Source organism: Epinephelus fuscoguttatus, linkage group LG11, assembly GCF_011397635.1.
Source record: "Epinephelus fuscoguttatus linkage group LG11, E.fuscoguttatus.final_Chr_v1".
In the NCBI taxonomy this organism is placed as follows: Eukaryota; Metazoa; Chordata; class Actinopteri; order Perciformes; family Serranidae; genus Epinephelus; species Epinephelus fuscoguttatus.
The window spans coordinates 12,771,466-12,973,552 of NC_064762.1; the positions used below are offsets into that span (position 1 = coordinate 12,771,466).

The window sequence follows — 202,087 nt, forward strand, 5'->3', positions numbered from 1 at the left end:
TTTTATTTCACTTTATTAAAACACGCCATTATTTAACTCAATTAAAACTTTTTTATTGAACTTTATTAAAACAGTACTTCAATTAACTTTATTTTTAAGACTATTTTATTTAACTTTACTAGCACTACTTTAATGTAATTAAAACACTATTTTATTTAACTGTACTAACACTACTGTAATGTTATTAAAACACTATTTTATTGAACTTTATTATAACACTACTTTAACTTTAATAAAACCTTTTTATTGAACTCTACCAAACAGTACTTTAATGTTATTAAAATACTGTTTTATTTAAATTTATTATAAAATGACTTCACTTTATTATAACACTTTTATTTAACTTTACTAACGTTATTAAAAAACTTTTTTTTTTTATAACTTAATGAAAACACTATTTTTAAACTTTATCAAAATACAATTTATTCAACTTTATTATAACACTATTTTATAGAACTCAGTGAGGCATGAAGCAAAAAAAGTTCGACTTCCAGGTATAATGTTACTTCGATCTCCCGTATCGTTGGCTAATACAGCAAGCGCATTACCATTTCCTTTCACCCTGCCTCCCAACCACTCGGTCTTGGATTTGCTCACGTGAATGACAGTCGGAATATAACCCAGGATTTGGCAATCAGTGAATTTTTCAACTTCTAGGACATAATGATGTAAATAAGCGCTCTGTAATAGAGTGTTTTCATACACATTCTGGCTCGCCCTGACTCAGTTTAACACGGCGTGTCAGCCCAGCGCTTTTTCATTACAACAGGGTTGGTGTAAAGGGTGTGTCTTTAACTGAAGATGGCTTGTCTTAAGTCCGTAAAGTTTAAAGGCAGCAGGCTGGTACATGCTTGAAGTCTCCCGCTTTTGGCTGCAAGTGTTTTTCAATCACCTGTTGGAGGTGAGCTGTTTGTAGTGGTGCAGTAAGAGCCTGTTGTCTGCAGCTCTTCATCAACATTTCACTCTTCCTCTCTGCAGTATTAATAGACTTGTTTTTGTCGAAGAAAAGCTGATAACTGTTTAATTTCCCTTAAATTCTTCACAGTTAAAGTCCCCTCTATTTTTGCTATGTAAAAGCTTTTATTGTGAAGCAGAAATATTAGGAAATGTTGAGTTTTCATCAGCAGTATCTTCTGCTCTTAAGAAAAGCAAATATAAAACCATAAAAGAAAGGAGATATCTAAAAGTACAAACAAGGACGCAGGAGAGAAACTAAACTCCAAACCACAGAGATTCAGTTAGAAGCTACAAAAGCAGTGAGAGCTGAACACACAGAGACTTTTAAAAATACCTTTCTCTCTGGTCTGCAGACAGACATGAGTTGAGTTTTGCAAGAGGGATCATCAGGGGCTGGCTGTGGTTAGCAAGACGTTATGTGACCTGCTTGGAGTCAGTCAGCATGCTTTTGGCCCGACTCCAGAGGTGGTCCGTCTCGGGCGCAGCTTGGCACAATTTGGCAAGTTTAAAGTGACAAAGGAAACGCAAATTGGCGCCGCATGGTTTGACTTGGCGTGGTCAAAAGTGCCAATGGAAAAGCTTTGCCAATGGAAAGAAGATGGTGTACCTCAAAAAAATTACCCACTGAATTACAGACATCTCCTTCACAATGTGAGTCCATGAGTCTTTTCGGGCCCCATGGCGTCAGATGATGGATCCAGAAGTTGTAATTCCACAGTTTGGCTGCTTTTTTAAATTGGCTTTAAAGGCCAGCTCCTTTCCTGAGGGCTCGACTGTACAGAGAGCAGGCTGTACCCAGCATGCAGTGTGGTGGTGAAACAGTTAATATGGGACCCTTCTCAATACACTACACAGTGTGTACATAACCCACCACTTACAAGTATTAGAGGTGTAAATCACCATTTTCATCATGATATGATATAATATTGATTCTCTGTACAATGATACAATATTTTCTGATATATCAAAGTCTCCCACGATATGGGGCTGTACACATGCTGCGTTTTTCGCTCCCTCAAATTCATTGTTTTCAATGTAGACGTGCTGCAGGTGCGCTTAAACGGCAGAGTGACACTGTCGTTAGTGTTTTACTTACTCACCGGTGGTTTAAGTCGCTGCATCTCCCAACAGAACAGTTCTGTCTGCATGCACGTTTTTCCAGCTGAACATTGCTGAAACAGAGCAGCTAATGTTGCTACAGCAAGTGAGATGCCCAACAACGCAGGTACTGTTATGTTGTGTTGTAACTCGTAACAGCATTGTTCACATACACCATTCTTTGGCAGTTGAGCTGTTTTTTTTCCGAAATCCAAATGATTTCCATGCTGCTGATTTATTCCTGAGTGAATAACGTTACCTTCAGATTGATGGAGTTTGCACTGTACTTCCTTGAGTCCTCAGTTATACACCAACCAAGTATGAAGTTGATCGAGAAAATCCAAGGACACACATACAGAGACTCCTTCTATTTTAGTCGGACAGCATATGTCTTTGTGGATCAGAATATTCCTCTCCTTTCCCTCTTCCTTCTTTTGCAAAGCAGTCGGCCGGTCCAACCGTGCTGTATTCAATTTAGTTCAACAGCCCTTTCAAAACAACCAAGCCTTCATTAAATCTGCGAGGCACAGCCAAGTTAGAGTTTCTCTGAGTCAGATGCCAGGTGGATTGACTCTTTTGATCTCACGAAATGAAAGCTAATTTTGAGGAGTGATACTTTTGTCAAAAACCGTATTTCAGAACATGTGAAACTTTTCAGATTACGGGTTTTACATTTCTTCTTTTCACTCTCTCTCCCCAGAAGAGAAAGTTTCAGTGTACTCAGCATGAAAGTCTGGCACCTTTTAACAACTTTCTGGCTCTGTTATTGTCACTCAAATGTCCTAATCCTCTACGGATGCAATGACCTGTGGTAAGGAATCTAGTGGTCTGGGACTCAAGAGTGGACAGACCGACGGATGGATGTGCACAAGGATGCGTGAAAGAAGGTGCCCTGAAAATTGGATTTCTCTCGCCTCTGCCTCTTAGACAGGGGAGGCCAAAAACAACAGGAAAATAGAGGAAAGTCTGAGAACGGGGACGGGAGGGGCAATGGAGGGTTATCGCTAGGGGCCCTGTCAGAGGAAGCGCTGAGTCGTGGACTGGCTCTTTTTCTCCTGCCCAAATTCCACACCCCATTACCCCCCCATAGCTACACCTGGCCTTAGCCACAAAGGTGGAGGGGTGACTTCAGGTGGTGAAGGCGGAGGAGGGTGACATATACACACACACATACGCGCAAACACACCATCCTCTTGAGACAAGCTGTAACAACGAGGCTGGAACGTCGAGATGAGGTCCCGGTCCGCCAGATGTAGGACGCAGACGGAGCTACTCAAGTGAGCCAGAGAGGGAAAGAGGTATGGAGGGACGACGAGAAGGAGCCAAGGATTGGAATGGGATACACAACTCATGATAAACACATCCATCCTCATTATTGTAATAACCCGCCTGCCACGCACCAGTGCAGCATCTCTTCCCCTCTATATCTCTCACCATCGGCCGCTCCCTCTCCTTCACATTCACACACACACACAGCAGGCAATACATTTCAAACAGACGTATCAACGCACAAAAAAATATCCCGAATTCAAGTTTTATACACCACCCATCCTATCTAATCTCAGACCTGCAGAACAAAATCACTTTTCGGTGCAATATTGTCAGTCAGGAGAGGTTCCAGCCCAATACTTCTGTTAGATTACGAATTAATGTTTCCTGTGGCTTCCGCATTGTAAGCTCATCACCTATTCCTGCTCTGTCCATGGTCCATGAGAAAAGCTGAGGGAAGCACTGGTAGGATTAAGGCACTAAAACACACACACACACAGACACACACACACACACACAGAAATACAACTTCCTGTAAATCCAACATCCACACTGCTGCTCTCCGACGGCCAAATTCACAAAGAATGGATTGTGCTTCACTTACAACCACGATCTCAAGGTCTGATTCACAATAGATATTGTGTTAATTAGGGTTGCCCCCTAATAGTTTACCGAGTCGACCAGAAGGTCATTAGTCTGCAAGATTTCGTTGTCCATTTCAAAATATATAATTTTAATAATTGAATTAATATCGTAAATATAGGAGCAACTAGTCGACTAATGGCCCCAAATTACGACTATTGGTCTTCTAGGAAAATTCTTGGTTGGGGGCAGCCCTAGCATTAATGATACTACAGCGTGAACACGCCCATATAGGTTTGCAGATGGGTGAAATCTGCTTTTTTTTCTTTAGCCTTCATGGCAGTGATGGCCATGGCTGATGGCATCGAGTTTTCAGGTTGTCCATCCCATTCTTGGAAATGCGATATCTCAAGAACACCTTGAGGGAATTGCTTGAAATTTGGCACAAACCTTCACTTGGAAACGATGAACTGATTACAATTTGACGGTCAAAGGTCAAGGTCACTGTGACCCCCATCCATCACATTCTCATGAACCTTTCTTAAGAACACCTTGAATGAAGTTTGTCAAACACACAAACATCCACTTTGACATTAGATTGTGGAATTCTAAGGTCAAGGTCACTGTGACCTTGCGTCTGTCTCATTCTCATGAGCGCTATAACTCAAGAAGGCCTTGAGAGATTTGATAGATAGATCCTTTATTGTCATTGTATGTTATACAACAAAACTTTGCTGGAGCAATCCATTTAGCAGCATATACGTGTTACAGTGGCACCAACACACATTCGTCCATTGCATCATTCTTGCGGTTGCATATGTGCACATTCTTTTATCTTTTAATATATAATAAATAGTAAGCTTTTTCTTGAATTGGCACAATCTTTCACTTGGACTCAACAATGAACTGATTTGAACTTGATGGTTGAAGGTCAAGGCCACTGTGACCCCGTCCGTTGCATTCTCATGAACCTATCTCAAGAACACCTTAAGGGAGTTTATTTAAACACACAATCTTTCACTTGAACTCAACAATGAACTGATTAGAATTTGGTGGTAGAAGGTCAATGTCACTGTGGTATCACAAAGAATGTTTTTGGCCACAACTCAAGAATTCATATACTAATTATGACAAAATTCTAGTTGTGCATCCAATTTTAATTATCCATGTGGCAAATCATGAATGTTGCCTTTGCACCAAGAACCAGCCGACAGAACAATCAAATCAGAAACCTTAAGGATAATCAAAGGCCTTAGAAAACATGTGCGTCTTAAGCTTTGATTTAAACGTGTCTACAGAGGGGGAGCACTTAATTGAAAATGGCAGAAAAAGAAAAACAAAATTTTCAGACTGCGGGCTGCAGGCCCTGACCACTTGTAAGGAGAGGCTAACCGGGAAAATGTTTAAAAGACAGACAGCCATTTTTAAATGCATTACAGGTACCACCAACTTTCCGAAGACACTAAAAAGTTAGCTGTGTGTAGCCGTTAGCCCCTATCTTTGTGACCTTTTCTGCAATGAGACTCTTTGCACAGCAGTTTTGCACCAAATGTATGCATATTACTTTATTTAAATACATGCAAAAGCACAGAAGCACAGAGACGATATTTGCTCAGCAGTACAGTTAGGGGTGCATTTTACCCTTTGTGGGTGCATGAGAATTACATGGGTTTTTCTTTGTTTTATTTGTGCAGGTTTAGAGCCAGCAAAAGCTATCCTTTTGTGAATCCATCCCTCAGAGTGATTTATGAGACGTACTATAGTCATAGCTTCTCAGTGTGTAGTGTGCACAAATGTACAATATGGAAATCAGGTGTCATGTAAAGTAAAACTGAAATTGAATGTAATTTTTGCTGAACAATCAACATACATATCCTTGGTGGTTGTTTCTGTGCTCCCCTACATTAGTGTTCTACAGGGGAGTGAAATTTTTATTCTAACTGAGGATATTCAGTACAGTTATTTAACTGCTGCAATATCTCTGTGTGTGGGCACTAAAAGTAGTTTATAATATAACTTCAAGACAGCTAATGCTAGATGTACCCCCTTTTTTTATTGGAGGTCGACCAATTTCGTGGTTTGGCCAATTAATCTGCACAGATAGGACTTTTACAAGCTATTGTTATCTGCAGAATTTGGCTCCGATGGAGGCCACTGGCTGCACAGCCTCAACCACTCATGCAGGGACATATATCACCAGAGCTGAGGAGGGGTCCCTTCTGCTGTGTGTATAGACCCTTTTAGGGCCGACGTCACAATGGCGTCAGTTTCTTATCTGGAGGCAGAACACGACTCTCCACTACAGAGCCATAGGCTGCATAGGAGTCTTAAAATGTGGTCTTGTTGTGTCAGTGGGAGCCAGAATAGAAGGAGTCATGGCTCAAAACCAGCTGCCACTGCCCGTCAACAAAAACAAAGACAGCTATGGTTAAATGTGATAAGATGAAAGGACTGGATGGAGGCGATCATCCAAAATGCTCACATGTGCAGCACACACTTCATATCAGGTTAGGGAAAAAGTATTTCCTGTTGTAGGGATGAATAACGTTATGTGTATTAAGGGTTATCATGTCCACCTCATCAGAAACTGGGGAGGGATTAAGAGGAATATTGGATTTCTCCGAAACGCTAACCTTTTAGCACGTTAGCTAACGTTAGCTTCGATAGCAAAACAAACTGGAAATACCATTCAAGTGTCGTCCTCCTTTGTAAGATTGGCACAGTAACCAACCACAAAGCTTCCTGTGACATCATCCATCCACTGAGTGAGAGCATACAGGTCGGCCAGTCTGGTCCTGTTGATCAGTGTTTACTTATTCAGGTAACACTCGTGGTCCTGGAGAGTGAGTGACCTGACATGGTGTGTTGGTAAATTCAGTCTGACGCTCTACACTAAAATGAGAGCCCTGTTGGTCGCAGAAATGGAGCGTTATATTTCTACATGAATTAACGGACAGTTAAGTTAATCACACATTGACTCCGCTCGGTGCTCTGCTGCTCCGTCTCCTCAGACAGAGTGCTGGGAATACGCTCTGCCAGTCTGAGTGTGTGGTGCTCGGGATAACCAATGGTACATTCAGACAAACGGTCCAGTTTGCGCCAGAGTGCGCTCCGGCACTTGGAGTATTTCTGAATGCACCACTCTTATCATCTTCCTCCATTGTCTAACACAGGCCAACGGAACTTGCTAGCTAGCGTTAGCTAATGTCTGTGGAGAATTGTTTTGCCTCCAGCTAAGCCCCGCCCTCCGAAAAATGTCGTACTGTTCATTAACAGTAAAAGGGACTGTATGTGCTTTTATAAATCCACTTTCAGTTGACCTCTCTGTTCTTTTACATGGAGCAACTTTTCTTACACGAGTGTGTTTTTTTTCTTCACATTGCACAAAGTCAGTTTCTAGTTTTGGTCTCAGTAACATTTTTTGGAGCCACATTTTTACTGACCAATTACTGTAAAACTTACACTAAGTAAATTCCTCCAGTAAACATGAGGTCAGAAAATAAAGTCTACCTGATATATCTGTTCATCTCTTCACTTCACTCTACTCCCTCAGACTGTTGTGGTTCTGCTTCTGTTCATCAGAGACTAAGAGAGAGAGGTGAGAGGGTGAGAATAATCAATTTCTGCTTCTAGCACATCTCCATCGCCTGTGTTATTAATAACTAGATTGAACTAGATTGATATGAACCTGTAAGGGGCCTCAGGGAAGAGCTGGCCTATTGACCCCAACAACTGACAGAGTGAGGAGAACAAAGATAGGGTGAGGATGATGAAAGTATAGGAGGGGTGAGAGCAAGGCGGGAGGCAAAGGTGCAGGGAATCAAATAAACAAACACATGCTCAGAAAGTGCCTCATGATCTTAGTGACCAGCACCTCCAGCACTAGTTGATCAGTGTTTTTTGGTTTATGAGTACAGACTACTGACTACTTATTTAGTTTAACAAGGTAAAGTGATAAGCTGACTGTTGGCTGCGGTCTTAGAGGTGTGTTTAAGTGGCTTCACATTTAAAGAACTATTTCACTGATAGAAATATGGCCTTTGAATAAAACACGAGAACAAAGGTTAAGGTAAGGTAAAGGTTTTACGGTGCGAGGGTTCTAAGGACAGAGGGATATCGTATGCTGTAAAGCCCTGTGAGGCAAATTGTGATTGATTGATTGATTGATTGATTGATTGACATACTACTGACATTTTGATCCAAAGCTAGTTGAAGATTTAACAAAACTTTTAACAAATGACATAACAATGCAAAGTGGTACATCAACGTTTCTTAGTGCTAGTTCTTTGTGTTCAGTGTGGTGTGTTCACAGACAAGGGGAAGCAATGGTACTGAAGGGTGTGTGGAAAAAGTTTTGGGCAGCATGTGATTGAAAGAAGGCTAGAGAGTGCAGAATCGGCAGCACTCCCTCGAGCAGCAGTCCAGAGTGGTGGTGATCTCTCTGCTGGGGGTAACTGTCAGTCTGGCAGCTGGTATAGATCCAATCTAACCCCAGTCCGTCTGGCAACTTTAGTAATTGTTCATATACAACCGGTGCTGCCCAGCTTGAACAAAGTGTGTGTGTGTGTATGTGTGTGTGTGTACTGGTGGTCAGGGCCTTTGGATGCTTGTGCAGAGCACATGGTGGACCAGCATGGGTTGTTGCCCTCTGCCCCCTGGCTTCAACTGGTGCCAGGTGTTAGAAATCACCTGCTGCTTTGTGCACAGGTTGCAAGAAAATGCTGACACACACACACACACTCACATAAGACTCAAATGTAGACATGCCAAGAGACGCTTGCCAGAGAGAGGATGGTATTTTCAGGATAATAAAACATTGGGAACATCCTGTTTGAAACTGAGCTGCAGCCTCTTTTGTACCAAGTTTAAAATCTGGGTTTAAGTCATATCCTTGTCCTCTTGTCACTTCTCCTTTGTTAATTATAAAGATGTATCAAAGTCTGGGTACAGTGAAATTAGTGATTTCTTTCTAAACACATTATACATGTTCAAAAACACTTGTTGAAAGCATGTGAAAAGACTGAACTATATAGTACTGACTGTCAAACTGTTTATACCATTTCTGTGTCCAGGATTGTTTGAGCAGACCTGAAATTACAGCTTGATGATGCACTGGAGCCACCCTTAACATAATCCTCTCCCCTATTATATACAAACTAACCTTAGAGCACACAGCATCGGTGTTGCTTCGTTCACCCCTGTGTGTGAGCGGCGAGTTAGCCACGTCCCACAAGCTCCCTGAGCTCTTTCAGGCTAATAAATACATGAATAAGTATCTTTGTTAAATACCACAAACATAAAAACACAAGCAAATCAGCCATCGCTTAAAATACCTCTCAGGTTTCAGCCATAATCAGCTCGTCAATCGGATCAAATCTGTAGGAGGAGTTCATTAAAGTACGACCCCTGGAAATGGCCAAAAATGCATAAAAATTGCACATAAAATTCAGAATGGCTAACTTCCTGTTGGATTTAGGGTATGGCTCCAAGAGACTTTTTTGTACGTTTTGGGATGTTACATGTGCCTACCAAGTTTTGTACATGTAGGTCAAACCAGCTTCAGGGGCTGCTTCATGGAAATCTTGTAGGGGGTGATACTGAGCCTTATTTTGCAACCCGAGCATGAGACCTCGAATATATCAATTTATTCACCAGACGCGATGTGTGTGCAAAGTTTTATGAATGTTTGAGTATGTTAAGCCCCTCAGAAATGCTATTCATTTGGAGGAAGAATAAAAGTCCCTTAGATTTCAATAGGATCATTGCAACGCTTGGTGCTCAGGCTCTAATTAAAATAACTTATTTCCACAGCAGTCCTAACCAAATTAATAATACCTCCAGATGTCTGAAACTTTTCTTGTATTATAAGTATTTTCAGTGTTGCCCTGTAGAAGCTGTCAAAAGGAATACCGTGTATTCATTGACACATAGCGCTAGGATACCGGGTTGTTGTCGTTGCTTTGAGTACACTCGTGTAATTTTACTCCACATTGAGTCAGCCCAGCAGGAGAGAAATGTTTTTGGACCCGACTAATGCGTTCAGCGAGATTCCAAATAACATTTAGTGGAGGATTTTCAAGTTCTAAACATCATAAAAACACCGTGGTCAGAGGATGTGTTTAGCATAATCAAATGTGCTTCACTACAACACTGTGTAGTAGGAAAATCATAGCAGGGTGCATAATATCCCCTCATGCTTTTTCTATGGTACTAGAAGTAATCATTAGGCCATCAAACTGATTTGATGGTAGTGTAGGTGGAGGAAGCCTGCAGGGACAGCTGTGTTTCCAACCGAACAGTGCCACTGTCGCATCTCGGATCCGCAGCTTACTGAAGAAATTTAATGATTTGATGACCTCGTTTTGGCTACAATGAATGTCACGCTGAGTAAATGCAAGATCTTCTCAGGGGGAAAATGGCGAGGAAGGTTTTTTTTCCCCAAAGATGAGAAAACAAATCCTGCAATACCACAGTTAAAAAAAGAAGAAGCTTAGGGAGGTGGTACAGCATGTTGCAAGTTTAAAATACAAGCTGACACAATCTTAAGGCTCATCGAGGTGTAGAGAAAAACTTGTTGGCGCAGTCACACACGGGGCATATTGCAGGACAGATGCAATAAAAAGCAGGGAGGCTTAAGGCCCTGCATGCAGCAAACTTTATGGAGTCGGAAAAATCTGTTGGGGATAAGAAAGATGGCCGTGAAAAAAATGAGCTCAGCAGGTGTGGAGAAACAGCAGGATGTGCCAAGCTCGTCTCTCAGGCTAAGCAGGGTCAGTGCGTGACCCGAGAAAGAGTGGAAAGGAAGAGAGTAGTTAGGTAAGTGCTGGAACCATATGATAATAACTACACCTGCAGTCTGTGATGTGTTATGATATTCTGACAGTGGGTTAAAGGGGGATTATATCCAGGGAGCTGGGCTGAGAGAGTCTGTGGTGAATGTACAGCTGCAGCAGCAATATACATTTATACAATTAGTCTGAATACAAAAACAATGTGGTCTCATCCTTACTCGTCATATTTTGCCAACTGGGGAGAAGCCCCAGGGTTACTAAAATGACACAGAGGACAGCTTTTGCATTATATCGTGACGCAGAAGGGGTCGACAGATAGGTTTAGGCAACAAAACTACTTGGTTATGTTTGAGAAAAGATCGTAGTTGATTATAGTCACATGAGGCAACTCGCATAATGGGTCGGCAGATAGGTTTAGGCAACAAAACTACTCTGTATTGGTTTAGGAAAAGATTGCAGATGTCACCAAAAAACAATTGGCTTTGAAAGCCACCAATGCGGCTGGAAAAACAGTGGCATGTTTGTTGAAAAACACCCACAAATGTGGTGGAAAGAAGGGATCGGCGCTTAGGTTCAGGCAACAAAACTACCTGGTATTGGTTTAAGAAAAGCTCATGGTTGACGTTAGTCACGTGAGGCAACTCGCATAGATTGCAAATGTCACCAAGAAACAACCGCTTAAGGTTTAAGCATCAGAACTACTCAGTTATGTTTAAGGAAAAGACAGCTGAAGTTACCGAAAAACAATCGTCTTTGAGTGATGCAAAGGAGGCTAGAAAGGCAATGGCCTATTGCTGAAAGCCATCCAGCTTTGAGTGGGACAAACGTGGTAGTGATGTTGCGCTCGAGCCAGTTTGCTCGACACAGTGTCGATCTTTTGAAGCGCAATTGTTCCATGACAGTGTTTTGATCCGTGCTTTGGCATGCCCGCAGTCACGTGACTGCCGAGAGCGAGGCCTTGTTACAGGCTTTTCCAGGTCTTCCACTTAGATGCAGTTCTGACTTACAGCCAGCAGATGTCACTCTTCTGACTGTATGAAATGCTTCGAATCAGTGTGTCATTCTTGAAGCAGTTGTGTCAAAGTGGTTCACTGCTTCAAGAAGCTTCGATTTCACCATCACTAAAACGTGGTGGTAAGAAGGGTCAGAGGTAAAGTCTAGGCAACAAAACTACATGGTTATGTTGAGGAAAAGATTGTGGTTGACATTAGTGATGTGAGGCAACTCACGTAATGGGTCAGTGGCAAGATTTAGGTGACAAAACTATTTGGTATTGGTTTAGAAAAAGATTCATGAAAAAGTAATTGGCTTTGAGAGCCACAAACATGGCTGGAAAAACAGCGGCTTCAGAACTACTTAGTTATGGTTTAAGAAAAGGTTGTGGATGTTGCCAAACACAATAGACTGAGTGCCACAAAGGGGGCTGTAAAGGCAGTGGCGTATTGCTAAAAATGACCCAGCTTTGAGTGGCACAAAGGCAGGGGAAAGAAGGAGTGGGCCGTAAGGTTCAGGCAACAAAACTACTTGGTACTGGTTTAAGAAAAGATCACTGATGTCACCAAAAAACAGCTGGCTTTGAGTAGCACAAACGTAGCAGCAAAAAGGTGTCGCAGTTAGGTTTAGGTAACAGAACTACTTATTTATGGTTAGGAAAAAATTGTGGTTGATGTGAGGCAACTCACGTATTGGGTCGGTAGATGGGTTTAGGCAGGAAAAAAATACCTACATTATGGATAGAAAAAGATCACTGATGTGGCCAAAAGAAATCCACTTTCAGAGTGACAAATGACTGGTGAGACCGGACTGAAAAAAATCTTGCTCCCAAAGTTGCATTATATAAAGAAATAAATAATAAGAAATTGAAAAAATATATATGACAGTGGTTTGAATTCAGTAAAACTTCACTTCACAGAGAATCTCTGCCAGCTAAACGGACATAAAGGCAGTGGAGGGAGGCCAGAGAACAACTGCTGATGCCTGGTTGTTACATAAACTGGTGAGTGCAATGGTGCCATCAGTTGAGATGTGTCAGATCCTGGTATTTTTCCAGATGGGGGAAAGCGACATAAAGCCTTGCAGCAACACTATTCAACAGCCAGCGCAGTGAAAAGAACAGATGTCAGACAGTTGACCGGTGCACAAATGTCTTTTCCCCTGCACATTAGGTCTCTCTCAGTCCCAAATGGTTTGGGAACTTGCCATATTTGAGTCTTTAAAAAAGTCTCCAACAACATCCATCAGTCTTTACCCGAATTTGCATCCACTGCACAGTAAATGATGTCAGTTTCTTTTTAAAAACTGCTGCCATTTGCATGCATTTGAGACATAAAGGTCAGTTTATGGCTGCTGTTATTGTTAAAACAGGCTAGAGTCATGTATTTCGAGGTTACAAACTCTACATAAACTCCATCAGGGCTGGACAGAGGGCAGACAGAGGTACATTTTGGGAAAAAGCTGATAATCCAACAGCAAATAGTGAGCCCCACCTTAAAGCCAGACTCCTTGTTGTGGTCAGAGGTGCAGCAGACTGTATATTTTTGAAGCTCAGAAAAGGACACAGTAGACAAGCTACATAAAAGGAAATTCCTAGCAATACTGAGTCTGCAGTAAAACTGGAGCAGCAGGGTCTGAAAGCTTCAGTGTTGTGTGGTGAGATTGGATTGTTGCAGAGTCATCTACACTCGCAGGTAAAGCAGTGATGGGAGCTAATGAGACGCCGATGAAAAACTGACTGGAGTATAAAAGACTTGGTTTTTTTGTGTACAGGTGAAGTTTCTCCCTGGAATGTGAGGTAAATAGATAAGGAAGGGGATGTTTGCAGATGTATTGGTGTGTTTGCATGCTTATAGAACATTTCAGGGCGTCTTTCCGTTACTAGAAAATGACACTGTTCCACTTAGACTTCTGGTCCAGCCACTGCTGCAAGAAAACAGCATATGAAACGCTGAACTTTAGTCCTCCTTAACTGAAATACACACTGTGGGACCTTGCTACTCAATGGTACATTGTTCCCTTTGATGAGGTACAAACTCTGATGTCAGAAATTAAAGCTTAATGCTTCTTGAAAGAAAAGAACCAGCGCAAAATGTGGAATGCAGTGGTCAAGAGAAAGAACTGGGCACTTGACGAGCTAACGATCACTGTGAGATGAGCGTTACAGACCCTGGAGTTTCCCGACAGTGTCGAGTTCTTTCATTTGACAGCTGGTTTGTTTCTTTCAGGAAGCGGTAGACTTTTATTTCTCACATCAAGTTTGTCGAAGGGAACAACCTACCATTAAGTGACAGGGTACTTAAACTTATTTCATCTTTTCCTACAGTTTGCATTTCAGTTCAGGAGGACTAAAGTTTGGTGCTTCAAATGCTGTTTGCGTGCAGTAGTGGCAGGACCACAAGTTTAAGTGGAACAATAGCTACGGTTACATGATGGCTTCTCATTCGGAATGAAATAAATCTGAATGAAATCATTCGGAATTAAAGTTTTTCCAGGTAGTTTACATGGGAAATATTCATTCCCAATGAGGGTTTACATGGGAGATCAGTTTAATCGCCATATAATTGTCTTCATTCTGATCCGCGCAGGTTTGGAGCGGGGAAGGTTTCTGATTGGATAGGGGGTGAGGCGGATGTTACGTGTTTACGTTTATCGGAAGAAAACACTGTAGTCCACGCTCCGGACAAGATGCTTGACGACGCCGTTATTAGTGCCTTTTTCGGGCTTGTTTTGCTTATATTCTTGAAGCAGCAGTACGACAACAACCTTGTTCTCCTAATGCTTCGTCTGTTGAGGAGGAGAAGGGAGGTAGAAGACCGTGCTGTGGCGAATGGAAACCGGTGAGTGCAACGAGTCCGACTGCTCTATCTCAGCCCGTTGCTATGCAGCCCGTTGCTATGCGCGCTTTATACGTCATCGCGCCAGAAGGGCAAGGAAACGAGCATGCGCAGAATGACTGGAATGAACTTAAAGAGGAATGAGTGTATACATGCACACAAAATTCTTTCATTCGGAATGACAAACGGAATAAACCACCCCCTTTAATTGGATTTAATTTTCAATCGGAATGACCGTTTACGTGACCACTTTTAATCGCAATGGCCTTTCATTCCAATTAAAAGTGGAATTAAACTGTCCATGTAAACATACTGACTTATGTTGCAACCAAAACATGACTTCAAACAGTCTACAGAAACCGCATGTTGATTACTTTACGTTATGTGTTCATATGCTGCTATTACTAGAATGGTCACTTGAAGTACAAACTTGATGTCAGAAATTAAAGTCTAATGCTTCCTGAAAGAAAACCAGCACAAAATGTGGATTACAGTGGTCAAATCAAAGAACTGGACACCATCAGAAAACTCCAGGGTCTGTAGCGCTCATTTTATTATTGGCAAGTTTTGCAATTCTTGCTGTTGGCTGGCAAGGGTTTGCTTGTTCAAGCTAAGAGATAAACACTACAGACCCTGGACTTTCCTGACCGACCAACCTTCAAAGTAGCAAAGTTCTACAACTAATTTAATATTTTTCCACAATGTGTGTTTCAGCTAAGGAGGACTAAAGTTCAGCTTTTTAAATGTTCTTTGTGTACAGTAGTGGTTGGACCACAATTTTAAGTTGGACAACAATATTGCAACCAACGCCTTCAAACAGTCTATAGAAACTGCATGTTGATTAGTATATGTCATGTGTTCATATGCTGGAGATTTTTGCTATTATTATGATGGTCTTGATTCCTAATGTCCTCTCAGCACCATTTAAAGAAGCACCTCACTAATTTTGCACATCAAATTTAGTTTACTTATTACGGAGAGTATTATTCAGCCTGTTAAAAACAGTTTTAAAATGTGTTCTCTGGCTCTGAAGGAACCTTTTGAAAGTGAAAGAAAAATCTAAGCTTGGGCTTGCAATTTTTGAAGGGCTTAATGGACAAACTGTGAAGTTTGAAAGACGTTTACTAGGCACTCAGGGTCTTAGAATAGACACCATTGTAAAGTCAGGATATGTCAGTTTCGCTTTAACTCTGACTATTCGTTGTTTTTTTTGTCTGTCACTGCTGAGCCTGCCAACTTTATCTAAGTTTAAGCGCACTACAGAATGGCTGAGGCGGCCCTTTTATTGTCAGCTGTGTAGCCTTGATGGAGCCCTGTCACCAGTAGGTGAATGGGAGGGGATGTCATTACTCTTGTTGGCAAAATTACCAAATTGCAAAGAATTGAGGGCAAAGAAAATAAAGTGTTTTACATGAATCAAAGTATTTGTCACATAAAATCATACAAGGTGCAACCCCAGTGAAATGGCACTCAGTCCTGGGGTGGTAAAACCCAAGACTGCATTACGTGAAAATTTTCTTTCAGTTTGCCTTCTACAATATCTGTGCATGGTGATATGGTATCATGAAGGTCTGGGGAAAATGTTAAGGCTGTTTGGCAGCTACAGCTGTAGAGTTCCAGAGACTTTAATTTTCTAAGGCAAGATGCATTGAGGCTGTTCTCGGGGCCTCATGGTGGAGCAACACCATACCTATTTTTTTCTTTCAATTCATCACCCATCTGTAAATTACTGACAGCTGACAGCTCTGAGTTAAGCTTTGTACTTGCTGATAGAATTTGGTTTTTAAACTGCTGAGTGGGCCTTTTTCAATCAGCAGGGTCAGCCATCCAATTAGCCTGTTGTCGAGACCAGTAGTGACTTTAGAAATTATTGAGTTTTGTGTGAACAAGCTTTAAGTCAAAGTGTAGGGCAGTGTATGTGATTACTGAAGGGCTGGTGGAGGGCTTGGGGTTCTGGGATGCCACAACGTATTAACTGAGCCTGCTGTTGGTGTCATGGTCATATCTCAGTGAAATATTGGTGAAGGATTGTGCCTACTTGATAAAACCGTTGACAAATGCGTACTTGCAGCTGGCGTTTCCAGATTAGGTGGTAAGTGAATGGTGCTGCCCGCCACATGGTCTTGTAGATCTGTATCAACATAGCCTGATGTCTTCCGCCATAACCATATTGCTGAGGACAGTAAATCATTCTGAATTGGCTTCTGTGTAGCTGCTGTGGTGCGAGGGTTGTTACATGATATTAAAACAAAAGAAATGTAACAGCATGTAGTATAAAATTGAAAAAAGATAATGCAGGAATTAAATTCATTTCTTGCTCTCCTTCTTCCCCTTTGTGCTCTGTGAGTCGTTCCCAACCCGAACTGCATACATCATCCACGGTATCCATGACAATAAACGTGTACATGCGTCTCAGAGTCCCCTGCAATTCCCGACGATAAGAGATAAAGCAGCACGCCCAAAGGCTAGCGGTGCGAATTCCAAAACAAACAGATGTGCCTGGTTTCCCTGCTCACACGGCAGAACAGATAGCACAGATCATAAAGGTAATAAACGAACATGTCAAACGTATGTCTCCTCTCAGGATCACTGTGTGCGGGGGTACGGACGGATTCTCCCAAAAGCCCATTGCATCCACAAAGATATTACTTAGTTCGAGGGGATGCATTAGTCATGTGCAGGAGATAGCTGTACACAAGTGTGAAAATTGGATTCACGTTTAATGGAACATGAAAAGGAGGCGATGGGGAGATACGGCCAAACGCCGATATTGGATACATATCATTGACTGAGACGTGCTATGTTGCATCAGAGCGGCAGAGATACGCACTGTTACATACCTAGAGTGCGCTTTCTGCCCTGTGTAATGTGCTTTTGTTGGCATTAAAGGAGCAGAAATGAAGGCTGATACACGAGGTCCACCTGAGGGACATAATAAAAGTCGACCAGGATTTAGCAGTCACAGTTATAAGCATTCATTTCTTGTGATTTAACATGGCAGACGCACAAAAAAAGGGAAGATCATTTGTAAGAAATACAGCCATCCTCTGTATGAAACATTTCCCAGCACAACTTTTTATGATGTGTGTCCATGAATAATACATCGCAACTGTTACAACTTTCCTCTTAAGGCTGGCTCACCCACTCTGATGAATCAGTCAGAGTTATTATGTGACCTGAACGAGGTTAAACATCCCCAGACTACAAGTGTTTAGACAGCCAGCAGAACAACAGCTACATGCTCTGCTCCATTATCATAGAGCCTCACTGTCACAATCCTGTGCATCCATGCAGGTTGAGTTACAATGTGGTTTCTGATATATGTTTCACTGCACTGCATGATTAAACTGTTTCTCCCTAAAGCCTCAGAGGAGCTTCAAAGCAGCTGTAATCAATATTTTTATATTAACGACAGATCAAATAAACCGAAAGGTGTCGCTTGTAGTGATAAACCTACGGATAATTATCACCCGACTGCTGTTCTGTGTTGCCACTCTTGAGAAAAATGTCCTGGAAGACAAACTGTGTGCTACGCAGACGTGGGTCCAAGTCATTGTTTTGCAAGTGTCAAGTCTTTGCACTTAACTCAAGTCCCAAGTCAAGACTGATAAGTCCCAACTCAAGTCCTAAACTTTAAGTGTCACGTCTTAAACAAGTTATAATGAACACCTTATCTTAATATATAATGACGAAAACTCTGTGTGTGTCTGTGTGTCTGTTCCATGTTTTTCTCCTCACTGACTTGGTCAATCCATGTGAAATTTGGCACAGTGGTAGAGGGTCATGGGAGGATGCGAATGAAGCAATATTACATCAATTGGCCAAAGGGGGGCACAATAGCAACTGATTGAAATTGCAAACTTTGAATGGGCATATCTCGTACCCCGTATGTCATAGAGACATGAAACTTTGCACAGAGATGCCTCTCCTCACGAGGAACACATTTGCCTCAAGAACCCATAACTTCTGGTTGTATAGATTTTCCGCCATTTTGAATTTTTTGAAAAACACTTCAAATGGATCTCTTCCTAGGAAGTTTGACTGATCTGCATGAAACTGGGTGAACATAATCTAGGGAGCAATATCTAAAGTTCCCTCTTGGCAAAAGTTGGAAAACTTACTAAAACTGAGCTTCTATAAGGCAATGAATATTGTGGAGGGCGTGGCTCATCACATAAAGGTGTATAACATCTCAAGGGTTTCACCGATCACCACGCAACTTTGTAGGCATATGACCACACATAATCTGAGGGGACCCCTCCATTATTGACCCCATCAAACAAAATGGGGGCGCTAGAGAGCTAATTTCTTATCTAGGCCTAACTGCCATATGGATTTTTACTAAACTTGGTAGATATGTAGAACAGGACGCCTCAAGGTGACTGGAGAAATTTAACTCTAATTGGCAACTGGGTGGCGCTATAACAACAGAAAAATGCTTAAAAATGGCTAAAATGCGACTGATCACTGTGGCTCCCCCTGTGGACCAATGTTTGTTTTTTTTCCTAATTTTTGGTATGACTAAGTCATGGTATGGTATGCTGTACATAATCACGGAAACTGTCAGTGTGTCATTCTGTCTGTCCCACGTTTTTCTACTCACTGACGTGGTCAATCTATGTGAAACTGCACATAGGCATTGAGGATTGGCATAGGTAGAAGGTGACAAAGCTACCAATGGGTATGGACTAGTCAAATGTAATGCCATTTTTACAACTGACTAATGATATGTTAAATCAAATCAAAAATGCAAAAATTTGTATGTATTTGTCAAAATCACTAGACCACTGAAAACAAACTAACAAATAAATCAGTCAGTCAGTAAATAAATAATCATAAAGTTAACTGAAAATAAACAGTAATTGCCAGGTTGGGTCTGCAGTGACTTTAGTATCTCTAAAAACCTTAGCTATGTCCGTGCTAATGTCATTGACGAAAACTATGACGAAAATATTTCGTCAGCGACCCTTTTTCCCTGACAAAAACATGACGATGACAAGCTAAAAATAGATCTTGGTAATAAAATCCAAGACGAAATCTATCCTTCAGTGTCGTTGACAAGATGTGACGAAAATGTTCGTCGTCAACTGTTGGGCTTTGAGAGCCAAGAACAGCTGTGCTTGTAATTATCTTCAAATGCCGCATGAGCCGCAACAGGCTGGTAAACTCCAGTAAATAGCCTGTGCTGGATGTTTTGCTAGCCAGCAAAAACACACACACACCTGGGCAGCATTAGCTGCTGGTGCAAGTTGTGAGCTGTAATTCAGCAGGAAATAATCAGCCATGTGTGTCTGACTGGTGACAACTCGGATGGTGGAGCTGTTGAGTGGGTTTGTGGAGTTTGTTATAGATTTGCACTGTTTACAATTTTTTGGGCCGATACCGATTTCCGAGTTGCAGAGTTTTTCGATGGCCAATTCCGATTTAATTTTTTTTTCAAACCACTTTACAGCAAGATATTGCTTTCCTTTATTAGAACATTTTCACCAAGATACAGCCAGCTTTTCAATAATTATCTCAAACAAACTAACAAACAAAAACAGTGACACAGGTTAAGAAACATTTTCTTTTTTGCTCAAATATTACTTCAGGCACAGTATTAAAATAAATAAGTAAAAAAGGCATACATAAATAAAAACATAGATAAATAAAATAATATTTCTTGGTGTAGAGCATTTATGGGCAATTTCTTGAAGAGACAAAAAAGTAAAAATATCTCCTGTGGGAAGATTCACACAGGTCTTCGGGACGCGCCCGCCAGTAAGCGTGCAGACACGCGCATCTTCGGCACGCGGACACGCGCCTCGTCAGTTTCAAGTGGCACAATGCAGCAGTGAGAGCTACGCAGTTAAGTTTAACACGGACAATTAACAACTTTCTCCTTCTCTCTTTTGATGTGAGTGCATGAATGATTAAGGTGAGAAGCCGCCCATGTTTCACTTTCTCACATCGCCCAAGCCGTGAGTCGCACATGTGCGTGTGTGCGCTGCTGATGTTACACTATGTCAATCATGCGGCGCGGCGGAAATTTGACTGAATTGAATTTTAAATCGGCATATTTTAGACTGACTGGCCGGTCACAGGTCATGGCCGATCACGTGAAAACCGGCCCAATTCCGAGCACTGCCGATTAATCGGTGCAAGTCTAGTTTGTTAGTTGCCGCTGAATGGCAGCGGAGCAAGCAGACACCGGCCGCCAGACTTAACAGCTCCACTCATATGCGGACTCAACAAGGTTTATGGTTTGATGCTGTCTAACAGGCAGGTAGGAGGCTCAGTTATCTGAGTGTAGCTCTGCTGTATGTTTACAGTCTGAACTCAGATCAGTTTTCTCTGACAGATATGAAAGTTTAGTTTTAATCACCAACTCTGTGAAACACAAGTTTAAAACTCAAGACTGACATGCTGCAGATTAAGAGGGAATTTAATGGGAGCTTTAATGAAGTTATTTTTCTGCTTCTTAAAAGTGAGTTTGATAAGTCAGAGTTCAGAATGAACCTGGGTACAAATCCTGGTTGTGTCACATTAGTTATTTGTGCTGTCAAAGTTTTTGAGAGCATAAATAGAGAGATGTTGAGCTTTTCAAATGATGAGCACTCTGTGTGCTTGTAAATCGCCCCTTAAGCCTGTCAAACACTGCCGGAGAAATGCAAGTTTGTAAGTGTGTAGAAAATATTTGTGGTTGTAGAAAAAAATTGACTAGATTAAGTTTTTATACAACCTGTCACCTTGATTCTGATTTCTGACACAGGAATCAGAATCACTGAATGAATTTAAAGATAAAAAAAACATAGAAAACATAATGATCAAAAGTAATGACTAAAACATTTTGAATTTTCATCAGCTGAGGTAGACTAAAACTATGAAGGATACATATGACTAAAATGTGACTAAAACTAATAAACATTTTCATCTGAAGAGTGAGACTAAATCCAAAATAGCTGTCAATGGTGAGAGCTTGTGATAACTATAGGAGACAAGATGTCATATTTTCCTGAATAATGAAGTAAACAAACCCAACAGTTCGAAGCATTTGCCATTTTAATTCCATATTCACACTCCCTGATTGTTGCTGAGTTGTGCAGCCATTACCTCACAGTTAGGAGGTGAGGAATTCCTGACTGAGGCAATATGTTGTTTCTTCCTACACGTTCCTTACAACCATGAGGGTTCTGTAGATAGGGGCAGCAACACGGCCAAACTTCTCTTGAGTGTTTTTTTTTTTCTGTTTCTGACTGCTCTGCTGTCCTTTAACCACGGGCTTCAGTGGATGGAGTGATGCTGGCTCCCTGCTAGAGAGCTACAGAGAGGGAGCACAGAGAATTGGGACTGATTGCATTTCAAACACAGCGAAATCACAGCTGAGCACTGACCAAGTCTGGCCCCGGGGACTCAGAGCTCAGGCAGACAGAGAGAAGGACTGGCGGGGTTGAAGAGGCTACTGACGGAGGGGAAAAATGTTTGTGCTGCAAAAGCGGACCATTGTCTGGCCCTGTTTTGTTTTTTAATTATAACTGGCTGCTGCTCGCAATGTATTTGTTTTTGTGTAAAAGAAGAGCAGTGCGGAAAGACCGAGGGGAGTGTTTACTCGAGCACATCTGTGATCATATATAAAATCAGATACGTCAGCTTATGTGTGACTTTAAAAAAAAAAACAATATGAGTGTTTCCCATCACTTAAATTGGCTGAGACAGATTCAGCCGACACGCATCAAAATATCGAATCTCACCATCAGCGTCCCTCTCTGCCTCGCTCTTCTCCTCCTCCTCCGTTCACCCCATCCAGTGTGCTGTCAGTACACAAGCACAAACTCAATCTGCTTCTAATGATTGCTTTATTGACGAGGCGAGGGTCTATTCACTCACGCAGGCCTGCAACAACTACAGGCCAAATCAGCTGAAGAGAGGGGAGAGAAGATGCTGAGAGAGCCGGAGATGGAGAGGATCTGAGCTATATTTACCCTCCACTAAATAATACTCTGGACCAAATAATGGTGAACTTGGCGGAGTTTCAATTCCAAGTATTTGCAGCCAAAGTACAGAAAAAATACATCTATTTAAATACTTTATACTGTGTGGATCTTGATCTACAGTGAACAATCATGAGTGATGCAAAATAAACATTATTTATGTAGCTACTTGTATAGATGAATCCGGAGATGTACCCAAAGAAAACAAGTCGCCATTACTGCAGTGACATCTCACTATAATACGTTTAAATACAAGCTGTTGTAAGAAGTGTGCAGTTCCCTACTTTTACCCTCTGTTTCCTATGTCATGTTACTTTGGACAACTTCTGGACAAGCAGTAGTGACACACTTCATCTTTGATTAAAAAAAGACTGTGAAACAAGTAACGTCGGTTAACACTGCTTAGCTAATGTGGCTAATGTTAGTAGGCTAACGTTACTGTCTAGGACAGTGGTTTTCAAACTTCTTGTGCCCAAGGTTCCCACACCTGTGTTTATATCTGTGAACAATAGCTTCTATAACATGTGTTATCACTCTTATCACGACATAAGACAATAAAAATCATAAAAAATAAGACCGAGAGCTTCTCTTTTCTTTCGGTGGTAGGTCATCTTCGCTGGTGCTTTGTTGTAATTTGCGCCAAACAATAGTGATCCATTGTCCCTCTCTGTTATCATCCCTTACACTGGCTGCCAGTCAGGGCTTTTGATATGTCACAGACTTGTAATTCCAACACGCAAACGGCGACAAATGGTTCCCTGTCAATGTTTTTTTTAATTTAATTAAATTAGATAAGATTGAATTAAATTTTTTAAGGTAGAGTTTGCCTCTCTATTAGGAAATTAATATTAGGAAATTAATAATAAATAATCGTTCATAACTTTCAGAACTGGAAGGTTGCTGGTCCAACTCCCCATCCAGACCAAATATGGAGTGTGGACCAGTAGCTAAAAAGGTGCCAGTTTGCCTCCTGGGCACTGCTGCCCTTGAGCAAGGCATCAAACCCCAACTGCTCAGGGCATCCATCCATGGGCAGCCCCCCTCATTCTGGCATCTCTCCATTTAAAGCATGTATAGGTCCTGTTTGTGGATGTGTGTATTTCAGGCCTGTTCTTCTGCATATTTTCAGTTAATTAAGATTAATTGTAACATTTTGGTCATTGTCCTAAAAGTCTTGCTCAGCTTCTGATTGTGCGAAAAGACCCTCTAAGGATTTGGGTGTACAGTTTTTCCAGTAAGTAAATTTTGTTTTAATGGTTTCAACAAAATTCAGCATTAGCATCAGTGTTATCACAGTTAGCCATAGCTGTAAATCTAACTAGGCTAGCAGCTAGCATCAGGGTTAGCTCCACCCTGGCTCCATAAATCCAAGATGGTGATGGCCAAAATGCCAAACTCTTCAAAACAGGAGTCCACAAACCAGTGAGTGACAATGAGTTGCGTTGTTGTTGTTATACAGTTCTATGGTGTTAACTGGTGACTCTCAGCCAAATGCTGTAGTAGTGGTGCCTCACCAGTTAATATGTTCGTTAAACCAAAACATTGGCAGACGGCTACGTTTAATTGGAGTTTTAACCATGGAAAACCTAACTGCCAGGTAATAATTTCTACATTTTATTCCAAAGTTTGTCATTAGCTAAGATAATTTAGAAAATGTACAACCTTTGAGTCTGTCACTGTCAGCAGGCAGCAGCAAATTCTAGAGCCATACTAGAGTTGCGGATCTATGAGCAACGGTTGGCCGGGTGGTTGATCACTTAGGTCCAGACTGGCCTTTTATCTGGTACCGTCCTTACGTCAAAATTTAATTGTCCGATACTTTGGGTCAAAGAACTAAGCACCAGCTTTGAGCCACTCTAGACTCTGACTTTTGTTCATATTATCTTTAGCACCATATCTGGGACAAGCCTTTTGATTTTAATATTTGGTAAACCGTCACACTCAGCGCACACATCCCTCATTAGAGCAGATGATTACTCAGACCTCACTCAGATATTAAGATGTTTCTCTGCGAGCGGTGCACAGTGCATTTTATTTCTTCATGACATCTTTATTTTCCTGATGGAATCCCCTGAGATAATTCCTGAGCTTGGACCATTTCTCATGAGGATTTAAATCTTTTTTTTTTTTTTATTTCTCTCCTCGTCTAAACTTTCAGTGTCAGCCCGCAGTGATTATCATATCTAAGAATAATTCTTGACAGCCGGCCTCAGCAGCCATAACAAGATTAAATCTCCATGAGATGCTGGTTAAATTGAGCTCAAAAACAAAGCGAAGCTACCGTTGCCCACCCACTTGGATTACACTTAAGTACTGTGTCTCCTAACAGGCATAGCAGAATCTTGTAAGATCTCTGCATACATACACGCTGTCAGGGAAGTTATTGCTTCGTTTCTCTTGAGGCGCACTCGCCGTAGATACGACATGACAGACATGAGGTCTTAGAACTTTGTTATTCAGCGCTGCTTTAACCTGATGAGCAATAAATTTGTGTTTGATTTGTCTTTTGCGTTGACCGTTCCCTTAGCAAATGTCTTCTTGCCTTCCTCTAGAATTTAAGTCTAAATCACAAGTTACATTCGTCCAAAAGACTTTTATTTTGACACTGAGTATACATGAATATTGCATAACTGCGACACTACTATAAACATTGATTATTTATTCATGAATGTCTCCTGAAACATGCCTTGAACCTTTTAAGAAAGTGCTACGCAAACTCATTTCAAAGACAGTGATTCAATCTTTCATTTCAAAGGGGACTGGTAATCCCAACACTGGAAACTGAAGTGAAGCTCAGACACACACACACACACACACAAAAAAAAAATCTCAAACAATCTGATCTCTGTGTCTCTGAGAGCCGCAAAGATCAGACGGAAGCACAAGCTCGGCCTCGCAGATGAAAACGGTGGGGAAGAAATAAAAGCATTTTTTATTTATCACTTCTGTGTATCTGTAAGATAAATGAGCAGCGTTTCACTTCTACCGTGGAGGGGAAAAAAAAATGCCTGGCTCTTCACGTCACGCAGAGAACTTTCTGAATTAATGAAACGTGTTAGAGAAGTTCTTTATTAACATCTGTTTGTTGCAGCTGGGGGACGATCTGCAATGCAGTGAATTAAAAACACATTTTTTTGTGTTGTTTTCTGCAGCAAGTGAAGTGGTAAAGGTCAACACGCAGATATAATCAACAAACTAGTTTGTCAGGGATCAAGAGATGCGATTGTTGCGGGAGATGTTTCAACCAGTCTGTGCCCACATTGTGTATTCACCCCTCAGATTGCACATTTGAATAATGACTAAGCATCAGGAAAAAAAGGCTTTGAGTGAAATCACTTGCTATCATTTCTCTGCACCATTCTCCTGCAGATGCGTCTCTAAACGCATCCCTATGTCCTCGCCGCGCCGTATAGAAGCCGGGAAAAGTCCTTTTCAACAGAAAAATGGAGCCAAGAGACTACACATTGTTTCTTTACATCTAAAAAGAAGACATCAAAGTGTGTGTGTGACAGAGAGTGTGTGAATGTGTCACTGCTGTAGAGCATCACTGAGGCTGGAGAATGAAGTTGCTGACTGCTGCTGGAACAGGCCCTGTAAATCTGCTTTTATTCCCCTCCTCCACCCCCTCTTCCTCTTTGTCTCATCTTCAGATGCATTCCAAGAGAGGATCACTGATTGGGTGTGTGTATGTGTGTGTGTATCATTACGCCGTATACATGTGCTAATGTGGGTTGGGGAAATAGGTGTGTTTTTGCCTGCGAGTCAACATCTGTGCACGGCGTTCAGCTCCGGCGGATAAAGCCCCTCGTACATGCTGTTGTCTGTACGTGTTTGCGTGGGTATTTTTGGTGATTTGTAAAAGCAAGAGGATCACAGATTCCTTCTCAAAAGCTTCCCTCCCTCTTTTCCCTTTTTGCGGTCTCATTTTGACGCCGAGTGCCAGCGCTGCCAACAGATCCTCTTTGTACTGTATGTCTTTGTGTAGAAACCCACACCCTGCGTGTGCCCATTACACTGCAACTTCAATCTGCTGTGTGTAACACATTTGTCCAAATTCAATAAATAAGGACACCCTGTGTTTGGCTGGGGCTTGCGGTGATCACCCATGGCTGAGACTCATTGAAATAACTTTGATACAAATGGGAAAAGCTAAGCAGTAATTACAGAAGGTATATGTTTGGGAGAGTTCACAGAGATGTTAAAGGTGATCAAAAGGTGCTCACAGCCCTGGGGTAAAGGGAAAAAACAACAACATAAAGTGTACTCATATGGTTATATTGTCTGAGTCCACTGGAGAGACGAACACTTTTCTTCTGAAAGAGATGCTGTCATTTTGAATTTTGATAACTGTGTTGGAGAGCTCAGTGCAACACCTCAGTCCACATCCTCCCATAGGTGTTCAAGATCTATAAATGTCTGGACCAGGGGTCAACTCATTTTCACACTCATCAAACCAGGGGGTGACCCCTCGTGCAGAAGGATCTGCATTCATTTATTCCGTTTTTTCTCCTTTAATTTGCCACCCTTTGACTCGTAGGTAGTCAAGTAGACCATTACATATGAGCAGCAGGCACATAAAGCATGAAGAACTGCGAGGATAACTTGACCTGAGCAGCTGACAGGAACTGAGTGTTTCTGACGTATTCGTCTGGGCTTCTCTGCATACTGTGCGTTCAATTAAGGTTTCCATATTAATGTGTAAAATGTTTGAGATGGATGAGATGAATGAAGAGAGACGGGCTGAAAACCCCAATGCGTCTATCTCCAGCGTTAGACAATGAGCTGAGTGTCTGAAGCTGATTCATGTCTGCATTAGAACACAATCCTAATGAATTATAAAGTAGTTTCATTGCTCTAATGCAGTGTTTCTCAGATGATGGTACAGGTACTTTAGAGTACTGCAAGGGATATATGAGATTTTTTTTTAATGTAAATTTAATAAATATCAGTCGTGGTTGAATCCTAAAATAATTATACTTTAATAAGTTTAATAAAAAGTGTAATAGTAAGTTTGATAAACTATATTCTATGGTAAATACTCCTATTTTCAATGCAGACATTTACTGCCATAAACTGGCAACTGCTGCAAGAAACCCAATCATGTTTATGTTTATTCATTGTGACCAGAAAGCCAGTTTCGATTTTGAATGACAGGCATAACTTTAAGAAATGCAGTCCCTCCAGGATGTTCTGCGTGATCTTGATATTTTGTCCAATCACTGCAACTGTACTGCAATTTTGACTATTTAGATGGGTAAATTGTCATTTCATTGTGGAACTGCGTGCAGCGTACTGATTTGCTTGGTCCCCACTCTCTCTGCTGAGGCACCAGAGTCACACACATACACACAGTTTGTGTTGCTAACTGTTAGCATCACAAAGCTAACGTTACCCAGCAGTTATCAACAGGTTTAACGACGGAGTCGAGCTGTTTCAGTGTCGGTGTGAAGAATAGGGATGAGATCTCTTTGTGATGTGTTGGCTCATGCTAATCTGGCAGACAGAAAGGCATCTAACAGCTGATCGTCAGCGATCTGCTTTTCCGGATCATAATAATTAGCCCTGAATTCATGACAGCTAATTTTGCAATTTTCACTTGCCCCCAAAATTTCACTGAAAAGGACGCCTATAATCATCTCACATGCACTGAGATTATTTTTAGAAAAGCTGCCATGAAATCAGAGCATAACAGTCACAAAAGCAGCTTGCTAAATCCTAGAGGGACTGAAAATGGATTTGTGGGTAAAATGTGGCAGAAAAACAGCTGAAACTCAGGGCCTGTTTATACGGTTCCGTATATTTCTAAAAATTATTTATCTTTGCATTTGCACCTATCATTTACACGTAACCGGCATTTTCTCGACGAAAGACGAGAAAAACGGCTTCAGCAGTGAAAGTTTTTAAAAATATGTAAACATGATAGACAGAGATTTCGGAAAACGATGAAGTTGCAACCCAGTTCATGCATGCCCATTAGACGCCCGGGAACCACAACAACAATGGCGGATATATGCCGGGTTGTTTACGTTTTGTTAGCACTTTTGGGACTACTTACGAGCCTACAAATGAATTTAGCATGCATCAACATCTCCGCTACATCGCCAGACAAAGACGTCTGCTGTGCCCAATATTAAGTGCATAGCAGCTAACTATGCTACATAAGGTTAAAATGTAGTTTATCATTGTTTTTATCACTAGCGCCAAGAGGAAAACAAATCACTGTGCATACCCAGAATGTTCTTCTATGGTGTTTGACATATGGCGTATCGCCACCTACTGGCCTGGCATGCTAACTGCAGCAAAAAGCTACTGTTTTTGAGTTTTTGTGTATCGTTTCCACTACTGATCGTGTAAACCCGGTATTTTTTTTTATATGTGATAAATAAAAATCAGGGTTTTTTTATATCCGTGTAAACAAGGCCTCGGAGAAAGAAACAATAAAATCCAATCAGTCGGCAACCTTCACGAGCAAAAGAGACTTTTTGACTGAAAACAGTTCTAAAAAATCTATCCGGAGCTGCAAAACATATTGAGCTTTATAATGAAGATAACACAGCCCATTAAATCTAAATTAGCCTGTCAGCATTACAAATAGGTCTAAATGAGCATTCATGAATATGTTTTATCACCAGGTGGGACTGCAGTGGGCTATTTGTAATTATTAGGAACTTTAACTTGGCAGAGATGGCGGTGAAAAGAAACAAGTCTTTTCATGTGCAAATAGATTAAGTTTTTTTCCAAAACTTTTATTTTTTTGGATTTAGATTCCACAGCTAGCCAAGTCATGGTGACTCAAGACTATTGTAGACTGCTACTGACATTTGGCAAAATATAGGCTGAAGATGACTGCTGACTGACTGTTTAAGATTCAGCGCTCCGATCATTGCCCTTTGGGGCGTCGGTGGCTTAGTAGATAGAGCAGGTGCCCCATGTACAAGGCTGTTGCCGCAGCAGCCCCCCCCCCCCACCCCCCCCACACACACCCACACACCCATACACACCTATTTAACCTATCGATTAAAGGCAACATGCCCCAAAAATATCTTGTTCTTCTTCTTCTCCCTCAGAGCAGCAACCCTCCTGTCACCTGGAGCAATTCTGCAGAAAAATATACAATTCAAAAGTTACTGCATTGGATATTCTCTGTGAGTGAATTATGTAGGGACTGTTTCTTTATGTTGTTTTATATTATATATGTGCTCCACTCATATCCGTTGTACTGGGGCAGCAGCAGAAATCTCAAAATCTCAAAACAATACAGTAATGACTATTTTCCTGCCTGACTTTATCTTATGTTGAAGACTCCTTCCTCTCTCCCGTCTTGGCATGTCGTACATGTAAAACAAGAGATTTTTAACGGTTATCCATTTGTCAGGTTTTATTCTGGATGTATAGTCGACTGGTGAAGATTTGGCGAACATTTGTCAACTTGTCTTTTGTCACCGTCGAGGCAAAGTGGTCAGTCAGTTTTGATTTATTAAGCCCTCTCTTTCTCGTCTGACAGTATGATTGTTTAAGAGTGGGCTTTATCAATGTGGAGAGGTTCGAACATCTTGTCTGTATATGTGTGTGACAGCTGGCTAACTAATGCTCAGTGAGAGCTACATGACCACTGTTTATGTCTTTATATTTACAGTTTGACTGGTCTCTTCATCATGATGGATGGGCCGATACAGCGGCAGAGTCGACATGCCTTTATTACATTGTTACACTGAATGCATTTTTAGATTGTGACAAGTCAACCCCTCGGCTTTTGTGTGCTGTGTGTGCGTCAGAGGGAAGGAGAGGGAATATGGGGTTCGGTTTAGGTTCAGCCGAGCTTGGGTTCATACAAATTGGGGGAGGTTGGCCTAGAGCTGAAATTTCGGGCCTGAGCTGGACTCTCACGGGGGTACATGAAGACTAATGAGGTGCCAGAGGTATGTTGGTTGTGCGCTGGCTGTTAAGGATTGTAAGAGTAGGAATGTGATTGCGTTGCAGCTAGGTTGCTAGATATGAGTGTGTATGTGTACACTGTATGTTACAGTGCTGCATTAACCATCCCATTCCCACCTATTTGTTTGATGTGGCTTATCGGATCGACCGTGCTGCAGCACTGCTGAGAGGTTGACTTTGTTCAGCAGGAATGACAGCACGCATTTATCACAAGTCTCCGCAAATTAGCATGCTAGCACGCGCCGAGCAGCTAGCAGTTGCTCCTGGGGCACCTGAGTTGTTATTGTGCATTGAGTGAAGGCATTATCACTGCCCTGACTTGGCACTCTGACACAGGTTAGGGCTAATCATCCCCTGCGGGAGAATCAATAGCCAGTGCAATTCACTAGGAAGGGAGAAGAAAGCAGAGAGAGGAGAGGTGGATAAAAAGGATTTAGCACAGGCAACATACCAGCAGTTTTGATGTGTAAGCCCATTAATTAAAAATGCTGTTTAATACTGCAAACAGAGACTGTTTTAACGACTATTCCTGAGTGGTTTCACACATAAAATGCTAAAAATCTGAACCAACTGTACAATTCTTTGTACCGTATATTTTATTCATAGCTTGGTGTACCACGTCTGTAGTGGTACATACATGTACTGCTAGTGCAGGGCTACCCAGAGCTTTACATCTGTCCCACAGACGATAGGCCTATACACTTATAAACAGCTCCTGGAAGAAGATCAGCTCTGCACTCAGGATTTCATGTCTGTAGGCTATGAAACAGTGCTGGTTATGGTCACTTAGCAACCTCAGACGCAACCTGCCTCTGCTCCCTCGAAAGTTGACAAAGAGTAGCGCCCAGTGCCTGACCTTGTGTTTTCCAGGCATGTGTACAGCCCTCTAGTGTGACATATAACATATGCGTCAGAAGCACTTTATAAGAGATAACAATGGCATTGACATGGCAATAAACATCATTTACTGCACCTGTAATGTGACGGCTGAACTTGTCCTTTGCTTGGAAGGTAAGGAGCTCATTGCTTCAGTTTTCATTGTTTTCCCAATTTGCAGACATTTTCAGCAACTGTCCTTCCTCCTTGAGTTAGTTGCTAACTGCTATCAGCTACTTTTTAAATCTACCGTGATGGGTCCCACGCATAACATATTGTCAAAACATCACACGCATGTTGCCCATAATCTCTTCCTGCTTACTATCCCTTTCATACAGATGTTGTTTTGGCACTGTTGCTAACTCTGATGCTGGCTTAAAGGTGAGACACCTCTGTCCCCTCATTCAGTGATGGTACCTTTTATACAGAACAGCAAGACAGCTAATGGCATGAAATTCCCACCTTGAAAAGGCAGCGTAAAATTGGCTATTGAGAGCGTATCTGTGATTCAGAGTCTGAGCTGGGATTGTCTGCACACTAGTGATGCGTGGATCGACCCACAACCCACAGGTCGGGCGGTTCGAGTAAGCTTATTAGGTAATATTGCGTGTTTCCAGTGTGTGCATCATTAAGACAAAGCAGCGTTCTGGGTAAGTTATTAATAACTTACAGAAGCATTGTTCAATAGCTCACCTTTCACCTTTTCTTCTTCTTTCTTTCTCTGTTTCTGTCTGTCTCTATCAAAGAGAAACAAACAGGAAGCAGCTTTATCATCGCACTGCTGCACACAAGGTTTACGTTATCTGTTTTTTGACCAGGACAATCTGTTGAAGTGCGACATATTTAAATCTGTCTGGTAAAAATGTTTCCCTCTGAGACTATGCAGGCCAAACGCCTTGTCCTAACAGCAAGCAAGCGTCTCTCTGTCCACTCTGAAGCCAGTAAATATGCACTTCTGTTACGTCATGTAAATAAACCACTGTACCGATCAACTGTGCGCTCATGTAAACAAGTCTTGTAGGACATCGGTTGTGTGCTCAAGATCATACTTAATACGTAATAGCTTAAAAAAGGGTGACTACCTAATATCTTCCTACGTTTGTTCCTTTTAAACCAAAAACTCATGATTTACATTGCTATGTTTAATGGAAATTACATACAGTACAGCAAACAGCAAGTAGGCTGTTATTAGCGATGGTCATTAACAGAAACTTTTAGCTCAGGTCTGCAGGTTGAGTATGAGCGATTGGTTAAACCATATATTTGCAGGTCAGTCTCATAACAGGCCCGGTTTAAAAAAGCTTGACCTGCTCACCACTACTGCACACGGCTCTCAACATGGCGGTGGCTGAGACTGCAATTAACAGCTAACGGTGCTAACAGTTCAAATAATGCTAACAATGGCTACAGTGCTGACAGAGCTATCCTAAGGGTGGGCATTATGCTTACACGATGATGTCATTCCACCACTGTGGGTTGGGATGACACCATCAGCACCATGAACTAACATGCACACACGTTTGGACTGGGCTACCACAGCAAAGAACAGAGGAGCTCAGATTAAACAAATACAGAGTGTTCATTCTCTGCTCAGGGAGCCATTTCTCCTCTATATCTTCACAAAGCAAATACGTATTTGTTGCTTTATTATTGCTCTGAATGTCACATGCATTCACTTAAAAGACTGCTGAATTAGAATTAGCTGCTTCCGTTTCAGGTTCCTGGTATTGTGCGTACCGGCTCACTGTCACACTGTCAAGGCTTACGGCGAGGCTTGAATATACAGAGCCCTCGTTAATGTGATTAGTAACACCTGTGCCCTTCCTTCTATGACAAGTCTGTGAAAAGGCCTATCGGAGGAAGCATTTAAACAATGCTTTCTGTAGATACTATGCAAATACACTGAGGGATATACTGTAGCTGTAAAATAACTTCAAATAAACTGGGTAATTAAAGTGAATGCATTTAAAAATGAATATATACCAGTAATCCTTTGGGATCTGATGACAGCCAATTAGGAGCCTCACAAATGTCACAATCATGATGTGAAATGGACATTCAGAATCTGAGCCACCTGTCTGATATAACATAAAAACAAATATATATCAGCACAATGCATAATATGGACACATTGGCCCCGATATTAAAAGAAAGACAGTGTTCTCAGCAGCGTTTCACAGGGTTTGTTTGAGCAAAGATTTAACGAGAGGTTGCTCCTGTTCTCCCCTCCTGCACAGGTGTGTCACATCAGCGGCTAATTAACAATCAGATGTTTGATGTCAGCTCTGACATTGCACACTCTGCCTGCGTACATCCTAATCTAGTCAGAGATTTACCACGTTACCTCCTGATCGTCATCCATTACAGATTAAAGTTGATAGCAGTTCTGCTTGTCAGAACTATGATCGAGAGAGGATGTTCATATTCATACACTGGCTTCATTCACTCAGGTGTATTGTACCGACAACTCCCTGTGCGGACTTGAGATTCTGCTCATTTTGGTGGGGGCGGCTGTTCAATTATTTATTCAGCTAGTGGAGACCGGTCTCATGAAAGCCTAGAGATACTCTGCCTACAGGGTTTGGCCAGTGTGGTCTAGTGTGGTTTCATTATTGGATTGAGTTTTATGCATATGTGTGGTTGTCATTTATTTCTTATTCCTGCATGAAACAGGGGTTTGGGGGTCCTTTGCCAGAAAATGTTGCGTATCCAACACTTTTCCTGCATTCTGGTTAAATTTTTACACACCAATTTATGCCTTTTTTTCATCAGTTTTTGGTATTAATGTCTTTAATTTTGTCAAAATAAAAGTGTGCTTCATGTTTTTATTGGGGGAGACAAATGAACATGTTTTGAATATTGAGGGAGCCGTTAGCATACTTGCTAACGTGGATTAATTGCTAGCTAGCTAACATAGCAAATTCTAACAGCTAACGTCATGAAGCAACCAACAACAGATCACTGCAGCATAGCTTATTTACAGCTAGCTGACTACCTTAGTTTGCTTGCTTGCTAACGTTATGAGCAAAATACTATGTGGATGTGTTTGCTAGCTAGCTCGCCACAGTACTTCCCCGGCTAACGTGATACATCATCATGAACTTATGTTAATGACAAGTGATTTAGCCAACAATAAATTTTCTAACATTACAAAGAGATTCTTACGAGCCAGAAACGATGCAGTAGCACCCAACGAGCTAACTGTAACCTGAGCTAATATTAGCCACCCAGCTATAACGTTAACCTAGCTACTCTACATAGCTGATGAAATGTAATTTGTAAACGCTCAGCTACTCAGTATCATGGGGCATGTGGTCCAAATGAAAAGAGGGACATTGCAGATAGTAAAGTTATTCTGATTCAAAATGATTTTTTTTCTTCAGCAGTCTATCAACATGATGACGGTCAGTCGCGTGTTTGTCACTGTTTTGGCCTATGGTCAAGTGTTGCTCACGGCAGCAGAGTGCGATCACTACAGTGCAAGCAACAGTATGCCGACTGAAATTCACTTAACGGCCTCATATAGGGGTGTAACAAGGACTTTCTGAAATTTACACACAGAACCTTTAATTACAAATGTAATGCATAATTAGATAAGTAAATAAGGAACAAATGTAGTTCCAAGCTACTCCCTTTGAATTCTACTGAGGAGTATAGAACTTTTTCAACAAAGCAGCCCTTGCACTGTGTTTGACTTAGAGGTATGAGAAATTTCTAGGCATGTGTGACATCCCAAGACGTACAAAAAAGCCTCTTGGAGCCATGCCCTAAACCCAGCAGGAGGTCAGCCATTTTGAATTTACTCTGCCACTATTGTGCATCTTTCGGCAATTTCCAGGGGTCGTACTTTAACGAACTCCTCCTACAGATTTAATCCGATTGACTTTAAATTTTGTCTGTACCATCTAAAGACCTAGTACATCAAAAGTTGCTTAGAGCTCGAGGTTTCATCAAAAAGTCAATGTTTGCCACCAAACAGGAAGTGGTTTGTAACTCCAGAATACATGGTCCAATTTGCCCCAAAGCTAACTATATGCACATTAGGTGTCATGATGATTGCACCACCTACTGGCGACAGGAAGTAAGACTTGTCAAACAGTTACCTTTTGATTTATCTGAAATTTGCATTGGCATTTGCAACATGACATATAGTTAGTGTGTTCTCCGGCGCCACATAGTGGAAACAGGAAGTGGTACAAAATGTGAAATAGGTCATTCCAATGCCCACACTCTGTTTGGGGTCACAGGGGGGCTGGAGCCTATCCTAGCTGACAATGGGCGAGAGGCGGGGTACACCCTGGATAGGTCGCCAGTTGACTATCACAGGGCTGACACATAGAGACAGACAACCGTTCGCACTCACATTCAATGGGTGTGAACCATTTTTGATTAGTAAGAATAACCCACGTAGGTTCAAACTTCCCGACTGTGCTGAGACAAACATATTGATAGTTTATAATTTGACACAGCATCGTAGTTAACATCCGTTCATATTCAAATTGGCCCCAATTAATGATTCTTAAAAATGCTAAACAACTTTTGCTTTGCCAGTGAACAGTGATTCTTCATTTAACTGCCTAATTACATCAAAGTTATAAAGCGAATCATACTGTGTCCTCTGGGCAAAGCAATTACAACACATTTTACATTTGTTTTTGGTTTAATTTGTTTTCAGTTTAGTTTGACCCGGCCTTTGTTACAGTCTTAAAAAGAAATTGGATCCTGAACCTGCTTCAGTCAAACAAAAACAATCAGCACGTTCTCACAAAGGATCAAACAGCGCAAATCCATCAGGAGCACTCACTGAATAAAACAAATTAAAGCCTGGACCAAAGTCTGCAAAATTATTTATCAATGAATCCATGTATTTTATTGTCAGTGAATTATTGGACCAGAAATAAAACCCAGTGGAGTCGCGAGACACAGTCACACACAGGCAGACCGAATATTCAAAAACAAGAAAGCCAATAGTCTCCCTCCCTCCCTTCCTCCCTCCTCTCCCCCTGTCTATCTAACTGCATTTGGGCGAAGTGCCTGAACCAAAGCAAATTAATTAGGCAAACAAAGTGCATACTGGGGGAAAATTAGACCTCCATTTCTGCATTGCATTCATCATTTTCGCTTTTGTCTGTCTATTTTTTTAGGGTGCTGCTCCGGTGCTTGATGTTGCAGGCGGCACCCCCCACCTCCAGGGAGAAGAATAGTCAGCTGTGTGTTGGTGAATATTTTGTTCTGCCTCATCAGTACAGATTGTTTGTGGAAATTTGAAAAGAGCCCATTGAAATATTGGCTATTTTCAGAACAAAATACTCGGAATACCCAAACAGTAGAACCATTGTTTCGAACTGTCTCAAATAATAATGGACCAGGGAATGAAAACTGTTTGAAAGGAACCATTTTGCCATTTAATACAAATTTCTTTGACAATAAATTTACATAATTTGCCCATCTGAAACTGCAGAAATGACTGGAGCTGTGAGAGGCTAATTAGGTTGAAGCAGAGCGACAAAAACAAAAAGAGAGAAGGAAAAAACATCCTGTTTTTGAATCTTTGGAGAAGGTCACCTCTGTGCTGAGTATGTCTGATGAACTGCATCAATATCCTGAGGCCAAATCCTATGAACGTAGAGGGTGTTTGTTGCTTGTAGGTGCTGATCATACATGTAACTGGCCTGGCTGGATAAACGTGTTAGGGGGCCCGGAGGCAAAAAAATTTGCTGGAGGCTATTGACCTCGCATCTACCACCCTTTGTGGATTGGTATATACCCTGGCATTCTGATGCCTACCATGTCCACCTTATTCTAAACCCCCATGATACTTTGGGTAAATTATGAACGCAACTTCCAGCACTGAACTGGAACCAGCTTTTTCCAGTGGTAACAGTACTATGAATGGTACACTAATCCTCTTGTCCAGAGCAACTAGGAAATAAAGCGTGGAAAACACCACCTGTTATGTTGTGTTCATACTAGGCTCGAATAGAACAATTTGTGCAAGTGAATTATATGTAAAATCAATGTAAAAATGCAATGGAGGCGACACAAATGACACGAAATATGTAAATTAAGCACCATGAATAAAGCGTGTAGCGTTATTTCACGTGAGAGGCTTATTTGCGAGAGATAGTGCTACAATCGACAATCAGCACTGAGATCCTCTGGGAACGTATGACGCTGAAGACGTACCGGCGGAAGTTCATTCTTCAAATCAACAACTTCATGCACGTATGACGGTGTTGATGGCGTTATTCACACATATAAAATGAGTCAAAGCATAATATTGTAGCGTTCAAACTTGCTTTACATGTAAAGTCAATGAAAAGATGCGATAAGACGGAATTCCCACCGGGTGGCGCGATGGACGCAATAGAGCCGATACAAAGGTCGCAAAGTAGGCAAGTTAAACGGCATGAATAAAGCAAGTAGCGTGATTTTGAAAGTAGCGTGAGTTAAAAAATCTAATCTTCAGCGATAGTACTGTAATAGCCCGTCAGCGTTGAGATCCTCCGGGGATGTATGATGCCAAGGATGTACCGGCGGAAGTTCATTCATCGATTCAGCAATTTCGTGCGCTTATGACACAAGTTATTCACGTGTATAAAGCAAAGAAGAACAGTCAACACAAAATATTCTAGCGTTCATACTCGCCGGACCAACGCAACGTGAAAATTCTCATCGGGTATCGTTTGAACTAAACATTACACCTCAGACTGGGATAACGTAATCATACCTCTGCCATCTCTGCCACTGGCCATTTACCTACAGTATTTAACTTTGCCTTGCGTTGCCTCACGTTAACATTGTTACCTTTACTGGAGCCCGAGCTAGCTTACCGTAAACTACTTCTTCTAAAAGATGATTTTTGATTTTTTTTTTTCAGACTGAGTCATACTAAGATTGAGCATAATTAGGTATTAATTTTAGCTCCATGTAAAGTGAATAAAAATGATGTTTCCCAGCAGCTTGTCTACTGTAACAATGCAATTTACACATTTTTGTAAATGCTGATTCATTAAATCAGAATTCTAATGCATGAAACATAACACCAAATTTAGCATCAGACCCCAGTAATATCAATATTATAAAGTAATATCAATATTATAAAGTGTTAGTAAAATAGATTACTTGAGGCACTCACGTCTATAGGATATTAAAGAAGTTTAATATGTATACTAATTGTTACTAATACTGTATAACAGTCCAACAGCAGTTTTCTAATGTAAATGGACTGCACTTGTGTAGCACTTTTCTAGTCTTCCAACCACTCAAAGGTTCAATATCTTGCTCAAGGATTCTTTGACATGCAGACTGAGGGCCGCCAGGGAATAGAGCGGCTGATCCTTCGATTAGTGGGTGACCTGCTCTACCTTCTGAGACGCAGCTGCCCCAATGTAGGTTTAGAATGCAGTCAGACAGGGAAAGACAGGGATATCATGACGCTGAATGACAGATCATTCTAGGCGTCATCCTCCTCCACTAATTCTGATCCAATACTTCTCAGCTCTCAAAGCTCTTTTGGTTTTATTATTCTTCATGTCATTCCAAGCATGTGAAAACAGGGTCCATATCATTGGTCCGACAGCCCATTGGTCCGACATCCCATTAGTCCGACAGTCTGCAGTGCTGAACGGCTCCCGGCGGGCGTATTTCTGCCTTGATGGTGCGCTGCGACCAGCTCTGGGTCAGCTGGGAAAGGCTTGAGGCGGAGCAGGCTCACAGCTTATGTGTTTGCCACTTTCTTTTTCATTTTAACCCACACCATGATCTTTTCCTGACCCTAACCAAGTGGTTTTTGTGCCTAAACCTAACCAGACCTTAACCACAGGGCATCATGATGATTTCGGAACGGACTTTGGAACAATGGGTTTAATATGGTCGGAACAATGGGCTGTCAGACCAATGGGCAGTTCCCATGAAAACATAGTGTATAAGTTAGTGTAGGGTGTGCACGATTCGTATGCTGCATGCTGGGATGACTCTGAATACAGATAAATATGTACGAAAAATAAATGTGTTCTTATATCCCACATTATCAGCATTCATGCTTTTGTTCCACACACATGTTCTGTGTTGAGTTCTTGTTGTGTGTGACAGAGCAAACAGCTTAAATATGACTGCTGATAGAAGGCGATATTACAAGGGGCATACTGTAATTACTATGCATAACTCCTCATGCACTCTCTCCAGTGAAATCCTGGCGGGCACTGGTATTTGATGTGCTCGCATATTAGCTCTGTGTGTGTGATATCTACAATATGACAGTGCCGCTGTACCTGCTCAGTGAGTGATGCTATTTGTGATTAGCTCTCTCAATAAGCCATCCACCAACTCTGAGCACAAATCAATATGAACAGACACTGCAAGGAAAGACAAAAACAAGCCAATCATGGATTAAACGGATTAAGTTGTAAATACCATAATCATGCAAATTGATAAAACAACAGATGAGAGAATATGAGGTGAGAAGAATGAACAAATCCTCGTCTTAGAAACTAAACAGTTTGACTCTTTCTCCCATTTCTCTAAATACAGTTGCTTATTTGTGAATTAGATGATGGATCGACACCACTCTTATGTCTGTATGGTACAGAAGTTGTTGTTTTTTTCCCTATAAAAGCAAAGGATTGACCGGCCCTACTTTACCATACTCCGCCTCTGATTGGCTTACCCTGATTCTTACCCGTACCCCAACCAATCTCACTTCTCTTGTCGAAACCTAACCGATCCAACAAATGAAGGCAGCGAGTAGTAGCCAATCAGGGGCAGAGTAGGGCGGGTCATGTGTTTGCCATTTTAGGGAATAAAACAATCAGCTGTTGCTGCCGTTCAAAACAGCGCTAAGGAACTGTTTCCGTGAGCTGCTCCTGCTCACTCTGCCCAGTTAGTACAAGCTAACACAGTAGCAGCGGTTAACATCCAACACCAAGCCGTTAACTGTTTAGATATGCGGATGATATGGCTCTGGTTGGTCTTCATCTGAAAGCTAATGCCATGTACAGAGAGACTTACTTTATCCAAGTCACTGTTCTTCAGGACCGGTGTCAGGCAAGTAAACTGGAAATGAAGGTGGACAAAACAAAAGAACCTATAATTTAAACAAAACCAAGTGTGACTGGTCATATCTTCACTGTCATACTCAGTAACCGGCCTGTAGAAAAAATAGAAAGTACTTGGGCACAATTATTGATTAGTCATTACTACGACTCAGAGAACATTTTTAAGAGTGCCAATCAGTGCCTGTTTTTAACCAGGAAGCTGCAGAGTTTCAGTGTTAGCCAGCACATACTTGAAATAGCATACAGAAGCCCGGTTAAGGCGTTTTACCACTGAACATTACAGCATGGTACGGCAACCTGAGTGCAAGGAGCAAAAGCAAGCTGTCCAAGACTGTCAACATTGCAGGGAAGGTGACTGGCAAGTCACAGACACATCTCAGCGCTATATTTTACAGTGCTGTGCACAGGAAGGCCAAACATATAATTGCCGATGCCTCACATCCATTACACTCAGAGTTTGAGCTGCTCCCGTCTGGGCACTGATTTAGGGTCCAAAGAATCAGTCGCAACATATAAGAAGTCCTTTATTCCCTATGCTGCACAGGCAATGAACACAGAATGACTGTATTAGGAATGGCTACTATCTATCTATCTGTCTGTCAGTGAACCCGTAAATAACTTTTGGGTAACATTAGCCATGCCAAACAGTTAGCCCTCTCACTGTGTGTGTGTGTGTGTGTGTGTGTGTGTGTGTGTGTGGTCTCTCTCGAGCACAAAGCCTGAACTCCTGCTGCAGTATTCTCATGATAAACAGTAAGACAGAGAGAGGCTGACCAATACGCTGCGTGCAGCTCTACAATGAAAGGAGATTTTACCAGTTTTTAAGTATTCAAATTTGCATCAAAGTTGCAGTGATTGGACAAAAATGCAGGGTTGTGCAGAATGTATGGGGATTGGTTAAATTTGCATTAATTGTGGAAAACATAATATCATTAGTACTGATATCTAATGATATCAGTATCATTAGTACTGATATTTATTGCACACTGAGTCAGTGTTTTTGGATTATTTTTTTTTTTTATCTGTCATCTGAAAAAAACATTACACACAGAAACCTTGCACACTGATTCCAATGCATTTCCTTGCGAAAATTCGCAATACATGACAAAATGAAAAGACACATTTCCTCCTTTGCCTCTCTGGAGTTACCTATCTGATTGTCACCACTCCCTCACTGTCTTTCATTTAGCATCACAACTGTATGAAGGGGCGGAGCTGTCCTCCAAATGCTGTGTGCAGTCCACATCCTCCTCCTCTTCATCATCCACCTGAATTACCATCCCTACGCTACCCCGCCACCACATTTTCTTCAGTGGCTTCTGACGGATGACTGTTGTGAAAATTTTTAGGACGGACTAAAGTTTGGGGCTCAGTGTGCAAAGGTGATTGATACAACGTGAGGTCATATTTGTTTTTAGTTGTCAACAATTTGGAATGACAAAAAGGACTCAGTGTGCAAAGGCCTTAACACTACACAGTCACATTCACCCATTCACACAAACATTCACGCACTAGTAGCCGAGGCTACCGTACAGGGTGCCGCCCACTACTAGTTTAAACCCACACACTGAAGGCACAGCCATCAGGAGCAATTTGGGGTTCACCTTAATCTTGTTCAGTTTACAATATATATATATATGTATATATATATTTATTTACCTTTATATTTGTTAATAATTCCTGTTTATTTAACTATATATTTGTTAATACTATTGTTTAAATTTCTTATATTTTCACGTATCTTTCCTCTCTTGCAAGGAGCACCTGTAACATAAATAATTTCCTCTCGGGGATCAATAAAGTATTTCTGATTCTGATTCTGATTCTGACTATATTGCCCACAGATACTTCAACATGTGGACAGGAGGCACTGGGGATTGAACCGCCAATTTTCCAATAAGCAGACGACCTGCCCCACCTCCTGAGTCACAGCCATCCCCACCAAGTCCCCTCAAGTGCGTACATATGAAGCTTACTCCAGCAAATGGTTAGCTTAAGTTAGCATGAAGACTGAAAACAGGAAAACAGCCAGTTGGCTAAAGCTCATGTTATAAATCGTTTGTTCAATCCACACAAAAACTTAAATGTGTGAGTGAACAGGGTGATTTCAGACACAGCACAGGAAGTCACTGCGCCTGGTTAAATAATAGTTGCAGCACATATGCCCACCTACAACTCCATTTTTGTACAAATGTAATAAACAAGTGACAGTACACGTTGATAATTCAGCTTTAGAGATGCTGGTCGACTTTTTTTAGCTACCCATGCCAGCTGTTTCCCTGCTTCTGGTCTTAATGCTACTTTAGTCCTTAAACGTCCTCAGGCTTTAGCTTTATAATTAGCGTGCAGATGAGAGTGGTATCTTTTTTCTCATCTAAGACTCTACAAGCAACTTTAATTTAGTGTGATCTCCTGCTCTGGGTTTAAAACAGAAACTCTATAAGTGCACCATCACTTTGTAAGTGTCCAAGCATAATAAAGGCTTGACTCTCACCCAAGATGTTTTCAAACTGTCTTGTCATGACAGAAATGTTGCGTGGCTACGAATTTAACTCAGTGCAGTTTCAATAAAACTTTTATGCGAGCCCTTAAACCTTAAAAATCAGTCAACCGGCTTTCATATTGATTGCAACACATAAATTAGTCTGCATGAATACGGTATATGCACATGGAAATATGCGATGGAGATCAGGAGTGTGTGAATTAGAGGCTCTCGAGTTTGTCCCATTAAAGTTATGGCACACTTACCAAAATTAAGGACATTAAAACAGATTTCAATCATGAAAATATCCTAAGATATTTGAGCTGCTTCAAGTGTGTGTTTAAATGGATTCTGAGGAAGTTGAGACTCTTTAGCAGTCTTAACCTTTATCATCATAATTTCCCTTCCTGGGAGAATAACACTTTATTTGAGTCAGAGCATTTCTCTTTCCTCAGATACTTAAAATATAAAGTTAATTAAAAAAAAAAAAAGAAAGAAAAAAGAAAGGCCACACAACGATGCAAACCAACAGTAGCTGTGAGTCTATATGTGCATATAAATTATGAAAGACTTATCAGAATCTAATGGGCCTGTGCTGCCATTCAGCATAATGAAAGTGGTATCAGTTTCTAATTTCATATAAAATACAGACGCAACAAATTAATTTAGATAATGGCGACTGGGAGAGAACGGCGAAAGATTACTGATGTGCTCAACATGAAGAGACATGATGCGATACTCCCTGCGGCAAAAAAAACATACAGCTCCACTTATCTCGCACTAACACCTTTAAGCTGCATGAGTGAGGAGACAAACAAAATGTCTGTTGCTCATATGACAGAACTGATAAGCATGCCCAAATTCACTCTCTTAACATAAGTCAGGTTCAGCAGTAATAGCCTGCAGTATTAAACATGGCGATACAGCCTTAAAGGAGCAGTGTGTAGGATTTAGGGGGATTTAGTGGCATCTAGTGGTGAGGACTGCAGAATGCAACCAACTTAACTTCTCCTGGTCAGAATTCCTTCAGTGTTCAGGAGGTTTTTACGTTTTTAAGAGCTGAATTATCAGTGATTTAAACTGGTAAAAACACTGAATAAAACAGTCTCATGATACAAATCAGTGTTTCTCCGATGCTTACTGGCATGCAGGAGATGGGCTGCAAGCCTAGCACCTGCTCATGTGTGCTCACCTTTTGTCTGTTCCAGAAGTTCTGGAGGTTTTTACAGTGAGCCGAATTATTCGCAGAGGTCTCGTCCTCTCCCAAAAAATCACACCAGGTGATCAAAACTGGTAAAACACTGAATAAAGCAGTTTCGTGTTACAAATCAGTTTCTCTGACACTGTTCGGCACACCACAGATAGGCCACTAGCCCAGTGTGCTCACCTTTTCTCTCTAAAAACTTAAGATAGAGATGTTGAAGACTTTTTTTTTTACGGAAGCCAAATTATCCGCAGAGAGGTAACACTTTACTTGAAAGTATCTATATAAGGGTGAAATGACACTGTTGTAACTATGACATGACACTGTCATAAACTGTCAACCTGTCATAAACATCATATGCATGTCATAAACATTTATGACTGCTGTCATTAAGTGTCATTCGGTTTTTGTAATGACAAGTTGACATTGTTTGGGTTGTCTTTGTCATGACAAGTTGACATTAAATTTGTTTGGGATGTGCTTATAATGTCAACTTGTCATAATCAAGACAACCCAAACAATGTCAACTTGACATTACAAAAACCGATGACACTTATTGACAGCAGTCATAAACGTTTGGCATGTACATAATGTTCATGACAGGTTCCTGACCATGTCATGTCAACTGTTACCCCAGAGGTCTCCTCCACTCCAAAACAAACACACCAGGTGATTTAAACTGGTAAAAACATAAAATAAAGCAGTTTTATGTTAAAAAAAAAAATCACTGTTTTTCCCGATGCTTTTATTGCAAGGGGGCTGCGAACCATGGTGCTGACCTGAAAGAGCTAATGTCACTATCTACAGCTAGTATTTGGTTTGACCATTCTGAGCTACTGTAGAAACATGGTGTTGCAACATGGTGATCTCTGTAAACAAGGACCTGCTCCCTGTGTAGATATAATCGGCTCATTCTGAGGTAACAAAACCATGACAATTCTTATTTTCAGGTGATTATACACTAAAGAAAATATACTTATTAAGTTATATTCGATGTATGCCAATATATCCCCCTGAATCTTTCACACTGGACCTCTAATATTAGGGAGTCTTTGTGAGAGACAATGTTTGCAGAAGCTCTGGCGCATCATCTGTCTTCATTTGATTATCCAGGCAGCCAGAAACACACTCGCATTGTTGGAACATGAAGGGCTGAGGCTCGCAGACTTTCCGGCAGCGGAGCAGGAGGACGTGTCATTCACTGAAGTAATGCTGTGCCATATCAAAGCTCAGACATCAGGAAGCTAATGCAATCCAAGTAACAAGCGGCCTTTGATGCCACATTTGATGGCAAGCAGATGTTCTGCAGATGATATAGACACGAGTGTCCTGTAGTCATGTGCGCGTGTCTACAATTTTTTACTAAAAGCCCAACAGTTTCTTTCTTCCTTCTTTGTCTACAGGTGTAAGTGCTGCAGCGGAGCGGGATCGGGAAGTCAGAAATCTAAGATCAAAGGTAAGGTAAAGAGGGACAGAAGATGAAAGAGGACAATAAGGTTGGACACAGTTGAAATGAGTGGGTTTTTCAGCTTTGCTTTTTTGCTACTGCGGGGAAGCACAAACAACTTTTGGCTTCAGCGTCCCCTCCGTAATGGCAACTGTCAGACTTTTCGCGAAACACCATTAAGAGTTCTGCTTTGTGCATCTATTACAAAGGCCAATGTGGGTGCAGATTGTGTTCATCCCCCTGGCAAACACGTTAATGTCTGAGTGTGATTACACATTTGATTAAACCGCAGCTCTGTCAAATTTGAGGATAAATGTGCGGCAGCTGATTATGATCAACCTTTTATCCTCCAAAATGAGTTGCCCTCAAGGTCCAAGTTGAGATAGTTTTAGCTTTACAAATTGCCTGAATTAAGGAAACCCTGTCAATGCTGGAACGCCGGGCCAGGTAACCACACAAGGGATACAAAACAGTTTTGTAAAGATTTCATTAGGATGGCATTATTCATCATTCTCTCAAATGTATCCTTGCTCAAAGTCATTTTTGCCTAATTCCCTGTTAAGCAGAGCTGAGAGTGCTTTATTTTATTACGATCAGGACCATCAGAGGGCTTCCCAAGTGAAGCGGTTTGGGTAGGAAAAATACCTTTTTAAAGGTTGATTAAATCATTAAATGAAGAACTGATTAAACTGTCAGTGCTGTGGTGAAAACAGAGAGCGAGAAAAAGCGGGAGCTGAATGCCAAAATCCATTTATTTACCCAGGGGCTTATTAATTCTATTTTCCCTCCTATATGCACCAGCGACCCAGCTAAACAGAGGCAAAAACAAGTGGCAAGGCAAAACAAGACAAGGGGATATGGAGGGTAAACATAAGAACAAAAATTGAAGGAGCGGAGAGCACCAGTCCCAAGTTTGTTTTATTAATTTTATTTGGTGCACAAATACTCATAATTAAGTATTAAGTGTTGTCAGTTATTTACAGGTTTATTGTTCAAAGTATTTATAGTGTTTTTAATGTACATAGACATTTATTTTATACAGTATCTTGAAGGAGGAGCGTGGGATTTAGTGGCATATAGTGCTGAGGATTGCAGATTGCAACCAGCTGAAACTTCTCCCATGTGCCAAGCGTGAGCTCCCAGTTACGATTCCTTCATTGTCCATTGATCAGGAGGTTTTTACCGGGAGCCAGATTATCCCTAGAGGTCTTTTCCTTTTCAAAACAAAATACCCATTTCCACCGAGCAGTACAGTATAGGTCAGTTCGGTGCGCTTTTTTCCATTTCCACTGTGAAAAGTTGTGGATGGTACCAATGGAACTGTTCTGTACTGTCCCCATTTTTGGTCCCCCCTCTGTTGGGGTACCTAGCACACAGATCTGGTACTAAAAGGTGGAGCTGTGAACACTGCAGTCTGTTGATTGGTCAATAGAGGACGGTCACTCTGCTCAGGGCTGAGTTGTGTCTGGTTTTGAGGCTCATGTAACCACTGTTCATACCGTGGAGAGTTTTATTAGTAAACTGTAACTATAAAATTAAAGCATGTTTTACTGCCTCTCACAGCAGCTGGAGTCAGAGAAAAAGTAACTTAATTCACTGGGCCGACTGCCGGCGACTTTTAAGGTGGAACGTTAACTTGTAATGTTACTCAGTGCATGAGGTGACGGCATGAATCAATCAACACACCTTAAATCTCACTGTGACAAATTATTTATTTCTACCTTAATGGTGCGCCGCGACCGGCTCTGGGTCAGCTGGGAAAGTCTTGAGGCGAAGCAGGCTCACGGCTTATGTGTTTGTCACTTTCTTTTTCATTTTAACCCACACCACGATCTTTTCCTGACCCTAACCAAGTGGTTTTTGTGCCTAAACCTAACTAGACCTTAACCACAGGGTATCATGATGATTTCGGAATGGACTTCGGAACAATGGGTTTAATATGGTCGGACCAATGGGCAGTTCCCAAAACCCAGAACCCTGTTGCTGTGAGGTGACCATGCTAACCACTGTGCCAATGTGCCAAGAGAACATTCTTGCCAATATATCCCCTTAAATCCTCCACACTGGGCCTTTACATACAGTGACTGACAGCATGTACCTGATTACCAGAAACAGTAGTGTGATCTAACAGACTTTATAAAAGACATGATGGAGGTGCCATAAGCAGCACTGCCAACACTGTAGACGTACAGGGCTTTTCAAAGACAGCAATCCCAAAGGTGTACAATGAAAAGACCAGAACACAAAACATCTCATCAAAGCGTTGACTACAAGGGAGGCGGACTGAGGTGGATGATCACGGGAGACATGTGCTTGTTCAGGCATAACTGATGATAGCCGGCTCCTGATACAATAGTTAACACCACAGTTCAATTATTGGGTACAACAGCCAGTTTGGATCACACAATGTATCGCACTCAGGCCTGCACAGGGGATAACAGCAGCAGGTCACACAGGGTATCTCGCCACGGTAGACGATTTAAAGTGTTTACAGTGTGCTGCATGCTTAATGTGCTTCACCCCATAGTGCCCCATTGTGACGGTCCAGCTCAAAGTGGGATTACATCTAATGTTCCCAAAGATTAAGAATGAATTTTAGTGCTGAAAACACTGAGCGTGCACGGTTACAACTGTGCAGACTGATAAGGACGTGGAATTATTATGGTGTGTGTCAACTGGCACTGATATCCAGCTTATCTGGGATCATTAGACAGGAGCTATTATGCTTACTTTCAGGTTCATTTTTACACGTTTACATGCTTTATTTTTCAAAAGACACTTTACTCTCCTCATACTGTCTGTGCTGGAACACCTGTATTCACCCTCTGTCTGTTTTAGCACCTTTCCTTTTAAGCTCCCGTCCTGAAAAAGCCCAGTCTGCTCTGAGTGCTCAGCGTTCATCTCTGCATCATTGACTGTGACAGAAAATAGTGGCACTTATGAAAAATCACCAATAACGCCTTGAAAAACAACCGGACATGTTCCTGCAGGAATATGACCAGAAATCAGAGAGATATAGAGTGTGCCAATAAACCCAGAACTCTACGCTTTTAGCACTTCTGGTTCTCTCGTCTAAAAGTCAATACGTTTTTTGAATGGGATTTTGGTAAAATACCTCAAATGATGTCTGTGGTTAACAAAAGCTTAAGCGAGTTTCAGGTTTTGTTCTACGACATAAAACACGTCAGTAAATACCCTACTTGTGAATTTTGAAGCTTTTACGCATCGTAAAAAAGGCGGTTGCTAACAAGTTGCTCGATACGACTACAAACTAAGGATAGACCGATACATCAGCCGGCCGATATATCGGGCTGATATTTGAGTTTTTTACTTGTATCGGCATCGGCCGATACACGCGTGGGTTCGCGGATTTATTTTTCCCTGGCACTTTTTTTCATTTGAAAGTATGTGGTTAAGTTGAACAAAGCTGTTGAATCCTACTGGATTCATACATTTGAATGTATAATAATAATAATAATAATAATAATGATAATATTCTACCTGTTCTATCTCAACTTTCCATCTTGTTTTAGTATTTTTTACTGTTCAGTAAATGTTTCTTATTTTAAACTTGAGACCTGTAATAGTTGTTATCATTGTGTCATTTTTTTTATATAAATTGAGGGAGCAAAAGCAGTATCGGCCCCAAATATCGGCTCAAGAAAATCGGCAGTCCGTAATCGGTCATCGGCTAAGGGTGATGGAAAAAAAACGGTATCCGCATCGGCCCTAAAAAATCCATATCGGTCTATCCCTACTACAAACCCTGTCGGGGACAGTAAACGTCATCACCCCCGAACAGGCGAGAGTGCTGGCAGTCCGCCATTACAGCTTCTTATTTAGCTTAAACAGTCCGATTTCCCCATTATACAATGTTTTTAAAATAAAGCGGCCGAAATCAGTGGAATGCTTAGTGGCGGTGACGTCAAGAGTCATGCGACCGTGGAGGAGTCATGTAGTCCGTTAAAGCCTAACGTTAGCTTTTTACTTCTGGCGATCACATTTAAGCTTCAAATGCGGTATGAAAGGTGTTCATATGTGAAGATTATCTCGCTGAACAAAACCTGTAAGTATCATAAACTCGTGTTAGCCACAGAGCTTATTTTCTGACATAATCCAAAAAGCAATGCAAAAATCACATTCACTTTCTCTTCCAGGAACCAGCGCAATGCTAAACTTCCGGGTTTTGACGTCAGCCTTGGCACACTGTATTAACAACATCAGGAACCAAGATTCCATGTTTCCCTGATCTTACATGTAGCAGTTTAGGTCACATAATAGGAACACATGCGATAGCATTCCTGGATCTGATGGCCATGTAAAGAAGTCTGTCTGGCTCTGACATCATCTTGTAGCCAAAGTTTCTTTCTTGTACTTTCTTACTGCTGCTTTTCTGTTTAAAAGGCATGACTGCTCGCTGGGCTTGTAGATGTGCTCAGCTTGTCAGTCTTGACAGATTTTGCACCTAAAGTCGCTGCCGTCATCATCTTGTCACATGATCAAATAGACTACGTAGACAACATCAACATACCCAGCGAACGTCATTACATGTCGGTGAAGATTCTCAGTCATCTTGGTCATGGTAATCATAAGTGCTATATCCTAGGCAACTGGACTTGCTTGAGTTCCTTGAAGACGTTTCGCCTCTCATCCAAGAGGCTTCTTCAGTTCTAACGGACTGGTGCGGAGTTGCATTCTAAACTCTATGTGAGTGTGAACCCTAACAGAGTCATTACGACGGTCTTGAGTATCATTGGGGTTTGATTGGACCAGGTGTGAATGGGTGTTAAGTCATCTGGGGAGAGATCCCAAGACTGCATTGTAGGTGGGTGATAACGGGTGTCGTAGTCGACCTCTGACCTAGTCCTCTGTTTAAAGATGGTCTTTCCAGTTTGACATAGATGGCTTCTTTCACGCCTCTATCAAACCATCTTTCTTCCCTGGTCAAGATGTGCACATTGCTGTCCTCAGAGGAGTGTCCCTTCTCCTGTAGATGTAAGTGGACAGCTGGGTCTTGACCTGACGAGCAGGCTCTCCTGTGTTCTGCCATGCTCTTGTGGAGTGGTTGTTTTGTTTCCCCAGTGTACAAATCTGTGCAATCCTGGCTGCACTGAACTGCACACACTACATCACTCTGCTTGTGTCTGGGTGTTTTGTCCTTGGGGTGGACAAGCTTCTGTCTCAGTGTGTTACTGGGTTTGAAGTGTACAGGGATGTGGTGTTTGTTGCAGACAAACAAATAAACAAACAAACAAACCAACAAACACCACAATCTGTATCATTCGCAAGGGACCCCACCACCCCACGGACCCCAGTGCGACCACACTACTTGCACTGTCTATATTTACACTGTTCAGTACAATGCAGTTTCAGCCAGGGGTGGACTGGGACTAAAAAACAGCCCTGGACTTTGACTCAGCCCAGCCTGTAACAACCGGTGCGCATACGGTATGCGCTTCCTTCTTCTTCAATTTGATTGGATGCCAGCCGGCTCATAGATATCTATGGGCCGGCTGGCATCCAATTTAAAGGCTGCCACCTAGCGGACTGGATGTGGAACAGCAGATTATCAGGGAAAAAAGAAAAAAAAACAAACAAACAAAAAAAAAACGGTGATGACTGCGTGGCGGCCGCCGGCCGTCCTGGAGTACCGGCCGTTCTGTGATTCTCCAGAACCTCCAGATGGCCAGTCCGCCCCTGGTTTCAGCTTGTTACTTACAACATCAACACATCATATTTATTTATGTTTTCCTTGTGCAACAAAAGCACGTGGTTGGATTTAGAAAAAACATCATGGTTTTGGCTGAACATTCACACGGGATGCAAGCAGTGGACTTCTGGGTGAAAGTCCGGAGTTTGTTTGACCCAGGCACCTCCACTCCCATCCTTTCAGACCTTCCAGCTAGTTATATTACATTCTTACAGGCAGCGTTTTTAAACTTACGCCGCACGCCAGTGTATCATACCGATATTGTTATAGGCGGCATTTACAACTAACTCCATCTTGGAGCATTATAAAGTGCTAAAGGTGCCTGACAAAGCAGCGGTATTTGACATCCTGGGAATGACAAGGGGCTGTTACGACATTTTACAGACTCATGGGTACTCGGACGTTCAGAACAGTAAAGAGTCGTCAATATCTCCGTCCGCACTAGAATGCAAAAACTACTTCGGTCTGTTGGAGATCTCATCACTGTTGATTCCTGTTCAATTTAAGAATGAAGGAGCTCACTTAAAGATACGAGTGATGCTCTGGACCTGCGAAAGTTTTCCAAAGAGGCAGTTGAATCAGGAGAGACAGAGGTACGAAGTAAATATAGTATTTAATACAGAATATGAGTGTATTGATTAAGATTAACAGAAGTCGTTGGTGCTTGGACACCAGAGGGAGATATTTTGTGATTGAGGGACAACTGAGCAGCAGCAGGAGTCCAAGGAGTCCAGACACTGGTGGAGGTGGTGATGGCTGATGACTCTGAGGCTGATGGCTGATGACAGATGAGGCTGATGAATCCGTGAAGACTACGACTGCAGCAAGAAAGCAGTACGGTAGAGAAATAACCATATTTAAAATGAAAAGCAGGAAGATGATAGGCTGACAGAGAAGGTGTGTTGCTGTGCAATTGGTTGATTGTGAATCAGCTGATGACTCAATTGACCTACCCAGACAATGACACCTAGAGATAGTGAGGGGAGCATACGTGCAAGGAGGGAAAGGCAGGGTGAGAAAGAAACTTACAGCCCGAGCATGAAAAGTCTCCCTAACTGAACTTTTGCTAGAGCTTCATTATTTGACGACTTGGGAATGACAATGGACTGTTACGACATATTACGGATTTATGGGCACTTGGAAATTCCACAGACTAACCCAGTACAGACCAAACAATAAAGAGTTGTTTAAAAAAAGGGCTTAATTTTGGCCCATCATCACTCACAATATGATACTTAAAGTGACATGATCAATCAGCTCTTTGTGGTAACCACCAGCTGAGTGATATTCCCCAGTCACGTATACAAATCGCTGCTAAACTCCATCGATCTTTGTGGTTCATGAGAGAGTTTCACCTGAAACATTGATGACTTTCCTCCGTCCATAGAGAACATATAATTCCTATTTTATGAAAATCACGAGTCTGAGGGTTAACGCTGCAGCGATACGTAGCCCAGAGCTCTTCGATATTATGTGGCTCGAGAGTGGTGTCATGAGTAATGAATACTTAAATCACATGAAGCCTTTCTGTCCTTGGACGGCTGAGATCACATATTGACAGGAACATTTTCTTCTAGGTCTCCTTCCCTCTTCCACAATAAAAATAAAAAAGCCAGCCGAGTCCCTTAAGTAATGATAACACAATACTTTATTGATCCACGGTGGGAAATTCTCTTTTAGCTAACCCCTCGCCACAGGCCATCCCACAGCCTTGAGTCAAAGACAAGTTAAAAAAAAAAAGAAGAGGGAACATCTTCTTCTCTGACAAAGCCTCAGATGACACCATGATGCTCGGCATTCATTCAGAGACACTTGACAGTTCTGAGTGCAGGAGAGAAAGGGAAATGTGGCTCTTTGATTAGCTGTTTGGGTGCTTGTGAAGTGTGAAGCAAAGCGAGAGTGACATAGATTATTTTCTGCAGCAAACGGAGCACAATTAGGGCACTCCATGAAGTGGCATTATGAGGAATGCTGTATAGAAATGCTGTTTGTTCTCACTGTAATTGCCGAGGTGTTTAATGTGATTGCAGCCATTTACTTTCAGGTTGCACACCAACGGGGTGGCTCGGTCTGTCTGTGCATGTGTATATAAATGTGTTTGTGTGTTGGTGTTTTATTTTGGGACATAATTAAGATGCACTTTAGATTCACTTCAGACTCACAAATTGCTGCAAGGTGAGACTTGTGGGCTGCTTCAGCAAGTTAGGCGTGTAAACCCATCCCATCTCTCAATTCATTTCGCTTTCACGAAGAGAATGGTGCAGAACTCAATAATGACAATATGCAAAAAGCCCCAGAATCTAATTTCTGCTCTATCCATCTGAATTACAATGCCGTCATTATTATTCCAATGCTGGAATTATACACTCCATCAGCTGGAATAAGCAGTTTCCACCAACAAGCTGATTTTGTGCGCACATATTGCCCTTGTGTGTGTGTGTGTGTGTATGGCATGTTTATGAGGGCACACACTTTCGCACATGCATGCACACTTTATCACATTAAAAGGTTAATTTTTCAGGCCCACAGTGATTACGCCCAGGTTATTGCCTGTGTCAGAACTCTCAAAAAGGAGTAAGTGTGTGTGACATACAGTGAATGCTGAACACACTGAACGTGATGGATTCTCCTCTGGGAGCGACTGTGTTCAAATTTGTCTACAGTGATTTGAATTAAAGCAAAGTTGGACACTAAGTCAGATTGTTTCTGTCTCTGGCCAGCTGTGCTTCAAATAAGGACAATCACTGCAATTGTCAGCCTGTCCTTGTGTCAGATTTGCATGTATAGTTACAAAAAGGACGGCGACATAACTTTACAGACTGTGTTCTATAAATGAATGAAACAGGAGGTGGCCTGACAAGTGTGTTTTAAAGTAAGGGATTGCTCTGTACTTATCACAGGAGGGGGTGGCTGAGGTGTGACTGTGTTTGAATTTGAATATATTGAAAGGATATCCCTGTGAGATGTAGCAGGAGTCCTCAAACACAAATACAAAACAAAAACACACACACAAACTGCATTACATAACAAACATACACTACAAATACAGACATCTCCCACCCACACCCCCAAGAAAATTAGAATTGGATACCATGACCTTGAATAGTTACACAGCAGTTTTCAGTACTACATTTCAAAAACATGAACAAGTTGTTTTGAGATGTGAATATAGGAAGTCCCGAAGCAGCGGAGAGAGGTAACAGATCTCAAGAAAAAAGGAAGCACAATCCAATCAGATGCTTTGTGTTGGAACGACCTTCGTCCAACTTCTTTGAAAAGTCTGGGGACAAAGAAGAGTTTCTCAAAAACTTTGGTACAAATAATAGAAGTACTATGGTAATTATTTATATCTGATGAGTCACCACCTTTGGACGCTTGGGTAACTCTGGCACATTTCCATACTTGAGGCAGTGAACAGGTAGACAGAGACAAGTTGAACAGATCTGCAAGGATACACGTAATTACATGTGCAGCAAGTTTAATGCATTTGGCTTCCAAACCATCTGGTCCAGCACTAGGTTTTACTTTCAGTTGACATATATCATGAATCTGCCATGGGAATTCTAGTGTTGAGAACCACAGATAGAAGAGAAATGTTGATTAAAAGCATGTAAAATGAGTAAAGGATCAGACATAATTTAATTGTTCATTTGTATGTAGTTTATGACATTTTTGGTATTTTTACTGAGAATACGATTCAGTTGATTCCAAAACTGTCCAGGGTTACGAAAATCCTGAGACAAGCTATCCTTGTAGTCGTTTTGCATTCATTGTTTAAGTCTGATATAAATTTCTCAAGAATTTATAGATTTCCCAATCAGCTGACTCTTTGGACAAGCGATATTTGGCCCAGGCTTAATCCCTTTGTATGAAAAGACCGATAAGATGTGAGGTGATCCAGGCTCAAGTGTCCTTTAACTCTGATTGTTTTTATGGGAGTATGTTTATCAATTACAACAGTGATTTCTGAATAAAAGAAGTTTCATGCATCTTCAACAGAAAGAAGTAACTGAAATCTATCCCAGTTAATAGCAATTAAATGAACACTGAATCAAACAGTCTACATTAATGTTCTTGCATTGTTTAAATGTAATATATTTGTTTGGTTTTTGTTTAGTTTTTTGACCCTCTCCGAAGCTACAAATAATTTTCTTTAAGCCTTCCTCAAAGAGGCTGGCGAAAAATGCACGACCCTCCCTCCATCATAAATTTGTCATTAGACTTTTAAAACTTACCCTTTGATAAGGCTGGGAATCACCACAGGATCCACGATACAATAGTATCACGATACTTCGGTCAAGACACGATATTATTGCAACACAGTGATATGCTAAGTATTGCGATAAAATACACTGCAATATATTGGAACTGATGAGCTTTTTTCCAGCTGCAAATTATTTCCTCAAAGGAAAACTTTGTCAACATTAATTTATCCTCATAACATAAAGTTTTCAGTCTGTTCATCTGACCTCAGTCATTTCTAATGCAGCAAAATGTGACAGCAGACAGTGACCAACACTGTCATAAAACCTGTCAGAAATGCTGCATACAACTAAATACTGAATGGCAACACCCATGTGAGAAGCGTTGTCTGTTACATTCTTGTGCTGCATTTTACAGGAGGTCTGCAGTGTTCCCTTCTGTGTGACTTTCATGTACTGCTCTAATTTGGAGAACATGAGACAGCAGTCTCCAGTCCTCTGAGATAATGTGCCGTTATAGTCACATATGAATCCACTGACCTTGAAGTCCAGGCATCACAAGTTAATGCCATCCTTGTGGCTTTACTCAAAGACTCCTCAACTTTATGTGTCTCTGTAGAGCTTGGGTATGACTGTGTTGGTGAAAAGTGTTTTTAGCGTGTAACAAAAGACTTTGTTTTCAACATCGCCATATGGATGCAGATATGTACAGATTAAGTGGGTGATGGACTGTCTTATGTTCTTCGCTCTCTTGGAGTTGGATGGTAGTTTTGTCAAGCTGACTGTGTCCAGTGTTGGCTGATTTTTGGGCGGAGCGGGTTTAGCGTTAGCTTGGCCGTCAGTAGCTAATGCTATCTCTGGATGGTGGAGTCTGAGGTGAGCCCTCATGTTGGTAGTATTCCCAGAGTATTTTATTGCTGCTTGCAAATCACACGTGTCATATACAAGTCCTTATTTCCTTCCATGTTAAAAAATCCCAAATAAGTCCAGACGTTTGATTTAAATGCAGACAGCGCATTTCTGATTTCTTTCTCTGGTGCCTCCATCTTTGTTTTGATGAACTTCCTGCCGAATGCCGCTGACTGAGACCTCTGCTGATTTCACCAAGATAAAAAACATCAGCACCATCTAGTGGACCGAAAAAGCAATTGATTTTATTATTCTAGCAAAGGGTGTATTGAAATGTGCATTTGCAAAAATGAATAATATATATAATATAAGATCGATACTAGGTGTCCGTGTATTGATACACTACCGTCACGCAAAATATCGTGGTACTATGCCGGATCATTTTTTTCCCTTTTGATGTTTAGAAGTTCAAAGTTAAAAGTTGAAGACGAAATCCTGGAGTTGAAAAAAGCCTTGGTTTTCCACACTTGTGCATACTGTCAGTGCAAAGGGTGTATTTTTGGCCAAATTTTAAATGTGATGTCAAATAAAGTCATTTTGATGAATCATCACTATATCAAGCTCAATTCAAGGGTGAAGGAGCTTGCTCAAACATACAAGTGATGCTCTAGACCTTCAAAAGTTTTTCTGCGACGCCTCATCAACAACAATCCCACTCTGGAAAGTGTCCCACCATCTGCTGGTTTGACTGGGTCTGATCCAAAGCTATCGTTTCTGGCAGACTTTAAACCCCGGATGCTGAGGTGGAGCAAAAACATTGGGTGCAGCAGGCGCCTCCATTTGTCTGTGAAATGGTGCAAATAGATAAAGTAGTAAATTAAAGTAGTCATTAGACCAAGCAGTGCTAACAAAGCATTCGCAAGCCCAGTCGAACCACCAGACGGTGGGACAATTTTGAAAATGGGATTGTTGCTTGCTTTGGTCTGAATCAGGGACTAATTTTGTTCCAAAGTTGTATAATTGCCTAGAGTTGGTTCGTGTTCTCACAGCAGCATTTACAAGCGGACCAGATCAAATGCCTTGTGTGAGAAAGCTGCTCTTGATTGGTCAGAATTTCCATGTGGGAAAAATCAGGTAGTAGAAGAGTACACTTGGAAGATAAATGTGACACTTTCTAATGCCACAATGGAGGGACAACTACGCAGGTTGATTTTAGCGCTGCTCATCGTGGACTATATTGCTGTCATTGTTCATTTTAGTCAAACCATACAGTTTGAAAACGAGGCGCGGCTCCAACTAGAAAACAATGTTTTGATGCATTGGATGTGCTGAATGTGCATATTAAGGCAGTACAGGAGGAGGTGCACATTAATAATCCTCCAGGACTGTAACATGCTCATGTTTAACCCAAACAATGTGTCATGTGACTGCAGTTGGTTCAGATCCAGGTCGGAACACATTCTCACCACAAACGAACTGCACCAGAGTTCATTTGTAACCAGACCGTGACCACCTCTTCAAGAAGGTCTCGGTCCGGTTGTTTTGGTGCACACCTGAGTGTGATTGCCGTGTTCACACCTGCCCAAATGAACCGCACTGAGGGGGCAAACGAACTTGAGTTCGATTGAACTGAACCAAATGGGGCAGTTGTGAAAGCACCCTTAGTCTGTTCACTAAACTATCTTTGTGATGAGGGGAGACTGTCGTAGCCAGCCAATGCCGGCGACCGTTTCAAGTAATTTTTACGTTCTAGTGTGGACAGAGATATTTTGTAAAACCAAAAGACATGGGGGCAGAATGATCTTTTAAAAAGGAGAAAGAAAGTAAATGGGGCGTTAGGGAGTAAAAGTACTGTTACTTGTGAGAAAAGTTACTCAGATAAAAGTAAAAGTCTTAAAAATAAACATCATCAACAAGAATCCTTGATGCCCTCTACACATGGCTCAGAGTAATTCCTATCACTATATGAGTGTCTTTCCATGTGTCCTATCCTGCAGCACTGCTAACTTTAACTCAAGAGAACATTGAAGAAAATACAGTTTTGTGATTCAAAACACCTTGCTGCTCACTGTGGGATATGGGTAATAACATAGTCTATTTTGTGGCACCACCCTCAGGCCAAATGTGACATTTTTTGCCCCTAGTGGGAAGGATTTAAGGATAGAAAATGTGTCTCCATTTTTTATCCATCCAGCAGTTTTATTGTGTGGTGTGAAACAAGCATTGCAGTCTCACAGGGCCACCGGCTCGGCTAAGGACCTTTGGTCATATTTTTGTTATTTTCTTTCTTATTGTTGTGCTTTCGGAGGCCTTCCCCAAATAAACTAAACCTGGACTCAGTCAATGTCTATTTACATGACATATTATATATAGATTAACATGAGGTGAAGTTCAAAATTATGTGTCTTTCATGAGGATCTTTGATCTTAATCAAGAATCATTGTCTGATTCTTTTCTTTTTTTAAAATGTGATATCGAGTCCGCTCTCCACAGTCTGCTTTAAGAATGAGTATTTAATGGCTTTCAGAGATGAAAATGTTTGTGCCCAGAGTGAAATATAGCTTGTAGGTCCAAGCTCCAAGTCTGGGTGTTAATGAAAGACTGGGCTCATGTTGAAATTCAGCTTAGGCCTGTATTTTACACCTTTTTAAGATGGGTATGGTAAGATACGATACTATACGATGCGATGCTATGCGATGCGATACGATATGACATGATGCGATACAATACAATACAATATACTTTATGTCCCCATAGGGAATTTATCTTGGACTCAGGACCTGTAGAAGTATTGCTGCCCTACAATAATAGTCGAGAAGAAATAAAAAGCATGCACCATAAACACATAAAAACACATACCGAACATAACATTATTGCACATCAGCCATCCAATCTGAAGTTACATTTTCAGAACTCTAAACACAATTAGCTGGACCACACCACTGTCACAGTTCATGTTGGTTTCACAGACTGTGTGGTCAATTAACACGTTTCTAAAATGCTTAAATTTTCCTCACATGTGAGAACACCCTTAAATTCCTCCACAGTCATCCGCTCAGACAACGTCAGGTCCTTCTGTCAATTATTCCAGGAACAAAGGGCAGCGCATTAAAAAGGATTTTGCCTAGTTCTGTTAGTACCTTGGAGACCAGCATCGGTAAGTTTTGTGAGAGCCTATGCCATGTTGTTTTGGGTTTTTACATGTGTATGTACACAGATAAGAAGGAACCCACCCAAGCAGAGATGTATACAAAAACCAGCTACTGCAAATATCTGCGGACTGACAGAGAAGGTCATTTAGCAGCTGCATACAATAAGTCGAGGACAGCTGATGACATTGGGTCAACCTTGAGACAGTAATAGGCGTTATTTGGGTCATACACTGTTTTTAGTCCAGTTGCAAGAAAAAGAACCATAAAGTGAAGAAAAACTTTCTTTGACCGTGGTCTGCTTTAAGAACATTGTGTACCATATGATACTTTTTGAGGTGGTGATGGAGGTTTTGCTTTAAAGTCTTTAAAGAACAGTAAAAGCATCTGGCTCTCAAAGTGTTTTTACCCCATAACTGAAGAGCGTAAACAACAAACACTCCCTTGAGTCTGTCCAGATTGTTCAAGTGTACTCAGAACTAAAAACAGAGAGATAAGAGAATGTGAGCGGGGCGGACAGCCTGTACCAATACTGTATATAGCTTAATGCCACATCTGTCATTCATTTGGTGCTTTTATCCAGAGCATCTTGAGTGCATCCATTTAGTTCCCAGTGGGAAATGAAGCTCTAACCCTGCAGTGCTACCAGTGCCACACTCTACCCATTACACCACTGAACGCGCTCTGCGAACAGCAGGTTGACAGGAAAGCAAAAGGACCTACTCATTTGAGCGAAGTAAGTTCTGTGTGACTCATCCGGGGGGTGGGAAACCAGTTGAACCGAACAGTTTATTGATCGAACTGCTATATAAACACCTCTCTTAAAGCTGCACAAATCAATGTTTTTAGGTGAACAATGGGTCAAAGGACTACACGTAATGTGAAAGGTGTCAGTATAGTAACCCACAGAGAATTAACTCTCAGCTTTGCAGCTTCTCTCCTCTCTGGGGAGCATCTTTGAGCTTCAGTCTCATTGCTCTCATCAGTTTTGTTTCCAGCAGCAGCAGGCAGCTGTTTTTAGCTAATAAGCTCTTATAAACACACTGTATACTATCTCACAGACACCAAATAACAGAGAGACAAAGTTATATCCAGACTCTACCAATATCAATGTGTATATAAGGGTTTTTATAACACTAAAAATAGGCTATAGAATCCTTTCCCATTGCCAGTAGACAAGTGCAGATCTGCAGCAGACAAGTAGAAGACAGCACAATGAGACAGCAGCATGAAGGAAAGAAAACTTTAGGTGGTTACTTCTTTTATCTCTTGCTAAACTCAGACTAAAGCGGGATTTATACTCGTGTGTCAGCTCTATACAGAGCCTACATCGTAGCCTAAGCATATGGCCGATGCCATTGTGAGCATTTGTACTTGTGCAGTGGTGTGTCTGTGTCACTCTGCAGTTACACCTCCAAAACACTAGTCGGTGGCGGTGGTTTCTGTGAAGTGCTGAAAAGTTGAGTTGATTCAAAACACACATTAAACACACAAACATGGCTTAATAGTGACAATTTCAAACACAAGTACACAAATCAGCTTCACAGACAAACACTTGTCTTTATCTGGACACATTTTCCCCACAAATACAACATGCTAATGTTTTCAGCACAAGCCTATGGCATTTCAATTGTATAAACTAGCCTAGCGGCTAGCAGACTTTTCCTCTACTCATATGAAGCCAGGGACAACAGCAACATTTAGCAAAGGTAGCGTTACAAAATAAAATTCGGCTCCATTACAACTCACAAGGTTCACTGACAAAACAACTGTCTAATACTAAGCAAGTTTTTCAAACAAATACAACATGCTAACGTTATTAGCACAAGCCTATGGCATCTTACATTGTATAAATTAGCCTAGCAGCGAGCGGAGATTTCCTCTGCTCATATGAAGCCAGGATAAATCACACACAAGACTTAAAATGCTACTTTGTGGAGGCTTTAATGTCTTCACAATTTATTGTTTCTTATGTGTGAAATTAAAATAAATAAAAGCTTTGTCTCCACTGAGGGAAATGGTTTCAGCTTACAAAAATAGACAGGTTGTCTGCGTCGCCCTGATGTGTAGTATAATTCTGGGGAGTTGCACGTCAGGCATCAGGGTAGGCTCTATGTCAACGCAAAGCCTTTGCTGTAGGTACAGCGTCAATTTGTCACAGAAGTATAGATCATGCATAATTTGGAATGCTGTTTGAGTGCTGCTGAGGCAAAAATGGACGGTGTTGTGTGCATTGCTCGCTAGCGAAGGGGTTAATTTTGCACATTCTCCTGGCTTTTGTGTTTCCATCAATGCCGATCGGAGCTGGGGGCGATGAATACCCATGACTACTGCAGACCCAAATGTGAATGCTGAATAAAACCATTCCCCCTGCATTACAAATCCCGACATTAGTGGGTGTTAGTGGGTTTTTTGTGCCGTGGGAAAGGGGCACTAGAAAATAACGTGGAGCATTCAGCAGCTAAAGAGCCAGATATTTCCCTCAGAAGCTGGTGGAGACCAAAACAGAGCTAAAAGAACAGTAAATTCTGGACTTTGTTACGACTTTCGTCATATGGCCAGAAAAGACAATTCCAAATAAATGCTAATGTTTCTCCATGTCCCCTATAATATATAAAGACTTTATTAAGGACACAAGCAAGAGGTCCATAGTGACTAAAAAAATACATAAAGACAGACAATAAAAACAACACTGCAACAATACAATAAAAACGTACATCAATCACAGTCATAGCAGCCATTATCAACCAGATGTAGTCACGGAGGGACAGACATCAGGTAGGCTATCAGCCCTCACATACAGACTGGAGCGCCAGTGGCTCCACAGTCTTGAAGAGAACCGAAACGAGCTCTTCTTACCGTCACACAGGTACAATATGATGTCATTTCCTGAGGCTGACAGCCTGCACATAAATTTGTACATGAGATTGCGTATTACAGCAGAGCAGTTCGGCACCCCAACATTCACAAACATCTCGCTGGCACTGCACCAACGGGGAAGCTTTAAAAGCATCCTCATGGCATCATTATAGGCCACATTTAGTCTCTGCATGTTTTTTTTGCTATAAACACGCCACAAATGGGCAGTGTACAGAGGAGTACAGTATGCTCTAAATAATGCTACCTTAACATGAGTAGTGCACATGCTAAACTTCCGTGCAAGCAGATTGGCCTGCAAGTAAAGCTTGCGACACTGCCTGTTAATATCTTTATCATCTGTCAGATCGTTTACAATATGATGGCAAAGATATTTCACCTCATTACATTCTTCAAGAACAGAACCAGATAAAAAGAAATCAGGGAAAACTAATTTCCTATCACCTTTACTTCTGACTATCATAATGTTACTCTTAGTTGCATTATATTTGATGTCGAAGTCAAAACCATATTGTGTACAGACTTTCAATAGCTGTTGTAAGCCAGCACTATATGGGCAAAAAATTACTAAATCATCAGCATACATAAGGTGATTGATTAACATAGAGCCAACCATGCACCCTGCATTACATACATTCAGCTGCTGTGACAAGTCATCCATATATACATTAAAAAGAAAAGGGGACAAAATTCCACCCTGTCTCACCCCATTACTGACTCAGAAAGGTTCTGACACAGAGTTTCCCCATTTGGAAGGTCTGATGAGCATACCAGGAGACAAGAATTCTTAAAATCCACGTGGGGACCCCTCTAACACGCAATTTATTAAACAATTTTTCATGATTGATGCGGTCGAAGGCCTTGGAGGCATCGATAAAAATAGTTGAGTTCTGTCTGTTGTATTAGTCTAAAATTTCTTTAAGGCAAAAATGCACATGTCAGTGCCATGTTTCCGTTTAAAACCAAACTGGTTGTCACTTGTGATTATGTAATCTTCCAGCCCATTGAGAAGGATTTTCTCCACAACTTTAGAGAAGATACTGGCTAATGCAATAGGCCTGTAGTTCTCTATACTGTTTATCTTGCCTGCTTTGTTTTTGATTACAGGCACTAACAAGACAGACATGATAGAGTCAGGCAGGATTCCATGGCTTAGTAAACCTGTCAAGCAGATAGCAAGTAAGATACAAAGTTTTTTGTTTGCATATTTTAAATGTTCAGCAGTTATCTTATCAGCTCCACATGATTTATTGTCATCTAATCCTAAAATAGCAGAGTGAACCTCTTCTGAATTGATAACTATGTTCACATCTGTATCAGCAGTACCCACTTCAAATTGATTACTACCAACACAGTTAAATAATTCAAAGTAATGTTGTCGCCACATCTGGGATATTTTATCAGGATCACTAAACCCTTCAGTATTCGATGGCAGAGTCATATCACAACCATTCATACATCTGACTTCCTTCCAGAAATCATTAACATTGTTGTTTTGCAACTTCATAGCCAGTGAGTCAGATCTCATAGACTTCTCATATTTTTTAATAAATCGAAGAGCATATTTGAAATTTGCATGAGAACGTTTCTTCTCTTGCCTCTACCTGATTCTACCCAAGCTTTGAATGTTTTTCTGGCTGTTCCATGAAACTCTGCCACATAATCATTCATACCTTAGACTGAATTTTATACAGTGGTTTACTAGATCAATGGTCCCCAACTGATATAGCCACTTGGTCCAGAGTTCTTCGTAGTCATTTGCTGATTTGCTGTCCTTGTCAAGCAGCTGTCTGTTAGTCACTTAAGCCCTGTTTCCACTAAACACTTTCGGTATAGTACCTTTGGAACCAAAAGTAACCCTTTAGACGTGGCACCTAGACCTTAGGCCTGTTCAGCATTTCCACCGCAAACAGTATGGACCCAGTCACCACCCCTCCTGCCCGCCCTACTCAGACTTCTGCCACCTTAACTTTCATTCTTGTCCCGTCCAGTATCCCCCTGACGCCACTGAGCACTGTTCAACTATAACGGCGACTGCCCACGTATCATGCAGACGTTAAAGGACAGCTTTTTTCTTCAGTGTCTGGCGCCGCAAGTCAGTGCCCAAGAAAAGGATTTCGTTGATTTCAGAGTGAGACCAGGTTGGAAACCAAATGTTCTTATTAATGTCTTAATATCGATCTAAAAAGCATATTACGGCTTTATGAAGCATGTCAAACTGTCGAAGTACGTGGGAAAAATGTAATGTTCTTTGGACAAAAACATCTGCCAAATGAATTTAATGTAATGCATTACTAAATTATTCATCAACCATTAAAAAAGACATCAGTTACAGCTTATATGCCTCTATAAAGAATGCCATATTAGAAAGTTGTACTGAAACTGTACCCGGCTCCACTCTGAATAATTGCATTAGAGACTGATTAGTTTGTATGGCTGCATCGGTTCTTTCAGGGGTTGTAAGTCTGACATGTTGATGAAATCTCTGCAGTGTCTCCACTGTCAGACAGGATGGAGGTGCTGCTGCTCTCTCCTCTTACATAAAAAGCCTTCTGGAAAAGATGTTACAAAATAAGCCTCGATCAAATAAAGCGAGACGTAATCACATCACTATTTAAATGGAAATCTTTGCAGCATATTACTCCAATCCACAGTCTTATCTGAGGCATGGTCCCAGTCATCCATAAACATGTAAACACAATACTGAGGTGTATTGGATTGAAGCTCGGTAAAGCCTGGAAGCTCTGGTGTGTGTGTGTGTGTGTGTGTGTGTGTGTGTGTGTGTGTGTGTCCACGACTGTATGTAATCATAGAATATTTATATTTGTATGAGTATGAAATGCATTAGAAAAAGGGTATGTTTTTCTGCCCTATTACACATGAATGCGCACTCAACCCTTTCCTGTGTCGGTTCATACTGACTGATTGAAAGGAATATTTTACACCAAACATTTACTGAGCCGGGGCAAAGATCCTGTCTTTAGCTGGATGCTTCGTATATCGCACAGTCATAGGCCTTTGTTTTTCTTTTTGTTTCTTTTTTTTTTTTTTACAGAAGACATTTTGAAATGTCACAGTGGGAAAAGTACAGGTGTAAATGATCAAAGGAAAGAGGCTGAATTCTCTTTAGTTGCTTTGCTTTCAGGGTTGTTGGTGTTTGTAGTAACACATGTACTTTTCTTATTATGACAAAGTTCTGATTTCTGCTGTGAAAAGGCCTTTTTGCTGCTGTTTCTTAGTGTTCCAAGCATGCGGCCATGTTACTTATGTTGTTTATACATTAAAAAGTTCACTGTGTCTTTAGCCATGCTAGCAGTATGGCTTCATAGATGGCAGTGTGGGTCTATCCTTGTCTGACTCCCCAGATGTAGACTATGGCTGCATCCATTGGCTTTCTTCCTTCCCTTCGCTACCTGCGTGTTAGCATTTCCAAATCCCCTTCGCTCCAGGAAACAACAGCCTCCGAGCTAATAATGTACATGCTGAAAATGGTATGTTTTGATGATGATTTGGGTCGTGCAATAAGGCTCGCCTGCTCTTTTATTTTGGTGAATTGTAAAGATCTGCAATGATTAAAACAACTCGTGAATGCACCTTGGAAAAGCCCAAACTCTTTCTCACAGGACTCTAATGCCCGATGTTGATCTGTTTTCTGACACAGCCAGTCAGTCATGGACCGCGGAACGCATCTGAACAAGGGGGGGCCATAATTTCAAGTCACGCGGAGGGGGTGGGGGGGCATATGCATTGAAACAGACAATATAACTGACGTTGCGGAGCACTTTTTTTATTCCGACGCCACACAGTCACATCTACAGTACACGCGTGAACACGAACACATGCTTGCTCAGATTAACCCCTCTGATCCCACTCTAACATTCACACACAACAGGCCAAGCCTATTTATACATAAAGGCACAGATGAGGCCACAGTGGAAGCTGGAGTAATTTGATCATTTTGTTTTTTCTGTTTACTTGAAGAAAATCAGATATCGACTTCTGTCTCTTCATTTTCCCAGATGCAGCCAGCGCAGGTGCCCGCCGTTAGCTCGCAACGCTCATGCATGACGTATTGATAAACAATGCACTTGATAGGCACACCAATATCAAATCAATATGCAGCAGTCAGTGGGAGTTTTTTTTTATTGGCAGCAGTTGGTGAGAGTGAGTGAAGGTGTGTGGTGACTTGTCTCGTAAAAACACAGATAGGCTACAACTTAGGCTTTTATTCATATAAAATAGTTTGTCAGAGTAGAGCCCTGCGCGGGACTGTTTTCTTCATCACGCTCCTGCCCGCTCCGCTGAATTTCTGACCATAACCGCCCGCAACCGCAACGTGTGTGTTACACTCCCGCCCGCTCCCGCAAAACTCTGAGAATTTATGCCCACACAATAATAGAGATGCATTGATTTTGTGTCTTCTCCCGTCCCGCAGGAGAAAACACGTCATTTTATAGGCTATTAATAAAGAGATTCATGGGGTTGTTTGTTTCTGCCTCTGGCCTGCATGTCTTTTGACGCACTGGTCAGGAATAGCGCTCCTATTTCGTTGTTTTCATTTAGTTTTTAATGAAATAAAGGCTGTTTCATATTCTATTCTCCTCCTCTGTATTTATTTATTTTTCTACCTTTATATAATCATGCAGTGATTGAGGTTAAGGCAAGCCCGGCGCCTGGATGAAGTTACTGAGGGAGCGGTTAAAAATTACGAGGGGGCAAATCTTTATTATGCAACATAGGTTCACACAGTGAGTTATAAAGAGCGCGCAGACGTGCGTAATAGTCGCTCGTAATGAGAGCTCGTCGCCGGTGAAACACAATAAACTGCACGTCTTCTTTCATGTTTGTCTCATGACAGATGGAGCTGACAGACAGACAGACAGACAGACGGGTGGAGCAAGCGGCAAATTGGTATGAAAGCTGGTTCAGGGCATATTCGTCCATTTATGAATAAATATGGAGTGGAAACACTCATGCATGTGCACCAAGTTCCTGTGTTGACATCCCGTCGCTAGGCTACATCTTCTTCTTCTTATTATTATTTTTCTTCTTCTTCTACTGTTTAATGGCGGTTGGCAAAGAGCAAATTGGCCCATTACCGCCACCAACTGGTGGAGTGTGGATCAAAATGACTATTACTATTTGCATTGGGTCCCGCCGGGTCCCAATGCAGCCCTTTATGTCAGAGTACAAAAGTTACCCGGGCCATGGCCCCCCTGGCCCCCCCGGTTCCGCGGTCTATGCAGTCAGTGTTGATTTGCAGCATTATTTAGCGGCACGCAGCAGTGACAGTGACTTCACCTATTTACCGACTGTTCCACTTAACACGAGTTTCTGTTATCATCGTAGCAATGTTCTACAAGAGCCATATACAGCCAGCACTCAGTCTAGATTGTTTTGGTGTGAGTTGCTGAGTGTTGGAGATATCAGCCGTAGAGACTTCTTTCCAACAACTTGTGATGCTCAAAGCGCCGAAAAAATACATTTGAACTCAACAGCAATGTCTCTTTCCAGAAATCATGACCTGGTTACTCAAGATAATCCACAGACCTTGTGTGAGCAATTTCATGTGGGAACTATTTTCTGTCTATGGAACTACACCCGCCAACCATATTACCGTTAGAGACTGTTGATAGACGGCCTATTTTAACCTCATTTCCTGTGTCTGTCATGTGGGTTTTGCAACTAGTCCGCCCCTTTATGAGACAGTCTCGTTGGTCAGGACGGCAGTCCTGAGTCCATTCGTTCCAATGGGAAAATTGAACATGAGTACAGATTATGACCGTTACCTTCACCCCATAGTCACTGAAGTAAATATTGGGCCCATTTTTCCCAAGCCTCAACCCCTCTAGACATTCTGACATGAAGATGGCATTTTTTTGACTGACAAATCAGGAGAATATTAACTTTGTTTGAGACATGTCTCTGTACCCTTGTGAGATCTGGCAACAACTGACGTGATCTTTCACTTGGCTGATATCAAACATTAAGCTAGTTTATAAGAACAAGCAGCAAAATACGAATGTTGAATCTGATATCAGCCATCCATATGGCATTTACCACACTTCAAACAAGGTGGGAGTATGCGAGGGAGATGACCATGGGGCATCCTCTGTTATAGAGTATCTTTATTATCGTGTAGACAACACCTTCGCATATTGACTTTTGGTCATGGACCTTCCATGTCCAGATAGACGTGAAAGGTACCCTGGGTGTGTTGGTTGTTGACGTTCTGGGACACTCCCCCAATCCCAAATGGATCCGTGAGGGGAAGCAGTGTCCCAATTCTCCATCAGGTTAAGAGCTAACCTGACGGAGAATTGGGACACTGCTTCCCCTCAAGTGAACCGCAAAACCAATTGGAAGGGCCAAGACAAGGGCTAAGGGGAAGAAATGGAATTTGTCCTAGGTCTGTAAGGTCTTAGGCCTTGAGTCAACAAGTCTGTAAGGGATCCATTTGGGATTGGGGGACTGTGTCAACTGTGACGACTTTGGAGTGAGAACGGGTTGGTGAAGGGTGCATCTGCTGAGCTAGCTATAACTTAAGAGCTCAGCCAAGTACGACACTGTTTATCTTTACGTCTTGCGTTGTCACAAAAATGAGCCTCTCGTTCTTGAGTAGATGCAGTCTTCCTTTTGCATGTTGATATGTTTTGCAGATGTAGTTTGGTAGAAAGAAAATAGTCTTTCAAATGTATTTTTTGGCACTTTGAGCACCACAAGCTGACTGCCATCTAGTTCCATAATATTTGAGAGAAGACAGACATTTTTATGGCCGATATCTCCAACACTCTCACTCACACCAATAAAAATATAACCTGATGAATAGCACCACAGGTAAGAGGGAATTCGATTTCTTTTTTTTTTTACTTTGGGGTGAACTGTGCCTTGAACTAACAGAGGTTTTGATTATTTCTCTCCTCCTACTCCTACTATTTTCTACACTCTTCAGATCTCGTCGTCTTTTCTCCTCTGCACTCTTTTCCCCTCTTCCTTTCTGCTTCCTCTCCTCTCCTCTCCCTCTTTTGCAGACACCCTGTAGCCAGAGGGCACAATCACACAACCAGAAAGCCAATCAGGAAGCTTATTAAACATGACACTCAGTGAGCACACACTCAATATAGGCGAAGGACATAGGCTCCGAGGTCTACGTGCCAATTAGGAAAATCAGATCAATCATAGCAGTCAATGTGAACTCTCCCTAACTCCTTCTCTTCTTCCTCCTCTCTGCTGCCGTCTCTCTTTTTGCCTCTCTTGCACATTATCTCCTCCTCACCATCCTTCTCGTCTGCTTTGAAAATACTTCTCAGCTACACGCACCAGCACCGCTGTTGCACACGATCACGCACAGCTTGCTAAAAAATAAACAGGGAATAGACAGTCGGCGTCCATGCGTGCACACACACTCCAGCAAGCCATTCATCACAATTTAGCCACAGCATTAGACATTGAGGGACAATAACACCCTCTCTAGAATACCATCTGAAACACAAACAGCGACACACTTCTCCTCCCATGACACTCATTTTCCTCTCCATTTGTCAACACACTCTCCCGCACTTTTTAATTCCCGCTAAGCTGTCTGTCAGCTCTCTTTTTTCTCCCTAAAAACTAGGCTATGCCATTCAAGTGCATTTAAAGAGGAAATCAATGAGACTGGAAAAAAAGCCTGAGAATGTTGTTTTGTAATGATAATCCCTGTATTATGTGACTAGATTACAAAATGTAGCTATAATCAGCTGAGTATTTGATCTATGTATATGTTTTGTGCTGGGGTTTTTTTTATAGCATGTCCTGATGTTACACACAGTAGCGTCCCCAGGGTGTTTTTTCACAGGGGTGGCCAGATGGGGCCAATGAAAACCACGGGGTGGCACACAAACACCAAAGACCATGACTGAATTTCAGGAATGGGATTATGCTGTTGAAGTGTATAAGTAGGTTGAAAACCATGTCACTGTGAGCGTTAAGGAATCGCATACTGAAATACTTTGCTTTCTTATTTTACAATTAAATAACTAATCATTTGATGTGCACATATTAATACAGTTAACATTTTGAATTCCACAGCAATCCTGTTTTAATATGTTGTGTATTTTTATGCAGTGGTGGAAGAAGTATTCAGGGAACAGTTGCACAAAATGCCAGGGGCCCACAAACATGAGAACACTCTCAGAGAGCTCCTAACTTGGACTAAATTTTTTAATAAGGAGTCCTGGCTTCAGAGTAATTTAGGAAAGTTCCCAGAGCAACTCTGAGGGAGGAAGGGACAGAAATGTGAACCTTAGTGAGGAGGTGTGGTTGACCCGTTGTCAGGTATGATGCATTCTTTTAACAGATGTGATTGGTTGTCACAGACAGACCATTTTGTGAGCCTGCAAGGTGAGGACACCCAGTGGAGCTGAAAGGAACTATATCATAATATTAGACTAAAAGTGTTGTCATTTCTTGAAATATGTGCCATCATACTTTAAGCCCTTCTTACCAAGAGATCATGTTATGGTGCCGCTACGAAGTCCCTTCTTCATGCAGCCTTTGAATTTTTACACAGAATCAAAGAACAGCAGCATCATGCTACTCCAGTGTGTGATTTTAGACAGCGTGCCGGCATCATGGAAGGGAAAAAAGGGCGTGATGGGCATGCCATGTAAGGAAGTGATCACACCGAGATAAAACGCGATGCCACTAAAACCATTGTTGTCCTATGATGCAGCGTGTCTGACCGGCATTCAAGCGCCTTTTTAGACGGCATCTTTGTAAAGGCTTCTTTTTAGACTGCGTAGACACTGAAAAGTTGAAATATTTTCAACTTTTTGAGCGTCAGACGCCAGTAGCTAGCACGCATTGAATAAGCGCCTCCAGCGTTTTAAGCATCTTTGAAGCGTCCGCGTCTCTAGCGTCTCATTTCTCTGTGATCACCCCTTTACACAACAGCATTAGCCTCGAATGTGACATTTAACACATGTGTCAGCAGCACTTTATAAACAATAACAATGACATTAACATGGCAATAACCAATTGCATTGGCAATCATATACCATCTCTGGTACACGGCGGCTGATCTCATCCTCTACTTGTGCTCTGCTCCTGGATTTCATTATTTTCCCAATTTGTGGACATTTTCAGCTGCTGTTCTTCTTTGAGTTAGCTGCTAATTGCTAACAGCTACCTTTTAAATCTCCATGCCACCCATGGTCCTGCCAGCTGTCCCTTTTATACAGAGGTTGTTTTGGCGCTGTTGCTGCCTCCGATACTGCCTTAAAGGAGAGAACGTATGCAGCCACATGCAGGCGCCTAGAGAAAAAGTGCCGCTCCCAGTGTCTGCTTTCAGGGTGCTTGGCTTTTTTGTGCGACCGCTCCAAGCGCATCTGGTTTAAAATCTCTTAACATTTCAGAAAGCTGCTGTTGAGGACACACGCTTCTTTAGCTAGGCTATTGTCATATCACATACAGAGAAGTCCATTTGTGGGTTTAGAGTAGCTGGACAGTGATAGCTTGTATTTTGCGCGTATTTTGTTGATGCAGGGTTGTGTTAGCTACCTAGCTAACACTAATGTCAAGAAATTGTTGTCATAGAAACAAAACCCACACGTAGTGCATCATTTAAATTTTTTATGAGGCACTGGGATGAAGTGCTCCACAGCGCCCTGCCACCGCTTTTCTGCTATAGAAAAACACTGTATGGACACAGGCCCTTATAATACACTTAGCTTCTCTCTCCTTCTCTTTCTCTACATTTGCAAACATTTATATCCCATCAATGCATGTTACTAACATGTAGTCTTCCCTGGATTTGTGATTTTTTGCCTCACAGGTTCCCATAGATCGGGGTTGCACCTGGATCGTGGTTGCGGTTGTGGTTGCGCCTGCTGCCTTGGTCCTGCTTGATGCCCACAGCTGTGGCAGTTAGTATTGGTCATATTCCTACTCTTATTATACATATATGATCATTATTATTATAACATATACAATCACAGTTGAGACCAAAGATTCACAACAAGATGAGTTGAAACAGACAACTACTTCTTCATTCTGCAAGCTTCTAAAAACCTGCCGGTTCACACCAATGCAACTATATAAGATGGTGTATCATCGCTATGCAACAACTCTCTGTACTTCTGTTCTGATTTCAAGATTTTCAGGTTTATTTTGTGGCTGAATACAATTTGCAGCTTCATACACTCACTAACCACTTTATTAGGTACACCTTGCCACCTTTTGATCTTCAGAACTGCCTTAATTCTTGGTGTCATAGATTCAACAAGGTGCTGGAAACATTCCTCAGAGATTTAGGTCCATATTGACATGATAGCATCACACAGTTGCTGCAGATTTGTCGGCGGCACATCCATAATGAGAATCCCCCGTTCCACCACATCCCAAAGGTGCTCTATTGGACTGAGATCTGGTGACTGTGGAGGCCATTGGAGTACAGTGAACTCATTGTCATGTTCAAGAAACCAGTTTGAGATGATTTGAGCTTTGTGACATGGTGCGTTATTCTGCTGGAAGTAGCCATCAGAAGATGGGTACACTGTGGTCATAAAGGGATGGACACGGTCAGCAACAATACTCAGGTAGGCTGTGGTGTTTAAACCGTGCTCAGTTGGTACTAAGGGGCCCAAAGTGTGCCAAGAAAATCTCCCCCACACCATTACACCACAACCAGCAGCCTGAACCATTTATACAAGGCAGGATGGATCCATGACGCCAAATTCTGACCCTACCATCTGAATGTGGCAGCAGAAATCCAGACTCATCAGACCAGGCAACGTTTTTCCAATCTTCTATTGTCCAGTTTTGGTGAGCCTGTGTGAACTGTAGCCTCAGTTTCCTGTTGTTAGCTGACAGGAGTGGTACCTGGTGTGGTCTTCTGCTGCTGTAGCCCATCTGCTTCAAGGTTGGACGTGTTGTTAGTTCAGAGATGGTCTTCTGCAGACCTTGGTTGTAACCAGTGGTTATTTGACTTCCTGTTGCCTTTCTATCATCTTGAACCAGTCTGGCCATTCTCTTCTGACCTCTGGCATCAACAAGGCATTTTCACCCAGAGAACTGCAGCTCACTGGATATTTTCTCTTTTCGGGACCATCCTCTGTAAACCCTAGAGATGGTTGTGTGTGAAAATCCCAGTAGATCAGCAGTTTTCAGAACCAACCAACAGCCATGCAACATTCAAAGACACTTAAATAACCTTTCTTCCACATTCTGATGCTCAGTTTGAACTTCAGCAGGTCGTAATCACCATGTCTACATGTCTAAATTCATTGAGTTGCTGCTGTGTGATTGGCTGATGAGCTATTTGTGTTAAGGAACAGTTGAACAGATGTACCTAATAAAGTGGCTGGTGAGTGTTAGAGTTTTTCTATGATCAGGTCTGGTAAAATGTCAAAACATGGACTTTATACAGAGTGTTGATGTCAGTGAGGCATCTGTGTGTGTGCAATACCTCTAATAAGAGTTTTTTAATGTTACTTAATATAATACCTTTCCATTAACTCAATAAAATATGACTTAGTATAGAGTTATTTAAATTTAAAGCATAAAGCACAAGCAATTACTTAAAGGACACCATTAAAAGTTACCTTTATTTCCCGTTAATGTAGCCTCTCTATCATATAAAGATCATCTCTTAAAACGTCTACAGAGAAATATGATGTGTAGTTTCTGAGCTCTGACAGCTTCACCAGCACACACACTCCTCTGTGTTAATATATAGAGACGTTTTATATTCTATATTCCCAGGTGAAATGAAACTCAGTAAAGATTTTTTTTTTTTTTTTTTTATTTGTCTGTCATCTTAACTTCACCTGATCCCTCTCCAGTACCCTCTCCACCTTCTTTCTCATCAAGCCACTGATGGAGTGCTACAGGGAGAGGGACTTCTTAAGGTCTTGTCAAAAGCTTGTTGAGAGGTGGTAATAGGCCTGCTAGACTGGTGGTGATGAGAAAGAGAGATCTGCTCACAAGATCTAATTTCACAGCCGGTGACTAGAATGCTGTAGGCAAACACTTGTTTGGTGTGCATAAGGTATTAAAGTGCACTAGCACCACCCATAGACAAGCCGTGTGCATGTAGGCCATTAAAATAATGTGGATAAACAGCTACAGGACAAATATGTGTGCAGAACGTTGTATGACTAAACTGTATGTTGGGTTCAAACACTGTTACACATTGTGAAGGTTCAGCCTTGATATTGGAAGCAGGAGTGTGACATAGTCTTCATCAGATGGAGTGAAATGTGTTTAAAAGCTCTTATTACTGAGTTAAAATACATATAAATGACAAGGATGATGATGCATCATGGGTACAGATATTTTTTTTATTTTAATGACATACTGTAGCCTCTCCTTTTGAAGTTTCAACAAGTGTGACAGGAGATGATGTAGTGTCAGTTTTAATTAGAAATCCTCTGTCAGCATCATCTTCATTGTCTGCACAGCTCAGGTCTGAGTTGCAATGCTCACTTTTATCCAGCAGATGGCGCCACAACTCAGAGCAAAACTTGTAACAGCTGATGTTCTTATATTGTGCTTTTAATATTAACATTAAATTGGCAGTCAGTCAGACTCACACTTACCTGTAATTAAGATTTATTGTAAGTTTTTTTGTTTGTTTGGACTGTACTTAATATACTGGGAGGAGTGCAAAGCACTTTACACTGCTTCACATTCCCCGAGGCACACACTGACACACCCAGTATGCATCGGTGCGTTTAACATCTTAAATTTGTCACATTGACGCAGAAGCAGAAATGTGAGTTGCTGACACATTTGAAGAGCATTGTCACCTCACAGCAAGAGGGATCCTGGTTCAAACCCGGGGTGGGGGAGTCCCTCCTTGCATGTTCTTCCTATGTCAGCGTGGGTTTTCTCCAGGTACTCCAGCTTCCTCCCACAGTCCAAAGACATGCAGGTTAACTGGTGACTCTAAATTGTCCGTAGGTGTGAATGTGAGTGTGAATGGTTGTCTGTCTCTATGTGTCAGCCCTGTGATAGTCTGGTGACCTGTCCAGGGTGTACCCTGCCTTAACACTAACTCATAAAACAAAGAAAAATGACCTCTGCCGTTTATGTGGGATAAAGCCAATTCTTCTACAGTTAGAGAATGTAAGATTTTCTGTGTGCCTACAGCGATGATGAATAAAAAAACTGTCATTCATTTTCTTGTGATTTATGTTTTTGTCAAAGCCACAGAGAGCCACTGGAGAGAGGCTAAAGAGCCACATATGGCTCCACAGCTCGTCTACCCCTGGTCTATACCGACTGTGAAATATCTACAAATGATACACGCAGTAATGTGCATTCTGTCATTCAGCCTATCTTTTTTTTTTACTGCTTACAGTCATCACTCAGGTGCAGTATTAGTTTTGTTTAACTGTGCAATATGCTTCCATTAGTCAATGATGTGAAATCAGCCATTCAATCTCTTTATTATATTCTGCTTTTTTGGTGCTTCCTTATTATACTGTTTTGTTTTGTACAGTTTACTTATCATGTTGATTTGTGTGTTTCTTTTTACCAATTATATATTGCTTTGTATGGGACAAATAAAGGCTCAGGGTTGAGTTGTGGCTGGTTTTGAACCTCATGTCACAACTGATCATACTGTGGAGAGTTTCACCTACATTAATAAATGTAAGTGTTTTCAGTGGCCTTTGGTTGTTTGTAGTGGTTTCAATATTTTAGTATTTTATCATCTTTTTATATGTATGTGATTGTTCTGACTGGTGTTATCTCGTTTTATATTTGTGTATGTTTTATATTGATATTTATTTGTGTGTCATTCTTTTATTTTGTACAGCACTTTGGTCAGCTGAGGTTGCTTTCAAATGTGCCATATAAATAAACTTGATTTAATTTGATTTAGTTAACTATAACTGTAATAAAAGGATGTTTTGCAGCTGTGAACTGTGAAAAAGTATCTTCATTCACTGGGCCGACGGCAAATTTTTGAAGATTTACTTGTACTGTTACTAAATGCATGACTTACTTGCAAATATAATACATGCTTTTATTTTTACCTTCAACAGTAAAGGCTGATAAAGCTCTAGTCACCAAAATGTCGCAATAAATGTATTATTTTTTGCATGTTAGACAGTGTGCAGGAGTTAGCAAGTCTGCTCGTCCCTCTTCTTCACACACTTGTTTTGAAACAGATGTGCAAAGCATTTTGTTCTGAATACTGTTTTTTTAAATGAATGAATGAAAAGCAAAAAAAACATGAAAAAGATAATAATTTATTTGACCCCATATGAAACAGATAGAAACTGACACATGCCGACACAGAAAACCACCAAAACTAGATCCCTTGTTAGTGTCTGAGGGTAGAAAACAAGCTGCTATGTGGATGTATGATTACATCTCCAGTGTCCACAGTATATACATCAAGTCCAGTCTTGATTTTAAAGCTGTGGTTGGAAAATGTGGGCACTGCAGAGCACAGGTAAGTCATCTGGAGGACTCTTCTCCACAGTGACGGACGGGTAGAAACACTCAGGATCCAGCAGCTTTACACAGGAGACCAACGTCCATCATCTTATAACCCCACACCTGGAGGATAAAGAGGAACACAATGATTTGATGCTGTTTGCTGTATAAATGATGACAGCGTATGATTATTAACAGTTTAAATATTCAGAGCTGAAGCACAATAGTCACAGAGGTGTGTCAGACTTCCTTCATGACTCAGACAGCAGCTGACAGGTTGTCTTATATAACTGGGCCTCCGTGTGTGAATAAGAAAGCAGTTATACTAAGTCTAAATCTGTATTCATGTAACTATTATCAGGCTTATATCTATTTTTCTAACTAATTTAAATGCAGACTAGTCCAGTAAATTAACCACAGGCCCAAGTTACATTCACTGCCCAATATAACAGGACACAATCCACACTACCATTCATGCCAGGTCCAGCTTCTTCTGAGTCTCTGACAGTTTGTCTTGGAGCCGTTTCTTCCTCCAGTCCAAGAACTTCCTCCTCATCCTGTTGGCCTGCCAGCCCGCCACGAAGCCGGCAGCGAAGGACAACACGACGGCCACCTGCAGCGTCCTCTCCGACACTTCAGCCATGTTCACCTCTGGCTGATGACAGATGCACACATTTGACTCAGCCGCATGAATATCGTGGGGGCTGTGATACAGGAAGTTATTTCCTCCTAGTCACGCGATAGGACGGCCGGTATTCTCGCGCCCTTCAAAATAAAAGCACGGAGGGTTTAACCATATTTTAATGATTTTAACGCAATTTTTTTTTTTATGACAATCTTTACTGTCACATTTGGTTTGTGATTTATTTTTAGACATAATGTACCATGGCATTTTTGATGATATTATTATAAGATGCGAGACAACATTTTTTATGATAATTTTGGTACATACTTGGTCTCATTTTTGTGATATTTCTATCAACATACTATACTTTAACATTTTTATGATATTTCTTTACACATAGTGTACTATGACATTTTTTAGAATATTTTAAAAAACAATATTATTGACATTTGCATGATATTTTATCAACATGCTACACTACGACAGTTTTTCTGATATTTTCATCTACATATTATACTGTGATTTTTTTGGACAATATTTCTGTCGACAAACTATACTATCACTTGTTTTGTGATATTTTGATCATGCCGTATTATGACATTTTTGTGACATTTTTATTGACATACTATACTATGACATTTTCAAAACATTTTTATCCGCATACTATACTATGACATTTTTATGTTATTTTCATCGACATACTATACTATGACATTTTGGTGATATTTTTATCGACATTTTATACTACGGAATTGTTATAAAATTTTTATCGACATTCTGTACTGTGACATTTTCATCTACATACTATACTATGACGTTTTCAAAACATTTTTATCGACATACTATACTATGATATTTTTATGATATTTTCATCGACATACTATACTATGACATTTTGGTGATATTTTTATCGACATTTTATACTACGGAATTGTTATAAAATTTTTATCGACATTCTGTACTGTGACATTTTCATCTACATACTATACTATGACGTTTTCAAAACATTTTTATCGACATACTATACTATGACATTTTTATGATATTTTCATCGACAAACTATACTATGACATTTTGAAGATATTTTCATCGACATACTATACCATGACATTTTTATCAACATACTGTACTATGACATTTTTATGATGTTTCTAGCGACATACTGTAGTATGACATTTTTTTCGACATACTGTACTATAACGTTTTTCTAATACTTTTATCGACATTTAATACTATGGCATTTTTATAAAAAAATTTTATTGACATTCTGTACTATGACATTTTTATGATATTTTCATCAACATACTATACTATGACATTTTTATGGTATTTTCATCAACATAATATACTATGACATTTTTGTCATATTTTTATCGACATACTATACTATGACATTTTTGATGACATTTTTATTGACATACTATTCTATGACATTTATGTGACATTTTTATGAACATACTGTACTATGACATTTTTGTGATGTTTTTATATACATACTATACTATGAGATATTTGTGACATTTTTATCGACATACTGTATATATGACATTTTTATCATATTTTTATCGACATACTATACTATGACATTTATGTGACATTTTTATCAACATACTGTACTATACTATAGTATAGGAGAGTACGCTGCATCTGTGTCGGGCTACATACAGTGGTGCATGGAGGGGATAACAGTCACAAAGACCATCAACACATGGGCCAACCAGAAACCTTGGATGACTAAGGAGGTGCGTGAAAGACTGAGGGAGTGCAATGCTGCGTTCAAATCTGGTGATGCGACGGCACTCAGATCAGCGAGGGCAAATCTGAACCGTGCCATCAGAGTAGCAAAGCGCGCCCACAGTCAGAAGGTCCAAGGCTTCTTCCAGGACCCCAGCAACACCAGACAACTGTGGCAGGGCATCCAGACTGTCACTGACTATAAAGCCACACCCACACCCTGTCAGGATGACATCGGCTTCCTCAATGAGCTAAATAACTTCTTCGGAAGGTTTGAAGCTCTGAACAACAACCCTGCGAGGAAAGCTACCCCCCACCCCGACGAACAGGCACTCAGGCTCGAAACCACTGCAGTGCGGAGAGCCCTGAGGAAGGTCAACGCACGGAAAGCTGCAGGCCCTGACAACATTCCAGGACGGCTGATCAAGGAATGTGCAGACCAGCTGGCCCACGTGCTCACAGACATCTTCAACACCTCACTGAACCAGGCTGTCGTCCCCCCGTGTTTCAAGTCAGCCACAATAAATCCAGTGCCCAAGAAACCAGCCATCACATGCCTAAATGACTTTCGCCCCGTTGCACTCACATCCACCATCATGAAGTGCTTCGAGAGGGTGGTTAAGGATCACATCATCTCCATACTCCCCCATCATTCGACCCGTTCCAGTTTGCATACCAGCCAAACCGCTCCACTGAGGATGCCATCTCCACTGCTCTCCACCTGAGCCTGGAGCACCTGGAGGAGAAGAACACCCATGTACGGATGCTGTTCCTGGACTTCAGCTCAGCATTCAATACGATCATCCCCCAGGACCTGGTATGCAAATTGGAGCCCCTGGGTCTCAAAACCTCCCTGTGCAACTGGCTGCTGGACTTCCTCACCGACAGAACCCAGTCTGTCCGAGTGGGTAACAACACATCCAGTGTCATCTCCCTGAACACCAGCTCCCCCCAGGGATGTGTTCTGAGCCCCCTGCTGTTCACCCTGATGACCCACGACTGTCGCCCCAGGTACAGCAGCAACCACATCCTGAAGTACGCGGACGACACAACAGTTGTGGGCCTCATTCAGGACAACAATGAACTGGCTTACAGGGAGGAAGTGCAACATCTTGTGGACTGGTGTAAGGTGAACAACCTGGCCCTGAATGTCGACAAAACTAAGGAGATCATCGTGGACTTCAGGAGATCCAGACCCAGCCACACACCCCTCCGCATCAACGACACAGCCGTGGAAGTCGTGAGCACAACCAAGTACTTGGGGGTGCATATCACCGACAACCTCGGCTGGTCACTCCACACCTCCTCCCTGGTGAAGAAGGCACAGCAGCGCCTGCACTTCCTGCGGCGGATGAGAAGGGCCTCACCTTCTACAGAGGGACCATCGAGAGCCTGCTGACCAGCTGCATCTCCGTCTGGTCTGGGAGCTGCAGGGCCTCAGACTGAAAGTCTCTGCAGAGAGTGGTGAGGACAGCGGAGAAGATCATCGGGACCCCGCTCCCCACCATCCAGGACATAGCAGATAGCCGCTGCCTATCCAGAGCCCACCGGATCCTCTCTGACCCCACCCACCCCCAGCATGGACTGTTCTCCCGCCTGGCGTCTGGCAGAAGGTTCCGCAGCATCCGCTGCAGAACAGCCAGACTCAGAAACAGTTACTTCACCCTGGCCATCAGACTGCTAAATGCCTATTGGCATACTGTATGAGATATTTTTCGACATACTATAACGTTTTTGTGATAGTTTTATCGGCATACTATACCATGACATTTTTGTGATATTTTCATCGACATTTTATACTATGGCATTTTTTATAAAATTTTTTATCGACATTTTGTACTATGACATTTTCATCGACATACTATACTATGATATTTTTAGGATATTTTCATCAACATACTATACTATGACGTTTTTATGATATTTTCATCGACATACTAAACTATGACATTTTTATGACATTGTCATCGACATACTATACTATGACATTTTTATGACATTTTTATGATATTGTCGTCAACATACTATACTATGACATTTTTATGATATTGTCATCGACATACTATACTATGACATTTTTATGACATTTTTATCGACATACTATACTATGACATTTTTGTGATATTTTCATCGACATACTATACTATGACTTTTTTTTTGACGTTTTTATGACATTTTTATCGACATACTATACTATGACATTTTTTGTGACGTTTTTTTCAACAAATTATACTATACTTTATCCACATGCTATACTATGACATTTTTATGATATTTTTATCGACATACTGCACTATGACATTTTATGACGTTTTTATGGACATACTATACTATGACATTTTATGATATTTTCATCGACATACTATACTATGACATTGTCACATAGTATACCGTGACATTTTTATGACATTTTTATCGACATGTTAGACTGTGACATTTTTATGATATTTTCGTCGACATACTATACTATGACATTTTTGTGATATTTTTATCGACATACTATACTATAACATTTTTATCGACATACCATACTATGACATTTTTATGCCATTTTTATCGACATACCATACTATGACATTTTTATGACATTTTTATCGACACACTATACTATAACATTTTTATGCCATTTTTATCGACATACTATACTATGGCATTCTTATGATGTTTTCATCGACACACTATACTATGACATTTTTGTAATGTTTTCATCGACATACTACACTATGACATTTTTATATTTCATCGACATACTATACTATGACATTTTTGTGATATTTTTATCTACATACTATACTATGACATTTTTATGCCATTTTTATCGACATACCATACTATGACATTTTTATGCCATTTTTATGGACATACTATACTATGACATTTTTATGCCATTTTTATCGACATACTATACTGTGACGTTTTTGTGACATTTCTATCGAACATACTATACTCTGACATTTTTGTGACATTTTTATCGAACATACTATACTATGACATTTTTGTGGTGTTTTTATCGACATGCTATACTATGATGTTTTTGTGATATTTTTATCCACATACTTTACTATGACATTTTGGTGACATTTGTATTGACATACTATACTATGACATTTTTATTGACATACTTTATGATTTTTTTTACCAACGTACTACATTCTGACATTTTTATGATAATTTTACCGACATACTATACTATGGCATTTTTATGAAATTTTTATTGACATACTATACTATGACATTTTTGTGATATATTTATCGACATACTATACTATAACAATTTCGTGATATTTTTATTGACATATTATACTATGACGTTTTTGTGATCTTTTTAGTGACATACTATACTATGACATTTTTATGATATTTTCGACATACTATACTATGCCATTTTCATCGACATACTATACAATATTTTAATATTTTTTTCGACATACTGTTCTATGACGTTTTGCTGCTATTTTTATCGACATACAATACTATGACGTTTTTGTCATATTTTTATCGACTTACTATACTACGACATTTTATTTTCATTGCATACCTTTCTCTGATATTTTTTATATTATTATTATTATTAGTTTCATGATCATTAGACACTTTATTATATTTGTATGGCATAGTGTAACAGAACATTTGTATATTTTTATGACATACTTTACTTTGATTTTTGTTTTTATATTTTTTTGACCTATTATACTATGACAAATTCTAACATCCTTCTTTAACCGTCTCTACTATGACAATTTTTTTTAATCTCTTCTATGTTCTTCAATTAGAAACCTATACTATGACAATTTGGTTACATTTTTTAAACATAGTACAGTGTAAATTTTTCAAGACATTCTATTTGTCGTAATTTATATTATATACATGTATATTACACCACTACCATTACTGCTACTTATAATAATATTAATACATTACACTTTATTGAACAAGAAAGTTTATTTTGCATGAAAAAAGTATGCTTTAAAAAACACTATTAAAAATAAAAGGACAAGAGTCAAAATCGATTTAATATGGGTCACAGGCCTGATAAGAAATCGTGGAAAACATTTGGAGATTTCTAGTTTGAGAGAAACAGCTCCTGTGCCACACAATTGCCTCATTTCTTGTGAATCACTAAAATCAGTTTATCAGATTGGTCAATTGAAAAGGTAAACAGAATGCAGTCCATTCATGAAACACAGAATTCATACATAGAAATACATGCTGCACTCACATAAATCTGTGGCACAAAGTTCAGCAAAACACATGGAACACAAAAGATTAAAGAGTAACAAGTACTGTACAGTCAGTTTAAAAAAGTTTAACCACAAGTTTGTCATATACTGCATGTGACTGCTCATTAATGTGTATACAAGTTGGTTTTTTGTTTTACAATTTCAAATGAAAAACAAAAACTATTTGGTGGCAGCAAAAAAAGTTATTATTAATGCTAAAGACATTTCACTAAATAGTTTGTCACTTTTTACAGTTCGGAGATACTGCTTTGAAATGACTCAGAGGCATTTATGTTCAACATGACTGAAGAGGTATTGCATGAGGAGAATGTAACCTCTATCTGGAAGTCACACAGAGATAGTGGATTGTGGAATGCAGGATGAAAGTGAATAAATTGTTAAGTGTTGTGATTGTAGTGGCAGTAACGGTTTCAGTGAGCACCAAGTTGCACCATTTGAGTTTGCTAAAAGTTGCTTTCTCTCACAGCACTTCAGAAGAACGTGTAAAATTCATGAGAATAACGGCGTCTGTCTTCGTCTCCTTTCCTTCCTGTCACTATGAGTGTGATTATGCGCACCTCTAACGCCTTATCGCTTCACTCTTGTGCTGTGGTTTGTGGTAAAAATCTTCATGTTAGAAAACCCTTTTGTTTCACTTCTCCTCAGCATGAGATACATCACTTATATATAATGCAGATTAACATGTTTTAGTATCTTGATAACATCAAAAGTCTTGACTGCGTGCTGAAGAGTTTGAGAGATCAGTTACAGTTTGTGTGTCAGAGTGATACTTGGGTCAAAAACATCATTATCGGTTTACAACAACTAACTAACAAAAGTATTGTTTTTAAACTGCAGCAGCATTGTACCTCAACCCAAAGACTTCTTTAAGTTTAAATATGATATTGAGGTAAAGCACCATACAAGTTTGTTAAGCTCCCTGTCACTAACGGTGAATGATTTCCATGATCTGCACAAATTCATGCTGTTGAGAGTCAGTTGCAGTAAAGCTTTGTGCAGCCTGTAGAGTGGACAGGTCACATTTCAATATACAGCAGTGGCCATCTTCATGGTGCCAAACTATTCACAATCTAAAGCCATTCAGATACCTGGTGAACAGTGATGGAAATGAAATCATTGCTTCAGCTGTAAATAGTCTTAATATGTACAGTCAACAGTTTGTCGAGAAAGTCTGGGTCTGAAGGCGTCCGTGATTGGCTGCTGATGGTTGTTTGAGATACAGTTTTGGAGAGAGGTGATCAGGGGTTCGGCTCCTCCGCAGGAAATCACAACCGATTCTGTTTGAGCCTGTCGATGTGGTAACAGAGTTTAAGAGCAGGTCCCAGCTTCAGTCCCAGATACTTCATCATCATCTCGCTTTTCAGCAGGAGCAGGGCATCTCCGTCTATCTCCTGAAACCAATAAAAAAACATGTGACATCTGCTGATTTAAATAGAGCAGTTGTTGAAGTTCCCTGCCTAAGAACCCAGAGCATGCTGGGATATAAAGCTGTGTTCCAATACATTTGGTATGACAGTATGACTCTGGACTCACATGCTTCCTGAATGCATCAACGTGGGGTCCCAGGGCTTGGGGGTCAGCATCTTTGATGAACCAGATGACCTCCTCCACTCCCCACCTGGACGGGTCCTTACCAGCAGGACGCTTGCACTCTCCAGAGTCTGGCATCGAACTGTAAGCTACTGTAGGGAACACAGGGGAACAGGTGGAGGAAAGATGCTTAACATAATGGGAATCCAATTACGCAAGCAAACAAAACAACAAGACATTTGAAGTCTTATAATGCCACAAGATTTTACTTCCACAGCATCAATTTTGAACTTAAAGGAATAGTTTAGGGTTATATCACTAAAACGTCATAGTATAGTAGGTCAATTGAAATATCATCAAAATGTCTTAGTATACTATGTCGATAAAAATATCACAAAAATGTCATAGTATAGTATGTCGAAAAAAAATCACAAAAACTTCATAGTATAGTATGTCAACAAAAATGTCACCAAAATGTCATAGTATAGTATGGCGATCGAAATGTCATAAAAATGTCACAGTAAAGTATGTTGATAAAAACATCACAAAAATGTCATAGTATAGTATGTTGATAAAAATATCACCAAAATGTCATAGTATAGTATGTTGATAAAAATATCACCAAAATGTCATAGTATAGTATGTCAAAAAAATCACAAAAACATCATAGTATAGTATATCGATCAAAATGTCATAAAAATGTCATAGTTTAGTATGTCAACAAAATATCTCAAAAAATGTCACAGTATAGTATGTCAATTGAAATCTAATCAAAATGTCATAGTATAGTATGTTGATAAAAATATCACCAAAATGTCATAGTATAGAATGTCAAAAAAAAAACCCACACAAATACGTCATAGTATAGTATGTCAACAAAAATGTCACCAAAATGTCATAGTATGGTATGTCAAAAAAAAAATCACAAAAACGTCATAGTATAGTATGTCGACAAAAATGTCACCAAAATGTCATAGTATAGTATGTCGATCAAAATGTCATAAAAATGTCATAGTTTAGCATGTCGAAAAAAATCACAAAAACTTCATAGTATAGTATGTCAATCAAAATGTCATAAAAATGTCATAGTTTAGTATGTCAATAAAAACATCACCAAAATGTCATAGTATAGTATGTCAATAAAAATGTCACAAAAATGTCATAGTATAGTATGTCAATTGAAATATCATCAAAATGTCATAGTATTGTATGAATAAAAGAAACTAATAAAGCAGTACTGTAAAGTGCAGCCTCACCATTCCTGTTTGCTTCCTGGAAGCTTCCCGGGCTGGACGCTTGTCTGCACAGGCCCATTGGGGTAGAGCAGCTGCTGCCACGGTAACTGTAGGACTGCTTTGGTGGGTACTGTGATGTCATGACGTTGAAGGCGGAGTCGCTGGGATCTACAGCGTAGCGTTTGGAGTCCACTGGTGGGTCACATAAGAAGTCATCAGGCATCGATGTCTCAGCTGGAGAGGGATAACAGGAAGTGGTGTCATTAAAGGGACAGTTCACCCCAAAATCAAAAATACATATTTTCCCTTTTACCTGTAGTGCTATTTATCAGTCTAGATTGTTTTGGTGAGTTTGCAGAGCGTTCTCTCCAGTATAATGGAACTAGATGGCACTCAGCTTGTGGTGCTCAAAGTGCCAAAAAAAATACATTTATAAAACTGAACATCAATGTCTCTTTCTAGAAATCATGACCTGGTTACTCAAGATAATTCACAGACCTTTTTGTCATGGATGGATTTTTGAACAGCTCTACATTGTCAGTGGCCACCCTGGCTTTCACCTGCAAAATGTCACTCATAAACATTAATGTCGTCCTCTTTGGCTGAGCTGTAATGTTAGCTAGCTCAGTGGTGCTAGGTGAGCTAGCAGTAGATGCACTTCCCTCTGTGCTGCGATACCACTGGTGGGTGTAGTTTGGTAGAAAGAAAATAGTTCCCACATGAAACTGCTCACAACAAGGTCTGTGGATTATCTTTAGTAACCAGGTCGTGATTTCTGGAAAGAGACATTGTTGTTGAGTGTTATTTTTAAGTATTGTTTTGGTGCTTTGAGCACCACAAGCTGGGTGCCATCTAGTTCCATTATATCAGAGAGAAGGCAGACACCTCTACAGCTGATATCTCCAACACTCTGCAACTCACACCAAAACACTCTAGACTGATAAATAGCACCACAGGTAAGAGGAGAAATATGTATTTTCAATTTCTGGGGTGAACTGTCCTTTTAAGATACAAGACTAAGACTCTACAGTCATGCTAGCAGCTTTGTGAGGCTGTACTCAGACACAGCAGTGCTATGCTACTGTCAACATGCTAACATGGTCACAATGACATTGCTTACATGCTGATGTTGAGCAGCTATAATGTTTTCCATGTTCATCATCATGTTAGAACATATTAGCATGCTAACATTTGCTAAAGGCAGCCATCGTTAATGGAAATTTGGTATTTGGTCATAAAATGAAGTAGCCTACAGGACATTAGATTGCAAAGCTAAAATTAACGGATCACTGACGTGTCCTTTTAAAGCCAAGCTCATCTGGGAAATTTACAGTGTGGCGTCGGTCTGCCAGTGAGCACAGGTTTTCACTTAGACCAGTATAACATCTCCAGACTTACACGTATGTACTACATTCAACAGCAGTTACATTTGTCACGTCCTCAAACAGTGAGTAAAATGAACACACAGGTGAGCCGTGTTGAAGCCCCCTCAGCCACGGATTTAAAACAGCTGAAAGGCACCTGGTAATTCCTCTGAATCCGCTCCCTTTGTGCCAACCGGTTTCCAGCTCGTCAATAATGTAGATGCCTGCTGGTTATGCCGGGGCTTAGCGCTTATGGATTTGCCTGATGACAGCTTCATATGACGGAAACACTCCACTGAGACGATTCTGAATTGCCTCCACTTTGTGCTCACACAAAAGGTCAAATGTATTTTTGATTGTATTCTGGGAAATCAATTACATGATAAGATCTGCGCATGTGAGTTTGGAGGCTTGTGTACTGACACACAGTGCAGAGCTGCCCTCATATCCCTCAGGAAAAGCTTCATATTTTAATACGTATGTAGTTTAATGTCAATGTTCTTAAATCTTTACAACCTAACATCTTAAATATTCCTCAATAAACCATAAAAATAGGAAAAAAGATGACAAAACAATACATATTTTCATGTAAAGAAAATGATACACTGAAAAAAAGATCAGTATTTGTGCACAGCTGAGACAGTATCCCAAAAAACATCCCTAAAATACAGCGACTATTTTTGAACTGCGTCTCTTCTTCACCAGAGAAATGATTTACATATCTGTTTGGGTGGCACCACAGGGAGCACGCTAGTTTGTAGTGTGTGTGTACTGTACACACACTGTATATGCTTGTGTGTGTGCTTTGCTTCTGTATGCCTACAGTCTGACATCAAATACTTTCTACGATTTGCAAGAACAAAGAGCAAAGCGCCAGTCCTTGACACACGAGACTCCCATTCCCACCTCAAATACACTAAAGGCAGTCTTTAAATATTTGCTTATTCAGAGCAGGACAGACCGAGAGGGGGAAAAAGGAGGGGAAAAATGAAAGCGTGACAGAAAAGGATGGCTTTGTGAAACCTATTTTCTTTTGTGAAAGAATTAAAAACGTCTGATTTCCTCCAGAAGCAGAGCAGGAGACAAGACTGAAAGGGAATAAGAAATAACATATGTTCGGGTGATGTTTGAAGGCGTGTTTTCCTCTTTTTAAAGTATGTAACCATGCACGGTAAACCAGTAGACACTGGTAGAGTGTAATGTTCATTTAAAAAGCATGTGGCATCTCGACACAGAGAACAAGTCATCTGTGTGTTTTAGAGAACAAAGAAGAAAGACACCACACTGACGTGTGTATTTAAGTCACAGTCAGAGCAGGCGCATGAAAAAGACGAGATACAGACATAAAAGAGAGGAAGGGAGGGTGCGTTTCGTACCATTGAGTCACACCGTCAAGTCAAGCTGTGAGTTTATAATAAGTGTAAAAATATTAGAAACCTCCTCCTTATAGAGAACGGCTCAGGTGTCGAGGCATGAAAAAATATTAGACTTGTGACCTGATGTCCTGATGAGGATTTCACTCTGTATAGAATCTGCATCATTTACGAGTGTGTTTAATGGAAAGAAACGGTTGTAAAGTCTGGAGGGCAGCTGTGGCATTTTTAACCAGGACCCTATTTTCCATGTTTTTGTGTTTCATTGACTAATGGAGACAACAATTTTTGGAATTAATAAGCTGTGTATAATACCATCGACGTAGCATACATGTAAACTGATATTGAGTTTTTTTGAGGGTGGGACCTCTTTCTCAGTGGCTGAAATACATTTTGTTGCCGATGCATCCACAGCAGTGCATTGCTTAACTTCCATGTCAGACTGCAGCCTGCATCTCTTGAAAGGTGTTTTCACGCCTTCCGTTTGGTTCGGTTCAATCGAACTCAAGTTCCTTTCCCCCCTAAGTGTGGTTCATTTGGGCAGGTGTGAACACAGCAATCACACTCAGGTGCGCAGAGTGTGATGTGATGCAGAATGACAGACACCAGCACCGTCCAGTCAACGACTTACCTGTCAGTCGGTAGAACTTTCGTATGAACCGTATGAACAGGAACCGAACCAAAACTCAAATGCACCCTTAAGGCCAAAACACAACGACGGCGAATGCAGTGTCAAAAAATACGGCCTTACTATTTTCAATGTACAACCCCACACTGACGGTGACTAGACACATGTCAACACTCCTGGATGCGCCGCCCTACGACACTTCACATAACTGTCCTATTTCTAGCCCCGCTGTCCCTGGAATTACGTGAATTTTTTTCCCCCACTCGATCTCTGCTTGTATACCAGCTCCCGTAGCAGCTCTTCTTCTCTGCTCCTGTAGCAGCTCGACTCCTCTCCTCACCATTGATGCATAAAGAGAACTCCGTAGCTGTTGCTGTGTCTCATGTGTGGCGAAGAATGGATGAGGAGAGACTTGTTTTGAGGCCGAGAAATATCCCAAGCTAAACAACCCATAATCCCGTCATTATAAAGACAGTGGCCATGAAGATACTGCCTGGCGAGTCACAGCTCTGGAGATCGGCTCTTCAGATAAATCAGCTTTAATTAGGGGCTGTCCACACGTGATTTTAAGCTAATGCATTGGTGGAAGAAATACACGTCTTTCAGTAAAAGTAATAACTTGGCTGTGTGTGAGTGGTATTTTTGTTACCTGTTAGGACCTGTGGTGTGGCAGAGTGTGGGACAATCGCAGCATCCTGTGGGATGGAGCCCAGCTCAGGTTCTGGTGTGCTGCTGGGAGGAGAGTTAGCGAGTGGGGACATCACCATCCTGGGCTTCAGCTACACACACACACACACGCGCACACACACACACACAAAAATCAATGAGGGATCCATATGTCATACATATTAAACATCAGAAAACAAAATTGTTGGGTCGATCAAAATTCTTATTTCCTCACCACTAGTGGGGCAAAAAAATGTAAAGGTTGGCCAATGGGTGGCGCCACAGTGTGAAGTGGTATTTGGTAGTCAGTTTTATAAGTCTTAGAGGGGTGTACATTGTGACCCACTGGTGGCACTAGATGAGGTCAGGGGAGGGAGAAGGCACTGGCACTAAAACCTCTTCCATTACTGACAACACTACCACTAAAAACATCAGCACCATACAAATAATAACAGCAATGCCGTAACCATTACAATGATAAGATAAGATATTCTTTATTGTCCCCACAGGGGCATTTGGCTCAGGTAATAGTGCTACACCAAGCTGCAATCAACATAACAGCACAGTGGGACAAACACAATGGAAATAAACACAGAGGATATATGAAGTGTTGCACGTGCCTTGAGATAAACATAACTACACAGGCATTGTAGAAATGAAAAGGAAGTCATAAAAACCATAACACATGATCCATAAAACAAAGTGCAACCGTGTCTACTATCATGCCAAATGCATGAGTAAGGATTAACCTGCTTATGTGTTGAGTAGTGTTATAGAGCTTAGTAAAAAAAGAGAGCTGGTGTGCCTGTCTGAACAGGGCTGTAATCACCATTTTAACAGTGGGGGTGACTATTTTCAATCTACACCTTCTATGACCCAGTTGTCCAGGAGGAGCTGATGGGAATAGACCCTTCACTAAGTCCACTAAGTCCCACCGCTGGATACAGACCGGCCAATCGTACCGTAGCATCGTGCCGGCTCAGACCAGCGTCCGACAACAACACAGCTGTGCTCCATTGACTCTAATGCACTCATTTCAGGTTTTCTTCATTTTCAAGCTGGTTTTGTGGAAAAAGATATACATTTCTTCCCTGTTCCAAAACCAAAATCAAACCCTGAAAAGTGTAGGGTTAGCTAGCTAGCTACAGAAGATATAGCCTACTGAATGTACACACATGCTGCTTTTGCTTTTTAATGATTATAACAGTGAAACAAAGACCGACCCTGCTGTACAGGAGCCAGTGAAGAGAAGCAGGGAAACTGCTGATATTCAACCAGCTCTGTGTCATCGCAGTGTGAGCAGATGAACATTGTTTGACCTCCCGTACAGCAGTGGAGGTCAAGGTGCTGGTAGCAGCACAGGGGTGAAGCCAAACCCAGTTCATCTGCGCACACTGTGATGCCACACAGCTGGTTCAATATCAGCAAAGTTTCCCTTTATATTCATTGTCTTGTGTGGCGATCAGCAGTGATGTGGTGGTTCACTTTTACACTGTGATCTGTAGCCTATAGTTCGGCTTTAGCTTCTAACTATCTTTGTCTTTTTAACCTGTTGTTGCTGCTGAGTCAGTTTGACATCCTGGATATATCCTTCAAACACAGACTGTAGACCCCTCTGTCTGCTTCTCTCTGGAATCACTCTTTCATTTCTCCAAAAATATGATAATATTTCTTCAGGGAGTGCAGTTACAGTGTGGGCTCCGTGTGTACTTATCACTTAGTTGCTTATTTGTGCCAACTTTGAAGAAATTCCCTCAAAGCGTTCTTGAGGCGAACAGATGGACAGACAACCCAAAAATATAATACCTCTGGCTACGGCTGTTGCCAGCACGAAGGCATAAAAATACTGCTCATACAGCCAATAACAACACCGTCACTAACGACAAAGTGATACTGATGCTAAAATAAATACAGGTAGCTAGTGAAGCAGTGATAATTAAAGGCACTACAGAGTAATGTTTTAATGAGCGGATCTCGTGCTCTACGTATCTACATGAGAATGCATATGTATGTGACATTCACATTCCTAGGTGCTGGTGCTAATGAGCTGACAAACCAAGCAAAGCATGAGTTAAAGGCACAGATGAAGAGGACTGACAGCTATGTAAATATAGATACGAACAATCCAGGTGTTAATATGCTCATAAACTGTGTTTGCAAATGTTTTATATGGAAAGAAACGCTTCCAACACACAATAAGGAATCTTAATGTGAAGACTGACCTTAAACCCCGGCTTCCTGCCTCTCTTCTTCGGCACCTTGAGAGGTGACAGAGGCTCAACGTAGTGACTCTGGAACTCCAGCTTACGGATGGGAGGTCGTCCTCTCTTCCTGCCCGGCACCTTACCCTGAGGCCCGGCGATGAACTGGGGGCCGAGAGCTGGAGTCTGCATCTCTGAGCCGGCAGACAGGGAACTCATCAGACCTGAGGGAGACGACAGGGAGAGATTATTAAAATGCAATCTCAAAGTAACAGGAAGTGGCAGCTTTAAACTGCACGCACCACTGCCTCGGCTCCAAACTGGAGCGGAAACTTAGATGTACATGTGAGACAACCCCCACCTCCTCCCCTCCACACACACACACACACACACACACAAACAGAAACTATAGGAAACAGTAGAAAACAAAGCCAGAAGAAGCATTGTACTCTGTCACACCCCTCCCCCTCTCCAACTGCAAAGATTGCAATAAATATCATTACTGCACACACACACACACACACACACACACACACACACACACACACACACACACAGAGGAAGTGAAAGCAAAGCACATATACCTACAACACCCACATGATCAAACAATCGATCAAGTGCACATTCAGCAGTGCTTTCAAGTGTTTGTGTTGCTACCATTCATCCACAGGGCCGTCTCTCTGCAACGCTCTCTGCGTAATTTCATTCATGCAACACAGACGCTTACCTGAAATGGCCTTTGAATCTGACGCTAAGTCACTCTGTGCTGACTCTGTCTGTTTTACAAACCAGCTGTCATATATCTGCTGTTCTTTTATATCTGATGCCTGAATAAAAAGCAAAACTGGCTTCACTTTAGAGCAGAGAGACTAAAATAGAGGATAAAATCATCCTCCTGTGATGATAAAGTGTCATAGCAGAAAGAGGAGAAACAGGAACAGAGGCAGACAGAGCACGTGAAAATGCATGAAGCCTCTCAGACCAAGTCTTGTACAAAAAAGCAGCTTCAAAATTAGCCCAGAAAGATGATTATTTCCTACCATGCACACAGCCGTCTGGTAATCACTGTCTGTGTGATGCTTCGCTCCAGCAGCAGGTTTTCTGAATAATCTCCCTGATGGATCTCCGACAGCCTGCCTCTACTGTTCTCTGCTGCTACACACTGTCAAGACGCCGGCAACTCTGCGTGTCTCTCTTCCTCAATCTCCAACCCACCTTCCTCCGAAACAACCCCCCTTCTCTTCCCTTCCCTTCTAGCCTAACCCCCTTCCTCTGTGTCCCCTTTCGGTCGTCATAGCAACACGCCTCTAACATCCCGCGGCAGCCGGCAGACGTGCTGAGCTCAAAACGATGTCTGTATGTGTGTGTGTGTGTGTGTGTGTGTGGTGTGTGTGTGTGTGTGTGGTGTGTGTGTGTGTGTGTGTGTGTGAGAGGAAGGGGGGGGAGACTGTAATGTAATTACAGTTGCCGCAGCTCAGGGTTTTTTCTTTTCTGTCTTTACAGGGCGACAAGGGATTCACGCTGTGTGGTGTGTTGTGCTGCGAGCGTTTCAGGGTTACACCACTGTAATCTGTCCTCAAATAATATCTGGAGAAATTTCTGCACATGTGTGAAGATTCCTGCCAAATTGTGAGATCTTTTTAATCACTCTTAAAGGGTTGAAGTTTTCATACAGAGTCTGGGTTTCTCTGTAAACATCAAAAGGGCTCCAGCAAGAAGCCCTTCAGGATTCTCCGCCGCTTTTGTTTGTGATGAAAGATCATATTGCTGTCAGAGCTCACCGCCTGCCTTTTATTTATAGGTTTCCTCTGCCTTTGTGTCAGCTTACGTGTGTTTGTTTTTATCTATTATATAAAATCTACACATGGAGAAGAAGAAAAAAGACCAGCCACAGCCAAAGGCGAGGCGTTCTACCTGCTGAGGTGCAGGCTCCAGAGGGCCACAACTGTGGAGCACACCTCAGGTTTTTTTTTTTAACCTCCCCTTCACCAACATATATCGATTAGTTACGCTTGGGTTGCTATGCCGATTCCTGTTTGCGGTCAAAGAAGCCACGCTGGTGGGTTTTAACACTCAATCAAAATCAGGTTAACCTTTCGCAGGGGAGGATCAAACGCTGGCGCGCCCTCGCTCGCACGCAGAGCCGCTGCCAGCGTGTAAAGAGATTTGTCAGGAGTCGGCTGTAAAGCGGTCGCTCACAAGCTGTTTCAGCGCCGAATGTGACAGGCCAGACAAATTGCGGCGTTTCATTACTCGAAGCGTATACATGATAATAAAGAAATGGAGGAAAATAAACAGCAAGGTCAGGACAATAGGGCTGTAATGCCGTGTGATGGCGATGGCAGGAGGCCCCTGTGACGGAAAGGGAACCGTAAATCATAAAAGTAATTACACAGTGAGATTAATCCTGATGTCCCTCCTCAATCAGTCCTGTCCCATTACGGCGCATCACGTTACAGACACAGACAGACTGAGAGGGAGCAGATAATCATCTTTTACTTAAAAAGAATTGGATACAAGGAGGAGGAGGGGAGTCCATTAACACTGGCTGACAATGTGAGGCAACTCCTCTGCCTCCTTTTCGCAGGCACCGCTGCACCCTTGCACAATACATCTGGGACCGCAGCCTCATTTGTTTATGGCTAATTAAGCAATTAGGAGATCAGTGAACCCCTACGCCCAATTTCATTTTCCGACGACGGGATATTGTCTCCTTTTTTGGGAGCTGAATGGCAGAGGAGGGCATTTGGAAGCTGTTGGAGCCACTGTTATGGCCACAGTAATGCAGCAATGATCAGCCATGATTAGCATAACTTAATCAGCAGCTTCAGGGGATGGAGATTTGTATCTGTTTTCACTTATGCAAAGGGGAAACTGCAGTGAAGTGAATTATGCTAGTGAATTATGCTAAACTGCACACCTACACACACACAAACAAACAGTCGCACACACCGACACGCTGCAAAGAATAACTGCATTTTAACTAGAAACTATACACTCCTCACTTAGAATAGATCTCTGTGTGTGTGTGTGTGTGTGTGTGTGTGTGTGTGTGTGCGTGTGTGTTCTCTAATCAATGTAACAAACCCCCTGAATTTATTTACAGCTCAGGCAGGGCGTCGCCATGGTAACAGACAGTGAAATCGGATCCTGCGCCAGAGTCATGTGATAAGGTGGGAATAAATAAACGCATAAACAACAATGTGTGTATTAAATAAGGCGCGCTCACACACACATGTATGCACACACACACACACACACACACACACACACACACACACACACACACACACACTGCCGCTCCTTATCTCCACTGAGTTCCCTCATAACACAACACACTCCAGAAGAAAAGGGGGGAGGTGGAGAGTATTCCATCAGCTGTGGGTCAGAGAGGAGGGGAAATGAGAGAATATGATAAATCACATGCAGGAATATTTAAATGGCCTCTTCTCTTTCTGACACACACCACACACACATATGCATACGTGTCTAAATAGACCACACACACTTGCAACTCAAGAATGGCTTCTTGAGTTGCTGTTTCCCCTTAGAGGTGAAGTGCACAATTTAGAGGGATTTTGTGGCGTCTAGCGGTGAATTGCAGATTGTAACCACCTAAAACTTCCAGTTAGAATTTCTTTAGTGTTTATTGTTCAGAAAGTTTTTATTGGGAGCCGAATTATCTGCAGAGGTCTCTTCCTCTCCGAAACAAATAGACCAGAGGATTAAAACCGTTTGTCCATAACATGCTATTGCGTGCCTCTTCCTTTTCTCTCATAGGTGTGCTCACCTTTTTCTGACCCAGACATTCAGGAGGTTTGTACCGTGAGCTAAATTATCCACAGAGGTCTCTTCCTTTCCAAAATGAACAGACCCAGTCATTAAAAATGACAAAAACACCAAATAACACATTACAAATCCATGTATTTCCAGTTTGGTACGTCGCTGCAGGCGGCTAGTTCTACACATGCTTATGTCTGCTCACATTTTTTCTCTGATAACTTAAGATCCAGACGTTCAGAGGGTTTTCACCAGAAGCCAAATATCCACAAAGATCTTTTTCTCTCTTTAGCCTAACTGCATCTGTCATTAAATACATTTTTTACATTGTGGTATTTCTGCTTTTCGACATGTTTCGTATTTTTCAACCTGGAACCCATTTTCCCATGTTTACGTGTAGAAGTGACTAATGAGACAACATTTTTTTAAAATCCATCTAGTATTAAGCAAGAATGCTGCAGACGGCAATGGTGAAACAGACTGCAATGTAACCATTTGGGACATGTGTACGTCCACTAAAAGTGCTTGTTTTTGTCACTGACAGGCTCATATTGTGATACTTAGTGTCTGACAGGATTATGAAAAGGATCCCTACAGAGATAGACCCTTTGTTTAGGAGTAAAATCCCTGAAATCACAATCGTGAAACCCATCAGACTCCATTTAAATAAGCAGTAATTTTAATCATCATCATGTTTATGGTTAAATAAAAATTATCTATCTCCGTAGGGATCCTTTCTTTAATGTTGCCAAACACTTACAATAACAATCTGAGCCTGTCAATGACAAAAACAAGCACTTTTAGTGAACGCACACTGACGGTGAGAACATGCCCTGAGAGGTTACTCTGCAGCCTATGTCCCAATTTCAAAAATGGTTGTACTCATCAGTCACTTTAAAAACATGGGAGAATAGGTTGAAAAATACGGAACTTCATCTTTAAGTAAAGGATCTAAGTACGTCTTTCATCACTGATGTTAAACTGTAATCCATAAAACCATTTACATTTCAGCAAATACAAACAATTGGGAAAAATCACCCCTTCAAAATAAAGTGCTCTGAAGCACTTTTTAAGAATCAGCTCTTACTTTGAGTGCAAGTGTTGGAGGCCCGGCTCCTCAGTCTCCGCCCGACTGGCTCTGACTCCGCCTCCAAGTCCACCAGCTGCCAGCAGCCCCGCCCCCGGTTGTCACGGCGATCCAAGCGCAGACGAAGACGCACACCCTTGCTGAGGACACCAGGTAACCAGGAGACAGGACGAGGAGGAGGAGGGGCCAGTTCCAGGTAGGAGTCAGGAGAGTTGAAATCCCGTCCGCCTCGCAGTCTCATGCCCTCGCAGCCCGCCAGGGGGAGGCGAGATACATCACACTGGAGACACGGAGAGAAAACACTCAACAACAACAATATACATCAGATCTCGGACAGGTCTGTAGGCCTGCTGTCAGACATGAATGTATTCACAGTTCATTTTTTAATCAATCTGAATTCTACTAATCACCCTTCGCTCGAGATGAAGAGCTCCGATATTCCATTTCTCAACATTAATCGTGTCCTTGACAAATTAATTTCAGGCCTGTAATCCTCAGACAAAATGAGTGTTGAAACGGCAAACAGCAGGCAGACTGAAGGAAAGCTGGAGATGGAGAGGAAGAGACAGAGAGAAAAGAAACTGGGGGGAGGCTGCGGTGTAATTATACCAGTGTGTGTCCAGAGGTCAAAGAAATAAACTGGTGGCTAATGGGAGAATATGGCTCTGCTAATGATAAAAGTATTGGGGACAATGTGTCTATTGTGCTGTAAAGTGAATGCAATTTGGCCTCCAGGGGGCTGGATTTACTGATTAACATTAACTAACTAAGCTCTCAGTCCCCTCTGTGTTGGAGGGAACAAAGGCGGGTGAAGAGGGGAGAGAAAGACGCTGAGAAACTTTTTAAAGCTGATGGGAATGTTCACATTATCACTCATTAACCTATTCGGCAAGCAGATCTTATCTTCTGTTTGGTGGTTGTTAGTCCGGCAGTAATTACTGTTCGTCAGGAAGCCCAGGGCTTTATGTGCCATTATCAGGCAAATAATGTGTGTAATTTTATGGCTTCTTCTCCCAACAGCCTTCGAAGTTAAATTTTGGGATGCATCATTACTTCTATAACATCTTGTCTCATCACAAAAATTTAATTAAGCATATAGCACAATATATATGGTTTAAACACAGACTTCTTGATTCCAAAAATTAGACAGGGATAAAAGTACCCATAATATATTAAAATGTCTTCTTTTGGACTAAATTAATTGATCTAAACTGTAATCAGATATTATGATACTGTATGCTCTGTGGTTCTCTATCCAAACACAGCAGTGCTTTTAACTAAATGCTAATGTTGTGCTAACAACGACAATGCTAACATGCTAAAAGGTGCTCTATTTGACACTCTTAGCACATATATGATTCAGAGTGTGATTCAGGTGGTCTTCACACGGTTCATGGAGGTGGCTGAGCCGGCAGCTAGCAGCTAATGTTAACAGTGCTAAAAAACATGGTGGTGGCTGAGCCAGCTGCTAGCAGCTAACGTCACTGGCAGTGCTAACAACATGGAGGTGGCAAAGCCAAAGCCAGCTAACGTTATTCCCAGTGCTAACAACATGAAGGTGGCTGTGTCGGTAGCTAGTAGCTAATGAACTAACAACATGGAGGTGGTTGAGCCAGCAGCCAGCAGCTATCGGATAAGATTACTAACTGTGCTAACAACATGGAGGTGGCTGAGCCAGCAGCTATCAGCTAACATTACTAACCGTGCTAACAACATGGAGGTGGTTGAGCCAGCAGCCAGCAGCTATCGGATAAGATTACTAACTGTGCTAACAACATGGAGGTGGCTGAGCCAGCTGCTAGCAGCTAACATTACTAACCGTGCTAACAACATGGAGGTGGTTGAGCCAGCAGCCAGCAGCTATCGGATAAGATTACTAACTGTGCTAACAACATGGAGGTGGCTGAGCCAGCTGCTAGCAGCTAACATTACTAACCGTGCTAACAACATGAAGGTGGCTGAGCCGGCAGCTAGCAGCCAGCGTTGTTATAAGTGTTGCCAACATGGTGGTGGCTGAGCCCGCAGCTAATAGCTAACATTAACTGTTACAACATGGAGTTGGATGAGCAGCTAGCAGCTACTGGTATTAACAGTGCAAACAATGCTTACAGTGGCAACAGTGCTGACAGAGCTAATGGTGTTAACCTTGCGCTCATGACAGCGCGAGATATAAACCTTAATGGCCTTTTTCTTGGCTACACTGTAATGTTAGCTAGCTCAGTGGTGCAAGGTGAGCTATCAGTAGATGCACGCTTCCTTCTGCACGGTGATACAGTTGGCAGGTGTAGTTTGGTAGAAAGAAAATAGTTCCTACATGAAACTGCTCACAACAAGGTCTGTGGATTATCTTGAGTAACCAGGTCATGATTTCTGGAAAGAGATATTGATGTTGAATTTTTCCAAACATATTTTGAGTGCCATCTAGTTCCATTATACTGGAGTAAAGGCAGACATTTTTACCGCCAAATTCTCCAATGCTCTGCAACCCACACCAAAACTATTCAGACTGATAAAATAGCACTACAGTTAAGAGGGAAAATCATTTTGGGGGGGTTTTCAGGGTAAACTGTCCCTTTAAGATGAGTAAATGAAAACAGATCGGGAAAAGTAAAAAGGGCAAATTGTTCTAACAATAGCTTTACCAAATAAGCAAACCCTTCACACAAAAAAGTCCCTCCACACATTGCAATGTTTTTCTGTTTGCGAATGTCTATGTGAATAAAAATCAGAGGAGAAATATAAGAAGAGAAGAGACTGTGTAACTGTGGGACATAAAAAGGGCAGATAACACATTTCTGACTTCTGAACTGTCAGCTTCGATCAGGTTGGAGATGAAAAAAATCTGCCCTCAACCCAAATATTTCATATTTACTAAAAAAAAAAAAAAATCAAAAACATCAAAGAGTCATCCTAAAAACATGAAAGAAGACTGTTCCTCACACACACACACACACACACACACACACAGTCGCTATCTCGAGCACCGTGAAACAACCGGAATGAAAAAAAGTTAGATTTGACGAAACAGGGTGCAACCAAGCCCACACACACACACACACACACACACACACACACACACACACACACACACACACACACAGGGGAATGCTTCTGTTTCTATCTAAAGGCTCTGAGTCCCATGAGAGCAGGAAACTACTTTATCTTGCCACTCTACCAAAACACTTGTGGCTTGGAGCCCCGCCAGGAGCGTAGCTGTTGGAGAGATTTCTTTAACAAAATCAAACACGAGCGGACACACACATACACACACACACACACACACACACACACACACACACACACAAAAGCTGAGGAAGACACAAGCAGTGATGGAGAAAATTCCTGAGTGGATTGAGAGAAACTCAGTCTTATGGCTTTACTGGAATGACCTACATAATAAAACTTGTATAAATAATTCTCAGGTAGATGTGAGGTATGTTTGGAGGAATACCTGAACACTTTGCTAGCTTTCACACTGGTGACTAAATTATATATCATAGCAGATTTGCAAATTATAGATTCACAGGTTTACTGACGATGTAAAATGCTGTAAATTAACATTTCCAGGTTAATATTTTCATGTGTCTACAAGCTAATATGAGCCTAACTTCAATCAGACATCAGGCTGGAGCACTGACATGGAAGCTAAGTAATGCAATGCTGTGGGGAGGTCAGCAACAAAATGTATTTCAGCCAGCTAACAAAAAGATCTACTCAAAAAAATCAATATCTGTTTAAGTATACGTTATATTAGGAATAGGACAGTGACTTCCAACAGGACAATGAATCACTCTCTTCAAAGCCAGACTCCATTGAGAAAAACACTGATGCCAGTCGCCAGATGTAAAACGTTAACGTTAGGCCATAAATGAACTACACTACAGCTGCATTACCTAACGTCACCACCATAACAAGACTGGCACAGTCTTTTGTAGAGCAAAATGTGAAAGTCTCTTAAGCTATGTTAACAACAGACCTTATTTCAGATATCTAACCAAAAACCCATTCAAAAAATCTGCTGACTTTGAGATGAGGGAACCATGAGTGGTAACTAATTTCTGGGTTTTAGGAGAAATGACACCCTGGTACCTCTGCTTTATGTGTAGGTGTACACCCGAATGTTAATCAGGGATCTGCTGCTGCTGACCCTGGTGCTGGAATCGGAAATAGGGGTGGAGGCATGGTGGAGACAAGGGCAGAGAGGAACATTTGTTGGTGGGTTGTACAGGTATTCCACTACCCGACGATTCCCATCGTGCTGAGTTTAGAATTTTTTTTGTTCATAAAATACGCCGCACATTGTGTGCATTGCCCTGAAGCGATTTGCTACAAAATCTTAGCAAGAAGTCAATGTCTGTGAATTTGAACTTCCCCATGTTGCCCAGGATACAGTGACATCCTGCTAGCGAGCTGTGGATCCTCTGCCCTGAGCATCCCGGCCGAAAACAAAATGTGGCGTCCTGATGACATTAATGCGAGAGGCATTCATTAAATTACTTATAAGAATAGATGAAGTTAATTAATTGGAGATTTAAAAATGTAGTAAAATCCTACTTCCCATGTCTTTGCGTTCTTAAGATTTTTGAAAAACTGATTTAAGACATTTTAATAACATTTCAGGCCTTATTTTTACATTAATGAATTCAACGCCTTTAAAAGATCCCCAGGTACTCTGACTAATCATCTCAGCTCTATCTGGGTTACACAAAATCTAATTGCCATCACACTGAGAGGCCCCTCGCTGCACTGTGCAATTCATGGCTGTCACATTTGGCATCCTTCAGACAAAACATCACCTCCTGTCTGCTGGAAGGAACGCCCTGCTCCTTGTACGATACATTTGGGGGTCAAACGTGGAATTTGGGGCACAAAACACGTCAGAAAATCATCCAGCGTTCTGCTTTCAGTCACGCAGCTGTTTGTGAGTGTATCTGCTTTCTCATTGTGAACACCGACCTTCATCCGTACAATGCCTTGCTTTTGTGTGAGGTGTGAAAGCCTCTTCACTCAGTTTCATACAGCCGCTCTGAAAAGACCAATAATGTGCCACCCTGTTACTATTTCCCTCTTCAATTCAGCGCTGACCATCTATTCTTTATTAAAAAGCTTTCTCAAACAGCCCGTACAAAGGAGAACAAGGCTCAAAACAAATTCTGGAATGTCCCTGCGGTTGTGCCGTAACATCGACAATGTCGCCCGCTCCTCTGAAATTCTTGTCTTTTCAAAAGCGTAAAGAAATATGCAATTAAGTCAATAGATGTAGTGGGACGCCACCAAGGGCATAGATCTTTTATGTTCCAATTTCTAGTGGAAATGTCTTTGTTTATGTAAAGAAAACGCAAAATTCAGGCAGGTGACACTTTAGAATATAAAATATAATGGAATATAATGCAGTGAGGGTCTCAGGCATTCCGTGTCGCTTTTAAATATTTTTCCTCCTGCAGATCAGCTTTTCTCATTACATGGTAGCCCTGCTGCATAGAGTTGAGCCGAATACTCAGATGATAGACAGATAAATAAATATCGTACGAGTAAAATGTGTCAATGTCTGTACTTGCAATAGTAAATATAGCAACTTCTGATCAAACCATATCGATATCAAGTTTAAAATAACAACTTTCACTTAGGCCACACCCACTTTTGATTTAAATCCAACCCACTTCCATCTTACACTCCGCCCATTCTGAGTACAGATACGGTTACAGATCATTTAGCTGGTTGAAGAGACACAAATACAGATAATGGTGATCTTGCTCATCCCTACTGCAGAGTCAACACACATGTAGGCATTAAATGAATTCATAAACCCCTGGACTTTAAAAGCTCCTAACTGTAGTCATGAATGGAAAAACTGGACAAGAAAAACGGTGTCAAGAATTTGTCAGTTACTGATCGGTTCATGCACGTTTTTGGGTCATCAAACAACCACTTGAGGGGATTATGTTACTATTTTTGGAATATGCATATTTGTTTCCTCTGTATTTACCTTTATTGTGCAAATAAACTTTTCTCAAAGCGTTCTCATTTGTTTGTCAACGTGTCTTTGTGCAGGCTACTTTTCAGAGCAGTTTTAATAATTATTAAGGCTGTCCCAAATTCCAGTTTTTGTGCGTCAAAGCTCGTTTATTTGTGACATATGCCAGTTTGCATGCCTAGTTTGTTTTACGTTTTTAAATTTTGAAATCTTTAATCTGACTCTTTCCCCTTGACTGCTGTAACACTGGAATTTCTCAATTGTGGGATCAATAAAGGTGTATCTTATCTTATCTTATCTTATCTTATCTTATCTTATCTTATCTTCACTTTCGTATATCTGGCACTTGACTTTTTGGGGGCCACCTTGCAAATTCTGAAACTATTCCAGACACTTGACTTCTACAAAATCTTGCTAGTGTATCACATGTCCAGCTGGTCACCGACAACACTGAAAGTTACCATTTGGTTGAATTTAGGTTGCAACGTTGGGTGACCACAAATCAATGTCAGGACAACGTCTAATGCCAATGTCAGTTTGACGCAGAATACTGGCGACAGACAACGATAAGATTTTGTTGGTTATCAGTTGTGTTAAGTAACCTAAATCCATTGTCTCCCAAATTTCTCTTCATCTTGACATAGAAAGACGCCATATAGTCGTGAGGTATGGAGATCAAAGCCCAGTGTCTAAAAAGCGTCATCATGTTAACATCACTAGAGTTGCAATGGCATGAGATTTTCACGGTACAATTACCGTCTCAGAAAATATCACGGTTTCACAGTATCACAGTATTACAGAGTTTATATTATTATCAGTCAGAATGATCCTTAAAGGAATGAAAAATGAAAGAGTTATTTTTGGTTTGACAAATTACTATAAGTGAACACTGTGACCATTTTGTTAATGGAACTTTGTGTAAAAAGTCTCCCCTTAGAAAATAACTGAAATAAAGAGGAGATTCAAAGTCCAGCTGCATTTTTTCTCTTCATTATCATAGATAAGTCCACAGTGGTAGAAAAAGATTTATCTATGCACTCTTACATCTATACTTTTACTTTACAGTGAGACACTACATGGATGTAAGTGTGCAGAAATCTTTTTCTACCAGTTCGGATTTATTGATGTTTCCAGCACCTTGTCAAGACCAAGCCAAGTGGTGCTGCGGTTATTCTGCATCATTATTGTAGATAAGCAAATGTACCCGGCATATTAAACCATCAACTTTTATATCATGGTATACCTACCTAAATTAAATTAAATTAACTATTATTTAACTATTAAAAATGTTAAATTAATAATTTCTTATTTTCTTTGGTATTTTTGTTATATCCTCCTAAGATTTGAACTTTTGTTTGGTATACATTTTTAATTTCTCCCTAACTATTTGGGATCAGCAGGACCAGATAAGTATAAAAAAAACTCAACATTGTCAAAATTATTAAGTCCCAATGTCCTCAGACGAGACAATAATAAAGTCCCAGTGTCTTCAACCACATTTGTATATTGTTAACATATGTTATTTTGCTCTTTACATCGAATTTGGAACTATTAAATATTGCACACCTTGTGTATATAAGATGTGAGATGCCACTGTTAATGTTCAGTTGTCCTATTTTATTTTTTATCCCTTTTTTTGGATATTAAAAGTGGATCAAGTTACCCAAAGAAGCTGTCACCATGCTCTTACCTCACCCACAGCCCTTTGATAGTTAATTCATTAACTACTAAGTTTACAGGTAAGACAGGTGAGAGAAACCCGCCCTACATAACCTAATCTAAGGCCTTGGTTTTTTTTTGATCCCAAACATATTCAGTAGAAAAGAGCTGTTGTGTTGTTCTGTCCAACTATTTGCATTCTTTTCCACTCATGCATTAGTTCTTCCACACACACACACACACACACACACACACACCACTGTACCACCAACATGCCGCTTTGCATTGTGGTCTCAAAGGCAAATTTAGTCTGGTTTGTCCAGTGTCAGCCCACTGGTGTCTTTGAACCTACCTGTGCACAGTGTCCTTTAGGCAAATGAGGATTTATTAAAGCACACTGAAATCAACTTTTATGTGTCAGGAGAAAATAAATTTGGCTTGAATATTAATGACGATTACAAAAATGTCCATACAGACTTACAGGCATGTATGTATGTTAGGATCTTTATCATCTCAAATTGAAATAGGATAGTGTATTAAGGAGCCTATATATCAGCATAGCAGCATATGGCATCTCTATAAATATCTCTACAGACTTCTACAGGCACTGAAGTGAGTTTATAGTGACCTTGTTGCAGGTTATACAGCCTACTGTAGTGTAATCTGCGATGAATAATTTGACATTGATGTGTTCTGTGTTTAATCATCTTATAAAATATTAGGCTAAATGGTGCCTTTAAGTGATAGAGTCTGATATCTTTACCTATCAGGATGGGGTCGATCAGCGGCAGGAATCCATTCCTCCACAGCAGGCGGGCTGCGTGCAGACACTGAGCCGGCGCATGGAGCAGCGGCGGCGGCAGGAACACCACGGAACTCTCGGCTCGGGTCAGTCCGGGTTCCACCCCTGCAGTTGCGGCAGGGAAGCGAGCGAGCACCGCGGGCTGGGCTGGAGTCTGGTGTGGAGTCTGCTGAGCCGCAGTTTTGACCTTCCCGACGCTGTCCGGAGGGTTTTGGTGTTGGCAGGAGTTGCAACGTCCTCAAGGGCGCAAGTTGTGGTGAGGCAGAATCGTGAGGATGATTTCCCTATCTGGCTTTAAAGCTGCATCTCATTTACCTGCAGAGGCACACACAGCACGGTAAATAAAAAAAAAGAGGAGCACTCAAACTGGAGAGGTTCAGCCCCCTTCTGATATCACAAAAACACTGGCTGATAGATACGGAGTGGGTGTTTGAGCTCAACCCAAATTTCTAACAATTCCTACACTGCTATTTTTATTATCATGCGCCTCATAATTTAATTATTAGCTTGCATACCGTTGTTGTTTCTGTCCATTAGGCTGGATCTACACACACACACTGATCCTATCTTTGACAGGTTAATGTTTCCAGGAGCTTATGAGCCTCATCGTGATGTTATCTTGAGAAACTGACCTCACATTTGCAAAACTTACCGACAGGGAATCCCCACACCTGTCGAGGAAACTGGTGTTCATGACAGTTGGTGTTGGACCTCTACTTACCCATCACTGGAATATGAACCACCTGAGAACACTAAAGTGGAGTAACATATGCTGAGACAGAGTTTGACAGGGTTCCTTTACAAGACATCAGCACAAGATTGGGTAACAATGCAGGACAGACCTTAGATGGTGGTGGTTGAGTGCAGGGGTCAGCAACCTTTACAGTCTCAAGAGACATTTTTGGCCAAAAAAAAAGGGGAAAACAATCTGTCCGATTAAATCTGAGCCTCATAATGAAGGTAGCACAGCCTTTAAAGCTGAATTTAGCCCATCAACATTATAGATTTAAATGATTCATGTATGAATTACTGGTCAACATTTTACTGTAGGCATGAAAAACAAAAATTTGAAGTTCGTCTTACTATAATGACGAAAACTCTGTGTGTGTGTCTGTTCCACGTTTTTCTCCTCACTGACTTGGTCAATCCATGTGAAATTTGGCACAGTGGTAGAGGGTCATGGGAGGATGTGAATGAAGCAATATTACATCAGTTGGCCAAAGGGGGGCGCTATAGCAACCGAGTGAAATTACAAACTTTGAATGGGCATATCTCATGCCCCGTATGTCGTAGAGACATGAAACTTTGCACAGAGATGCCTCTCCTCATGAGGAACAAATCTGCCTCAAGAACCCATAACTTCCGGTTATATAGATTTCCCGCCATTTTGAATTTTTTGAAGAACACTTCAAATCAATCTCTTCCTAGGAAGTTTGACCGATCTGCATGAAACTCGGTGAACATAATCTAGGGACCAATATCTAAAGTTCCCTCTTGGCAAAAGTTGGAAAACTTACTAAAACTGAGCTTCTATAAAGCAATGAATATTGCGGAGGGCGTGGCTCATCACATAAAGGTGTATAACATCTCAAGGGTTTCACCCATCACCACACAACTTTGTAGGAATATGACCACACATAATCTGAGGGGACCCCTCCATTATTGACCCCATCAAACAAAATGGGGGCGCTAGAGAGCTAATTTCTTATCTAGGCCTAACCGCCATATGGATTGTTACTAAACTTGGTAGATATGTAGAACAGGACGCCTCAAGGTGACTGGAGAAATTTAACTCTAATTGGCAACTGGGTGGCGCTATAACAACAGAAAAATGTTTAAATGCGACTGATCGCTGTGGCTCCCCCTGTGGCCTAATGTTTGTTTTTTTTCTCTAATTTTTGCTATGACAAAGTCATGGTATGGTATGCTGTACATAATGGGTATGGACTAGTTATTTTAAAACAAGCATTTTTTACTGGGGTGGACAACATGTGTTTAAGTTTTTAATTGAAAAACAATGAAAAAAATATGTATTATGTTAAACTATAGAAATATGTTCTTAATGCTGTTAAACTGGAGTGTTCACATATTTTGATATACTCCAATGCTATTAAGTGCCTGTGCAAATGTGTTGAACCTTGCCTCTGACTCCTCAGCCTCCCCATTCTCTCTTTCTACACCTCCTTCTTGTACCCTCCTCCCTCTTCACTCCTCAGCCCGCCACACAGTGCTCCCTGTTATACTATATAATTTTTTAAATAAACTTTTCCTACAAAAACATCCTGTCAAAATATTGTTTTTGTCACAGAATTTGCAAGTTACATTCTGATAATATAAATTAATTTATTTAAAGCCCACAAAGTCACTGCAGATGAGGAACAAGGTTGCAGTATTGGTATTAATTGTAGTTAAAATAAAGCCAGTGCTGCATGATATCCAGTTTAGTGGACAGATTAATTGTAATTTCTTCCCAACATAAAATCAATAGTTTTACTTTTATTTTAACAACTATATTGCTCCTTATATGTTATTTGATGTTTGCTATTTTTTTCTTCTGTTATAGTAGGATTGGTGATAAATTCCTGAGCTGCACAACATTTCTTGCATTCTGTCGGCCATCTTTGTTTTCAGAGATTTGTGTTGCACTTACAACACCTGGCCACTGGGTGGCAGTGTATGGCATGACACACTGGGATCCACTTTAGGGGCTTACATGCAACTATAGCATCAAAACCCCATGTGTATACAAGGAAATGTCTGGGGCTGGGCTTATCATTTAAGTTTTACGGTATTTTAAATTTACATCTTTGCTGATCAAAGCAAACAAATTTGTCCATGCACTATTAAATTCTTTATTTTCCCCTGACACATTTCCCTTTTTGGATATGGAATCCACAGCTAGCCTAGCAAGGAGGACTCAAGACTACCGTAGCCATCGCTAGAATGTGTGACAGCACATTTTAGTTGACAAAATGTTAAAACATTTTTTTAATACAGTGTATAGGCTACAATTTTTTACGGTTGGAGAATGTAAGAATCACGTTAGGCCGACAATTATAAAATTTGAACTCCTGTTAATACTTGATTGTGCTGGTATGTTTCATGTGAACTGTCTTTGACTTTGATACAAGGTACAAACAATCAAAGCATGACATGAATATATATCTTTAAAATGTCTGACATGAAAGTGAAGACTTCATTTTGTTGTTGGACAATAATCTGTGTGACTTCAATATTCCTCTGGATGACTGCTTCCCAGTTCTTATAAGGTAGCTGCTGGTTGCCTTACCATGGTTTAGTGGTTTAAAGGAATATTTCACCTCCCAAATGACCACTGGCATATCAAATACTCATCCATGTAATGTTGAATTTGTGAAGAAAACATTGTTCTCGTATACATCCAGTGAAGAAAGAACCAACAAATGGAGAAAATTTAAGTAAAAGGGCATCCAAATTTAACAACAGCAAAACTATATCAAAACATCTGTATACAATCTCTCACACAACTTGTACGGTTTAATCCAAGTCTCATTTATTCAGTCGTATGCTCAGTACTTCTCAAACAGACAGAACTTTACGACGGGGAACTGGACTAAAAGTGAAAATTGTCTATGCTCTCTTCAAAGCCCGATTCCATTGACAAAAAACAGTATTTGTACCTCACTGATCACAGGAGCTGCTGGTCTACCACTGCCTTGATTAATGGGCTCTTTTATGATATTGTGTGACTTTGGTGAGTCCAAACTTAACTTTTAAAGTGGCTGGCTGGCTGGCTGTGAAGAGAGCATGGACAAGTTTCAGTTTAAGTTCAGTTCCCTGTCAGAAATGGCTGTCTGTTTGGGAAATACTGAGCATATGACTGGATAAATGAGACTTGGATTATACTGCACGAGTTGTGTGAGTTTGTAACTGGATGATTAGATAGAGTTTGCTGTTGTTAAATGCAGTCGAATTGTTTTGATTCCTCGTTCATTGTGGAGGCATGCGAAAAAAACATTTTCTTCAGGAACTGCTAACACGTTTTAAATTCATTAAATTGCCAAGAGGAAAAGAAAATGCCATTACAGTCTTCCTCTCTAGCAGCTAATGTGTCTGGTATATTCTTTTAAAGGCCTGTCCATCATAAACTACCTAAAGCGTACGTGGAAAATAATGACACCATCTCATTTAAAAGTTTTTATTTGAAATGATTTTAAATACAAATAATATATTTTTCCATTTACAATGACAGTTCCTTTGTAAACAAAAGTGGCAGATAGATAGTCATTGGGTAGTCTGTCCAAACTGAGGCGGCCTGCCGGCCAAACGCCTGGACAAGTCTGTCATGGGAGAGATGGTGTCGTATTTAACCTCACTGCAGTTTTTTTTTTTTCCACACAGCGTAAATCACTGATGCTACATTCTATTGCAGAGCGATAAATACTCAGAGTACAATATTACCTGTTAGCATACACCTGCTTTGAACACAATTACAGGAGGGTATAGTGCGCGCATATGAGTTTGTGAGAGTGTGTATGTATGTGGTGTTGGGAGAGCGTCATTGTCTCTCCCACACTGACATGACACACTAGTATAAAGAAATTAACTGTTGAGTGTGGATAATCATGGTGAGAGATTTGTTTTAAACACTGTCAAGTCGTCGACGTACAGTGAGAGCCTACAGAGCAACACAAGGACGCTCTGTTTACTTTTGTTTTGCACTCATGAGTCTAACAGATGTAAAAAAAAAAAACAAAACAAAACAAAAAAACAAGGTTAGATTGAAAACAAGTCAATATGTTACATTTGTTATAACTACAGTTTAAGTGAGACAAAAAACAACTAATTTTAAATGAGATGGAGACCTGTTGGTTAGCCAGAACTGCTCTGTATTCGTCAACAGAGATGTCAGCTTCAGTTAACTTTGCTTTAAAAAGCCCAGCACCCATTAGCCGGCAACTAACTGGTTCATTTTTAGGAGAAAAAAATGGAAAAATACAAGAGGTGCTTTTAGTCCAGCGTTCCATTGACTCTGAGCTTTAGTGTCACTTTTCCGAAGCGCTATCCATTTAGAGGTGGTTTGCCCTCTCTATGGTCTCCACTGGTTAGCTAGCTGCTCCTCACTGCACACCAGCCAGGTAATAGCTAGCTAGTGTCGCCATTCATTTGACGATTAGCACTGGTAATGTCATCCTGGGTCAAGGTGGTGGGACAGCACCGCTGCGTAAACATGGTGGCCACCTTTCGCTCCTCCCCTGATCGCCCAAGTGAGTTGAGAGCTTAACTATGTTAGCATCACTAGCCCTACTGCGCTGCTAACAATGCTAACATAGTAAACAATGCTAAAAGGGTTTTGCAGCTCAAATAAAGCTGCTTACTTACAGAAGAGAACTGTGGGGAGACCAAACGGTGGGCACAATGTTTCCACAGCAACGCCATCATGGGTCAGGATGGCTAGTTAAAAATATTCTAGACTGTCGACATCCCTGTTCTACCAGGTATTACTATGTGTTTTCAGTGATCCGAACACAAGTGGAAAGCCGAGACACATTGTTTACACCTGAGTCCTCAATGGGCCGAAAAAATTACAACCCAAACTGAACCGGCACACGTACGTTGAAGCCTGAACCCGGTCAATCCAAGATCATGACATAAAATATCGAGCCCAAGCCCGACCCTCCCAGAAAGCGCTAGTCGGCTTCTAACGGACCAGCTTAGTGGATCACCAACTCTCCACGCTGAATTTCCCACCAGAGGCGTTGATGCGGAAACATGGTGGCCACCCTTCTCTCCTCCCCAGATTGCCCAAGTGCGTTAGGAGCTTAACTATGTTAGCACTACTAGCTGTACTGTGCTGCTAACAGTGCTAACAGAGCCAAGAGTGCTAACATAGTTAACAATGCTAAAAGGGTTTCGCAGCTCGAAATTAAGCCACTAACTCACCAAATGGACCTGGGTGGAGACCAAAGGGTGGGCAAGATGTTTCCACAGCAATGCCTTAATGGGTTGGAATGGCACTACCAGCGTGATTACCAAGCGGCAACGTTTGCTAGCTCCCACTGAACCCCGTTAGTGCACAATAAAGAGCAGCTAGCTAAACTTTATAGCATGAATAGCTTTTTAGCGTTGCTGTGTTACAGCATAGTGCTAGTGCTACTACTAAACTCAAGAGTAGCAAAATTAACCGTAACTGGTTAAAAATATACGAGGCCACTGACATCCCTATTCTTCGGACAGAAAAATTAAGAACTAAGTTCCTCATGATGCGGCGGGGAAAAAAAACGTTGCATCTGAAATGGCAGTTACAAAAGGGAGCTCGTTCTGCTTGAATCACTGAAGAGGAAAGGTGTGCGCGACAGAGTACGCTCACACTAAATGTGACTGTCAACAGATTTTTGTTCGAGACACCTTCCAGATCATGAGTGCTGAGAGCGTCATACTCCAATCCCTTTAACACAGGGCCGGTCACATGTCCCGTACGACTGCTAATCCTCTTTCAGCAGATGAAAACTGTACTTATTAGAGGCTTTGTCATGGCGAGATCAGTGATATGTATTCCAAGACTGAGGAGCTGTAGGTTACTATGAAGAGACTAAAACAAAAGGAAAACACTGTTACAAACACAAAAGAAAGAATCTTTTTTTTCCGCTCTCCCAAGAAACACTCGGTGCATAGCACCCAAGGACTTGTGTATGTTGTGGTATTTCAGTTGTATTCATAAGGCCTTTTCGGACAATGAGTATACACTGGAATGTGCTACAATTGTAAAAGGAAAAAGAAAAGGATGAAGAGAAAGGAAGTCACTTCTCTGAAATGCCACAAGTATGTATATATCTATATATATCAGTATCTGAGCCCCTTTTAAAAAGACTGAAAACTCACGACTTGTATGTAGTATATGGACAAGAAGAGTACTCAGTAATTCAAATCTTAACACTGCAAGTTTTCCCCCCGTTTATACTTGACGTTGATTCATTTAAGATCCACCTGCTTTCAGAAAAACACAGTTTGACGTGGGTCACAGGGGCAGCATGAACAGAACTGACTAGAGATCAGTATCTATCTGTCTCCTTAAACATACAGTGAGTACAAGTACATACAAGTGACTGGCTGGTTTGACAGCAGGAAATAAAATTTAAAAATTAAACCTGACGAGACTCAACTGTGCCCCCATGCGCTGACAGGAGCGAACACCCCGATGGCTGATGTGATCCCCGGCGAGCGGGGCTAAAGCTCACACTTCTGCAGTTTTAAGTGTACAATAGAAAGTATCATTGGTGTGGAAAACATCGGTGCTGAGTGATTTTTAAAATTAGGAGCGAGAGCAACGTCATGAGTCCTGTACGGAGGTCATGTGTTTTTTTGTGTGTGTTAATTTGCAAACGGAATTAGCTGTTATACATCCCCCCCTCTCCCCCTCAAGAAAAGAAGTAAAGAGCCCAGATAATAGGTCCTCCAGTCCACAGTGTGTCAACATTTCATACCTGTACAAACACATACAAGGTTACAAACACACACCATCCACTCACACTCTCACGTGCACACCCACTCGCACACGCGGGCCTGGGTAAAGTATTCACAGAATTCTCTTCCGCCAGAAACGGAAAGTGAATGAACAAGTCTCTGTAGAAAAGGGGAAATGTAAGGGGGCGGGGTCACAGTCCATGTGAAGATAAAATGGAAGAGGAGGAGGGCTCTGCGTGTAGAAACTGTCCCCGGTGATTCAGTGTGTGTTTGGTGTGTGTGTGTATGTGTGTGTGTTTGTGTGGTGGGCACAGCCGCTCCTCGTTCGCTGCTCTTGAGTGCAGTTGTGGGGTCAGGAGTGGGTGGGTGGCCAGTCCATGGGGGGGAGGGCTGAGCGTGTGTGTATCCGCATTCAGTCGTTGTCCTCGTCGTCGTCTTCGCTCTCCTCGATGCCGTCACTGTCTTCCTGCTCCTCGTCCTCCTCCTCTGTGTCGGGGATGTCCCACTGTGGGTGGTTGTCCAGCATTGCCTTGGCCTCGTGGACCTCCAGCTGGGAAAGCACAAGATTTATGTTTTAGCACATGTATGTTTTGTCATTTTAAAGAGGCACACCAACTCTCTAGTGCTCGATCAGTCATGGAACCTGTTTATGCCTGGTATTAATATGCGTTTTCAGTGATCCAAACACAAGTGGACAGCTGAGACACATAGTTCACACCTGTGTCTATTAAAGTTCTCAATGGGTCAAAAAAATTACAACCTGAGGTGAAGCCAGAACCTGGTCCATCTGAGATCATCACATAAAATACTGAGCCCCAACCCAGCCCTCTTAAAAAGCAGGCTGTGTGGCGGCATAAGCCACCAGCAGAAAATGGACCAGCTCGGTGGATCACAGAATCTCCACGCTGTATTTCCCCAGCAGAGACGCTCTGTGTTCTGGCCGGGAGGAAGGACAGAGGGCCCAGGACGGAGCCTGGCTGCTCCCTCTCCTCCTCTTCCTGCCTGCAGGGCGACCTTATGTTCACCTGTGGCTAACTTTGTTTTAATTATCACCACCTCCAGCTTCTCACATTTTCTCTCTGACCTGACTGACATTGACACTGACAGCTCGCTAACCCCACCCCCTCTATTGTTTCAACAGGCCGGTCACTAGTCAAAAGCTACTGGGCTACAGCAAAAGACACTGGAGATGATTTCAATCAATCAATAAATAATATCTACATTATATGCTGGATTTACATTTTAAATAATTAATGATGACATAAATTAAGCGCAGATTATTTTCTGTCTTATCATGTGTCTCCTGCTGACCACTTGTGTTCAGAATTTATTACTGTCTGAGTCACTCATGAGCTGAATCCAAAAGTCCAGACTTCACCACACTTGCAGATTTGCGGGCACATTCCTGGGAAGTCTGGGAGTGCTTAGGGCTGTCAAAATTCACAATTCCTCCAGTCCACAAGGGGCCTAAAGTGGACTTTCTGCAGACTTCCAGAAAGTCCACATGGGAGGCAGGCTTCACTGATATAATTGCCCACAATTCACTGCAATAAAGACGTGACGTGGTAGTGTCTTTTCAATAGCTGACTAAAAAAATCAAAACCTGTGTGTATGTAAAATGATTACTGTAGCCTATTTAAGCAATACTTGAACTGTGTAGGCCAGAGATAATATTCAACAACATCATGATACAGAAATGTGTAGAAATATAGACCATAGAGGGGAATCAAAATGCATTGGAATTACTTCACCTGTTTGTATAAATAAAGCCGCAAAGCTTTATACCTTTAAATTATACTAAATTTTAAACTGAAAGCTAATTTGAAGCACAGACCATAATATACATCCATAACATAACTCTATGTACTGTGGACAACCTTAAAAATAGCATTAAAGATACAGTATATCTGTGAGACTCATTAATTTCTTAATGTGTCTATCAGGTGTTGGAATAATTAAATATCAGAGCAATTCATGCTCCGTTTGGCTCCTAACAGATCCTCTCATTCCAAACACCTTGGCAGCAATTAACACCATTGTTGAGCTGCTGGTAGATTTTGGCTGGTGGGTCTGTTGTCTCAGCCCATTCAGCAGCCAAACTGTTTGGGCAGTGGCAGACATCCTCCACGCAATCACACTCACACAGACAGACAGACAGACAGACAGACACACACACACACACACACAGATTTTCTTATCACCTTGAGTGGTTTGATCTGGTCCAGTCCCAGGTAGGAATCAGAACGGAGGATGACAGAATATTGGTAGTTGCCTGTTTTGGAGGGGGCTGGAAACTTCAGCTCCACCTGGGGAACAACACACACACACACACACACACACACAGCTGTCAGATATAATCACAGGAGCCCTCCAGGCACAGTCATCTAACTGTGTGACTGAGGGCATGATGGCTTGATGTATTAAATATGGTGTTACAGTAGAACATGTGGCAGTGCTGCACTGTGCCTGGATTGTTACTGTTGATGTCAAAATAAAAACTGCAGTCACAGAAAGAAACAAGGTGACTGTTATTAGCACTTAAAGACTGTTTGGCCTTTTTTTTCTTAAATCAAAAACAGAAACACTAACTGAGGCAACAGAAGGAGGCGAACCTGAAAAGACAATCTGCTGTTAGTGATGAACAGAATCATTGAGCTGCAGAGGGATGCAGTTCGGTACGTATTTAAAAATGAACCACCTAGAACCTGGCCCACACTACAAGATTTTTTAAATCTTAACCAATGCTGATAATCTGAGACCCAACACATAGTGACATGTATATGAACTGGACTTGTATAGCTCCTTTCTAGTTTTCTGATCACGCAAAATCACGTTACATGTGATATTCACCCACTCACTCACCCATTCATAGACCGGTGGCTGAGGTTACCATACAAGGTGCCACCTGCTACTCAGTTTAAACATTCACACAAACTCACATGCACTAACACACTGATGGCACAGCCGTTAAGAAAATTTGGGGTTCAGTATCTTGCCCAAAGATACTTTGACATGCCGACTGGAGAAGCCGGGGTTCAACTCCTGATCTTCCAATTCTACCTCCTGAGCCTCGGCTGCTCTGTAATGATAAATGTAACTTTTCAATGACTTGCCCAAAACAGCGCACCACACAGTGAACCATCAATCTTGACTCTAAAAAGCCAGAAATCTTACACAATCAAACGTAACTTTAGAATAGACGAACATGGCAGACGACAGGCAGGAAGAACTAGCTGTGGATTTTTGCACTACTTTTTACAGGAAATTATCAAAGAAAAAAAAAAGACAAAATATTGAAGGTTTTAGAGAGATGGCATGAGCATGGACTGTATATCTTAAGTGCGATCTGGAGATGAGTAAATTCTGAGTTGAATCTCATGTGATATTGCAATAAAACCCTCCGAGATCCACGGGACCACCTGCGATCCTCAGGGTTCTCCCACACAACACGATGTGCACGATAATATCGGCACGTCATCGATATCTGCCGATATTAGCTTTAAAACTGAACTATTAGAATCGTCCAAAATACTGAAAATACCGGTACATCACTGGTATCAGTCAATGAATGAATCCGCTTTTACGTCTTGAACCTCCCCTCTACAACAGGCTTGAGACGCGCCCTCGTTGAGGACTTGGCTCAGATTCCTGAGTTACTCTCTTATCCTGAGGCCTCCTTAAGGAATCTGATCCCGTTTGATTAGGCTTTAAAATGAGCTATCAGAATCGGCCACCATGCTTTTTCTTACTTTGCACAATAAATGAATATTACATACATTGAAAAGCATTGTATTTCATGTCTCCATCTGCTGGTGGACCGTCACGATAAGAGCATGCATGCATAATATGATGTTAATTCCACTACAGAAGAGACTTGATGATCACTAAAATTAGGCTGGGAAAAAAGTAGATATCGATATCTGTATCAGTTATCGGCCTAATAAGTTCAGCATATCGGCAAAAAAATCCAGTATCTTGCATCCCTAGTAAACACTGAATATTTGCAATTTTGAATCGCTGTGGCCAGGATGGACTTCCAAGCAAAACAGGGGGTGTAAAGACCCCGACACAGACTGACATCAAAGAACTGGTGGCAATAAAGGTTGACTGTAACTTGGCCTCATGTTGCCCGTGTGTTAGAAGACAGACAGGACGGATGCAAGACACTAGTTAGCCAGTTAGCACATTAACAACACATCCCGATGTTGAAAGAACGAAGGATATCTAATGTATGCTAGTGAACAATGAACAGTGAACACAACCAACTACGACCCATTTCTGCTCAAGAGCTCAATGACTAAAGGAATAATCTGACCTCACAAAAAAAGTTTGTCTCGATCTTACGCCCTCTTGACTTGAGCCGTTAGTTTGCTTTCCTCATACGTTTCTCTGGTCATGCACTAGGGCTGCCACTAACGATTATTTTCATTGTTGACTAATCTGTCGATTATTTCTTCCATTAGTTGACTAATCATTTCATCGAAAAATGTGTTAAAATGTTGAAAAATGTCGGTCTGTCTCACCCAAACCCCAAAATTACGTCATCTAATGTCTTGTTTCATACTCACACCAAAGGGTTTTAGTTCACCGTCATTGGAGAGTGTATAGCTGCCAATATTTGAACGTAAGAAGCTGCAGTAAGAGTATATTGGGGTACTTTTATAGTACTTTTCTATGAAAAATGACTCAAACCGATTAGTCGACTACTAAAATACTCACCGATTATTTTAATAGTTGATTAGTCATCGATTAGTCGACTAATCGTGGCAGCCCTATCAAGCACAGAGCTGAACTGCAGATTCAACATGCTGAATTGGCCAGAAAAAAAGCCAACCGGCCGACTAATCCCAACGGTGCGACACACACCGCAAAAACTAAGGAAGCAGATGCTCACTGATGGCCCTACGTTGACCAAATTCCGACCGTTAGCTTGGTGTGTCAGCGCCCTAAAAATGCTCTTAACATACCTCACATTTCAGGGAAATCTGATGATTAGGACCATCAAAGAAAATAAAGGCTTTGCTGATGACTGTCAGGAGGAGGGAATCAGGCCCTGAATCAGCCCGATTCTCATATAGTGTGTGCCCAGCTTAATGGCAGAGGAAGTCCTGTGCCGTACAGATCGTAATCCCCTTGAGGCAGATGTGTGATTTGTGATATTGGGCTATATGAATAAAATTGACTTGACATGATGATGGGGTCCAACTGTAAATATTAGACCAGCATTACCTCAGGCTGTGATTACCATGTCGTGCAATTACATATGGCAAACATCTAATTATCAGCACAATGAGGCCAATTATTATTCAGCGGGTGAGCGGAGAATGAGCCGTGAACGCAGCGGCAATTTACTGCCCTGCCTTGTTGATGAAAGCAAATCTCCTGCCCTCACTAAAAAAAAAAAAAAAAAACACGTCTGTCAAACACACAGCGTCTAAGCAGCCTCACAACACCAACAACAGAAAGAATTGTTGAAGTGACAGACTAATTGATTGCGAGACAGTGAACCGTTATGCACGGGCGGGTCACCTCTCGCCGTTGCATTCCTTCAGAGCGGGGACAGCTGGTCATGCAGACTTACACGGGCCTCATTAAGCTTTTACCTCGCTGTCAATCCTCATTGTTGCTGGAGGACACTGGCATCAGAGGTGCACAGTAAACACACACACACACACACACACACACACACACACACACACACACACACACGCACACCCTCCTCTGAGGAAATAATGACTCAAGTGCACATGGTTGCCTAGCAACAGGATGTGTGAGGGGCTACCATGCACAAGAAACATGTACACACACTTTAACTTATTAAGACCTTTTTTTTGACTCTGGAGGGATTATAGAAAAGCTACAGTTCATCCTGAGGGTGGTCACAACACCAGATATTTCAACTTCAATACAATACAAGTACAAACCAGGCATGCCAAATAGAATTATTATTTTGATTAACAACCTGCACACTGTGCTGGTACAGATTAAGTTACTGAACACACGCCTCCAGTCACATGGTGGGTTTGCTGCTGGGGAGAATTACGTAACAGCCACAGATGGAGGGCCAGTTCAGTTTTTTCACCGTTGCAGCCTTGGTTTGAAAATCTGGTTGGTTTAGCTTTGGTACTTTTGATACTATCAAATTTATAATTAAGGGAGATTGTTTCATTTTAAACATGTGAAAAAGTGTCTACGTATTGAAACTTCTGACAACCTTAATACACTATCAAAGTATTTTATTGCAAAACACAGAGTCCGAAATTAACGCCTGCCAAGCACCAAATGTGGGTAGATTTTCCACTTGGCAGGTAAATCTCAGAAAGCTATCTGCCACACTAGTGGATAATTGTTTGTACTAAAATATTCATGTAATTAAAAACAATGCTGAAAGTCGTGGGTTTATTCTGAATGAACCGCAAGTGACTTGCAAACTTGTCAAGTCTGTAAAAAACACACTTTATTTTGAAGTACAGTGAATTTCTGGTGGGTAGCTTTCATTTTGAAGCCATTTCCTGCTAGTATGACAAAGTATGACACTAAGTATGACAAAGTAAGTATGACACTGAATGTGTTAAACTGTGTGGACCTTAAACTAATGACTAGAGAGAAATCTGAACCCCGTGGCTGGACCAGTTGGGAACCACTGGTCTAAACAGTGCCACGAAACTGACCCTCTCGAGCGCTCCTAGTTTTGCAGTAGTGTTAATCGTATGGGACATTAGCCGATCAGCTAACTATCCCTTACCACCAGCCTGCTGCTTGCTAGCGTTGCTCCCACAATGATCATCGTGCAAGTTATACACACAGTGCTCATGCCTTTCTCTCGTGATCAGTCCCAACCACAATGTCTTCATGGATTCACTCGGTATTAAATGAAATGATACACAGACCCAGGAAGTACCCCTGGTATAAGAATGGGACCTGATCCAGACCCAACTGACCATGACAAAACCTGGATCTTAATCCGAATGGCTCCTGGGTCGATACTTGGGTTCTTGGGTAGACCCATGACAACTGTTATTTGCCTGTTTGTCCATTCAAATAGAGTTGTTCCAATACCGATACCAGTATCAGAAATACCTCCTATACTGCCAAAAATGCTAGGTCTGGTATTGGCGCGTACGCAAGTCGGTGCACCAATCTGACATCATGTAATTTATCAATACATTTTCAAGTAGTTTCACACCTGGATAAAAAGGCAGTTTCTGCAAAAATCAATTCTCCTTCAACACTCTAACACATCAGCCTACATGGAGAGTTACACTGTGTAGTCAATGGCAGCTACCGTTTTTAAAAAGAGGCGAAGAAGAACTGAATTCCAATAAATAGCGTAAAGTTAGCTGCTAGCAATTTTTGTCAGCAATTTGGAGTATTTTACTGTAGAAAGTCCCGCCTCTTTCGAGTTTAACCTGAACCATGCCTACAGTTTGTATACAGCTGTTCATTTAGTTTTTTGTAAAAGGTATCAGCCGATGCCTTTAAGTATCGGAATCGGTATTGGGAATGAGAAAATGGTATCAGACCATTTCAACATAAACAAACTCACCTCTTCTGTGTCTTTTAACGTGCAGACGTGGTAGGGCATGGAGACGAGCGTCTGATCTCGGCGGTCGGCGATGTAGAGCCACCACCACTCCTGCTTCTCCTCTGGGAAGTAAAGGCTGTAGACTGGGTGCGTCACCTTTGACTTGGTCTCCAGCAGGGCCCGCTCTCGCCGCTGGATGCTCTGCTGCAACGCCTCCCACTCCTGGTGGACAGGTGTGGAAGAGAGGATTAGGCTACAGATACAGATAGGAGCAGCGTTTCCATTTACATTCATTATTAGGACTGATAACTTTTAAAGTTCCCTGACCTCTTCATCATCGCCAGCCATCTCATCCACCTCTGTGTCACTCTGTTTGTCGCTGTCTTCGTCTCTCTCGCTGGGAGAGTCCTTGTTTGCTTCGCCCTCGTCCGACTCGCTGCCCTTATCGGAGACCTCGTCCTCTTCCTCCTTCGCCGCTGCTGTCGCTGCCGCTGCTACTACAACCTCCTGTAACATGGATAAAAGTGACAGTTAAATGAGTTTTTAAAAAGTCACCGAGCAGCTTTGATGAGCTGTGATTGGATACGTACATTTCCTGCCACGTTGCCATTGGCCTGTTTTGTTTTGGCAGGCGCAGGAGTGGCCTTCTTCTTGGTTAATTTTTTCTTCTTGGACTTGGCTGTCTTCTTAGCCCCTTTACTCTTGTTCTGCCACACTTTTGTTTTGGTTTTACTCGTGTCCCCCTGCTTCACACACAGACAGAATGAGGTTAGGTAAACACTGCATGGTTTCTTGAACCATTGAGCTTTAATCGTGGCTGAATCTGACCCAAACAGAGTGAGCGTGTTATCTAAATCGGTCGGAGCCGACGTGCTGTGTGTGTTATCCTTACTGCTTCCTCTGTAGTGGCAGTCTCCTCTGCTAGACACGGTGTTGACTCCTGCTCCTTTTCAAACACCTCCTACACACACACAGCATACAGGATGGTGAATTCAACAAAGCATACAGTCAACAGTGCACTCTAGTGGTCATACATGGAAGTGCGTCTCATAAAAAAAAATCCATTTGATTTCTGGTGATTCATTAGTATGTCAGATATTAATGCAATCATTCCTCACCGCCATCCGTTTTCTGGTTAAGGTGACAGTTACTGTGACAATAGAGCCTGCTGTGATGTTATTGCTGTCTTCATCATCAAGGACTGCAAAGACACAAGGAGAGAGACAAAGAGCTGTCAATACACCAAAGTTTGGAAAAGACAAGTGAAGAATCTGAACAGTTTGTGGTCAGTTTTTGAAATCTTGTTTGTCTCAATCTGTTGGTAAATTTAACTGTACATTTCCAAACAGTCAGGAAGGCCATGGTTCTCTGCTGTAAATGGTGGATTGCCCTCTCTGGATTGGGAGAGAGTTACTGCCCCAAGCAAGGGAGTTCCAAGTATCTTGGGGTCTTGTTCACAGGTGAGGGTAGAACGGAGTGCGAGATGGATCGGCGGTTTGGTGCAGCGTCTGCAGAGATGTGGGCGCTGTTCCAGACAGTCGTAGTAAAGAAGGAGCTGAGCCAGAAGGCAAAGCTTTCAATTTACTTGTCCATCTACGTCCCAACCTTCACCTATGGTCATGAGCTCTGGGTAGTGACCGAAAGAATGAAATCGCTGACACAAGCAGCCCAAATGAGTTTCCTCCGTGGGGTGGCTGGGCTCAGCCTTAGAGATAGGGTGAGGAGTTCGGAAATCCGGAGGGAGCTCAGAGTAGAGCCGCTGCTCTTTCGCATTGAAAGAGGTCAGTTGAGGTGGTTCAGGCATCTGATCAGGATGCCTCCTGTGCGCCTCTCATTAGAGGTGTTCCTTGCACGTCCCACTGGTAGGAGGCCCCGGGGTACACCCAGAACACACTGGAGGGATTACATATCTCATCTGGCCTGGAAAGTGTTGCTGGGGAGAGGGACGTCTGGGGTGCTTTGCTTGGCCTGCTGCCCCAACGACCCGGCTTCGGATAAGCAGTTGAAAATGAACGGATGGATTTCCGAACAAAACTACTTTTGCATGAGGACCGTAACTATTTCACTTGCTTTTTTGATCAGTTATTAGTAAAGCATTGCTTAAAAGACCTGATATGTTACGTACTCTTCTCTATATCAATTCTATTGTCACTGTGGCACCAACCTCGCTATAATGACAACAGTCATACTTAAGTGAGTTATCTTCAGCTAAAGTGACAAAGACGAAGATGGAATTACTGCGTGTTAAGGTTTTGTAGGCTGCAGACGTGTCACAGGTGGGCTGGTGGCTAAGGCTACACCATTACAGTCAAAATGATAATCACAATTATTTGTTGATTTCAGGGACAAAATAATTTTATTGCAGTTTCACATTTTAAAAAACTGAGCACTGCTTTTACTCCCATGTTGTGCTACATTCCTGCAAGTCGTTGCATCAAAATGAGACTGGTCCTCCTTCACAGTGCATCTCTTAGAAGCAAAATATAAATAAAACTGTACCAAAATGACAGGCTAACTGAATATAAATATGCCATTACAGAATGTAACCAAATCAAATCAATGTTAATTGGACGTATCTTTGGCTTAACTGAATGGAACTGCAGTGGTTATTTTAGTCTGTGTTTGGGAGCTGGATGAATACGGTGACGCACTGTAAAGCATCAGTTATGGATGTCTGACTGATGCTACACTGGTGAGGATTTAGTGATATGACGTTGGAGACATTAATCTTCCCGGCTTTTATGGGTTCATCATTGTGAAGACTGTAGTTGGTCTTTTTTTCAGTGGTTGAACAAGTTAGTTGTGTAGCTTTGCAGTGCAGACACAAGTCTTCAACTTGAGTCTGAAATACTTCTAAACAACGAATGATGATCCGTTTCGAGGGACTAGCTCTTCGCCTTCTGCTCCACGCATTTTCTTTTTGCCCGTCTGCTCTCTGTTGTACATGACTTCTTCTACTCTGAACTGCAGCTGCAACACTCAGTAAAGTTTCTCTCTGCTGCGGCTTGACAGCTCTTCAAAAGTTGAAGCTGGCTCTTAGTTTAAGAAGCACTTGATTTGATATGCAGCAGAGTTTTCTCTGAGTGGAGCACACATTTTAAACATCAATATCGCCGTCAATAAGGTTAATTTAATTATGGGCAGTTAAAATCATGATCGCGATTAATATTTGATTAACTGTGCAGCCGTACTGGTGGACAAGCAAATAGTGTTTGTATGTGTGTAATTCAGGACTGACCCTGCAGTTTGGTGTCCATGGTGATGTGAGGGAAGCTGCCCAGCACAGCCATGACCTCATCGTACTTCTCCTCCCCTAGGAAGCGCAGCATGCTGCGTCTGTCAGAGTCCTTGAGACTCACCAGGTCCTGGAGGCTCCGAACTTTATACTAGAGAGGGAGAGGACGAGTTATCCATTATTTTTTTCACTAAGCTGCTCAAGTGTTCAGTATTTGTGCGTGTACACACATTCTGCAGTTACCTTCTTAGAGATGCAGTAGCGGAGGTGCTCCTCCTCAAAGTGGGGCAGCTGCAGCAGTGGTGACTTTGACTCCTGCAGACCTTGGACTATCATTTGGGTCAGCTTCATACAATTCTCTATGGTTACCAGTCGAGGAGCGTGGAAGCCTGGAGGCATCGGGCAGAAATTATCAAAGAAGTTGTTATGTGGGTTGAGGCTTGTGAAAACTTTATTCCAAGTGATAACTCCTGCTCACGTTAAAGTGGATATGTGTGTGTGTGTGTGTGTGTGTGTGTGTGTGTGTGTGTGTATGTACCTCCTCTGCTGTTGGCCATCATGGTAAGCTGACAGCCCACGTTGATCATCTCCTGGAGGAGAGCGGGACTCTTCCTCACCACAAACCTCTGATCTGGAACCAAAACACACACATACAATGTTCTGATAACGTGCTCCTCAGAGTCCTGCGCCAGGTCGGGTACTTGTGGCTGTAACAGGTAAAATATGTACATCCTCCTGAGACCTGATCTTTTGTTTGGTATGCACTTTCAATTTCTCCTTGCTATTTGGGATCAGTAGGACCTGATAAGTATAAAAATCTCAAGTCCCAACATCCTCAAGCAAGACGATAATGAAGTCCCAGTGTCCTTGAGCTGATGAAAAATTTCCAATGTCCGCAAAGGAGTCATTTCATTAACAACGTCTCAGCTTGTTACTGTTGCTAAAATTGGTCAATCTGTTGCCATATCAAATTACAAATGTTATTAATCATAAATAAACAAGTATTGCAGTATCAACTACTGCAGCTCTGTCTTCTCCAAAACAACACAACTTGCCAAGACTGTTTTTATGGTTCACAAACAGCTGGAAAAACTCCTAAAACCGCTCTAAACAGCTTGTCCTCGTCGAGTATGTATCATTACCTCTGTGTAGGAGTGTAAACTATAAACAGGGTATGGTTGTGTATTCATGCTGAAATCCTCTGACTTCACAACTTCACTCCAAACAGATTGCACAGCTGTTTTATTTCCCATTTTTGGAACTCTAAAGAACTGGTTTCTGACCACTTGTGTTGCTTTGGAGAGGGCTGACATGGAACTGTACCAGCTGTGTATTATGTGAGCATATGAATGATGTTTTAACTGACACGGGGGGTGATGAAGCAGGTTATGAAAACTTTTGGATTCGGGGGTCAAATGTTTCTTTAGTAGAGAAAAATTGTGCAAACATCCAGGCAAAAATACTCAGGTGCAAGACGACAAAATACTTGAGGTCTACACACAGAAATTGTAATACTAATTAATTAATTTTCAGAATATATCTACACGTCTCTGGAAAAGCAATGACAACTTAAGCATCTTACCTTCCTCTAACTCCTCTGATACGTCCATGCGTGCCAGGTGAGCGAGCACTAAGACCCTGGCCTTCAAACTGTACGGGTAGCAGAACGGAGGCTCCTTCTTCTTTACGTTAATATTTCCCAACTCACGGATTAACTGCAAGACAGACGAGAGAGGTTGTTTAAGACACTTGAGGTTAATCTTTCCTAAAAGAAATATGTATTAACTCATACAAAATAATCTCTCTCAAGCATCACTAAGAAATTTGTGGTGGTGTGTTTATCTGCAGAGACTCTGCCCTCTGTCTGGGCTTTGGAACAGCAGCAGTGTGAAGCCCCCAGCAAAAAACAGCGTGCAGATGAGGTCAGGAATTTCTAAAAATATAACGGCCAGGTAGCAGCAGCTCACAACAAAAAGGAGGCTACCAAAAAAAAAAAGAAAAAAAGAATGCAAATATGTCGAGGAGAAACCCCATGTGGACAAAGCTTGCTCCAGAATGAGAGTAAATCTGGGGTTGGCTTTCACTTTTCCAAGGGAGCACTGAAGGAGAGGATGAGGAGTGATGCAGAGTTGGACTGTTTGACTAAAATGAACAGTGACAGCAATATAGTCCACGATGAGCAGCGCTAAAATCAACCTGCGCAGTTGTCCCTCCATTGTGACATTAGAAAGTGTCACATTTATCTTGCAAGTGTACTCTTCTTCAACGTTTGGTTTACTTCCTGGATTTTTCCCACATGGAAATTCTGACCAATCAAGAGCAGCTTTCTCCCACAAGGCATTTGATCTGGTCTGCTTGTAAATGCTGCTGTGAGAACACGAACCAACTCTAGGTCTGAAAGCAGCCTAAAACACAAACTTTTGTTCTCACACATGTATACATAAGCATCGATGTTTGTTCTTACCTGTGGCACTTCGATGTTGTCTGTTGGTCGTATGGTGGCTTCTTTATTGCTGCGAGGGTCAAACTCAAAGGCTGCTGTCAACACCATGGCCAACCCTGCAGGGCAGAGATAGTGACAGTTACAATTAGTCCACAAAAAACGATGACAGACAACTGAGATTCATAAACCTGTTTTGGAAGGCAAACTCACGCTTCATGTTCATGTTGGGCGTCTTGTACATGAAATGCATGAAGAGCTGGGTGGTGTTGATGAGGATCTGGTCTCCGCTGTATCGGATGGAGCGGTACCACCACGTGCCCTACGATACAGGAGGCAAACACAAAAAAGAAACAGAGTGAGAAAAGTGAGAAATCCAGGAAGAGGAAAGGGCAGTTGTTTAATACAATCTATTGCACAGAGCATGGTGAGGACTTACCACCACAACAGGGAGGATGACCATGAAGGCCAGTCCATACACCAACAGCACCTGCACAGGAACGCAGATATAACAATATAAATATGATGACATTTCAAGCAAATATAACTACAGTGACGTCATCAATAAATATATACCAGCATTGAGTTCTTCTGGTCGACAATCCAGGCAGGCAGGGCAATACCAAAACTGGTTGCTAGAAAAGAAGACATAAGAGGCAACGGATCAAAATATAACAAAATCTTCATTTCAGTGAAGCCTCCTTCACCAGCACAGGCTCTGTGGCAACTTTGGCTGTATCCACACTAATACGTTTCCGTTCTAAACAAAATGAAAATCTATCTTCACAAACACGAGCGTTTTAGGACAGTTTCAGATACATGCTGTATTATTTTATAGCACGCCTGAAAATCACACGACCATTCACGTAAACTGGGCAGCAGATCATCTACTCTGCGGTTGATTGCTTAGGCTACATCCACACTGTACCTTTCTGTTTAAAACCACATAAACTACTGCAAAGTTAATGCCTTGCACTCACACTACTCTGGCTTTGACTACTACTTTGGAAGCCCTAAAACAATGACTTTGAAAACACGATGACCCTGTTTTACCTTGAAAACTCCGCGGTTGCGTTTCCGTCTGAACAGACGAATCAGAGACTTTTAAAAAGAACAATGATGCATCCTGATTCGGTCTCATAAGTCATGACACGTCAAGCCAAAACATCCTAACAAGGTCTACAAACCTTTTGTGATTTCATCCTTCTTGTGTGGCTAATCCTTAGCCATTGCCATGGTTTCCTGCGGCGATGGATAATGCTTCCTGTACTGCTCTGACATGTCACTGTGTTTGCTTTGTTTTACGCTGCCTTGACAGCCTTATACTCATGTTCTACTTTCAGTAACAATTCAAGCTTGTTGTCGGTCCATGCAAATACATATCTGGTCTTACTTTTCGCCATATTCGTGGTATTTTCTGCTACTAAGCACCCACCTGCAGAGTAGACAATCTGCTTCGTTTGAACATCAGCACACATGCATACCCAGTGTATGTGAATGGTCATGTGATAAGCGTTTTCAGGTGTGGACAGAGATTAATTTTTTTTTTTTTTTTTTTAAGATATTTTTTGGGCATTTTTTAAGCCTTTAATTGATAGGACAGACAAGTGTGAAAGGGCGAGAGAGAGAGGGAGTGACATGCAGCAAAGGATTCGAACCCAGGCCGCTGCGGCAACAGCCTTGTACATGGGGCGCCTGCTCTACCACCAAGCCACCAACGCCCCACAGAGATTAATTCTTAGGTGGTGCTAAAATGCGTGTGTGTTCAGAGATCATTTTTGTTTTAAAATGCTTAGCTACAGAAAATAAGACAGCAAAAAGTACAACAAGAGATTTCTTTGCCTGGGCCAACGACGAGGTGGAACTGTTCGTGAAAGTAGTACGAGAATGGCGGTCAAGGCAGAGGAAAACGATTGGGAGACGCTGCAGAGCAAATACGGCGACATTTTGAGTGGAATTGGGAGTATTATCTGGAGGAAGACATGGCGATTGGAAACCCACCCAAGAAGGATAAAGTCACAGAAAGTAAGAAAGGACGAGCGATGATGTTTGGGCTTGACACAGCGTGACTGGTAAGACGCAATTAGCTGGGTGTTTGTGCGACATGGGTGTCCGCCAGTCCAGACTAAAACCTAACCCCAGGGTTTTAAACTAAAATGGGATTGGCAGTGTCTTGAAAGTCTCAGTTTAAGGGGTTTGTACGTGCCAGAGCAGTGTGTTGTCAGACGCTAGGCAGAAGCATAGCCTTTGGCATCATGGACAACGTAGGAATGGCACATCACCTGACTTAAAAGATTTTTCCCCATTATGACACTGAAAATGTCTTAAGAAATTCAAGAATACCACTGCATTTAAACCATTTAAAGACGCCATCACAATGTGTGTAAACATGTTATTCTTGGAGCCCAGTGAACGTGCATTGTGAACACCCACAGGAGAAGAGTGTGTTAAAGTGGGAGATACATTTCCATCGTAGGCTCAGTCCTCACACGAATGAATGTTTCAATTCATCTCCCATTGTTTAACACATTCCTGACTACAAGAGGCTGACTCACCGGCACCGAGCGCAGACAGTGTGTCGACACATGAAAATGCAAATGTGTGGGATTTAGGTGTAGCCTCACTCACCTCCTGGACCGTCTGGGTTGCCGTATATTTCCCAGTTCTGTCTGGACTGTTCATTGGTCAGACTGCGGAAAACAAGGTGAGCAAAAAGTAAAGGAATCAATCACTGCAACATTCTGGGATTTCATTATTGATTCAGATGTTTATTGATTATGCAAATGCACTCCTGCTGTCTGGCTTTACGAGAACTGTGTGACACTTACGCAGCATAAGCTTTGGCAATTCGCATGAATGTGGCCTCATCACCACCTTTGTCAGGATGGTACTTGAGTGACAGTACACGGTATTGCTTCTTGATTTCTGACAGCGATGCACCCTGGAGAGACAGAGATGTAATTACAGCAACTCCGAGCACACCGCATACAGTGGAAGAGACAGGTTTAAAGACACAGTGTGGAGGATTTAGGGGAATTTATTGGGAACTAGCAGTAAGGATTGCAGATTGAAACCAGCTGAAGCTTCTCCCATGTGCTAAACTAAACTTCGGGTTAGGATTCCTTCAGTGTTCATTGTTTAGGAGGTTTTTACCATGAGCTGAATTATCCACAGAGGTCTCTTACTCTCTGATTTCAACTGGTAACAACACAAAATTAAGTATTTTTTAATACAAATGTTTCTCTGATGCTGTTCGGCGTGTCAAGGACAGGTCACTAGCCCAGCACCTGCTAAAGTCTGCTCACCATTTTTCTCCGATAACTTAAGAGCCAGACGTTCAGGAGGTTTTCACCGGGATCCGCAGGGGTCTCTCAGACCAGGGTTCTCATTTATAAAACAGTGCGTAGAATCCATGCTCAAAATGTAACTACGGACAAAAGCCAAATATGGCGTGCACAAAAAAAAACACCGGATAGTTTCTACAATCAGGCTTCCACCTCACCATCTGGGTCGCCAATTTCCCATCTCAAAAATGTTTGTAAGCATGGGGCAGAGTTTCTCCCATCAAGTCTGTGTACGCCTCTTCCAGGCCTCACTTTGTGCATACGCAATGTTTATAAATGAGACCCCTGGTGATTAAAACTGGTAAAAACACTCAATAAAGCCATTTTATGTTAAAAGAATCTGTGTTTTTTGGACGCTTTTGTCACAGAGAGACTGCCAACTATGGTGGCTGACACAAAAACACAAGTGGTCCTATCTGTCGGCAGTGTTTGGTTTGTCTGTTCTGGGCTACTGCCGTGCAATATGGTGATCTCCACTCCTTATATAGATATAAACAGCTCATTTAAAGGAAACAAAAACACAACGATTCTGATTTTAATGTGATTATGCACTAAAGAAAACATATTTACTATATTATAATCCATTTCTGCTATTATATCCCCCGAAATCCTACACACTGGACGTTTAATCAAAAATAGAGAATACTACAGAGTCTTAAAGTTCTAAAATATGATATTTTTATCTTGTGTTTTATCTTAGACAAGTTACGAGTCTAACATCCTCTTATCATAGGATAAAAGGTGTCCTGAGAGACTTCAGAGGCTCTGTAGAATACAGCAGACTTCGTGTTTTGTGTGTGTTTTTACCGGGTCCAGGTTGAGGACTTCATATGGATTATACTCCTGGTACTCTCTGTCCAGCTTGGACACCTTGTAGGCGAGCAGCAGGAACACGACCCAGCCAAATAACAAGGCTGCTTTCCTGAAAACGACAACACACAGTCAAAGAAAAAAAAAATGTCACACACAAAAAAGTCTGCGCTCCCCGGAGACAACATCAGGCCCGTCTTATTTTTTTTACAGCACACTTTCACACTGCAGCTCGCAATGACTGTAACTGTTTGGAGTAAAAAAAAAGATATCGTGCAGAACCAATCTGCAATGCAAACGAGCTCTCAGCGCTAGAGCACAGAGAGCTTATTGCACAGACACAGAAGGGCAAGACAAGTTCTGACATTGTTGTTGTTTGGTATTTATGCATGGAAGTTGAACTTGTTTCCATGACAATGGCAAAACCCTATGGCCTGTGCTGCAGCATCTGTTGCCATGACAACCGCTCGCTGGCCTGAGTTGTCTGGGTGGCTCAACCAGAAAAAATACACGATGGATTCCTATAATAAACACCACCGTTATGATACAGTCGTGAGGAGGACACGGATACTGAGATTTTGAGAGAAAGGCTGATTCATTCCACTTAATAAGCACGCTGGGTGCTTCCGCCAGCTTCAGTCACAGACTCAACCGTGCGAATAAAGAATTCATGAATTTTTTGGAGAGTTAAAAACAGGATGTGGGTCTAGTGACAGAGCAGGAGTGGAAAGTAGAAGCATGAAGAGGAGGCAGAGACGGAACAAAGAGGAGATATTCAGACACAGTGACAGGGAGGCGAGTGTGTGAGAGAAGAGAGGCAGAGTGAGACGCTGAACCGCATCTTTCCATTAACCCACATACGCAGTAGGAATAAACAACACCGAGGAAACAGGGTCATGTTAAGAGAGATGTTAAACAGTGCAACGCGGTGTTTACACTGACGAGAGGTTTACACACACTTTCACACATGTTTATAAGCTGTGCCCACGCTATGGACAGCATGGCCTTTGCTTTATCATCACACAGCAGTGACAACATCCCTGCCCCGCTGGAAACACACACCGAATGAACCAGGGAAGCATGACTGAGCTGTCTCAGTGCAAACAGCTGAGGCAAGTCACACCCAAACGACGTGCAGCAACAAAGGAGAAGGAAGCGAACAGCCAATGAAACAGACCTGATATTATACTGCTGGGAAAGTTACGGCCAAACAATCATAGGTGAAGATGCATTTGGCTCACGTGTAGCACATAACGCAGTCTCAAGTCTCGGGACAACATTAGGTATAAGGGTTTGCTCTCCCTGTTTCCCAATGAAAGCCACAAACTGAAACCACTGGACTCACTTTAGTGTTGGGACAATGCTCTGCTGTGACTTCATCAGCCTGAGCCGGTACCACAGACACCTGCCATGGACCCTCCTCAGGCTCTTCAGCCGCAGTTGTTCTGGAGAGATGGGCAGAAAGAAAAAGATTACAGACACTTTAGTGCCATCAAACCAGTTGTAATCAATTTTGAAAATGCCACAGTAATATATGTGGGATTACAGGTGCTTTAAGTTAATAATCTAAATCAGGGGTGGGTGATATTGTCACGGAGAATATGCAATTATTGTGGATATGTTAGCCAAGCAGGTAGAGGCATGTGTTTCCTTCATTCAGATTGTGTATTAATTTATTGCTGCCATGATAACAAAATTTAGCCTTAAACCAACTTAGCAATACAGCTAATGCCTGTTAGCAACATCTCAACTAGGGTGACCTGTCATGTGGCTATTCCCAGTGGACCAGCTGAGTAAAGTTTGCTAGCATGTGTTACATAATCCGCGTTAGATATGCTCTACTGTTGACAAACAGATAGCTGGGCTAAGATAAGGATATATGAGGTCAATAAGCCTGAGGAGCTGAAGGAGTGACGCTGGCTGTAGTGTGGAAGCTTTAGCTCAACTAGCCAACACTTAGCTTCATTTTTACCCACTGAAGCGGGAAATACTGACGAGTTGTGAGAGGTTAAGATATATGACTAACCAGTGGGATGGTAATTGGTAAAACTGGCGGGGTTAACTTGTACTAAACTCAGAGCAAGCAAAGAGACGTGGGTATCATGTTTGTAACGTCTGCTAGCTTACATTTACAAGTTAATATAACGTTGTGTTAGCTTGTGCAGCATCTGCATGTAGCACCAAGCTAACCAGATTAACAGACAGCAACCTGGTGAGGCGTTAACGTTACAAAACAAGCCGCTGGATGAACACTTGGTGTTACACTAGCTGAGGTTAGTTAGTTAGCTAAGTTAGCTAACTGAGCCAGACATCGGGCCTTACCAGCATTCTGATCCCGGGGCCAGAGGTAATATGTGGCTGGGATCACAATAAGTCCGACGAAGGACGTTAGGAAATAGAAAAATGTATTGCCGCTGTCATCGTACTGGAATTGTTGCCCGGCCATTTCGTAGCGGCGCTTGGGTCGCCGTTCTTCTCCACCGCTGCGCTTCCCCCTTCTAGCCCAATGTGTTCGACTTGACAGACAGTTAGCTAGCCAGCTAGCATCCAGCCAACAGCTCTGATCATCGGTGTACGTGGTGTACGCCTGCGCAATGTGGCCTTTCTTCTTCGTTTAGGCTTTAAGGCGCGTGGTAGTCGGCGTTAAAGTGCATTAGCGCCACCTGTGGGAGTGTGGGCCAGAGTTATTTATCCTCCCAATAAAATAAAATAAAATAAAATAAAATAAAATAAAAATAAAGTAAAATTAAATGAAGAACAAAGTAAAGTAAAATTTCTCAATTATGGGATCAATAAAGGTGTATCTTATCTTATCTTATCTTATCTTATCTTAAAATAGAATAAAAAAATAAATAAAATAAAGTAAAATAAATTAAATAATAAAAGTAAAATAAATGAAAATAAAGTCAAGTAAAATGAAATAAAATAATGAAAAAAAGGTAAAAAAGTAAAAAAAAAAAGATAAAGGATTAAGTAAAATAAAATAATGAAAAAAAAGATAAAAAAGTAAAATAAAATAAGATAAAGGATAAGTAAAATAAAATAAAATAAAATAAAATGAAAATAATAAAGTAAAATAAAATGGAATCCACATAAATGTTATAGCAATATTTATATTATTAACTCTGTACAAAGTTCCATATAAAGAATTGCCTTTTTAATTTGTAATTCCTCTGTCATCTGCAATGCTTTATACACTGACAAATGGTCTGATGTCCATCTTCTAACAGAAACTTGCTGGGCTGGTATATTAACAGTGAAATCTGTCCTTGGAAATGTGGCCTTTCTTCTTCACTGACCCCCGAGGTGGAAATTAAGGAAGGACACAGGAGCTGAGTGTGAATGGTTTTTGAGTTGGCAGTCAGATTTAAATGTCAAAAATGAACCTTTTAAAAACCAAAATGTTCCCGTTGATCAATACTGCATGGAAAATCATGAGTGTCAAAGAGCACATCTCCCTGCAGACTACTTATGAACAGGCTACTCTAAGTCAAGCCAATTAAGATTGTCAATGACTCATCTTGTGTTCTGCACACAGAGTACCAGCTGCTGCCCTCTGGTAGGTGACTTAGAGTGCCTCGATGCAGATTGAACAGATTTTTAAAAAATCCTTTATACCCATGTCTATAAAGCTTTTAAATGGAAGCAGATAAAGCCAGAACAGGCACTGGATCATGATGATTTGATAACTTGCGTTTGTGTACAATTATTTCAACGTTATCTTTTGTTTTTGTTTTGTTTTTCCTGTTTATTTTGTTTTGTTTTTGTTACTTTTTGTGTATAATGTTGATTTGTTTATGTTGTATTTTATTTTTTTGTATGTTGTACTTTTATGGCTGCAGTATGAATGAAGAGCCCAAGACAAATTACCCACTTTGTAGGACAGTAAAGTTAATCTTGAATCTTGAACCTTGAGATAGGCTACCTGATGTCTTCGTTAAAAATGTACTTGGTCAGGTTCTGCAACTGTTGCACCTAGTTCCAACATTTTTGGAGATGACAATTTTACCTGGGATGTCTCACAGCAATCCCATCATTAAGACTTTACTCAAAAAAAGGGAGCACCGGCACAATTTTCTTTCAGGTTTGGGTCATGATTCTGCAGAATGGTCTACTGAATATTATGCTAAAATAACAAAGATGTCAAACCATATCCCCTCATGAGGTACCTACCTATTGAGAGGTTTTGTCCCCCCTCGGAGTGAGACACCACTTAAGATACACATAAACTTGTGCATATCAATGAATCATTCCCCATTTATATTAATTGATGTGACTTAAAAAATAGAATAGCTATTTTAAAGTATATTTTATTATTTACATTTCTGTGGAAAAAAAGAGCTGCGCTGGTCATTAATATAGGACAAACTCTTCACTTAAAGCCCAAGGGCATTACATTTCTTAACAATCTACTCAGCAATCCCAAAGCAAACAACTTTCTCAGTTTGTTTGGTAAGAGTGAGGTTGACCTTGTGGTTGTTTGATTAATATCAAGGGACAGTCTACCGCTAAATCAAAAATACATATTTTTCATAGAAGAAGAAGAAGAAGAAGAAGAAGAAGAAGTTTTGGTGTGAGCTGCTGACTGTTGGAGATATCGGCTGTACAGATGTCTGCCTTCTCTTGTCCATGAGTAGATGCACACTTCCTTCAGCACGGTGATACATCCTACATGAAACTGCTCACAACAAGGTCTATGGATTATCTTGAGTAACCAGGTCATGATTTCTGGAAAGACACATTGATGTTGAGTTTTTCAAATGTATTTTTTTGGCGCTTTGGGCACCACAAGCTGAGTGCCATTTTGTTCCATTATATTGGAGAGAAGACAGAACCTCTATAGCCGATATCTCCAACACTCTGCAACTCACACCAAAACAATCTAGACTGATAAATAGCACTACAGGTAAGAGGAAACATATGTATGTTTGGTTTTAGGGTGGACTGTCCCTTTAACATTCGGACCAGTGTTCATTATATTGCAGTAAGATCAGATCTCATCCCAAATAATGATATACACAGTTCATTCAACTGTTAAAATGATTAGAATTAATAGAAAAAAACGATGGACTCTAAAATATGTTATTAATAAAAAACTACCTTTATTAGATGCTTATTGTTTGCACTGAATAGGCAGTTCTACGTCAAGTAACTTTGCACGATTGGTTGTTTCTTTTGCCATTTATTAACTGTCCCCTGCACATGGCAGAAGAAAACAGTAGGGCTTTTTGGCAGTGGCATATTAAACTATATACTTGTCAATCAGGGGTTAATTTTGAAGTACATAAAGAGAGTGATGTCATCCCTTTTTTCTTGTGTATCTGATGATGAACATGGGAGCAACAACGCTTTGCTCTCTGCTCCTTCTAAACAGAGGCTTATTGTTAAAGATAGATTTAGCACAATTAAAACATCTCTTTCAGCTCAGGGTAAAAAAGATGGAGAAGAAAAAACTATTTTTGTCTTCAAATGTGCACCATTACATCATCCAGAGGCTTGCGTTTCAAGTCAGGCACTGCGGCGTCAGATGCAGGATAACCTACAGGAAGCAACATCAGCAGCTTCTCGTTGGCTGGCCGTTTGAGGAGGAGCCTGAGCTGGGGGCCGCAGTTTAGAGGGGTCGATGTGACCGTGACAAGACCCACGTTCTGATTGGGAAATGGACAGAAAGAGCAGACCTTTAGTTGCTTTAACAGACATGTAAAATAAAAGTTTATCTTCAAATGTGGATGCATTTCCAAGAGGGTCTATAAAGCTTCATAAACACTTCAAACTCTGTCTTACATCCTTTTGTTTAAATGGCATTTATGACCGAATAAACAGGGGTTGACCAATTTATATTTCAAAGGTTGATGTTATTCTTCACCTGTAAAGCAGCCAACAGGATTCCACATGATATGGAGACGCTGATTTCGTTGTAGTAATGTGTCTTCTTCTTGCCATTTGGTAGAATCCCATAGGTCTGTTTGAAAACGAGGATGAGGTACGGAGCAACATCCAAGTACTCCTTTATCCAGTTTGTCCTGCAAGAGGAAGGAAGTTGTGAGAAGTGTTAGAAAATTCAGCTTTACATTGGTCCAAAAAGACTAATAATCATTGTGTATGAGTCTTAAATTTAGGGAATGGGGATTGAATGGTGTCAGTGTGGAAGAAGTATGAATGCTCACTTTAATTTGGCTAAATCGTGGACCCACTTGTCCCCCATCCTCTGACGGTAGTTGACCTCCTCCTCTTCTTCCACTATCAGTCTGATCTGGTGCTTCGTCTCTGGGTCTGACACCACAACAAACGTCCAGGGCTCTGTGTGCGCTCCACTAGGAGCCGTACCTGTCCAGAAGATGGAGAGGATTAGAAAGGCCAAAACATTACACACCTGCGTCTAACTCTAAACTCTAGAGTGGTCCATTTGTCCTTTGTAGATGTGCACATGCCTGCAGTGTGGATGACATTATCGATGACTTCTCGTGGGACCGGCTCTGGGCTGATGAATCGGACAGACCTCCGCTGGTTCATCAGGGTGTAAAAATCCTTGGATCTCTCCAGCATTGTGTCCTCGGAGTAACGTTTTGGTGAGTAGGGCACATGTGGACGGTCTTCTTCCTCATTGCTGTCCACCCAATCACCATCATCTACAAGGATGACACACAAGATGGACGACCAGTGAGCAGCTTCAGATACGAAAATTCAAAAGGTGTTAGTAAGGACAATGGCAAAATTGGTACTCTTGAAAAGTTAGTCATAACTAAGAATGCATTAGAAACAATTTTTGATTAATAATTCCACAATAATTGTTAGACTCACTTTGTCCAGTAGGCAATCCAAGTTGTAGCATAAAGGAACAGTTCACCCAAAAATCAAAAATACACATTTCTCCTCTTACCTGCAGTGGTTTATATCAATCTAGATTGTTTTGGTGTGAGTTGCAGAGTGTTGGAGATATCAGCCGTAGAGATGTCTGCCTTCTCTCAAATGTAATAGAACTAGATGGCACTCAGCTTGTGGTGCTCAAAGCGCACAAAAAAGAAATTTGGAAATCATGACCTGGTTACTCAAGATAATCCACAGTCCTTGTTGTGAGCAGGTTCACGTAGGAGCTATTTTCTTTATACTGACCTACACTTACCAACCGTATCACTGCGCAGAAGGAAGCGTGTATCTACTCATGGACAAGAGAAGGAAAACATCTCTACAGCTGTTATCACCAACAGTCAGCAACTCATACCAAAACAATTACAAAAAATACATTTGAAAAACTCAACAGCAATGTCTCTTTACAGAACTCATGACCTGGTTACTCAAGATAATCCACAGACCTTGTTGTGAGCAGTTCTGCCAACCATATCACCGCCCAGAAGGAAGCCTTCATCTACTGTTAGCTCACCTAGCACAGCTGAGTTAGCTCACGTTACAGCTCAGCAGAGGAAGACACCATTAATGTTTACCTCTCTTGCTGTCACAAGCCTCTCAACCATGGGTAGATGCACACTTCCTTCTGAGAAAAAAAAAAATGTTTTTTTGTTGGGGGGTGAACTGTCCCTTTAATCTTCATTTGGTGCATTCCAATCAAAAGGCAAAGATAAGACTAAGATCTTTTACTTGACTAAAAGGAGCAATACCACAGTGTAGAAATGCACTGTTATTCTGCATTCAAAAACTTAATAAAAGTTGTGGTGGTGAAAAGGCCTGTAAATATTTGACAGTAGCAGCAAAGAGGATAATGCAAACAAGACACGTCAGTATAAAAGACCACAAACCAACATAATAAGTAAACAATCAGTCTAATGAGTAAAACCTTTAAAACACAGAGCAACTAGAATAAGTAAACGGTATGTGTATGTATATATGTTATGGTCCTTATTCAGGGGAATCGGTTAACATGCTAATAGCAACTATAAACTGGTGGCCAGAGGGAGGGTTAGCTGTGACTACATGACCCCCAGATATGTATATGTATATGTGTACTGTGCTGTGTGTTGCTATATGTTGTGTGTGTTTATCTATCTTAATAAAAAAAAAAACACAGGACAATGCAATAAGTAAAAAGTAACCTATAAAATAAACATCATAATTTATTTGTTGATTATATTTGGTATTGTGAATCTGCAAAGTAAGTCATGATAAGTTATGAGATAAATGCAGTGGAGTAAAAAGTAGTTGTATTTCTCTGGAAAAATGTATGTTAGAATATTCTGACCATCAGCAAATGAAAGGTTCATGTCTGAGCTATAAATAAATATGCTAAATTGTACTAATTTTTAAAATTAATGATTTGTTGTTAGGGTCATGTGCATTTGTGCCAAACAGCCCAAATCATGGGGTATGTTGGCACAACGTTAAAATTCTATTGTCCCAAAAAATGGAAGCAATCAATAGAAATACAAATAAACCTGAAAACATGAACATTTCATGGAATATTTGCCTATTTTTTAGTTCAAATAAACACAAGAAATTTGTGCTCTAGAGAAAGGATCAGCACTCAGTGAATAACCTCCTAAGCCCTATAATAAGCTATTATGGCAAGGCTTAACTATACAGACCAGTGAGCAGTGATAACTAACATGTCTTTGGGGTCATCACGTGGGAACCTCCTTTTACCAGCGTTTCGTCTAGTTGGTCCCACGACACCTCCAGGAGGCTAGACAGTGATCTCTGGTGTCCCATTGACACTCTCCTAATGCCAGCTCTCACTGCTTCCCGCACCGACCCAACAACCTCCTTTACCTTACATTACACATGGCTTTCTCAGCCCAAAGAGCACTGCCACCTTCAACAAACCCAGGCTCCATTTATGCAAGTCCAGGTAGAGACAGTGCCGATTCTACCTTTCCTAGCACATTCACCATACCCTATTTCACACGCTACATATCATAACTCCAATATAAGCTAAAGTTAAAGGAGATAGAGAAGATAAACTCACAGGCTTTCTGAGCCCAAACAGCACTGCCACCTTCAACAAACCCAGGCTCCATTTATGCGAGCTCCAGGTAGTGACCGTGCCGATACTACCTTTCCTAGCACATTCACCATACCCTATTTCACATGCTACATAGTATAGTCTCTATATACAGACTCTACATTCAGTGAATGTAGAGTCTGTAGGCAAACCCCGGAGATCTTTCCTCCGGAAGAAGAGTGGAAGAGCCCTGGTTTCCGGTGCTAGGCTGTTTGTAGTCCATGTGATATTGACCAATCACGTTTGAGCCAGCTGCAGTTGTTGCCAGGTTAAACGCTCCGTGCGGTGAACTAACGAGGCGGAACATAATTGGCGTCACTGCAAACTCTGAATCCATCACAATGGTTCAGCATATTTACTTATATATAAATGGAAGTTGGAAATGGAAATCCGTCTCCTCAAACCAGAATGCCAAAAAATCAGGGGTCTGCCCCCAGCTGATGGGTTCCGAGAATGTACATATCATAACTCCAATATAAGCTAAAGTTAAAGGAGATAGAGAAGATACACTCACAGGCTTTCTCAGCCAAAACAGCAATGCCACCTTCAACAAACCCAGGCTCCGTTTATGCGAGCTCCAGGTAGTGACCGTGCCGATACTACCTTTCTTAGCACATTCACTGTACCCTATGTCACATGCTACATATAACTCCAATATAAGCTAAAGTTAAAGGAGATAGAGAAGATAAACTCACAGGCTTTCTCAGCCCTAACAGCACTGCCACCTTCAACAAACAAAAAAGCAAACAACATTTTTAAGCAATTCATCAATAGGAATGTCTCATTACTTTTGCCATCAAGCAATACAATAAAAATATAAATGTTATTTTCAAACTTTCAAAATAGTTTTAATCTCTCAAAATATAGTTACAACTCTTAATTTTAGAATTGGCTGGACAATGTGCCATAACCAACTCCAAAATCAGCCTTTTTATGAGGCTTATCCTGGTTATGGTTCAGGCTATGGTGAAACCAGAAATCAGGTTATTCATTTCATTTCATTCATCCTTTTAAAAATCCAACTATCATTTTTACAGTATGTCGTTTGGTGCAGTCTTAAATAAATTGCATGATTCATGTAAAAGACATTGAGAAAGATCACTCTCTCTGTATGTACAAAAAGGATATAGGTCATTTACTATTACTGATTAACCCAGCTGTGAAGAAAAGGTCAAAAGGAAAAAAAAACATACATGCACCTGTTGATCAAGGGTTTTTACATTATTCCAAATTTTTATATCGTGTCCAGATGGTGGTTATGGTCTATATATTATTTGTTTTGACCTGCCTGTAAAAGAAGATCATCCCTGTCCAGTAAAAAAACTTCCTCTTCAGCTCTTACCGTCCTCTTTTGCTGTGATTTCTGTATCATCCTGTAAGTCCTGGTCCACCCACGGTCTGGAGCCTGTATTTGACGCCCTCTCAGTTTTAACAGAGGTCGAGGTGGTCTCCGTCTCCCGTGACCTCACCAGCATGAAGCCTATCAACAGACACAGGACCACCGCCAGGACAGGCGTGAGGACGGACAGGAGAGCCATGACTGCTGGAGGGGAGAGAAGAGGACACAGGCAGTCAGCTGAGTGCAGACCTGATGTTATGAAACACTACTACTGTTATCAGAGGGTGGGCTTTTGTGCTGAGTCAGAGCTACCTTTGTGAGAAATGTGCCCTCAGCTCGCAGCTCTGCTCCGCTGTGATGGGCTGCTGCTCTTTTGTGTCAAGATATCAGACCATGACCTACACAAGTCAGAGTTATAAAGTCACAGTTAGTCAATGAGTTGAGTCTAAAGTTTATATTCAGGTAGGTCATGAATGCACTGTATACTTCTCTTCTTTCTGTACTTTCTGTTCTACAGTAAGAAAGTACAGCTCCAACTGGCAGAGTGGAAGTAGGCTTTATGTTAATATTTTCTGGTATTTATTTCAGTTGAACAATCATTACTTTATCCTAAAGTGAGAATCTCTACCTCTGTCTGCTGTGACATACAGTGTTCATTCATTATGTTGCAGCTTTATGTCCATCCAGTCTACAGGTGCTTTGTGGACTCTGAGAAGACTTATGACCACGTCCCTCGGGGAGTCTTGTGGGGGTACTGCGGGACTAGGGTGTACCGGTGTCGCTGTTACGAGCCATCCGGTCCTTGTATAACCAAAGTGAGAGCTGCGTTCATGCACTTGGCACAAAGTCAAACACGTGCTCAGTAGGTGTTGGCCTCCACCAGGGTTGCCCCTTGTCTATGATTCTGTTTGTGATATCCATGGACAGGATTTCGAGGCACAGCCAAGGGGTTTTCCAGTGCTACTGTAATGTAACCTCTTTTCACTACAATTATTCAGAGAAGGTGTTGCATGATACTTTAGAAGTGACCTCGCTAACTGGGTAATCCTAGTGTAATGTGGAATATAGCTTCTGAAGGCCAATGTCTGACTGATGGACACTGTCGAAAAAGCCAAAGCTGACATTCCTGCACTTTTCCATGAAGAGTGGGTTTTATTTTGGTGTAGCTATGACCTGTCAAGTCAGCAGTTTTTGCAATAAACTCAGTTGAGTGGCATTCTCTGTTGGCATGTGACTTGTTCGTTTAAATTTCATATCACATGTACTTTGTCAATTTAATCTTTTTTTAAACAAAATAATTAAAACAACTTTTTCTAAGTAGCTTTCAGACACCAAACCAGATTTATTTCTTGTGGCTCAACTTCTTTCACTGTTAAGTAACTGGTAGCTTGCAAAGCTTTTAAAAGTAGCTTTCCCAACACAGCCAATCAGTTGAATTTACCTTAGGTAGGAGCCAATCAAAATGTAGACACATCTCATAGATGATCAAGAGAAATAGAAGGCACCTGAGCTAAATTTCTAGTGTGACAGCAAAGGGTCTGAACACTTATGTCAATGTGACATTTTGCTATTTTCCTTTTCATTGAATTTGTGGATAAAAATAAATAAATAAATATAATAACAATAATAATAATAATATTAATAATAATAATATAAAAAGGAATCAATACATTTTTTTCCTTTTTATATATATTATTATCACTGTTAATTTGAATGTGTTTATTTATTCAAATTTAATTGTATTATTTTGATTGTTTTTTGGCAGATTGGGAGGTGATGTACCCCTCTTGAACAGATCTCTATTACCCTGTTTGTATTATTTTTGTTTGTCAAGATTGAATGTCTCATTTGATGGGCAGAACCATCATGTACCACCCTAACCAAAATCCAATTTGACTTAAAAAATGTATAACAATAATAATAATAATCATCATCATCATCATCATCATCATAATCATCATTATCATCATCATTATAAATAAATAATAATAAAATAAATAAAAATCCATTTTTGCTTTGTCATTTTGGGGGTACTGAGTGCAGTTTGATGAAGGCAAAAATATAGATATATATATATTTAAACAATTTTAGCTTAAGGCTGCAACTTAATCACATAATAAATAAATAGATAAATATATATATATGTATGTATGTATGTATAGGAAAACTGCAGGACCAGGTGTGCATCGTAGGACTTTATACTTGGATTATTTTACTTTATATTAGCCAAAAAATGTGATGTGAACAGAAGTGCACAGTCATTGAACAGCATGATGTTTTGCCATGTACACAGTATGTAAATACTGTGTACATGTGATCAGGCTCATGCTGCTGATTGCCATACAGTATTCATGAGATGAAAATCTAAAAATTCTCACATGACCAACAGATGGCGCGAAGACTTCTCCTCCTGCGCCAGGCTGAAATCTTTGGGTCCAGAATTGTCTGACTTGAAAACATGCTGGTGATCCAGTGTCAGGTGCACATCATCCTCTCCTACACACATATATGAATCACACAAACATAAATATACTCAGTAGATGTAGTTCGGTAGATAAATACTGACACAAGGTGGCAGGAGAGCTCGGCCAGAAGTGGGGAAAACCCTCTGCTGAAGCTCTCCAGCATCTGCTCGCGCTGGTGCACAGACGAGCACCATTGAGGGAATTTGGCTGGCCCACTGCAAAAAATACCAACTTTAAGATGTGTTTTTATCACATGGGTAGCTCTTTAAAGACGTTTTTACTTTTTAAACAAGCGTCAGAACCTGAAATGGCATCTTTTAGAGTCAAGTGTCTCCAGTTGAAATCACAGCAGAGCTTCCATCAATACTGTGCCAATTTGAGGAGTGGTGGATTGATCACGTGCTGCTGTGTTTTACAATTATTACATGAAGGTCCCCGTATGAAGCATAGACTTGGCAACTGGTAATCTTCTCCTTTGTAATGAAAGCACAGATTTAAATTTTAACCCCAGACACGCTCCTCGGATGCTCACTTCTTGCAGCGCACGCTCCGCCTCTTCGGCTGTCTCCGGCGCTGCGCTTTAAATAGCAGCTGTTTAAAAGCTCCTCACCACTCTCCTGTCTGCTGTGCAGCTCGCAGTCTCCCCCTCAGCACAGCAGCCCCCGCTCATTCATACATTTTATTTCTCAAACAACAAACCCTTTCGCTTTTCCCCCCCCGCAATGTCGGCCGCCAGCACCGAGACGAGCGCCCCGCTGCCCACCGCCGGCAGCCGCGTCTTCTTCCAAGGTGCGCCCGGAGTCGGCTGCGTGGGCTCCGGCCCCATCACCGGCTCGGACGACCCGGTGCAGAAGAAACAGGGCAAAGTGACGGTCAAGTACGACAGGAAAGAGCTGCGGAAAAGACTCGTGCTGGAGGAGTGGATCATCGAGCAGCTCAGCGAGTTGTATGACTGCGAGGTGAGTGGGGCATTAAATCACAGACGGTCAGTGCGCGCACTTGGAACCGACACCTTCATAAACATATGGACATTTATGGAGACAGGTGGACGGAATGACACACAGAGAGGCTGCCCATGAATACATGCTCTAATGGCTTTATGGCTGAAAACAAACCTTTATCAAATTTAGACTCACTTAATAGAATTAAATGATGAATACCGACTATCTGCATCAGCCAGAGCTGCAGCTCAGCCCCTGTGTCGATGCTCCGATCCTCTCAGAACAGTGCACCCACATTTACATCGAGCCCCTAACACCCTCCATTAACCATCCTGTGTCTTTGGGTTCATTGGTGTCTCTTTGTCCTCCGCAACACTGATACCTGCTGAGGCGAGAATAGCAGGGCTGTCTGTCTAAGCGACACAAAAGCTGTCTGGTTTCATGATGTGGCTGACTTTGGCTCCATTTATTGTCTCCTCTCTGATCCTCTGTGTCGCTGAGGGAGAAATAAAAAGGGATGGCTGGTTCAAAGAAGTCCAGATTGAGAAGGGAGAAACCGCACGGTTGCGCCTTTTACGCACCTCGGTCTTTCTGGATTCTGTTTTCCGATTCTAGCAATTTAAGATTAAGAAACTGCATCCTGGTGTCATTTCATCCCCTGTCGATGATGCTCATTTCTAAATTGGGTAGTCCTCGAGAGCAAAAGGCACCCTCAAAGGCCATGATTTCAGTGTCCCTGTTTGCTGTGTGCGTTGGAATTAATTCCTCGGTCGTTTCGCGAGCCACATTTCTGACCTTTTAAACCTTCTTCACCTTTCGAGGGATGATCTGTCGCCAGACGATATTGACAGCCTCATTACTCTGCACTCTCACGTTCACAAGTCGCATTCTTTAACATTTAAAGGGGGGAGGCGCAGTGGGGATTTGTGTGCGTGCAGGTCTGAGTGCGTGTGGGGAGAAAGAGATGGGGGTGCAGAGACAGAGAGATTCTATAGGTGACGTGTAAGTGCATGTGTGTGTGTGCCCCTACAGTATGCTGCCAGAGTTAAGTTAATGGGGGAGGGGGGGATGGACTGGAGGAGAGAAAAGAAGGGCAGTGGGTTAAGGATGTGCTGATGCTGTGACTCTCCTCACCAGCCAATCACCTCTTCTGGCTCTGACCCCCTTCCTCGCAACAGAGGGTCTTGCACAAGCGCGCACATATGCACACACACGCACACACATGCACCGCAGGCATACAGTTAGTCTGTCACCTCATGCAGCCAATCAGAGATGAAACAGGCGGTGTGAGCGTGCATCTACACGTGCCTGCTGCACACATGCAATCAGACTGAAATCAGGATACAGTGAGGGGATGTTTTATTTAAATATGAAGGTGCGCATGTGGTTATTGGTTTGTTCTGCATCCCTGACTGTCACTGAGATTGATTGCGTTGTGTGCGCATGTGCAGAAGGGAACACCTGCTCAAATCACAGCAGGACGCTGAATGTCAACATCAAAGCATCATTGTCTGTGTCAGTGGTTTGTCTGCTGACAGAGCATTGCAATGCAAATGTTTCCTCCCCACACTGAAGGCAAACAGACTGTCTGCGTACATGCAATCTTGTCAGAGACATCTATAACCCTAAGCTGCTGTTTTTTTTACGGCTGTCATCTTGTTTGCAAGCTTCCCCCTCCCTTTATGGTCCTGCTGTGGTTCTAACTTAAGTTGAGAAGCGCTGCATAGCCTCGTCTGAGCGTGGACTGGTTTACATTTCAAAGCCGGATGAGCTCTTGGCTGCGTGTCAGTCTGCCATCAGCAGGTGCTCTTGATCTACAAGTCATATGATGCCCCCCTCCCACGCGGATCGACTGATGTGTTTGATGTTACGATGAGGGCTGGAGTGTACCGACCCCAGCGTGCACCTCAGAGAGTCACATCTCGGTCATGCAGCATTTGCCTTTCTCCTCCAATGGATGTTAGACTTTGATTTGTTTAATGCAAATGCACGTAAAGCTCCATAGTCAAAAACACTTTGGCAAATCACAGTGTGTGCAGTCTGTCTCTGTCAGCCCATCGCCAGAGGCAAATGTTGGCATGGTACTTTTCTGCAAAGCATGAATATGTTAGACTTAAACATTTCATAGATGAGCTGACTTTTTCATCAGGAGATGGAGGGTTTGTTGGATAGTGTAACACCTGGCTGAGATGCCTGCCAAACTGCAGACCGCTGCAGCTCACAGTTTGAGACCAACAAACAACAAGACCAGTTGTTTTTCAGCGAGTCATTGCTGTTTCCAGTGACTTTTTAGCTGCCAATCATGGGTGTTTTTTAGCAATCAGATGCTACGTGCCACAAATAGTGGTTGTTTTGTACACAGTCATTGCTGCATTTCCTGCTGTGACAGTGCCACGAAAAGCAGTTGTTGTTACTAAGACACCACTGCGTTTCCTGCCTGGATAGCGCCATGAAAGGCGGTTGTTTTAACTGGAGGAGTTCAACTGTCAGAGTGAAAACATGCTCCACAGGTTCAGACAGAAAGGCTATCCCGAATCATGCCTTCACTCAGCGTTGGAGACTGTAAACAAAACTGAACGGAAAACGCTATTTACCAAGACAAAGAAGCAAAACAAAGTACATTCTACAAATTACATCCTTACATACAACCCTTTCAGCTCTGTGATCAAATCTACTGTCTTGACACACTGGCACATTTTATCATCTGACAGAGTGCTAAATAACACGTTTCAATACCCACCTCTATTCACCTACAAAAGAGCCACTAGTTTGAGAGACCGTTTAGTGAAGGCTGATTCTTGTCCTGCTGGACCTAAATCATTTATGTGTGGTAGTTTTCCTTGTAGATCTTGCACTTTGTGCGACACTATGGTAAAAACCGACAAATTCCACGATCCACACACTGGAAAGGAGTATAACATTAGATCTCTCATTACCTGTAACACATCTCATGTCATTTACTTACTGTTTTGCCCATGTAGGAAATACTATATAGGTCAGACAGCCCGCAAATTAAAAATCAGGCTGAATGAACATAGAAGCAGCATTAAACGGGCCAACATGACATCCCCTGTAGCACGCCACTTCTGTGAACATGGACACAGGGTTAAAGATCTCAAATGTATCAGCATTGAGAAGGTGGTGTTGAACTGCAGAGGTGGCGACCAGGAAAAAAGACTGTAACAACGCGAATGTGCCTGGATCCACAAACTAAAAACTCTTTTTCCATCTGGCATGAACGAGGATTTCAGTATGTGCCCGTTTTTGTAACAGTTGACACAAACTTGCCTCCATGTTTCTCTCCACCCATGTCATTAAAAGAAATTGAAAAAATTAAAAATGAAATCTTTTTTAGGAAATTCTGATAGATTTTTCGAAGATTGTTTTTTCTGAGGAACCTTATATTTATAAATATGAATACAAATTACATCTGACATTTAGAGTTTCCCAGACAGGTTACATGGAGTCTATGTTGGGAACCTTAGTATGTCCAAATTGTGATCAACTGTTATATATTTAATCAACTTTTACCTGTCCTGATGTATGAACGGTAGTCATACCTGATGTTTTCAGTAACAGCTGGAGTTGTTGATAGATGTGTTTTTTAACTCAGCACATATGAATGTGATATTGGATTGTCTGTTTATTGTCTTTTGTTTTCAATATATTGTGTGAAGCATGTACCATCTTACGTGCCACTCTAGGGTCTGTATCGGTGATTGTTGATTGAACACAGCTGATCTGCAGACTCACCTGGTCTGCAGGTGATTGTTGATTGAACACAGCTGATCTGCAGACTCACCTGGTCTGCAGGTGATTGTTGATTGAACACAGCTGATCTGCAGACTCCACTGCAGCTGTTAAATCAGTGCATGCACTGCTAGTCTTGTAACTCACACTGATGAAGGCCGGATGGCTGAAAGCGCTTTGTCCTTAAAAATGCTTGAAAGGCTTCATTAAAAACTTTTTATCTGCTGATGGACATATCTGTGTGCGATCCTCAAACTATTTTTGTTCTTTCTGGTTGTTTTACACTGCTGCATTTACTGCCATGATAGTGCCACAAAAAGCGAATGTTTTGTACTGAGACATCGCTGCATTTTCTACTGTGATAGTGCCACAAAAAGCAGTTGTTTTTCTTGAGGCATTGCTGTGTTTCCTGCCAGGATAGTGCCATGAAAAGCGTTTAATGTTACTGAGACACCGCAGCATTTCCTGCGTGGATAGAGTGATTAAAAGAGGTTGTTTTTTACCAAGACATTGTTCTGTTTCCTGTCTGGATAGTGCCACAAAAGGCAGTGGTTTTCCTTGAGACATCGCTGCATTTCCTGTTGGCATAGTGCCACAAAAAGAAGTTGTTTTTTACTGAGACACCGCTGCGTTTCCTGCCAAGACAGTTCTTTTGCGAGACATTGACGGTGTCTCTGTCTGTGATTGTGCGCCTAACCATAACCAAGAGGTTTTAATGCCTAAACCTAAGCACACATTAACCACAGCGCTACTGAAATGTAAAGAAAAGTAAAGGTTCAACGCATCCGCTACATAACAATATAATACAAATGTCACATATCCTCAGTTTGCAGAAACGTACAATGCTAACATTTTTTCCTGGCGTTCAGGTGGTCTCTGCTGTGACTTCTGGATAGAAATCAATCTTTTATTTCGCTGTTGTATCTTTGCCGTGTAAAGACTCCACTCTCTTGTCTGCAGGCGTCCCTTTCTCCCTAACTTCAATCCAGATTTCAGTGCAGATATTCCCAGCAGCATGACACCTCCTCATATTATGTCTTTCACACAGCAAATGGGATAATATCACACGATAATCCCCTGGCTCTCCGGCGTTGTTGCCGCTCTGATATCATGCTGGCTGCTGCAGTAAGCACAGTGCGGACTGGTGGTAGAAAGACATGAAAGCTGGCAGTATTTCAGAGGACAGAAGGTAATGAAACCACTACATCATTATTGTGACACGTTGTCACGGTGGTGCATTGTTAAGGCTTACTTTCATCTGTCCATTCGTCCATGAATAGCTACATGATGACAGTGTTTGAGCAGGTGGACTTTTACTGCTTTGCTGATGATGTTTGGCCACATGACTGTAAACAGGAAGTCACACTCCCTTAATGCCTGTTAACACCTCCATGTTCAGACCTAAGATAGACACAGGTGTATTTTTATGCATCGACTGTGTATGTGTGATAGAGAGAGGGAGAGACTGCTGATTTGGCGGTGCTGGTCTGGCTCAAAGGTCAGCGTCTGTATCAGTTTCATAAGAAAACCTGATACTAGAGAGCATTACAGAGTGTTAGTGTGGGGGTGGTGGCTGTGTGCTGATGCTGAAGGTAATGGAGTGCAAAAAGAATTAACGCAGATGAAATTGAATTTTGTTTTCAATAACAGGCAGGTGAGACTCTCTGTTACCAATTTGTCCTGTCCAAAATACATCTCGGGTCGAGGTTAACAAACTCAGAAAAAGCAAAGATTCTAACACAGTTTGTCTGATATGCTTATCTGTTGCTCAGAGTTAGGGAACAGTCACACATGCACAAAATTAACACTGGTGAACATTTGCTTCCCATTAACTTCCATTCAATGCGAACAGAGGGGCAAGTAAAACATTTGCTTCTGGTGGCAAAGCAAATGTGCATCATGTGGAGTTCAACTTTTGTGAACTTGTGTGGTGGAAACATTGATGGTTGCCATGTTTTATCAGTCGATACTGTTGACATTGTCCATTAAAAAATACAAAATGCCCCACATGAAAGATGCTGCCTAGCTGGCAGCGAGTATTAGACGGATAGCTAATATTAGCTAGCAAGGTAGCTTTCCGTGTCCTTCACATCAGGCACCGCCCACATTCAGCACGACTATTGCTTGCCTGCATTCTCTCATGTGTGACCATGCCTTTAGATGAGAAAATTAATACCATTTTCATGCCTGAGCTAAATATGAAACTACAACTAGCTGCCAGTTAGCTTAGCTTCGCATAAAGTCTGGAAACAGGGGGTAACAGCTATCCATGGATCCATCAAAGGGCATCAAAATCTCCCAGAACGTCTGAAGCTCACTAATAAGCACAGTATTTGTAAAAAAAAAAAAATACAAATTGTTAAAAGAGCCAGGCTAAAAATGTCCCCGTTTCCACTTGCCATGCTAAGCTTAGCTAAGTTGAGCTGACTGTTCCCTATATGTAGGCCTAGCTTCATATTTAGCATGCAAACATTTGGTAAATATGAAGCTACAAACAGAAGAAGAATAGCTGAAGCTTTCTCATCTGAGATACAACTTGTTAATAAGTATGTTTTCCAGTTCTGAGACAGATTTTGTTACTCTGGACAAACCCCAATTTAAGCTAACTGTGTCATAGATGTAGACCTAGCTTCCTATTAAGTATAAAACAAATGTGATAAAACTTGTAAATAAGTAAGCTTTAGAGGTTCTCCTTAGCAGATTTTGTTACATTCGGACACTGCCAGTTTACTTGTGTCCTTGTTTCCAGTCTTCATGCTAAACAAAGCCACCTGTCTCCAAGATGTAGGCTTAGCTTCCTATTTAGTATATGAACATATAATAAATAAAGGGCTAAAAACAGTAAACATTACCTGAAGCTTTCTCTTCTGTTTTTGTACCAGAGTAGACATAAAACTCATCAGAGCTTAAGAGGGATGCTCTCTCAGGCAGATTTTGTTATGTTTAGACAGAGTCAGGCTAACTGTTTCCCCCTTGTTTCCAGTCTCGATGCTAAGCTAAGCTAACAGTTTTTCGTAGATTTAGTTTAGTTTAATTAAGAAGAGACTATGCAAATCAATAAATGGACATGGTATAAAAATGCCAGCATTAGCCAAAAGGCTATTTTTCATCTGTAGTCCCTTGGCCAAGATGTTACACAAGGCTACCTAAAATACAACAATGCACAAAAAAACAAACAAAAAAACAGGTCATACAGTTCAAAAGACTTCTTTGAACATATCAACAAAAACAGGACATGCAATTTAAAAACAAAACGATGTAGGCTTAGCTTCCTTTTCAGCATAAAAACATGGTAAATAGGAAGCTACGAACAGTGCAAGTTAGCTGTAAGCTTTCTCTTCTGTTTTTGTACAGATTAAACGTTGAAAAATACACTTGTTAATAAGTGAGCTTTAGAGGGTCTAGTGGGCAGATTTTGTTACCTTTGGACAGAGCCAGGCTATTTCCACCTTGTTTCCAGTCTTAATGCCAAGCTAAGCTAACCATCAGCTGGCTCAAGCTACATACTTAACACACAAACATAAGAGTGGTATCCATTTTCTCATATAACTCCCTGCAAGAAAACAAATAGAGGCCAGCAGGTTTTATTACAGTTGTAGGCTGTTTTCCTCTCTCTCTCTCTGTCTCTCCCTCTGTCTTATTGTCTTTTACTAAAATATTTTTGTCCAACATTGGTTTTAATTTGCCTCGAGCCTCTTGTCTCCCTCCTCTCCCCTCTGTTTCTCTGGGTGAGAGGATAACAGAAGGTGAGTTCTGTCAGAGACGGATTCTCCTCTGCTCTCCTGGGATGTGTTGCCTCTGTTCATTTTGTTGCTCAAAGGACAGAGAGGAGAGAGGAGAAAGAGGAGAGAACAGAGAGGAGGAGAGAAAAGCCAAGGACCCTGAGTGCTCCCAGCACAGCTCATTTCATTTTCTGCCATGTTGTTGTCTGACAAAGCTACTGTTTGCTATTACATTACAGTGTAGACCAGGTGCTGCAGCATTTTCACCCTGTAGATGCTTTACACCCAGACCTTCTCCTCACTGGTTGTGTTGTGGCCCACAAACTATATGTGGTACAGAGGTGGTTTGACCGCAAGTTTACTTTGCAAACAGAAAATATTTGACACTGTCTGTTTCAACCGGTTACATCATTACACTGCATTCATGAAAAAGACCATTTCGGACGATAAACACATTAAATCATATAATAACAGGCTGAACAAGAAGTCCTCAGACGGCCTTAAAAATCACACTGTTGTGTGAGTTGCTGAGTTCAGGGGTAACTTTATAAACTCTGTGAACGCTATCCACAACAAATTAATAATTAATCCTGCCTTGGTGTAAATTATTCAAACATAAATTGTCTGTCTTTGTGTAAAAAAAAACGTTGTCACTTTGTTCCAGCCTGTTGTGGTATCACTGAAGATAAAGTCAGCTGCTTAGATGAGTGCACACACAACTCAAATTATAATTATTATAATGATAATCAGCAACACTTCTGCATAAAGAAATAGCAGTTTTGCTGCTATCCATGACTGGTGTAAAATAGCAGTGAATCAGCTTTATCTTGATAAGAGCAGATGGTTTTCAGTATTCGTTAGTCATTAATTAAAGAAGTATTTCACTGCTGTAAAGATGCTGTTTTCATAAAGGACCAAAAGAACCAGAGATAAAGTGCTGTTGCGTTCACTTTTCCTCAAAACCTACAACTACCAGAATGCACTGCCCCACACCAGACCAATAAACGCTCCAGTTGCCCAGCCAACATCTGTATGTGGGTCCCATGTGGGGTTGAAAAATGGGCCTCCAATGGGATAGTCCTTGGGTTCCATACTGACCCCATGCCATTTGCTCACATGACTGGGTTATCCAAGTGGGCCCCAGATTAGATGCCCATTTTGGACCCTTACCTTCTTGGTACCCAGGGAGCACTAGCTTGGGTAAACTCACCCATGTGGGCAATTAGCATGGGGTCAAAATGGAGCCCAAGGGTAGTCCCATTAGGGGCCCATTTTTCAGCCCATTTACTACCTACATGGGACCTACATACAAATGTTGGCTGGGTGGTAGGTGACATAATCCAAGCTCGTTCGTTTTGACACAAAACAATACGGCGTCTAGCTGGTTACAAACAATCTCATATTACACTTCATCGATTAGTTAAAGTATGTTGTGTTATAATCGGTGAAGTATGAAGTAAGTTTGGTCTAAATAATGTAAGAAAAACGTGCAACGTGCCGAAACAAATCTCATTCAGCTGATGGGGATGTCATGAAATTGCCCAACCAACAGTCCAAAATCCAAAGATATTTGTTTTGTTGTTATGCAAGACAAAGGGAAGCAGCAGATCCTCACACTTGAGAATCAAGAACAAACAATCTTTGGTATTTTTGTTTAAAATTAGCCTGTAATTAATTGTAAACTTGTTTCAGTTCTAATCTTGATTTCATCTTGAACTTAAAATCAATCTAAAAGAAAAAAGAAAGTCATTTGTCTTTACATTTGCTAAGCCCTGTAGGCTATATCTTCAGTAGCTAGCTAGCTAGCTAACCCTACACTTTTCAGGGTTTGATTTTGGTTTTGGAACAGGGAAGAAACATATATCTTTATCCAACCTCTCTAGGTAACGAGTATCACTAATGCAAAAAGTGTCCCAGACACAACATTTAGCTCCAAATCCACTGAGCCGGCCCGATGCTACACAATGACTGGCCAGGTGGGACTTAGTGAAGGGTCAGTTATGTAGGTTTTCCTATTTGTTATTCCAGGGGTTATACTCCACATTTCTCCATCCTTTGCATACCTTCTTTGTCTTTGTCTATAAAAAAACACTAGTCCACCCCCTCGCTCAGTAGCCCACTGTGAGAGTCTGGAGTGCAGATAAATGCTGAGGTCAAGTCCAGATGATTAAAAGGCAGAATGTGTCAGTGCGGTGATGTCCGTCTGCGAGCGCCTCAGCATAATCAATGGAGCTTGTTGAGAAACAGACTTTTAGTCAGTGTGTGTGTGTGTGTGTGTGTGTGGGGATAACAGGAACTGATAGAGCGGTAAATCTGACTCTGCAGTTTTGTGTGTGTGCTGTTGGGGTGCATGCTGCAGAATGAGGGTAGAGAGACTCGGTGATGCCCTACTTTTTTTCGTGGCTCTGCATCAATAGAGCCCCACTCAATGAAGCTTATTCATGTGTGTGGGCACAGACACTGCCGACATACAGCGCTCTGCCCCTCGGGCCTTGTGTGTGTGTGTGTGTGTGTGTGTTTGTGTGTGTGTCAGTGGGTTTATATGGATGTGGGTAATCAAGGCCCTACATGCTTTTTTGGGTTGATGATATTCCGCTGCTCTTTGGCAGATATGGGGTGGCGAGCGGTCAGGGGTACTTTTCCATGAATGGATGAGCACAAGCTCAGTTGTAACACACACAAACACACACATATACACACATAGGTCAGTGTACATATTGGGACTAAATGGAGCAAGAGGAACTCGGAGATGGAGCATCTTCTCCCGTATAATTCTACCTCTTATGTCTGCTGCTCTCTTTCTTTCTGGATCATCGCCACAATATGGGGGGTTGGTTAATGTTAATGTTAATGTGTAGGAGGACTGTCTCAAGGCGGTGTTAGTGTATGTGTGCATCTGTGTGTGTGTCTTGGACAAAGGAATGTGGGTTTTCTTGCTGATATCAGCACTGACATCCAGGCAGGAAAAAAAAAATCACCATCTTCATCTCTTTCTCTGTCTCTATCATTATCCTCTCTCCTCCCCCTTGCTTTTCCTGTGACCTTGTCAATAACATTCCCTTTTGCTTGTCTTTCATGTTGTTCTTGCTGGGGAGGAGGCGGCCGTGTATCATGTGAACCTCACTGGGCAGCAGAGGAGGAGTAAACAGCGCAATTCAAGCCAAGTCATTAGCAACGTTCAATAGATTTAGGAATAGCACAGAGGGGATAAACACACGGTTATTGACACTCAGAGGCATTGTGTTACCATTAAAGGATAACTTCACCCTCCAAATGACCATTTGTATATCAATTACTGAACCTGTGTCATGTTGAATTTTCTCACATACTTCCATGGTGAACGAAGAATCCAAAAACGCAGAAAAGTCTTGAGGAATTGAAGTCATAGGGGTCCATGTTTAACAACAGCAAAACTATATCAAAACATCTGTTTACAAGCTCTCACACAACTCCTGCAGCATAACCTACGTCTCATTTATCCAGTAGTATGCTCAGTACATCCCAAACAGACAGTCCTTTTCGACAGGTAACTGAACAGAAGGTGAAACTTACCTGTGTTCTCCTCAAAACCAGACTCCATTGACAAAACCAGTAATTTTACCTTGCTGGATACAGGAGCTTTTGGTCTACCACTTGTTTGTTTGTGTTATCATGTGACGTGTGAATCTGAACTAACTATTTAAGATGCCAAAGTCACACAATAATACAAACTAACTAACTGATCGAGGCAGTAGTGGACCAGCAGCTCCTGTGTTCAGTGAGGTAAAATTACTGTTTTTGTCAATTGAGTCTGGCATTGAAGAGAGCATAGGTAAGTTTCACTGTCCGTTAAGATTCCTGTTGGAAAGGGCTGTCTGTCTGGGAGGTACTGAACGTTTGACTGGATAAATGGGACTTGGATAATACTGCAAGAGGTGTGTAAGAGTTTGTAAACAGATGTTTTGATATAGTTTTGCCCCCATGACTTGAATTCATCAAGAATTTCTCTATTTTTGGATTCTTCGTTCATTCTTCTGCATGCGGAAAAAAAGGTTTTCTTTACAAATTCAATCTAACACAGGCTGAGTAATTGATGTGTCATTTGAGGGGTGAAGTATTCCTTTAAGTTTACTGGATACACATAATGCAGATATCCATGTATGCAGCTAATATTGTATGATATATACTTGAGGTATATATGAAGGTTGTCTGCATTATTTCCCTTTTATTAGCCTATTAATATGTGAATCCATCACCTCTGACAGCTGATGGATGTGATTCAAGTCAGTGTTCAATTGAACATATCTCAGTCTGACTGATGACAGGAAGTGAGCTAAGCTTGATTACCTCATTATTTTGACAGCTCTGAGTCCATTTATACTCAGCTGAAGGTCAAGATTTTACAAAAAGAGAGGGGAGCGAGGGGAAAGTGTGGGAATTAAACAGAAAAAGAGAACGGACAAATACATACACGCTTTCTAAACTCAGATCCAGAATGGCCACCCTTAATTTAATTACAGCCGTGCTGACAGATCCACCCACTGGGAGATTTAGACAGTCAATTGGATGTTTGTTTAAATGGGTGACCCTGATGTGTTTATGGATCTGGCGGGGAAGGTCATTGTTGTGTTTTGTTTTCTGTGCTTGGGAGCGCGCACGTTTATCTCGCTGCCATTGACATTGCATGGACAAAAATAGATGCTCGCTTAGTGTCCGAGCACGTGTTGACACATTTCTCGTAGCACCTGCAGACGCATGAATCTGCTGCTAAACAAATCAGAGGTGTTGACAAGGCGGCCTTTTAGCGACCGGCTGTGAAACAGTTATAAACAGCAGAAAGGTGTCAAATATCTCAAAAGTGAAACTGGGCGCAAGGTTACAGTGTGTTTGTTCCCCTCTTGTCATCTCTCTACATGCTTTATCCTTCTGTCATTCTCCTTCACTTTTCCTCTCTCTTGTCTCAACTTCCGACCCACTGGGACACCCACCCACCTGTTATTTTATCCTCCTCCGCCTCCTCCTCTCTGTGATTCTCCCTCGAGTGTTTTGTTCTGCTGTCACCCCTGTGGCTATCACATACATGTAAAGCCATTTAGTGTTGGGATTGCACAGCATTAATCACATGTGCATTCCAAGTGAACGAAAAGGTTCAATTGTTAATGTAATAACTTCATTAAAAATGAGGCCACCACAGAGCACAGTGTTGAATATCATTATACCAAAATGTGATCAAATGAGGTTAGAGTACTGAAATGACCAAGATTTTTTTTAGTATTTTTTCGTTCTTGTTATAAGCCTACGTCTTTCCTGCTCCCTTTTCTCCCTGTCGTTCGTGGTTTCCCCATGTGGCAACCAACGAAAGTGCCAAAGCCTGCAGTTCCTCTAATGTCCACTAGAGGCTGGTTCCAAGAGAGAGTCGATCCCCATAGACCCCCATGTAAAAATGTTAAAATTTACATCAGAAATACACACATTTTTACAGTCTCATACCACAAATAAGGTTTTGGTCATTCACCCACTGGTATGTTATTAAGGCTTGAAGCTATACATAATTAAGGACGTGGCTGCTTGAGGGGCCAAGTGGGTGCTGTTCACTTCTTCTTGTTCAGTGTCTGGTTCTACTAAAAAACCCTCTAAGGAGGCGTATGTTCTGCTTTTCCAGGGAGTAAATCTCATTCTAATGGTTGTAAGCCTGTTTTTGGCTAGCAAAATTAGCATTAGCATTATCACAGTTAACCAGAGACTGGCACTATGCTAACAAAGCTAGCAGCTAGTGTTAGCATAGTGCACACCAAATATGGTCACCTCTGGCTCCAAAAATCCAATATGGCCAAAAGCCAAACTCAAAGCCTCAAAATGGGAGTCCACAAACCAAAGGGTGACTTCAAGGTGGCTACATAAATTATTTTTATAGCTGTAGCTAATGCCATTTCAGTGTGTTTTCAGTCCGTGAAAGTTAATTGTGAAGTTTTGGTTACCTAAAAAGGTCTTGCTCAGAGTCTAGTTGTACCAAAAAACTCTCCTCTGTTCAGCTTTTCCAGGGAATATATCTGGTTTTAGGCCTGTTTTTGGCTAGCAAAACTAGCATTAGCATTATCGCAGTTGCCAGCGACTGTACATGCACTATGCTAACCAAGCTAGCAGCTAGCATTAGGGTTATCGCCCCCCTCCCAACCAAATATGGTCACTTCTGGCTCCAAAAATCCAAGATGGCCAAAAGCCAAACTCAGAGCTTGAAAACAGTAGTTCACAAACCAATGGGTGACATCATGGTGGCTACGCCCATTATTTTTTTTTATACAGTCTATGGTTTTCCCACTCTAATAACTCTGTATGCTGTTTATAGTCTTAGATGTGGTACTCTAATGCTGTCATGGTTGTTTTAGATGTTTCTACAAACCCCAGGAAGGCATATTAATCTGCCTGCTGCATACAAGTGAAAATAAAGATGGATGGGGTGAAAAATAAAATGATCCAGAAAGAACAAAATTCCTGCAGGTTATCAACTTAAATAAAGGTCTTGCAAATACAACGCTCAAGTACCAAGACATAGTGGTACCAAAAAAAAAAAAAAAAAAAAAAATCTTAAATGTCAAGTGCAATCAGCGATAATTGAGTGACATGCCAGTTGCAAAACTGGAAAGCCACTGAGACCGTGAAACCTAAGAGAAGCTGAAATTTCACACTCACACACTGACTTTCTTGTCTTCCTATGACACCCCCTCCCATTCCCGAGATGATCCAGTTAATCACTGGTTTCATTGTCAGCGAGCCGACACAATTTATAAACTGGCTGTGTACAAACACTGACTCACTCTCTCTGTGGTTGGCGCTGCGAAAAGATGCAAAAACACTGGCGTCATTCACACGTGTCTGTGAGAGGGAGACCGAGGGGAAGACGGAGAGAGGGATGATTATTGTTTTGACTTTCAAAGTCAGCGGGGTGTGTTCTTGTGGGTGTGTAGTTCACTTGTATGTCGACCTTTGCATGTGTTGAATGACTCTGCACATTTGGCAGTGATTGATTCAATCAGAAATTGAGAACTCTTATTTACTGTAAGTAAAACACGTATTCTTGTTTAAGTTGGTTTATCACTGTTACATCCCGGCTTACACTCTGTCCTCACCACAAAGGGTTTTCTAATGGCCTCTGAATTTGAATAAATCCATTAATTTGACTGGCTGGCGGCTTATGACTCTGGTGTTATTGACGTTTTAAGTTCAGTTTGGCTGGAAGCTTCGCAATGAGTGCAAAGGTCCAAATGGGCCTCAGCTGTCAATACTTTAGCCTCAAGGAAGAACTGTGTGCCTGGTAAACACAATAAAATGAATCATGTGCCCCTCGAATCACAAAACTGTGAAATAGAGTCACAAGACGGATGCTGGCAGTTTCATGGTTGAATCCACAACAATACTCTGTCCGGGCTTTACATCAGGATTTTAACCAAAGGAGGATGAGATGGTTTCAGGGGTTTTGACCTTGTACAGTAATAATATAACAGAGCATGTGTGCGTCAGCAGCGGCTACACAAAGATTTAAGAATTGTTTAAGGTGGATGTGAGATGCCAACAAGGAGGCCTCTCTTCAAATCTACTACGATACCATTCTGATTCAGAGGGCAAAGATGTGGTTATAAAATGACTATCAATGGATCTTGTAACATCAAAATGTTTTATTTCTATACATGATTATTTTTTCACACTTTGTGTCTACTTGCTACTTTTAAAAGCTAGCGTATTTGTTATGATCCATAATAAAAGACATGGATTTACTTGCATACAGCGTGGCTCTTGTTCAGGTCCCTTTTTCCATCACCTCAAATGAAGCCAAAATGCTTACAAGTGCTAGCTTTTAAGCCAGGAGGTGGCGGTCGGATTGTATCCATCTGCGGTTGCTCGCACTCGGCTATCCTTACTGGTGGTAGGCGATACCACAAAAATTGGCGTTGATCCAATACCAAGTAACACAGGGCCAGAATCACTGATACAGATTCCGATACCGATACGATTCCACATGCTAGCTTTTAAGCCAGGTGGTTGTGGTTGGATTGTATCCATCTGCAGTTGCATATGCTCAGCTATCCTCACCAAAACTCAAGAAATAGCCTCACTTACAATGTAAATACGACGCACATGGTAGGTATAACATGGACAGGTAATATAACAGGTTTATCCCAATACTTGAGATCAAATCCATGTTTCCCTCACTTGCGTCTCTTCCTCGCATCTTAGCTTTATATTTTGTAAGACAATTAAAGTAAATTTCTTGTAAAAACGGAAGTGTATTTTGAAAGAAGACAATGTATGCAACAGACAGAACTTGACATGGTGTCCCAGAACGTCAACAACCAACGCACTCAGGATACCTTGCACACTGTATCTGGACATGGAAGGTCCATGACCAAACATCGATATGTGACGAGATCGGAGTGAGAATGTGTTGCTCTGCTCATCCGTTGAGCTTGCGGCACAGTGGCGGCACAAGGGGAAGCCAAATACTGTTTCTGTGACGACAGAGCTAGCTCAAAATCAGTAAAGTTTCCCTTTAACACAAATGACTATTTTCCAAGCTACTGTAACTATCACATTTTGTGGAGACGACCTTCCATGACTGTAGCAACTGGAATTCAGCCTAAGCAAACCCTAGGGTTGGGGGTCTGATCATGGACAGCTCCCTGATGGATAGGATAGGAGTGAGGAGGAGGGACCGCGGGGTGGGCTGGCTAGCTAGCTAGCAGCAGTCCCTTTCAGTGGTGCTGGTCAGCAGTAGTCTGGCAACCAATTTTTGGGCCTTGATGTCTGGCAGCCTGCTTTTGTCAGGTGGAAGTGGGAGTGGTTTCATCTCAAGTGGGTTGGAAAACCGATAAGACACATCCTGGCCCTAGCCAACATCGGAATTTGTTGCTTTTTCTCCCAAAAATTAATGGCGTATAAGATGAGCAAGACAAGAAAATGGATGGATACCACAACTTAGCTGACCTGTGAGCTCGAAGATCAAAGTTAGGAAGGAAAACTATCAGGGTTACTAGAGCCATAATGTGGAGCAGCAACTGAGGCAATTTATATCACAATTAGCTTCCAAAATTCAGCTTACAGAATCATTGTTATTTCTGACTGGAATTCTGCTTTGAGGATTAATTCCTCCCTCCCAGCCCTCGTTTTCTACCAGTTCCCCTCTCTAATATACAGTGTCCTCTAGAGTACAGCTGAATCAGCGTGGGAAAGAGCTTTTGCTGCAGCAGCTAACTTTATCCAGTGAAGTCACATCATCCGTGCTGTATGGTTTCAGCAAATTGCATCGCCGCAGGGGGAGGAGGGAGGCGCTTGAAGACAAAGAAGGGCGGTGGAAATAGTTGTAGAAACACATCGCACCTCATGTTTTCACTGCACCAAGTATTTTTTCTGTTTTCCTTTTACTTTGCGAGACATGGAAACCTTTGTCCTTTCCTTTTACTAGTCCCATCCTTGCCCTCCATTCTCTGGCGTGCAGTCGTCTCTCCCTCTCGCTCGGCTCACACAGTCTCCTAAGATGAATTCATCCCTTTGATGTGACACAGCACGGCAGTGTAGAGAGAGGAAGAAAGCTGAGCTGTGAGGTTTTTACTGTGTTGCACAATCCTCCTCTGCCTCATCATCACAGTGACCCACTTATCTGTGCGCTCCCCATCTCCCTGCATCTTATTCTCTCCTCTTATGTATTCTAATTGCTGCTCTCGTACATAGCTATCTCTGCCCGTTTCTTCTCGCTTCCCTTCTGTGGTCTTGTTTACCCCTCTGTTACTCTCATCTCTGCACGCTGCCTAATTTAATAACATCCCTTGTTATTTCAGTGTTTGACTTGTTAAATCTTTCCTTCCTTTGCTTTCTTTCTTCTTTTCTTTAATCACTTTTCCTTGTTTACAATGTTATCTGAATATTTTAGCGTCTCCTATTAAAATCCACCTTCCTTTCTTCCTGTTCCACCATGTTTCTCTGCCAATTCAGTTTCCCGCCTCTTTTCTCTATAATCTGTATCACTTGCAAACAGAGCTGTGATTAAAGAAGGCCTGGTGTTATTGCTTTATTTACTGGAAAACTTCTCCTTGAAACCTTTTCAGACTGTGTGTGTATGCGCTCAGTTAAGTGGGGGATATGTCAAAGTCGGCCACATTCTGTGTGCTACTGAGACACTCAGTTTCAATATACCATTACAGGCAGAGACTGAATGTTCCTGTGCTCTTAGTACCACTGGAACATAACCACACTGTCTCTGTCTGTGTTTCTCTCAAGCACACACACACACACACACACACACACACACACACACACACTCTCTGAAAATGCCCGGAGAGAAAATGACAACTGATAGACGGCGGTGCCGACTGCTAAGCCTCCATTTTCAGCATCTGTACGTGACAGCTGCCATGATTGTCCTGACAAAATCATTTAGCTGTAGTAGCACTCAGTATCTGCCTGGTGTGGTGGTTTAATGCTTTCATTTCTCACTTCATAATACACTCTGCAAACCATGGATGTACAAAGAGAGCTGGAGAACAGTGTTAAAGGCAGGACCTGTTTGTTCCCATTAAAGTTGTGAAGTGGCACAGGAAGCCAAGTTCAACTTCCTGGGTATAAACTAACTCGGATCCTCCGCATTGTGGGGCCTGTGGAGCAAGCACACTAGAAAGATCTGCCTGCCGGCTAACCTCCAGTTTAGCTCTCAGCTAACTCTAATGGGGATAAAATAATTTAATCATGTGTCTCTTCCGGACTTTGGAAATGTTCAGACCGAATACATCAAATCCTGATAGTGAAACAAGCCATTTTGTGAAGGTTGAGACTAAGGTTTGGCATTACCAGATCGGGTACCTGAAATTTGGTACCCCATATTACCTTTTTTCTGTACATTACTCTCTATGCTCATCTAGCAGTGATACTAGACATCGCATTGTTTTTGGCTCACTGGGAAGCTGAAGGAGCTGTGGCCATCTCCCTGGCTTCACAGCACTTTCGCCTCTTGTCTAAACCTGGCGGTCTCACTCTGTTATGCTCTCAGGTATTGAAATCTGGCATCAACAGATCTAACGTGAGTCAGTACTCATTTGTTCCCTTAGAAGTTGCACAGTGGTACAAGAAGCAAAGAAACTTCAACTTCCTAGGTAGAAAGTAACTCGGGTCCTCCGCATTGTGGGGCTTGTGGAGCAAGCACACTAGAAAGTTTTGCCTGCCAACAGCTAACTTCTGGTTTAGCCCTCCGCTAACTTTAATGGGGACAAAATTATTTAATCATGCGGCTCACCTAGACTTTGGAAATCCCATCGGACCAAATAGATCAAATCCCAAGAATGAATGAGCCATTTTTTTTTTAAGGTTGAGACTAAGGTTGGGTACCGTTCACGTTTGAACCGGTTGCAGACATCTCCCTGGCTTCACAGCACTTCTGCCTCTTGTCTAAGCATGGCGTTCTCACACAGATGTGTTGTCAGGTACTGAAATTTGGCACCAGTGGATCCAACATAAGTCAGTACCCGTTTGTTCCCTTGAAAGTTGCACAGTGGCACATGAAGCCAAGAAAGTTCGACTTCCCGGGTATGATGTAACTCTGATCTTCTGCACTGTGGGGCCTGTGAAGCAAGTGCACTAGAGAGTTTTGCTGGCTGAGTAGGTAACTTCTGGTTTAGCCCTCTGCTAACTTTACTGGGAATAAAATGATTGAATCATGCAGCTCTTCCAGACGCTATCGGACCAAATAGATCAAATCCCAAGAGTGAAACAGGCCATTTTGTGAAGGTTGTGATTCAGGTTGGGTACCGTTCATGTTTGAAGCAATACCGGATCTGGTACCTTGAATTTGGTACCCCCATGGTACCATTTCTCTGTGCATTACTCTCTCTTCCTGGGTATAAAAGTAACTTAGATTGTCCCCATTGTGGGACCTATAGGGCAAGCACACTAGAGTGGTTAACTCCTGGTTTAGCTTTCCGCTAAGTTTAATAGGGATAAAATTATGTAATCATACAGTTCTTTTAGACTTCGGAAATGTTATCAGACCAAATAGATCAATTCTTGAGAAACAAGCCATATTGCGAAGGTTGTGACTAAGGTTGGGTTCCATTCATGTTTGAAGCAATACAGGTTCTGGTACCTGGAATCTGATACCAGTACCCAATGGTACCTTTTTTCTCTACATTACTTTCTCTGTAATAACAAAAATTTCATTTTTGAAAAAGCTCCAGGGGTGATGTAGTAGACTAAAGCACAATTCTGCTCTGTTCTAATCACACTCAGAGCTAATCCTCTGGCCCTGTCTCGGTCTGTCTGTCTGCTTGTGTGTGCATGTGTCTGCTCATCTAGCAGTGGTACCAGACTATTACTAAAATAATACAGAAAAGAAAATAGACCAGATGCTAAAACCATGCAGCAGATAGGGACTGCAGCATTAGTTTTGACTTGCTGGAAAGCTGAAGGAGCTGGGGCCGTCTTCCTGGCTTCGGGGCAGTTCTACCTCTTGTCTAAACCAGGTTTCTCTCACAAATGTGAATCTGTGCTCGTCAGTACCGACATAATGCAGTCAGTACCCTTAGAAGAAGGGTGGCTGGGCTCAGCCTTAAAGATAGGGTGAGGAGCTCGGAGTAGAGCCGCTGCTCCTTCCTATTCATAGCGTCGAAAGGGGTCAGTTGAAGTGGTTCAGGCATCTGATCAGGACTCAGTGTTTTCCTTTGCTGTAGAGCTGTAATTTTTCTGGGACAGTTGCTTTGTGCTTTTTCTTTGATGAACTTCTGTCAACATGACTCAACAGGATGACAAATTTATTTCTGAGGTGAAACTTCTGTGCACGAAAGTGTACACAGTTATCTAACTGGCCTTAACAAATCTTAGCCGCTGTTCAATACAACTGGTAGATCTAGTTCATTGGAAGCAGGCTATGAATAGGAACAATCATGAATCACTTGGCCAAGTGAAGTGATTCCCTGTCACAGAGAGTTTGACTCTTTGTTCTCTGAGAGTGTTTGAATAGAGTCTGAATAGAGTTTGCGGTGAGTCACAGGGTCGGGCCGCTTGCATTAGTTTTGATTCACCTCCTCGCAGATGAACCAGACTAAAAACACTGCTGGCTGCTTAGCTGTTGGTGAAAACAAGTCTGACACACATGCACACACACTTTCTCTGCACAAACAACACAACAACAAACACACAGGCCGGCCTGTCTCGCTCTCTGCTGCTCGCTGGCTCTCACACAAAGTCGACTCAAAGTTGCTCTTCATCGCAACAAACACTTGGCTCCTTGTTGTTTCTGTTGCACACACTATCCTCTACACATAGTACACACACTAACTCTCTTTTCCTGATTTCATCACTGTGTCTTTCTTCTGCATATGAAAACACACAAATGTGTCCTCATCTGCAACAAACGCTGCAAATTTAATAACATTAAACTAATAACTTTGGCTGCCAACACGTGCTTCTCTACAATTTTTCACCCTTTCATCTACCTGTGAATAACCCCCACATGTCAATCAACAGTGTCACTATAGAGCTAGGATGATGACAGTAACTTTCGGCATTGAAAATAAAAGTTGACATTGAAGAAAAATCCACTGAAAAATAAATTGGGCACCAGAAACAATTATTTTATTTTAATATATTTGCATTCTGATGTTAAGTGTATTTTTTTTATGATGACAGCTTTTTTTCAGTTTCAATTTTCTGTCACTGTTTAATTTTGAGGGGAGGTGCTAAAGCAGTAAGTTTTGGCATCGAAAATAATCCATGTAAAAAGACATGTTTAATGTGTGTTTTGAATCAACTAAACTTTCAGCACTTCGCAGAAACCTCCGCTGTGACTAGTGTTTTGGAGGTGTAACTGCAGAGTGACACAGACACACCACCGCATAAGTATAAATGCTCACAACAGCATAGGCTACATGTGTAGGCCATGGCGTAGGTTCTGCATGTTAATAGAGACAATTTTAAACTCAAGTACACAAATCAGCTTCACTATAACTCACAGCATTCACAGACAAAGCACTTGTCTTTATCTGGACACATTTTCCCCACAAATACAACATGCTAACATTATTAGCAAAAGCCTATGGCATTTTACAGTGTATAAATTAGCCTAGTTGCTAGCATAGATTTTCTCTAGTACTCATATGAAGCCAGGGACAACAGCAACATTTAACAAAGGCAACACTACAAAATAAGGCTCTATTACAACTCACAAGGTTCACTGACAAAACAACTGTCTTATACTAAACATGTTTTCCAAACAAATGCAACAAGCTAACGTTATTAGCACAAGCCTAATGGCATTTTACATTGTATTTAGCCTAGCAACTCGCAGACTTCTCCCTACTCATATGAAGCCAGGAACATTAGCAACATTTAACTAAGGTAATGTTATAAAATTTGTCTCCATAACAACTCACAAAACAACTGTCTTATATTAAACACGTTTCCAAATAAAAAATGGTAATGCTAACGTTATTAGCACAAGCCTATGTAATTTTACATTGTATGAACTAGCCTAGTGATGAGCGGAGATTTCCTCTGCTCATATGAAGCCAGGATAAATCACACACAAGCCTTAAAATGCTATTTTTGTGGAGGCTTTATTGTCTTCAATTTATTTATTGTTTCTTGTCTGTGAAATTAAAGTAAATAAAAGCTTCGTCTCTACTGAGGGAAATGGTTTCAGCTTACAAAAATAGACAGGAAGTCAGCGTCGCTGCAACACGTAGTTACAAGTCTGGGGAGGAGCACACACAGTGACTATTGTCATTGAAAAATGCATCAGAATGCAAGACATAAAAACATTAAATAAAGTCAAAATCATTTTTAACACTTGAATTTTATTTTACAGTGGATTTTTTTCAGCGCCAATCTTTCTGTTTTCAATGCAAATTTTGATGCTAAAACTTACTGTCACTGTTTTGACACCATATGTCCTTCAACACTACACTCATAAACAAATGTTCACTATATTTTATTTGTTGTGTGAATGTCCAACATACTCAAAACACAGGAAGATGTGTATGTAGTTTGATGACAGCCTCCCTGTCCTCACTGTCCTCTTGTATGCTGTCAGGCGTTCTGTCTCTATATTTCTATGTTTGTGTGGTTTCTGCTTCCTGGGATCAAATCAAAGAAACAACAAAAACATCTCCTGTGGTTGTACAGGTAACACCTTCCTATATCTCCCATCAAATATGTATTGTTCAGTTGAGGTTCTGTATGAGTTGTATGAATCTGCCGTCTTGTAAACTCAGAGCAAATCTGGATCTTTTTTCGTCACTATTTTGAATGTATTCCTGTGGGAGTGTGTGTCTGTGTGTGTCTTGCCTGTCCCTTTATGTCTCCTGGCATTATGTGCTGTCATTTTGTCACCCTTCCACTGCTGGCAAGATGGAAGATGATTTTCCCCTGGGGGCAGTGGGTGTGACCTCGACTATTTCAGGCTCTCAATCACCAGCAGGACGGCGACGAGTTCAGTGTTTATCTGCATGCTAAGTGTGTGCGAGTGTTTCCATTCCTGTCATTGCAGCCAGTGTATATAACACACTTAGGTACTTTCTCAGAAGCTCTGCGGAGAGACAAAGCCCTGTGGTGAGCGTTTCTCTGATTGATGGTGGCAAAAAGAATCTTGTGTGTGTGAAGATTTGCACGTTGTTGGCGATTGCCTGCAGTCATGCTTCACACACACAGGCCATGCTTGCCCTAGTCATCACCGATCACAGTGACAGAGGGTGACGGACTGCCTGCTGACAAGTGGAATGGTCACACACACACATACATACATACACAGCAGTCAGACTGAGTGATAACCACAGTACTATACATAGATGGATAGATAGCGGTGTCTTTCCCCTCCACCCTCTTTAAGAAGTAGGTCAGTGTGTTGCATTCACTCTCCTGATGGCCTTTCACTTCCCTCTTACTCTAATTCACTTATTCATCTCCGCTATTAAGTTAAATCTTCTCTCTGTGGCCTACAGAGACCCAACAGACCGCGCTATGCGAGCAGGACTCCACTCACTGTTGTTTTTTTTGACATCTCAACTCTTGTTTTTGGCATTCATGACAGAGGCCATGATCTCTGAGCCCTGCCCACATTTCAGAGCTGGCAGGTAGCTGCTGTGAGGTGTAAACAAGATGACCTTTGGAGAAGGAGCAGCGATCTGCGATGATTCAGTCTTGAAATTCTAGTTTGGATCTTTAATGGGTTTCATCCGCCCTGAGGGCAGAAACCTGCTTGACCTTTTTGGGACTTCAGATTGAGAGTTGAGAGTTGAGAGAGGTGTTGCTTGGCCATTTTGAGTTTTTGTAATAAGCCGCCCAAATGGAGGGGGAGTTTGTCAACCTACTTTGCCTTACAAGAGAGCAGTGACTACAGAAACAGTGGAAATGAGAGAAAAGATATACATAAGAGATACATGATAGGGCTGTCAAAGTTAATGTGTTAATAACAAGTTAACGCAAATTCCTTTTTAATGCCGCTAATATTTTTGATGTGCGATTGATCCACGTACCTTCTCTAATGACCCTGGGCCCATTCTGTAGTTTGGGAAATCAGGAAGCGATGCAGCAACATTGTGAATGGCAAGTGGAAACAAACCTCCGTGAGCAGAAATAGATAAAGTAAGAGGTTTTTAAATGGCAAGTTCAGCTTCAAAGCCCTGCCACGTGATTCTCTCTGCTAAGCTACCTTTTAGCAGGACTTGTTTATCTGGTGGTATGTGTTTTTTCCCCAAACCAGTCTCCAGAATAAACGTTGGTATTGTACGTTTCTACATAAGTACGTATGTTTCGATATGCTGTTAAATCTAGACACAAAACTACTTCACCAGGAAAAGATCATGTTTTGAATGTTTTTCAAATACTGGGTTTTGGTGGCACAATCCCAAACTAGAAAAGCAGAGCTCACTTAGAAAAATAACAACCACTTCTAAGACAGTATTCCAGCAGGAAATGCAGTGATGTTTCTGTAAAAAATTACACTATTCATGGCACTATTGCTGGTGGAAAAACAGTGATGGTACGCTAAGAGCCACCACATTTGGTAGCTAAAAAGCTGGTGGAAACACGGCAATGTCTCATTAAATAAAAAAACGTTTTTTATTGTCTGTTGGTCTCAAACAGTGGTCTGCAGTTTGGCAGGCATCTTGCCATCCAACGTCCTTCCACCTTCCAGTGATAAAGTCATCTTATAAACGTCATGTCACTTTAAACATTAAACTAACGCATATAAAATGTACAAATGCAAAGCAGTTGTGGTTTGCAGAATTTCAAAATGTCAACTTTTTCTTATGGTGATTGGATTGTTTCTTCCATAGTATTTTGATTTTGTTCTTTATTTATATGGTGTAACAGATTCAATTACTAAGATTTCAGAGCATCAAAATTGATTTCTATGAATATCGCAGCTTGGTTTTTACCCCTGCTCTTGCAAATCTTATATTTTTTCTTACAAACTTGTACATTTCTATGCGTAATTATTCCAAATGGTATTTTTTCAGCTTTGACCAACTAACAAGCATTGCACTCTGGACAGTACAGAGGACCACACTGACATGAAAATGAAAAACGCAAAAGCTAATTACATGAGAATTTTAAATGCCAGCAGCATTCACCCATTTATCTCTTCTCAGTTTGAAATAACTCCTCTGATGTTTTTCACATTTGCATATAACCTCAGTCCTCTGGTTCCACAGCACACACACACTTCTGTACTAATAGATGACGGGGTTTGATATGTTCTGCCATATTCCCTCGTTTCTCCGCCTTTCATTTCTGTTTCCTTAACGAAGGGGGGATTTCAGAGCGAGACCCTCGCGCTAAGACACGGGGAGAGATTTCAGAGGAGGAGGTCGAAGGGGACGCTCATCTGTAGAGAGACAGATGCTTAAAATGCAGGTTGTGTAAATGCCTCTTAACGGCTCAGGAATCAGGATGAAGGTGGGGTAGCCTTGTGCGCAAGTGTGTGTGTGTGAGTGTGTGTGTGTGAGTGTCAAGTGTGTGAACAAATGCAAATGAGGTATGTGCTAGCAAAGTGCGAGTGTCACTGATGTCAAGTGGAATTTTTTAAGTTGGCTCTTTGTGTTTATTGCTTACCTGAAGCCTGCATTCCCGTTGTTTTATATCCTCACAGTTAATGATTTATCTGAAGAACTCCAGCTGCAATAGGTGAGGTAATTCATCTGCAGTCTTACTGTCAAACACAGAGCACACAATGTACCACACCTGCAATTTATCTTACGTTTGGTAGTGTAATTTCAAAGTTATAATTGCGAGCTTATTCTAGACTTTGCACATCAGCCCACCCACGCACAAAGTGAAATCACAACGACTGAGCCTTTAATGCTGCGAGCTAAAATGAAACCTTCCTTCCATCCTCTCATCCCTGTGTCTGAATACCAGCGCACGCTCCAGGCAAAAGATACACGAGTCCTCTGAGAGCACATCAACACACACACATGCACACGAACAGCATTTAAAACTGGTAACCATTTTAGTGTTGTAGCATCCTGGGCAAAGGGAACCAGGGATCACCCACCATGCATCAAAAAAAAAAAAGGTATGAAAGTCGTGTTCGCTACCAAAAAAAGGGCATTCAATCTAAAATAGGACCTCTTCATTTTCGTGTAGGTTACAGCTAATTTCAGAGAACCACTGAACCAGATGCAACAGCAACAAAAAACTATATCATCTAGGATTGCGAGAAAACATCAGTATGCCTGGCTATCATGGTATTATATTTTGGATACCTCAGAGGGAGAGACTGAGAGCTTCCCATTCTCAGCATGAGCCACATCAAATGCACTCTCCCACCGTCCTTTAATCTCCCCTCCAGGAGTTCAGCTGCAGGTGTGTGGCTTCCCACTCCAAAATAAGGTCAGTTGGGAGTGTGTGTGTAACCACCTGGCAGGATAGTAGTTGGCTTCAATTACCCTGCCCCTCAGCCCCTTACACAACATGTCGCTAGAGTAAACACAAAGAACAAAGGCCTGGTCGTAAAGGTGCACCACTAGCATTGACAATTCTCCTAAAATTAGATGTAAGAAATACATTTTCATGCTTATAGTATCCCAATATATCGCAACGCATTGAATCGTAACCCCTGCATCATGATACGTATCGTATCGCCAGATTCTTGCCGATACACAGCTGTATTATCATCTATTTACTTTGTCTCTTTGGTCAGTGTGAATTTACTGTATATACTGAAAACAGCTGACTGTGGATGAGGTAAGGGACTGGTGAGAGCCATTATGATTCAACTAAAAGACCAAATCAATGAGCTGAAAGCGACCGAATGCAGCAGATAGCTAAGAAGATGGTACTTAATTTTCTGTGGGATTGTCAAAAGGCCCAAAATGATACTCAACAGAGCTCGGACGTGGCTCTTTATTGAAACCTGACTGCACTGATGGAAAATTATAGAAGTTGGTCTAGAACAGTGGTTCCCAACTGAGGGTCCAGGTTTAATACACTCAGCGCATAGGCTGTATGTATAGATGGATGACTCGTCTCCACTAACACCCACTGTACAGAAGTGGAGCTAAAATATCTAGGATACGGCAGCCGCCATCTTGCTCCTGGTGAAGTTTCCCGCTTATACACCCGTCCGCCCAATTGTGAGCAACACAACTGAATGCAAGCCCACTGATTGACTCATAGTTGTCAATCATGTTGTAATATCCCCATTTTATAGCATTAAATAACTGATTAAAACGAAACTTACCAGAAAGACAAACACTTGAATAAACAGCAGCATGATTTAAACTACCTTAAATGACAGAAACCATCTTTAGGAAAAATGTATTTGATGTGTACTTTGAGTTTTTATTTTGGTTCATTTTGACCCACCAGTTGGAAACCACTGGTCTAGAACATACTGCACTGTGATGCAGTAGAAGGACATGACAGTGACAATAGCCAGGAAGACAAGAACGTCCATATTAGATATCTCTGCAAACCCCCAGGATATGTTAAGTGTCAAAGTGCTTTTAAAAAATGTTGGTTATGGTAGATGGTTTAGTTATGGTAAGGGTTAGGCAACTAGAAAACCTGGTAAAGATTACTGAAAGATCGTGGTTATGGGTAAGAAATAGGCAAACATAAGTGCAAGTCTGCAACGGGATGGTCTACAGCATGAAAGTCTTATTTGCTACACACCCATTCACCACCATTTTCCAATGAGGGCACACTATTTCCTCCATTGACAGTAAATGTTAGCACTGGACGTCAACTGTGAGTTGCAGAATCATCCAATATGGACGTATTTATCAGAGCGGTATGGTAGAGTCTATTTTGCTGCAATAATGCAGTACTGTATGTTGTCACTGAGTAATTCAGCTGTTGGTAAAGGCCGCCACTTGGATGAAGAAGCTGCATTTGCATACACTTTCTTTGGGCTTTAATTCCCAGAAGGGAGAGTTTGGAAAATACATCATGTGGTAGCTGCAGAGGAAAGGGTTGATCCTCCCTGCGTGCCTCTTTTGCACAAGCCTTGTGGTGAAATAAAACGAACCAGAGGAACACAGGACCTTTGAAGTGGCGTTGAGCAGAATACAGCCTCAAACCACCGAGCCACTAAACGACCCAGCCCTGGCAGCGCGGCATAGCACAATGACATTTCCATATGATGTCTGCTCCTAATAGGCAAATACATGTTCGGGCTGTTTAGAGCTTGGAGTGCAGAGATGTGGAAGCGATGTTTTGAATACAGAGGTGAGATGAAAGTGAGAGAACGTGTGATTTTGGTGAGGAGTTAGCGTCTAAAAAAAGACAAAATGGTGCAAAAACATGACAAGTCGGTGCATCAGATGTTTTGCTAAAATCATTCCAGCACTCTTTAGTTTTGCATTTTCATGTCCTGTATGCCTCGTCTCCTCTCGCTGGTTTGATGTCATCGTCTGCGTGACATGAATCTGTTTCAGCAGCTCACTAACCAACAGTGTTTCTGTGTTTCAGGAGGAGGAGATGCCAGAGGTAGAGATAGACATAGATGACCTGTTGGAGGTCAACAGTGACGACGAGAGAGCCAGCAAACTGCAGGTATGCCCCTGAGACTCTGTGTGTGTGTTTGTCTTTGTACCTATATGTGTATTTTTAGCACACACCATTGTTGTATACTGAACATGAATCAATGTATAGGTACCTATATACTTGAGTCAGTGCTTTTTGTTCTCTCTGAACACACAAGGGGACCTATTATGCTTTCCCTTATTTTTTTGAGTCGAAGGCCTCTTGATTGTTTTTTGCTCAACCTAATGGTGTAGCATGATTACCTAATCAATATCAGCTGTGTAACGAGGGTGTGGCCTATATAACAGGCCAGTGTGCCTGTGTCTGACAGTGATTGCTGATGTTGAAGAAGTCCTGAGGGCTGAAATGTCATCAGGATAAAGGAGAAATGCACATGGAGCCAGGCTGTGCAACACTTTCATCTTACTGTCCTTATTTTTGGTCATGTATATAATCTTATTATGTCGGATGTTCATGTTAAATGTGGCCAAAGTTTAAAATAATAAGGGAGACGTATATAAACGTAATCGCTGTGATCAAAAATCTAAGACTTAAGATCAATCAGAATACTGTTTACAACCTTTACGACCTTTTCTTTATATGGTCAACTGCTTCAGGCATGCTAGTGCAAGCGTTTACATATGTTAGCCTACACTGCTACATGAAGCTACATGCTAACATCAGGGAAACATGTAAACTTCTTAGCCCATGTTGTAAATTTCTGCTAGATTTAGGAACATACTGCTGCTGGAACATGACCAGTTGTTTTTAGAAGCTTTTATTGGTGACTTTTAACAAGGGAAAGTGACGCTGTACAGTCATTCCCCGGTGCAAGCACACTGCTACATGTAGCTACATGCTAAACTCAGAGAAACACGTAATCTTAGTCACTGAAGTTGTTAATTTCTTCCCGATTTTGGATCATATTCCTGCTGGACATGTCTGCTTGTGTTTAGAGACTTTTAGAAAGTGCTGCTATACACAGTCATTTCCTCGCTGCAAGTACATTGCTGCATGTAGCTACATGCTTACGTCAAGGAAACATGAAATCTTAGTTGCAGATTTTAATTTCTTCCCGATTTCGAATCATACTCCTGCTAGTACATGTCTGGTTGTAAAGATTTTGGTTTAGAAACTTTTATTGGTGATTTTTTCAATGTGACAAAGTACTGCTATACACAGTCATTCCTTGGCTGAAAGTATAGTGCTACATGTAGCTACATGCTAACGTCAGGGAAACATGTAAACTTGATGGCCGATGTTGTTAATTTCTCCCCGATTTCGGATCAAAGTCCTGCTGGAACATGTCCGCTTGTGTTTAGAAGCTTGTATTGGTGATTCTTATCAAGAGAAAGTGCCTCATTAGACAGCCATTACCCTGCTGCAAGTACATTGATACATGTAGCTACATGCTAACATCAAGGAAAACATGTAATCTTGGTTGCTGTTGTTGTTATTTCCTCCCTGATTTCGGATCATATTCCTGCTGGAACATATGCAGTTGTGAAGATTTTTGTTTAGAAGCTTTTACTGGTGCTTTATCATAGTAAAAAGAGCCACTATTCTCCGTTACAGTCACTGCAATGACAGCGCAGAGTCGCCGAGATGTGAAAGACCCAGAAATTCTGAGCAATCAGAGCAGGTTTTTTTTGGAAGAGGGGCTTCAAGAAAGGTGCTAAAACGAAGCGTTTCAGAGTACAGATGTTCCAGTACACAGTATAAGGAAAATAAAGTGTTTTTTGACACTAAAGCACGTAAACATGTTCTGGTAGAGACCCAAAATAAAGGTATGAAACTTAAAATGAACATAATAGGTCCCCTTTAACAGCAAGATGTTTCCTAGATGGGATAAAGTCAAATATTTGCTTTGCAGTCAAACTTATCATGGTCAGGTCTTTTGAGTCTCTGGTCAGTAGAAAAATCTAACTACTGTATGTTGGATTTCTCCCTGTATGATTCTTAATGCTCTTGTTGTTTTATTCTGGTACCAAAGCCTGAATTCATGCTCTCCAACCACTAGCTAAACAGACCCATAGAAGCAGAATTGTACATTAATTTTACATTTTATCCCAGTAAATAAAAAATGAAAAGTCCAAGCGCTGTCAAGATGATGTCTAAAAACATCTAATCCCTCAACAACTCACTGTTTTTTTTCTCCTCTTTGCTTCCTACACAGGAATCATTAATAGACTGCTACAAACCAACAGAGGTGAGTCGGTTCAGTGTGTCTGTCAGACAACAAAACACTCGATTTCAATGACCCAGCAGCTTGTGTGTAGATAGACGTTATTGATGCTCACATGTGCCACTCGATTCGCAGTATGTAGAGCACTGTATGTTGAAGCATTGTGTCCCAGATGTGTGTGGTTAATTAATGTCTTGTGACACTCACACACATTTGTTTTCTCTTTCCACCGTCACCCTGACCTAAATACAACACGCACACACACGCCTACGCCCACGTTAAATTTGTTTACTAGTAAAGGGATTTTGTTGACTGTGTTTGAAGGTGTGTCTGTGCGTGTAAAGGTGTTTGGGTTCGGGTGAGGTGGGGTTAAGCTATTTTGGTGCTTACAGGTAGTACAGACCAATCACATTATCTCTACATACGGCGAGCTCGTCCAGCCTGGACTCCCCATCTGTCATCTCTAAGTGTGTGTGTGTGGCTTAAGGTCAGACTGTGACAATTACTACAAGGTCACTGGCATCCAAAGCTGCAGAGGTGTCACACCTACCCTCACACACACACACACACGCCCACCCACACAAATACACTGTAATCCCTTGAGAATGGAGAAGCACTGATGCCATTTTCAACACAATCCCACAGAGGAGGCATCAGCTGGGGATAAACAATGAAAGGCAGAAGCATTGGAGAGAAAAGGTAGGGTGTGATGGAGGGAGGATGAAAGAAGGAACAAGAGTGCTGTTAGAAAAAGGTATACTGGGAGAATAACAGGAGATGAAGGGCGGAGAGTGAGGAATAGAGGCAAAGAGATGGGAGGAGAGGGATGCAGAGGGATATATGAAAGGACAGCTAGAGGCAGAAGGACAGACAAGAGTGTAGGGAGAGGAGGAGGAGGAGAAGAGGTACAGAGGGAAAGAGAAAAGGGGGAGGCGTCAGTAATTGGGTCATGAGCAGAGTCACCCCTGGTATAATGAGAGGGATTATATTCCAGCATATTCTCTACCACTGTGACACCATTGTGGACCTCCATACCACCTCCTGCTTAAACCCAGGATGTGGGTTCTCTGTCCTCCTCCCCTACTGACTTGATTCGTGTTTGTTTTCCATCCTTTTAGTATCACTTCGATGCCAATATGTAAGGGATAATGTAAAGTGAGTGGGTCATTATTGTGAAATGAACCTGACAGGATGATGCTTTACCCTGACACTGAGCAGAGGGGTCTTTAACTGTGCTTTTTACACAGCTATTGACAAACAAAATCAATGATTTGACACAAAATATTGATTTAAAAATGATCGTATTGCTTCCGCTAAGCATCTACAATGAGAACTGCCTCTCTGGCCATGGTCTGTTATTCATGACAGCAGTCTGCTCTTCAGAAATTAAAGACCATAGACTGCCATGATTGACCAATCAGAATCAAGTAAGCCGCGTAAAACACCATACCACAATGTTTGTGTACAACTAGCGTAAAACTTTAATTAGCCTGGGCTATTATTTGCTCAAATCACTGAACTCAACAGGCCTATATTTGGGACAGGCCTTTAATTCATTTCACACAAAACTGTTGCTCAGCAAAGATCAGGAAATACAATCAAATTGTTTATTTAAACCAGTATGAATATTACTTGTATGAAAATGTGGCTTCAGATAACATATCAATTATGAATCAATCATCTGATCTTGCTCTGACAGGCAGCACATCAGAGGATTACGCCACCCGGGATACTGACACAACCGCGCTTTATCCTGTAAAAACAATACTCACAACTTGGATTCATTTTTTATGAGAAACCCTTTTGATTCTTTTGATCTGAGGACGCTTATAGACCAAAGGAATATGAATAACTTTCAGGGTAATGGAGGAATGGACACATAATTTGAGGTAGCCAACAACCTGCTTTTATACATCTGAAGAACTTCTAGAAAAAAATGAACTGCTTGGCAACCAGACCATGTGTCTAAGACATTTGTCTAAATGTGTAGGCAAACCGGGCTAGTAAAAGGGACGAGGCGTTTAATTGAAGTTTTACGGTATATTCCAATCAAGCTATCACACAAATAAAAGGAGGACACTTCTGCCTGCTTTCGTCTGCAAAATCAAACAGAAATTGTGGAGAGATTGTAGACATCTAAAGATTCATATTCTGTTATTATTCTTTACTGAAAGAAATATTTCTAACTGTGTGATTGCTTATATGTCTTTGGGTAAAAAAGAAGCCCAGTCGCCAGGGGAAAATGTTGGCATTGTACGCGTCTGCAAACCATGGATATGTTATTTTTGTTTTATATCAACATTTCTGAATAGAATAGAATAGAAAGAACTTTATACATCCCCGCAGGGACATTCAGCTGTCCAGCAGCACATAAAAGACAAAACCAACAACCACACTTCCACTCATCAACAACAACACAGTGGTATTAAAGGAGACATAAAATAAAATGAGTTCAAATAAGTGCATAAATATAGTGGCATAATATGTGAGCTGACTTTCTCATAGGGAGTTGGAGGGGATGGTGGATGGCAACCCTTGGGCATGTCACATGGCCCAAGGGTTTCAGTCACCAACAGTACATGTTCTGCCGAGATATTGCAGTGAAAAGTAGTTGTTTTTTTCACTGAGACATCACTGCATTTCCTGCTGGAATTGTGCCACCAAAAACGGGTATTTTGAGCTAAAACACGATTTTTTTCCACACCATAACCAAGTGGTTTTGTGCCTAAACTTTACCCAGGGATCGACAGCCTTTAGTATCAATAGAGCTACTTTTGGCCAAAAAAGAAAAAGACAATCTGTCTGGAGCTGCAAAACCTATTTGAGCCTCATAATAAAGGTAACACACCCTTTTAAGTTGGATTGAGCCCATCAACATTACTAATAGATCCAAATTCATTAATATATTTTAGCACAAGATGGCTCCTCTGCAGTGGGCTATGTTTGATTATTTGGTACTTCAAATTTGCAGCGTTGCCGATGAAAGCAAACAAATTTGTCCACGCACTATTAAATTCTCCATTTTCCTCTGAGATTTTTCCCTTTTTGGATTTGGAATCCACAGCTAACCTAGCTAGCGAGACTCAAGACTACTGTAGCAATCGCTAGTGATGCTTGTAGATAAAAAAAGGCGCCAGGCCACAGATGTATGACGCACATTTTAGTTGACGAAATGTTAAAACATTTTTTTAATTCGGTGTTTAGGCTGCACATTTCTGCAGTTGAATAATGTAAGAATCACTTGAGGCCTACAATAATAAATTAAAATTAAAATGTTAAAACAAATAACGGTTATTCATTTCCATATAGTTTTCTGTCATAGCCACAGGGAGCCATTAGTGAGGGGCCAATGAGCCACATGTGGCTCTGGAGCCGCAGGTTGCCTACTCCTGACCTAACCACATGTTAAGAAGTGTAAAGTTTTAACATATCAGCTACATAATTACGTCCAAATGTAAAGTATCCGTGGTTTGCAAAGACTTAAAATGCCAATATTTATCCTGGCGATTGAGTTGAAATTTGTGTGCAACTGTCTAACTCTCTGTTTCTCTCTGTCTTGCAGGACTTTGTCCGTGAGCTGCTGGGCAGGATAAGGGGGATGAGAAAACTCAGTGCGCCAACCAAGAAGGGCCTATAATGGCTGTGTGGTCAACCATCAATCAACCATAAACTGCGTCATCTCAGCTCCACCTACTTAACCCACCCAACATGGACTGTCATCACACAGAATAACTTATCTAAACATAACAGCATTAGTAACTACTCTGCAACCTGCAAACAGGCACCATAAATTCCATATACATATAGCACTAGTCATTCATTTCACCATCACGTAGAATAACAAGGTGTATTATTATATTTGACTTTTGAAAGGTACGCAAGCGAAACAGAGCCAACATGGTTTAAAAGCATACAGCCACAATAAAATGTCAAAAGCCCTGGAACGTGCCAGAACTGCAACCGTGCTTCAACATGAACACCACCTGATTTCACATTTCAGAGCCATGTTACAAGCTGACGCTGTAATCCCAACAGCCATACAGACTAAAACACCAACACGAAGGGAGGTGGTAAATAAATTAAAAAAAAAAAATGTTTGTACTGCAGTAGGTGTGAAATTAGCTGTAGCACTATGTAAACACAGTGCTTCATGAGTTTGTCATTTTTTTACTGAGGTGCTGTTACTTCTTTTAAAAGATGTACTGTATGTTGCCATTTATTGTTCATGTGGTTGAAATGTGGTCTTTTTTGTCCTACTTTAAAGTCACCCCGCTTGTCCTTACTCCGTCAGTGCTTGCTGCAAACGTAAGGGAGCTCTGTAGTTTTGTTTTAAGCACAAGGCGTTAATACATCAACTCTGTCCTTTTTGTGACGTGTAAACTCTGGAAAATGTGGGGACATCTTAGCAAGCGAGGCGAAAACAGCGCGAATATTCTTGCTTCTTTTTTTTTTACCCACTGTTCCTGTATACTTTTCACCACAGCAAGGCATGATGGGTGTTGCAGTTCTCCACACGAGACTACAAAACCTGTATGATTGGCAGCCTTTCACTTACAATGTTACGCGGTGTCGTCCCTCATCAGGTTACATATCAGTTTTAGGTTCAAGCACAAAACCCCAAACATTGTTTCTCACACTCTGGTTCACTTAACTAACTCAAACAGTGGTTGACGTTGCCTTTAGGGACATTCAGGATTTCTCAGCACTGAACCTTAACTACTGACAACCTACAAAGGCAAACACAGCTGAGTCAGAACCTGAGGACAACTTGAAACTTTGACACTTAAACCTGTCAGGTCCTGTAAGGGGTAGGTGTGCCAAAACTGGGAGTATCACATCTCGAACGTCATACGTCATGGAGGCATTAGTGTGACACGGCATTTCCACAGAGATAGTTTGTTACGTTTGTGAAACATCTTCGAGCAGCCGCAGAATTTTTTAAGATGTTTAAAACTTTTCCAGGTTGCAGATGTTGTAATCTCATAATCCCAGGTTTAAAGAGGTGGATTTAGATATTTATTGATGTTAATGTGCACCAACAGACTCAAAAAGCTCTGGTACAATCATGACTCTGTTAAAGGGTTGGGCCCAGTTTCACATCCGAGCAGTCAATCGTGTACCGACCGGAATGGAGCAGACAGAAATCTGCCATGTGACATAAACCCTCAGCTGCCAAAGACAAAAGCAGGGCAATGTTTGATTTTAACGTAACACTTGCAAAGCACCCGTCTTGCATGCTAACAACAGAGACAGAAGAAAAACACTGATAAAGAGTATAGATATTATGAACTTATAATCAAGCAAAAAATACTTTTCTGACTTAGCTACCATGTCTGACTTTGTAGAACATTTTGTGTTGAAACAACGTGACGGTCACGTTGGAGAGAATCCAGGAAAATTTTAAAAATGGTGCTGTTTTTGATGTTCTTCCCAGGTTTCGGTTGTTTAAAAGACATTTTCACTGTCGATTGATGCCAGAGAAATGTGTCTGGAAGAAGCGTGTCTGTCTTTATTGATGGGGTGCGTTCAGTCTAAAGTGGCGTCCTCTTTGCGTTTTCTTTCCTCAGTCTGAAATGAGCTGAATAGACATCGCTACACTCAGTGATTTGTCGGAGAAAGATCATGCGTTTCTGGATCAGTGAATCGGAAAGAAAAGTCAAAGAGGAAGCCCTTATAGGAAATGCACCCTGGACTCATGATGAGGTACTCCATAGGATTTTCTCTGTCAGGAAACAGTTCAGGGGCAGTAGGCTGATATTTTATAATTTATGGGATTTCATGTGGAGAGTATTTTGAAAGCGTCCATACTAGAAAGCTTTACGTTTGCATGTATTTTTAAAGTCGCATGTCAAGGGGGATATTTTGTTGGCCCAAGGGTTTTTATTTTACAAAATGAAACACTTTCCTTTTTATACCTTTATTATTATTATTATTATTATTATTATTATTATTATTATTATTGAGACTAAAATATTCAGTTTTTCAGCTGCAGTTTTGTTTTTCTGTACATCCACAATAAGCGTTCTTGTTTTTAAAATGTAATGTGGTGTGTGGTTTGTTTTTGCTGATAATAAAAATGCAGGACTCTGTACTGTTTAAACAGACGCCTTCCCTGTGTGATTTTATTTATTTATTTTTAATGGATAAAAAGGTATATGTCATTGTGCTTCATTTAAAGCAATAGTCCAATCCCAATCTATCGATGACACAAAATTATTATTATTATTATTTATTGTAAAATCTAAACAAATGTTCAGATCTGTTAGAATTTAATAATAATTTTTTATGTTAAGTCAACATTTTTTAGTTATTTTTACTTAAATTAATAAAGCCGTAATTGCCTAATTTGTTTAAGGCCAATTAAAAACACATACATTGTGCACTTAGCATTTATTTTCATAGTTTAATGATCTGTAACCAACTGTTGTAAAAATATCTACTCAGTTTTTAATGTTCAAATAACAATTAGTCCCTGTCTTGTTCAATAAAATGAAAGATTTATGTTAATTTTACATAACAAAACGATAATTACAACAGTTGCAGAGTTACGCTGAACACTGTTTTTTGCTGTCTTAACTTAAAACTGTCACATTTTATTGTGTCTTTTGCCAACTTCTTATTTTCTAGTTCACATAATTTAGTAAAAATTAGTCAAAGCAACATTAAATTTAAACCTCCACTGCAATCTAAACTTGTGTTGGAATTTTTATGTCAGTACAATTTAAATATATAATGTTAAAATGGCGGCATATCTTATGTGTTGCCAAAGCAGAATTACACTTTAAGACGGTGAAAATTCAAAAAACAATTAACAAAATGTGTTACTACATATGATTAGACATATATTTTGAAGGGAAAAATATTAAGTGGAAGAGTAAATAAAAAGGCAGAGTGTGATCTGTGATGAGATGAACTGTTGTTGTGTTGGTTGTCTCTTCAGCTGTGACATGCATGGACACATTGACACTGACTCTATTTTCTCCAAGTACATGTTGCATTTTAGTCTGGTCAGAGAGTGAATCAAAATGCTGGAGTTCACATTTAATTTTGTAAAGAACTTTGTCCTGGTGTCTTCATATGTGCCACACTGTAGCAATAAATGTGACTCTGTCTCCACCTGTCTCTGAGGACAGAGCTGACACAGCCGGTCTTCTCTAGGCAGCCAGGTCCGCCCGTGTCTGCCAGTCTCTATGGCCAGACTGTGATCACTGAGTCTGTACATAGTCTTTTTCAGTTTCTGATCTGTCACAGTGGACAGATAGTTTGATTAGTTTCCCTCCCACAGTCCAAAGACATGCAGGTTAATTGGTGACTCTAAATTGTCCGTTGGTGTGAATGTAAGTGTGAATGGTTGTCTGTCTCTATGTGTCAGCCCTGTGATAGTCTGGTGACCTGTCCAGGGTGTACCCTGCCTCTCGCCCAGTGTCAGCTGGGATAGGCTCCAGCCTCCACACAACCCCCAACAGGATAAGCAATTACAGAAAATGAATAAAAAGCATATGTACTGTCAAGCTCAGTGGACAGCATAGCATGTACTGTGTATACATTTTAGCGGTTGATGAACTTACAAATTGGTGTAAAAATACACACTTGTTTGCGTTCTTGTCCATAGGGTTATTTTTTAAAAAGTTAATCTTACTTCAAAAAAATCTAGGACACCGATTGAAAAAGCTAAGTAAATATAGTCATGAGTCACAAGTTATAAGTTAACGTAACTTAAGACTAATAGTTATATTTACTTACCTTTTTCAAGGGAATCAATTCCCTAAATTTTTAAGTGTGATTAATTTGTTAGGTTTTACAGTGTAGATGAGAACACTTTCATGTCTGTACGGTAAATGCACGACACCGAGGAATCCGGAGGGTCACCAATTCAAGGACCTGTCTGGACCAAGTATGGAGTGTGGACTGGTAGCTTGAGAGGTGCCAGTTTGCTTTCTGTACACTGCCGCAGTGCCCATGAGCAAGGCACAGAACCCCCAACTGCTCGAGGCGCCTGTCCATGGGCAGCACTCTCACTCTGACATATCTGCATTTAATGTATAGGTCCTGTTTGTGCATGTGTGTGTATGACAACAGAGAGAAAAATTGTATTTCCCCTCAGGGATTAATAAAGTATCTACTTCTTATGCTAAGCTAAGCTAACTGGAGTCCGGCTGTAGCTGTGTTCTTAGGAAAGATATAAGAGTGGTATTGATCCTTCCAATTCTTCACAAGACAGCAAAATTGAGCAATGCTGAGTATGTGCCATTAGTCAGATGTGTTGAGATCTGTGTGTGTGGTCCTTAGTGTGTGTGTGTTCACGTGCCTGGTCCTGCACAAGGGGCATATTAGAGCATCGTGGCTGCCAATGTGTTGCTCCTCAGTGCCGCACAATGTGGCAGCAGTTTAGTAGGACAGCCCTGTCTGATTCTGTAAAGAGCTCATCAGGGTATGACATTATTGCTCAATGTGCGCATGAGTAGCCTTTCTCTGCGGCGCGTCTAGCCCCATATGGACTGGCCTACTGTACACTGTTGCTAGGTAGAAAGTGTTCACTGATCTCAGATTTAAGAGAGCGCTAAGATGGAATAATCACACTGAAACTTAAAGTTGCATGATCACCGATCTGCCAGGGAACAAGCCAACCTCGCTGCAGCTCAAAGCTCGTATATTTTTATGTCTAAGGGGAAGTCATGTGGAAGAATATAGGCCAGTTTACAGGGGAGACAGACAGGCAGAGACACACTTGGCCAACACGCCGCAGCTTTTATTCCCGCAGAGAATGTGATAATGAATGTCTTCTGATTCACTGACACGCAGTCCCAAACAGCCTCGTGGATTTCACTGCAGGAAAACAGAATCGCACACACACACATACACACATACACAGTGCATGATGGGAGGAACATCGGGCCGAAAGCGGCGCCAGCGCGACTGTGCGGTGCAACAAGGCTGCGTGTGCCTTTAAATTCCATGACCCACTTTTCACAGCTGGGGCTGGCTGGCAGGGAGCGCTCGTGCACGCTGCCTTGAATAATTGGGACTGCAAGGTGAATGTGAGGAGAATAGTTAAGGACGGGAGCATCCCCCCCTCGACAGCCAGCGTGCCCGGCTCAGTCAGCTGGCTGCACACCAGCACATCTCACACCAGCTCGCTCCTCAAATCGCTGTCGGTCATGGTGCTCCGGAATATTAAAAGTGATGTGAATGGAGACAGTTGTTTGACAGGAGGGAGAAAATTATATGGATGTATGAAATGAAACGAGACTGGCACAAGACAGGAAGTGCCATTTATGTTAGCTGTATCGGTTTATTGAATACAATACGCCTCATACATACATCATCATGTGAAATGGCCCAGCAGACCCTACTGTAAATTTCATGTCCTCCCATCCCCCTCCTCATTTTGTCATCCTCCCTCCTGATCCAATACGTTCCTCTCCACCCCCCACACCCTCTTCTTCTACTATATTTCCCCCCGTCCCCTTGTGGATGCAGTGATCCATCATGCCAATACTTCAGAGAGACAGAGAGAAAGAGAAGAGGAGCAGATTGAGAACAGAAAAAGACAGACACTGTATATGACCGGGGTGATAAAGAGAAAGATGAGAGATAGCTTTGACACCGGCAGCGTCCCCCCCGCCCGCCCACCAGCTCCCCTCAGCTGGAAGATAGATCCCATCTCGTCTCTACTGCTGTGGAACCCAAGTGCAGCATCAGACAAATGCTGGGCCGACGTGTCCCGCTGTGATAGCCTACTCATTCATTCACATGACAGGCAATTCAGCCATGCGGCATCACTTATTATCCAGACAGAGAGAAGGAGAAGTGGGGGTGAATTCTTCTGTCAGCTCCATGACACAAAGCTGTGTTTACCTAGTGCATCAGTGCCGTGTGCAGACATTTTGTAGGACAGGTGCTCAAGTAATAAAAAAGACACCCCCCCCCCCTGCATTATTTTTGCAGAGTGCATTTTTATGCATCTGTAATCACCAGAAGGGCTCGAGGCCTATTAGTTTCTCAATATTTATACTATATGCACCCCGCAGCTGCTACACCAACACATTCGCACTCCGACCTCATGGACTTTTCACATCCAAACACAACATGAAACATGTTGGTTGTTGACGTTCTGGGACACCGTGCATTGTCTTCTTTCAAAATACGCTTCCGTTTTCACAGGAAATTTAGTGTTTATATACAGTCTCTTTCAAAATAAAAGCACTACGTTGGTGCAACTACACTAATTGACGTTTGTTTTTTTCTTTAACTAACAAACGCATGTGGTTGGGTTTAGGAAAATAGAACAGGGTTTGGCTTTATCTCACAGGATGTGAACACTGCTCTCCTGGGTGAAAATCGGTGTTTGTTCAACCCATAAACCACCCCTTCCTCCCACCCTACTTGGACTTTCACTGCCTTAACTTTTGTTCTTGTCCCGTGACGTTTCCCCCCACGTTATACCCACCTCCTGGGTATAATGTACCTTTTAACGGAGGCAACATTGTAGACTGTGCAGCCATTAAATACACTGCTACGTGAGAGGAGAACTTTTTTCATTGGGTTACAGAGTTATGTTCCGCCATTTTTTAAATGTTTTCATCGTGTCCTACGGTTGTATCTTGCTTGAACTACGCCACGCTGCTCCCATGTTCTCCAGAAGTCCTGCTCTATTTTGTCTGTATCTGTGAGCTTTCAGAAGATGTACACAAATGAGGATGAAAGGAACGCAGAGTACGGACAGAGGGCTTCATCCTGGTCTGTATCTAATATTGAGCATAAATTAGCCCAAAGTGCGTTCTGCTCTCCTCTCCTTCCTTATTTTGTTTTCTTCTTCCCGCTTTTTTCTCCACTTGTTTCCTTTGCTTTCCTCTTCATTCAGCATCTGTCACCACTCACACCGGGCATTTGGTGAACCTGAATCAGCTAGAAGTGGAAGGAGATTAGCTTACTTGTTGTGAAGCTTAATCTTGGGTTATTCGCTAAATTAGGCTGCCTGAATAGAGATGTTTTGATAGTGGTTTGATTTCACAATGGTGATGAACAATGCCGGATCTCAGGACAAACACTATCGTTACCTGGCTGTCTGTGAAGGCAGGTCAGGGAGACTTGGATGCGGCTTTGCAGGGCGTTCAGTTTGCGTGTGTTAACTGTGGTGGCTGAGAGACGGGAAGCTGCAGAGGGAGAAGCAGGGGCTGGACTCAAATGCAGCTGTCCGGCATACAACATGCTTTTAATTAAGAATTGATGCAATGGGCCAAATTTAAAAACTTAAATATAAAATTATTAAAAAGAATAGAAAAGATTTTCATGCAAAGGGACACTTATCAAGTCAGAGGCCAAAAGGGCAGGTGCTTGGAGTCTATCTGTGCAGGTGCCCATGTGCTGCATTGTCAGTACGGAAGACAGAGTACATGGGAAACCCTTCCTACCATCCCTACTGTAACCTGTAGTGATTTACTACAACCGGAACTTTACTAAAAAATAAATAAAGTGCATTGCAAAAGTGGGCCAGACGCATTATGCCAAATTGAGTAATTTCCCAGCAACACTGTGTATTTCTGACATTGACTGAATATTTCATTCTTCTTCAATTTAGAGTACAACCTAATCCCTGGGAACAACCTCCTTCCACAACTCTATAAATACTATATAACACACATGCACGTGTTCCACTTACACAGCTTGTACATGTGTGTGTGTGTGGCAAAAACCTGCAGTGCATCTTGTGGGAAATCCATTTCATTTCACTACGCTGAGTCCATTCAATTTTCCAGTGCTCCAGACATTAATGTTACAACTCTTGCTCTTCAAGCATAAAAAGATGTAGGCGTGTACAAGATCGCATAGACTTTGTGCCAACATTGACCGTTTCTGCTGTTGCAACTGCTACTACAGCTGGAGGTGAACACAAGCAGCAGATTTGACTGAGTGAGTCGAATTGCTTTAATGCAGCAGTTTTGGTGAGATTAAGTTTAAAGTTTTTTAGTCCAATAATTCTATAAGGGTGTAGGTTTCATTTCAACGTCAGGGGAGACACAGATGAAAGGCGAGGGTTGCGGGGGTCCTTCCCCAGGAACGTTTGAACATCAAACCTTAATTTCCTGCCTTCTGGTGATTTTTTTGCCTTTTCTTCAACAATTCATGGTGAAAATATCTTTTAACTGGGGGAGACAAAGGCATGTGTTCTAAATACTGAGGGGGACTTGTCCCCTCGTCCCCCCCTAAAATCTACGCCTATGGTTCTTAACCTAGGGGGTCAAGCCTCTTCCAAAGGATTAGACGTCTACAGAGTTAAAAGTATCTCTCTCTGACATTAAGTGAAGTAGACATATAAAGTAGCGTAAAATGAGGATATTCAAGTAAAGTACAAATACCTCAAAATTGTAATTGACCCTTCGCTAAGCCCCGCCCCTCTGTGATGGTCCGACAAGCTGTCAGAGTAAGCATGTAGCCCACACTGTCATTAACTGCACTCCCTGAAGAAATATTATCATATCTTTTGGAGAAATGAAAGAGTGATTCCAGAGAGAAGCAGACAGAGGGGTCTACAGTCTGTGTTTGAAGGACCACATCACTGCTGATCGCCACACAAGACAATGAATATAAAGGCAAACTTTGCTGATATTGAACCAGCTGTGTGGCATCACAGTGTGTGCAGATGAACGGTGATTGGCTTCGAAAGTCAAACAACCTTCATCTGCTCACACTGTGATGACGCACAGCTGGTTTAATATGAGCAAAGTTTCCCTGCTTCCCTTCACTGGTTCCTGTACAGCAGGGTCGGTCTTTGTTTCACTGTTATAATCATTAAAAAGCAAAAGCAGCATGTGTATACATTCAGTAGGCTATATCTTCAGTAGCTAGCTAGCTAACCCTACACTTTTCAGGGTTTGATTTTGGTTTTGGAACAGGGAAGAAACGTATATCATTTTCCAGCCTCTCCAAGTAACGAGTATCATTAATACACGACGTGCCCCAGGCACAACATTTAGCTCCAGACTGACCAGTCTGCGTCCGTGGGCGGGACTTAGCGAAAGGTCAATTATTGTAAGCACACATTTTGAGTAAATGTACTTTGTTACTTTCCACCACTGGAGCTGTATTGTATTATTTATTCTTCATTATTCAACTTCAGTCTGAGTAACTGTAATAAAGGAAACATAATGATCCATATTCAAGCATTGAATGTGCTTTGTGGGGTTATTAAACACTTCCATTGTACATCAGTAATGACGTAGCTACTAGATAAACAACAATAGACAACATTTGTGCTGATTAGTGTACATTCAGTCATCTGAAATCATCTGACAAGTCTTACACAGTATTCAGCAGGGACGCATACGGACCCTGGATGTTGTGTATCTAAAGCTTTATAGTTCAGCAGCCCACTAAGCCTCCCCAACACAATAAATGCCTGGATGTCAGTAAACACTGCTATCATAAACACCGCAGTGTGGACAATACCACTGCGATCACCCAAGGGATTAATGGCAGGGATTTAGAATTAATAGCACTATTAATGTGGGTCACATAGCCATATGTCTGCTGGCCTGTTTGTGTCTAAACGACTTGTTTTTGTGGTTTGTTTTTCCTTTCTCGTGATTGGCCCTGTCTGCACATATCCAAAAGGGACGAGTTTGGTCCGCAGTTAAGGGTCTCGTACTGAGATGCACTGCACAGCTGAGTGTGTGTTTGTTTATTCATAAGTGTGTATTAAAGGCAGGGCTCGTCTATTTAGACAACATGGGGGGAGTCCTGGTGGGGGGATCTGTCTATCTGCAGGGGGTGAGTTCAGATCATTCTCCATTATGCCATCTGTTTCTAGTGAATTATGTAGAGACAGAGATAATTAAAGGGGCTATTATGCTACCAAAACAACACAGGCTACATGCTTAGTGCCTAACATGGTCGTATTTGGTTCATTAAGAATTATCTAATTAAAAGAAATAACAAAAATGACCAACAGGGAACCACAGAAAGGTATTTTGGGCAAATTAAAGCTGCATAAATCCTCTGATTTTCTGGTTGCCTTTGTGTGGGAAATGCGATGAGTAAATAGTGAGGTTTAAGAAAGGGGGTCCCAGTTGTCTCGGCAGTGAGACGAGACGATGTGTTGCTATGGAAAAGATTGTCCTCACCGTCTGCTGGTTGAAAGGTAATGCGAGGATAAAGACAGGGCAACTGAGGCAGACGCAGCAACAGACACAAAGAGGCAGCTGGAGTCGGTCTTAAAGGAAAAGTGGGAAGATAAAAAGAAAGTGCAAAAGTAATATGTGGTACAATCATGGCATTAACTATCATGTGCAGCAGTGTTAGAGCACATGGGTTGGTAGATGACAGCACTTAAACCTGCACAGCAATGTGCTCCATTATTAATTGCCAGAGAACGTGTGAACATCTGCAAAGCTGAATAAATGAAAGATCAAGCACAGTCTCGTTTAGTGAGGCACAAAATGTGAGAAAAAAGATTATGGGAGTTGTGAAAATTGGAAGCGAAGCTGTGAATATCAATTGCTAAAGTGATATTACCGACATCTGTTTATTTGTATTTTCTGTTGAAGAGACGAGTGCTTTGTAGGTGGCGATGTGTTACTATCGTCGACAAGGCAGCATGTCTCTACAGGCTGGTTTTAAATGGATTTTTGCAGCCTATGCATTGTTTACCTCGTTATCTCCGAGGTTTTCTATCTACACTTGTTCAGCACCACATAATTAGCTGCGGTGCTGCTTTCAGTTGCTGTTGGAAATACTACAAATTAAATACATTAAATACAACAGGAAAGCTTCAATTAACATGACATTCAAAATTCAAATGTGACGTTCTCACTTTTACAAATCAGATTTTTTTTTTTATATTAAAGTTTCTAATGGTGGCAATAAGGATTTTGTTTTCCAATATTGTCCTCTAATTCAAAGCAGCTTAAAAAAAATCACCTTCAACTACGAGACTTTTAAGGCACTAAAAATATATTTTGTTAATATGAGTACAAAGGAGGATTAGGGTCATGTTAAAGGAAAAAAAACATCTTACGTTTCTGGATAAAGTCGGAAATTTACGAGAATAAGTCTACGAGAAGAAAGCTGAAATCTATGAGAATAAAGTCATAATATTACGAGAATAACGTTGTAAATCTAAGAGAACTACGTCACACATCTATGAGAATAAAGTCAGAAGAGAGGCGGAGAACACACTGTGATTGGAAGCTCTAGCTAAGGTTAGCTACATAAACAACACATTCTCACTCCGACCTCGTCACATATTGACACTTGGTCATGGACCTTCCACATCCAGATGGTAGTACGTGAAAGGTACCCTGGATGTGTTGGTTGTTGGCCTTGTGGGACGTTGTGTCAACTTCTGCCTGTTACATGCATTGTCGTCTTTCGAAATACACTTCCGTTTTCACAGGAAATGTAATGTTTACATACAGTCTCTTTTCAACGCTGCGAATTGACGTTTTTTTGACTCCAACAACTACCACACAGAAAAAAGAACAGGGTTTGGCTTTATAATCTTACGGGACGTGAACACTTCTCTCCCAGGTGAAAATCGGTGTTTGTTGGACCTGTCCACCACCCGTCCCACCTGCCCTACTCGGACTTTCGCTGCTAAACTTTCGTTCTTGTCCTGTTGCAATTCCTCCCGACCAGCTGTGTATCGTGCTGATGTTAAAGTACAGCTTTTTTCGTTGGTATCTGACACCACAAGTCACTGTCCAAGCACCAGATTTCAACGACTTTGGAGTGAGACCAGGTCGACAAAAACATGAACTTGAAGGCACATTCGTGAGCCTTTGACTCTGGTAAACAGAATGCTAAACTATTAGCAACATTTTCTTGTGAAACTTGTGCTGATGATGACGTGTTTTAGCAGGTTTACTTTCAGATTCACTTTTCGACTCTGTTTTTGATAAGTCCGCCTTCTATGTTTGGGTTGCTTTGCAGCGTAGCCAAAGTCTCCCGTCACAGGCCAAATTTTCTAAAGCCTAAAAACAGTGCAAAGAGGAGGTGCAGAAGTCTAGTTTTCTCTGAGTCCACTCGAATTACAATATGATCAAACATTATTATGGGATTTTTGCCCAGTGAAAAATTAAACTGCTACCCGAAGATCTGACTTCTGCTCTATTTTATGACTTAAATTCTCATTTAATATTTTACTTGCATGGTTTTCTTTGACACATACTTAATGGGCATTGTTAGAAGGAGCCTGAGATCCAAGATTTTCACTGCCAACAACGGCTTTTCCACAATCATTTGACATTAAAGTACTTGAACCAATCAAACCCCAACTGTACAGTCCTAATGAAGCAGACTGGTTTGAGTTTTTGAACATCGAACACTTCAATAAAACCAGTGAAGATATTTTTCACCAAATTTACTACTTTTGATTGCTGATGTTAAAAGAGTTTTATGGGGCTTTAATGTCACATCTCTCTACATATTAAAAGAAGCAGTTTGTCCCTTGGTTGTTGATCTTACTTGTTAAACCAGCCTAGAAACATATCTGATCCCCACTTTGATGCTTAGTAGCCCATGCTGTGGGTCCTGTGCAAGCGCACTCACACAAACACAAGCACACAAATTAATCCAAATAAATCAGGGAGGAGCAAAGAGGCTCAAAACCAATCAGGTCCTCGATCTGCTTATTCCTCGGCAGCGCCACTGCCACCCTTGGCTGATCATCCATGAAGAGCCGCGAGCATTAATCAACCAGAGAATCAGCATCCCAAACGTCTGACATCCATTCCCTCTAAATCTGGTGCACATTTAAGTCAAGCAAACACACAAAAACACACAAATCTGCAAGTAAATACTCCATACCCGGTAATGAAGTGCTATTTGTTCAAGTAAGGGGCGCACCTATGATGTGCCCACGTGTGTGCGTGCGCTCGGTTAAGTTGTGGCTCATTTTGGAGGTTACGTAACCACTGTTCTGATGGTGGCACATCAGTTAACTATGATCACACAATCAGATGTTAGACAGACTTTGTGAACAGTTTGATCTAGTTGAGAATTTTTGTCCCTTAATGTCCTGTTAAGATCTTGTCTGTCAGAAGATGGTAGCATTTAACCTTAATTTAACCTTAATTCTTCTGGGGACAAAGGTTTAAGGGTTCAAGTGTGGTTCTGACTCATAAATCAACAGCACACTGTATTACCTTATTACTGTACAACTTTTTATAGCTGTGTTCCACAATCTGTTCATTGGCCACCATGCTCAGGACCCACTACGCCTACACTATTTTTCATTGTAGTTGTGAGCCCGCACTACTTGAAGTGCACCTCCACTAATATCAGATGCATTTTGTCCTGGAATCAAGCCTGTTGTATTGTCATCAATGCCAGTCAGGACCCCAGAAAGTGCGACAAGGTTTGAAGCCAGTTTTTCTAGTGGCCCAACAGTGGAACTACAACTCTAGAGTCCATCACGTAATGCTATTGAGTCCAAAAATACTTTCTCCCATAGAGATACAATGGGAAAGAGACATCTGTAAATCAATGGATATTTTTTTTGGAGCATCACAGCCCCTGCAAAATGACTTGTTTCACTATCAGGGTTTAATACATTTGGTCCAATAACATTTGGAAAGTCTAGAAGAGCTGGAAGATTAAATCATTTTATCCCCATTCAAGTTAGCGGAGCACAAAACTGGAAGTAGCCAGCTGGGCCGGCAAAGTCTCTAGTGTGCTTGCTGTATGGGCCCAATGATGCTGATGGATCATCCAGGTAATTTCATGTTGCAGAAATAGAGCTTTTTTTTGGCTCCATGTGACACTGATGAACTTTTTTAGGAATTAATGGGGTCCCATCTCCAACACTGTATCCAGGTTTCTTAATACATCCATGATGCCAGCTAGCTAGCCCGAGATGGATGTGCGTCTGGTTTTATTGTTGTCTAACTAACGTTACATCACCATAAACTTTATTTGCTGTTTCAAAAAATAAAAAAAGGATATCTTGCTGCCTGACAGCCAGTTGTAGGCTGAGAAAGGCTACTGCTGTCAGTTACTGGCAGCTTTTAAGGTGAAATATTTTCTTGTATGTTACTCAATCAGGGTTTCCCACATGTTTATTTATTTGTGTCGGCCCACTACAATAAAAGACGTAATGCCTCTGTACATGGGGCACCGGCACTATCCACTACACTACAGACGCCCCACCAAGCGCAGTTAAAGCGAAATGTAACTGTTCAGTGGTCTGGGTCTAAAAGTTTGTTTTTCACTTGCCTCTGCAGCAGCTGCTCCTCTCATCCATTGATCTGATCAGCTCTGACCAGATCAACAGATCAATTAATCACTCCATGACTCAAACTCAACAAGAGTGGTACACAAATGGAAATGGACTGCACTTGTATAGCACCTTTAGTCTTCCAACCACTCAAAGCGCTTTTACACTACTGAGTCACATTCACCCATTCTCACACACTAGTGGCCGAAGCTACCATACAATGTGCTACCTGCTACTCAGGAAACATTCACACGCTCCCACATATCAACGGAACAGCCACTGGAAGCAATTTGGGGTTCAGTATCTTGCCCAAGGATTCTTTGATATGCGGACTCCTCCAGCGACTTCTCCAGTACGGTTCGATCCCTGGACTGTAGGGCCAAGGATCGAACCGCCCATCTTCCGATTGGTGGACGACCCGTCTACCTCTGAGCTACAGACACAGAATAATTAAAAAAAAGGGAAGATTGCTGAGCCCACCCCCCGATGTCAGCTACCGCCTCACATAGATTCTAATTATATGGGAAACACTATCAATGCATGTGTTTAAGTTGTGAATCAATCAACACACCTTGAATGTCAATCTTCAAATGCTTAAAAAATACTAATGAATTAAAACCAGATTATGTGAACTGCAAATATTCTGCTTCCTCAATTGGAGAAAAAGAGTAATTGAGTGTTGCTGTGGTGCACTCTGACAGCACTACACCCCTGTCTATACCATGCAGAGACACGTGTGGATCGATTCTTGTGTAGGGGGAAATCTCAAGATCCGTCTCCCTTGGGAACCAATTACAGACAGTCTGAGGAAGCTTTCATCATGCACGTGACCCCCAACGTCACTCCAGGCTTAACCGCCACCTACTGACTGAACCCTGTACCCCATGACTAACCTTCTTGGCTTCTGACAAAAGCAGCAAACAAAGAAAGAAAAACAGACACTAATTGCTGAAGAAGAGGAGCAGCTTTGTTTAGAGGGGTTTAGTCTAAAAAATAAGCAGGAAAAAGGGGGGTTGGGTTAAACCCAGGTTAGTAAGTAAATGTCTACAAGAGAGCTGATAAAGTAAAGTTGTTTGCATATCAGCCTTCTCCCGTCCTTTCTATCCCCAACCCTGTCTATGGGTGAGTATATACCTTCCAGGCCAATACCTCCTCCCTTCGCCTCCTCCATCAGAGGAATTGCCAAACAGCTGGTTGCCATGGTTTCAGTTTTCCATGCACCAATCAGTAGCCATTTTACTGGGGGTCTATGGGGGGGGGGTAAGCCTGTATAGTCTGGCAAATAGCAGTGATATGAGCGGAGATTAGCATACATTCAGCCAGGAACAGCAAATCCTTCTTCAAACATCACTGAGTTAATTCAAATAACAGTGGTCTGTTTTATTTTTGTCTCATTTTGTGTGACTGAAACACTTCTTTGTTAACTGTGAGCTGAAACACCCTCTATATCTTTATGCACTGTGTTATTAATTGATATTTTTGGTGAAGTGATAAATTTGTGGTAAAGTGATGGATACACCCAAAGCTACTGTTGACTCATCCATAAATATTCTGCGCATTAAACAATACTTAATTAATTTTTAATAGCTCTGCATTTAGCTGAATCTCGTGATTTAAACATCTTATTGATGTATCAATGAAACCTAATGGGAAAGGTACTGAACCCCTATAAAGGGATTGAGTGCAGTTTTGATGAGTCAAACATTATTAATGTGAGAAGAGGGCTCCCTCTGCTGGTCATATGGAACAGTAGCAACCAGAGAATTGTTTGCCAGTTTAAACCTCTAGCTATTACTTAAATTTGTTTTATAATCGATGTCCAGAGAGAGACACATTTGGTGATTTTAAATTTAAAAATTATCCTACTTGTGAAGCCAAATAAAACTTTAAAAAACCATCTGGATCACTGGAAAAATGCAGAGACACAAAGCCGATAACAAGGCTGTTTTTCTCAAAGATACACAACTTTAATCAGACAGCTACAAGTTCACATATTCACATTTGTCAGAATGAAGCTGTAAAAGAGCCCAACTTTATCTTTAGTACTGGGAAACGAGGCAAGATAGTCCGTGCGTTCCAATACCTATACTATCATACTATATATAGTATGCCAGAAAAAGATTTAGTATGTACCAATGCATAGTATGTCAAATGCAGTATGCCAAAAATACCAGGATGTTCCACTACATCAGGTCCAATTTTTCAGTATGCAATCCAGCAAGCTTTTCTGGCTATTCTGACCCACAATCCTCTGCGCAGTGGACGATCTGTCACATCAACTCAGCTGCAAACAGGCGACAGCTGTTAATCAGCTCTCAAAAGTCCCAATGACAGATGACAGCGCATTAAACTAAATGATGACCAGTCAAACAGTAATAATAGGAATATCAATTGTTCAAGTGAACAAAATAATCACAAATATCACAAACAACAGGACATAACTTTGAAAATAACAGAGAACTGCAGTTGTAATTTCTCTGCTGCAAATATATGTCAGAATCTACAATCTGTGCAGTTATGACTTTAAAGTTAATCTACATACATTGCAAAGTATCAACAGCAGAGCTCTCTGGTTGACCTCTGTCTCTGGCGAACTCGGTGAGTGGTGTTCATTTATCTCCAAGGTGATGGATATAAAAGCAAGAGGGTCAAAGTTCAGGGCGTAATGTTATGAAGAAGTGGTACGTCCCGATTGTGTGCATACTGCATGCAACAGTACGTACTTTTTAAAGGCAGCTGCAGAACATACTAAAATTAAAAAGAAAAAGTGTGTGATTCGGAACAAGCCCAGTGCATTAAAGCCCTATATACACTTTAGGTAGTCCACTCAGACATCACTTAAATTGCTTGGTTAGACTGTGTTTGATTGACAGCTCTTTCACTCTCATGTTCATTTTGTTGCACCTGGTACAAGTGGACTGTTTACACTGTCATTATAGGCCTTCTTCATGGAAGAAATTCTGATAGGTCAGAAAAGCACAGTTGTAAATAACAAAATGAATGACAGCAGCATTTCATTTAGTGGCTCCAGTGTCAAGGTCCTGAACTGCGGTCAAAAAGTGAAAAAAATGATGCCCTATGTCTTTTAATCAACACTCTTCCTTGACCGCAGACAACCAGGGTGCTACGTGATTATATAGCTGCAGATGTTACTGAAGTGGCTCTGCAGTGGTAAACTCACAACAGTCCAAAGATGGACTACAAAAGGTGCATCTTAGCTACTTCACCACTTGCTTATCATTTTGTTTCATGCAGGCTACATGTAGACAAACAAAAGATAAAATTGTGGCCATGAATCGTGAGATAATCTCCTCTTATCCCTAATACCTGAATATTGTATTATATTATGTATTATGAGTAAAAATAAAAGAATAACACTACAAAATGTTATTGTTTATGCTTGCGTGAAGTAAGAAAGGGGTGCTTAAATAGGTATGTTAAGTGATAATATGTGGGTTACATTGGAAGCAGTTGTATTAAATGGTGAACATCTGCTATAATACTGTAGTCTTAAAATTTGGCTAGTGTTATTTTTCTCTTTTAGGTGTAATTTTAAAGTAATATTTCCAAATAGCATAAAACTGCTGTTGTGTAAATTGCTGTTTGTGGGCAAAGCTGCGTTCCTGATTTTAAAGGCCCCTGTGAGGCTTTTCTTAAACTCATTTCTGTTCCCCTGACTTTGTGTAAACCATAATTAATGTTCCTTATGGCTCATTACACTAAATAAATACAATAATTCTTAAATAAATGTGAAAACGTTATCTATTATAAATGGGTATGACTGACAGTTTTACTAAACTTGCACAGACACCAAACTATTGGTCAGAAGACCATAGCAATAGCATGGCAAAATAGTGTTGGGTAGTAACTGCTCACATGTGATCAGGATTAAGTGCTCAGATTACAAAAAAATAATAACTATAATCAGCCAAAGTTACTTACTAAAATATGCATTATTATACTATAGTTAGGCTACACTGTCAAAATGTACTTGACTATGTCATGTAACTATGTCAGTGGTGCAGTGGAGGGTATACACAGGTATACAGGGTGTACCCATCTTTATTTCCTGGCTGTATAGGTGGCAGTAAACCCACCAATCAGCCAAAAAGCTATTGGAATATATAGGAGAATATACCCACTTCTTTCTCTGTACCCAGTAATTAGGGGTGGGAGAAAAATATCTATACAGCATAGTATCCCAGTATTTTTGTGTGGCAATATCATATTGTCACACAGTGCCACCTTTTTATTAAACAAATCATTAATATGACAAATACAAATTAAACTTTAGACAGACTACTAGAATAATACAATCAATTGCATTTTTTCAGTCCACTAGATACCAGCCAAAAAAATGGCTGAGGTGAGATAAACAGACTGAAATCTTATTAGATGAAACCGATGTTGATAGTTTTCCTTTGGGGACATAATTTACGGTTAAAAAAAGGTAATAAATCACAATATATTAGTGATAACATCTTATCATGGAGCCCTTGGTGATTCCCACTCCTACTAGTAATACACACACCTCATCAACTACCACTACACCACTGAACTATGTGATTATGTCTTTAAAATATAGCTGTTTTAAAATGATGAAACTTTTCTTTCAGGATAACCAGCACTCAATTAACTCATAAAAAAGCATGTGTGACACACAGGGTTTCTAAGACAAGTGCTCCATTCTGCGGTAGTAAATAATGTGGTGAAATTTGATTTGACCAGCTGTACATTCTACATTTTATTTGCATTGAAAATGTTCTGAGATTGTTTAAAGAGAAAAAGAGAGATCATTTTTTATGGCTGCATCTGTTTTTTTTTCCAGGTGAGTATTTTCAGTGTTTAAATTTGAAGTAATCCAAAAGTATTAAGTTTAGATTACACTTTTTAAATCCAATAATTGCATTACTAATTAAAAATTGCCATGTAATTAGTATTCAGTAACTGACTGAAGTAATCTGACCTAACCCTATGTACGCAGGTTGCCAGTAGATGTCAGCATTATACTTTAGAAAGACCTGAGACCAGCTGATGACACTTGTACACCTTGCCCCATCTCAGCATTTCAGTAGGAATAGAGGTTCATTTTCAAGCAGTAAGTATCATTGTTAAGAGAAAAACTTGGGAGGGAGGTGTGAATTCAAACTCTACATGGTAGCAGGTGAGGGTTAGTGTCTTATAAGGTGCGTTTAAGGCCCAAATAACGCACGTGTGAATAATTGTGCTTCATTTTCAAGCAGTATTCAGAGATTAAATAAATGTACATTCTTAACGAAGAAGGCAAAAAATTCAAACTCTACATGGTAACAGGTGAGTTATGTCTTTTAAGGTGCATTCAAGGGCCCAAAATGAAGCACATGTGTGAATAATTAAGACTTATAGTGTGTGAAAACTTTATTCTGCCCCAGGTGTGTGAGTATAGCACACTGTTATGGGTTTATGTTACCTGTAAGGTCAGGTATTTGCCCGTGCCGTCCCCCACCTGTCCGTGGGAGGGTGCCCGGCCGGTCTCGGGATCACTGCAGCAGGTCCCTCGGGTTCCTCCCGCTAAACCCTCTCAGCTGACGTCAGGAGAAATGGCGGACCAGGATGGCAGCGACGCATCTCCTCCAGAGTCCCAAGGTGAGTTCCTACAGACAGAAAAGTTCACTTTGGACTTTTTTTTTTTTTTTTTTTTTTAAAAAACGGCGTCGTGTCGTTTAAAGTAGTTTAGTACTCCTCAGCTGAGGGGCTTCAGTTGGTTTTATCGGTGTTTGACCGTTGACGCTGAACTACACAGAGACCGAGGCACCCGGAGCCGGTCGGTCACGGGAGTGGGATTAACTGTGAAACCGACTCACCCAACCGGTTGCTTTAACGTTTATTGAACACGACATGTTCTGTAAACTACACAAATGTGCTCGGTTTTACCTTTGTCGTCGGTGTTGATAGACATTTTGAGGTCCTCGTGCGCCGGCAGACACCTGTTGCTGACATTTTGTCGAGCAGCTCCTTCAGTTGACGGTGACAGGTGAATTAATGGAAATGAGCCGAGGCTTGTTCTGATGGCAGCAGCTAGCTAACGTGTCTTTAGGCTACAACTTTGTTCTCTATGGCTTTTATGCGGTTTGGACTGGCTTTTAAATAACTCAAAGTTTATTTCACAACACCCGTGACACAAGCTGTTAATTTATGGTGTCATTTATTGTCACTGGGACTCAAACGGACCACTCATAACTAGTAGGAAAAGTCTGTTTCTTGCCATGTCTCCCCCAAAAATATTAATAGAGCCATAGATGTCCTGTTTTAACAAGATGTTGTGTCTATTCCATATCTTCCTGAGACCTCAGCTTCTGTTTGGTGCACATTTTAATGTCTCTGAGCTGATTGGGATCAGCAGCCTAGATAAGTTTGTCTTTGAACAGGAAGTAGTTTTAGAGTTTATTTTTGACAGTCACAGTGAGTAATAAGTATGAAATAGTTTATTTCAGTGACTGAAAGTCGTTGTGCAAAAACTAAATTATGAAAATAACGCAACAAACTTTCTGGATGAATTGTCCTTGTTTCATACTCCAAGCAAAGAATGTCCTTTTGTCTGTCACACCTAATTGGTCCCAACATCCTCAAACCCAATGTCCCAATGTCCTAAGACGAGTGCTTCCGAATTAACAGCGTCTTAGTTGGACAAATTTGTTGCCATATCAAACGACAAACATTATTTTAAACTAATTTCAACCATAAAATATGATCAGGTTTTGTCCATTTTTGTGTCGGGATTGGCTGCAGACTGACTCTGCAGAGATGGCTGCCATCTTGTTTTTACATGGAGTGTCCACAAACAAGGACAACAGGCCTAAGTTAAGCAGAATGAAGTATAAAGTGCAGGAAACCCAAAATGTTATGTCCTCAATCATAAGAGGACACAGGGTCTCAGGAGGATATGTCATGGCATATTGGAATCGGTTTTTAATGATTTATGTTGGAAGAAGGTTTGGATGCTTCCTCATAAATACCTAATTGTGAGCAAGGTTAAAGAGGTGTCCTTCAAAATGATTCATAAATATGACCCTGCCAGTCACTATTTGCAGAAAGACACTCACCGGCCACTTTATTAGGTATAACTGTTGAGGTGCTCCTAACGCAAATAGCTAAACCGCCAATCACGTGGCAGCAGCTCAATGCAGCGTTGAACCCTGACTGATAAACATTTCAGTGTTCTATCACTTAGATATTTTTCACTTTTGAACAGTAGTTATTCAGTACTGCATTACTACATAGAAAACAACATCCAGCATCCCAATCCATGGTGTCACAGCAGGTATTTTGACATTAACAACTAATGGGAAACACCTGTTGTCATTAGGTGTGTGGAATGAAACATGTAAATGTACTTGTAAATACCCCAGCAGACCATGCACTCTTGGTCTCTTCAGATTTGGTACTGTGCAAACACATTTTTAAGAAACCCTGCTACATTTAGGCTATCATCTATATTGGTAACCTGTTTTAGGCACTGTATTAAATTAGATTGCAAATTATTTTAACCTTACTGTTGCCTAGTTTTATATTTTGCTCCTACTGTTGTTTTTTGGTCTTTTTGTCTCTTTGCATACACACTCTACCAACTTTTATTGCAACTGCTGCACAGTAATTTCCCTCAGGATAAATGATTCATTCAATAATTGTCGGTAAAGTTCATGTCCACTGATGATACTTAGCCTATATATTTTTTTTTTTAACTTTTTTTTTCTTCAAAATTATCATATTTTACCAGTTAAAGGAAGGCATATTATAAAACCAGGCAAACATTGTGTGCACACTTTGTTTCATTTAGCATTATTTAGTTAAAAACCATTTAATTATTACTGTCTATTTGTTATTAATTTAAAAAATTAAGTAATTAATTTAAAAAAAATCTGAATTCAACGTTAACGCAAAAGACCTTAATTCACTGATGTTTAAAATGCAACATTGAAACAACATTGCGAAATCAACATTGATTCATCTTTCAAAATCAAAACATAATTCAGCAGTGAATAAACATTAAAACATCGGCTGTGTTTACATCTGTATGTCCTATAATATCTGTGTAGTGTGGTATCCCCCTGGCTTTCTGTTGTGTTTGTATACTTTTAACTGTATACTGAGCCGTTGTTTAAATAAAGAATGTTAAAATAGCTGCACTACAGTACGTTTTTTAAGCTACTGTTCGTTTTTCTCCGCTGATTTTAACCTAAAATGTGTTTACATAGTAAAATAAATAAAAACCTAAAGGCAAACGGTGACGTGTTTGGCCGTGTGTGAGCTGCTGTCAGTAATAACTGACTGTTCAGGGAAAAGCAGTAAAGCAGTGGACAGTTTTCACCACTGTTGTCGCCAAAATCTAAAGGGAAAAATACTGTAGATAATCCTGAAGTCAATTTTACTTGCTATACAAGTAGATTTATTGATTAGCAGTTATAAATAACAACAGACTAAAAATAATTGTTGTGATAAACGGCCCCCTTAATATTCCCCTTGCTTCTAAACTTAAGGCAAACTGTGCGATACAACCATACAGCTGGAGTTTCACCCACATCCTCTAACACCAGCCAACTAAATTCCTGTTTTCAGGATATTTGAACCACTTGCTTGCGCTTCAGCTCGTGAACTTTGTCTATACCCATCCCCATTTTCTCACGAGTGTCTGATTATTGCTGCACATGTGCAGAAAATGCTGTGTTTCAATCTTACCTGATCAGTGAGTTGCTGGGTTTACTAGCCTGATGAAGCATTTTACATGCCTAGGCAATGGGCAATCCTTATTGTTGAGCCCTGCCAATATTGTAGGCATCCAGTTGATCATGGCAAAGCTGTCTATCTTTAGTTCTTTAGTAAGTTACCTCACAAACTTTATGCTAAATGCTCTGCCATAAGATAAATTGTAATCTCTCCCAGGGTTTGAGGATGATAAAAGTTTCAGTCGTGGAAATCTATGACATTTGATAGAAAGTTTATTTTGTAATTCATGAATTCAGCTTTAACATTTTCAATGAGCTAGCCCAACATGTTTTAACAAAGAGATGTTCCGGTTGTAAATATTCTACAGTATACGGCACGTTTGGTTAGTCTAATCAGGTTTGCCTCAGGAGTTGGACCATTTTA

General features: G+C 41.3%; 5 protein-coding genes across 8 annotated transcripts; 1 reads left to right on the forward strand and 4 right to left on the reverse strand.

Annotated features, from left to right (window-relative positions):
- Positions 1-76,505: 76,505 nt before the first annotated feature.
- Positions 76,506-77,425, reverse strand: LOC125897223 (mitoregulin-like). Its single transcript, XM_049590386.1, has 2 exons — positions 77,181-77,425; positions 76,506-76,834 (listed from the first exon to the last, which is right to left on the reverse strand). Exon 1 carries the CDS (start codon positions 77,352-77,354, stop codon positions 77,184-77,186), a length of 171 nt encoding a protein of 56 aa, XP_049446343.1. The 5' UTR covers positions 77,355-77,425; the 3' UTR covers positions 76,506-76,834; positions 77,181-77,183.
- Positions 77,426-83,487: 6,062 nt separating this feature from the next.
- Positions 83,488-106,114, reverse strand: scml4 (Scm polycomb group protein like 4). 3 transcript variants are annotated; one of them, XM_049590366.1, is made up of 7 exons: positions 105,572-106,114; positions 97,176-97,455; positions 92,330-92,532; positions 90,091-90,220; positions 86,098-86,268; positions 84,845-84,993; positions 83,488-84,702 (listed from the first exon to the last, which is right to left on the reverse strand). In XM_049590366.1, the coding sequence occupies exons 2-7, from the start codon at positions 97,414-97,416 to the stop codon at positions 84,577-84,579; spliced, it is 1,020 nt and encodes a 339-aa protein (XP_049446323.1). In that variant the 5' UTR covers positions 97,417-97,455; positions 105,572-106,114; the 3' UTR covers positions 83,488-84,576. The 3 variants fall into 3 exon arrangements, with proteins under 3 accessions (XP_049446323.1, XP_049446321.1, XP_049446322.1); XM_049590364.1 differs by having other exon boundaries at positions 86,098-86,310; positions 105,572-106,108; XM_049590365.1 differs by lacking the exon at positions 105,572-106,114 and adding an exon at positions 99,112-99,152 and having other exon boundaries at positions 86,098-86,310.
- A 3,659-nt stretch (positions 106,115-109,773) lies between these two features.
- Positions 109,774-132,989, reverse strand: sec63 (SEC63 homolog, protein translocation regulator). Of its 2 annotated transcripts, none has more exons than XM_049590363.1 (20): positions 132,730-132,989; positions 131,753-131,852; positions 130,405-130,519; positions 129,082-129,194; positions 128,882-128,943; positions 126,830-126,888; positions 126,693-126,743; positions 126,467-126,575; positions 126,278-126,372; positions 125,396-125,528; positions 124,352-124,444; positions 124,057-124,202; positions 123,817-123,964; positions 121,697-121,779; positions 121,471-121,539; positions 121,169-121,321; positions 120,906-121,085; positions 120,600-120,800; positions 115,255-115,359; positions 109,774-113,603 (listed from the first exon to the last, which is right to left on the reverse strand). In XM_049590363.1, the coding sequence occupies exons 1-20, from the start codon at positions 132,851-132,853 to the stop codon at positions 113,466-113,468; spliced, it is 2,277 nt and encodes a 758-aa protein (XP_049446320.1). In that variant the 5' UTR covers positions 132,854-132,989; the 3' UTR covers positions 109,774-113,465. The 2 variants fall into 2 exon arrangements, with proteins under 2 accessions (XP_049446320.1, XP_049446319.1); XM_049590362.1 differs by having other exon boundaries at positions 121,169-121,324; positions 132,730-132,988.
- A 2,498-nt stretch (positions 132,990-135,487) lies between these two features.
- On the reverse strand, positions 135,488-198,496 carry iyd (iodotyrosine deiodinase). Its single transcript, XM_049590374.1, has 8 exons — positions 198,411-198,496; positions 143,078-143,195; positions 141,012-141,097; positions 140,703-140,903; positions 136,839-137,036; positions 136,575-136,734; positions 136,274-136,430; positions 135,488-136,055 (listed from the first exon to the last, which is right to left on the reverse strand). Exons 4-8 carry the CDS (start codon positions 140,896-140,898, stop codon positions 135,873-135,875), a joined length of 894 nt encoding a protein of 297 aa, XP_049446331.1. The 5' UTR covers positions 140,899-140,903; positions 141,012-141,097; positions 143,078-143,195; positions 198,411-198,496; the 3' UTR covers positions 135,488-135,872.
- ppp1r14c (protein phosphatase 1, regulatory (inhibitor) subunit 14C) lies at positions 143,792-180,851 on the forward strand. Its single transcript, XM_049590379.1, has 4 exons — positions 143,792-144,123; positions 172,509-172,592; positions 174,739-174,771; positions 178,310-180,851. Exons 1-4 carry the CDS (start codon positions 143,887-143,889, stop codon positions 178,382-178,384), a joined length of 429 nt encoding a protein of 142 aa, XP_049446336.1. The 5' UTR covers positions 143,792-143,886; the 3' UTR covers positions 178,385-180,851.
- Positions 198,497-202,087: the final 3,591 nt, after the last annotated feature.

Excerpts from the sequence above, each read along its gene's own strand:
- sec63 (XM_049590362.1), bottom strand. The coding sequence starts at position 132,853 with ATGGCCGGGCAACAATTCCAGTACGATGACAGCGGCAATACATTTTTC. Across the intron at positions 123,965-124,056 it reads GCTACTGCATCTCTAAGAAG|TATAAAGTTCGGAGCCTCCA; the intron begins GTAACTGCAGAA and ends CTCCCTCTCTAG. Across the intron at positions 113,604-115,254 it reads ACCAGATCAAACCACTCAAG|CTGGAGGTCCACGAGGCCAA; the intron begins GTGATAAGAAAA and ends GTGCTTTCCCAG.
- iyd (XM_049590374.1), bottom strand. The coding sequence starts at position 140,898 with ATGGCTCTCCTGTCCGTCCTCACGCCTGTCCTGGCGGTGGTCCTGTGT. Across the intron at positions 136,431-136,574 it reads CACGATTTAGCCAAATTAAA|GACAAACTGGATAAAGGAGT; the intron begins GTGAGCATTCAT and ends TTCCTCTTGCAG. Across the intron at positions 136,056-136,273 it reads TCCTGTTGGCTGCTTTACAG|AACGTGGGTCTTGTCACGGT; the intron begins GTGAAGAATAAC and ends TTTCCCAATCAG.
- ppp1r14c (XM_049590379.1), top strand. The coding sequence starts at position 143,887 with ATGTCGGCCGCCAGCACCGAGACGAGCGCCCCGCTGCCCACCGCCGGC. Across the intron at positions 144,124-172,508 it reads GCGAGTTGTATGACTGCGAG|GAGGAGGAGATGCCAGAGGT; the intron begins GTGAGTGGGGCA and ends TCTGTGTTTCAG. Across the intron at positions 174,772-178,309 it reads ACTGCTACAAACCAACAGAG|GACTTTGTCCGTGAGCTGCT; the intron begins GTGAGTCGGTTC and ends TCTGTCTTGCAG.
- scml4 (XM_049590364.1), bottom strand. The coding sequence starts at position 97,416 with ATGAGACTGCGAGGCGGACGGGATTTCAACTCTCCTGACTCCTACCTG. Across the intron at positions 90,221-92,329 it reads GCAGGAAGCCGGGGTTTAAG|CTGAAGCCCAGGATGGTGAT; the intron begins GTCAGTCTTCAC and ends GTGTGTGTGTAG. Across the intron at positions 84,703-84,844 it reads TTGATGCATTCAGGAAGCAT|GAGATAGACGGAGATGCCCT; the intron begins GTGAGTCCAGAG and ends TATTGGTTTCAG.
- LOC125897223 (XM_049590386.1), bottom strand. The coding sequence starts at position 77,354 with ATGGCTGAAGTGTCGGAGAGGACGCTGCAGGTGGCCGTCGTGTTGTCC.